The sequence below is a fragment of the Indicator indicator genome, chromosome 6 (genome assembly GCF_027791375.1).
Source record: "Indicator indicator isolate 239-I01 chromosome 6, UM_Iind_1.1, whole genome shotgun sequence".
Classification (NCBI taxonomy): domain Eukaryota; kingdom Metazoa; phylum Chordata; class Aves; order Piciformes; family Indicatoridae; genus Indicator; species Indicator indicator.
In genome coordinates this window covers 9,942,405-10,230,762 of record NC_072015.1, presented here as the reverse complement: position 1 = coordinate 10,230,762, position 288,358 = coordinate 9,942,405, and the positions used below count along the sequence as shown (strand labels likewise).

At 40.7% G+C, this 288,358-nt stretch overlaps 2 protein-coding genes across 3 annotated transcripts; one reads left to right on the top strand and one right to left on the bottom strand.

Annotated features, from left to right (window-relative positions):
* The first annotated feature begins 140,320 nt into the window (after positions 1-140,320).
* Positions 140,321-206,544, top strand: JARID2 (jumonji and AT-rich interaction domain containing 2). The gene is made up of 15 exons (XM_054381563.1): positions 140,321-140,446; positions 155,523-155,699; positions 167,057-167,286; positions 176,061-177,078; positions 181,183-181,682; positions 186,635-186,727; positions 187,154-187,272; positions 187,438-187,508; positions 188,319-188,433; positions 193,151-193,256; positions 194,121-194,303; positions 200,117-200,247; positions 202,293-202,476; positions 203,888-203,995; positions 206,209-206,544. The coding sequence occupies exons 2-15, from the start codon at positions 155,546-155,548 to the stop codon at positions 206,383-206,385; spliced, it is 3,189 nt and encodes a 1,062-aa protein (XP_054237538.1). The 5' UTR covers positions 140,321-140,446; positions 155,523-155,545; the 3' UTR covers positions 206,386-206,544.
* A 2,975-nt stretch (positions 206,545-209,519) lies between these two features.
* DTNBP1 (dystrobrevin binding protein 1) lies at positions 209,520-275,345 on the bottom strand. Of its 2 annotated transcripts, XM_054381822.1 has the most exons (10): positions 275,285-275,345; positions 271,678-271,728; positions 269,673-269,723; positions 268,866-268,926; positions 264,235-264,367; positions 255,402-255,534; positions 245,826-245,848; positions 213,848-214,003; positions 213,146-213,289; positions 209,520-209,791 (listed from the first exon to the last, which is right to left on the bottom strand). In XM_054381822.1, the coding sequence occupies exons 1-10, from the start codon at positions 275,338-275,340 to the stop codon at positions 209,544-209,546; spliced, it is 1,056 nt and encodes a 351-aa protein (XP_054237797.1). In that variant the 5' UTR covers positions 275,341-275,345; the 3' UTR covers positions 209,520-209,543. The 2 variants fall into 2 exon arrangements, with proteins under 2 accessions (XP_054237797.1, XP_054237798.1); XM_054381823.1 differs by lacking the exons at positions 269,673-269,723; positions 271,678-271,728.
* Between the last annotated feature and the right edge of the window lie 13,013 nt (positions 275,346-288,358).

Genomic DNA, 288,358 nt, shown 5'->3' with positions numbered 1-288,358 from the left:
GAGTACTCATCTCAAAACAGGTCTTTAATACAGCCTTTTTCCTTTGTTGACTGAGTAGTAAGTGGCAGGAAAATGCTTCATTTTTTGTGCTTTCTGAAGTATACTATGGGATTTGAAATTTTTTACTTCAGTGGTCCTGTAGTGGTTTAACTGTAATGAGAATAGTGCTTTGCACAAGTATGCTTCATTAGCTGATACAGCTAGGACTCAATTTCAGCAAAAAGTAGTCTTAGTCAAAAGATTGCCTGTGTAGAAATAGCCCTATCTACTCAACAGTTAAACCTATGTGAAATATGTCACTTAACTAACTCTGTGTATCGTGTCTCTCTGTGCATCAGCAGAGCTAATTTTTATTAGCAGTTTTGTTCTTAACACTGTTCAATTTCCACGTTCTGCAGAAATTACATATAGCTGCTGCTTTGGTTACAAGTATGAGTAAGGCTGTGTCTGTATCAAGAAAATGCGTGACGTTAGGAAGCCTAAGTAGGATTCTGTACTTAGTTGTGGCTACAGTTTCTTTCCATTTCTTTAAATTGTGCTAATGGAGTCACAGAGGCAAAGCAGCAGGATTAATTTTTCACTAGTGCTCATTTAAATTTTGAATAAGTCTAAATCTTAGAATTGTTGTTGCAAGAAAACCAGTTTGGTTTGCAATCTGGGAGCTTCAGAAAAAGCGTGTTACTTTTTGTACTACTACGTTTCTTTGTACTGGTATGTTTTGATATGAAGAGCCATGGAGTGCTTGACAAACCTGGACCCTGTGTTGCTGCCAAAGTTTCTTTTTGAGTATAAGTGTACTTCAAGATCTACTGCCTTAACTTTCCTCTTTTTAATACAGATGGAAATTTAGGGGTAGAGTTGATGTAGCTTAAAAAAGGAATAGAGCTAATTGGGCCCATTTGCTTGTTTTATGGCTTGAAAAAATATAGGCAGTAGATTAATTGAAGGTGCCATTCAACATCTGGACCATTCATGCAAAGATGACAGAGAAGATGGAAATAGGTCGCAGAAATCTTTAAAGTGTGAAACAGCAGAGAAAAGAGAATCAGCCAAGAAATGTAAAGACAGAAGCAGTCGAGCCAACATAGTTGCAAAAAATATTTCTGTGAAATATTCTGGTGAGATTCATCAGCATTGAGTGAAAGAATATTGCAGTAATGGGGAAAGAGAGGAGAGTCTTTCACAAAGCATTTCAGCTTTGAGGAAGATTTTTGTCTGTGACATTCTGCAGGAAGAATTGGCAAGATGTATCCCTGGTATGAATATTGGTGTCTGCAGAGTGATTTGAAACACTTGATAGCCATATTGTATTTTGAGTGACGGGTTGTGAGTCGTCAAGCTGCAGGGCTTTACAAAACTGTTCTTGCAGTTGTGTGCAGAAAGGTGGGGGCTGGTTCTGTTATGACTTTCTCAACAGTAAGGGGAAGACATTGTCAACTCTTTAAATCGTCTGTCTTCATTTCGGAAAAGATACAGGCAACCTTTTCAGGGACACTAGAAAATGGCTTGTTTATTGCAGCAAACAGTCCACTTAACTCCACATCTCAGCAACCATTTCCATGTTGGTTTTAATCAGAGATTCATTTACATGCGAGCCTGCAGCTTACATGTGGTGGATGCAGTCGTTGACTGGCTTGCCAGCACACAGTCAAGTGCTCTTGGTTAAAACCACTCATCAGTCACTTGGGTAATTGCCATGTGTTGGTCAAGATGATTGTGTAGCATCTTTCAGTTGAGCAGCATAAATTGGAGTTAGCTGGGCTGGAAAGGATGCATCTTCTTTGATCAACCTCTCCTTGGCCTTATTTCTGCTACTAATGGAGAATATGGGTGTATGTGTATACATTTATCTGTTTGTGTATTTGTATATTGTGACCCACATGAGGCAATGTGAGGTTTCTAGCAGTTTGAGAGTCTACTGGGAAAGATTTTTTTAGACTGATGTAGAAGATGCTCTTTATGAATGTTGGTACTGGAAGGTTTTTCTTGTTTGTTTTTTTGCTTAATCCATGTTACTTATATGGCTTTTAACTTTCTGTCCCTTGTATTCTTGTTATGATTCTGCCATACATGCGTACTTTAGTGTGGCAGCAATATGGGATTATGGGTTTCCAGTTGGATTATATTGCTGGATTTCACACTAGTCACCTCATACATAGGACAACAAGAGATTGCAGCCATTGCTGCATGCCTTGTTGTAAGTATTAGTTCAGGACTGTATAAACAAGCATGTTAAACATTTGATTCTTCAAAATAAAAAGCTGTACCTTTCCTTCTGCCTCTATGTTCTTTCTCTCTTCCTTTCATCTTCTGCCCTCACATTTGCACAGAACTTCTCTTCTAGAGTTTGAGTGTGAAAAACTGTCTCCAGACTTTTGCAAAAGATTTGGACTTCTTAGGCCTGTACTGGTGCAGTGTGTTACCACTATTTATTTTACCCTGGCCACCAGGGCTTCTGATAGAGTCCTGGATTGCCTTTCAGTTCTAAACTACAACTAACATGCTGATTCAGTATGAAAATGTGTTCATTTCACAGAGTAATTCATGATCACTTGTGGATCCTGAAGTCATCTCTATGTCTCAGATTCAGGTAAACATTTTGGAGAGAATCCTTACCTTTCTGTAGGCAGCCCTGTTAAATGAAAATACCAGTAGCAGGTACCAAGTGGCAGGATTAGTGCTTGCCATAGCCTGCAGAGGAGAGTTTTAATGCCTGGAGGGTGTAAGCAGTACAGCCACAACATCTCTGTTACCTACTTCAGAGTTATTTATAGAATTTGGAACTATGTGCTAAAGAAGAATAAAGCGAATGTAAATGTATTATTGTTCCTATTGTAACACTTCAGGAGGATAAAAAGAGAGAGAAAAACTTCCAATAGCTCTGATGATAGCCTGCCAGAGTAAATGTTGGCTCTGCAGCAGCTGTGGTAATGTAGCTTTTTCTCTAAATCTGTTTGACTTAAATGAGAGCAGGGCCAGGCTGAGGAATGAGTTTCTGTGCAGTGCTGACTCTGCTGCTTCCAAGATGGTCTGGGGTCTGCAGATCTCCCTGCATCCATCTCCATCCCTCATGCATCCCCTCCTCAGCAAAGCTGAGTGGATCAGGTCAGCAACAGAGTTTATATTGCACATGACACAAGAGGGAAGAGGAGTATCTGATCCATCGAGATTTTGCACCTAACCTTGGAGCTTACTAATGGCATGGTAAAATAATAATTTTAATTAAAGAAATAGATGATTTGAAGAATGTGAGCTAGCATGAGTGTCTGATTCTTTGGTATCTGACATCTGGCTTCTGAGTTTGTAGACAGGAGTTCAGCTTTCATCTGGTCTTACGACTAAGACATGCTCTTGCTTTTAGGACTATATAAGTAGAGGAGCTGTTTATAGGTGGCTTCTGAAATACATGAGGAAATGACCACTTTTAGAATTTTAATTTGAAACGTGTGTAGATGAGAGTTAAGTTCTTACTCATTTTACTGTCTTTTGGGATTGGAGTGAGAAAATTGTCTGCAATGAAAACAAAGGGTGCCAGAGCCTGTGGAAAGAAGTTCTTGCTGCCAGGGGCTGTGGTGATGAGGAGGGTGACTGGGTGGGAGGTTTGCTGCTGCTTTTCAGTTCCTTTACGCTGATCTAGTCTTAACAATTTTTAGTGCTGGTTTTTATAGGTCATAGGTATTAAGTAAGAGAGGAGGATGTAGTTGAATCATGAGACTTTCTTCAGGGTGCTATCAGACATGAAGGTAAATGGGGGTTCCAGCGTGATATTAGGTTAAGTATTTTGATTATTATAGAAAGTGCTTTTACTGTCTCTATTAATTTTTTCTAAGAAACCAAAACAGACCAGAATTCAACCAATTACAAGCACACCTTTTAAGGTTAGACCCACAGGCATTGTATGGGCTTGACTTGATCGTTAACACAAATTCCAAAGATACCCTTGATCTTGGATCTTTGTGTCCATGTTTGTAAAGGATGGTTGTGGTTTCCTGGTATTATAAGTGCAGGACAGCAGCAAGAATCACAGGTAGTGGGATATTCCCACTCTGTTGTAGGTTTGGTGTCCTTTTCTATCTTAAACCCACTTGAATTTCAGTTAGTTATGGGGTGAGATCTTCATCTGTTGGAAATTGGCAGCTGAATTTTAATGGGTCTCTGCCGAGTAACTCCACATGGGATTCTGTACTTTCAGGCAGTCCCCTATGCCAGTCAGTATATCCAGTGCTGTGATATAATTTGAAGAGAAGAAGGAGAATAGAATGCTGGTGGAGGAGCCGGAGAACAAATCTTACGAGGAGCAGCTGAAGGAACTGGTGCTGTTTAAATCTGGAGAAAAGGATGCTGGAGGAGACCCTCCCACTCTCTACAACTACCTGATAGGAGGTTGTAGTAATGCAGGTGGTGGTCTCTTCTCCCTAGTAACAAGTGACAGAACTAGAGGAAATGGCCTGAAGTTGCACCAGGAGAGGTTTAGATTGGATATTACAAGAATCTTTGTCACTGAAAGGATTATCAAACACTAAAGCAGCCACTGAAACTGACTCATAGAATCACAAACGTATCTGGTTGGAAGAGACCTTGAAGATCATTCAGTCCAACCTTTGACCCACTACTGAAGGGTCAGCACTAAACCATGTCCCTAAGCACCAGGTCCACATGCTGCTTGAAATCCTGGTGACTCCAGTGAAGACCATTTCAATGTTTCATAACCCTTTCAGTGAAGAAGTATTTCCTAATACCCAGCCTAAACCTCCCCTGGTGCAGCTTGTAACCATTTCCTGTAGTTCTGTTGCTTGTCATCAAGGAGAATAGGCTGGCTTCCTCCTCGTTCCAGCATCTCTGAAGGTGTGTGAAAGACACATAGGCGTGGTGCTGAACAACATGGTTTAGCACCAGACTTGGCAGGGTTAGATAAAGGTTGGACTCGATGAGTTTAAAGGTCTTTTCCAAACAAAACAATCCTGTAATTTTTGAAAGGGCAGCTGAGAGACGCATATGCATACCAAAGAAAAATCATGTTGTGGGTACCAAATAAATATGCATGATTAGGTCATTTACCTTAGCATTTAAAGTGTTGCTGTTCAAGAATCAGTTGCAGCAGGGAGGATTTGTTGGGGCTGTGCTGTTGTGGCATTGTTTAATTTATACTCTCCTTCCTAATGTGTTGATACAATTCTGTATGAGTCTTGTTTCCAGGCTCTCTCTTTCTCTTACAGCATTCTAGTAGGATATGGGATTACAGTCTTGGAACCTGTTTTGCACATGTCTGTGCACTGCTCACGAAGAAGCAATCACTGTAATTCATAAATATGTGCACTCGTTCTCCAAAGACATATAAAACATATTTGAGCTATAAGGCTATACAAACACGAAGCAATGCTGATGACGACATGCAAACCACAAGGGGGAAGCCTGACTGGCTCCATCTTTTTAGAACCTGGAAATGTTTGCATAGCCCACTGGCTCTTTTCTTCTTGATACATAGGAAGGTAGGTGTCAAAGAATTGAGTGAAACACATTCTTCAGCTCTACAGTACATTACATCCTATCCTGTTGTCCAGCTTTTTAGATTGTCTGGTTTTCTAGTTTTCTTCTCCTTGCTTCTTGCAGGTGGCAAAAAACAAATAAATGGTTGTGACTCAGACCTCAGCACTCACAATCTGGTTCTGGGCCTGCAGTGGTTCTCCCGTTGGACAGTGTACAAGAAAAGATGTGTAGCTTAGAAGAAATGCCTGTATTACGTGGTGCAGGTCACATGCAGTTTTATAATCAGTGCATTCCTATGCCAAAAGCAGTTTCAGGGAATGTTGGATCATGCATGAAGTGAAGCTGGACTTGATTATGGCCAGAAAATACATTGATCTGTTGTAAGGAAGACACTAAATTAGCTGGCCTCTTTTTTTTTTTAATTAAAAAATCAAATTGCTTTTCTTTCATTCCCTTTATGCTATTTCCTTTCTTAGATTTGCTCTCTTAGGTCAGAGGAAAAGACAGATTTTTCTAATATATTTTACCATTTCTCTTTCTACCTATTTTGCATATTGAAGTAATTTTCTAATACCCCAGCTGTGAACAGCACTTTTTTTGGTGTTCCTTTCCCTGTCCTCTATCATCTGCCAGTTGTGGAAAAAATGTTTTTCCAAAGCCATGACCTCGTGCTGATCCAGTTTAACACAATACACTGCTTTAAAATTTTGTAAATTCCAGGTTCTGCATCTGCAGGCTGAAGTATTGTAGGGGGGTTGCAGGCTGACCTGTTTGTTCTTTGGGCAAAATAGCAAATTGTTGAGGCACAATCAAATTAGTGTTGTTTCTAAGATCATAGGTGGTTGTTAGTATTTAATCAATTAACACATCTTTAAATAGAGGATTTGAGAGCATGTGTTATATTGTCTGTGATTTTCTTTGGTGAGGATGCTAAACTTCATGTTCAGCTTACAGCAGCCTGGGGGAATTAAGGTTGGTCCTGACTGTGTCTAGATGCAAGCCTCTGTCTCAGAAAAATATAATAACCATGAATATTTCTGAAAAGCTGGAGCAGGAGACTATTACTTGGCTCTGCAGCAGGTAGAGTAGAGGCTTTAAGAAGGCTGCCAGCATGGGCTGTGCGGTGGGGCACGCAGAATGTCCTGGTTTGGCAAAAGCTGTTTACTTGGTTTTGTGTTATTTAAAGGCAGGAGAACTTTTAACTGTAAATTTGGAGCAGCATTTGATCTGCTTGGTCCTTCTGAGACTTTCAGGAAAGTGTGACTGCATCTTTAATTTCCCCTGAGCGCAACTGCCAGAAATAACTTGGTGTGGTGCTCCAGACCTGGAGCTGCCCCTGTAACCCACTTCCCTACTGTGCTGGGCTACAGTGTCTCTGGCTCAGATTTCTGAACGAGTTAGAGCAGCAGCAACATCTGAGCCACACTAGTTTTGCTTCTCTTCTCAGTGATGAACCTGACCAGGTTGGGCTGGGCTATCAGCCTTGGTGGTTTTCATTTAATGATGTTTGAAAAATATTTATTATGTTGTTCCTATGAAAGGACGTGACTGCTTACTTGCTTCATTTGATGACCCTGATGAATGTCTTGAAATTGGTTGTGGATTCCTTTGGAAGAGGTTTTGTTGTGAACCGTGAGCATCATCATGAGCTGGTAGAAAGTAAAAGGTGACTCATTCCTTACTTTTTGATGAATATGTTATAGATTACTTTTCAGTTGTAGACATTTTGAGACAAAACAGCACAAAAAAAATGCCAGAACTTGTGAACTGCAATTGTGAAAATTCTAGTGATGTTGGTGTGTGCCTTATTATTTAGCTTTTTACTGGTGAAATTGATAGCTAGTTGGGATGTGTCTTTCTGTGAGACCTGTATCTCAAAACTTCTGCTGTTGTCACTGAGCACTGCTGAGTCACCTGCTGCCTTGTGGACAGTGTGTGCCATCCCTCCAGGGCCTGTACTTAGACAACCTTAGACCTTGGTAATTTGTGGATGTTACATTCGTCAAATCAGATTTAGGTATGGAAAGTTGTGTTACAATGACTTTGTTAACACACTTACTTTGATTTAAAGAAATACTGTTTAAAGGCAAAATGTGCTTCATTGAAACAGCAGGATTAACAAAAAAATTGCAAATTGTTCATTCTCTCTCTCTTTTTTTTTTTTTATTTCTTCCTATGCAATGAATCGTAGAATAAGTTGGAGTGCAAGCCTTTCGTGGAGGAAATTTTGTTCAATGTCACTCCCTTAAGTTCCTTAAGGAGTTCCTTCAGCAAATAATGGCTAGATTTAGGGGACTTAAACTATACACTTTTGATCTTTTTCATCTTGTACTACAAAGAATTAATTCCTCTTGGCGTCTTAAAAGAAGCACATTTGCTCTTCTTCCCAACTTGGCAGCTGAATGAAGGTGGTGCAGTCAAAAGGAAGTGGCTACAAAAAGATGAAGCATATTGGTTGTGAGTCTGCCAAAGGTGATCAGCTGTATTACTATTTTCAGCTAATTCTATCCACTTAGAGTTTTCACTGAAATTAAAAACTAAGGGTATATTTAGAAATCATTAGGGTCTCATCTATAAAAGGTTTTGTTCCATGGTTTAATAATCGAGACGGCGGAGAAACTGAAGGTACCATCTAATCACTATTGTGTCTTTTCTTAAATGTATCAGGTCCCTGTGATCTGTGGAGGTTTTAATTTGTGCTTTGAGATAAACGCCTCTCTTAGTACAGCCATGTCATTCTGATTCTTGTCTTTTTGGTGAGATTATTTTGGAAATAGTGAACCCTGAGGAGCACTGTAGAAATGCTTGTGTGAAAACTACTGACACCATGCTACCCTGTAAGTGAACCTCCCAACTATGTAATGAGTGAAGAGTAGCTGGGGTCAAAAGGCCATGATCATGGACCTTGTTTCTCAAGGTTTTGCAAATACACTTTGCAAAACATAGTTCTGTGGGAAAAGGAAAGCGAAACCAAATAAACAGGATTCTCATTTGGCCATGCAAAAATTTGAAATTTCTCTGAGATTAGGAGAGATTCAAACAAACAAACAAAAAACCCAACCAACCAACCAAACCAAACCAAAGCAAAAAAGGAGAGAAATGGCAGGGAAGAAGTGGTGGATTTGGGTTTATAAGGGCAGCTAGAAAAGTGTATATAGAGCTTATATATGTATGTATGTGTATATATATATATATAAAAAAATATAAAATATGTTAAGTTATTAAAAAAAAACCCCAAACTAGGCAATAAGCATTCCTGCAGTCATTCTTGTGTTTACCCATCCCTCTCCCCCCTTCCCTGCTAGGCCATTATCTTTGTCTTAAATTCTTAAATTCATTTATTTGTCTTAAATGTGAAGGGATATTTTCCCACTGTCCTTAGTTTGCAAAGCACCTTCTAAGTTTTGAGCCCTACAAAATTTTGAGTGTTCTCAGCCACAGTGAGGTGTCTTCAAATTCTCTGGAAAGGATCAAGTTTGTGTCACAAGTTAGCAAATTCCTTTTATAACATGACCAAGGTAGCAGCCACAGCTGTTGGCATCAGAGAAGGTGAGTCACAGCACCCTAATACTGCAGAATTAAATAACATGTTTTCAGTGGTGCCCTTGCATCATCCCTTCTGCTCTCCAGTGGATGGATTTTCCTCACCTTAGCATTGAGGTGCACTTTTGACTTCATTCCCACAAGGGCATGTAAAAAAGGAAACCACTTCCCCCATCCATGTAGCAGCACAGTATAGTGAGGTCCATAAACTCTGTTACAGTCTTGCAAGAAACCATGAGCAAATCTTGTAAAAAAAAAAAAGAAAAAAAAAAAAGTGAAACCCTAAATAGGGAAATGCAGAAACACTGCATTTGATGAGGATTCTCTTAGAAGGTTCATATTGATTGCCTTGCACCAGAAGTTGAAGTGTGTGATCTGTGGTGTGTTTGAAGCATGACTGAGAGCGTTTGCTCTCTGCTGAGATGGGTGCAGGCTGGGTTAGTATTGACATGCTGCCTTCTTAATAAGCACTCTCTGGTTGCTGCTGGACTCGGTGCTGGGGAGATGCTCCATGTCTTGTGGGACAGTATGGGAATTGTCTGACCTGTTAGTGTTCATGTGCCAATGCCTCGTGGGGCTGGCATTTGCTGAACTCTTGTTCACACACATTCTCAATTATGGATACATCCCTTGAGGATATATAGGCTGTTTTTGACAGCCCTACCAGGAGAATTGGTTTTGGGATGGTATTGGGTAAACCTTTGCAGAATACATGTGCTGAAATAGTTAAAAATCAGTGAGTGAAGTGCATGTATATTCATTTTGCCGTTTTATTGCATTATACTATAACAGAGTGTTAGACAGTTTGGCATTCTCTAATAGTTGGTTAGCAAAGTCTTTTCCTCCCATCAAAAATATCTCTCCAGTTGGATTGCCTTCTGTTTATTTGTTTGCTTGTATTTTAATCTTGAAAGACAAAATAGCTGTTTGTACACAACAAAATAGCTGGATATAGTTTCTTGAAACTTGTGCTTAGAGGGTAGTATATCTGTCTTCTGAAGTGTTTCCTGGGTTTAAAATGTACTGACAACAAAACGATTCTCACTAAGGGAAAGACAGATCCTGTGGACAAACTGGCGTGGACCTGAGGTGCCTCGGGGAAGAATGTGTTTCTGCAAGGCAGCACTTGAAGCAAATGGCCAAATAGGAGAAGATGGATCTTCTTGCTTTGCTGCAGCAACTGGAACTGAAATTAATTTTAAACAGCTCTCTTGCCTTTCAAATCTACGATGTGTCTCCATTTACTTAGATCTGAGAAAGCAAGCTTTAGAAAACAAAAAGCATTGTTCCCAGTAACGAACTCTCAATTGGTCCGTCATGGTTTTCAGTTGTTTTCCCTGATTATGCTTGTGAAAGAGATTAAAATACTTCTCTTTTATTATCAGCAAAGTGAATTCCCCTGCTGCCGGTTTCTAACAAAGCCTGCCTGGCATGGCTCTGGTGTGCCTTGTCCTTCACTTTCTGTTCCCCACGTGCTTATTCCTGTTCAGGCTGGTGTGTATGTTGCAAAGTCTGTTCAAATTCAGTGTCATCGTGGTGGGTTTAAATTTGCAGATTTCTCACTCCTTCTAGACTTGCTGTAATTGTCTGCAGACCTTAAGAATAATTGCTTCTTCTATGTTTGGGAATAATTTTTGAAACATTCTTCACATTAGTAAGACCACAAAGTGTATCAGTGAAACCTTGCTCTGATACACATTTTACAGGATTTTTTAAAATTGTGTGGTGTTGTTAATGTGTTTCTCTTATCTGCTCTATGAAAGCAGCTGTGGTCAGGAATGCTTATTGTTCCATATTTGGATCTGTCTTTTTGATTGTCTAAACAAGTTTTGTGTGTGTGTTCTGGGACAGTAAGAGAATATGCTTTATTGGTGCCTCACTACACGCATTTCCCATCTACGATTCCATTTGTTTTCTTGTGTAAAGGAATTTTAAGACAAAATGAGGACAGTATGTTACTTTTAGAATTATTTTAGCCAACTCAATGCCTATGGTGTAAATTTACTGCCAACATGCTGAAGAGAGAGACTGGGTGAAGAGGGGTTATGATGCAGTATATTGAAATTGAGGACTGTGCATATTTTGCATCATTGTTGGTTGATTCATGTCTGATCCAGGAATCCTGCATCTGAACAGCCCAACTTGAAAAGACCACTGGCTGCATTGGCCCTATGTGGAGCCATAAACTCTCCCAGTCATTGAGACACAACATGGGTCTCTCTTTAACTGCACGCAGGCAGGAGAGTAATGACAGCATTTAAAAAGCACAGATAGCTCAGTTCGACCCCTTCCCATTTCAGGCTATGAACAAAATTTATGAGCCATTTACAGACTGGAGGATCCTGCCTGTCCCTGTCTTTGCTGAGGCTAGGAGGTGTGGCACCAGGACATCACTGCCCAGGTGCCTTCTGTAATTAACAGCACAGGGTTGACATCCTCAGCTTGGGATGATTTTGAGGAAAGGTTAATGCTACCCAAGACTGTAAAGCTATTGCTAATTAAGTGTTTGCAGTAATATAGCAAGCAGTTTAAATGTATGGGTTCAGCAAATAAAATGTGGTGGAAGGTTTGTATGATTACCATTAATGTTTGGTACAAAAGACCCCATCGATGGTATCAGCTGATGTATCTCATTATGAGCTATAGCTGTGTCAGGAATCTAATGAAACATGAATTTTTAAGACAGGGTAGTGAGAGTAAGAGGAAGGCATGAAATTAGATTAGCATCTATAAACAAACTCTGGCTTGCCTGCCCATACCAAAGCAGCATTCAGGGTTCTCTTTTACAGAAATCAAAGGCTTTGTTTTGGAGCAGTAAGAGCCAGAATAATGTAATTCTGGGAAAGTCCTTCTGTCAGTCTCTTAAAAAGATGTCTTTTTTTCAATTTCCTTCAGTGTGTCTGAGGCTTCTGACTGAACTATAGTGGAAAATTTAGCTGAGTGTTGTTTTGAAAGACTGAGAATCGTGCTCTGAAAGGATGATTGTTGGTCCAAACTCTTTTGCTTCTGTAACATGTTTCCAAGCTGTACATTAGTGACTGTGCAGCCACCATCTCCCTCATCTTCCTCTTGTTTTAGAAGACAAAAGCTCACCCATGGAAAGGAGAGGGGAAGTGGTTAGCACTGACTAGTGCAGCAGTAAGAGCCGTTTACAGAAGGACGAGGAAAATTCATCAGTGCCAAACTGGGTTACTCTTGGGGCAGCCTTGGGGTTGGCAGCAGTGTGAAGCTGAGCTGCACGATGTCATTCAAGCTGGTGGTGAAAGAGCCAACTGCACTGTACACTGTGGCAGTGGCTGAGTAGAGCTGAGTTGCTTGGGGAACACTTATTGTTAATTTCCTGACTCCACTGGAATTTAAAAATCCCTCTCAAAACACCTTTTTTTTTTTCTTTTAAATGGCATTTTTTATTTAAAAAGTAAATAAAACCTCAGGCACACTAAGGAATGCTGTTCATGCTTCTGGAAGAAATGGAGTCATTTCTGAAATCCAGAGCCTGAAAGAAAGTTTGATGCTAAGACATGGGGTTGGTAAGCAGGAAGAAGGGCTTGAGCTGGTCCCTGCACTCATCAGAGCCTTTAAAACAAGGCAAGAATGAACATGCTGTAGAGTTACAGGATGTCTGAGGTTACCTGCCGTGAGAGAGCAGATAAGCATGCTGTGGTATTTTGTTTGAGGTTTCAAAAAATTACCATACCCAGATAGCAAACCCTTGCATAGGAAATATACTGCCCCTTCTTCCTGAGATTGTTTCCTTAATCCTGAGCTGTTTGTAAGAAAATCTAGTGTCCTCCCCAAGGTGGGGTTTACTGAGAACTGTCTTCATGCAGAAAGTGAGGAAATTTATGGGATGATGTTCTTTTAAAGCAACCTCAGAGTCAGTAAATCTGTGATGTTTTCACAACAGGAGGATTGTCAGATGACTAACTGGATTTTTTCTTCGTTTTTTACAGTGTTTTATAAATGCTGGATATTTTCCATAGGATGAATTGCTTACATACTGCTGAGCAGTTTGAGAGGAAACTGGTATTGGTAACCGTACCCAGTACACACAGTGCCTCATAATCTCTTCAGTTTTATTTAATATAAATACTGTAGGTCAGCCATCTGGGCAATTCTGGCTGTCTCTTGGGCAGTTCTTTCACCATGCAAATGCCTGCAAACATTCTCTTAATTCCCACAACCTCATGCATCCTGGGTGCAGAGCTGGAGGCACAGAGTACCCTGTTTATCGAGATGTTACTCCAAAGTGCTGTGAGACTGACCTGTCCCCTTCAAAATGACAGTGTCCTTCTTGAGCTGTGGTGATAGCTTTAACTCCCTATGAAGTAATAGGATGTTTCTTTTTTTAATAAAGAGGTTTTTGAATTTTGCCTAGAAATCTATATGGATTTTAGATGATTTTTCACTTTTGTTGTCATGTTCTTGTTATGTTCATTCATTGCCTTTTTCATTCATGATATATCACCTATGCAGAAGTGGAACAGATTGCCCAGAGAGGCAACATTCCAGGTCAGGTTGGATGGGGCTCTAGGCAACTTGATCTAGTTGGAAGATGTACCTGCTTTCTGCAGGGGAGTTGGACTAGATGGCCTTTAAAAGTTCCTTCCAACCTAAACCATTCTGTGACATATCACCTATGGGGAAGTGTCTTGATTGTGTTTCTTAAGCTGACTAGATTTGGCTCACGATGGGAGAGAATTAGTGTTTCATCATTAGTGATGTAGATCCCAATAATAGATGCATCTCAAGTATTTGTGATCCTCACCAGCTGGGCCATTTTTGTTGTTGTGCCAGCAGCAGTGTTGCAGTGGTATGGCAATGCTCTGTGTCACATACGGAGTACATGCAGAGAAGCTTTCATTTTCTCCTTGGCCAGTGCTTGGCTGGGAGGAATAACAGACGGAGTTTGTTTGCTGCATTTTACTGGTAGTTGCTGGGTAACTTCTGTAGTCAGTGTTTTTCTCCTGTGTGTCTAGGTAGTCTTTAGGGGATGTTGTCAGTCAAAAAAATGCTCCTAGGGAAGAATATCTATAGTAACTGAAGGCGAAAAACAAACCCGAGATGCATTTGTAGCTGTTGGATCATCACCTCTGCAGTGCTCTGCAAAGGTAAGGATTGTATATGCATATCTACTTGTTTGCTTTTTAGTACTTACTTGGGTTTTAAAAATATGTTATGAGAAGGTAGAGTATCTTAAGGTCATGTTTTGTTGTGTTTAAATTCATAAAGCTGGTATTATTGAGTGGAAGTTAAATAAGTTAGTGTGTTTTGGAATATTTGTTAAGCATCATACATGCTGTAGAGCCTCCAGGCATTTTAGGAATAAGCTACTTTCCAGGACCTATGATGACATCCAGATAATACACGATATTGGCCAGAGGTAAAGCTGCCTCTTTTTAATAAACTTGCAAATTTCCACTACTTGCCTTGGAGAAAACCTGTCCTTTGGGAAATGGAAATTTATTTGGGACTCATTCCAAGATACGGTTATGTTCAAACCTTTTCTACAGTCTGGAAAGAAACACAGACAAGAAGAATATAATTTTAATGAGTACAAGATGCCTGCAAAATGCTGTTCTGAGTTCATCAGTCAATGAACTGTCCCAACCCTGACAGCAGTACTTGGTGGTTTTGGCTGTGTCAAAGGGCTCGGCATGGGGCCAGCAGGAAACAAACCCCACCAGCAGAGGGATGGTTTGCTGCCCAACAAGTGCTCTGAAGTGGCTGAGGGTAGAGCCAGGGAAGGTGCATGGGTGAGATGAGGGAGAGTTCAGCTGCTCAGAGGTGATGATTTCACATTTTTTCAGCTGTGGAGATGGGTGGTGTGGTTTAGATAAATCAATTGTTTTGGCCCATGAAGACACCTGATGAGACCAGAAACCAGTGGAAGAGGTGGGATGGAGATGGGGAGGTGTGATATGTGAGTGTCTCTGGGGCTGCAAGGGAGAAGCAAGTTGAGAAGAGTGTGGGTGTGCAGAGAAGCAAACCTCCTCCCTGTTTGGCATCAGGTTGTTACGGCCTTGAGGAGTTTCATCTTAGGGCTTTTATCAAGCCTGAAGTTCATGGTATGGTTTGTCACATCCATTTGTTTGAGGGTGGTCACTGGACCTGATGGCCAGCCTGTTGCTGTGTCCTTTTGTGTCAGCTCTTCCAGAAATCCCTGCTGCATACTGCATCCCAGGGGCAAGAAGGGAAGAAGGATGCTGTGGGAGGACTATCCATTTCCAGTTGTCAGCAAGAAAGGTTAAGCAGATTGAAGACAGGGGGAGGAAAGTAGACCAAATTGTTTTGTTGTTGCCTGCTCACATTGATGAGAGGAGTTGTGAGGTGCCTGTGTATGAGTTTAGATTTTGCTAAGCCAACTGATCTGTAAAAGCAGGGAGTAAATCCATTTTCTCCCCACTACTTTAGTAATTGGCAGAAGGCAGAAAGTCATTGTTGACTGAGAATAAACAGATTTCAGGCATTCCTAGACTGAGAAACCTGCTTAGCTTTCTAAAATCGGTCTCCCTGGTGCTCTGCTAAAAGCTTAATTGGCTGACATTTTGTATTGGAGAGATTTACTCTGCTGGCCTAAATTGAGTTATTTTGTGTAAATGTTTTCATGGGGTTTATAAAATATTCTCCTCAGAACATACATATGTGTGTAAATTCTGGACTGTTTCTTTTGAAAGAGTAATAACAAGTACTAGATGTTGTGGCTTTGGCATACAGAGGATAATTTAACATGGAATTCAGTTTACACTTTTAGTTAACCTCATGAGGGATTTTGTTGGCTAAAAACAAAATATCTGCACTTTTTTTCTGCAAAAGCAGCTGCTAAGATGCAGTCTTTCTGTAATTATGGAAAAGGATGTATGCACTGGTCATGCCAAATAGCTTGGATGGATAGCAGTCCTCTTAAGGATGCCTTTCTGAACTCTGGAAGCATGAGGGCATCACCGTAATACATATGGCATAAGGGAGCACTGGAAGCCTTTTTGAGTTGCCAGGTCTTGTAAGGAAGGAGTTAATGTCATTGTCAGCAGTGCTTGCTGTGTGCAAGTGACCAAACTGTCACCTCCTCTCTTCCTTACACTGCTCAAAAGTCATCTTGCACACTTCCTCGCTCTGTTTTTAGTGTGTTGTAATTAGTATTTTCATTCAAGCTTTAAAATTCCTTGGAGATTTGCCTAGGAGAAGGCTGTGCACTTTTAACCCAACTGCAGAAAAGGGATCTGCATCATATTAACCGTGAAATTTGCAGGTCAGCATTGGAATTTCAATATTTGGTGTTTATAACTTGCTGCCTGGTTTGGGCCCTTTTGTTTCGCATTAATTTCCACCTCTTGTGCTCCCAAGTGTGACTGTGTTTCTCACTCTTTTTTTTTTTTTTTTTTTTTTTTAACGCTGGATTCGAGTGCTTACTCCATCCAAATAGATGAACTTTCTTGGCAGGGATGAGCAGAGCCACAGAGTCTCTACTTAGGGCTGTGATGGTAATCTGGAATCAGTTGTAAACATTAAAGCTTGTTTACTTTTGCATTTGACAAGGGCTCCCCTTGGACCTTTTATTTACATGCCATTAGTACAGTAGAGGTCTAGTACTATAAAGCCTCCTGCAAAGCTGTAGGTGTCCAGCAGTCCAGGCCAATGCCCTTGAGGATGGAGAAGCCCAGTTTCATAGGCAAATGTCTGTCATCCTGCTTTGAGTAGCTTTTGAACTTGCCTTCTAGTTCCTAACTAGGAGAGGATAAGGAGTCCTTCAAATAGTTCACCATTTCTCTGTTGTTTTTTGTTTGTTTCTTTGTTTAGGTTTGGTTTTGTATGTTGATTTTTTTTTTTTTTTTTTTCCTGGTGTGAGTGAGCTGACTTTCTGCTTGCAAGGCCCACCAGTTTGCAGAGCTCAGCAGATCTCTCTGTGTTGGGTTGTGTCCATCTTTCCTGCCCAGCAGCCAGGAGAACTGGCAGGGGTAGAGGGAGGTGGCATTGCTGTAGCCAGAGGAGCAGAAGAGATTTGGGAACAAAGGCCATGCAGCCACAGCTCAGGGTATCCTTTCTGTACTCACCTATTAAACTTTGACCAGACTTTATTTAGATGTGGTAGTTGGTGGGTTTGAAGGTGTGCAGCATGGTTGCAATGCCAGTGGTTTTACATAAGACTAAGGCTATTTTAGGAAAATGCTTATGCCTCAGAAATTCTTGAAGCTGCCAGCTGTGTGAAAGAGGGCTGGTTGAATCAGAGGCTGGGCTGAAGTGCAGCCCAAGGGGAAGGAATGTGGATGAAGGGCTCTAGTCTTGTTCCTGGCTGTTAGGTTTTGCTGGTGAGGGGAAAGGAGAACTTTGACTGAAGGCTGTTTTGCTGCGAGTTGTGGTTGTGTGTATATTAAGAAGGTGGCTACAGCAAGCACAGTTTCTAAACATGTACTGCGGGGGGAGTTCATGTTCTTTGCATGTTGGTCTGTGCCCCAGCAGGGTATGCTGATCTCTCAAGCCTTCAGCTGCCTCTCAGCTTTGCAGTAATGCGACCTGTCCCATCTGATCGGTTGTGTCAGGAAATACTTCAGTGTTGAAACGTGCAGGGAAAAAAATAATCCTGAGCAGAGTCTTTCTTTGTCTCCCAGTGGAGCACCAGGAGAACCTTCAGGAATTTTTGTGAGGCACTGGTTTTCCTGCTTTGTTGTAAAAGGGTCCTGTGGTGCATACCCTGCATGGCAGCCACTTCTGGAGTAGGTGCTCACAAACATTGTGAAGGCATGGCTGCCACCCTGTAGCTTATATCAGGAAATGAAATATGTGCCTAAAGCAGTTCAGCCTTTTGGGGTAGATACTGTATTATTAACTCCAAAGGTTTAGTAATTGGAACTGCAGATGGAAATGAGATAAACAAAAGCCACATATGAAGATGTTAACTAGAATACGGAATACTCTTTTTGAAGTTAAATGGTGTGGTCTGAGACAGACTGGTGGCTTTTGTGAGAGGGTGAGCCCTGCTCCCTCCTCCTTTGTCATCAGCTTCCAGCTGCAGGCTTCTGTTCTGTCCCTTGCATCAGCTCAGCCCTTCATCTGTTTGCACAATAAACAGAATCAATTTGCTGATTTGTCAGAAACTCGATCCAAAAAATAGCGAAGCAGGAGGGTCGGGGATGGAGAGAAGGGAGTGGGGCAGGCCTGTGAACACAGGGAGCTTGCTCAATAACGTTGTCTAACCACACCCTTGGACAAACATGGACTCTCTGTCTGCCATAAATCATGCCCTCAGTGTTTCATTTGAAAGGCAGCAGAGCCCTCCAGGGAAGCCATGGCCATGCTGGCTGACTCACAGCAGGGAATGCCAAAGTGAAACCTTCACCTTCCTGTGACACTGAGGCATGGCTGTGCATGTGGGCATCTTTTTACCTGATTTTCCTTTTCATGAGCACAGCTGTGTTGCAGCTTCAGGGACTGGGCATCATACCCAGCATCCTAGATGAGCTGGAGGGGTGAAGGCAAAATCTGGGACTTCTGTCTGTACATGCTACAAGGTGAGAAATACATACCAGAAAATATAACAACATGAAGTAGTAGAGAATGTAATTTATTATAGAGTTGGTAAAGTAGTTATATATTCCCCATCAAAAGTGGAATGTTTTATATTATGGAAAGAGTGGCTGGGCAGAGTCTGAAGAATAATGTAGATTCACCTTGTAAAAAATACCAGCATTTCCTGTTGTTTCTTAGAGGTTTTTTTGACAAGGGCTATGTCCAATGACAGCAAATAGGAGTAGGCAGGGTTGTCCTCTGAGGTTGTGAGCCTGCGAAAGAGCTGTTGAGTCTTTGATAGTCCCTGCATATCAAGAATTGGTTTACCTGCTAGGACAGACTAGGGAAGAGGCTGAGGGAAGGCTTCAGGACTGACCTAACTGGTCACAAATACAGATTTTGTAAGGGCTTCTTTTGTATCAAGAAAATGCAGCTTGTGTTGGTACATATTGATAACACACCACTTAAGAAAATGAGTGAACTGGCATTTTGCCAGTGTAAGCATGCTTATTTTGTTGATAAGCTCCTGGAAGCAGTAACTGGACAAAAAAACAGGAGGGGAAGGGGAAGAAAAAGTAATAGAAAAAAAGAAAGTTTTACTCTGTTCACATGACATGGAAGAACTTCTAGAAATTTGATTCTGCAATTTTGTGGTTTGGTTTGGTTTGGTTTGTTTTTAGGAAGGTGGTAACAGTAGCTGGACATCAGAATAATTCAGGTGATCTGGAGTGTGTGGATTGAGGTGCCTATACTTTGTGCTGGGAACCAAGCAAGAGTGTACTTCACCAGACAAGATGTATGGAGACAGTGGTTCACTCCAGCCACCAGCTTTCTTGAAGGGCTTTTTGGATAATTCTTCGCCATGTTGTGTATGTAGTCACATAACAGTCCAGGCTGGTGATGTGTGGGTGCCAGGAACAGGCTCCCATCACTATAGGAAATTACCTGGATTGCAGCTTGCTCCCTAGCCCTTTGCAAGAGAGACCCTAGAGGAAGAGAGCAGCCCAAAAACGGGAGATAAGTTATTCTGGCCCTGTGACTCTCCCTTGCCTTGCTGGTACCCCAGGGGATCTATGAGTAGTGGGAACTTACTCTGGTGCTTGTGTTGTGTGCTGTAAGACAGACTCCTGTGGTTTAATACCACCTAAGTCTGATGCTTCTAGCACGTCCATGTGTGTGTAGGTAGGTGGGGTGGAGGGACAGCCTGAGCTGTGCGGCCTTTTCCATCACTAGAGTAAGATCTTGTAGCCTGACAGAAGGAGGACTGAGAGGAAGTAAGGATTATCTGAGGACTTCTTTTTTGTTTAGCATTTTGGACTATCCGCTCTTCTCTCAGAGGGTTCAATACTTTCAGCTTTGGCAATGTCTGCCATGAGAAGATCTTCAAGGATTTTGCAGACATGAATTCCTCCTTCTCCAAGTCCTGTCAGGCAGGAGGGAGTCCAGTGTACGCATGGACCTGTCAGCAGACACATGCAAACAAGACAAGTTTTCCCCAGGTCTGCTTCTTGCTGTTTGATTTCTACCACAGGACCTCGTCTTCCAGTGGTGCTTCTTGGCTGGACACTTAAACCAGCTGAAGAGTCCTCTTTTGTGAAGCTGGAATTGGGCAGAGCCAGCTGGCTGGCTGTGCAAAGCTAGCATGCGTAGTTGTTGAAATGCAAGGTGCTTCCTTCCTTGTGCAGTTGGCAAGCCACGTTGCAAGGAGCAAATCTGTCACCACGGCCTTGCTATCCCCACCCTCTGCAGAGTTCTCTAAAAGGTGCTGAGGAGGACATTTGGAGGAACTACATTCTGCTCCCTCAACGCCTCGTATTAATCGTAAGCAATGATGCCACGACAGCTAACATATTAGATGCATCCTCCTTCTACTTCCTTCATAGTTCCTGGAATAGACTCTGAATGATGTCTTGTCTCAAACTGTGGTAAATCAGCCCTGAACAAAGGCATTATGAACAGGACTACCCATAGATGTCATGGGAAGAAACAAGAAATTGCAAGGCTTTACTTTTGTATTATTGTCACAGAACTTCTTTTTCTCTTTTCTTCGTAAATGATTCAAGCTCTAAGGAGGGTAACATTCAATTTCTAAAACTGCTGTCAAAACAGAAAGAAAATGTACAATGCAAACAAAACCCCAAATACCAGGTAACAATGATCTGTCTTAAGTTATCCACGGTGTGTGGTCCACAGAGCTGAAATAGCTTCTGTTTAATTTATAATAGGCACATGCTCTTCTACCCAGTGCATCAGGAAAAAGGGCAGGGGAGAAAAAAAGCAAGTAAAAGAAAAAACACAAAACCGAAAACCTTGTGGAAGAGGGGGGATTAGAAGCAAACTGACAGACTGTTTATTACGCAGCGTATAACTTACCAAATGGCTTCATTTTTCTTAGTGGTCCAGACTTGTCACTTCCATTTGGCAAACTCCAACACTGCAAAGTCTGAAAGCAGCTATTATTGGCTTCTGCCTGAACTGTGCTCAGCTCATATAAATTTAGTGTCTGGTCTTTTATATTGAGATTAATAAATATTTATTTAAGCAGACCAAATATCGCCAGGCCTTTTCCTACAAAATGTGAATTTGAATGCTGTGCAAGATTTTCAGGTAGACATGTGATTGCTTAAGTATGTATAATTCAGCTTCGCACATTTTAACCTTTTTTTGCTCAGTACCTCTCTGTTCTGCAGTGCTATATGTAAAATGCATAGCCAAACATACAGGCAGGGACTGTTATTAGATAATCGTGTGAAGAATGTGCAAAACTGGGTTATTTAACATGGAAGAGAACAAACAAGGTAACTCTTGTTCAGCACAGCATGTGCCTTTTTCTTAGTTAAGACCATTACTCTGGTATATTAGGATTACTAAGAGTTTACATTTTCTATGTACAGATTGGGCAATCCAGATGAATCTGTCTAAAGATGCTTCTTTTAATTTGGATTTTTCTTCTCCCTCTGGTCGGTTTCTGTAAAGAGCAGCCATCACATAGCATGGTGTCATTGGTGTGGTAAAAGTATGTGTAGAAGAGACTTTCTGGGTGCTGTTGGAGAGGTGTTGTGCTTAATGTGATATACCACTTTTGCATTGCTCTGATGCTGCATCACTTCCAGTTCTGAGATTTGGGATTGGCTCCTGCCATTTTATGGATGCAGAAGTAACTGGGGGGCGCTGCTTGGCAACTGGCTGTGCAGCTGAGCACAAGGCTTTTCCAAGGGTAGGTACATGGTGCAGCAGGTTGTTCAGATGCTCTGAGGAGCTCTTGAGCCTGCTGTTTGGCTTTGGCTTCTGCAGAACCCCTGGCCCATCCAGTCCTTCTCCTCACCAGAGAGGTCACCTCATCTTGCTTTTGAAAGAGGGGAGGTGTAAAGAAGTGTGTGTTGGTAGAGAAATAGGGAAAAATACTCAGGATCTTCAGAGGTCACTGGGTATTGAGCTGTGTTTTGCTTCCACTTCTGCTTTCCGGGAGGTTGCAGCTAAGACTGCTCTTTTGCATTAAAACCCTGAGGCCATTGTCCCTCGTCCAGGCTATGTCTTCCTGGTACCTGTTTAATGAGTATTGGGCAAATGAAGTGTTGGAGGTGCTGTTCATGGAAAGACTCGCTGTGTTTCTTCCTCTCTGTAGAACACCTCAGGTTGGAACCTGGGAGCAGAGTATGGAAAAGGAGCAAACACATGGTCCCACCTTTCCTAGGCTCCCATCCAGAAGGTACTAAACTTTGTCTCAGTGGAGTTTTCAACAGCAACTGAATTGCATCACTACTCGATACCTTTAGGAGCTGAATTTTTCTGCTGCCAGTTTTCAGGTGTCCTTCAGCCTGAGTGATTGATTCCCCTCAACTGCAGGAAGGCTGAAGATATGTATATGATTCGTCCTTGTCTTACTATCAGAATTAGCTAAGAGATCCAGAGCGTGCCAAGTGCTAGTAATTTGCATTTCTTTTTTTCTTGCTTTTAAGGCACCTGTCCCGTTGTCTGATAAGCAAATTTATCTGTAAGACCAGTTCTTCCCATATTCGTTATTCTCTTCTGTGGTTGTCCCCTGTTGCTTGTGAATTTTCAAAGATTTCCCTTTGAAGTCCAGGAAAGCTTTTATATTAAGAATGCTCTGAAGAGCTCATAAAGGCTGGAGCTTGTGGTCTGCATGCAAAGGCTATTAAAATGTGTCCTTTATGCTGTGGTAAGTAGGGAGATTGTATTTTGATCTTCTGCATGCCATTCTTCCTAATGTCTGATGTTAGGGGAGTCGTATTTGGCTTGTCTGTTTTGTTTTCCCTAGGGGGAAAAAGCAAATGAACAGCAACAAAAAAATAGTTCCCAAAACATCAAGTCTAACAGATTGTTCATTAGTTTTGCTTCAGAAAATCGTGGGAGGAACTTGATGTCTCTTGAAACCTCTCAAACCTTTTATGATAGCAGGAGCGATGCAGAGCCTTCAGTGAAGCATTCGTACTCCTACGTCTTCATCAGTCACTGGTGGAGAGGGGAAGAAAAGCACACAGCTAAAGAGTGAGTGTGAATAAACTCCTCTCTCCTAGTTCCTTCAGCTTTTGTCCTACTGGGTAGTCTGCCATTCTGCACTCTGTAATCGCCAGGAGCCTTTCAGGGCGAACAAGACCTCACATTTTGTGTGTACTGAAACACAAAGCAAAAAAAACAACTGATCCACCCTCCAAATTTTCTTGACAAGGTTTCTTTGTGTATTATGGAGAAACAAAGGCGTATTTTCATTTTTCTACGTATGCTGCCAATTTTCTTTACCTGCTATCTTTAAGGCAGGTTTACAGTGAAAGCATTTTTGGCATCAGTCAGTGTGACTCAGCGAACCCTTCCATCAGTTTTCAAGTTCTGACAAAACCTGCATTTCAGACACTGCTTTTGATGCACACCAGGCCTCTGGTAAAGTAGATGTCTTTCTGCCTGGCCACCTCTGTTAGAAGAATGCATCAGGAGGAAGAGAGGGTTTTGTTGTTGTTGCTTCAGGACAAAATACAAAACTGGCTTCTTTAATTTGTCCCTGTAGATAATGTGATGGTTCAACCTGACCCAGAACATTTCTTCCATTTTGATTTCTTCAACTCTGGGTGAGCATAGTGTCTTCACAGAGCAGGATTTACATAATCTGGATATTAGGATGGATGTCAGATTTTTGAATGTAACTTCAAAGAATGATAAAACCAGAATGTTCTTTCCTCTGTTTGGATCTAAAAATATTTGTTGCATCTTGGAGTTTCTTTTTTTTTTCTTTTTTTAATTAAATCAGAATACTTAAGTATTTGATAGAATAGATAGAATCAAGAAGGTTGGAAGAGGCCCCAAGGATCATCGAGTCCAACCTGTCACCCTACACCTCATGCCTATCTAAACCATGGCACCAAGTGCCACGTCCAATCCCCTCTTGAACACCTCCAGGGATGGTGACTCTACCACCTCCCTGGGCAGCCCATTCCAATGGCCAACCACTCTCTCTGTGAAGAACTTTCTCCTCACCTCCAGCCTAAACCTCCCCTGGCACAGCTTGAGACTGTGTCCTCTTGTTCTGGTGCTGGTTGCCTGGGAGAATTTCGGTTAGCAGTGCTTCTGGCATTATTGGAGACTACTTGATCAAATGCATGTTCGGTCTAGGTCAGAAAAGAGTCTTGTACAGTGAAACAGCTGTTACCTGCCATTCATTTAGTGATTATGGGAGATTGCTGTGCCTTATTGGGGCCAGCCCAGCAACATTTTTAAAGCCACTTTCCACAGAATGTGATTTAAAATATGCATAACTAATAGAAGAGCTCTTGGTATGTGTTTAAAACCTTGTAATAATTTATGTTTCTGGTCGGTATGGAAGGCACCTGGCCTGTTTATCATGACCTCTTGTTACTGCCTGCTCCCATTAGAGATGTCCCTGTAGCACTGGATGCTCATGTGAGTGGGCAGAACAACTGGGGAGAGGTGGAAAAGGTTTTAAATTCTGTCCTCTGAATCCCTGTTTTTAAAATAATGCTTGCTACAAATGGAGGCTGCTCTTATACTTCACTATGATTACAGAACACTTGGTTGTGTACAAATATTTCCTCCAGTTTCTGTATGATTCTACTAGAGAAACTATCTTTTGCTGTTAGGAGAAACTGTAGGAGACCATGAAGGAATTATCTATTTTTTTCCTCTGATACAAACAATGGGATTAGTACAACCCTTTACTCCTTTTTTTTTTTTTTTTTTTTTAAATCTTTTTTGAATCGTGCTAACCCAAGCTGGATACACATTCCTTTAAAAATCCCTTTGGAATAGAGACACGAGTGATGCAACAATTCAGAGACAAATCCTGTTGCTTTTACACTTCTGCGACTAGGGAATAAGCCTTGAAGGCCAATACTTGGCATTTCTACTGCTGTAATCAAGGGCAGCTACAGTATCACTAAGCTTGGTATGGAACTCCAGAGGACTTGGAACTCTGGAGGAGATACATGTTGGCCACAGCTTGCTTGTCTGGCTGTCCAACCACAGCCCACTCCTCCCTCCATTACCCAAGCTGGAAAACGCTTATCTTTTGGGAAAGCTGCATTGTGACCATAATAACATTTTACACCCCCATCACTGACATTTGTTTGGGCAAGGGCAGGTCTAGTGCCTTGGGGTGGCTGTCACTGCCCTGGGGAAGGCTGCTCTGTAGTACTGATGGAAATGAAAAGTGTCGGTGATAAACGTTAGGGCATGGTATGGAGTTCTGTCACATGGTATTGTTTCAAAGAGCTTTGTGTGCCACAGCTGTGCACCTATTCACACTGGTCTTTTCACCACCTTGTGAACTGGAAAATAAAGCAGTGAAAGAAAAAAAAAGTGACTGTCATCCCAAAATGTTGTCACAGCCTTCCCAAGGCAGAGCTGTGATTTCATTTGCTTTTAAAAAGTCCAGGCTCTCACTGATGAGACTGAAATTGAGGAAGGAGTGTGCACATTTGAGAGCTGAAGTGGGCTTATAGTCTCAGTCTTAAAACCTTTTATTTTAAATTTAGAATACTGCCCCTAAAATTAATAATACTGCCCCTTCAAGGCTTGTTCTTCTTGAGCTAACGGAAAGAATAAATTGCTAAAGCAAATTGAAAAGAAGACCAGAACCTTGCACATTAGCCAGACTCAGTACTTGTTTTTCTGCTGACTTTAAAAGCAGTGCTTTCTGTTCCCATGGCAGAGCTGGGTTTGTAGCAACTGGCACCAAGTTTCTATTGTATGCTTTTTAATTTTTAAGCAATTTGTTTTCACCACAAGATTTTTTTTATGGAGCAGCTTGCATGGCAGAATGGGAGATAAGGTTTTTGTGGAAAGGTATGAGTCGTCGTTCCTTTCTACGTGCTGTGAGGTATGGAAATATAATTATTGGTGTTTACACAGGAGGAAGTGGAAGCACAGAGCTGTTCTGTGTGAGGCCAGCCGGGCATGCCCAGGCTCATACAGTAACCCCGGTGCCCCTCTCCAGCCTTTGGGAATAGTGTGATGTGCAGGGCTGGTTGATTCAGCAGGGAGATGGAGTAGATTGCTAAGGTGACTTGGATAGGGAATATTTGGTCAAAAATGTTTATTGTTCAGATTCAGTGGCATTATTTATTTTGTGTGGATTTGGGTCACGTTTTCTTTTTGGGAAGGGAAGTTAAAAGATGTGCAAGATTTCCTTTACCCAAACACAAAAGCATCTCCTCCTTTTTAAAAATGCGGGTACATAGGGATTTTCACATTTGAACAGTTGCTAAGTTCAATGCGGAGAAACCTTCATCCTGAAAGGAAACTTTTTTATGGTCGCTACGTGAAGGAATATAAATAGATCGAAGGGCTCTTTCATCTCCTGTCTGGAGTGGCCAGGACAGCGGCTGCTTGTGCTGTGGGCTTGCAGATTCCTTGGGAACTCGGAAAGCCAATTAAAGGAAGAGTAGTTAGCACTGTAAAGAACAATGCTGAATATACATTTTCAAATGTGTATTCCCTTCCTCCCACACCTTTTATTTTTTGTGTTACTTAATGAACAAATCCCATACTTCAAACAAAATCATCACCATTCTCCTTTTTTGTTTTGCCTTTTTTTGGTGGAAAATGTGACTCTCAAAGTATTTTATTCCCTGTTATTGAGCATCATTAAAATGAAGATTGTTCCCCAGCAGTGTGTTTTTGATTTAAGAACTCTTCATACTGTGAGTGCTCTCTCCATTGAAGAATGACAATAAGTTAATGAAATTACAAGTTTTATAAGACACTGTAATTGTAACTTTCTTAAGTAAATTAAAATATTTTGTGATTGTTAATTTTCTTTGCTTTTACACACACAGGCACATGCTATTTGACAATATATAAAGTGCATTAAACTACTGGTTTAGCTAGGAAGGGAGATGAGAGAAAGAAATTATGTGTCTGAAGTTTTTGTCTTGTGTCCTCACAGCAGATGTGATTTAAGATGAGGAAAATGTGTTTCTGGAGGATGATGGGGAAGTTTCTTACCCCTCTTCCTAATGCATTCTGGTTAAAAGGAGACATACAAGCAGAAATACGTTTCAGTTGCCATGGTGCAGGGGAGCACAGGCCAGGAAGAGAAGCGGTGGCTTTGGCCCATAGTGCCCGTGTCCTGATCTTTGGCCAGGGGCCTGTGCCAGCCTGGCCCTGGCTTTGGGCAGGTTTGTGCCCTCTGGGCTTGGGAGCCCCTGCTTTTGCTGGTAGGAGGAGGGCAGTGTGTGCACAGCTTGTTAACGCCTGCATGCCGTATTTGGGGTAATTTCTTCTGGAGTTTCTTCTAGGGGTTCCTTAGGGTCTACATCCACCTTCTGTCCTTTATGGGTCCAGTCACTTTCTGATGGGTATGACAGTGGCCCCAAATCTCTAAGTACAGGTTTTGTGAAAAGAAAACAAACAAACCCCACAAACAATTTAAAAAAAGGAGTGGGGATGGGGTACGAGAGGAGAAGATGCAAAGAGGGCAGATGCTTGCAACATCCTGTGCATTTAGCAAACACTTTCATTTAAAGGTTTGCTAAGCTCCTTTAGAGCAAGAGCAACTGCTTTAGATGCTGCACATTCCCAGCTACCATACATATTACTGGCAAATGAAGGCAGACCATAAAATGCACGGTAGCATAAATCCTTCAAATTAGTGATTAAAAACATCAAGGAAATGTTGTTTTGGGTTTGTTTTTTTTTTTTTTCCTTGCACTACCATTTTGTGTGCAACAAGGTTAAGATGCAGAATTTATTTTTTCTTTATTTCCTTTAAGATTGTCTGCGTAGCTCCTTGACTCACAGTGGCTGTAAACTCATTAAAGGGCAGAGGTTTCATTAGAAACATTCCAATTTGAAAGGGAACTGGGTGGGAGGTAGGAAACAATGCCGAGTGGGATGCCTAAATTGCTCAGGATGTTGTAAATAGGGCTACTGCCTTTTGATCTTGTGAAGGGTTGCGAAGATGCCTTTGCTTTGACCAAAGGATGTTGGAGGCAAGTGGCAAGAAATCATCCACCTTCCATCCTGTTTTCCACTGCCATTACTTGGCTTAAGGCTGGTGTTATTAAGGAGGTGTAAGGAAGGAGCCCAGACAAGGCTTCCGTTTAGGGTCTTGTTGCCACTAGCGAATTAGAAAGTATGCTTGTTTCTGCTCTGTTCAGATGTTTTATGGCAGCCCATTGTTTCTTACTGCTTGCTTAGGCTGGCTACTGGCTTTCATTAGGTGTAACATCAGGCTCTTGCTTAGGAAGGAAAGACAAGATAAGAGCTCGTGCATAACTGGATAGCCTGAATGGAATTGCTTGTACATTGTACAGAGAAGAAAACTTGCATAAAGACCTCTTGCCGCTGAAGCAGAGAACTCTGTGTGTGTATGGATGTGCGCGTCTATACTTGAATGGTAACAAATTACAACACATGTAGTTTGGTTTTCCTTTTGTTTTCATAAATGCTTTCAATGTGCTTTTTTTTGTTTGTTTCACCAAAGGTTTAGGCAAAGGCAGTATTTCAATGATGTAAGTTAGACTGAAGCCTGAGAGACGACTTAGAGATGAACAGAGAGCACCCTGTCATAGCATACCACTACTTGCCATGCTTCAGGGAAGCAGAAGTGGCTTTACATAACCTTCGTCTCTGGTCATACCCTGCATAGAAATGGCAGCTTCCCTGCTCTCCTGGGCAAGTACTTGCTTCTCCAGCCTCCAGTCTGACAAGGAGGAGAGCTTTGTTTACACCACAAAGAAATTTAAGGACTTGCAGCCTTCACTGCCTGATGGTTACCCTATCTTTATATTTCAGGAATTTAAAACCAGAGCTGACTAACTGTGCCTCCTCTGTGTTTGAAAAGCAGCCAGGTTTGCTTAAACCAGCTTCAGCTGATGGCAAGGGGCTTCTGAAAATGCACTGCTGCAACCAAAGACGCCTTTTCTTAAGTGTTGGTGTATCTTGCCATACGCAGCACAGTCTGAATACTAGCGCTTGGAGAACAGTTTTGCAGTGGTGTTTGGATATTTTTCATGTACAAGAGATTTTCTGTGTTATTTAGGCAACTGCATTTGGGGGAATTAGTTTATGAAAAATAATTGCTTCCTGTTGAGGTAATATCATGTCTTTATAGCAAATACAGTAAACTGTTTTTTTAAACATTCCTGGTTATTTATAGAAGCAATCCTTCCAAATATTGGTGAGGTTGTAAACTGGAAAACCTGATGCTAATCTGTGCTAAATGCCAGTGAAGTTGGGGACAGAACATACTTTCAGGCATTTATTAGAAAGATCCATATTGAATGTGAATAATCATGGGTTTTGTGAGCTACTGTATCTTAACTCGTCTGGGGTCCATTATGGTGTGGTTCATAAACAAGATGAAACTATGTGGCTAATAACATGAAATGTTTCCTACTTTGATGAAGATCTAAACCAGCAGCTCAAGACAGGCTTCTGATTAGATCAGAGGAGAGGAGGATGTCGGAAACAAGTCCTTTAAGTGTTCCTCTCTTGGCAATTAGCCATAGGAGCTCCATTATTACTTGTTGCCTGGATCAAATGAGGTCAATGGCACGAGTTTCCTGCATGAGGTCTTTCTCAGAGTCAGCAGCAGATGATAATTGTGAACATTTCCATTCTGCAGGTCTCTGTCCTGACAAGGGGCACAGGATGCAGTGTAGAACCTCAGAGGCAGGGGTAGGAAAAGCAGACGAATGGCTTCAGGGCCTCTGAGGGAAAGAGTGCTTTGCCCATTTTGTTTTGCATTAAGATAAGTATTAATAGCTTTCAGAAGGTTGTGGTGATGGTGAAAGAACAGGACTTGTGTAAGTGAGAGGCCTGTCCTCTTTAAGAAATAACCATCTGAAATTCAACTTTTTGCTACATTATTTAAATAAAAATTGCTTCAATGTTGATATGAATGCATTAAACCTGGTGTCTGCACACACATCTGTGTGCAAATGCCCAAACAGAAGGCTTTTTCCTCATTGAGTCCGACTCCAAAATACAACATCCAACAAATGGATATGTTCAGTTTTAGTAGCAGTGTTAGCATTGACTTTCACCTCTCCAGAATAAACAGCAGAAATGAGAAAATTGTATATTTGATAATGGTCTATTGATGTGGCAGCTTTAACCTTGCGACCTATCATGAAGTTTCTGCTGTGCAGTATAATTAAGTTGCCTCATCAAGTGAGGAAATAGTCCTATCATAAACAGCTTAAAAATAATATTCAAATATGCAAGTACTTTATGTGATTGTAAACAGTGAATTTAGTAAGTGTTGCTACAAAGAATTTGGTTTGTTGAGAATTTTTTGGTAGAAAATCCTGATAGAACTTGAAGGGCTCCATCACTTGTGTTCTTCTTTCTGCTCTTGATGTTTGAGTGCCTGTAATGACAAAAGTAATTCGAGATTTTTTTTCCTTTAAAAGTCTGAAGGTTTATTTTCAGTTGGGTGGTTTTTTTTAATGGAGCCAGGACATAGTGATCAGAGTTCTCTATTCACCCAAATGCCTCTCTGGGGAGTTCTTCTTTAAATGCAGCCTTAGGCAGGCATTTGGATTTAGGCTCCAACATATTCTTTAAGTTGGTACCTTCCCATTTGAGATCCAGGTAGATCGTGACCATGGTTTTATTTGCCTTTATTCCTTCATGCCAAAGGAGAGACGTACCTCACTGCAGTGGGTCGGGAAAGGATCCTGGAGTTTTTTTGTGTGAGAGATGTGCCCTGGGATGCAGGAGGATGGAGCAAGGAAGGCAAAATATGGCCTGGGCTTAGCTGAAAGACTCACTCGTCAGACTTGGCACACACCCATGAACCTTGGTAAACTGTAACAAGGCATTTCTGAGCAGAGTTGAGGAAAGAATCAAAATCAGTTTGTGGAAATCCAGTTTCAAGTATTTGTGGAGGATTTTAGAAGTCTTTTGGATCTTGATACTATTCACTTGTGTGAGAAAATCAGGTTTTATTGTGAAATGTTTCAAGCTCTTATGGATGTAGACATGGATATAGAGGGGAAATGTCAGCTGTTTTTTTTTTTTTTGGGGGGGTGGGGAGGTGGGGTTGGTTATTTGTAACCAAAAGGTTAAAAACAATGCCAACAAACAAATAATAATTAAAAAACCCAAACAAACAAAAAAACCCAAACAATGAAGAACCCCTCCCACAGGACCAGAGCACAAATATTTTCAGTCTTTATGAAATATGAAGATACAGTATTAGTTTGGGAACCTGGCATGTAATTAAGGAATCCTTTGGTCAGATGGAGCTGGTGTAATAAAATAACATTGAAGGCAGAGAAATCCTCCAGAAATGAGAAATGTACAATAAAATCTCAGTGAGGCAACCAAATGGCTTCAGTCTTTCAGTACGCTAATGCTGGTGGCTAAAGATAATCTAACACTTGTTGCTGAGGAGTGTGGTTTTCTGATGAGCTGATTTTAAGAAATGAGGATATGAAATACTTAGAGGATATTGTCTTCTGTCTCTGAAAGGAAAGATACCATCTCTCTCATATAGACTGGTTGAAATTTTAATTAAACTCAAGCCAAAAAGCATTGCTGACTAGAAGAAAGCTAATTCATTTAGAGACTGAAGAGATTAAGGGTGAGGGATTTCTATGTGAGGAAGATAAGGGAACACGATTTAATATGTTTGTGACGTGTCCATAGTCAAAATATTTATATGCCAAAACCTTTGAGTACAAACTGTTTCAGCTGAGGTTTACTTGTCAAAGATGTAGAACATGAATGGATCAGGAGGCTGAGGATCACGCTCGATACAGGCAGGAAAATACTAAGAAAAGGGAGAAGAATAATTGTCTCCCCACCTGACACGATTTATTTTCCTTCTGCTCCTTCAGTTGCCTAGGTTGGTAGACATGTACAAGCAAATTCTCTTTAAATTTGTTTTGATACTTCCTCCTCCCCACCCCTGGCGTTCTGTCATATGTGGCTCCAAGCTCAGATTTACCCTGCACGGCTGCATGCAGTGACTGCTGCAGGGGGTACCAGGCTGGCTCTGAGAGAACATGCGTTGGTGAGCACTGGCTGGGCACAGGGCAGCGATGGATGGAGTGTGGGAGCTGTCAGAGCCTCCGTGCCTCTGCAGACAGGCATTAGAGGGATAACTGACAGTGTGCCTGCTCCACTACAAAGAACAGTGTTTAAGCATGATTGCAATGATGTGTTGAAATAAACTCTGTTATGATTATGTTGCTACGTTCTTGGCAGGCTTACCATAAACCACAGTGTGTTTTTTGGTGTGTACGTGGCTTGCTTTTTCTCTCTCTCTTTTTTTTTCTTTTTTTTTTTTTTTTTTTTTGGTATGTGTAAGCAGCTTAGTTAATGCCTACCTTTCGAGAGCAGAGGCTTTCATCTTTAATGCTGGGGTTAAACTGCATTCAGGCTGCCTATAGCCAGTGAAGGTCACACTACCATTTTGATTTCCTCTTCCTGCACTACAAATTCCTGCAAGAGCAGGTACAGGAGGGGGATGCAGCCCTGGCATAGAGGCTGAGCCTGACCCTGCGCCCCACCTTGTTCTGCTTGAGAGATGCTCTTCTACTCTAAGTGGCCTTTCAGAAGGAGGATTTAATTTCTTTCTCCAAACCACCCCCCAGCCCCTTCGTTGTGCTTACATGCATGTTATTAATACTCAACTCTGAAGGCAGTGGCTCAGAAGTAGGACATGCATTTCTCTCCACACTTAAAATGTTGTGTCTTGACTTTAACAGGCAGCAACTCCTACCTGGCATGCTCAAGTGAAACGAGATGCCCTGAAACAGTTCCTGCTCTGAGGTCTTGTGCTCAGGAGGACACTGCTGCCTGCAGTGTTTCAGATATTTAAATCTGCTGACCCTGGGCTAAGGTACCTTTCCTCTTTCCTTCCCTGTCACAGCATCACTGCTGTCTCACCCACTGGCTGCCTGAGCATCCACCATCTGGTCCCAAAAACCAAATTAGAGTGGTGTGTTGTTTTAATTATTTTCTACTTGTGTGGTCAGGAGGTTGTTTTGTCTGGTGAGCTCCACTTTGGGCCCTTTCTCTCATTAATAGCACCTTGTGCGCATCCCACGTGAGTACAGGAATGGCCACTTGTGTGGCCAACTCTTGATATGTCACAATGGCCAGTACTTATAATTACAAGAGGAAGCTGTTATATGTACATTACCCTGTATTTTTCTGAAGTGATGGAGCAAATGCCCATAATGGAAACACTGAAGCTCAAAATGCCTCTGAAAGACAATTCTGCATGACTTTTTTTTTTTTTTTTAACATATCCTTCTTGGAGTGATAAAGGCAACAGACCAGAATTTACAAGCAGGCAAACTCTTGCCTCTCCAAAGCTAAACAGTTAAGTGGCAGCTTCAAAAATACCATTGTCATCTAATTACCAATATGTGCTTTACTGCAGCAGCTTGATATGGTACAGAAATGCTGGCAGGACAAGGTTTGTTTCAGACTGGTTTCCTTCAGCCTTCTCAATTTCAGAAAAACAAACCCTAAGGGGGTCTTGCTGGAGGAAAACAGAGTGGTAATTAGGGGCACTATGTGCTGAATTTGGCTGAGAGTTTTGAACCTGTCTCTGCCTCCAGCCACCACCACAGCAGTGGCAGCTCCTTGTTGGTAGCTTTGGAGCTGCAGCAGAAGCCAAACCTATACCAGGGACCTTTCTGGGTGCTTGCGAGGCCATTCATGCTGGAGATCAAGAAAGGACTTGCCACACCTTGAGAGTGAGAATAGCTACTTGGGATGGTGCAGGATTAAGCTGACATGCTTCCAAGTCACCATGGGGCTTCTCAGTGTCAGTGTTTAGATGGTATGTTCAGCAATGGCCCTTTCAAAAAGGAGTAAATCCTCTGATTATGTGTGTGTGAATTTGCTATTGTCAAATTGCAATTTGAGTAGAGATTTCTTTTGTCTCTTCGAAAGTTAAATAGCTTAAATTCCTAGGGCTTCTTTAATGAAGAAACCTTAAATTTTTATATTTATTTCCATTTTTTTTAATTTATTAGGAGAGCTCCTCTCAAGTATGCTGTTCATATGCCTCAAATTATTCATAAAATGTGGAAGGGGAAAAAAATCCAAGAAGTGAAAAGAATGCAAAATCTATGTATGAAAGAGAGCAAACTGTGTCATTGGCGTGTTGCAGAACCCTTGGACATTTTGTGGTTGGTAGTGTGACATAAAGGAAATTCAGACTTCTGCTTTTGAGTTGGGCAGCCTGGGTTGTGCAGTGTGCTAATGCACAGCTACTTCTGCATGAGTGGACGAACACACAAGTCTGTGTCACAAGGAAACTCCAAAATATGTTCTCGGTAAATTAGCAGGGAGGTAATAGGGAGATTTTGTGTAGGCTTCAGCATGCGTTTCAGGAAAAAAAATCCAACAACAAACGTTTGTGGTTTCTGCGTTCCCTCACACCGCCTCTTCAGACCCCTGTGATGCGAACCAGGTTTTGGTGAATTAATCTTCTTTCTGTCCATGTGTGTAACAACTCAGAGCCAGGGCACTGCTAGGACGTCTAGGGGGGAAAGTGTGAGTACTGAGGTTGGACCTTGTGGGTTTGTGAGTAACAATTACTGCCCACAGAAAAATTCTTGTGTGGCTTTGGATAAAAAGAGGTTTTCATGACATTCCTTCAGCTGATACAGGTCATGTGTGCACGCTCACATTAAGGGCCCTCATCTGGGTGGGATTTTGTTTTGTTGTGGTTTTGTTCTGTTTTGTTTGTGTGTTTAAATATTTTGTTTCATCAGGTGTTTGGTTTTTTTAATTGCATCTTGAGTGAGTGCTTCCAGTTCTGAAATTTGCACTGAATTCAGTAGAAGCTGCCTTCAGCCATTTCCCTATGAAGCTGTGTTATAATAGGCCATTCTCTCTACAATTTTCTGCTGACAGCTTGGTTTTTAACTATTCCTTTTTCTTACCATTGCAAGACACTACAAAATGCATAAGTTATTTAGAAGAAGCATAGTACAGGTGCAAAAGTACCAGGATGTCTCAGCTTGATATGGCACTTTTCAAAGGATTGTAACAACTTGTTAATATCTTTGTGTGTAGGCTCCAGCTCTCTGTGTTTAATAGCTGGTGTAAGTGTAAGTTGGATGAGAGGAAGACTACTTGAAAATAATACATTTGAGTACTTCAGAAACGTCCTTATGGTACTAGATAAAATTATAAACGTTAAATGGGAGGGTTTTGTGTCCTCAGTAAGTACTTCTTTAAAAATGAATATATTTGATATATATAAACTCACAGATCTTCCATGTAATTTTGTCAGAAATACCTCATATTATTATAAGAAATAGGACATTTACTATTTCTAGTAATGGTGCTGGATCATGTGTCTTTCTAGATGAACTAAAAATACTTTTTTTTTTTTTCCTCCTCAACAGTTTATTGCTTGCCGGTACTGTAGAGTCACAACAGCTGATCTGTAGGGATAACCTTTTTACTTTTCAAAACTACACATTTTGCTTTCCTTAAACCTTAATTTTGATGTCAAATTTGCCCTGAACCACCTCTGAAAATCTTTGAACAACTCTAGCTTAAGTAAATTTGTGAAAAATTAGACATTTAGACAGAATAATTAAAGATTTCTGTTTTTTTTCACCAGTGAAAGATTTGTTATTCTTTGATGCCCAGGAGCTGAGTGTGTCATTGCTAGATACGCTGCGGTCTGAAAAAGTGAATGACGTGCTCCATGTGGAACATAACCCTGAAAATAAGAGTTTTATAAGGGGAATGTTGGCACAACACAAACTTTATTAATAGTTGCGGTCAATCTGCTATAATGTTTTAAATCCCTAGTTTCCATGTTACTTTGTAAATACAGCTTTACTTCGTTTGCTCAAAGATTGACCCTTTGTGGCTTTTGGATTTGTGCATGTTTCTATTTTTATGCAGGCTTTCTTCTGTTAGGAAAGACATGGAGGATACCGGTTTTCCCTGCATAATTTTGATTGTCTGAAGGTAATTTGTATATATAATAGAACAGCTCTAAAAGAGCATTTTTTTTGGAGCCTCTTCAATAAGTAGAGCGTTTGCAAATCAGTCTTGGCAGGAGACTAGACCCTGAAACACCTGACACTTCAGTTCATCTCTGTTGAGAAAACATTACATATTTTGCAGGGTAAAATGTTTCATTAAGATGCAGTGTTCTGGTTATAAATACTGTCTTTGAGGCACGTTGGGAGATAGTTTGGCTCTGGCGGGCTCCACTGAAAGGCTGCCTGTGCTTCTCTCCTGGCAGCTCCTGCGTCACAAGGTGCAGAGGCATCAGTTGGCCAATTCGCTCGAGAGGGCAAGTTTGACAAGGGCTCATTCCCAGAGCAGCAGATGTGATGGCTTTAGCTCTTCATTGGGTGTGAGTGAATTAAAATGCCTGTATTTCTCTGTGTTATAAGGGCATGGGGAAATAAAATTCTCAGTGGTTCTCATTGCAGTGGTTGGTAAAGTGTTTGGAATCCTGTCACCTTTGCTCTCCCTTGAACATGGTGCTTTCTGTTCTTCTGGAGGATGCCTTCAATATAAGGTCAAGCCCACATCTTATCCTTAAGTCATCTTTCCCTCCAGGGTATCATCAGGCATTCAACTTACAAATCTAAATCTTCTGAGGTGTTTCCCTATGAGTATTTTTAAAAAGTTTGCGTAATATCTGTGACAGTCTTCTGCTAAGCTGGCACACCTTGCATTTGATTAAAACCTTGCTTCATGTTTGAAGGACAGCTTGGCTCATTTCACAAATCCACTGGAATTCCCTGTTTGAGATACAAGTCAACTGGAGTGTTTTTTGTTTTCTTTGCTCGTAGTTTATGGTGTAGGGGAACTGGAATTGCAATGTGCATACTGGAGAGAGCAAGTCATGCAAGAACTGTCTCCAGCCAATTGCAGAAATTAATTTTGGCAGAGCATTTGGCAATATCCAGTTAGACACATGATCAGTGTTTCCTATCTTTTGCTTTTCTTTATTTTGCCTTCTTAGTTAGCCAAGTAGTTTATGCTTAGTAATCCGTATTGTAGAGACCCAGATGACTTGTGGGTAGGGCTCCAAGCAATCCTTGCATCACATGCTGGCATATACCCATAGGTATATTCCCTCTGACTGTGAAATGACTTGGCTTTCTTCTGTCCCTCTTCTCTACTGCTCTATCTGCCATGCATCTACCACCATGGTTTGTCTTCCCAGCTTTCTTCCAACTTTTATATTTAGGACTTTGTATCCAGTTGCATTATCCTGTTGTCTTCTTCAGGATACTTGTTCTCATGTTAAAGGTCTGGGCTTTTAACTGGCTAGTAAATGGTCAGTAACTGCTTCAGTCAGAGATGGTGATGGCTGGGGAGAAGGAGTCACTGGTGGATGGTGCTTTCTTCAGTGTGCTAAATCCCTGAGGCTGAAACTGTGGAGCTTCCTTGCTGTGAATGCAGGTGTTCCATGCTGAGGTGGTCAATCTCACTCAACTGTATTTTATTTTAAATGGACTGCAATGTCACTCCACTGTATTGTCCTTCCTGAAGGGATCGTGACATGAAGTTTGTGTTGCAGGGCAAGTGGCTTGTACCACCCCAGCAGAGTGTTACCATCACATGCTGGCCGCTGTCCTTATGCACCTCGTGTGAGTGCGCTCACTCCATAGCTGCCTGGTTCTGTGTGCATGGACTGTTGTTCATGGAGGAACGTGTAGGATCACATCCTTCTCCACTTGATATCCTCAGTGCCCTTCTTCAGTTTGCCATCTTACGGTGTTTGCTATCATGATTCTGGCGTTATACCACAGGCTAGTCCTTTTCTGGTAATGTACCATATGTATGCTTTTATATAGCTCTCACATATAAATGTAAGAAAAATATGAATGTGTAAAAATAAATACAGATGAGTAGCATTTTTATTAAACTAAGCCCTGGGGAATGCTTACGTAGCTCATGTTATTATGTGATGCTGTTCCACTAGCTCCGTTCTTTCCATCTGGTGGTGGTGGTGATTACTGCACTCCCTTGCAGCTCCCTGTATCTGTTTTTAGTCTCTCTTCCCCTAGCATGCACACTCTCATTGTGCAACAGCCTGGTGTGATGGCGTTCAGGTCATTGTGTGCATCTAGGGGGCAGTTTTAAGGGACCTGAAAATAATGTTTGTTTCATGCTTTTTTTTCAGTTCACTTAACTGACAGTGTGTTACCTGGTCAGGCGCAGCTGTGATGAAGAACCTCCTTGGCAACTAGGCAGTGCAAGAGCTCCTGCATCTTGTCTTCTGGTGCTGTGAAAGTAAAACTACTGTGTCTGGTCCCAGTGCTGTCAGTTGGAGCACTGACCCAGAGAGAATGAACAATTCACACAGTTTAGTAAATGTTACATGTTTTAATAGAGGGAGATAACATAAAATTTTAAGAACAAACCTGTGTGGTTCTGTGCATTGACCTCATAATTAATTTCTGCAGAACAGTAATTTTACTACCCTTTGAAATTCTTATTAGAAGTGATTTTTTGCCTCCATAAAATTACCTTTCGAAGACGAAAGTTTGATACGCAGTAAGAAGGAATTTATTCACTACTGAGCCATTTTAAAATGGCAAGTCAAAATTTTGATTCTCATGGCAAAGAACTCTGCTTTTTATTTTTGTTTGTGTGTGTGTCTAGAGCTGGAGAAATGTGGGATTAAAATCTGGATGACTGGTAGATAACTGATACTGTAATTTCTGCTCTGATACTGGTGAAAATGTCAATAGCAGGCTGCAGTTGGTGTTTTTTCGTGTAACATGAAAATGTGCCTGTTGAGCACAGGCATCCTTGGAGAGATGTTAAAACACATACAAGCACATGGTTTTTCTTTGTCCAGTTTTTCTCAACACTGACATGGTTGTGCAACTCCCATCCAGCCTCCTGAATTTTTTCCTTCTGACGAGTCTCCCTTCAGGACAGGGGAAGACTGCCTACCCTATGTATTCCAGCTCTGGATTTTCCATGTGCTGCTTTTCCCTGTGCAACTGCAGATTATGATAGCTAAGGCCTTGAGACAAACACTGTAGGTTTTCTGGTGATTAGATACTAGTGGTTTGACCTGGAAAACATCTGTCTGCTGCTGGAGATGAAACGAATGGGGGAAACATGGAGGTGCTATATGAGTTGTTGCAGTTTAGTGCTAGTCAGTGCCTGGGTGGAAAGAGGTGTGAGGATTGGTATGTAGGATCTGATTTCCCCATTGATATAAGCCAGTCAGATTCATTTCTCCTCTCCTTGCTGGCAGCTTGTCCCTTCTTTCTGTTTATAGTCAGCGTTTGGCTACAAATAAATGCAGGAATAATTCAGTGGAAAGCAGAAGTGCCCTTGTCATTATGGACTTCATTTTAGATCAGTTTAAGCCAAGCATAAAACCATACCCAAGTTTCGTCATCACTGGAAGCTTTCCTTCCAAGTTTAGGTAAGTGAATGAATTAATGGGGGGAGGGGAGGTACTATATAAACCTCCCCAAATTCTAAAAGCAACAGCTGAAAAAAAGTGGAGCTTAAAACGTGTTTATTTCTGGAAGGCTATTGGGTATTTTGTTTAGTTTGTCAGTTGAGGAAGAGTAGATTGAATCAATAGAAGGGAGTTGGTAAAAGCTGAGAACATTCAACTTCAGCCATGCCATGGGGAAGCCATCTCTGAAACTCACATTCCAGAGGAAAATAAAACCAACACACAAAGAGTGGGTTTTAGCATTACAGTGGACTATGTGTTGCTTGTATTAAATACAGACCTTTTTGTTATCATCTTGCTTCATTCTTGTAAAATATTTTTTGTTTCATTGAAGTGGCATAAGCACTGATCTAAATGTTTGTATCTTTTGAAAGACATAGGGAAGCAATAATAGTTTTACCTTGAGGCAATGTATAAACCCCCAAAAAATCATGATGTTGTGAAAGTTACATACATTAATGCATGTTACTGAAATGAGCTGGAAAAATGATGCAAGGAGAAAAAGGGCAGTGTTGATACTCTGCCCATTAGCCCTGTAAGGAGTTAGCATACATTTGTACATGTAGGAAGATCTTATTCAGATTTGTGTCTCCTCAGCCCACCCATTCAGTTTGGAAAATTGCTTGGAAAGCAGAAATCTTCATCTGGAAGTGCTGTGCCTCAGGTGTGTGGTAGAAAATGAGGCTGCTAGGCACTGTGCTTGCAGATGAAGAGCTGGGAGCTTTCTTGGGGTCAAACTCAATGGGCAAGGAGATAAGAAATCCTCAGCATGCGTTCAGATCTCGGAGCATGAAGCCTCAGCACTAGCCCAGCACTGAGATGTGAAGGGAGGGGTAAAGTGGAGGCCAGCGTAGTACAAGGAGCATGTGGTCTGCAGGCTCCTGAAGCACGTACTGCTGTTTAGCAGGCACTCCCATTTTACACTAGCTGAGGTTTCAGAGCTAAATTTTTCCCTTTAGTCTTCATTACATGAACCCTTGTCAAACAGGCATGTAAACAATACATAAATATGCTCTGTTCTGATGCCTCTTAAATTTACCCATGAGTATTTGGGAATTGATGATACATGCTCTGTGAAAGGACCTAATTGATCTAATGTGAACATGACCAAATGTTAATGTGAACAGAGCTGGTGTGTTGGGGAAGTGCCTCAAAGAGGGTTTCTTTGTACTCAGATTGCAGCCAGGTGAGTGGATTTTTGAAATAAATTTCAGTAATTTGAGGTTTGTGTTGTCTAGAGGTTCAGACCATAGAGAGTACAGGAGCTATAGGGATTTTTATACCTGACCTTTGAGATGGTGGCAGATCTCCCATTTTTATGTTTCACTGATAACATTGCTGGCAAAATATTTTTTTTTTGTTTTGTTTAGTTTATGTTTTTGTAGTGGTCTTGCAAGTGGTGTATCATCTAGCCCTTTAAATAATGGCATTTTGGAACTAAACTTGATGCCATGTCATTTGTTCATCCCTCCAGTACTGAGCAGATGTTTCTAAGAGTTAATGTCGCTTCTCAGTTATCTTTGACAGAAGCAGAGTCTGCTCAGCATCAGAGGGTTTAGACTAATGCACATTGATCTTGGCAGGGAGAACACAGGCTTCTTGAGTTTGCTAGGCATTACAGGCCTGAAAATTGTTGTATTAACAAGACAATTAATTAATAAGCAGGAAACTGATGTAACCCCTGAGGCAGTACTCATACTATATTCTTATTTTTTTTTTTAAATAGATGTTGCTTTAATATATAATGGGAAGCACCTTCCATGCCATTGAAGTCCAAGAGAGGAAAAGCTTTTCACCTTTCTTTAAAGAGAGAGCTGCATCTGGTATTTGTCATTGCCAAAGATTGCTCTCTCCTCCTCACCCAGCCTTGCATATTTTTCCAAGGAAGCTGTGGAAGAGATAAGACCATTTACCTGCTAAGTGGAATGGTGTAATGGGCTGTTTCTCTGCAGCTTAACTACTTGCTTCTGTTTAATAGGCTTTTGTAGGTTTAGTTTTGGTTCTTTGCAGATGAAGCAGAGGCTGTTGCACAGAGGTGTCCAGGTGTGCTGGGAGCAGTGGATGAATGGAGGTTGGTGGCCCTTAGGGAAGCAGAGTCGGTCCCAAGCCACAGCTGTGACAGAAAGAGTGCTTTCTCTTCCAGCTTGAGACTTAGCAATGTCTGAACAGGAGAGAGCAAAATACCAGATTTAGGACGGCATTCATTTTTATTTCTTACTGGTGTCTTTGTACACCCCAGGAACATGTTGGATTCATCTCATCTGCTTTTCATTCAGTGGCTCAAAGCTCTTCAGTGTAACTTTTTTTTTTTATGGTTACTGCATCTGTAAGAAGTAAAACTCAAGTCCTGATGCACTTTAAATTAAGAATATTTCTCTGCAAGTGGTTCATATCCCTCAAGAAAAGTTCACATTCAGTGGTAAGCAAGTAAATATAAATATCATGTTCCTGAGAAATAAATCACCTAGTTTATAAACTAGGGTCCTTTTTACAGTGTTGGTGACTTGGTTTGAAAGTGGTGACACTAGTGGTGGTTTGAAAGTGGTGATACTAGCCTTTAAATTGTTGAGGGGGGAAAGGAAATTAATTTTGTTTGCAGTTGGCTGACTTCTGTGGTATTTTAATTGATTATCCCAGAATTATGTACTCCCAATTTAGTAAATTACTTTTGGAAGGCATAACCCAGGTATACATTTTTTCAATGAAAAGTGAGATTTCATAGCTTTTTTTCACTGAAGCCAACCCTTAGTGACAGAGCAGGAGGGAGAGCTGTGAAATGTGAGAGCAGCAGTGCACTGTGACTGTGGCTCTGCCATTGCCTCACCAGCCACTGGTGTTTGCAAGATGGGTTTATTTTGTTCGTGTTTTTTGCCCCAGGAAGGTTTAATGTGGAAGCCCACGCTCTTGGCACATGCAGCTCTCTCAGCTGACTCTGTCTTCAAAGCACTGCAGAAATGCCATGTTCAAAAAGATTTCTTTTCTGTTGGGAGCATATAGCTTACTATGCTTCCTCCCTTGCTCGGTGGTGGTGGTGGTAAATCACAAACTATAAATCAAAGGCTGGTTTTGATGCAAGGAAATGCCCAGCAGCGTGTGAGGGGCTTTGGTGTTGTCTCAAGGCTGAGTGGATAGCATCCAGCCTGCCATCCTCCCTACATCTGACTATGTCTGTCTCCAACTGGGTCTGCTGCTTCCTGCTTGTGCCAGTGCAGTTACTTTTTGGGTTTCTCTCTGAAACAGAGCATCACACTGGCCTAGGTAAAAAATAAGCAGGGGAAAGAAGAGGAGAGGGAGAGGGAGAAGAGAGAAAGCCACTCAGAGCAAGAAGCAGTTGTGATGGTTGTTGGAGCGAAAGGAGGAGGAAGCACCTCTGCACTGCAGGTGTGCTGAATGCTATCTACACTGCGGTCTCTGTTTGAAAGCGGGCTGGAGTTTCCACATCTTGCTTCCTAGGTTGTGCCTGAGGCACAAAGACAGGGAGGAGTCATCCTAAATAACTGGGATTTGGGATTGAAAGTCAGTAGTACAAATTTACCCACAGTAGAAACACCTTAAATACAAGGCAGCTTTAAGAATTAATTTTGGAGCTGGCCTGGATGAAAAAGAAGAAGAATTTCTTATTCTGCTGAAATTATGGGGGAGCCACCTTACAGTTAACACCAGTGATAAATGTTGGACTGGTTTGTATTAAAAATGCTTTAATCTGATTTGGCCCCATTAATTTTTAAACTAGCAGAGGAGGTCATTAAATCACAAGTCCCTTTTTTTGTTATAAATGCTTGCACCTCTGTGTTCCCTCTGCTTCCCCAGATTCTGCTTCTAATTAGAGTGGTGATGTGGTTCATGGCTTGTCAAGCAGATTAATGTGCTTTTGAAATCTGAGTGTTTTTTGTTTTTTTTTTTTTTTCTTCTTTCCCTGTAGCTGCTTGCTTGTCTTTCTGGGGTTGTTTTTTCGGGGGTGTGTTACTGCACCTGTATACAGAGCCTATGAAAAGGTTTTGGTTCCTACTGTGCAGGCTTAGGTGAAGCATTGAAGAGCCAGGGGGAGGGGAGAAGAGCTTGAAAGAAACCTGCTCTTCACAAAAGGACGCATTGGTTTGCATTTTCCTTTGCATTTCAGGGATGTGTGCTTTTTCTGAAGGTGTGGATGTGACTCCTTCAGAGATTTCAAAACCAAAACCTCCCTGGTTTTGTTCTCCCATGGGTGGGACCATCCGTGCTTTCCCTTGGCTAAACTCAAACGGGGTGGGTCTCACATTGGTGGTGTGTGACTCCTGCGGTACCAGAGCCTGAGCTGGCACCTCGCCAGGAGCCCTGAGGCTTGCACTTAATTTGCATATAAATTTACATAGGAGTTTAATTGGAGAAAAACGCACATGTTTTTTATTTATAGAGCTCTGCAAGTGTACACAGAGATTTACTTTAAAAACTGGGTGGGGGGAATAAACAAAACAACAACACAAAAACCCCCAACAAATAACAACCTGCCCGCCTTTACATTAGTGCAGAATTAAGGTTATAAATGGGTTTCAGACCTCATCAAGTCCACAACTCCCTGACAGCTCTCTGGCACTTTGGCTTGGTGCTCTGTATCCCTGAGATCCCTGCCAGCCTGCAGTCCCCATCTACACAGTCTGTCTTCATCCATCCCTGCTGGTGACAAGAAGGAGTAGAGATACTGTCTGCCATAGAGCATGGTTGTTTTAGAGCAGCTTCAAAGCTCAGCCTGTTCTTATCTGCAGGCAGCCTTGTGCTGTTGCTGTATTCCTTGGTCATGGAGTTACAAGATGTAGCCCAGAGCCCAAATAAGTGTCTTCCTTCCTCTCTTATGTGATATACAGCCCTGGTAGGCTACATGGGCAGCTTGCTGGAAGATAAAATTAATTTTTGAGTAATGCACGTTAGAAGGAATAATCTGAACGAGACATGCATGTTACTGGGTTATAAATTAACTGTAACTACCGAGGAAAAAAGATGTAGGCATAACCCAGCCCGATTCTTGCAAACCTTTTCATATTATTTTACAGCATGCATCGATAGTCAGACAGAAATAAAATAAAATGGTGCAGAACAGAATGAAATATAATTATGAAACTTCTCTGTTGTTCATATAGAATTCAGTCATTTGACATCAGGTCTAAAACAGTTTAGTTTTGCTCATCTCAGAATACTGACAGAATATAAAGCTGGCCAGGAATGAATCATGCTATGAATAAAGGGCTAGAAAAATTTATGGTGGGATTTTTTTGTTTGTTTGTTTTGGTTTGGTTTTTTTCTCTTTTTTCCCCCCTTAAAAAAAAAATCCAGTAGTTGGAAGGGTGGAATTGAAGAGACAGAGGTGAAAAGAAAAAATGCTTGCAAGGTGCATGCAGGTGGGCTTAATGAAGGAATGCATAAGCCACTTACATAGGATAGAATTTAAATGGCAGAAGCATGGAACATAATATACTGTGCAGAAGGAATAAATGGAGTGCTGCTGTGTTGAACCTTGCTGTACAATAGGTTGTACCGCTTCTTTTTTGGCTCTGGCAAGGCTTCTGACACAAGCCTTTAACCAGGCCGGGGGTGAATGTGGCACAAGGAGGCATTTAAGTCCAGCTGAATGGCAATGTTGGAAATGGTTACAGGGAATTTTACTTTCACAGTGAATAATTAAACTGGGAACTGATTGCCTTCTGTGTGGGAAGATCTGTGGCTCTTTATAAATCAAGTCTTCATTGCTTGCAATGTACTGTTCATTAGAATGGACAAACAAAAGCTCAAGCTCCCCAGCTTGTTTTTAAGCTGTGTTTCTGGATTTTAGGCCATCTGAAATGGCTGTGGTAACTCCATGATCTTGTGCTGTGGCTGTTAATGGGTAGCAGAAGCTCTCATCGAAAAATTTAGTATGGCTGAGAGTGTGCAGAGGAAAGAAGGAAGATGAAAATGTTATGAATCTGAAAATGAAGGTCTGCTTAATGCTTAAATACATAGATTTGACAGTGAAATATGCTTTTAAATATATTTTAAAAGTTTGTTTATGCGTTTTCCAGGTAAATTACCTTAATTTTCATCAGATCACCCTGAAAAATGTTCACTGTCCAACAACCCACACGTGCATCTGTAAAAAGAATGTGCAGATCAGTAACAATATTGACTCTTACATTAAACAGAATTTAATTTGCTGTATCAGAGGTAAAAGGAGAGAACAAAGCCGCAGCATGAGAAATGATTTAGGCTGTTCAGCTTCTTTCAGATTTCTGATGCACAGCTGATGCGTCTGTGCTGGTTAGAGCAACTTAACACTGTCAGGTAGCCCAATACAGGGTAGAAACGGCATCATTCTAATGAGCAAAAACTGAGCAAAGCCTTGCCCTTAGGAGAATGTGTAAAAGTACAATAAAAGTTCCAGCAGCAGCTTTATGAAATGTTTTTCTCTATCATCATGGTAAGTTTGACTCATGTTTGGCTACAGATACCTCCCTCCCTTCCACTGTAATTGGAAAAAAAAGATCTATTAACTTTGCCCACCCCCTATTTTTCAGTGAGTTTTGGGGAGGCAGGAAAATTTATCCTTTCTAAGGTCACCTCTCTGGATTAGAAGCATACGTCTTGGCTCTCCACTGTGCAGCTGGTTGAGGTGCTGAGAGGAGGTTTGCAGAGTGACCCCACTGAGGAGGACCAGTATGTCCAACAGGCTATGAACTGGTCTTGCTCTCCTGAAGCTGATGGGGGAACTATGCTGCCTAGTCTTTACTGGGAAAGGTCTAGAATGTAAAGGGTTGACAAAGGTAGCTGCAAACCTGATTGCAGATCCCTTACCTGCTGAGCCCAGTGAAACAAACCTGGTTCTTCTGTGGTGGTTCCAGTAAGCCACTGTGTGTTTGCCAAGTCAAGACTAGGGAGCTTGAACCAGTGATTCATGAGCATCTGGCCGCTGCACAGTTTAGGGGAGGTCATGTGTAGCCATATTTCACCCCCAGTTTGTCTTTTAGTTTGTAGTCAGGGTTGAATCATACATTTAAATGTAGGTGCTCTATCATCTAATGGGTGCCTGTTTGGCAGGGAAAAAAATATTAGGGGCTGCAGTTTTGCATTTGTGTAAGTGGATCCAGCCAAACAGCAGAACAGAGAAACCACCACACAGACAAAGACAGGATGTCAGTCCCCAACACCTCTCCAGGTCTTACACTGGCAATGCATGTTTCTTGCATAGTACCCATGTATGATGGGTGTGTGGTGCAGGTGAAGGATGGCAAAACCCTTGAGAAAGAGGATGAGTTACCTGCAGCCTGACACTTCTTTATGTTTGAGGGATTCCTGGTGTCCTCCTTTGGGAAAACAAAAGCCAAACAAACTCTTCAGTCAAGCCAGGTCTCCCTCTGTGTCTCAATAAATGTCTGCTATGGGCATTCTGCTATGTATGGGAATGAGTGCCTGTCATTAATTTGTTTGAATTACAATAGAATATTTTTTGTTGTTATTTGGTTGTGGTTTTGTTTTGTTTTTCTTGCTTTAACATCCCAAACTATCTGAATGCATTGTCCAAAATGCTCTATGGTTTTGATTTTCAAAGGTGTTTCTTATTTGGCTTGTGCAGTGGTATGGTTTACTGGTACTATGAGATGCCTCCATGCTGTCAGGGCTGGTTTTGTTCTGCTCTGTGAAATACTGACATTCCTAGTGCTGCCTTTGGCTGGTGTTAGCACGCACAGGAAAAAAAATGGCTGATTAAAGGTTTGCCACATGTTGCTCATCTGTGTGAGTTTTCTTTGTTCTGCAACTTTGGGCAATCTTGTGTTATCTGGCAGTATTTCTGTTTTGTGAGAACAGGGTCTGTCTATATCGATTCTCTTGGAGATGTGTGTGATTTCTTTAATGTAGCAATTTATTGAACAATTTAAAATGCAGTTCATACGTGTATATTATGTGTATACTTGTTAAAAAGGCGGGGAGGGAGGTGTGGGGGGTGTGTGTGGAAGTAATTCTTTCCAGAAGGGAAAAGAAATAGGAAGAAACACATTCAAACTGAAATACTATTTTCCCAAGGGATTTTCATAACTGTTGAAGTAATTCTTTCTTTGTGTTTCCCTCTATGTAACATGCAGGCTTATTTCTTTTAACTCCAAAATGTAAATTACTGCCAATTATGTTCTGTATTCCTTATGATTCTTGAAACATTTGTCTCAACTTAAATCCTAAGTGCCCCATAGACTAGAAATTGTGACCGGCTTCACGAAGTTTTCAGGCATTTCTTTCAGCTGCAGTGGGGTTTTTTGCTGTTACTTACTTTTAAACACATTTAAGTAATGTTAATTTGGCCTGCAGTTCGTTTTCCAGCACAGGAACTTATTGAGAATGGATAAAATTTGGGGGGGGGGGGGGGGGGGGGGGTGTTGAAGGTGGGGAACAGGCTGGGGTGTGTGGAATAAATCTGTAGCTCACTGGTTTTTGGAGACTACAGAAATTGCCTGTTAAAGGTCTGCAGTCTTTTAGCCTTTTCAGGCAGAGACGCTGGTCTTAAAATTTTATTGAATACAAAGAGCTATTCAGCAATCAATATTTCTTCTAGAATTATTTTGGAAGACAAAAGTGAAGGATCATTCCAGCCTGGTATTTTTATATCTATTGGAGAATAAAACCACCCCCAACCCCTTGTGTTAAAAAAAAAATAGATATTTCTAAGCACTTTCAGACCTGAGCATCATGCTGCAGCTCTGAGGAAAATATAACTGGAGTGAGAGAGAAGCAGCTGTGGTGAAAGGAGAATTGAATGGAAAGGTTTAACTTCATTATTAGGGGTGGAAGGGTTATTTTGGACTTTGAGACACAAACCACCACTTTCAGCTTTAAAGAGAAATCACCATCTACAGAGTTTATCTCTTTGGGAAAGCAAAAATAATCTCAAGTGTATGTGTCATGGATAGATACAATGATGTGGATGTGTTTAAACTAAGTTTTTGTAGAAAACAAAGCAAAAATAATTAAAAATTTGGAAGTATTTATGTTCTTAATGCATCCCCGAAGTGTTTCTACTAATAAGCCAAATGCGTTTGTGTTCCTTGTTTCATGGGCTGCTAAGTAAAGCTAACCCTGTCAAATGAGTAACCTTTCTGGTTGTCTGGATCTGGCTGGAGGCTGTAAGCTGTGAATCATTAGACTGAAATTAAAATCCATTTATCACCTTTTCTCTTTCCAACTAATTTAGGCAGTGGTGTTAGGCAGATTATTTTGTTCTTGTAGTGTTAAAACCATGTGTTGGTTGCAAATATTGCAGGGGTTTGGTTTTTGTTTGGGTTTTTTTGTTTGTTTGTTTTTGGTTGGTTTTTTGTTTTTTGTTTTTTTTTTTTAATTTGTGGGGTTTTTCCCAACCCCCCCAACCCCAGATATTCCCACCATCCAAGGCTAGATTTCTTTCACAAAATTCTTTTTCTGTACTTTCTGCTTCATGGATCCGTTATCCGTATTCATAAAAATCAAGACAAACTTCCCCCCCCCAGATTTAATACAATGTTTAATGGGATTTCCCCCACTACATGTTGTGATCTGGCCTGGGGAACAGTTGCACATCAGCTTATGAGTTTCAGCCTTTGTGCTGTAATGCATAACAGTGCTATGAACTCCTAGCCTACCTCTTGGCATCTTTGATGTCCACGTCCTACACAGTTACTGGCATCCCTGACTTGCCTACAGAAGCATTTCAAATAGGACTTCCTGGGGATCTTTTTGTGGCATTTTGCTGTTGCAGAATAAGTTTTACGGAAGGTAAAGAAAATTAAGGACTGATATGTACTATTTTTACTAAAGCAATGTCTCAGGGTACAGAAGCCTGAGGAGAAATTCAGAATACTTCTTGAAGAATCAGACAGATTCCAGATGTCTTTCCTTTTAATCCAGAACTCTAAGATGACTGTGCTTTTCTGGTTAATTTGTCATAATTAGTTACCTAATTATGTGGATTGGTGAAGAAAGGCCTGGAGATGAATTGTTATTGGAAATACTTTCTATTTCCAGAAAATAGTTTCATGTAAAGGCTGGGCTTAAAAGAAAAAAAGTAAAAAAGTAAAGTTGTCACAGAAATAAAGCTGCTTTCTGGCACTGGCCAGCTTTAGAAGTGTAGTTTTGGAGAAAGTTTATAGGTCTTGGCTCGCCACACATAAGAGTAACTCCTGTGGAACAGCTGAATGAAAGGAAGGATACCATAAAGGGAAATTAAGCCTGTATAGAAGATGCCAACACTTGTTTTTTTTTTTTCCCCCTGCAGACTGCAGCTCTGGATCAGCTAAACAAAGTGGGGGGAAAAAAAAAAGTAAGGGACTCAAAAAGCAGTTTTCAACTTTCAGCTCTGGTTTTAATCTTGTACATCCCTCTGTGTTTCCTTGCCAACACCTAGAGGTCTTACAAGTGCTGAAGCGCACGGGATTTCCAGTGGTTGGGATCATATGTAACAAAATTAACTTGATAAAGCCATGCATGCTAAGACAAAATAGTTTCAACAGCTTTGCCTGAGCTGAACTCCTCTCTGCCCCTCTCGCCATATGATAGACATGTCAGGAGTAATTAAGAGACAGGGTGTTGCAATCGCTGGGTCTTCCTGGATGTGCTTGCACTTGCATGGGTGTGCAGATCCCTTGGTGCCGCGTATATGAGGAGCGGCTGGGTTAGCTGGCTTTGTGGATGCCTGTTGCTGAATGCAGCATTCATAACAGGCTGTTTCCTGCACAGTTTAGGTACTGAGCAGATCAAGTGTATTTGATATCCCTCTGAATTCTTGGTGGTTTTTTGGTTGGTTGGGGGTTTTTTGTTGTTGTTGTTTTGGGGTTTTGTTTGTTTGTGGGAGGTTTTTTTTGTTGTTGTTTTGTTTTGTTTAATCTTTTAAACCTGGCTCTTTTACTACTGAGTAGGAAGTGCATATTCAGAAGTGTAAATCGCCAGCCTGACCCCGCTGAAATAGTTAAGTATACTCACCATTTCCACTTCCCCTGACATCATGGGAGTACTATATATGGGTCTTGGTGAAATCCTCATTTGATGAAAATCTCACTGACTTCTGCCTTTGACTTCCACAGAGTCTGTAATTTTGTACCGCACATCTTTTTGGATGTGTATGCCTTCTAGTTTTAAGAAGTTGAAAAAATATTTTTCCTTCCCAGCTGTTAAGGTGATTAGGGTGTATGTGATAGGTGGTGTGCATATGAGGTTTTAATTTTTATAGTCTGTATAAGGATTTCCAGATGAATTAAAAGTGCAACAACACAGAATTTGTTGCACCCTACTTATAGACTTCTGGTTTAATCTGTCTGTTATTCCGTCAGTGCCAGTGATCATTCAGCAGTAAGGTAGCAGAGGACTGTTGAAACTACACTGCAAAATCCCTAAATTGGTTCTTAATATCCCAGGCTCCTCCCTTGTTTCCAACCATGTTGTTTCCACAGTGAGAAATCTCTTTGCATTACTGTTTACAAGGGCAGGAACGTTAATCAGATTTGCAGACAGATGCCTACCCTCCATCATTTCTCCTGCCGCTCCCACAGCTCCAGCTCCTCCTTTGCATACCATGGCCTATTCAGAGTGGCTCTGTAGCCACTAGTTTTCATCTGCCTGTAAGAGGCAACCTCCATGCTCCATCCTTTGTGCTAGGGCCGAAGAGTCCTTACTCTGCATGGAATCATGGTTTCAGGCAAGCCTAGATGTGCTTTTACAAAGTATTTCCTAAACAAAATGTTGATTACAGGGGCTGATTCAAAATTCTGTTTACACGACAGGATGGGCAGTTGTACCTGCATTTCCTGACTTAATTGTATTTGTAATGACAAAATAGCACGAAAGTGCAATGTCAACACGGATAGGCATTGCCTGCTCTGGCTTTTACCTAACGGCAGAGGTGTAAATTTACGAAAGAAAATGTGAGGATGCAGTAGTGTGGGTTTTAGCCTAGGTAAGCAACTGGAAGTGAACCTTCTGGGGACACCCAAAATAAGTGGTGGTGGTTTGGTAGCTGAGGCTGAAGCCTGTGATGTCGCATCCTTATTACCACTTAAGTTAGTTAAAAATACTACAAAATCAGATAGACATACTTGATGAACTGTCTCAAAGGTTCCTTCAACAAGGAGTATGGGAAACAAGTTGTTGGTTGTGCAGAGTAAGACACATTTTCCATTCAGCTGTGTCTGGAGGCAGCTTGATCTGTGTCTAAAGGAGAAATAGTCTCAGCTCTCAGTCCACCAAGCACTTTGACTTCTGTGTGGATACAGGCCTTAGTCCTGAGGTTAGACAACACTGATGTCCTGCGTTTTCTTAGAAGTCTGGTATCTTTCCAACATGGAAGGAAAAAGAGGTTTGCCATGAACTTTTCTGAGCACATGTGAGAAACTTGATATATGTAGTCTTGATTGGTACAGAAATCACTGACATTAAAAAACAAAATAAACAAAACCAAAACAAATTAACAAATTCAGTTGAAACTCTTGGCTTGCTCATGGGAATGATATGTCCCTCTCCAGTTTCTGGTTCTTTAAGAAATATATGTGAAAGATTTGCTAAACCAGGCCAAAGCCTAAGCCCTTTTAGGTGCCCCTAACACTTGCTTTCTTTGTCCACAAAAGTGAGGGTGGTGATATCAGAACAAGCAGAAAATATTTGAAAAAGGAGAACCTATTAGGTAATGGTTGGACTCAATGATCTTAAGGGTCTTTTCCAACCAAAATGATACTGTGATTTTATGATGTTGCATTTGGAGAAATACACACCAAGAAGAAGGTAAATCTCTTGGAAATTTGTGGGCTATATTCATAAAATGATAACATCTTGGATGTAGTTTGCAGATATTTGCAAGGGTAGACAGTTGCAGGTATTGTCTGCAGTTGTGCTGTTGGAGTACTTAGGCTGGACTGAGCATCTGTGCTAAAGGAAGAAGATAATGCCAAGAATAGACTCTCAATGTCCTTTCACTGGTTTTGTGAGCTTTCAAGCAGTTACACACTTTGCTCCTCTTCCTATGATTTCTCCTGAAAGTGTAATGCTGGTAGATACTAGTCAAGCTGTTGCAAGAAAATCTGGGAAAATTACAGCAGAGTCTAAGTTGCTTCATAGATGTGTCAAAGGCTGTTTTTCGTGGAGACTGGATGTGCATGAGCAGAAGAAATCCAGTGCACTCTGCTAAAGAGGAGGAAAACTGGTGGAGGGCTTGGGGAGCTGATAGCCAGCATGAGGATTTGGGCTGTGCTTGTGCTGCCTGGTGTAAGGAGGAACCAGGTAGGGACATGAGGAAGGGAAGAGGGCACTGTATGTACTCTCACCATCCTTATGCCCTTCACCAGCAGGTTCATAATCTATTGGCAGATCTCAGTGAAATTGGAAAGAGGCTTAGGATTCTCAAAGATAACTCCTGCAAGTGGCATGGCTGAACTAAGGAGTGGGAGGGAGGCTTGTGACCATTCCCAGAGCAGCAGTGGTCAGCCCCTGGCCACTAGGTGCCTCGTGCCAGCCAGTGGGAAGCACGGTGCTGGGACAGCAGAGCACATGGGTCTGCATGCAGTCAGGTGTCATTGATTGAGCTGCTCATGGAGCAACTTGTTCTAATTAAGTCAAATTTCCATCTATGAATGCCATGTGCAAGGTACATCTTTTACTTGTGTCTGGCTTGGTGTAGCAGCTGGAGAGGCTGCTCCGAAAGCATGGCCCTGCCTCTGCCCTGCCAGCAGATAAGAGAGTGCCCATGTTTCCAGAGCAGTGCCCAAGCCTGATTCTGATAAACAAGTAATTAAGCAAACAACCCTGCTTTTATTGCTCAAAAACAGCAGCTGGGCCCTGTAAGATGCTTGGCTAAAATGGAAAGATGTTCATTCCGTTTACTTATAGATTTTGGTTTTGAACTTCTGTAATGGTTTTACTTTCAGCTACAGGTAGCAATTGAGATAAGAGGGAGAGGGAGGAAAACAAAGCAAAGAGCAAGTGAAGCCATTTTGTCTCCTCCTTTCTAGACTGGTTCCCACCATGCTGTCTCAGACATTCCTGTGGGCAGGCTCATCAGTTTATAGGGCAAGTTTGTGTGCACTCCATTTGCTGACAGTGGCTGCTTTAGGTGGATTGGTGCCCTGCCTCTTACCTCTTCTTCATCCCATACAACTGGCCCTGGCAGTGGAGCAGCACTGGCAATGGCTGGTGGGATGGTTTTTTTTCTGGTGCTCAGGCATGGTGGCCTTTTGGATGTGGTTGCTCATGGCTTGCTAGGGAATTGGTGCAAAAGCGTGAAGGGATGAGCATGTCTTTGTTCCCAAGAGGTGAAATCTCACAAATCTGTTCCCAGATGGTTTAGTAACTTGAGTTTCAGCTCGGGCAGAAATACACTTTGTCTTTTCCTCTCTTTCAAGCAAGTAGAAAAATACCATAGCCTCAAGTTGAGTGAATGAACCTATTTGAGATGCTCCAGACAGGGAGAATGGTGGGAATGTTTTCTACAGATGCATTCTTCCCAATACCCCTCTGTGCTTGTTGTCTCCCAATTCTGGTCCATGATCACTGCTCCATCTGCAGCCCCAACACCCCTTTTTCTGTATTCCATGATGCTGTCCATCCTTCCCTTCTTCCCCAGCTCTGGCAGCTCTGCAGTGTGATCATGAGCACCCACACCAACCACCTCTGGCTGTGCCAGTCACTGTCATAAACTCATCCCACTACCTGGGTGGGCATTGTTCCTCTCCTGAACTTTGGCCCATTCCTAGTGCCCTCACCCGTTTGCACAGGATGCTAATGCCTGCAGCTGCAGTGCCTGGATCCCTCTCCCTGAGCATTGCCTAGTCCCAGTTAATTCATTTGTCCTGGATCTTAAAGCTGTTTTATAAATTAAAATAAGATTTATTATAGAACCTGATTGTGGTGCCAACCTTCTTTTTTATATGAATTTCAAAATGTTTCCTATCTGTAAATCACTTTTCTACCTCTACGTATTTTGTCACCATACCTCTTTTCTGAGGTAGCTGGAGGAAAAAGGATGTCTAACCTAAGAGGTAAATATTTTCTCCTCCCTTTTCACATTTGAATGTCTCAGCTTTATTCTTGCACACTTTTTTCCCTCCTGCTATCCAAGACTGGCCTTAGAAGGTAAACACTGGGGGAGCTAAATGAGATTACAGCATCACTTGGGTAACCTTTCTTAGTGAATGGGCAGCTGATCCTGCCCATAATGCAAAGCACTTAATGTATTGAAGCATCTAAGAAAGCAAGCTACTAGTTCGCCACTCAGGGTTCAATTCCTGGATAATAACATTTATTTATAGGGAATAAAGAGTTAGGTCTGTGATGGCAAAGTAGATATTGTCACTCAAAGCATGGTCTTTTTATTAACCTCAGATTTGTATGGTTAGGTAATTGTTGTATTAGTAGCAATTCTTGAGTGGTAAGGAGGACAAAAATAAGACAGATGTCTGTGAACAACATGCTGCTTGTTTATTTATCTTATTTATTTTATTTACTAGCTGAGGCTTGTAAATTGGCCCACTGTCACAGGCTGTGAGCAATAGCAACCTTCAGCTCAGCAGCCTGAAGCTGGAGACACAGCAACTCCTTTCTTTGTGTGTACGTCTGTCTGTCCTTTACTGGTAGGGGAAAAAGACTTACGCAGAAAGGCCATGTACTGAATTTTGGTTTTCTTCAATAAGCCAGCTGACAAAAAAATGTTTCTTGCTGCTGTTTGTTTATGTATGTTTTTGAGTTTCTGTGGAAGCGGGACATGTTTCTCCACAACAGAAGCGCACATACATTTAATGAATGTGTAGCTTAGTAGTAGCACATACAGAATGCCTGGACATACCTTTAGTATACTATTGTTCATATTTTCAAATGAAGGAAAATGCTGCTAATGTATCCGTTTCTACTTTGTTCTTCCACTTTCTGTAACAGTTTAAATTAGAAATGTCATCAACTTGGTACGTGGCTAAAAACTTGTTACAAAAATAAGACAGGATGATATTGTAAAAGGAAACCTATTTAATCTGTATTCTTCATGGCTGTTTTCTTAAACCCGAAGTAAATATGGTGAAATTGAGTGAATTTCTATTAAGCAGGCTCATCTGCTTTCATGTCACGTACCGAACAGACAATTGATGGCATATTTCCAGCTGGCAGAGCTGTCGAAAGGTAGCATGCGACTTCAGCTCCATTTTTCCCCCCTTTTCAACACATTATTGCGTAAGTCTAACTAAATTCATCAGAGGGTAAATATTCATTCAGTATGTAAAATAAAGAATAAACCTGCAAGCTGGATTCAGCAAGTAAACAGATTACTGCACTACAGCATTTTCTTCAATACAGTGAGTGCTTTAGGCACACAGATTTTTTCAAAGCTGATGTGATGATCAACGTGGTATCAACTGTTGGAGTCAATAGAGAGTCCTATAAGTCTCCCTTTCGCTTTTTAGGTTTGGTGGGTCCTGTTTGTTTGGTGGTTTTGTTTGGGCGGGTAGGGGGTTATGGAAGGAGAAGAGGAGGGGCAGGAAAAAGGGGTTCGCACAATGAGTGTTTCCTACTGCGTGTGTGGAAAAACAGCCCATGTAAATCTTTTTTGAGAAATAGTGAAAATCTTCACTGTGTTTGTGTGGCTGTTATTTTTTCCACTCAAGGTACTTAGTCTGGAACTAATAATGGTGTTTACTTTTACTGCTGATTGTGTCTTGATGGTGCATTGGCTGCATGTCTGAGCTCTAGCAGCTTCTCATGGTCTTCCTCTTGTAAAATAGTGGGAGGTGATAATCTGACCCAAATAAACTGGTGCTGAAATCCTGCCTTTGTCCTCTGGAAATTGCTTGGGTACCCCTGGGGCTACTGATGCTGCCTGGGGGCATTGTAGTATCCTGGGATTATTTCAGAGGGCTAAAGCAGACTGTGGATCTAAGGCCTGTGGGCAAGACCAAGCTTTCCCGGGTTTGAACAGAGACTTACTGTAAGACTGTGTTGGCATTATATAGATCTTGATGTGGATGGACCATGCTGATTGTGGGGTGTTTTAAAGAGTAAGCTGCATTTCTCCAATGGTGTCTCTGTGAATGTTGTCACCTAGTGAAAGCAGGCAGTGTCAACCCAAAACAGGCCTTGTGACTACATGTGTTTTATAAAGTTTAGTCACGTACCAGAGATCAAAAATCTTTGAATTGCTCTTTCCTAGCATGTACTCCTTGAATGGAGTTGGTGTAAATTTTTTCAGTTCACTTTGTTGAGTATTGAGAGCAGTGTGATATGTAAATAAAGCTTTATCAGACAAGATAGATTTGAAATTCCACAGTTGGTGAGGAAGCATTAGCAGTACAATATAATACAAATATTTACACAGTAACTTCTAAGTCTTCAATAAGTGCTTAATATTTGAAATACGTGTTGTGAAAACATTGACTGATTAAGTCGTACCATTACTGCGACATCTGTATGCAGCAACTTGCTGTGGTTAGGTCACAGGAGTTGCAGGGAGTAGTAGGTAGGTCACCTAGCAATGCAAAGGCATTTAAATAAGTCACAACATTCTTATTGTTTTTAAAAAAGTAATTAGGATTCAGTCCAATCTGCTCTCTCAAGGCATATGTAGCTCCATCCCTGTGTCCTGCTGGAGCCACCACTTTCAGAGTCTGTTGCATTTGTGTAATGTGACTGGATGTAAATCACGTCTGGTGCATCTTAAGACAACTTCAGTAGCAAAATCGAGCTACCAAGTTTGTGCCTGCCCACAACAAGGAGTGTAATCATAACTAGTCTGTTCCTGCTCCTTGTATCTGTCAGGGAGATTTGATCAGGAATTGAAATGGACTGTAATGATGGATGGTTAATCTTTTGCCTGCATGCAGTGTCACAAGCTTGGTGCTGGGCTCTAGCCAGTCTGCTTGTTTTGTTGGGAGCAGAGGCTGGCAGCAGAGATGTGCTATTGGGGGGGGTGTATCTGCCTTGCCCAGTCCATCATTGCATTCAGCCTCCAGTTCCAATATTACTCATGAGTGAGCTCACAAAACAGTAAAATCAATAGACTGCAAATTAAAATAAACAGAAACACAGCTCCTAAATTTGCCTGGATGATTCTGTGCTGCTGCCTCATTTGCCAAGAGACTGCAAGAGCTGATCCGTGCCTAAAAATGTATTGCTGCTCTCTAATCTAGTCTTTGGTCTCCTTGTTTTCTTCTTCTTTTTGTTCTCCCTTGTTTCTGCCTACTCTGTTTCACCTTCTGCAAGTGCACAGCAAAGCTGAAAACCAGAGTGGTTTGGGGTGTGCTTGAAATGTGAGAATCAGGTTGAGTTTACTGTAGGTGAGGTAGGTCTGGTCTGCCCTGCAAATCACAGACTTGATCACAGCCGGCTGGCTTGACATTATGCTAGATATGATTTAGCCACTTCCTGGAGTGTTTTGGCATAAACCTCTTGTTGATAAGCTGTGCTTTGCGTTAGACCCCCATGACAATTTTCCCTATCCTTTTCCATGGAGAGGCTAAGAGACAGCCCACAGTCTTTTCTCTAGAGAGGGGTGAAATGATGTGGCTGGTCATGCAGGAAAGCCAAGCCCAAATAATGGAACGCTACCTCTTTTCTTACTGGAAGCTAAGGCAAACAGCTGCACTTGATGCCAGTGATGTGTGGGGAGGTATTTTTCAGCCTGTGCTCTGCCCACTCTCTGGATGGCTGCCCTGCTGCTTGGCTCAGTCTTCAGCAAGGCTGGAGGTAGATACAGCTGCATGGGATGTGAGGGACACATAGAGATGCCCCCAAATCCTAACTTTGTGTGTGCTCTTGCAGCAGTTGCAGGAGGTTTTCATGTCTGCTGTTTGTGCTGGTAGCATACAAAGCTAAGTTTTGCAAGAGGAAGGTTGAAGTAGAAGGTGACTTCGTCAGAAGCTGATGCTGGGGATGTTGCTCAGGATGGTTTAACAGGCAGGTGATGTGCTGTGATTCTCACCTGTAAAGGTGCATTTCCAAGGTAAGCTTACAATGCCTGCCCATTCCAATGACACAAGCAGGATGATTGCAGTGACCTTAGCTTAATGCTAATGAAGAGAGGTTGGGGTTTGCAAGAAAGATGGTGCAATTCTTGTACTGCTCATGATGTTTTTGCAAGATTAAAAGCAAATAATCTTGAAATGAGCTGGTGGTTTTATGATTGGATTTTATGAGCTTTTATGATGTTTGTAATCTGACATTGAACTTGTAGTTTAAGAGGTGAAAGGTTTAAAGGAACACAGTAGCAAAGGCATACCACTAAATTTCTTCTGGGTGTGATTTTAACGTACATCTTAGATGCTTCCCTGGCATGGTGGGTTTCTTAGAGTGTGGGTGATGCATGTCACAGTGTGTGTCACTGAGTAAAAGGCTGCTCTTATCATAAATTCAATATAGAGAGGAATTGAACAGAAAATGTGATTTTGCCTTCTCTAGTGAAAGGTGTGGACCAGAGGTGACTGCCTTGTGTAGTGCCTAGATGCCCAAATGAAATCTTTGTGTTTCTATTTAAATTCCAGTCACAGAAGTACTTTGTTGTCCATGCCCACTTGTTTTCTTGTGTTTTTCTGATAACAGTGAAAATCTAAAGTCCCCTGTAGTCTTTAAGCTGGAATTCTTAAATTATGACCTTTCCCTGTGGCACTCCTGGAGAAAATGAATAATGTTGTCTGCTCCTTGTCCTGCGATCCTGCATCTGCTTCTTTTGACAGACGTGTACTTCAGAGGTCCTGCCTGCAGATGTTTGCATACCTACAGCACCAGCCTGTTCTTGAACTATCCATTTCTGGTTTCCTGTGTTATCTCATACTGCTCTGTGGGGCTTGGTGAGCAGCAGGTTTGCTGTTGGCTAGCTTTTTGAGGGTTTTGTTATGCACAGTACTGTATTTGTCTCCTGGTTTTTTGATTTGCAGTGTTTTGTCTTTGATTGCTGCTGAAGGTATAAACAAGCCTGTCAGAAGCCTTGTTTAGCACTCAGATTCTGTGGGGGTGGCTGGCAGCCTCAGTCCCGAAAATAGATCTAGCAATGAACTGAATGGCTTAAAACCTGAGAATTTAATTTGATCTTTCTTGTTGCTTTAAATACTGGGACTGAATGAGGATTTCTCTAATAGAACAGAAGGTGAACGTGTTGGTATATGACAGTAATAGAAGAAGGGTCCAGACCTGCTGTCATTGAGATGCTCTTCGGCAATTAGAGGCTGGGCTTGGCCACTAGATAACAGCTCATCAGCTGTAAATTGCCATACCTGGGAAGGAGAATGCTGTATCCCCCCGATTTTGCTTCCCCGGATCCTGTTGTGGGATAGTCACTGTAGGTAAACCTAAAGCAGTCACTTGCATTTTGGTATCTGTTTGATGCTAGCTTTGTGAAGGAAGAAGAAGCTGAAAAATCACCCAGGGGTATTTGTTTGTTTGTTTGTTTGTTTGTTTTTTCCCCTTGATCTTAATTTTCCTTTTTTCCCCCTCTTTTTAATGTAGCACCATGCAGTTCGTAGTATCATAGCTGGGGTTTTCAGTTGTGGTGGTGTGAAGGTAACAATGATTTGGCTTTGACGTGCTGTAACAGCTGCAGAATTCATTGGAGCTTAGAAGCCTGTGAGTTATAGCTGTGATACCATTTACAGCTTTTATGGAAGAGCTCTTAAATTTGTGAAATGTGTTACTTTTTGAAGTGCATTATATTTGTAATTTGAATTCCCTAAAATCCTGCCAGGGAAAAAACAAAACAAAACAAAACAACGGTGCTGTGAAAATCCCTCTCTGCCCACTAAAAACATAGGCAACTCTCTATCAGCTGGGGAAGCAAGTCTCTTAAATTGGGTAGTAGAACACATAGATGGATTTGTAAGTGCTAAAATGTCAATTAGTGCACTTAAAAGCTTAATGGTTGTCTTTGATGTGCTTCTAATATCTTCAGTAAAGTTTGAATGTTGTAATTGATCAGGGAATGGAGGAGAATGAGAGATGTGAAAGCTAACCCAAACAGTTGTCCCAGTTTTGTGAGCAGTGCCAGCATGGGCACCCAGCACCCTGCCTGTGCATCACCTCTGCCCTGTGCTGTGCACCTGGCATGCACCCAGTGCTGCCTGCTGTGAAACCCACAGAAGCAAAGAAAAAAGGATTGTGCCATTATTTATAAAGTTCTCACACAGACTTGCTGGCCAAAAAAAAAAAAAAAAAAAAAGAAAGGATCATGAAAAGGTCAAAACTCAATCATGTGTTTTTTTTTCCTTATCAGTTTCACACAGATCCAGCTGTTGTGGAACACCTGTGTGATAAAAAAAATAATTGTGTACAATTAGGAAAGCCTGCTCTCTCCATAAGAAAGAATGTCCTTTTTCCCCTTTTCCCCACAAAACCTCCCAGATGCCCCTTATCTTCTCAATTTAACTGTCTGAGGGGAGACAGAGTGTGTCTTCACAAAGTAGGCCAGATCTTTGAGTTGCTGGTAGCCATTATCTCTTCTTCCTCATGTTTGAATGCAGCAAGAATTGAGGCTTGGGTGTGTCAGAGCAGCACTTCAGCTTAGCTCTGTCTGAAATTGTGATTTTGGGTCCCTGAACAATCTGCTGCAGCTTCAAATTTTTTGTTTCCCTGTGCTACTAAAATACCATCCTTTGTTTGCTGGGTAGTATTTTAGAAGTAAAACATATTTAATACTGAAGGGTGAGCTTGGTAAAGCTTTAGAGTGTAGGCGTTCACTGATTATATAGCTTATCTTCAAGCAGAAAATTTGCTGATGTGACTAAACTGACCTGAAAATACATTTAGAGCAGCTTTAGAGTTTCCTCATACATCTTATTTAATTGGCTTATGAGTGAAGAGTACAGGTTTAGTTTACTTCTCCCAGCTTCAGTGGATACTTCCTCTCCAGCTTTAAAGGATATTCTGCCAGTTGGGAATGTAAACAAGGGCAAAATATCTGATAAAAATCTCACTTTGTGGGTAGTACATCAAGCAAAGTCAACATGTCATGCTCTTAGTGCAGTATCAGTGTGCCCATCCCAGGACCCTGTGTCAATACAACTGATTTAGTTCACTAAAATTGATTCAGGCCCCAGTATCCTGAGATTTCCCAGCAGTATGTTCAGTGTATTTGGGTCTGTCACGGTGCCTCCTGGGTTTAAATATTGACAAGATGTGCTGGTGAATTTTATGGGGCTTTTTTTGTGTGTGTTTGGTAATCCTTTAAATCTGATGATTGCTTGAATGAGGGCCATCCTGTAGATTGATGTGAAAGAGGAGAAAACGAAGTTAAACATTTTCAAGCTAAGGTAAAGGATTTCTTGCATTACCTAGACTAGCTTTGAGTCAGATTTACATGAATGTGCATGTCTCTTACTGTGCAAGTTACCCTGTGGATAGAGTTTGCCATGCCATGGCTTTGGCAATGCTGCTCTCTCCAGTGCTAGCCATGATCCTCTTGCAGGGCTTTGGTGGTGGAGCTACTCATGTAAGCATGCTCTACATCAGTGCCGTCAGACTGGGTCACATGAGCCAAATCCTCTTGTTTACTTTCTTTAAACCAGCCCAACCACTACTGGAAAGGTTTAAATGTCAGTGAGTGAACCACTCTTAGTGTGCGGCCATCCAGAAGGGTTATGGTGAACTCCCAAGTCTACATGGGGATCACTGTCTCCAGCCTCAAGCCTGTGAAAGCATAATGTTCCTGATGGGCACAGCTATACTAAATAATGTAGCTGAACTATGTAGGCTTTGGGTTAATGTATTTATTTCAAGGAGGGAGCAATGGAAGTTTTATATTGTCAGATGCACGTTTTTCCCAGTATATACAACTGTACTAGAAAGCAGATAGACAGCAGATCTTTTCCTGTTACAGGAATTGCTTCATCATTCAGGTACCAAATACCACCAGAGGAATGAGTTAAGTGTTGACCTGCTGTTGTAGTTGTGAGGATAGATGCTAAAGACATCAACAGTTCTCCACCTTATCATAAATGTTGATATCGGTGGCTATTCAGACACTGAGATACCAGAAAATTAGATCTCTTTAAAATTCCCCTATAAACAGTGAAATTTGTAACACACTAGTTGTGTCTTTCCCTCCTCCCTACTACCTTGACACTCCTTTACCATACTCCTGTATGAACTAAAGGATCAGGCTTTCTGTTTGAGGGTGAAAAAGATCTTAAGACAATAAGTAATATATAGCAGCCATGGGGTAGCCATATTGAACTTCACATGTGTAGGTCTTATTAGCAGACGTTTAAACTGCAGCAAACACTCTCTGTTGAACCACATTCCTATAGTTGCATACTGGAGCTTGAACACCTTAGAAAAATATGAACTGAATCAAAATGAAATTAATTAGAATATATTTGAATTTAATTATCTTGAGCTGCTGAATACTCTCTGTGCATACTGAGTTTTATGTGTCTATGTGAAGTGTACTTGGTGGAGAGTTTTAATTAGAACTGGAGACAGAATATTTGGAATGTGAAATTTGTAAATGGCAGCGATTTTTCAGCTAGGAGTGCAGAGGTTTTATTGGAGCTCACTACCATTTCTGGCTTCTTTTCCCCCTCTTCTTAATAAGCTACTTTTATGTTCAAATTAATACCAGATCCTGAAAAAGAAAAGAATCCTGCTGTGGCTCTCGGTCTTCGGCAGCGTGATCAGAGTTGTCAGATCCGCAGCTGCAGGAGATTTTTTTTTACCTTTGTGTGTTTAATGGCTCGTAGTACTCTGTTCTTTGACGGTACCATTTAACCATAAAAGTGCAGGGCTGTGGACGGCACAGGACATGCGGCTGCCTTGGCTACTGTCTCAGATGTCGGACATGCCAAGACTCAAAGAGCTGATTTGGCAGCTGCCCAGCAGATTTTTATAAAGGCTCAGTTGGTGGTCAGAAACTCAGGCTGTCAGAGTTGTGTTGTGCAATAAATTGTTTTTGAGCAGAAGTTTCTAATCCCATTTCAGCTGTAGTTTTTTAGTAGTCTGTAATCAAAGATAAGTATACATTATTTCACGGTCTCTCAGAGAAGTGAAGACGTGCAGCTTGAGTGTCCCTCATCAGACTGCTTTGTTTGCTTTTAAGAAGCAGGATGTAGACCTGTTCACCTACGTGGGAAATGATGCTCAAATTATTTTGGCTTCTGCCTGAGAGACATGTATCTGTGTGCAGTATATCCTTTCAAAGATAATTCAGTGTGTGTTATAAGGAACATTCCCTTTTTTTGAAGAGAGCACCAAATAAGGAACCTATTTATCAACTTGCATCTTTTGCATGGGCTACAAATGATGGTCAAACAGAAGGTTGTACCTTGTCAGTGTGTGGCCTACCTAAAACGTTGCACGCCCCATCCCTCTGACAGATATACCCCTCCCATGTATTTCCCTTTCACTCCCCTGAAGTAAATAAATAATTGCCTTAACTGTGGGGGGAGAAAAAAAGGGTATGGTTCACCTAAATGCAATGAGATATTTGGGGTTTACAATAGTTACTTTACAGTGAAGAGATTTTAATTTCCTGAATACCATCTGCAGTGCCCTCTCTGCCTTACAGTGACCGTCATGCTTTGGCAGTATGATGGACTTGCATTGCTCCAAGCACGGATTGCTGCTAAAAGGGCCAGCCCTGCCTTTCTCTCTCTTCCCTGGCAGCAGCTTCCATATGGCCATGCGGTTAGTAATAAGAGCTGATCTGACTGAGAATGATCATTTTTCTTGCCTTGGGGTGAGATTTTGACTCTACCTCAGTCAAGCTCATCAAATGGCTGCGTAAGGGCTAATGATGGCATTGATGTTGGGGCAGGTGCATTCTGAGTGGAAGCAGATGAATTTGCTTAAGCTGGCCATGAAAAACACTCCTTCAGTTTGAATAATCATCTTGTACCTTCACACCTCTTTCTTCCAGCACTCTTGCTACCATAAGCTTTTTGTTGCTAGCTTCTACGTGCTCTTGTCAGAGCCCAATCCTCTGGCACTCTGATTGCCAAATGATTTGATTAGATTCCTGGTCTGGCCTAGGAAGGTGGTAGCTGGTGGAGTCACTGCTGTCGGTGAGAGAAGGTTTGAGTTGAAGTCCTGCTGTAAATCAATAAATTGAGACACTTTAGACCTGGCTTTACTCTGAATTTGTTTGGGTTTAGCCTTCAAAAAAAAAAAAATCTGTTATTTTAAAGTGTTTAACTTCACAGACCAATGTGGAAAACAGTTGATGTTGTAAGCTTTCACTAGTTTTGTGTTTATTAGTTTTTTAGAGGTGCAGAAAGATCACCGAGGCCTCTAACTTTATGTAAAAGAAACAGTAAACAGATAAAGCAACTTTTTAAAAATACTTCATTATTAGGCCTAAGATAAATTTAGAAATTTTTTTTTTTTTTAAAAATGCCTCAGTTCTGGAAGCCTGCATGAGGAGACTAGTGACTTCTCTTTGGAGATTTTTGTGGTATCTCTTCTCCCCTAATGTATTGTTTCAAGGGCAGGTTGAAGCTCTCTGGTCACAAAAGTGCCTGAGGCCTTTACTGACCCAAACCTCAGAGCATTTCTGAAATCTTCCATGTTGCTCTTGGAAGAATTAAGTCTGAAGGGAGGAAACACAATCCCCAGTGCAGCAGGAGATGGCAAACGAGCAAAACCAGCGGGAGGTTCCAGGGGATGAAAGCTGTGGATGTGCTAAAGGAGGAAGGAGAGAGATTTTTATTTTTCTCGGTCATTCCTTTGCCATGTTAACATTGGGCCTGCTAGTTAGGAGCTGTAAAGTAATGTGACTTCTTTGGGGCAGTTTTCTGGAAGTACAAGAGAAAAAGTTGTTGTAATTACTAGATATACTTAAATGCTAACCATTAATAAAGAAAATTTCCCCTTTATTCATGTTAGTTAGCACATTTTAAAAACATGACCTATTTTCCTAAGCTAGACAGAACAGATTACATTTTCCAGAAGGCATGAGTCACTGTACTACAAAGTCTCCAAGCCGTATCAATCTTCATCAACTTAAGCCATTCAAGAGGTTTTATTTTTTTCTCACTGAATATAAGCAGTTTGTTTTAAATGAGAAACTGCTATATCCTCTCTGGATAGTTAAATATTAAATAAGTGTGAACTTTATTCTGAGAGGAGAAGGGACTTGAAGGACCTTGATAGTAGGCAAAAGACTGCAAGGTTATTACTGTGGGTATACATGGGTATATCCAGTTTGCACCATACTGTGCTTGGCTATAAGAAGTCCAAGCAGGATGATAGCTGCCATAAGGAGACAAAAATCTTTAATTTATATAGCTTCAGCTGAATATATTAGAGCCTGGTTTCTACTCATTACCCTGGAAGTCCAAACTTTTGCTGGAAGTTTCTGCTGGGAATGGCTTCTGCTGTCTGGTTGTGGGACAGCCCACGTGTTCCTGCAAGTTATATAGAGAGGGAGTTTGCACCCATGGGCCAAGGTCAGGGTTTTGCCCTGTGAGTGCTACGGGTACTAGGGTAGTGATAAGATTGATGGGACTTTGTGATACACTGGAGACCTCTACCAATGCAACAGGGGATGTATGTTTGCTGATAAAGTAGTAAGACTGCACTTTCTTGTGAGGTCCACACCGTGCCATACGTGTAACAATGAAGAGGACTGTGTAGATTAGCAAGCATGCTAATTGCACTTCGTGGTAGTTCACTCAAGACTGCACAGAAGATCTGTTTCAGCCTCAGAAGCATATCTAGGTTTTCCACCAATTATCCTAGTTCTGCCCTTTAGAGAAAAACAGGTATAACTGTTTTCCATTGATAATACACAGCCAAAAGGCAAAAATCTGTTGCAGGTCTTGAATCTAGTAAACAAACATTTTCATGTTGGTCCTTCAGCTGAAAAATAATTTCTATGGTCTCTAAAAATGTGTTGTCTGTTGTTTTGTTGCTAACTAAACACAGAAAGAACCCACCCTTTGAAATAGTTCTCCTTCAAAAATATGCTTGAGGAAAGGGGGATAAGCTTGTGGTTTATTTTCCTCATTGCTTCAAAATTACCTTACATATGTGGGAAAGACTCTCTGGGGGGCTGTTGAACCATGAAAACATATTAATTTAGGGCATTGAGTGCCACACTGATTTTTACCAAGTGCTGGTCGCAGTGCCAGAGAAAAGAAAAAAAAGAGGGGGTTTTTGTTTTGTTGTTTTGCTTTATGCAACCTAGCATGAAGAATGGGGTCAGGAGATGCATGCTTGGGAAAGACCCAAAGAGAGAGCTGGAAACATGCCAGCCACAGTGAGTCATAACACACATGCTTGTAAGTATCTTTGTACCTTACAAACTCCTGACTTTTCAAATAAAACCATCACTGCTTTTGAAGTATTTACATAAAAGTAAAACAAATACCATGGAGTGCTGCATGCATTCGCCCTTGTTCCACCTCTGTTTTACCCTGTGAACTCTGACTCCTGTTTGCGTAAGGCAAGGCTGGGCCAGGCTGAAGAATGCTGTATCTGGCATGAATGAACAAAGGAGTGAAGGAGTTTGAGTTCTCACTTGAGCATATGTGTACGCTTCTGCTGCTTCTTGCGCAGCAAAGCAGCATGCGGCAATGCCTGCTTTAGCCTGCCTCTCACTTTTGCTTTGCCTTTTAATTTTTTTTTTTTAATTTAGAATTTGAGTGTCTCTTCAGAAATAGGAAGGCTGTGTACAGGCCATGTGTGCAAGCCACTGAACTGCAGTGAACCAGCACCTGAGCTGTAGGTGCATGGTGAAAGGTACAGATGATGGATAATTTGATTTTTCAATACACATTATATATTGGTGTGCATTATTTCTATGTGTGTGTGTATATACATGTATATATATATATATATATATCAAAACATGGATATAAACACACAGAATATACACATACTTACCAGTTAATAAAATGTATGCATTGGTTTGTATATACAGTTTAATATATTTTATACATTTAATATGCACATAGCAAAAATGTGTGTGTGTATATACACACACATATATCTATATATATATATATATTCCCAAATTATCAGTGTGTATCAATAGCCTGCTGCACTATTCTATGAACAGCACTTCTATAGCTATAAAGCTGAAAGCAAGCTGCCAGCCAGGTAGTACAAAAGAGAGCTAATCTGATCCCTACCAGGTCGCATCCTGTGTAGCAATGTCCTGGGTAGGTAAATGGAGGTTGTGCTCCTCTTCCCCATCCTCTTAGACTGTGCTTGCCAAACTGTTGGCTGGGCTGCCCTTGCACCTGAAGTTCACATATAAATGTGTGACATGTGATTCCCTGAAATGGCATAGCAAAGAAAGTGGTATGACTATGTTTTTTAGCAGTTTAAAGGAAATTATGAAGTTCTGTTTCTTCATTCTGTCCCAGGGCTTCCCATGTTTGTCTGTTGCGTTTTTACTGGGTTTATAAACTAATCTTATTGTCAGATTGGGAGGGAGAAATAATTTAAACTGATCTGCACAGTGAAGACTATAGGCTTGTGATGATGAACCTGCAGTTTAAAATGTTACTGAGCCCTTTTTTTGGTCTAAGTCAATAACAGACAATCCATTAGTTCCCTGTAACTTCAGTGGCTAATTACTTGCACAGCTGCAGAAATTGTTCTTTAATTCTGTCTTCCGTTTTTCTGAATTCGAGTTCCAGCTGTTGAATGATATTACGCCCTTCTCAGCCAGCCTTGAGAGCCATCTATTATCGAATTTCTGCTCCCTGTGGAAATACTTACAGGCAATGATCAAGTCAATCCTTTTGATGGGTTGGTGGGATTTTTTTGGTTTACTCTTGAGAAGTTACATAGATTAAATTCCTCAAAGCTTTCAAGGTTCTGTGTGTGTCGTTTTGTTAAAGTGAGATAACTCTTCTAATTGCTGATGGTGTGAGTGCAGAGCAGGGCACACGGTGGCTCTCCCTCTGGTGTCGTGACAAGGCAGAGATGATCTACCCATGTAATTATGGTTAAACGTGTCGGGAGCGGGAGCTGGAGCCGTGACGCTGGTGGAGCTGCAGCTCAGCTGGGCTCTGAGTCAGCTGCTTGCTGGCTTGCAGCTACTTTTGTGCTGCAGGCTCAGGGGAAGATGCCATTGATGATTGTGAAACATTTTTGTTGCTCCTGCATATGGAGCTGTGTGAATGTGGATGTTGGCAGCAGCTTAGCCCCTATTTTTGCTGATCCTGGATAACAAGGTATTGGGGAAATTGAGGTCCTTTTTATCAGGCCAAGTTATAGGTGTGGGGAAACCTCACAACAGAGTGGTGCAGGCAAAAGGGTAACTGCAGTCTTGGCAGAACTGGACTGGTGGAAATTCTGGTGTGGAAAGACTCCCCTATGTCTGTTTCTGTTGAGAGTGCTGCTATTACAGAGGAAGAATGAAGCCAAGATGGCTCACCTTGAGTTTTAAAGCTCCACAAATTGAGCATGGTGTGAAATATTGCTGTATTGCTTCAGGGGTTGCTAAGGGAGTTAGTTGTGTCTGCCTCCTCACTGGTGGCGTTGTGGCCCATGCAGCCCCTGAGCTGGTGGGAAGGCAGGAGTGTTTCCAGCAGCAGAGCTGAAGCTTTCAACTGACACCAGGGAGACATCTCGGTGTCCTTTTCCCTCAGAAAAGAGGGTGCTGCATTACATGCCATCCTTCTGAGTGTCCAGCATATGTGGGGAGAGGGAAATGACTTGAAGGCATGCACAGAAATACTTAGGTGGGGTGGCCTAGACCAGAGGCCTCTGGAGTGTTGCGGTGAATATCTCCTTCCTTCCTGCAGCATGGACTGACACTGGCATAGCTTAAGGCATGGGCTTCCCCTGCCAGCAGTCACTCACCCACTGCAGTTGGCTGCTTGGTGGGCACATGCCAATTTAAAGATCAATCCTGTCAGCAGGTTTTGCCCTGTTGCTACTGAATCAGCCAGTGCTGCCATGCACTTCTCACAGTGAGCTGTCATGGCAAAGTCTGTTTAGGTAGGTTTAATTTCATTGGGTATTTTTTAATATTTATTTTAGCAGGGCTAGCAGGGCAAGTGGGATCAGGAATCCATGGGTGTTTTCATGCAAATTCCATCTCCTCAGGGACCACAGGGTCTGCTGGAGGAAGGGGTGTGTTTGTTGCTTCAGGGTGGGCTTGGTGTTACAGAGGAGAGAGGCCTTCAGCTGGCAGGGTCTAAGGAAAGCAACATGTCTCTGAGCATGTTAGCTATGCTCCGTCATTACATGTGCCTTGTGGATGTTTGGCTTAAAAGTACAATGTGATGGGTTTGTTGCCTCTTGTTAGGGTTTCTGTGTGACTCATCTAGGCTTCAGAGTGAGAGCAGCATGCCTGGCCACAGGGCTCTTCTGTTCCTTCCTGTTTGCTGCCCCTTGCAATAGGATTTGTTGAAATGACAGTGAAGGGAGCAGGCGGTGTTTGCAGGTCTGTGTCTTTAACATGGTCAGGTGCTGGAGATGCTTATGACTGTTTCCTAAATGTGCCATGTTCCACCAGGCCCCTGCTGGTGGTAACAAATGAAGCCTATTTAGGCAAGCCCTCTCATGTTTAGTGTTGCTTCTGATGAGGGATGAGGTTGCATTGGAAGCAAAATGATAAGCCAGAGTTGTTTGTGTAAACCTCTGTTGATAAAATGAATGTACGAGTCCTTTTGAAATGCTTGTTTGGAGATTTGCTTGTTTGTTTGATTTTTGTTTGTTTGTTGCTGTGGGTGATGGTTTACAAAATATGCTTTTTTGGCCCAGAGCTGCTTGTGCTCTACAGCTCCCGGGGCATAGCTTATCCTTCTTCAAAGTATAGTAGCTTGTCCCTCGTGTGAAATGCACATCCTGCTGCCAAAATACTGGCTGCTTTCACTGCACTCATTGTGTTGCCCTCTTTTTGTCCTTCTTTCCTTCCCAAGTAATTTGCTATACTTTTTTTTTTTTTTTGGGTGGCAAATGCTTTTGATCACATTTCAGCAGCTGAGTGCCAGTATCTCACTAGAGGAGCAGAGAAAAAACTATCAATGTGCTTTTTTCTTTTTTTTTTTTTTTTCTTTAAGTTGATGGTGTTGGTCAGTTCATTGAAACATGGGATGACAGAAAGTTCCTGCCTAGGGATTGCTAATAGGGCTTTTTGGGGGTTTCCAGTGTAATGTAGCAGAATGCTGTGGTACGCTTACCTAAATAAGGCCTGCTTAGAGATGTTACTTTTTTTTGCTTGGTGATGATATAGCCCTTTCAGGAATTCAAGGGCAAAAATGCTCAAATAGTCATTTTTTAAAGACCCCCCAGTAATTATAGAGCTTATGAAAATATCATCACTTACCTGATCTCACTTAGGTCTTTGTATCAATTTGCTGAGTTAATTTATTTGAATGCTGAAGGGTTTAGGGAAATGTTTTTCCAGGGAATTAATCTTTTAACTGAAGCAAGTTCCAAATATGACATATACTAGTATTCCTTTTGACAGTATAGCATTTGTCTCCTAAAAATAAAGTAGAAACCATGTGCCCCATGGGCCAAATTCCACTCAGCTTTACACTGAGATAAATTCAGAAGAACTTCGTTGTTATCAATGTACAACTTCATTTAATGATGCAATAAATGTAAATCACTAAACCAGAGGAAAAAAAAATTCCTAAGCTGAGAGGCACAAACTAAGGCCAAAAAGGCAACAAGAGAACTCAGTTCACAAAATTAACCTCTTAAATTTCGGCATCATTCAATTTAGTGTTTGGTTTCATTTTTGTTGGTTGGTTGGTTGGTTGGGTTTTTTTCCCCTCTACTCTTAATTATCTGGGCGAGCACTTCCTGGCTGTGATAAATTTCTCCATAAGGGACATATTATGAGGATTTTAACAAATAAGTTTTACCTCCTGCCTGATACCTGGTACATGGCTACTGCTGTTTGCACAAAAAAGGATTAGAGGGGCTAATGCTCAGATTTGAAGATAATAGTTGTGCTTCTGTTCTCTGTTAAAGCTGATCAAGTTTAGGTTGCATTGTGTTACACAGTATTTTTCTTCAGCTTATTTATCTTTTTTTTTTTTTAAATAAAAATAATCTGTGGAGCCCTGGGCTTTTGCATTTTGTTTTGGTTTTGTTTCAGGTGCCTGCAACTAATGTTTCCTTTCTGTTTTTGTCTTCTTTAGGATGACAGCGATGGGATTCCCTGGTCAGAGGAGAGGGTGGTACGGAAGGTCCTTTATTTATCCCTGAAGGAGTTCAAGAACGCACAGAAGCGGCAGCATGGTGATGGCATTAGTGGGAGTCTCAAGGCAGTGAATGGTGAGCCGCCTCTCTGGTACCACTGAAAGAACTCTGTCCTTTTCAATGCAGTCCTGAAGTAGCCAGGAAAGAGACCAGCATGCCATCTGGCATGCACTGTGCCCATTTGATCTGCACAGAAGAACTTCTTTCTCAAGTGCTTAAAATGCCCAGTTTGAGCAATCCATGTGTTTCCATTTCTGGAAAACTGATTTAGATGGATATCAGGGTGGGGGGGTAGGTGCCAGGCAAGAGGACAGGAGCAGGCTGTCGTTTGGTAGAAAAGGAGGCATCTCTCTTCAGTCTGCTCCCTGATGTGCTGAGTATGTCAACAGAGAAGATGCCCATTTAAAGGTGATGATTTGTTGCATTTGTCTTGGGGAAGGACAGTTGGACAGGATTTACTTGCTCCTGTGTCATTTATATACAAGTATCTGGATAAACCAGCATCTGTTCCTCTGGATTGATTTCAGTCCATGATGTTTGTTGTCCAGAGATGAAGTAGTGTAACACCTACATAAGATTTAAAGCACTGAGAAGACACAAACACTGGAATATTGGAATCCCCTAGTTGAGCAGTTCACAGAGCATTTATTTGAAAGTTTTAAAAGGAGATGCAGACAAGTCTAGATGACAAGGCCTTGAAAGGAGTTTTATTTTATGTACTTAATCCTTTGGCCAATCTGTTGCTCCCCCTTCCCTTACGGCTTGCTTAAAAAGCTGTGGTCTCCTGAGTAGTGAATATAAAGTGTTGTCTCTTTCAGTGTCACTCCTTGACACAGGATCCCTTCTTGAAAAGGCTTTGTCATGCTGGCTTGAGCCTTGAAAGTCATGACTGGCAGGATTCAGATTTCTGGGGAGGCTTAGCGTTTTCACTCACAGGAGTTTTTGTTTCCTTGTGGAGGTTTATGGCAGTTCCTTTTAGGCATGTGCATAACTATACGTGTTCTAATGCATTAAAGCAGCAGCTGGGAGCTTCCTTGGTAGGGTATTCATATTAATATGTAGCTTGTGTTTTTGATGTGGTTAGGTAGCTTTCACTGTATTTTCATTGAGCATTATTGCCAACAAAGTAAAAACATAAGGGAATGGCTGGATAACTACGGGCATCATGATAAAGTTACTGTGCTGTGTAAGCAATTGCACACTCCTTAATGTGATTAAAGAACACCTTATACTTCTGAGTTCAGTAATAATATCAAATACTGATCTGATGGGAAGGGTCATTTAGGTTTAGCAGCAAGCCATTAATAAGCTTGGAGATGTACACAAACCAGGACTGGCTTTTTTCCCTCCCAACACCTGGGCATCATTGATCTTCTGTCAAACAAAATTTCTCTTGGAAAGTTTCTTATTCCATTGTGGGGGTTTTGTTTAGTCAAAGGGGAAAAAAGTCTAAAGGCATGAAGCACAGTAATTGTGTGTTAGGAGACTTTGATGGTGTGCCAGGTTACAGGATGACTGAGGTTTTTATGGTGTCTAGTTTCTCCAAAGGTAGCTTAGATGAAAAGTGAGTTGGCTGGGAATGCTGTGTCGATGCAGGCACCAGACGTGGAGTATGCCATTGACATGCTCTGACAGTGGCACGGGGCGCATCTTCAGAGCTTGCTTCTCACATGGGGAACTGTAGCATTCAGTGCTTTTTCTCCTTCACAGAAGTAGGTGATCAGTTCCTTGGGATTTGGGGTTTTTTTGTTTGCTTGTTTTGGGTTGGGTTTTTTTTTGAGCCAGAATGATATTCTGTGTTACACTTTGTTTGTTAAAGGATTCTTTAAATGTCTTGGTTTGGTGATACACAGTTTCAACATCACTTCCCAAAAGTGTTTTTTATCCACATGGAAGAATGTTTCATTATAGAGAGAAGAAAGATTTGCAAGAGGAAGAAGGGTTGCTATTGTGCCATGACATTAAGGAAATCTATTTAAACATACATTTTGTTCACTACATTTTTTTTAAAAATGTAGCCATGTCTCTATGGACTGAGGAAAAAGCAGGTCATCCTAAGAGGTGACTGAGCTATTCTGAATTTAGGGAGAGAAAATATTTTAAGAATGAGCCTTAGATTCGTGATGTCATAGTGTTGAAATAAGAAATAATTCCTTGCATATGTCCTTTGTTCCAACACACAGACCACAAACAGCATTTCTTGTGTTGTTACTTGAAAAAGTAGCATGCTGTTAAATATGGTTTTATATGAGTGATCTCTACTAATATTCAGCACCCGTAGCTCTCGAGAGAGGAGAATTTAGCCTTTGTAAAGCTGGGATTCCCTGGCTGGAATTCTGGTTAGGGTGCTTTGCCTTGACAGGCATAAGGGAAAGTGTAGGGTTTGTGCTGCACAATTCTGTTGATGTCCCTAGTGAACTCTAAAGGATATTGCTCCTTCAGCTGTTGAAAACTGAATAGGTCACCTTTCAGTTCCTGGCAAATGTAAACATTTTGAGGAGTGGGAAGGAGGGATCGGAGCAGGGTTCAAGCTTGCCAAGCTCCCTTCTCAATGTGGAAGCATGGACTGGTCTCATATTCTTCTGAGAGCTCAGAGGACAGTGAACTAGGCAGCAGGATTTGATCTTAATGCCACTGTCTATAGAGAGAGTTTATTTGTTCTGGTTTTGTAACCATTTCCCCTTAAATTTATTTACTTATAAACATGCAATTTGTAATTTGTTTCAGTAGAAAGTATTTAGTTTTCGCAGTGGAAGAAGGTTAAGTACATGCCAGCCCCTTGCAAATGATGTCTTTAAGAAGTTCTTATGGATTTGAAGTCACTGAATTTGAATAAACATGCTACAGAAGTTGCTTGGCCAGCATTTGCCAAGCTACAACTAAATATTGTCAGTGGTGTTTCAGCTCGTGAGTACTGTAGTGTCTTTAATGATTTGGTAGCTGAAATAATGATGCCTCTTTGATTTGATGGTGCAAGAAGCAATTTAATTTTAAGTGTAAGCGTTAATGTGAATATTTTCTGTACCAAAGTTTCTGCGAGCTCAAAGATGTGCTAATGGTGGCACAGAGACAATTGGCTTCCATGCCTCTCTAAATAATAAAAATGAAATAAAGTAGAATTCAAATTACTTTTGGAGATCATATATATTACAATACCTTGTCTGTCTCCACCTTACTAAGATACTTGTTATCCTGAAAGCAGTCCTACTATTTTCGGTTCTTTTCTGAATGATCTTGAAGAGGAGCTAGAATACACCATCAGTAAATTTGCACGTTACACCACATTAGGTGGGAGTGTTGATCTGCTCGAGGGTAGGGAGGTTCTACAGAGAGACTTCGACAGATCAGATCAGTGGGTTGAGGTCAGTGGTATGTGCTTCAACGAGGCCAAGGGCCGGGTCCTGCACTTTGATCACAACAACCCCATGCAATGCTGCAGGCTTGGGGAAGTGTGCCTGGAAAATTTCCTGGCAGAAAGGGACGTGGGGGTTGTACCTGACAAGTGGCTGAACATGAGCCCTCAGTGTGCCCAGGTGGCAGAGAAAGCCATCTGGCTTGTATCAGAAATAGTGTGACCAGCAGGAGCAGGGCACTGGTGAGGCCATGCCTCGAGTACTGTGTTCAGTTTTGGGCACCTCAATATGAGAAAGACACTGTGGTGCTGGAGTGGGTGCAAAGAGGAGCAACTAAGCTGGTGAAGGGCCTAGAGAATGAGTCTGATGAAGAGTGGCTGAGAGAACTGGGACTGCTGGAGGAAGAAGCAGCTGAGGGGAGACTGTATCACCCTCTACAAGTACTTGAAACAACAATATAGAAAGGTAGGTGCTGGTCTCTTGTCGCATGTGATAGAGCGAGAGGGAATGGCCTCAGGCTGCACCACAGTAGATTTAGGCTAGACATGAAGAAAAAAAAATTCTCTGAAAGAGTAGAGTGGTCAAGCATTGGAACAAGCTGGCCAGGGAGGTGGTTGAGTCACTATCCCTGGACGTGTTTAAAGGTTGTTTAGATGTGCCACTTAGTGGTTTAGTGGAGAACTTGGCAGAGCGGGGTTAATTGTTGGACCTGGTGATCTCAAGGGTCTTTTACAACCTGACTGATTCTATGATTCTAGAAAACTGTCACTTAGGTGGTTCTGAGTAAAGTAGCAGAGTTGTACTTGGAAGTGGTGGTGTGTTTGCAGGTCTCCTTACTCCTACCTTTTTCATACCTCCTTTTCACCTAATGCAATTTTTGCTTAGCCATTTGTGCTGGCGGGTATTTCTCAGCCTGCTTTCTTTAATCTTACCCCACCCCCACTTCCAGCTAGAAGTATTTCGGAGAAAGGCGAGCAGGTGTATTATGGCTGTTGTATTGGTAGGTATGTTGCATGCATCTTTATGTTGACTCTAGATATTTGCAGAGGACAGAATGACACCCTACAGTATGCCTGTTCCTCTGCAGCACATGGGAATATAAAATCTGAAGGAGGTACTTCTGCAGGTTGTCAAGAAAGCCTCTGCAGCCCTGAATGGGGTACTGGAACTCTGATTATGGAAACAAGGTTGTGGCTGGAAAACCCAGAGGGACCTCTTTAGTGATTTTGATTACTGCTGCCTGCCATTAGCATTAGGATTTTAAGAATAGGGATTGGTGTTTGGCATAGTGATACCAATTTTCAAAGATCCTCGTCTAAAAGGAAAACTTAATCCCTTGGGAAATTGTTTTCTTCTTGTGTAGCTTAGAAAGTGAGATAAGGCTGTAAAAAGGCAGTGAAAGATGTAATTATTGCTTGCTTTCTGTTTATGGGAATAAATCTGTTACCCTCAAAAGAGTACACCAGAAAGCAGGTTTTTATGAGGTAAGATTTTAAATTATATTATTCCAAACTTGTGATAGAGAGCAAATTTGAGATACAGAGATGACAAACCAGATGATAGAATTATTGAAGCAGGTAGTGCGTTTTCACCATCTGTACTTTGTCCTAGAAAAGGCATCATGGCAATTTCCAAATATGTCAACTTGGTTAAGCCTATGACAAACATAATCTCTTTGGGAAATCCAATGTAAATGAGGGAATGCTTTGGCAGAAGTTGGAAGTCTTGCTCAGCTAGTAAATAAAGAGATGAGCAAAAATACGAATTTTTGCTGTTCTGAGAGCTTTCACCTTACACGTAGGGTTGTTAAAGTCATGTCAGCGCTTTGATGAAGTTGATGGCAAGTCCACGGATGGCTATGATGCCCTTTCCTCCCTTTTCTTCTATATCTTCCAGCTTAAAGCTATTCCTCCTCATCCTATCACTACCATCCCTTGTTAAAAGTTCCTCCCCACCTTTCTTGTAGGCTGGCTTTAAGCAGTGGAAGGCTGCCATAGGGTCTGCCAGGAGCGTTCTCTTCTCCAAGCTGAACAGCCCTAACTCTCACAGCCTGTCCCCAGAGGGAAGGTGTTCCAGACCCCTGACTTCATGGGCCCCCTCTGGACCCAGTCCAGCAGTTTGATGTTCTTGTGTTGGCGGCTCCAGAACTGGATACAGTACTCCAGGTAGGATTTCAGCAGAGTAGAGTAGAGGGGAAGAATCACCTCATATGTCTTGCTGGTCACAATGTCTCGGCAAAGAGAGGAGAGGCAGGAGTGTCTGTGGCAGCCTGTCTCAGGTCAGGACTGTGGTACTGGGCCCAGCAGCAGCAGCATGCTCTGTTTCCTGAGTCTGCTCAACCCTTAGCTGCCAGGCTGACTGGGGCAGACATGAAAATAGCTGAGTTTGTCATTGCTGCGTGGATTTTCACATGGTTTTTGTGTGATGCATGGGGGTTTCTGTCAGCATTCCCCAGCCGACTATTTCAAAACAAAGGTGCCCTTGTGGTAGGATGCTGTGGGGGCTGGGTTAATCTGACCCCAAATTGTTAGTGAAACCTCTTTTCCCTGACCATGTTGATAGTACCATGAGCATGGCATAAAAATTGCGACAGATGTGGTGGAAATGCTTAAACCCAGCTAAGCTCGGTGCTTCAGCTCTGTGTTGTGCATTATTTGCCAAAAGCCAACTACATGGGTGTGGCAGCAGCTGCCAGCAGGGCAGCCACGTCTTCTCTGGGCCGAGGCCATGTCTCTTCTCTTCCCACTTGTGCAGATGAAAACACCACAGCTTTCAGGGAAATGCTGCTGTCCCAGCTGTGCCTCTGTGTGCCCAGAGGTGCCTTCTTCCCTGGTGCAGGCACTTAGGCTGGACAACCACCCAGTCTTTAGTAGCCCTCTTCATTTACTGTGATGGTTCAAATATGCTGGTAGCTTCATCTCTCTTATTTCTGAAGGCTGCAATTAAATAGTAGAAGGTTTTATGCTATCGTTTGTCCAGGGAGCTTTTCATTCCATCAGTGATGTGAAACTGGGTTTGTTGACAGTAGCTAATGTCTGTCTCCTTAGTTTTAGTAGAAGATCATAAGTGTGCCAAGGACCCTTGTCTGCATAAATGGATTTTAAAAATGCATTTACAGAAACAAACATTTCTTTCAACTTTGCAATGCTTCCTCTTTACATTTTGAGTAAACAGCATTTTTGACTATTTTTAAATTGTGATTAAAGGTTGATGTTTTCAACTAAAAGGTTTAGAAAATAAGCATTTGAGCAGATTGGTCATGGCACTCAACATCACTTTCACTTTGGTGCTTGCTGTCAAGTGAATTTAAAGATGAACAAATAAATAACAGGATGTTGGGGCTGGGCTTCAGTGAAAATGTACAAATCTCTTTCCCTTTCTTGTTGTTTTAGAACAGAATCAATTTTTGAGCCTGCCAGAGACCTGCTTGTTCATCAGCTGACAGATGCTTCTTACCTTTTCCATCATCACTACTTTTAAAAATTCTGCAAGTCAAATTATGCTCTGGGTGATCTCAACCCAATTTGATTATGTCCAAATTGTGATTCTGTCTTAATACAATTTCAGTGTTTGGCAAGACTGCCAGAAATTTATCCCTTGCAGGATGCTCACCATCCTTTTTCTCTTACACATAACAGAGGTGGCTATTTTTTTAACCAGAAAAACAGAGGAATTGTGTAATTAATTTTCTTAAAAGTTCATTTTGTGGTCGTCTAAAAAGAGTTGCTATTGTCCCTGGGTGCATTTCTAGTCAAAGTAATTTTAAAAATAATATTGCCGCCCTGCATATTGCTAATTGCAGGTAATGGAAAATGAAAATAGCAATGAAGAGTCTGCAGAAGCATGTGCATAATCTGTAAGAGACTGAGTTACTGTAGGTCTAAAATAAATACAGTGAGGAAAGGTGTGAAAGGGTTCAGCAGTGGCTGATGGTTCTGGGCACCCTCCTTTTGCCTTCTCTCTTGTGTTGGCTCTGCCATTCGTCCACCCTTGCAGTACAGCCGATTCATGGAACTAATGTAGCAGAAAACTAGCCTGGAAAATAATTTAAATAATTTTCTTTTAGAAGTTTATTAAGAGGTCATACGAATACCGAGTGCTCATTTGGTGGAAATGAGGGACCAGAGTATCTTGACCAAAAGCTGTAGGAGGAGACCAGGCTTGTTCGCTTTGATACCAGCAAGCCGCTTTGTTGGCATAGTCCTTTTGTCTAACCACAGCCTTAGGATTGATGCAGTTCTTGCGTTTAACTACAGCCTCAGATGCTAGAAGAGACAACACTTGCCAGAAATAGAAGCAAAAAAGAGATGCAGCTTAAAAATTCACTGAAAAGTGCTTCACAACTGTAGATGTTTGATTTATGGACTTTTTTAATTTTCAAAAACATCACACAAACTGACTCCTACCATTGACACAGTGGTGAAATTCCTTGTAGACTGTCCATGAAACCAAACTGCCATATGCCCAACAGGGGACAATTACTTTGTTTTCCTTGATTCAGGGTCACTCTGCATAGCTACTGCCTTGGATTTACTATTTCTATCATCAGTCTGGAGAGCGTTCTTCAGTGCAGACAAGCAAACTGCTTCCTTCCGTCTTTGGCAGCCATCAAATCACCAGCCAGCCTAAATTTACACCCTGGCATCTTTTTGGCTGGCATGTACAGTCAGAAGGATGATGGTGGTTTTATCTTGTAGCTCTGTCAAAAATGGTACCTTCTGTCAGTTCTAGTTTGCTTATTTTAGAAATGAGAGTAAAGCATAACTTAGGCAAAGCTGCCTTTTTTTTTTTTGTTTGTTTGTTTGACTGTTAAGAGATGTACCACTCTGGATTCTAACTGAACCATTTCTTTGGTTGACTGATAAAGGAAGTTTAAGTTTAAAGGAAGTTGTTGATAATTTTATTGTGACTAATTTTTTACTGGCTCGTTAAAAACGTGAGAGACCTGCTTAGAATGATGTCCTTTACACTAACATGTTGGGCTGAATGAAGTTCATGCTGTGATCTGAGAATCAGTGGTTGGTGTTGGCCACATCCTGAAGCTATTGTTAGGAGGTAAAAAGATAACTTACGGTTTACATAGAAATCAAAACAAAATTAAATAGCTGTTAAAGGTAGTGTAAATGCTCGAATTCCACACCATTATATATCTGATGGATCCTGCTATTGAGAGGGATAGAAAATTTGCACAAAGCAGCAACACAAAGGAGGCAGGAATCCAGCAGCATGCTCAGAAAAGTGAGCACAATGCTTCTGTGTTTAAGAGCAATAGTTCTCAGGAAGGCATGGGTGCAGAGAGGGGTACTTTAGCTCTTTTTGCCTGTCTGATGTCCAGTGCTCATCATAATTATTGTTTTAGTGTTTATTGAAATGTTCTAGTGGGGATCAAAGGTCTGCAGGTCCTATGTAGCTGCTGTTGTAAAGAGGGTTTAGATTTCAGTATTCCCATTGCTCCTCTGTTGTCCATGATTGACAAAAGGAAGCTGTGCATTAAATAATGGTGTCTTTAATTTGAAAGACAGACAATAAGGGATATAACCAGAAAAGCAGCAGGGAAAGAAAAAGTCAGTCATTGAAACAGCATACTCTATTTTATTAAGAAATTAGGAATGCCACAGGAAATGAAATCAGTATCACAAGTAAAAGTAAAAAGAAGTTTCAGTCATACCCACAGGCTGTGTAATACAGTTTACTGCAGTCAGTCGTAGGGAACTGTACGTTTTGAAATTGTCTGTGCTTAGCTTTGCATAAGGCTTTTGCTGATTATTTTTTCACTAGAGCTTTGAGCAGTTAGTGCAAGACTACATCTTATGGAGCCCTTACAAAGTATTAGAGAGAATATGTTTTCAGTTTTCAAGGGCAGTTTTCACTTGATGTAAGGGACATTTTGGAAATGGCTTGCTATTTGAGAGAGTGGAAAGAGTCTGAGAACTATTTGGTCCAGCAGGAGGTTCTTAAGGCCATTAGGCTGTGTTTAATCAGAGCAGATGTCATGTGTATTATAAATCTTAGCATGTCAGCCCTGGCAGTAAAGTCGGTTTAAAAGAAAATACAGAGATTAGTGACAGATAACTAACTGCTGATGGACACAGTACCCACTTTTCCAAGTTGCCCCACACAGCAGCCAATGCACCTTACTCTTCACCTCAAGTACTCTGAAATACCTGTGTTCCCAGGGTTTGACTTGTTAAGCGTACAGGTGGTTGGCAGTGAAAATGGATTTGGGTATCCTTGTACTGATGTGGAGTAAACTGAGAATGTCACTTGATCGGTATTGCATTATCTGTAGGTATCATTAGCCCATGTTTGAATGTAGAAATTCTGCTGTGCAAAACAAGAAAATCAGTCACTGCTCTGAACAGCAAACCTCTTCAGGAATTAGTTATGTTCATTTCACAGCTCATAACAGCCTGGTCTCTGCAGATTGGTCTGTGCTCTGAGCTTATGCTTCTCCATTTCAGTTTAGTTTCAATGAGGTATTTTTTACTTAAAATCTCCCAAGAAACTGTTCTGAAATAACTGCTCTTTTTTTGGTAAATGATGAACAGAGGTTCATCACATAGCAAATACTTCCCAGAGCTTGTGGATGAATGTTACTTTAAAAAAATATATAGCTGAGCATGTGTACTGTTACGTGTAATCTGCTATGTTAAGTCACAGCAGATTGCTCTACATCACAATAAGTGTGAATGCATTTCTAAATCCTTTTTTGTGTATGTCACTAGCAGAGATTTATCACATGCCGTTAATGTGATGTTGTATCCAGAAGTAGTTGAACACACATTTTTCAATAGCCTGCTTTTGATGTCTATTATTATCCAATTCAAATGAATTTGATACTGTGAGGGCAGTGTCCAGTCAAAGGTGCAGATATAGAAGGCTTTTGCTTAGGGTGACAGGGGATGACAGTGACAAGCTTGACTTGCAAGTGTTGTTTCTTGTACATCTGAAGGAGTTCCCAGCTTCGAGAGCTGAAGGCAGATGATTTTCCACCCTTACCATCCTGTTTTCTCCTCTCACAAGACTGTTAGCATTGCAATTGCAGTTGGGACCGTGTAATATTTCAGATCTGTCCACTAAGAGGCTAACTCATTCCAGATAAGCCTTGAACAGACAACACTCATTTTCTACTTTGCTCAGAATTTCCTGTGCTTTGTTCTGCATCTGTTTGTGAAAGACTATGTTATCTTTGAAAGCCTTCATCTTGTTTTCTTTATTCAAGCTATACACTAAAATGGAAAAAGGGAAGAGCTGGAAGGGGCCCTGCTGGAGCAATCTGACAAGGATCCTACAGAGGGACAGAGCTGGCAAACTCCTGAAACCTCTTTAGCTGACCTCTGGTGCACTTTGGGAAACCAGGAGATAAGCCTCTTTTCCTGCAATATTTGGCCTAAGCCAGCTGTTCTATGTAATGCTCAAAGACTGCACCAGCATTTAATTGCATTTTTCTCCTCCTTCAGTCATCCTTCACTTAGCTTCAGTATTCATTGATCTAAAAATATTTCAGTTCTGCCTCTTGCTAGTCTTTGTGTGTGTGTGTGTGTGTGTAAACAGTGTTAGAGGTAAATCACCTCGACATGCTCTGTTTCAGCCACATTGCTTCAAAAGCAGGTTCTTCCTAAAACACCTCCCTCAGACAGTAGTTGTCTCCTGTGGTGCTGTGAAAGGTGAAAGCATTTCATAGCCAACTGTTTTTAAGGATGCTCTGTTTACCGTGATTGCAAAGCACCCTGTTGTTTTTATGTGATGTCTGCTCTGCCAACGGAAAAATCTCCACATACACTTGATAAAGTCATGAAAATCGCACAGAAGGAGTGGTTTTTCCCTTTCTTCACAACATGGGAATTTTCTTTGTTTCAGGGCAAAACTGCTGTCACAATGTTAGCAAGAGCGTGCGAGAGCAATGAGAGAAGCTTCTCTCATACAGGACATTGAGAAAAGGCATCTGGGTTGTCCTGCTGTACAGATGCAGGTGTACCGGATGGAGTGGACGGAAGAGAAATTTCATTCTCTTCTGATTTTTTTTTTTCCTGGCCCCTGATCCCTTGCTGTGATGTTGGGATCTTGTTTCAGAGCCTCAGGCTCCGTATGCCAGAGAGAAGTGGCAGGGTTGCACAGAGCCTCTAAACTGAGGCATCATATGGGAGCAAGCTGGGGCTGGGAAGAGCCATATTCCTGTTACACAGTCTGCGTGCAGGGCTTGATGTCCCTTCCCTCCTGTTGGTTCCTGTGGTGCACCTATCCATGAGACTATTCCAAGGAGTAGAGTCCCAATTCTTCTCTTTAATGTCACAATGTACTTGACTGGATGGTAAGTCAATAATTTTATTGTTTTACCTGGTGCTTTCTACAGTAGTTGTTCTGCCTCTTTATATCTCAGGATGTCAGCAGCAATTTCCTCCAAGTGGAAGTCATGAATAAGAGATAGAAGCTACCAGAATGTGGCTTGAATTCCAAATCTTCTTGAAACTTAGCTGTTGCTACTCTTCTCCCCCAAACCCAAAATCAATTGAAGATGGCCTTTTGTGCAGCAATGAGGTCTGTGGTTAGGGACTACTTGTCATGTTTTATTTAGATAGGAATCTGTCCCAGAAGCTTTACCTTGTCTCATTGTCCTGCAGGGATGAACTTCAAATGCCAGTTTACATTTGCCTAGAACTGACCTGCTCTAATTGAAATGAACAAGGCTGTCTTATCTAAGTAGATAAACACAGCCGTTTTGCAATTGTAGATTTAAATGCACTTTCATAGATTACCTTTGCACAGTATGGTGGTGGTCTTGAATATTTAAAGTCTCATTAACAAGAGACTGGAATTGAAGAGTAAAAGTTCTTTGTGAAAGAGAGGTTTTGGAGCTGCAAGCTGATGTTGATCTCTCCTAGGAAGGAAGACTGTTTGGTACAAAGTCCCCTTTATGCCACTGTGGAAGGTGCTCCAGTAAAACTGGCCTGCGAAGTCTTGAAGGTTGATTAACATCCATAGCATAACAGAGTTATATACAAATACTCTGCTCATAAAGCAGAATAAATGAGCCATTCATTACGGCATTGCTTAGAGCAGCAAACCACCTTTCTTTCAGTTTGGATCTTGGTGTCTGCCATTAACATCCTGGAAGGCAGAATTTTTTTATCCCTTCTCTCAACTCTGTATCTTGGGTCCTTTTTCTCCTTGCCCACCTGGAAGGGAGGGATGGGAGGAACACTGCAGCAGTGGTTCAGTGGTAGAATTTTTGCCTGCTGCATGGGAGGCCCAGGTTTAATCCCCAATCTGTGAGCAGATTGTTAGAGGCCAGCTCCAGCGGAATTAAAACTAGGACAGAGAGGATGTAGACAACCCTACCCAAGGGAGTGCAATACTGGATCTGATGGTCACCAATGCAGGCAAAGGTCATCAGGGATGTCAAGACTGGAGGCAGCCTGGGCTGCAGTGATCATGCACTGATGGAGTTCTCAGACCTAAGGGATGAGAGTCCAGCAAGGAGCATAGTAAGGACCCTGAGTTTCAGGAAAGCAAAATTCTAGCTCTTCAGTGAGTTAGTCAATAGATCTTCCTGGGAAACAGTCCTTAGAAACAAGGCAGAAGAACAGAGCTGGCAGATCTCTAAGGACGCTTCCCATGGAGTGCACAGCTCTTGATCCCCAAGTATAAGAAATCAGGCAAGGAAGGGAAGAGACTAGCATTGGTGAGTCAAGACCAGCTGATCAAACTAAAGGACAAGAAGGAGTTGCATGGGCATTTCAGGCAGGGACAGGTATGTTGGGAAGACTATAGGGATGCTAACTAGTTATAAAGGAATGAGGTCAGGAAGGTCAGGGTGTGACTGAAGCTGAACTTGGCAAGGGATGTGAAGAATAACAAGAAGGGCTTCTATGGCTATGTCAGTGAGAACAAAAAAGGTTGAAACATACCTTCCCTAATGAGCAAGAATGATAAGTTAGTAAAAATCAATAAAGAGAAAGCTGAGGCTCTCAACAGTATCTTTGCCTTAGTCTTCACTGGCAACCTCTGTGTCACACCTGCCAAATTTAAGTACCATAAGATGGGGACCAGGAGGACAAAGTCCCTGTCACTCTAAATGAAGACAAAGTTCATGACCACCTGAGGAATCTGAACATACACAAGTATATGGGACCTGATGAGATGCATCCCAGAGTCCTGAGGGAACTGGCTGATGTAGTTGGCAAGCCATCCTCCATGATATTTAAAAAGTCATGGTGGTCAGGTGAAGTCCCTGGTAATTGCAGGAAGGGAAAAGTTACACCCATTTTTAAGAAGAGCAGAATGGAGGACCCTGGGAACTTACCAACCTGTCAGCCTTGCTCCTGTGCCTGGGAAGATCGTGGATAAGCTCTGATAAGGCTGGAGGTGATTTGAGAAAACCAGCATGGCTTTGCTACAGGCAAGTCCTGCCTGACCAACCTAGTGGCTTTCTACAGTGGAGTGACTACATCACTGGAAAAGAGAAGGGCAATGGATGTCATCTATCTGTCTGGACTGGAGAGACAAGGGTTTGATGGGTGGTATGCTCACTGTATAAGGAATTGGGTGGATGGTTGCATGCAGAGGATAGTGGTCAATGGCTCAATGTCCAGATGGAGGTGTGTGACAAGTCCCTCAGGGGCCCATACTAGGACAAATGCTGTTTAATTATCTTCAGCAATGATACAGACAGTGGGATCAAGGGCAACCTCAGGAAGCTTGCAGATGACACAAAACTGAGTGGTGTGGTCGATATGCCAGAGGGACAGGATATCTTCCAGAAGGACCTGGACAAACTGGAGAAGTGGGCATGAGATTTAACAAGGCCATGTGCAAGGTCCTGCACCTGGATTGGGACAATCCCCATTAGCAATAGAGTCTGGGGGAGGATGTGATAGAGAGCATCTCCACAGAAAAAGGCTTGGTGGTACTGGTGGATGAAAAGCAGGGCATGAGCCAAAAATGCATGCTTGTAACCCAGAGAGCCAATCGCATCCTGGGCTTCATCAAAAGAAACTTGGCCGGGAGAGGTGATTCTGCCATTCTGCGGTGGCAAGACCTCACCTACAGTACTACATGGACCTGGGGCCCTCAACACATGAAGGACGTGAATCTGATAATGTGGGTCCAGAGGTGGGCCACAAAAATTATCACAAGGCTGGAGCACCTCTGCCATGAAGACAGTTGGAAGGGGTTGGAGGGTTGTTCAGCCTGGAGTAGAGAAGGCTCCAGGAAGACCTTGTTCTGGCCTTCCAGTACCTCAAACAGGTCTACAAGAAAGTTGAGGAGGGACTATTTACAAAGATACATAACAGTAGGACAAAAGGCAATGGTTTTAAACTAGAGGAGGGTAGATTTAGATTGGACATTAGAGTAAGTTCTTTACGATGAGGGTGGTGGAACACTGGAACAGATTGCCTAAGGAGGCCCCATGCCTGGAGACATTCAAGGTCAGGCTTGATGGGGCTATGAGCAGCCTGATCTAGTTGGGGACATCCCTTCTTCCTCCAGGGGGGTTGTACTAGATGACCTCTAGAGGTTCCTTCCAACCCAATTTTATGATTCTATAAGGAAAACCTTCTTTCCTGTGAGGGTGCCAGAGCATTGGAACAGGCTGCACAGAGAGGTTATGGATCCTTCTTTTCTGGAGAGATTTGAAAGTCACCTGAATGTTATGATCATGGGGAACCTGCTCTGAGTGACCCTACTTTAACATGAGAGTTGGATTACATAATCTCCATACGTCCCTTCCAAACCCCACTATGCTGGGATTCTGTGCTTTCCTACTTCCAGGTGTAACTTTTATCTTTTTTCCAGTGACTCTTGTCCCTTCTGACCTAGCTTGATCAGGTTCTTCAGGCAGCAGGAATCAGACTAGACTGAAGGAGATGTTTTCTGTGCCAATTTTGTTTTCCTTTTCTCAGTTTGAAAGCATTGGATAAGTACTGGTTTGGCATCATCTTTTCAGGAGAGGACTTTCCTAAAGTGCTAAGTGTGATAGGGAGGACCTTCCTAAGCTTTTGGTTTGTTTGTTTGTTCCCTCTAAAAATGAATGCTGTTCTGCAGCTTGAAGGAAGAAGTTTATGAAAGGTGAGCACTCCTTAGCTCCAAGGTTTGGGAGCAGGTGTAGTGCCAAGTTCAGCAGGATTTGGGGGATGCCTCCAGTACGAGAAGGCAGGAAGTGTCCTGCGTGGGGGCAGATTTTGTCCTCATGTGGCCAGTTAGGAGCAGAAGAATATTTTGAAAGGCAACACGTACTTCGAAGGGAAGCATCCTACTCTAACCAAGATGGGGACATGCTAAATGAAAATATGACATCAGAGGAATGAACCTAACATGTAGGAAACTTCTAATGATTGTCAAAACCATGCCCCTTCCCCCTGGTAAAGCTTGTAGCTTTACTAAACATAGGTACTGTTTTGAGGAAGGAAGTGGGTATGGCCCTTCTGATTGAGACTTGAACACCGATCTTGTGCCTTGGTCAGTGACAGAATTTCATTGCAGGAGCACACACACCTATCAGAGAACTTTAAAGAAAGATGCTGGCTTAGTATTCTGTCAGAAGCTACAGTGAAAAACAAAGGGAAGACTGCTGGAACCTTGTGGGTTACAGCAATGTGTGTTTTTGCCCTTAATTCACTCAAGTATGATCTGCGTTTAAGAGGACGCAAGCTACGGCTTTGTTTTACGTACTAACTAGTGATGTGCAGCAGATGTTGCTGAACACATTTTGTGCCATCTCTAGAAATACAGCATCTCAAACCTGCATAGGTCCCTGAAACACTGATACATGGCTTCTGTCCTAGTTCCAGAGAAACTGCTCCCGGTCCAAATCTAACTGTGTCTGCTGCTGGTGCCTGTTTATACTACTTGCTCTCTGTTGAAATGTGGGTCAGGATTTTTAACTTCTGATCACTTATAGGACAAATAATTCTCAGATACTTCCATGTTTATAACAGACAATTAGGATTGTTCCCTGTCTTTGTGTTTGCCAACAATTTTCATCTTTTGTCATCATTGTTGTTCCTCCCTTTTAGTTAGGAGGAGGAAAATGTGTTTTCCTGTTTCTCGGTGTACTTCTCTTCCCCAGCTAGTTGTTTTTCATTCTGTCTTTGTCCTCTTATTTTCTGTGCTTCCTTTGAAATGAGAGGGTCTGTTCCAGCACTGTGCAGTGCTGTGAGGACAACTCCAGGCTGCTTGCTGCAGGCTTGGTGTTAGAGTCATGGAGATCATAGATTTCTTTTTTCCCCTTTCTTTTCCCTTCCCCTCCTCCCACAAACTCCTGGGCCATCCAGCCTAATGTGAGAGCAGATTGGCCTTAATATTTGGAGAAAAGATCTATAATAAGCACTGGGGACATGCTGGTAAAAAGCACCAGCATGGTATACCAGCTCAGTTGGAGTACTGACTGTACATTAATTCTCTAACTTATAATTAGCTATATTAAATTCCAATTTTCTGAAAGGAACCATTATCAAATAACACTCTGTTTGAAATCTCAAAGAAACATAAGGAACGAAAGCTTAGTCCTCTTACGCTTTCATCTTTCAGAAGCAATCCCTATCTCAACATCTTGACCTACATTTTCTTTCTACCCTCTCCAAGAAACAGTGTGTGGATTTAATGTCTCAGAAGGGAGGTAAGGATTTTTTTATCCATGTGTATGTGTTGACATATACATTTTGGGGGGAACAATGAGGCCTTCATGTCCCCAATGACTTTTTTTTTTTAAACTTGAAAGTGTTTTTCATAATACCTCTGAGGCAGATTTTAAGTTCAGAAAAAAATTAAATGTAAAAAGTCCACTCTGTTCTTTTACAAGTGGTCTACACTTTATCCAGCTTCTGCCAAAATCTTCCCTGATTTTACATGCTAGTAGAGAGAGAGAGAAAAAAAATGTCTCTCTTTCCTTCACCACTTGAGATCCAATCATTAATTTTCTTTTTACCATTAAACAGGATGAGGGGTCTTTCTGGGAGGGCAGGTGTTTAAAATGATGTTTTGCTTCACATTCATTCTCTGTTTTACTGTGTAGCTGTCTGGTTTTACTAATAAACAATTGTACATGGGAGTTAAAATCTTCACCTGGGGGGCTCTTAGTCTGTGAAGAAGCAAAGGCTGTTGGTGCATCACGCAACTGTTGCAGGTTGTGGTCTAATCTGGGCCTCAGCTTTGACGCTGACAATGATGATTCCCACTCCTTGTTACTCTTCAAATGGCAGCATGGTATTCTGGCCGTGCTGCTTTCCCATTACATGTATCCATCCTCCCCTCTCAGGAGAGTAGCTCCGGTACTCATAATTGATGCCATCGTTTCTGCTACATCCCACTGCATGGGGCTATGATTCTAAAGCAGAACATCTTCTCCCACTACAGGATAAATGTTGCTATAGCCTTGCTCCATGTGGGAACATGCAGAACTCTTCTCCCATTTGATCAATGTGACTTTGTTTGGTGTTTTTTTGGAGGCTGGGAGTGTGTGCGTTTGCACTTTGAACATACAAAGTGCTAAATGCATGCAAAACATTAATACTGTTTAATAGTCTTTGTAGCTTGAGTTGTGCTTGGTGGAGATGCCTTGAAACAATGTAGGGAGGGAATGTTCTAACTCCAGGAAGACTGTTGTGGTCTGAACTGTTTCAGTTTAATATGTCTCTTTAGCTTTTTTTAGGGTACTGTGAATGTACAGATGGATTCCAGTTGTCATTTTAGTCTCTTTTATTTTTTCTCCCAATATAGTCATGTCATCATGAAATAGAGTAATAGTGGATTTTTTTGAATATCAATAGTGTACTTTTGGCCTTAAATCAGAGGTGGGGGAAGGAGTGTTGATTGTAGTAATGCGATGGTGAACTTCAGTATACACACAGCCTCTTGGGTGTATTTTGAAAGCCTGTTTTCATCTTGCATTTCTAAGCTGTTTCAATGCACATACCTTCCACCCCCTCATCCTATTTCTCTGATGCTGTACTTAAAAAAAGAAATATGCTAAGGGATATCAGCCTATGGTTACCTGAATGGATAGAAAGAAAATTCTGAGCAAATTCTAGTTTGGTTTTTTTTTTTTTTTTGAAAACAGTGTTTTTTAAAAAATTGCAAGATACCACTTATCTTTCTGAATCAGAAAAGGAGATAAAATAATTTAATACACGTCACTGTATAGTATCGTCATGATTGTGTAAGCATGTGTTGATGGTTGTTCTAAGGCTTCTATTAAGTCAGGAAGCAGATAATACTGTTTTACTTCCCCTTCTGATGCCCCAAAATGTGAGCTAGCAGCAGGATGTTTCATGGTGGTGGAATTTCTTCAACTCTTCTGGGGGGTGGTGTGTCAGGAAGTCTCCTTAACATTTCTCCTTTTCTCCAGCAACAGATTTTTCAAGTGGCTGGCCCCCTACCCCATTTCTCATCTCTTCCCCCTGTGGTTTGTCTGTAGAGCTCACAAAAGGGAGGTGAAAGTCAGGTTAAGCTGCTGGTCTCAAAAGCTAGAAATAGAGGTGGAAATTGCTTGGCATATGAGTAGTGTTTCCTTAAAGGCTATTAGAGTGCTGACATTTCATATGCTGGTGCTTGGGAGAACAGTGTTAGGGCTGGTGAGAATCAGATGTCCCCCCAGATAAAATGAGAACAGTCTCTGCCTAAGCTCTGGCAGGTGGCTAAAGCTGACAAAATCCAATGCCTTTAGGCTTGTATTCCTCTTGCTTTGGTCAGTGTGTCATTTCTGCAGTGACATCCTCAGAGCTCAGTTCATGGCTGAGCCTGGGTTCCTTCTGCTCTGTCCCCTCACCTGCTCTCCAATCACTGCAGCACTGGAACTGTCCCTGGGAGCACAGGGACTTTTCCCAAGTGTCTTCCAGCTACAGTTTTATTCCCCAGTGTGTTTTTCCCATTGCACATGCCCGGCGTGTAGATGGCTTCTGTGCCTCAGAGAGACATCCACCAAACCCTGTCACCTTTGTCAGTATCACATAGGATCCTCACCTTAGGCAAAGGCTTAGTGCCTGAATAGAGGTGCAATGTCATTGCTGCCATGCATGCCTGTGGCAGAACAATTTGTTCATTTGCATCAAGCTTTCATATTGCACTTGTAATTTCAGTTTGTGGCAGTTGTTCTCAAGATTTTACTGTCACTATCATGAGCCTCCCTTTCTCTGACAATAACTCTGCAAACAGGCTACAGGCAGCTGAATCAAACCAGTAGAGCAGCTTTTCATCCTGAGCATGGAGTGTACTCCTTTGACCTTTAATTTAAGAAAGTGAGGAAATGATACTCTCTTGCCTGCCCCACTGAAAAATAAATACATATTTACATTCAATTTTGCAAGCTAGATGTACAAGCAGTGATAAGGAGGAAGACATCCCTGAAGTTTAAAGGCTGGATTTTGGGGTGTTTGAGCTTTGGTGCTGTTTTATGGTGCTTTGTAGCTGCTTTCTCTCAAGGAGAGGAAATAAATGGTACATGGGGTAGATGGTGTCAAGGGGAAGGGTTCAGGTTTTGGAAAAGCAGAAACCAAAAATTCAAGTTTACCCTGAGGGGAATCACTTTTCCCTGCTAGCAGCAAGGCCCTGAGCATCGTAGATGAAATTTTGGGTTATGGGCAAAAGCCTGGGAAACCGGTATTGTTGTGGGGTTTTTGTTTGTTTGGTTGTTTGTTTTTTTTTTTATTATTATTGTTTTTGTTTTTTAAAAATAAAGTGTTTGAAAATTGCTCAGGCATCTTTCTTTCCTGTGTGCCTCCTGGGATGTCATAGGACTGTATGCTAGCATGGTTGTCAAGCCTGCATTAGGGTTCTCAACAGATGTGTTAGCATTCAGGCTGGCAGAGAACTGGAAGTTTGGCTGCAGGCAGTGCTGCAGCATCCCTGTCTGCCTCCCTGCTGAGTGGCATTGCCAGGTCTGTCTTGGGTCCAGCTGGACTACCCTGACCTTCTGGGGCAGAGGAGGGCTGTCTAGTGTGTTGCTGAAGAGGCTGGGGTGTTAGAAGTGAACTGTGGTCTATTTTTTTAAAGTTAGTGGGTATGTACTTGATTTAAACTCAGAGACCATAACTCAGGAACTTAGTAGAAAGAGATGGCATGCCAGAACAAAAAAACTAATTCCTTGTCAGCAAAAGAGGTAGACAGCTTGACTCCTAGAGCTGGCTGATGGATGATCTCAGAGTTAGGGAAGGCATGTTCACAAAAAAGTTACTGAAAATGTGGAGTGAAAATAATTTAAGATGTTTAATTCAAATATCTATCATATGTAACTGGAATTCTTGTAAAACATCTAGCATTTAGCTCAATTATTTCTTCCCAGGACAGGAAGAAGACTTTTCCTCTCCTTTGCTTTGAGTGTAAGCTCAGAGCACCATCAGTGAAGAGAGGGCTGAATCCATACCGATGTTGTCTGGCTGTATTGCCAGGCGGTGAGTTCTTACAGCAAGCAAGATCTTCATAGCTTGTGTCACATCAAGGGAAAAAATATTTCTATCTTTCTGGAGGGCTGCCCATGCTCCTGGCAAAAGTAATGAAAGGCAAATCCTCTGTGGCATGCATTAAAATATCAAATAGGAGTGTGCAATTAGAAGTATGTCATTCAGCATTTGCCTTTCATGGCTTTTGTCACACAGGAGCAGAATTAGGGACAATTAAGCAGAGAAAAACCTCCCAAACAGGGCTGGCACTTTTCTTGTCCTTCCCGCTCTGCTGCCCCCCTCTCCCCCACCTCCCCCCTTTCTTGTTGTTGGTTTTTTTTTTTTTTTTTTTGGTTGGTTTTTTTTTTTGGTTTTTTTTAATGCCTCAGTGCTCTGCTAGAACCCTCATTCTGATCCAGGGTCTGGTGTTTTGCTCACTTTTAATGTTTATGTAGAAGTCAAGTCTGATGCTTATTCCTCTGATAATTTAATTCTATTTACTTGAGAAAGAAGTATGTCTGGGTGCCTTATCTTGCTGCATGCCATTTACAGATATTGGAGGGCTGGCCTGGTCCTTTGGAGAAGTGCAGAGGTAACTGAAGTGCCATGTCACAGGCTTAGTACCTGCTGCCAGCTCTCCCTGCTCCTCCAAAGAGCTGAGCTTCTGCTGAAGGGCACAGCAAAGGGCTGTCCCAATCACTGCCTGCTACTGCCAGCAGCTGCCTTTGTATAGGCAGGATATTAGGAGGAAGTTCTTCACAGAGAGAGTGATTGCCCATTGGAATGGGCTGCCCAGGGAGGTTTGGAGTCGCCATCACTGGAGGCGTTCAAGAGAAGACTGATTCTGTGATTCTATAAGATGCTGGCTGACTGTGACACCAGTTCCAGAAATGGGCCTTTTGTCACCTCTCTCTGCTCGTAAGCCTGGCCCGTTTGTGCGAGCCCTCACCACAGATCAGTAGGAACCTTGCTTCATTACAAGAAAAGCACATAGCAAATATTTATCAAGATGCTGTTTTGTTGTTGTATCTGGTTTCATGCAGATAAACTGGTTTTGAATTGTACAGCCTGTAAGGGTTTCCTAGAAATGATAACAAATATAACTAAGCCTTCCTAAGCCTCTGGGTTTTACTTGTACATCTCTACCTTTTCAGGTTCCCACATATTCATTGTTAATAGTGAGACATCGCTTGTCTTTTTATATCCCTTTTTGTTTTATTTGCACATTCATATGTTACATTTTCTTCCAATTAGCAGACCCTTCCTTGCTTCACTATGTTTGCATTCACCTTCTTTCTTCCTCCCTCTATTTATACTCTGTGGACACAATTGCTAATGTTCACTTTCTACTGTAGAATAGCTGTTGTCTGGAGACATGCTCCTGGCATAGCTTTCCTTCTCATGTTACTTTTCAAGTACCAGAATGTCTGGTATTAAGTTTGGTTTGTTTTTTTTTTTTGCTTGTTTGTTTCATTTTTACTAATGGGTCTAGTCCCTTGGTGCTGAGATATGGATATTTTTGAAATGTGGATTTGTTGTTCCTTTGTCCATCCATTCCTAGTGAAAGCTTAACTCTGAAGCAGGGTAAGGTGTGTCACTGAGTCTCAAAGCGTGTCCCTGTGATGCTAAGATGGGGGTAAATAAATGATAAGAACTGGGCCTGTTAGTGATTTATTACAGTTAAGATGGATCTGTAAAAGTGCTTCAGAAGAGGGAATAATTGTTCTCATTTGTGTTTTTACATATAGGTGACAAAGACCTAAAATGCTGACTTGCTTGCTTTACTAATGGTTATTTACCCAAATAATCCAAATCCATGCTCTCTCCTTTACGTGAGGAGGTGTTTGTGAAGGACAAGCAAAAAAAGTTTGGAAATAGTTAGTAGGTTTTCTCAAGATAACCATCAAATAGATAGAAACCAAATAAAAGTGGAAGAAACAAAACACATTTTTAAACTTAATGCTGTCTTTCACAGGCATGTCATGGGTTTTCTTTATTCTCTCCTCTCATGGGATGTTACCTCACTTCTTCTCCATTCAGATATAAATAAACAAGACACGGTGGCATAAAGACCAAAGAATTATTTATTCTTATGTCACTCATAATCTTGTTAATACCTGAGAACTTAGACTTTCTCTCTCTCAATGGTTATGCTGATTGTTCTATCACTGATACTAAATAGATAAATTATGCCTGTGGACCTGCTTGTGCTTGTAATTTCAAATCAAATGCATGTTTAGCTCTATTTCCAGATTGCCTGTGTAATTACAAAATGAGAGAAGATGTCCTGTAGGACACATGTCCCTGGCATAGCTGCAAATCAAAGGGCACTTTTTCTCCTCAGGGAAAAATAAAGTCATTCTGTCCAATGCAAAAATCAACACGAGGCACACACCACTCAGGGACTTCAATAATAACCCGTATCTCATGTCATGCTTACTGTCTGTATCCCTTCCTTGCTTCACCATGGAGTCTGATCTCACTACCTTTAATTTTAAAGGTAGGCAAGCTGAGGTGTGTGGAGGGAAGGTGACCTCTCCAGGGGCATCCAGTTGGCAGTGGCTACATGTGAACAGAGTCTAGGTCTCTGTGTCCTAACTGGGCTCTCTTCTGGTTGTTGTGTTCTCTTGCTTCTACAAAGGGCTTCCTGCCTTCTCCACTCATATCTCTCTGAACAGCAAAGCTTGCACTTGGAGTACTCTTGTTCATCCAAAGCTCTCTGACTGCAGTCAAGGGTGGATGCCAGCTGCATACACCAAATACTGTGATTCCTTGGCAGCACACAGGAAGAGTACATGGTGCTCATTTCCCCAGTGGTAACAGAGAGTGCTTAGGGTACTATAAAATTGACTGTGTTTGTTTGTCAAAACTTAATGATCTTTTTATGGCCTGGTACCTCCTTATTAGAGAAGCTGCTGCTCTCTCCTTATCACACAGCTCCAGGAGCAATTGGTAGGAGTTCAATAGGCAATGGTACTGATACCACAGATAAAGTAGCAGCTGGTAGGGTAGTGGCAATCACTTCTATTTCCTCCTTTCCATTCTGCTTAATTTAGGACAATCCTAGCTTTTGGGTCTTCGGTTTCCTTTTTTCTCCTCTTACATTTTATTTTAAAAAAAAAGGGTAAATTGAAGGTAGCTGTTCGTGGTTTTAAGGTCTGATTCAGCTCTCTGCATTTGTGGGAAAGAGCTTTAGGAGAGAACTATTCTTTCCCTCACCTTTTTTTGCAGTCAGCATTACCAGTACTATCTTCACTTGTGTATGAACACCTATCCTACTGCTCAGCTTGTTTGGTACTCCTCTAACCTCCTTCATCTAGGGTATACCACTGTGGAGCCCAGGCTGATGACCTCCATTATGTCATATGAAGAATAAGGTGCCAGAAGGGGGTCATGCAGTTTTCTGGGGGAATCAGGAGTTCAGTTTGTCCCCTCAATGCAGAGAAATGCCTTCAATCAGAGAGGTGTCCCTTTGAATAGATACTTTGTTTTTTTAATAACTTCAAAATGACTTCAGTTTAGACTTCAGATGAGGTTTTCCTCTGCATGTGATATGTTGCAAGCATTGATACTTTTTTTTTAAATTTCTTTTAGATATTTCATAAATAAAACTAAGACTCTTAATTATATCTTACGGGGAGGTTAGTTTTGTGGCAGAATTATATTAGGCACATTTTTAACAGTTATATTTTTATTTCTACAAGTTTAATACCACCACCACCATCCAAACTCCCCAAATGAAAACAAACCAAAAAACCCTTAGAAGTGTTGTGCTGAAACACCAGAACAAAATAATGTCATTGAACACTGATGACAGATACTTGATAAAGGGCTCATGCAGGCAGCAAAGTCACACAGATGTTTTGGGTTACTTAATAGCAATTTGGGATGGAGATGTAGTAGGAGCAAAGAGCTTCTTTCAACCTGCATTATTTAATCAGTTCTCTTTTCGTGATCTTGTTTTTGACAGGCTGACAAATGCATTTGTGCTGTAATGTCATTCATGCTTGGCTTCCATATTAATGATGTATGTCTACATATAAAAGCACTCTCCTAGTCATTTGTGAAGACTGTACAAGCTATTTGCTAACAGTTTTTGGCATAACAGTATTGCTTTATGCATATGCTCCATTATGTTCTACAATCAACCTAATGTCCAGTGGCTTTTCATCTGAAAAGCCCATGTACTGTTAATTAGCCATCATGGTGGCAACACAGCATCGTGTGGTATAAAGAATGATGCTGTGTTTTTTTTTTATTTAGAGACAGAAAACTCTTGCGGTTTTGCATTACCAAATAAGATCAAAATAGTATTTTCTTTGTGACAGACATCCTTAAGAAAATGGACAGGGAATTGGTGTCTTTTATCCCAGAGAAAAATGTTTTGGTTAAATGATGTTACTATCATGAAAACTCAGTTCTATAGTCTCTAAGACAACCATGGTGTGAAAATAGGCCTTATTTTCGAGGCACGTTGTCTGTTTAATATGTAATGTGATACCTTGTCATGCTGTGACAATGTGACAGATGGCATTTGCACTATAAAGCTAAATTATCTTTTGTGCATAGCTGTACAACAGCTAAATACAGTAACTCTGTACAGTATGCTGATTAATGCAGACTGCAGATGTTTTAGAGATACCAATACATTTGAACTTGGCATCGAGTGATTAATGGTTTTATTAAATGTGTCTACCAAGACTTTGGTAGCATCTCATCAAGTAGTCAGTGTGTAAGGGTGTTTTTGGTAGAATATGCATTTAGGGCAGTGGGATCTGAATTTGTATTGTGTTGCAGCTGTTTGTCTGTTACTTCTGGAAAATGGGTAAGGCCTACTCATTAAAGATAGTTTGAAAGGAAACGTGTGTATGAAGTTACAGCTCATAATATACTGGTAAGTCCTGTAGTTTTTAGGGTAAAGCAAAACAAGGTATAGGTGAGCTGTCAGTTTATTGTATGTCAATTTTTATCCAGAATATTACCATATTACCTGTGTGAAACTAAGGACCAGAATAAATACTTAGAGCTGAAAGTAGTAACTATTTTCTTTCTGTGTTTTAGGCACAGAACTCATGTTAGTGGTCTTCCACAGCACAGTTATACCCAAGAGTTCAGGGGACACAGACCTTTCAGACTGTGGTGTGCGTGTGATGGTGACCCTCCTGTCTTTCTAACATTACGGCAGCTCTCCTAAATGGGACTGTGAAAAAAAGAAAATCACTCTTTATTAAACAGAGCTTTCCTGTACAACTCAAAAGGCCTCGCAGCTAACGTTTGGACTGGCAGGTTACTCCATAAGTGAATAAAGCTTTAGCTCCATGCCTGCCTAACTACAATCCCTGCTTTGCATGCTCTCATAAATAACACTGTTGTCCCAGCAGGGTGAGAATACTGCTTCGAGTAGATCCACTTTTGAAACTTCTTATAACTTCTGCTTGTTTGTTTTGCCAATCACCCTGGAAACTGGGCCATTTCACCAGACCAGATCAGTTCAACTTGCAGGGATTAGGGAGGAATGCAAGGAGAGGGGTGTGCCTGGGGGAGGCAAACCCAGTGTCTCTTGGAAGTGGGTGTCCCTGTGTGGCCAGGAAGTACCCAGGAACCAAGTTAGGTATTTGACTGCCCTGCACTGTACAGATCCACTGACTTCAGGTGTTCATCCCATTTTGAAATCCCTCTTATTTAGCTCAGTCAGTGCTTTGGCTTGTGTTTGTGTGGCATTGACTGCTGATTTTTTTTTTTTAATATGATGGATTTGTGGGTTGCGTCTAACTGTGATAACTGACTAGAAATACAGTTTCTTCTCCTAATCTGCTTTTGGACTAGGAAACAGCAAATTGAAATAGGTGTTGCTGTCATGTAAGAACATGGAAATACAGAAATGTCGATGATCAGATGCCTCGCTGGCATTAGAGTAAGTGATGTAGAACTACTGTTTTGGAAACATTGTGAAAGTCCTGTCACTCAACCCTGTGTTCAACTAACCATGGGATACTGATATTTGTTCAGATGCTCCCTTTTGGTTTCCTGATTATTTGGTAACTTTAATAATGAAAACCATACCAGTAATTGTAATCTCATCTGTTCTTAAAACCAATCTACTAACCCCAAGCCCTCCCTTCCATTTTTTCTGTCTTCTCTTATGGTACTCTCTTCCTCCTATGTTTATGTCCTATGTGTTTACTTTTACATGGTGGTTTATTGTATGGTGCATTCCCAGGAATGGTGATTTTGCATCACACGTTCAGGTACTTTCAGGGCTGTCTGTCAGCCATCTGTCCAGCTGACCAGAGATGGGATACATCGATCATGGCTTGAGAATACAAGTTGTAGATTGCTGCTAAAAGCATGTGTAAAAATGGTAAGGTTAGCAGGTATGTACCCATGTAAATTAAGTCTGGCATGCAATGGAATAGTAAGTCTTACTTGCTAGGCTATTGTGAGAAGCAGTCTACTTGAGTCAGTGCAACCCCCCAGAAGTAAGCTCATTTAAGCTGATTTAACTATTTTTTGACTGTGGTTTTGGTGAAAGGGACATGGCTGTTGCTGGAGAAGGCTCAGCAAGACCTTTGCTCAGTTAACAGCTACAGCCAAGAAGCAAAAGGAATAGCGAGATACCTTATGCACAAGAGGGAGCATGCTCTGCAGAGGTTGTAAAGCTGTGATATCCGCATGCTGCAGGCATCAGCCTAAAGGGTACAGTTCAGCTCACTGCAGAGCCCTTTGTGCTTTTGAAAAAAACAAACTTGCAGCCACAGATAGATTTGAAAATGTCCAGAGTGAGGAAGGCAAACAAAAAGGAGGTGACAGAAGTCTCTTTGATAATGACTGGGATGCAGAAGGCAGAAAGGGCTTTTCTGCTTTCCCTGGCTCTTAGCAGATTGAAATTTTTTGGATGCTGCTTTTTCTCAATGCGTTTAAAAGCTTATAAGTAGATATTTTTTAGTTTTGTTGTTTTAAGCAGCATATAAGTAAAACCATATTTTGCTATTGTGGTGTATGTCGAAGTTTAGAAAAGACTTCAGCAAAACTAAGTTGACATTTATGTGGCTAAGATACATGTTATAAAAAATGTTAAGATCTCCATGGTTCAGTTTTAAGCTAACCTTTTTAATTACAAGGAGTTAGTAATTGGCCTTTCTTTTTAAGTCTTGAGCCAAGACAGTGTATTTAAGAAACCTTAGATGTAATTTGATATCTGAGTTCCTGTATTTGTGACTTAATTAAGTAATTCATTATTACTGACTTGGTTAAAGCAGTGTTTATTCAGTCACTTTGAGCCATTCGGTGTTTCAGTTCCTTTTAAACTTTGTCAGCATATATGCACTACTTCACTATCTATATAAATTATTATTTCATGTAAGTATTTTAATGTATGAAATCCTACACTGATGCTGTGCTTTCAAATTTAATTTTAATGTTTTTTTTAAGTATTTTTAAATCTAAATAGACTTTTAAAACAAATACTTTCTATTACAGAAATGCAGTCTATTTTTATCAACCCTATTATTTTGCTGTCCACTTATTCAGGCATGGTGGCTGGTCATGAGTGCATCTGCCAGGGGAGAAGGCAGTGAGAGGTGGGGCTGAGATGAGCCTAGTGGGCAAAGGGCAGGCAGCTGCTGCCAGCCTCCTGGCAGCTGAGAAGGTAACTGGTCATGGGCTTTGCCATGAGCCAGGGCTTGCTAGCATTGTGATTTAGAGGTTGAAGGGCACAGCAGTGGGAAAGCTGTAGAGGAACTGTTTGTGTCTTTGCTTTTATTTGACTTGTGATGGTTCCATGACTCTTTCTGGGTACTTCAAAGTAGTAGAGATTAAAGAGATGTTCAGCTCTCCAAACTATGCAAAAGAGCGTTTTCTTATTCAGTTGCTTTTCACTCTTTATATCTGTATACAAGTGCAGTACTTGGCTTTTAAGAAACATGAATGCCTGCTGCTTCCTGTAACTTGGTTGTCTTTGGAGAGTCAAATCCATGTGGATTGACTTGCATATGTTCCTTTATGTCCTGTCAGCTGCACTGCTGCCAACAAATTAAAGGTGGTAAGGGTGCCTAAGTGTCATTTTGAACAACTGTGGTGTCTCCCACCTCATCCTGGGCTTCCATACCCTTTATAACCTCTGACTGATGCACAGCAAAGAACATGGTTTATTGCGGTTAGAGATAGCAGGAATGGCATTTGAAGGAAGAGGTATCTGGGGGCAAACTGAACACATTCAGTGTAAAAAATGATTGAGTGGCAATAAACTTTATAACAGCCTGCTTCAGCATGTGCTTTCTCTCCAGTGCTTGGAAGGAGACTTGCTGTCTGTGCCTTTCATCACTGCAGAGTGGATTTTGCAATTATGCTGGCCCTGAAAACCCGTAAGAACATGACATGCATTGCCATTATTTATCAGTATCTCTCATTGGTAGTTCTTTGCCTCTTTTAGGACACTTGTTTTAACTGGTTTCAGCTGACCATAGCTAACTTCAGTTCTCAGCAATACTCCTGTGTTTTTGGATAGTTCCAGTGATGATGAATAATAGTAGACAAACCAATATTTTTCCTTAAGGGGCACAATTCATGCTTGTCTCCCAAGTGCACTGATGGTTTGGCAGGGTAAAAATATGAATAAAAGTTGGCCTTCCAAGTGTGTGGAAGTTGACAACCTGAAAGGTGATTTTCTTGACTCATATACTTCAGGTTGCTTGGTTTTATATATGGCAGGTCTCCAGAACAAATAGTGCTTTTGGAAAACCTAATCAAATTCTGCCACAGGAGTTAAATTACTGAGTATCAGACCTCAAATGATATGTTTGATGTAGATTTCTCTGGAGTTCAAAAATTGTAAAATCTTATCAGCAGTGGTTCCATGTGAAAAATGCAAAGCAGAAGTTGAAACTTTTTGAAGAATAAACTTTGGCATTAAGGTTTCTAGTGAGGGTGAATTTGGCATAGAAATATCATCTAGTTAACGATTTTTAAAAGGTTGTCTTCATTTCCTTAGGAATGATTTGAAGGGATGCTGTCATCCTGTACTGTATCATCGAGTTACATTACAAACCATGTTGTAATATCGTGTGCTGATATTGGAATTTGTATTATTTTTTGGGTTGCAGTTTGAGATCTGGTAGATAGGGGAAGAACAACTGATGTCATCTACCTGAACTTGTGCAAGGCATTTGACACTGTCCTGAATGACATCCTTGTTTCTAAGATGAAGAGAGATGGACTTGATGAATGGACCACTTGGTGGATACAGAACTGGCTACACAGTCACACTCAGAGTTGTGATCAATGGCTTGATGTCCAGGTGGAGACCAGTAATAACTGAAGTTCCTCAGGGGTCTGTCCTGGGTCCAGTGCTCTTTAACAGCTTTGTCAGTGACATGGACAGTGGCATTGAGAGCACCCTCAGTAAGTTTTCTGATGCCACAAAACTGTGTGGTATGTGGTGCAGTGGACAAACTTGAGGAAAGGGATGTCATCCAGAAGGATCTTGACAGGCTTGAGAAAAGGGCCAGTGCAAATTACGTGAAGTACAAGAAGTTGAAGTGCAGGGTCCTGCATTTGTTTTGGGCCAATCCACAGGCTGGATGGAGAGTGGGTTGAGAGTAGCTGAGAAGGAAAAGACTTGGGGTTACTGATTGGTAAGAAGCTCAACATGATCCAGCAGTGTGCTCACGCAGCCCAGAAGGCAAACGATATCCTGGGCTGCATCAAGAGGAGTGTGGCCAGCAGGTCAAGGGAGGTGATTCTTCCCCTTTACTCTGCTCTTGTGAGACCCCAGTTGTGGTGGTCATCTGGCTCTGTTGTCCCCACCATAAAAAGGATGTAGAAATGTTGGAGTTAATCCAGAGGAGGTCTACAATATGATCAAAGGGCTGGAGCACCTCTAATCTTGGAGTGAGGAAGGGACCAGCCTCATCTCCTTGGTGTCAAGTGACAAGACTAGAGGAAATGGCTTGAAGCTGTGCCCGGAGAGGTTCAGGCTGGATATTAGGAAATATTTTGTCACAGAGAGGGTTATCAAACATTGGAATGGTCTGCCCAGGGCAGTGGTGGAGGTATATAAGCAGTGTGTAGACCTGGTGCTTATAGATGTGGTTTAGTTGACCCTTCAGTGCTGAGTCACAGGTTGGACTGGATGGTCTTTGAAGTCTCTTCCAACTGGATGTTTTCTGTGGCTCTGTGAGGACAGGTAGGCAGAGGTAGCTGGGGTTGTTCGGCCTGGAGCAGTGAAGACTCCAGGGGGACCTTAATAGCTGCCTTCCAAAACCTGAGGGGAACCTGCAGAAAGGCTAGAGAGGGGCTTTCCATAAGAGTGTGTAGCCACAGACGTGGGGGGATGGTTTTAAGCTGAGGGAGAATAGGTTTAGACTGAGAGAGAATAGGTTTAGCGGGCAGAGGGTGAGCTCCTGGCCAGAGGCAGCTCTTACTCACTGTGGGCGGGAACAAAAGTGAGGGCAGCAGTTTGAAACTCAGTGTAGCTGCCATTTCAGCAAAGTTGCTGAGGCGAGGGGCTTCAAGATGAAAGAACCTTCCCAAAGCAGCAAAACCATGAGAAAATAACAAAAAGAGTGAAGGCAAAAAGTGCAGGGAGAGCCAAGGATATCTCCAGCTCCCGCCCAGTGCGGAGGCAAATGTGAGCTCCTGGCCAGAGGCAGCTCTGACTCACCATGGGTGGGGACAAGAGTGACAGTGGCAGTTTGAGACCCCTTGTGCCTGCCATTTTCATAGTTGCTAAGGCAAAGGTTTCCAATGTAGAGGAACCTTCCCAAAGCGGCAAAACTGCCTCAAAAGAGCAAAAATAATGAAGGCAAAAACAGGGGGTGAGTGTGAGCTCCTGGTGAGAGGTGGTTTTGACTCACCATGTGTGATGAGTGGGGACAAAAGTGACTGCAGCCCACACGCTCTTGTACAAAAGCAGCCTCCAGGGAGCAGGAGTGACTGAGAGTGGAGTGACCAGGAGAGGCAAAGATGGTGTGGTGCAGTAATTCACACATGCAGGTTGTGCAGGGCAACAGGTCTAACAGTGGTCATCGCCCTTGCTCTAGATATCCTTCCCTATGTCTCTGAGCTTGGTTGAATGCTTGACTTGTGATGATTAGGTGCACTGATGATGATTTACCTGAAACCAGAGGTCTGAAATGTTGTAATGCTATTGTAGCACTGGTGGAAAGTTTTGAACTGCTGCCTTTAGCGTTTTTGGTTTAGTGCTCTTCCCAGCCTTTCTGCCTGGCTTACAATGGAGTGGATCCAATCCCTCTCTCTCTTCTTTTCTAAGATGCGCAGTTATCAAAAAGGGGACTGAAATGGCTGAAGGGAGGAGTCCCACTAGCATTTCTCTGAGGGAATAAAACTGAAATGAAGCTTTGTTATGCCATGTGCAAAAGTGTTGTGGTGAAGATGTGGGAAAGCATTCTCCTGGATAAAATTGCAGCTCCTGTGGTAATAAGCTCTTAAACCATTGAGTAAATACCAAACTGATAAAATTATCAGTAATTTTCCTCCCTCTTAACCCAAAACCTACTGAAGAATATGTTGCTATTTTATTTCTTCCATAAGTATGAGTGGTTTCACTGTCTACTGTTGTTTTGTAAGAATGATGATACTAAATTATAGAATATGAAAAATTTGTTAAACATTATATTTATATAAGGCCCAATGCTGGTTTTCATTTATGTGACTCCATAAAGGCACAAAAGGGAAGGCAGCTGTTACAGACCTTTCCCCTACCTTGTGTATCTTTGCTGGCAGTCTGGAGTTTCTGTAGATGAGTGATGCTTAGCCAGAAGAATCGGGGTCAAAAAGTGGATGTTTCTATATTTGATGTTCACTCCTTTGGCATTTCAGATGTTTATTTTTTTTTTAAGGATCATAAATTGCAATAGTTGGAAGCAGCAGGATGAAGAACAAGATGACAACAAATTGGACCAAATGTAACCTTAATTTTATATTGATCTACATCTACATCTCATCTTAGTCAATAGGAGTTCTATAAAACAGGGATGAGTTTGACTAAGCTGTGTCCCTTTTCGAGTGAGGGGTGTGACAAGATTATAAATACTGCTGCAGACACCCATAGTGTGGTCATTGGGATGGGGGCCTCGCAGTTAACCAAATCAGAAACACACAAGTCGGCAGGTTTTTATTGAAACACCCGTTGTGCAAAATCAATGTTATCAGTATATCTCTTTGCAAGACTGTTGCTTTGTTCATCAGCTCTCTGTTGTTAGTGTCATGCAGAAATTTTTGTAAAATCCGTTTGGCACTGGTAATGCAGGTTTTGAATATTGTGTACTATGTCATATTTGCAGGGCTTCTCACTAATGGCCAAGCTAAAGGATTAGGACCAGGATCAGAACAGCTGGAGAATGAGAAGGACGATGCATCGCAAGTGTCCTCAACGAGCAACGATGTTAGTTCTTCAGATTTTGAAGAAGGTCCCTCGAGGAAAAGGTCAGTAGCACATTATGCTTAAAGTACAGCTTTGTTCCTTTTGTGCTTTAAGGTTGTGATTATGTTATCAGTATGGTGTAGTTGCATATACTGCCCAGCCATAAGCCAACTTTTGGTGTGGAGTCCTTCTTTTAACAGCAAATTCTGCTTCATCCATCCGTATGGGTTGTAGTTGTTTTGGAAAGCATGGAAAAGCAGTTTTGCAGTAGGTGATTGCTAAATTGAATACTTTCAGACTCTCCCCTCCTGCCCTACCTCCTCCTCCCCAAGCTTTAGCCTCTCAGGGACATGTCAATATGTATGTGTGTGTAATTTCAAGGAAAGCATCACAAAAGTAGTTGTTGTTACTGTTGTTATTTTTAATTTTCTGTGAATGAAACCATGTGAAGTTAAAAAAAAAAAACAACAAACCCCCCCCCGCGACACAATAAAACAGATGTCCCTGAAGAGAATCTGTATACTAAGGCAGTGGGGTAGGTATCTGTTGCAAAGGACTGCTTTGAGATGCTACTCTAGCAAGCTGCATCCTCTTTCCTAGAAGTGAATCATGAGGTTCTTGTTTTGCACTTTTATGAATTATCCTGAATGTGCAAAATGGGGGTTAGAATTGTAGGACTCAGTATTATAGAAAATAAGCTGAGAATGCAGGAAGCTGGGAGTTGTCCTCTGTAAGAACCAAACCAGGCTGTCTAAAAGACGTCATTTAAAAGAGAGAAATGGAAATGCTTTCTCAACCTTTTCCTCCACACTCCTCGCATCCTAGTACCAGAATGAACTATAAAATAAAGTTCTCTTTGGAACAAAAGAATATTCCTGTTTTCTGTTCTACTTTGATTCCCTTGAGAAGCTTGATGGAGAGAGGAGAGTGGTGCTTTCCTGGATGTCTCCTTGTTTGCTGTTGTCGTGCTCCCCACTCCTGGTTACCACAACATTTGCTACCTCTCAAGCAGGAAACTGAAAGTGTAGTTTATATGCCCATTTAGCTTCTCAGGTGTATCAGGTTGAAATTTTTGTACTCTTCCATACTAGTAGAAATTTTGTAAGGCTTATTGCTTCTTGCTGCTGGTCAGGGGAGAAGTACTTGTATGTATATTTTTGGCTTTATGAGATACAATGGAAGCTGGAAAATGAAATCTGCTTAGAAATTCAGGTGACATCCACTGTAGATGTGACCCTGGGAGACAGTGGTCAAAGTTTCACAGTGTTGCCACTGTTGTTAGCCCATTATCTTAGGGAATTTTTGCTGCCCTCTGCACTTGCTTTGTTCCTTTATGCTTCAGACGTGCTGACACAACTGAATGCAGTTACTCCATTAGTAGGTTCAAGTTGCTGGTTAAGATTAAAAGTAATACAAAGAGGAAGACAGACTGAGGCTATTTTACAGAGATCTTTAGTGTTAACCTTTGTGAGTTTTCATCTCTTGTTCACAGCATGGCTGCAGGAGCAGCTGCCAGTGCAACTGTAGTGGCATCCACTTTCTCTCTTGGGGCTGCTGATGGAAGGGCTTGTCCTTTATGCCGGCCCTGCTCCTGGTATCCTGCACGGTCCAGCTTCAGAAACAAGCGGGATTGCTCCATTATGGGTCCCATGAAACAGCATTTGGGTATTGTGGGTGAAATTTTCTTTTTTGAAGAGTATTTGCTAACTTTTGGCTGTGGGAATTCAGACACTTCAGAAGCAGCTGGGTGGTACTGGCCTAGTAATATGGGACTCAGTGTCTTTGGTGCTTCTCAGGTTAAAACCAAAACAAACACCCCACTCCCCAAACAAAAGTCAACATGAAAAATATTTTTCTGTCTTTTGTTTAAGACCAGACATCATTTCAGTTCTTCTTTGTGCTTTGTGAACTGTTGAAATAATACTGCATTTGTTGCCGCAGTTGCTGTGGGGAACGTTCCTGTTTTGTTTCCAAATACACCCACCAAAGACTTTTATCTACTTTTTTTCTGCCCCAGCTTCTGCTTTGCAGCCACACCTCTTCTTTGCTCCTTCTCTTAAGCCATACTGCAGCATGTTAAATGTTTTAATTTCTTCTTGTTCCGTTTTAGTTTTTTTGTTTATTTGTTTAGCTGTGTTCCTCAATCCAGGTCATTTTGGGATTGCACAAGGTGTTGTCCCAGGTGAACAAAGGCTATGTGGGAGAATGAGGAGGGGAGAATGGGACTGAAATGGTATCTGTTTGATCTATATGGGTTGACTGCCTCAGCTCATCGAGTTTTCAGAAATTGTGCCTCCCTTGTCTTCTCCTCTGGGCTTCCTCAAACAGCTGTGTGTACAACTAATGGCACTCTTGTACTAAAATACACATGTAAGCACTGTAGCTATAACATGTACTCTAGTCAGGATTTTCCCCTCTGCAAAACAAGTATCTCTTACTGAAATACTGTGGTATACAGCTGGTAGTGTATGCGGTGAAATGATTTTAGGGATTGGTGCACTTAGTGAAGCGTATGTGTAGTACAGTGAATTTTGAAGTACCAGGGTTTCCTGTGGTGTTTGAATTTGTTCCTTGTCAGGGCTTCTCTGGGTCCTTTTGGCTTAGTTCTTGCTGCTGCTCATGCTCCATTAAGATAGCCCTCATGCTTCACATCTAGGGGGAGGAATCTCTGTGGACTCCCAGGGGGAAGCTTTCTTGGATTCCTCAAGAATGTCTTCTATCCTCTGTAGCACTGAGCACAGGCTCTTGTCAGAGCTTCTCTGGGCCCTCTTGCCTTGGTTCTTGGCTACTGCTCTGGCACTTCCAGGACACCATTGAGCTCTGTCACCCATTGCACATTTTTAGCAGCACTAAGCTCTGCCCATTGCCTTGGCTCCAGTTCCCCAGGGGTTCTTGTCTGTGCAGAGCAGGCTGAGCTTGGAATGTCTCCAGACTTGCTGCACCATCAGAAGCTGCCACTTTCCAGCTCTCCAATCTTCTCCGGCACCAAGGTCAGACTGACAGGTCTATAGCTTCCCCAATCCTCTCTACAGCCTTTCTTAAAAATGGGTGTCACATTTGCCAGCCTCCAGTCAAGTGGAACTTTCCCAGTCAGCCAGGACTGCTGATAGATGAGTAAAAAGGGGCTTGGAGCTGAGCTCCCTCAGCACTCTTGGGTAGATCATGTCCAGCCCTGTAGACTTGTGTCACCTGTATTTCCATCACACTAGTGATGGAAGCAAAAAGAGTGCTAAGCAAATAAGCATAGAGGCTTTAGTTTGTGTACTAGTTGAAGTCTCTGATTTGACCTTCCAGTTATGACAGGCCAGTACTGTGGAGGTAGCCTTTTCCCAGCTCCCTCTTTTTCTGAGCTGTCACGGCAGTCTTCTGGCCCTTAGGTTGGTCAGTTTAGTGGAGTGATCTGGCAGCATTTCCCCTCTGCTGGAGCAGTTCACATTATATAAATGGAATAGGAAGATAGATCTATGTATGCGTGCAGCATTTGTGTGTTTTTAATTTGCATTTATAGTTGATCCAAACTCTTGCCGTTTCAGAGACAATTTGCACAAGTGCCTGGATGAACAGCAAGTGCCAATTCTCATAGCAAGCTGAGTGGAGGATGAATTCGCTGGCAGTGAGCATTGCCTGGTGTCTCACTGTGTCATCTCTGGTTTTCCATGCCAGCTTTTCTGTTGGTCAAAACTAGTTGATGGATGTTCCTAGTGAGCTGCTGTTCAGAGAACTTACTTTTAGATAGGTAGATGCTGACAAATATCTGTGGGGGAGTTAAATCCTTACCAGCTTGTCTGTTGACCAGTGAAGGGTTTACTGCCAAGCATTCCTTATTTCCTAGAATCATAGAATTAGTCAGGGTTGAAAGGGACCACAAGGATCATCTAGTCCCAACCCCCCTGCCATGGGCAGGGACACCTCACACTAGATCAGGCTGGCCAGAGCCTCATCCAGCCTGGCCTTAAACACCTCCAGGGATGGGGCCTCAACCACCTCCCTGGACAACCCATTCCAAGCTCTCACCACTCTCATGGTGAAGAACTTTTTCCTCACATCCTGTCTGAATCTCCCCACTTCCAGCTTTATTCCAGAACTGGTTGCAGTACTCCAGGTGAGGTCTCACCAGAGCGGAGTAGAGGGAGAATCACTTCCCTTGACCCGCTGGCCACACTTTTCCTGATGCAGCCCAGGATCTGGTTGGCTTTCTGGGCTGCAAGTGCACATTGACAGCTCATGTTGAGCTTCTCATCCACCAGCACACCCAAGTCCCTCTCCTCAGGGCTATTCTCAAGCCAGTCACTGCCCAGCCTGGGTTTGTGCTTGGGATTGCCTCGACCCAGATGCAGGACCTTGCACTTGGTCTTGTTGAACCTCCTGAGGTTGGCTTGTGCCCACCTCTCCAGCCTGTCAAGGTCCCTCTGGATGGATCCCTTCCCTCCAGTTGTCTGCTGCACCACACAGCTTGGTGTCATCAGCAAACCTGCTGAAGGTGCACTCAATGCCTCTGTCCATGTCATCGACAAAGATGTTGAACAAGACTGGTCCCAGGACTGAGCCCTGAGGGACTCTGCTTGTCATTGGCCTCCACTGGGACACGGACCCATTGCCAGCCACTCTTTGGGTGCGGCCATCAAGCCAGTTCTTTATCCATCTTGTGGTCCACCCATCAAACCCATGTGTCACCAGTTTGGAGACCAGGATGTGGTGTGGGACAGTGTCGAAGGCTTTGCTCAGGTCCAGGGAAATTATATCACTTGCTCACCCCTGATTGATTAATGTTGTCACCTGTTCATAGAAGGCCACCAGGTTTGTCAGGCAGGATTTGCCCTTGGTGAAGCCATGCTGACGGTACCCAATCACCTCTTCACTATTCTTCTGTCTCAGTAGTGCCTCCAGGAGGATCTGCTCCATGATCTTACAGGGCACAGAGGTGAGACTGACTGGCCTGTAGTTCCCCGGTTCTTCCTTCTTTTTGAAAATGGGAGTTATGTTTCCCCTTTCACGCTTACACGGCAAGCTGTGTAACACAACAGTAGGCCCCTTAGCCAAGCAGTACTTCAGGTTTATCACATCTATCTTTTTTTCATTTCCATCCCTGTTCCTAGTAACAGAACTTGACTGAAAAGCCAAACATGCCCTAAAGAGAGCATCATGATTTGGAAAAAGAGACTGTGGTTGTGGTCTAAGCATGCTGATTTAATGTAATGCTGCAGGTTTTGTTCAGAAACTCACTTTGTTTGATGGACCAGGCTTTTGAATGCTGCAGCTTGGTGTTGTTAGGCTTCAAATGCCTCCAACTGGCATGTGGGTATTTTGTCAGTAATTTACACCTTTGCTCTCTAGGGACTGGAGGAAGCTTCCTACATAGCCAGGTTTGCAGCAAATGGCAAACATCCCACCTCCATTTCTTTTTAAGTGTAGCATTTCAGATTGCAACAGAAATCATGGAATTGCCTTTTGTGATGCTGCAGGCTTCAGCTGTGGTAGCTTGGTGTGGTGTTAAGGAAAAGAAATGCAGATGCAAAGCTGTACCTGTAAAGTTTCTGTATCGGACCAAAACCTGTATATCCTAGTTGCAGAATAAATAGAGTTTGGAGGGTATTTGCAGTGGCAGTAGTGACAAGCTCTGGATATGAAAATACTTGGATTTGTTTGAATTTACACTCGAATGGAAAATACCTGTTCTAATTCAGGCTGTCTGTATTAGTAGGGACCAGGTCTGTGGCGAAGCAGGGGCTTAATCCTGAGTAAAAAATTACCACTTTCAGCGTGTCAGCGTTATTTCTAACATTTGGCAAAAGCTAAGTATTCTGATGTTGCACTGAATCTGTTGTGTAATGGGTTGCTGTCTAATTGCCATGTAAGTGAGTACAGCTGCTACTTTGTTCAGTGCTTTGGGGAGTGATAACAAAAGCAGTGGTATTCACCTGGATAAACTCTTATGGTTGGATGGTTTTCACTGAGTAGGGATGGTCCATTTTCAAGCCCCATAAAAAGGGTAATTGCTGAAGGAGAAGTGCAACTTCAATGTAGCTCTATCTTCTTGCGGTGAATCTCCAGTTTCCAGCTGTGATTCTTGGTTGAGGTCAATAGGTAACAGACCAAAGGTCACTGTGCTGGATGCTTGTATGTCTTTATGGGCAGCTCTTAAGACTGCAGCCACTGGCAGTTACCAACAGTGTGCAGAAACAGCTCTATGCTTTCTAGCAACAGTTGTTCACCTTATCCAAGAAGAGCAGATGTTACGTGACGGTGTATTAATCTTTGGTGACAGTAGGCCATTGCTTGCTTCCTGTTACTAATCAGGTAGCTACTCATTCACACAGTCCCCTTCCCAGAAATGCACATGGGGAATTGCCAACTGCACAAATGCGTTTATCTTTTATCATAAAGGCCATTAGAAGGAAGGCTGTGTGGGAGGAGGTTGACTGATTTTTATAGTCGTTAAGCTTTGAATTTGGGGAGTTTTAATGTCAAAATATTTTCTCCATTAAGAGGGACAAAAAGGTTCATTTAGTTTAGAAGAAAAATAGGGTTGAAGAAATATCCCCCCCACCTTGCAGGAGCAGCAGAGTGAATGGTTGTCCCCTCCCTGGATCCGAGGCAGGTTGCTAGCCACAGGAGAAAGGCACAACCCACTGGGGAGTAGTAGTGTTTTAAGCTGCAAGAGTTAGATTGGCCAGAAATTGCATATTAGGAATCTTTTGAGGCCTTTAATTAATAAAGCAGCTTTCTGCTAACAGGCTCAAGCATGTCACCATCAGAAACGTGGTTGTGTGCTACAGCAAGACCAATCCATTGGATATGCTTCTGCTCTGTGCCCAATGCCAGCTCCCTGCTGCATTTTCCTGTTTGTCTTTTAAAAATATTTTATTTTTAATTGCCAGTTTAACTCCCTGTTGCTGGCTTGCTGTGGGGCAAGATGAGCATCAAGGTTTATCAAATGAAAAGGGATGTGCTTAAGGAGGAGGAGGTGAGCACAGTGATCTTCTTTGGCTGGTGGCTGCATAGCTGCTAGACTGGCAGAGTCCTATTGCAGCACAAAAAAAAACCCAGTGAAGAGTAGGCAAGCTTCTGCTAATATAAGTGGGGTTTTTTTGTTTTGTTTTGTGTTTTGTTTTTTGCTTTTTTTTTAAGTGATGTATCCTTTTCCGTTTGAGCTGCCTAAGACTTTCTTGCAGCAGAGCTGTCAGAAGTTTGAGGAGAGTCTGGATTGGTTTCTACTTTATTTTCTCTTTCTTAAAAGAAACTTGAAATAGATAACTCGAAATATGTTGTGTTGGGTTTCTTTCTTTGCATTTTTGAGTTTTTTCCCTTCCACAGCCCCCCCTCCCCACCCCCTCCCCCCTGCCCCTTTGAGTCACGTTACCCTGGTAGGGTAAATGTTGTATCCTCACCAAACACTGAGATCCATGAGATCTCCAACACCTTTGTCTGCTCACTCCATGAATCAATTTCTGTGACCCTGTAGCATGAATGTGTAAAAAAAGCCAAACCAAAACCAATCCAAACATTTCCATGTATTGCAAATGGATGTCTTTCCACTTACTCCTTCATTCATAAATCCCCCCAAGTGAATTTAAAATCAAAGACAGGAAGAAAAAAAAGGCATGTAATTGTGCTTTGAAGATCATAGCAATGCTGTGTTTTGTTTTCCTGTTAGTTAAGTTAAAAGAGTGCAATTCTATTTTACTATTCTGATTCTTAAAGATTAGCCATCCTAGCATATGCAGTAGACTTACTCTTTTGGAAGAGATTACTTAAAACATTCATCATCATCAAATATGGGTAAGATTTCAGAATTAAACAGATTCAGTATCTTGCATAAAATCTTGCATAAAAATTCAGCTTAAAAGGATCTCAAGAAATAAAAATTATTGTAATGAGAATAAAAGGTCAAGAATGGAAAAACAGAAACCTGTTCCTGAAATAAAGATGGAAAGTGCTGTTAATAGTTGGCAGTAAGTAGTCTGTTGAGACTAAACTTAGTAATAACTTTATAAAGTTAGGCCACTGTTTAATGACTGTCTGAAGGATTAGGTAACAAAGGATACGGGAACAGAGATACAAACAAGTTTCTTGACCTTTCTACCTTGTAGTAATAGTGGGTCTCTAATATTTTAATTCAGTGTAACATTTGGATGTAAGGCTGATTTCCCAGAAGAAATGTTTCATTCTGTTGTAGTAGGCTGGATATAATTTAGTACGCTGCAGTATTGTAGTTTCTTCAGTATCTAAACAAGATCTCAAAAGTTCTTGCTGCTGTAAGACCTGGTTTGTGTTGTAACTAATACTCAAACAAACTTGTGATGGAAGCACCTATTTCCTTTTATATATGATCATTTGGAGAAGATCTACCATGGACTGTTTGCTTGCAACATCATTTCTGCTCTAACTCTGACCCAAGTGTTTTGTATGTATGCTGTAATAAAAGTCACCCTGGGTTGGAATAATGTTGTCCTATGTGCTGGTTGACCAAAACTGGTCACAGTGTGGGTTTTCGTGGTGTTATGGAATCATGGAATGCTATGGCCTAATGCTATGTGTCACAGAATCACAGGATGGTAAGGGTTAGTAAGGACCTCTGGAGATCATCTGCTAAAGCAGGGTTGCCTAAATCACATCCAGGTGGGTTTTGAAAGTCTCCAGAGAAGATTCCACAACTTCTCTGGGCAGCCTCTTTCAGTGCTCCATCACCCCCAAAGTAAAGATGTTTAGGTGAAACTTTGAATGTTCTAGTTTGTTCCCATTGCCCCTTCTGCTGTTGCTGTGCACCACTGAAAAGAGTCTGCCCCCATCTTCTTTACTCCTGCTCTTTAGATATTTGTAAGCATTCATAAGATCCCCTCTTAGATCAAAGCAGATGCTGTTCCAGGTAGGGAGTGGGTCTCAGAACTCCCTAGATTGCTAGGAGAAGTGTGGGATGGTCTGAACACTGGTGAGAAATAGGGTAGCCTTCATCACCAGCATTGAAGCTTGGCAGTGTAAGAGTTTTCTCGCTCTGAACTGAATTTAAAAAGCATAGATCTTTTTCAGTGTAATTATCTTCTCTGGAATCTTCTCCGGTCTCTTGTGCTGACAGAAAAATCCCAGATATTTTACATATGTGCTGTGGCTTATGCTGGTATAATGCTTTTCCTTTAGTTTCTTCCATTGCTGCATCCAGAAGCACAAGGATTTCTTAAGGGAAACTTTTTTTTTTTTAACCTGAACGTTTGTATTTTTACTGTTCTAATGGTGTGTTTGTTGTTATGTAATTTGTACAGTAATGACCATGTCATCATTATGTTTTGATTTTGTGTTTTCATTCTTTGCTTTTCTCTCTTGGTATTTGTTGTTGGCTCCGATAAAATAAACTAAAGCTTAAAGGATCGCTGACCATGTGGCAGATTATTTTCAAGCCCCCCCCTGTCCCCCGTGTCCAAGCCCCCCCGCTCCCCTTCCTGTTGTATTACTGTCTGTTTCCACTGGTAGCATTCTTCTTTCAGCTTTCAGACAAGTTCTCCCCTGAGTTTCATAGCGGTAGTTACTATGGAGATGACTGTCTGCTTTTCCTCTTCTTCTCCCTTTCCCTCCTCCTTTCCTGGAGCTTCCTCAGCTGTTATTTATCTTTTCAATAAAGTAAGTAGATTTTGTACAGATCTTGTTTCTAGTATCTCTTCTACTGCAACAAGTCCTTTGCCTGTAACACTTTTTCATGAAATCCTGTAGATACTCCTTTATATGAATGAAAAATCTGGAGTATAAGTAGAGTTAAAAGGGTCAGTCCTGGAGCTATTATCTGATTTGCTCTTTCTTCACAGTTGTAATTCTGCAAAATAAATGAACTGGTAACGTGTATGTGTATTTATGCTGAGTGTCTAGGAAGGCTTTTAGAATGTATTTATTTTAAATGGCAGCTTTGGGGATTTATTGTAAACATATTCTGGTGAAAGTTAAAATTTCTCTGATGAAGAAATGAAAACTTGGAACAACACATCATTAGCCTTTTAGGTATGAGAGGCTTTTCTTTTCACCTCATCATAATTTTGATAGCTCTTTATACAGTTCTATATATTCCAGCTTTGACAGAGAAATGTGGCTGTTCTGCAACAGATAGGATATATTCCTTTGCACGGATATGATATATTCCTTTGCACGTGTGCTCGTCCCCCTGTCTTGGGGACGAGTTGTTTCACTGGTGTCAGTGGTTTGTTGAATGACACAGAGATTTGAAATGTGCTCTTCAGCTAAGAAGTTCATAGAATAATACAGTATTTTGGGTTGGAAGGGACCTTTAAAGGCCATGTAGTCCAAGTGCCCTGCAGTGAGCAGGGATGCCTTCAACTAGATCAAGTTGCTCAGAGCCCTGACAAACCTGACATTAACTGTTACCAGGGATCATGCATCTACCACCTCTCTGGGTAACCTCTGCCAGAATTCCACCACCTTCATTGTAAAAAATTTATTTTTTATATCTAGCCTGAAGATCCCCTCTTTCAGTTTAAAACCATCGTTCTTTGTCCTATCACAACAGGCTCCATCTTTCTTTGAGTGCCCTTTAAGTACTGGAAGGCTGCAGTAATGTCTCCTTGGAGCCTTCTCTTCTCCAAGTTGAGCAACTCCAACTCTCTCAACCTTTCTTCATAGCATAGGAGGAACATGCTTCCCCTGACATTTGTGCTGGCTCTGGCATGGTTTGCCACCTAGCAAAAGCAAAGGCAGATGGCTTTCTGCTAGCTTAGTGGGACTGGTTTCAGAGACAGATCCCCTGGGCAACTCAGTAAATGCAGCAGAGGTGGCCATGGGGAGAAGGATGAACAGGAGGAACATCAACCCTTCCGGGTGATGGCAGGCTGTCCAATCATCTCAGTCCTCAGGGGTAACACGTTCTTAGATTTATTCTAAGCAAGCAAACACCTCGTGTGTTGTGGTTGTTCCTCTTCCCCAGTGAGGTGAGGAATAGACTCTGAAATCCTTTGCTTTTCTGTGCTCTTTTATTATGCTGTAGATTATTCCTGGCACCATGACAATTTGTTCTGCAAGTTGTCAAGCAAAATGAGTATTTAAAAATAAATTACTCTAAAATTTTAATCAACTCTTTTTTTAGAAGGGAGTCTCATGTTTTTCTTTTGCATACGTCTAGCTTGCTGTGAAAGTAAGCAGCTGGGACTTTCTTGATTACTTCTATTTTTAGTGTTGTCTTCTCTACACCTGCAGATTGAAAAACATGAAGTTTTTTAAACCAGGATTGAGAAATCTCTCAGCTTCTCCTCAACTCTTCAGTGAAAAGCCTTGAAACCAAGCTATCCTGCTAATTGTGGTATCTCGGTGTGCTTGGACTTTTTATATTTATCCTTATGCTAGAAAAATTGACCACTATTGATTTTTTTCTTGAAATCTAGTCCACCCAGTTGGTTCATTAGAGAAAAAGACAAATCAGGTGTGGCACAATTTCCAAGCACCTTTCTTTTATGTATCTAGGTCTACAAAATCTACTCCTTACCTGAAAATGAGATTGTGAGTATTGTGTCATACCTAGGTAAATGTTTCCATGCCATCCAGGGTTGTGTTTTTTTTTTCTTTATGTCAGTTTTATTTAATTTCTGTTATGCAGAAATCTCATTGTTAAATTTACTCTTGATGCATGTTCTATATACTGTACCAGTTTAAGGGTATTTTAATTGCTTCCAGTTTCCAGATGGACTGCAAAGTAAACTTTAAAGGTGAATCAGATCAGAAATGGAAAAATGGTAAGAGCATTTAAGTAAAGGCCACAATGTTCTTATCAGAAGAATTAACTGGAGTAATTAAAAAAAAGGCCATGAGAAAAAACTTTTGTGATTGAAGCTTACAGCTAGAGGACCCTACTAGAACACAAATTCTAACATGTTTTTCTCTTTGTGCAATAAAAATGCAGTATCTTCTAGTAGTCTGGTACTGTAGGTACAGGGCAGGGAACGTACACGTTCAAGTTCCTGCCACACTGTTCAGCCTTGCAAATCACTTAGTGGCAGCATTTCTCTTCCATCTTCAAAATTAATTGGCAGAGCTTTGAGGGATTCAAGATAAGACTAATATCTGTTTATTGTTTTGAAGAGTAAAGTAAAAATATTATTTATTTATATCTGTTTATTTATATATAGGTCTCTATTTTTGGACTTGTGTGTTTATAAATACACATCTCCAATTCCTTGTTCCGGTATTAAATTAACATATATATTCATATATAAACAGCAAAGAAATCATCTCCCTGAAGGTAGATTTTGAGAGTGCTTTATCAGCACAACTGCCTTTTAAAATAACAAGCATTAACCCCTGGATCTGCTGACAGACAGTGCTTGTTTGTTATTGATTTCAGCGGATCAGACATTTTCCTAAAACTGGCTGAAGAGTGCCATAAATTAAGTGCCCTTGGTGTTGACTTCACTTGGAGTAGCCCTGCTTAATATCCTTCTATTTTTCTAGATTCTTCAGCAAAGAGTCTTGTTTATTTCTTGTTTATTATATTACTCAGTGTATGCTGGAGTTTTGTACCACAGAATGATTCAGCATAGTCTCTGCCATGTGTTTCCCCAGGCTCTTACCTGGCTCATATCGGTTGGTGGCCTCTGTTGAAGTTGGTCAGTGCGAATTCTGAGAAATTGTTTATTGAACAGATGGCTGCCACCCTGGGTCTCATACTTACTGGGTACTTGATTATTTTAGTGGCAGAGGAGAATGTCCTTTTCACCAGTAGATTGTGATTCTGTGATTCTGTAATTGTTGGTTTAAAGACTTCTGTGCTGAGTATGTGATGGTGTTGAAAGTCCTGCATTGCATCTTTTCATCTGAAGCTGCAGTTTATGTGCGGGGTTACTAATTCACTGGGAGTACAAAGAGTATGTGCCATTCATTGTAAAATTCATTGCTTTACACTTTTATTTGGTGTGATTCAATGAAAATATCTCAGATAACAGAAGTACCCTGTGTTTCCTAAACCACACTGTATTCCTCTCACTTCAGTCACAGAAACTTACCAATATGAATCTGAACTTCAAATTCTAGTGGATATTTTCAGCTTCTTAGTTGTATTTTTTAGTGGAGCACTGATTCCCCACCATAGCTCTGAAACTCTCCAGTTTCAGGAAACTTAACTGCTTCAGCTGTTGCTCATGTGTCTCACTCTTTGGTGTTACATAATGTCCTCAGTTCAAGGCTTCAGATTGATTTGCTTCTGTATTGGGTTTTTATGTGCTGTTCAAAGTCCTCTGCTAGCCTGGGGATGCAGCTGTATGCTAATTGTCCAGTTTCTACAAAACGCTGACAGGTCACTGCTGAAATAGTCCATTTGCCATGGAGGAAGGACGTTCTGTGCCGGGATGAGTGAGAAAGACAGGGTCTGGGCCTGCTGCTGGTTCTTGTTTCTTATGTCTTCTCAGTTCTTGGAGAGGAAGACATCTTTAGAATCATAGAATAGAATCAGTCAGAGTTGGAAGGGACCACAAGGATCACCTAGTTCCAACCCCCCTGCCATGGGCAGGGACACCTCACACTAGATCAGGCTGGCCAGAGCCTCATCCTGCCTGGCCTTAAACACCTCCAGGGATGGGGCCCCAACCACCTCCCTGGACAACCCATTCCAAGCTCTCACCACTCTCATGGTGAAGAACTTCTTCCTCACTTCCAGCCTGAATCTCCCCACTTCCAGCTTTATTCCATTCCCCCTAGTCCTATCACTACCTGAGGGACTAAAAAGTCCCTCCCCAGCTTTCTTAGGCCCCCTTCAGATATTAAAAGGCCACAATAAGGTCACCTCGGAGCCTTCTCCAGACTGAACCGCCCCAACTCTTTCAGTCTGTCCCCATAGGAGAGGTGCTCCAGCCCTCTGATCATCCTGGTGGCCCTTCTCTGGACACGTTCCAGCATGTCCAGATCCCTCTTGTAATAGAGGCTCCAGAACTGGACGCAGTACTCCAGGTGGGGTCTCACCAGAGCTGAGTAGAGGGGGAGAATCACCTCCCTCGACCTGCTGGCCACACTTCTCTTGATGCAGCCCAGGATCTGGTTGGCTTTCTGGGCTGCAAGTGCACATTGACAGCTCATGTTGAGCTTCTCATCCACCAGCACATCCAAGTCCCTCTCCTCAGGGCTGCTTTCTAGCCAGTCACTGCCCAGCCTGGATATGTGCTTGGGATTGCCTTGATCCAGATGCAGGACCTTGCACTTGGTCTTGTTGAACCTCCTGGGGTTGGCTTGTGCCCACCTCTCCAGCCTGTCAAGGTCCCTCTGGATGGATCCCTTCCCTCCAGTTGTCTGCTGCACCACACAGCTTGGTGTCATCAGCAAACCTGCTGAAGGTGCACTCAATGCCTCTGTCCATGTCACCGACAAAGATGTTGAACAAGACTGGTCCCAGGACTGAGCCCTGAGGGACTCTGCTTGTCATTGGCCTCCACTGGGACATGGAGCCATTGCCAGCCACTCTTTGGGTGTGGCCATCAAGCCAGTTCTTTATCCATCTTGTGGTCCACCCATCAAACCCATGTGTCACCAGTTTGGAGACCAGGATGTGGTGTGGGACAGTGTCGAAGGCTTTGCTCAGGTCCAGGTAAATGACATCAGTTGCTCTCCCCTCATCTATTAATGTTGTGACCTTGTCATAGAAGGCTACCAGAGCTCTGATCTTGTTAAAAATGCAGCTCTGTCATATCATTATTTCATGTTTTTAACATTAAAAAGGCAATTAAAAGGGAATTTTTTAGAAGTTATTCTGTCTTTTAGAAGGAAGAGTGAATTTCATCTTCATGTAACAATTTTCAAAGGTTCTTTGGGCTGAAGTAGCATTTGACATGAGGACAGACAACAATATTTCTGTATCTGGGCAGATTTCCAGACCTATACTATACGCTTGTTCTCATCTGTCTTGTCTTCTCAGTATGCATTTTTTCCAAGACAGTTCTCAATGCTCAGGGACACATCTTTCAGAACTTCACATTCCCAAAAAAACTTCATTAACTGGAGGCTGGAGGACACACACACATTCAGGAATCTTTTTTTTTTTTTTTTTTTTTTTTCTGGTACAAACGAGAATGCCCTGTTGAGTCAGGGATATTTTTTGAGGTGGGAGATTATGGGAAGCTGTCTAGCAACATGCTTGCAGAATAAAAATTATTTTTTCTATCAGTAAGTAGTAGTATAAGGGCAGTATTTATGCAGTGATTTGCTTCCTCATTTGCCTCTTGGATATTATAGTGTTTGCTTCAGATATCATGAAGGCAGGACTTCAAGAACATGCACTGAATATGTAGGACAGTGCTATTCATGGTCCCAAATAAAATGCAGGAATAAAAAATTATTCCCTTGCCTTTCTGTACTTTTTCACCTCCACTAATAAAAGTAGCAGAGTCTCTTATACTTTTTCCACCCAGGTTCTTTTTCTTCACATAGTGTGAAGAATGTTTTGCTCATTTGAAATAACCTCTTCTGAGGTTTTGCTGCAATTTTGTATGAAAAACACCAAAACCTTTAGTCTGTAAGAAGAAATCCATTTTCTGTTTGTGTTCTCTGTGCTACTTTGGTGATTTTAGATAGTCCAGGATGCATGGATTAATTGTTGACTTTTCTGCTTTGTTTTCGTCCTGGTTTGTTCCTTACTCTGTTGTTCCTTTGGGCCACCCCAACCTTTCCTACTGAAGTGTTTTTCTGCTAGGTTTTATTCAACAGAATCTGCATGGTTTCCCAATATGAGCTTTAATGAAAACAAATGTTTATGGCATTTCCTGAACATTAGGTAAGCTGCTATCTTTAATTATGAAGGGCTTGGAGATGGAGGAGGAAAAACCCACTGTTCTCATTTGCCTTATTGGCAACAAAGGGTCCTAGGACTGTTTGTGCTTGGCTCATTCAGCTCTCTCTGCTTGGCAGACCAGGGAGACTTTCTGAGCATTTGAATACAGTTTATTCTATCCATTAAAAAAAAGAACAAACCAAAACCTGTCTCTTACATTGCTTAAATACCTATTAAGCCCATGAACGGAATACTAATTTAGGTGGTTCTGTATAACGAGGCCTGAATTTCTGAGTCATGTTGACCATGGAATCTTTTAATGAGGATGAGGAAAACCCCACAAAAATTACGTCTGTCTCAGTTCCTTAATTATTTTAATGAGTGTACAAATGAAAAGCTCCAAAGAATTGTGTTGCATTGGTTATTTTACATATTGAATATTAGAGAGGAGAATTTATGTTCATCTCTGTTGCTGAGGTGTATGAAACACAGAGCAAGGAGGTCTGAACAGTGGCAATACTTATTGCCGGCAGAACACCTCATCAGCTGGCAAGCCCTTGAGAGTTCTTCAATGGGATGGCATTTTGTGTTTCTTTTTGTTTTCCCCTCCCCTCCCTCAATATATATGCTGACACATAGAAATTAGTGGCGTTTTACTGGTGCAGAAAGAAGGTTTTGCATTGCAGAGCTGCACTTTACCATCTTGGTGGGTAGGCAAAGGTAATATATGAGGTGTTTATGTGAGAGTAATTTACCTCTGGATGGGTGTCGCTTTGAGAGCCTGTGGATTTTAATTAGGCAATGTGTTGATGCTAGGCACTACCTGCATTTCATAACATGGATGTTACTTGAACGCAATCTATTCTTCTTTTAATACATCCATGAGTTACTTGATTCCGCTACACAGTCCTTGTAGAGGATGCTGCTGAGTGCACAGTTGACAGCTTGTATGCTCCCCATGCATCACAGAAGGCACTCTGCTCATTCCCCTGGAAAATGTTATTATATAAGGCAGTATGGGGCTCCACTGTGTCTGCTAGGGGATCACCCCTCTGTTAAGAGGGCTGCACTGTCAAATCGGGTATTTGAAGCGTAGACTTCAACATTACTTAATGATATGTGAAATGTAACTTAACACATTTATCATCACTTTGAAATTTTCCACCCTCACACAATGAACATCCCACAGCATGAGTTTCATTTTCTCTGCAGACTATATTTGTATTATTTGTAAATGTCCTTGTTTATACTAGGGAGAGAAAAACAAAGGCAGAGAACCTTGAGAAATGCCAGCTAATAAAAGATAAGACAGTTGTGTTTTCTGGTAAACAATGAGGATAGTAAAACTGGTAATGCTACAGACATCTTGTGTTATTGATGAAAACAAACTGCTTACTGACATCTGCAGCAACCAGCCCCTGACTGGTGGTGTCCCAGAGCCCTCCTGTGCTATGTGTTAGGCAGAATTGTTGGAAGTCCTATTGTGAAAGTTGCATTTTTGAAGGGTTTTGTGTCATCCATCCCCTAGGCCCTAAAGGTTTTTCTTGAAGATTTGTATTTCTCATAGGAAAGGAGGAAATAGCTGCTCTTTTCTTGGAGATGATACAAAAAGTTATAGATAGATAGATAGATAGATAGATAGATAGATAGATAGATAGATAGATAGATAGATAGGGACCTCATTGCCACTATTATCAAAATGGACACTTCTCATTCTCCACTTCTCTTGGCTTGTTGAAGAAGTCATCACTCACTCACCCTTTTGGTTTTTTTTATTCTTTCTTTTTTCTTCCCTGATGGTTTTTACCTTAATACCTCCTTTCTTAAGAGAAATGATTGTATGTAATAATTGGCTGCTAAATCCTTCTGAAGAGACTGCTCAGTAAAATTGATTAGCCTTTAATTTAACATTCCTAATGCTGGGCGAAAATGTGAGCAACAACAGCTGCTTTGCTTTGCCTCTGCGCTTTGAGGGTAACGGCATACCATTGATTTAATTCAGATTTAGAAAACCTTTTTTAAAAGACTAGACCTGGAAATAGGCCTAAACTATCAGTTCCCTCAGAGTCATGTTTTGTAGACATTATGGTATCTGCTTCACCAATTTTGCTGGGATGGGTTTCTTAATAAGTCTGGAGGAGTGTTGAGTTTTGGGGTTTGATTGTTTTTAATGTTTTCTTTCCCCTCAGGGAAGGGGAGAGGTGTGTAAAATGCAGTTAATGATGATGGTTTATTATCACATTAAGTTAAGAAATAACTTCTGCAAAGCTTATTACAGTAATCTAAAAATTGGCTATTCCTATTTCTGGTCTTTGTTTCCAATGCTTGCTTTTTATTGCAGATAACATACTATGCTTGTGTGTGTGCATGCATAAAACACTGAATAAAGCAAAACTTACCATGTAGTTTAGTTTTTTGCAGCTTTAAACTTTGTGTATCAGATCAGTCAATGTTGGGCTTGGCTAGGGTCATGCAGTGGCTATGAAGAGGGAAATTGTTGGGACCCAGTTATTTCTAGTGCAGCTTCTGATCTTGCAGATTTATATAACAGTGATGCACAGAAGAGCTGTAACACTTCTAAAGCTGCTTGGCTGCAAGGAGTCCCTTGTTGGGTAGGGAGAGCCTTGGTGAATGCACGAAAATATAATTAGCACATTGGGCAAAACTCATACCTAGATTTTGAACCCCATATAAGGCCAGGGATGTTTCCATCTGATGTATTTTTAATATTGCCCATATAGATTCAAAATGTGAAGCTTGAGTCAATGTTTTTTTACAAAGTACAGAATCTGAACATTTAGAGTTGGATTTGTGGCTTAAGTTTCTTAGACAAAATCTGCTTCTGTCTGGAGTAGAAAACCATCACAGAAGACTGCAGGTCATGAAGTGGGTGGGCTGGAATCTGGGATAGTTTTAAAGCAATTTTAGATTTGCTGATCCAAAATCATTCAAGTTTCATTTGCTGAGATTTCAAGATGGCTTGTGTTAATTTAACTTGGGATGTAGGTTTTAAATTAATGAAGTTAAACTGGCACAAGAAGCTGTGTGAACCGGCTGTCTTTTTGATTTATCTGTCAACAAGGCACTGGTTTAACCAACTCTTAACCCATAACAGTCTATGTGGATTTGAACTGACTTAACAAAACTATTTAATTAAATTGGGGCAATCTTGTGTTGCCAGTGAAGCCTCAGGAGAAGCATCTCTAGTTCTGCCTTTTGGCATTTTCTTCCCTTGGTAATAGTGTGATAAAAGATGCATTTATTTTATTTGTTGACTCTGTTGACTTAATTCGCACCTTCAAGCTATGAAGATTTCCTTTAGTGCTAAGGGCAGTCACTTGCACAACCCATTGTGGTTGCATTTGTTTGTTATTTTGAACAGTACTGAACCCCTAATTAATGTAATTTAATACAGAGAAAATACTCAGGGGTTTTATGAAATCCTCCACATATTTGTTTACCTGTGGCTCAGCAGTTGGCTGGGTATGAAGAGGAGTGCATATTTTGTCAGATGTCTGCCATTTTCTACTCGGGCATGTTGTTAGCAGCATTGTTCTATCCTCAGTTGTCTGGTCCTTGCGGGATTTCCATTTTATTTTCAGGTAACTTCCACTTGCCTGAACATACCGACAGCTCTTTGCTCTCTCTTGCAGTGTTTTACTTTCTTTATTGCTCCTGGGCCTTATTGCCTGCTTTCTCTTATTGCTCAAGTGCTCTTTCCAATTTCACTTCTTTCCTTCTTCGGCGGGGTTTTGCGTGGCATTTTCACCAATTGCCTTTCAGTTGCACAGCTTTTGAGGGCTAAATGAACTGGTGCCAAGAGTTCGTCAAATGTTCACCGGCAGTCCAGCCGAAGTAATTGCCAATTTCTTGCTGCTCCTGTGTGGGAGCACTCTGCCATGACCTATTGTATGGCCATGTGGCAAACTGACCTCGGGTCCTGATCGGACTTAAACAGGCGTGGGTGCACACACACTGTTTTTCACAGGATTTTAATCCCTCTGCGTGCCCTCCTTTGGTCAAAGTCTAATTTCAGCCTGAGAAAGAGACAGAAAAGTCATTAATAGATGAGGGGAGAGCAACTGATGTCATTTACCTGGACCTGAGCAAAGCCTTCGACACTGTCCCACACCACATCCTGGTCTCCAAACTGGTGACACATGGGTTTGATGGGTGGACCACAAGATGGATAAAGAACTGGCTTGATGGCCGCACCCAAAGAGTGGCTGGCAATGGCTCCATGTCCCAGTGGAGGCCAATGACAAGCAGAGTCCCTCAGGGCTCAGTCCTGGGACCAGTCTTGTTCAACATCTTTGTCGGTGACATGGACAGAGGCATTGAGTGCACCTTCAGCAGGTTTGCTGATGACACCAAGCTGTGTGGTGCAGCAGACAGCCGGAGGGAAGGGATCCATCCAGAGGGACTTGACAGGCTGGAGAGGTGGCACAAGCCAACCTCAGGAGGTTCAACAAGACCAAGTGCAAGGTCCTGCATCTGGGTCGAGGCAATCCCAAGCACAAATACAGGCTGGGCAGTGACTGGCTAGAAAGCAGCCCTGAGGAGAGGGACTTGGATGTGCTGGTGGACGAGAAGCTCAACATGAGCTGTCAATGTGCACTTGCAGCCCAGAAAGCCAACCAGATCCTGGGCTGCATCAAGAGAAGTGTGGCCAGCAGGTCGAGGGAGGTGATTCTCCCCCTCTACTCAGCTCTGGTGAGACCCCATCTGGAGTACTGTGTCCAGTTCTGGAGCCTCTATTACAAGAGGGATCTGGACATGCTGGAACGTGTCCAGAGAAGGGCCACCAGGATGATCAGAGGGTTGGAGCACCTCTCCTATGAGGACAGACTGAAAGAGTTGGGGCTGTTCAGTCTGGAGAAGAGAAGGCTCCGAGGTGACCTTATTGTGGCCTTTCAATATCTGAAGGGGGCCTAAGAAAGCTGGGGAGGGACTTTTTAGTCCCTCAGGTAGTGATAGGACTAGGGGGAATGGAATAAAGCTGGAAGTGGGGAGATTCAGGCTGGAAGTGAGGAAGAAGTTCTTCACCATGAGAGTGGTGAGAGCTTGGAATGGGTTGTCCAGGGAGGTGGTTGAGGCCAGGCAGGATGAGGCTCTGGCCAGCCTGATGTAGTGTGAGGTGTCCCTGCCCAAGGCAGGGGGTTTGGAACTAGATGATCCTTGTGGTCCCTTCCAACCCTGACTGATTCTATGATTCTATTCTAAGTAAAAGAATTTGTCTGAGAACTTGGACTAAATCATTGACCAACGTTGGCGTAGTGCTATTAAAGCTAAGAAGTGGTATTTCATTTTGGATAGGGTTTTAAGACTCTACTTAGTGATGTGGAGTTTTCCTTTCTGAGGGACCTTCTGTCCATTAGAGCCAGAGCCGCAGGTGACAGGGCTGAGTGTCTGCCAGTGGGCTGTGGCAGAGGCAGTTTTGACTCCAATAGGATTTGAGAGATGAACAGAGCCAGCTTTAGTAATGGATGGGAACCTCTTGCAAGGATACTCTGAAAAAACAGATCTGGAAAGATGTTTAAGTGTAGCTATACAATCTTCCATGGAGGATCAGATTACTGTGCTAGGATGTAGTGCAGAGCAAGGTGTGCGCTGGCACTATCACGTTTGAGATCAGTGTCACAGTTCACTTTTGAGACTGGGTGTCAGAGGTGTAGAGCAGGCTAATGAGTGTGTGTGTACATGTATAACAGAAAGTGCTTAAGTATCAAGTGGAATTTGTAATGCATCACGGTAAGAGGAAGGCATCTCATTGCCTTCAGAGCAGGTTACCAGCTGGTAAAAATGGCTGAAGATGGTCTTGAGTATGAGATTTATCATCAGAGTGTGTTTAAACTGATGGAGACATGCACTGAACATGGCCCTGAGATTGTTTTAAGTGTGAGGGTTTGCAAGTGGTCTGCTTTTGTAGCCCTTCTTTATTTTTTTACTCTCAGGTGTCTCCTCAGGCAGGGTCCTGGCATGAGGTGCTGACCAGCCACAGCTGATTCAGTGGCAGAGCACCTACACCTCAGGGACACTTTCTGGAGTCTAGTGTGAGCCAGCATGCTGGCCACGGCTGAGCAGGATACATCTAGATGTAGCATCTAGATCAGCAAGTGCTCTGCTTCCATCCAGCATCATAGTCAGTATTGATAAAAATCTGTCTTAAACATTTGTAAGCTGGGGCTTTGCTTATGATAGAACATGGAAGAATAGTGAGGGTGCAGAAGTGGAGGAAATCAACTTTTTCATTACATCAAAAAGAAACCCCTAAACATTATCAACTGAAAATAAACATCTGAATTTGTCTTCCTTGCTGCAAAGTCTTTGTGGAGATTAGGCTCTGTGTTGCAAAAGGGTCGACAGCAAAGGGGACCATACTAGCATTGCTGCCAGGCACATTTTCTGTTAAAATTTTACAGTTCAGTAACTAATGTGTTTCTCTGTCAGCTTAGGGTGATCTTAATGCAAGCTGCTACTGGAAAAGGCAGTCATGTTCTTCCCTCCCATGAGTTCTTGCCACGTTTTTTGTGCCAACACCAGCATTTCTGTGCTTATGAAACCCAACCCAACAAAGAAAAAGAAAATCCATCTATAAATTAATTTTCAGTTAGATTGGCTTCCTCAGCCAGCTGATTATGGAGTCTCAGGAGCTTTAGTGCTGGTGTAAGCACGTGGCTGGAGATGAAGGAAAGAACATCCACCATAACTTTTGTTTTCTGCAACAGCTCTCACTGAAATCAGTTTAAACCAAACTGAATCCCCTCATTTAGGATGGAAAGAATCAGGTTGCGGCAGTGCAGTGGTTTGTTGCTCCAGAAAGATATGATCCCACTACTACCTTTGCCCTGCTCCCTCCTGGAAAATGCATTCTCATAGAATCATAGGATCGTAGAATCAACCAGGTTGGAAGAGACCTTCAAGATCATCTAGTCCAACCTATCACCCAGCCCTAAGCAATTAGATATACTTTCACTGTTGGACTTCACCTGACTCCACAATGGGATGCAGGACTACAAGGACCATGACTTTTCTCCTTCCACCATCATCAAGTGGTTGTCTGCATTTTGATATCAAATGTCAGACATCCTGCTGCTTGCATACCACTATATCCTAAGTGTGAAAGTAAGGAGGATGTTTGGCAAGGTGAGACACTAACAAATGTCACTCTTCTGTGAACTAAGTCTTCTCAGAGGGACTGTATTTTTGTCACTTTCCAGAAAAACCTGGAGTGTGTACACAGTTTGCATGTGCATTTTTACTGTGATTAACTGGTACCAAAATGACTTCAATATGCACCATGTTGTTTTACTAGAGCCTTCTGGGGCAGGGGGATGCCACACATGCAGCAAGAAGCAAGACAGCATTGAATACTTACTACTGCAGGTAAAGAAGGAAAGTCTGTGGGGAAGGATATATATCGTTATGGCACAGGAATTGTTACCATAGTTTCCATCCATATCATTAGTTCCCAACTTTATCAAATGCTTTATCAGACATTCAGGAGGAAGAGAAATACAGTGTGCTCTGGCAGCCCAGCCAGCCCCTCTCATAGGATTTAACATCCCTCAAAAAAGAGGTGTGGGGTGAATGACTTCTTTCCTATTTAGGCCAATTTGACTAGTAGCAGGATGTGGCATGGCTTGAAAGAAGGCATGAGCAGAGTTACTGGGACAATTGGCTGTGTCTGCCTGATTGACTTGGGAGGATGAGCTGTTTGAGGGTTGTGGTTTGCTTCCAAGAGAAACTTAATGCAAAAATTTACAATGATGTAGGAAACGAGACCAAGAAGTGGAGATAGCACCTCTGAAGTTTATCTTTTATCTTAAGAATGATACAAGGATAGTATAAGTTTGACATAATGAACTATACTAATGTTGCTATAATTTTTCCCCCCTTAATAGCTCATTCATGTGTCTCTAGTAATCCTTTTTGGCAAGATGGTGAATGTGATTGATAGGTGTTTTACACAAACGTGATCTGCTTATCAGAATAAAGTCTGTGCAGCAGGTAGAGGATGACTTTTATCTTTCTTTATTTCTTTCTCACTGTGCATCTAAACATTGTGATTTTATAAGAGAAATGTTGAGTCTCCGGTACTAGCCAGATGGTAAAGGCACCTTTGAAAGGTTTGCCTCATGGGAAGCACAAGATATCTGGCTTCAGGTGTGGTTAAACTGCAAGCTGTAACCTCTGCAAGAGGTTAAAATGCTCTCAGCCTACTGACCGAGTGCCTTTTATCACTTCCTGCCAGCAGCTGGAAAATTTTATTCAAATGGTAGGGATTAATGGAAGACTTAATTGAACAGGAAGTTTTTCAACCATTGAGATGATGGCTAAAATGATCCATACACTGTTAATTGACATGTCTTCTAGAAGTAATCTCTGACTTTCTGGTTAGTGCAAGTTGCTTTTAGGGCAAAGGTGAAAGAGTTGCTGGGAGTTGAACACACGTTTTTGTGAGATTGGAAAACAAGAATGAAATTATCTTTAAAATAGGTTGCACAATTGCAGATAAAAGGCTGCTCAAAGCAAAAAGAGAATTTTCCTTCAGTCACACAGCTTTGATCTTGCATCCTCTTGAGTTTTAGCAGTTGGACAAATTATTAGGGAAGGAGCTGCTGATGCTCTTGGTGTTGTTTGGCATATTGTTCACCATTCAGTCTGAATCCGCAACTGTTTTGAAGGAGAATATGTAACAAAGAACAGTACTGAATTTATCAGGAAGCAGGCTTTTGGGTAGTGCCAGAGGGCATCACATGTGTAAGGAAGCGGGAAGCTCTGCCATCTGAACCACACTGGTTGGGAACTGGGGAGCCAATGGGTTTTGCAGATGCCTGAGAACACTGAAAATGGCACAGAAGAATCTTGGAAGTTGCACATTGTATTATGCTAAAAGTAGGTTTGACTTCTGTATAATTAAACTGGGAAAACACTCAAGTTTTGTGAGCTGTCTTTGATAGGGTGTGAAATCTTTTTTGGGACAAAACGTCTTTGGAAAAAACTCTGTGGTAAATAACAAGGTCCCTGTTACTTGTAATCCAGCACAGACAGAAGGATGGTGTTGCAGTAAAGTGAAACAGAGAGATCATTGTGCACCCCTAGGCATGCCCATGAGTATTGGAAGTCAGGGAGGATCACTTCACTCCTCCACCTGCAGTGAGCCCAGACAGCAGGGTGTGGCTGATTCTTTACCAGCTGATGGAGACAGTGCAAGTGACCTGGGGATTACATTGTCCTCCCAGTGTAAAAGGGACTTGTTAGCTGGAGTTCATGTTGTCAACTTTCCAGCATGTGCAACATGGTTTAATGTGAACAAGCAACATGACTTTTGTGGTTTTTTCCTGCCTTTCTAGACCTTGTCCTTGTGGGGGACTTTAACCTACCAGACATCTGCTGGGAACTTAATTCAGCAGAGAGGAGACAGTCCAGAAGGTTCCTAGAGTGCATGGATGACAACTTCCTGATGCAGCTCTTAGGTGAACCTACCAGGGGCAAGGCTCTGCTTGATCTGCTGTTCTCAAATAGAGAAGGGCTGGTGGGAGATGTAATGGTTGGAGGCTGTCTAGGGTGCAGCGACCATGAGAGAGTGGAGTTTTCAATATGCAGGGAGATAGGGAGGAGCAGTAACAGAACCCTCACTTTGGACTTTCGGAGGGCAAACTTCAGGTTGTTCAGGCAACTTATTCAGAAAGTTCCCTGGGTAACAGCCCTTAAGAACAAAGGGGTCCAGGATGGTTGGACCTACTTCCAACAGGAGCTCCTAAAGGCACAGGAACTGGCAGTTCCCACATGCCGTAAGACGAGCCGGCGGGGAAGACGACCGGCCTGGATGAGCAAGCAGCTCCTGAAGGATTTAAGGGAAAAAAAGAGGGTTTATCGCCTTTGGAAAGGGGGGGAGGCAACTAGTGATATGTTTAAGGATGTTGTTAGATCATGTAGAAGAAAAATTAGAGAGGCAAAAGCACAGTTAGAAATTAAACTGGCCGCTTCCGTGAAGGACAACAAAAAGCATTTTTATAAATATATTAATGCTAAAAAGGGGGCAAGAGGAACCTCCACTCTTTACTGGACATGGAGGGTAACATTGTAACTAAGGATGAGGAGAAGGCTGAGATTCTAAATACCTTCTTTGCCTCCATTTTCAACAGTAAGGCAGGAGGACTTCAGGATAACTGGCCTCCTGAGCTGGTTGATGGGGTCAAGGAGCAGTGTTGTACTCCTGAAATCCATGTGGAATTAGTTCGAGACTTGTTGAGTCACTTGGATATTCACAAGTCCATGGGACCTGATGGGATTCATCCTAGGGTGCTGAAAGAGCTGGCAGATGAGCTGGCCAAGCCTCTGTCCATCATTTTCCACCAGTCCTGGCTCACTGGAGAGGTCCCAGAAGACTGGAAACTGGCCAATGTGACGCCCATCCACAAGAAGGGACGAACAGAAGAACCTGGGAACTACAGGCCTGTCAGCCTGACCTCAGTGCCAGGGAAAATCATGGAGCAGATTGTCTTGGGGGCAATCACTGCATACCTGAAGGATAGCCAAGGAACCAGGCCCAGCCAACATGGATTTAGGAAGGGCAGGTCCTGCCTCACCAACCTGATCTCCTTCTATGATCAGGTGACCAGCCTGGTGGACGTGAGAAAGGCTGTGGATGTAGTCTACCTGGACTTCAGCAAGGCCTTTGACACTGTCCCCCACAGCAAACTCTTGGCCAAACTGGCAGCTTGTGGCTTGAACAGCAGCACTCTGCGCTGGGTTAGGAACTGGCTGGAGGGCCGAGCCCAGAGAGTGGTGGTGAATGGTGCCACATCTAGCTGGCAGCCTGTCACTAGTGGTGTCCCCCAGGGATCAGTGCTGGGCCCCATCCTGTTCAATATCTTTATTGATGATCTGGATGAGGGGATTGAGTCCATCATCAGTAAATTTGCAGATGACACCAAGCTGGGAGCAGTTGTTGATCTGTTAGAAGGTAGAAGGGCTCTGCAGAGGGACCTTGACAGGCTGGACAGATGGGCAGAGTCCAACAGGATGGCATTCAACAAGTCCAAGTGCCGGGTGCTGCACTTCGGCCACAACAACCCCATGCAGAGCTACAGGCTGGGGTCAGAGTGGCTGGAGAGCAGCCAGGTGGAAAGGGACCTGGGGGTACTGGTCGACAGCTGCCTGAACATGAGCCAGCAGTGTGCCCAGGTGGCCAAGAGAGCCAATGACATCCTGGCCTGCATCAGGCATAGTTTGGCCAGCAGGAGCAGGGAGGTCATTGTACCCCTGTACACAGCACTGGTTAGGCCACACCTTGAGTACTGTGTCCAGTTCTGGGCCCCTCAGTTTAGGAAAGATGTTGAATTGCTGGAGCATGTCCAGAGAAGGGCAACGAGGCTGGGGAGAGGCCTTGAGCACAAGCCCTATGAGGAGAGGCTGAGGGAGCTGGGACTGTTTAGCCTGGAGAAGAGGAGGCTCAGGGGAGACCTCATTGCTGTCTACAACTACCTGAAGGGAGGTTGTAGCCAGGAGGGGTTTGGTCTCTTCTCCCAGGCAACCAGCACCAGAACAAGAGGACACAGTCTCAAGCTGCGCCAGGGGAGGTTTAGGCTGGAGGTGAGGAGAAAGTTCTTCACAGAGAGAGTGGTTGGCCATTGGAATGTGCTGCCCAGGGAGGTGGTGGAGTCACCATCCCTGGAGGTGTTCAAGAGGGGATTGGACGTGGCACTTGGTGCCATGGTTTAGATAGTCATGAGGTTTAGGGTGACAGGTTGGACTCGATGATCTTTGAGGTCTCTTCCAACCTTCTTGATTCTATGATTCTATGATTCTATAATATGAACTGAGACAGTTGTTTTGATCTGCTACTGAGTATTAAAAAACAAGCAAATGTGAACAAGTTCCTTGACTTCCACCCCCATCCCCCATGCTCTAGTGGGATGCTCTTCTTTATGTAGTGGCATGGCATAAAATGGCAGGCCTTGCCTAGAGTTTCTCCTTGGTGATGTGCTTCATGTAAAACTTGCTGGTATTGGGTGGTGGTTTGGGCTTAAGCTGAAAAGGAGGAGTCTTGGGCACACTCCCTGTTCCTGGATGCAGGGACCAGTAACCCGAGTCTCCATGTGCTGAGTGCTTTGGTAGATACCTCTTCTCAGGTGTGCTTGGTAGAGAACCAAGTAGCAGATGACAGTAGGAAACACTGTAGAAAAAGAATGGCTCCAGAGCATGGCACAGGAGGAGAAGCCAACTGCATGGGAAGGAGCATGGGCAGGAGTCAGAAGGTGTTGAAGCTGACAGTACAGTTGAAATAAGTGCTCATCGGATGGCACTCAGTACTGCTCCATACTAACGCGGTGACTCCCGCTGTGGCTTAGTCCCATAGAGTCAACTTGCCTGTCTTTTCTGGTAACAAGCCATTTCTAGTTAGCAGTCTCTGCAGCATGCATAGCCTGATGGAACAGCAAGGAGAGCAGTATATTCAGGACATAACTCTCCAAGGTGGACTGCTGCCATACATTCCTGTTTCTTGTCCCTTCTCAGTGTGGATGCTTTTACGTTACTGAGTACATTTGTAGCTTGTGTGAGCATATCTGAGCTTGCCCAGTTGGATGCTGTTGGCTGTGGTGGCAAAGATGCCAGCAATAACCAGGACCTTCAGGGCAGCTTTGTAGGACCCACAGTGAGGTCTTTGCAGCATTTTTGTTACATTCTGATGTGTACTGATATATTGGAAGAACTAGCCTTGGGTGGCTTTACGCAACCTGTGATGTCATGGCAGTGTAGACATAACTGAAGTACAATCCACTACATTCAAAGATTCATGTTCCTGTGCCTGGGTTCTTAGATTAGAAAAGAAGCCGCTCCAAAATGAGAATTTTTAAGACCCATTGCAGGACAAAGGAAGGGTGGCACCACCTGTCTCCAGTATTCAGAAGGATCTCTTCTGCCATCTATTGCCATGTATAGCTCACCACATGCCCATATGGAGGAGAAAAAAAATCCTGTCCAATTTCAGCTAGGACAACCCTGAGTAAAGTGGTTTTAAAAGAGCTGTTGTCTTGCTGAAATAGTTTGTCCAGTGTAGGACAGTTGCTGTACTGTGATCAGATAACAGAGGGAAAATGGCTTCTCAGAAGCATCATTCAGCTGCCATATCCTCATTTGGTCACATTGCTACTGTTCTTTCTGGGCAGCAGCTGATACGCTCTCCTGTACTTGCAACAGCCACCAGCACATGGGGTGGGTGGAAGTGTTTATTTGATGATAATGAATCTACTTATATTTAAATTAAATAAAATAACTATGCTTGAATTATTTTCTCCAGCTGCTGAAGGCTAGGCTGGACACATCACATCGTTGAGGTGTTTAAAGGTAGATGCATGTTTTTGTTTGTGCTGGAGTTGCACATTGGAAACTCAGGGTCTTGTTTTGGCCTGAACACAAGAGAGCTTATAACCCTTCATCCAGTGCTGTACTGATGCAAATTGTGTACAAGAGTAGACTGTTCCTGCATCAGATCGAACTAAAACTAGTTGTAGTAGCAGGATGAGAGGAGACTCAAGAGGGCTGCAAGCCTTCTTGTGGTCAGTGAGCCTGGTCAGGAAAAAATTGTGATTCCAGAATTAATGTTAATGGAAGCATTTTTTAGCAAACAAGCTTTAAGTTCACAGCTGCACTTTGAACTAGTCATTAAGCGTATGGGTTACCTCAATTATAATTTGTTATATGTCATTCCCAAGTACCTTTCCATTGTTTGTAGGAGAGGATGTTCTCAAAAACAAACTGTTTCCCATTTAAAACAAATACAAACAAATCCAAAGAAATCAGGATCACAGAATCACAGAATGTTAGGGGTTGGAAGGGACCTTGATAGATCATCTAATCCAACCCCCTGCCAGAGCAGGATCACCTGTACCAGATCAGACAAGAATACATCCAGCGTCTTGAATATCTGCAGAGAGGAAGACTTCACAACCCCCCTGGGCAGCCTGTTCCAGTGCTCCATCACCCTCACAGTGATTTTTTTTTTTCTCATGTTTACATGGAAAACTCTGCATCCATTCATTGTGGCTAAAATTTTAGAGCAAAAAGTGTTATTTATGGATGTATGCCTACCTGCCCTATTAATCAAGGACTGAATGGAGGTGGGATTAGTATTTTGGTTTTTGTTCACTCGAGAATTAAAGGCTGGTTTAAAATTGTGTTATTAATTTAGGCCCAATTCTAAATTTTTGGACCACAGAAGGTAAAGGAGTTTGAGTAAATAAAGGGTTTATCCCTCATGGTTGGGTGAAAAAATTGGTTTAAGTTTTTGCAGTAGGCATGTAGGCAACTTGTTGGTTTGAATTCTGGAGCACTGTTCTCATGAACTGGTGGTCCTCTAGAAGGTTACTATTTGGAGTAAATATCTAGGGATTGTTCTTAGAAGTGAAAGGGTGGAATACAGCTTAGCTGTGCTGGTGCATGCAATAGCAGTAAGGATTCCCAGTTGTCCTGTGAAGAATGATACTGAATGATCGCTCCACAGCACCAGGTTTTGCATGCTTACCTTGGGTGTGCCTGGAAGCGCCTGTCATGTGGTTGATTCTGTTTGAGCTGGAAATTACACACTTGATAATCATCTGATCTGCAGCTAATGTCTAGCTATTAAAGCCTAAATTGCCTTTATTCTTCCTCCCTCCCTAACCCTACCCTCTCCCCACCCCTGTTAATGAGGGCAAAACATATCTACAGCTGGTCACTTCCATGTATGTTTACCTTAATAAATGAAGCTGCACATGCAAACAAATCTTTGCCTACAAGCTTGTGCACTAGACTGAGTGTCGTGTTGTACAGTGCGATTAAACCCAAATGCTTAGCTGTGTATCAGCTCTGATGAGAACAAAAGATCAGGTACTTTGAACCTGACAAGTAAAAGTCAGAGATAACCATTTTGCCAAGCCAGCAAAGTGTTGTAGTAAGGAAATAAATTGCCCAGGTATGTGGCAGAGTGGAAACTATAATGATACCAACACAAAGTGGCTAGTGCAAAGGCAAAAACCCGTTAGGTAGAGCATTCTGTGCTAGAGCCCTTCCTGTAATGGGTGCTAGTGGCTGATTGGAGGACAGCCGTAATTCTCAACTCTGGCTACATGTAGCTGTATGGGATGGTCAGGTTGAAACAGCACTATGGGAAAGGTCCTACAAAACATAGCTTCTGCCTAGGCTGAGAAACGTGATACTGAGGGATATCCATGAACTGCAAAGTCAAACTGAGCAGTAGCAAAACCCCCAATCTCTTCCTGTTTAAGGATGTGTTTTGATAGAGGATGGTTCCTTAACCGCTAGCCTTAGATCAGGCAGTAAGTGAGTCTGATTTCCTGTCTATACATGTTTGGTGAAAACTTGATGCCAGCTCATTGATGCTAGTAGTGATTTTAATGTGATAGAATTATCTATCTACAAATACTTAGCACACAGTTTCTAGGAGAAATGACAAAAGCAAAGTAATCAAATACCAACACTACTTTGAGAAAGACAGAGGTGTAGATTTCTTCCTGTTGGCTTGCAGGTTGCTTGCTAGCGCATCACAAAGTAAAAAATACATTTCATTGAAAAAGGAAATGAGAATTAATCATGAGATGGTGACACTCAATCAGCTACTCAAGCTACAGTTCCTGAGTCTGGAAACGTAACTCCTAGTGGTGCTGTTATAAAGAGGGACAAACATCAGGCAGTAGCAAAGTGGGAAGCAACAAAGGCAAAAGTGAAGTTGAAGGAGTAAGTGAAAAGTTGTGAGTTTTTTGGAGCAAGCAAATATTGAAGTATATAACAAGCAGGAAGTTTTGTGAAAACCCACAGATTGCTGGAGATCAGAGAATATTTGAAAAAGGTAGATTGTTTTGCAAATCTCTTTTTAGGTGTGAGGACAGCCTCTCAACCCCAGAATTTGTAGTAAATAGATAAGTATGAAAACATCTGTGTTATCAGTTCAGTTGTGCATGTTGTTCTTTGTGTTTTAAACTACTTATACTTTCAGTTAGAAGTGATTAAGTAATAAATGGATTGGTACTACTAAATCTCACAGACTGATAATTTAATACTTGGTTTGTAGCAAACAGAATGCACTGTTATCTGGAGTATTAACATCTACTGAATTTAACACAGATTGGTATTACTAGCCTGAACTTTACTTTGCAAAGGAAAGATTGCCTTTGTGTAGTGTGTATTTTCTTCTTAAGCATGCCTTTTTCAACAAGCTGAAGGAATGGTGCTGGGATATTCTATTTTAAAAGACATTTCTGAGGTATTTTTAGCTAACACAAACTGTAGTGCAATTTGCTTAAAATACTCAACTAAAAATAAGTTACAGTCTAGAAAAGCTTCAGAAGTATATTTTGCATTGGAGAGAAATGTTTTTCAAGCCAGGTCTGAGCTTGTAAATTCAGGTATTTTTATTGTGGAATTCTAGTCCCTGGCTGTAATTGCTGGTTCAGTGGAAGAGAAGTATACAAAAAGGAGATGAGGCTTCCTTGGGCTGAGGCTTCTTTGAACTTCATGTCATAAGTAGATGTTTAAAATCTCTCAAAAGCAGCAGAATGAAAAATAATGTCCTATGGAGAGAAGGGGAATGACTATTTATTTTTAAATTGTTGGAATATTTCCGGATGCATGTTGGATTTTTACATGATGTTTATATATGCTGTTACATTGAGTTGTCCCCTCATCCTTACACTTCTTTTTTTCCTGTTTGTGTGTTTTCAAGTCTTTTGTAGCCTATACCCTGTTGATGAGGACAGAGTAAGCAGTTTATTTTGAGGACGCAAACAGGACTTTTGTTCTTTTTGCCACTCATGCCTGTCTGTCTTCTGTTGACAAATGCACACTAAATAGGTTGTTCCAGGAGAAATGCTTGCATTAGCAAGCAAAGAACAAAGCTGCACTGGTGGTGTTTTGTTCATCACATGTAAAATGTCTTTCTGATCACTTTTATCACTTCTTTACCTATTCTGTCTTGCTTAGAAGTAGTATGTAAGTGAGTTCAATGGGCTGTTACACTTGATCTGATGTAACTAGAGTGGAGGCAGGGGTACCTCCTTTTTTGGCAGCAGCTTCACACTTATGTTGAAACTGGTCACCTTTACACAGATCTAGAGCAAAGGCTGCTTAAAAGCTTGGCTCCTAGCTTTGGTGCTTTATTCTAAGGAATTGTAGCTGCACAATAGGTTGTTTCTTGCTCAGGGCTCACTCTGTACACAGGTACTGAGGCAGAAGCCTATGGAGCACATGCCTATCTATGCAAAGGGCGGTAGTTGTAGAAACCTAAAGACCGCTGCAGTCGAGGGTGTCTTCATTTACTGGTGTTCATAAATCAAACTGGTGAGGCTTATACCCTGTAGCTGCCCAGGGTTTTAATAAGAAAAATGTATTTCTTGAGGAGCAGGCCTGGTGGTGTAGAACTGTGACTTCAAACCAAGCAGGAGCAAGTACAACAAACATCAACAGAGGTGTGAAAGGCATGTTGACCATGGATCAACAAGTCTCCACTGCCTCTCCACATGAAGACTCATGGGAAGTGGGCAAGCAAAATGAGTGGCAAATGGTTTGTACCAGATGAGGACAGATAGTGGAGCATGTATGTTCAGAGACAGGCTGAATCAAAGTACCGTCAATTCACGTAATTCATTTCATGTCTATGCTGAACTTATAAGTCATTCCCTAATCCTCTTTCAGTGCTCTAAGGGCTGATAATAGGAATGCTGCAAACAGCCCTGGCTGATCTTTGCTGCGAAGGGTTAATTTTGAACCATGAAACAGGCTTAACCTTTACTTTTTGGAGTAATGGTGGTGGTTGATTCTTCCTCCTTACTTATCTTTGATCACATGAGATTTGAGCAGGTGCTTTCAAAGATGCAGTGAGTGGATAGTGTATGTTTTTAACAGCCAAGCTGAGGAAGCACATCGATGGGAAAAATTGCTGTGCAGATGAAAGCGGCAGGCAGGCTTGCTTGCTAACCTTTATAATCTTGGTGAGAGAGTGTGCATTTTGTGCAGAACAGAAGCCAACACAAAACGTTTTTCTTGGGCAGCATGTGTGGCTTTAGTAATAGAAATATAGTTGGTTGAAATTAAAATCCCATTCTTCTTGTGTAGGAGTTCTCCGCCTGCTTGAATGCATAGATCTTTGCAAAGTAGTCCGTGTCATTTTGGAGATATACAGGCAGATCTGTTCAGGAACTTCATCCTGGAAAGATAATTGTTCATAGACATGAGGAAATACATCTGTTAAGCATGTTTCAGTTCCAGTTCACAAGTTATAAACACCATGATTTAAACAAACAAACAAACAAACAAAAAAAGGCCAACAAAAAACATGCTGTATTTGCCATTCCGGAGATGAAAATAAGAGTAGAAATGGCTGGTGGTTTTTGTTGGTTTTGGAGGTGGGATTTGGGCAGTGAGGACATGGACAATTTTATAGAGTTTAGGGAGGACATTACAGATGCTACTTTTGGCTTCTGTTGTTGTCAAGGGATGTGAATATATACAAACCGCTGGGATTTTCAAGGGTTTTTTTCTATTTTAGCCACAAAATTGTACAAGTGTGAAATATGCTAACAAACCTCTTCTTACCCAACTCTAATATCCACGAAAAAGAGGAGGTTTGCCAATTATGTGTTTTATCCACAGTGAACAATAACTGTGTTTTCCTTAAGTCAGAACAGTCAAGGCTGCCATGGAGTGACAAGACCTGGCTTTTCATAGAGTCATTTCCTTCAGTGTTATTTGATACATGTTTCAGTTTGACATTATGTGAATACTCTGCTATTAGGGAAGAAAATGACATAAAATTGCATCCTTTGTCGACAAGGTCTTAAGTTCTTTCAGTAGCTTCTTTCCTTTTTGAAGCTGTAATAAAGATCATAATTAGAATCCCAGTTGCTTAAGTGAGAAATTAGCGTGTTCTTAAATGCTGAGCCGAGTCAGGTTCCTAGTGAGACCCCCTCCAGGTATCTGGCCTGCCCCAAAGCGCTTTTCCTAATACCAATTTGCATTCTAGACGTGTTAAAGAAAATCATATTCATTGGCACTTAGCAGTTAATCAGATCCATCAGATAGCTTTGAAATAATTTGCAGCCTGACTGCCAAAACCACCAGCATTCATTCATTGCCTACATCCATACCCAAGCATTCTCTAAAATGTGTTCAAAAGTGTCAGTACATCACCAAGTATCAGAACTGGGATAAATTCATTCTGTGTATCTCCTTCATTCTTACAAATTTGTCACAAATACTACTTTTAACCCTCCCTGGACCTCCTTGTCTTCTCAGCTGTGGCTAAGGCAACAACAATTTGATGGCTTTTACCTGACATTTTCTCTGTCAAAAATATCTTTCCATAAATGTTTTGATTTGTTTTTGTACAATTGGACACTAACATAGATACCTTATCTATCAATATGTGTTTGACCATGTAAAAATATTTTAGCAGATTGGAATAAATTATAACCTTAATGGAGCTAAAATAAACCTAATTTGTTAATTAATTAAAAACAAGCAAAGAACACTAACACTTAAAAAAACAAACCAGACACTTTATGGTGCAAAATTCAGATTTAATTTCCAAATAAGTGAATGGTAAAGTGTAATTGTATGACATGCAAGAAAATACTTGGAACATATGTAATAGTAGTCACAAATTCTGTAGTCAAGATGTTCTCTTTCTGGATTTCCAAATTGTCTCAGAATATACAGAAGGGTAAAGCAAATAAAATATGGTCTTTGCAGCTGACCCAGGTAGGGATATGATATTGGTAGGTGGTGGAGTTAGATCTATTTAATTTTTGTCTCTTTAACAGTGAATGCTTATGTTATAATGTCTCTCCTGCAAATTCTGCCTAACATGCTTCTGATATGCTTTTGTTTTCCACAGGCCAAGGCTGCAAGCACAAAGGAAGTTTGCTCAGTCCCAGCCAAACAGCCCCAGCACAACTCCAATAAAGATAGTGGAGCCGTTGTTACCCCCTCCCGCCACTCAGATTTCTGACCTCTCCAAAAGGAAGCCCAAGACAGAAGATTTTCTCACTTTCCTCTGTCTTCGAGGTAGGAGTCTCACAGCAACCTAGGGGGACTGTCTTATTTGAAGAACAAGCTGTAGCACTGCCACTCTGAATAGCAGCAAGACAAACGCACTGGTGTTGAGCTTGAGTAAAATGTGTGCATTTCAACTCTCAGCAATCTGACCACCTGCAGCAGGAGCATTTGCTTTGTGGTTGTAAAGACTGTAAAATTAGGCTGGTAATAATGCAAAAGGAACTTTATTTCATGCTTAGCACTGTTATCCTGAGTGGGTTTTTGTCTAGCTCTCCTAACTTCTCCCCATCCTCCTTTGTTTTGGCTGACTATCAACTGAAGAATCGCTTTATTTGCCTGAGTACTTATTTCTGCAAGAGGAGACATCTGGTTGGAAATTCCACTTCTCTACCTACTCACTGTCCTTTATTTGATCAGCCTGCATGAGGCTTTTCATCAGACAGTGGGTGGAGAGATTGCCATTGTTCTTAGTCGATCCAGGAGCCAGATTGCTCCCATAGTGACTATTAAAACAACTGAGCCCCTCCACTCTGCAACCCAAGTGCTGGTGAGGCATCTGAAGTTGTGCAGCAAGATAGCCAAATTATCTCACAGTAACAGGTGCCTGAGCCTGGCTGGAGCTGTATAGCATGGGGCTGGGATCACTGGTGTGTGTCTGCAAGCCTGCATATCAGACTTGGGGACTTTAGTACGAGGTACAACTGACTGTCCAGATTAAGCTAAAGAAGGAGACCTTACCTGAGTTGTTGTTTTTCTTGGGATTTCTCATGGCTCTGTGTCCCAAGTCACATGCCAAAGATAGCATCTTTCAGTTTGATCTCCCAATTGTCCTATTATCTCTCATGGTATGTTTCATTTTTTGTCAGATCCCCTTATCTAGTCACTGCTCCATCCTTGATGTGCTGGAACACCACCACTTGCTGTTGTTTTGTCACCTTATCTGCTGAAGGGTGCATTTGTTACAGATAGAGCTTATCTGCAAAAGTCTTGCCTAGTTAGTCCTTCAGAGCTTGCGTTTGAGTTTCCCTTTTCATAGAATCAAGAAGGCTGGAAGAGACCTCAAAGATCATCGAGTCCAACCTGTCACCCTAAACCTCATGACTATCTAAACCATGGCACCAAGTGCCACGTCCAATCCCCTCTTGAACACCTCCAGGGATGGTGACTCCACCACCTCCCTGGGCAGCACATTCCAATGGCCAACCACTCTCTCTGTGAAGAACTTTCTCCTCACCTCCAGCCTAAACCTCCCCTGGCGCAGCTTGAGACTGTGTCCTCTTGTTCTGCTGCTGGTTGCCTGGGGGAAGAGACCAAACCCCTCCTGGCTACAACCTCCCTTCAGGTAGTTGTAGACAGCAATGAGGTCACCCCTGAGCCTCCTCTTCTCCAGGCTAAACAACCCCAGCTCCCTCAGCCTCTCCTCATAGGGCTTGTGCTCAAGGCCTCTCCCCAGCCTCGTTGCCCTTCTCTGGACATGCTCCAGCAATTCAACATCTTTGCTAAACTGAGGGGCCCAGAACTGGACACAGTACTCAAGGTGTGGCCTAACCAGTGCTGTGTACAGGGGTACAATGACCTCCCTGCTCCTGCTGGCCACACTATTCCTGATGCAGGCCAGGATGCCAATTCAATTCTGAGGTCTCCGTTGCATCTGAAAGCAACACTGGTCAGTGCCATCCATAGCTTCCTGCTGAAGCTTTCTCACCTTAATGCAGCATGGTTTGATTTCTTTTTTCTTCTCTTTTAAGAGATTTTAGGCTAGTGGTAACTTTTGACTGGCTGTTAATTTATCTGTCTTCACTCTGGTGCAATATTGAGCCTCCATCCTGTTGGGACTTCTGGTAAAGTGGGTGGATGGAGGAGATAAATAGGAGTGGTTTGCTAGCTTTTGTGTTTGTTTAAAGGATTGCATTGAGCTGAATCTAATGGAGTTTAAAATGGCATCACAGTCTTCTGAAATGTAATCTGTGGCAATGTATTTCTAATTTAGTCTGCTGTGAGGTTGATCAGTCTGTTGGCAGCATGTCACTGCTGTGATCTGGGCCAACTGCCACAGTTGTTGGTGGTAAAATTCAGATGGTGGGGGGGTTGTGTGTGTGTATGTGTGTGAGCACACATGGCTGCATTCACACGCTTGTTTCCACTGCTTGCTAACTAAGCATGTGTTATTTATAGCTTTGGAGGCACTTGCACTTAAAGAAAGGCAACCTGTGTGTGAATGTGACTTATCTTTGGGTTTACTTCCTACTGTCTCTATGCATTCAGTTTTAACAATGCAAATGAGAAGCATGGGACTTTTATCCTGTTCCAGTGTTTTATTCAGAAGGCTTGTGGATTGTTGGTTTTTTTTTTTTTCCTCTTCTAATCAGTGGCTGTTTAGTTCTTGCACCTGTAATTTTCTTCTTTGTTATTCATTTGTAGAGTAATTGATGTTTTGTACTGTCAATTAAGAACTTGCAATTCATTCCTAATTTCTTCAGTATGCAGGAGTATGCGGGTATTTCAGACAACACGTGCGTTCAGACGGCAAGATCCCAATTACAATTATTAAAAACCACAAGGGAAAATCCGTGTTGAGTGCCACACATGGCATGTTCTTGGGTTGCTTAAATAGGTTCATGAAAAGCAGGAAGGGGGAAAGCTGTCAGCTCTCTTTTATAACCTCCACAAGCTTATTGCTGCATCACCCCTATGTAAAGCCTGAAAAAAGGCAGTAAAAACAGGGGAGAGAAATTTTTTTGGACACAGGCTACCTGGATGTGTTTCTATGGAGAAGCAGGAGAGCAACTGTGGCTTGGGGTTGTTAAGATTGTTATTAGCATGATTCTCTGTGGTCATGTCTCTGCCCTTGTCCCACCACACCCAGCAGCAGTGTCAGAAGCACAGTGTAAATTTGTCACGCAATGTCAGTATGTAATTTATTTTCTGTTTTTAAACAGAGAAATTTAAACATCCCATCACCACTCCAAGGTCACTCTTCAGTGCCCTAGGGCTTTTATTTTAAGCAGCAGCAGCTGAATTCTGTGAGTGATGGAGCAGTATCATCATGCAACAAGGCCCATGACGTGTGTAAGGTCCCATACTTAGGAACAGGAGTTCCATTTCAGAAAATCTAATGATTCAAAAGCACTTTTACTTACTTTTTTTTCTGTTTTTTTTTTTCATCCTGAAATTTCCAAGGGAAAAAATGTAACCACTTGGTTTCATTATCCAGAATGATAGGGGCTTGAGACATTTTTTAATTATATTGTATTTTGAACTCTCAATTAGATAATTACCTTAAAAGGTAAGCAGAGCAGAATGAATGACCTGTAACAGTTGATGAATATCTGAGCACCCAGCAACACATCATAACTGACAAGACTTAGCAAGGCTCCCCTGCTTTCTAGTATTTTAAAATAATTATTTTCCTTCTTTTATTTATTTATTTATTTATCTATTTATATTATTAAATTGTGACCTAGAATTTTCAACACAAGAAGGGAGGGAGTAGCGTGGATATCTTTAAAGTGTATGTCTGCAGTGTCCTTATCTTTAAATAGCTTCTCCAGTGCAGCCCATATGCCCTTTGCCAGAAGCATAATTAGTATCTTTCAGCAGTGCATGTAGGTGTGAGTGTCATCTCCGTGTGGTCATACAACGACTTTCACTTTTACTGTATGTTCTGCCTCTGATCAAATTTTTCTTAATAGCTTCCGTTGCAGTACATTTGAGTTACCTTTGCTCTCCATAATTATTTGCAGGTTATAAGTATTGCAAGCAGAATAACACCAGGCTAAAGGGGGGAAGGAAAAACAACTCTCTGTGAGCAACGGATCTTTGGCAAAAGGTGATAACAGGAAGGCGATGATTAGGAGTCTATATTTTAAGAAGTTTTCCCATGATCAGTTTTCTAATTGAGCCAGGCCTCAGGGAGCTGCGTGCTAGAGAATTTCAGGGATTCCTAAATAAAGATGATTTAATTGAGATCTCACAAATTGAGTTTTCATGGTCATAAACAACTGTTCTACAAAATGCATGACTGTTCCTGAGTGCTGTGATGACTTAACAATCTGATGATTTATTACAAGTGGCCTGAACAAAAATAGAAAATCTCACTATAGCATGTTTGTCCAAACCCCAGTAACTGCTAAATCTCAGTGCCCAAGTCCTCTTGTAGTTTGCTCTTATGCAGGCTCTTAATTTTTTTTTAACACCTTGTTTGGGTGATCAGCTCTGGAGTCTTTGAACCCAGTCTTTTCTCTCTTTTCAGTCTTAATAGAAGAGGATGTCTGTGCCTGTAAATACTGCAGAGCCTTTCCATTAAAATGGGAGAGCCCTCAGAATGCAGATCTTGTGAGGTATTGATTTGGGGCATGTTAGGCACCAAGTTCAGTATCAATAGGCAAACTGGACTTTGAGAGCTGGTGGATGCATTAATCATTCTAACACTGTTTTAAAATGTGAGCTGCTTTGCAATCTGGGTTAGTTTTTATAATTCTAAATCAATATTAAAATACGCAGATGTGCAAGAATTTGTTTAAATTATTAGAAGATTTAATAAATTTTACTGTGAAATTGTTTGATATTTGAGAGTTAAATTTTGGGATGGATTGAAAATGCAAGAATAGATTTTGGGGTGTTCAGTCTTAATTGCACACAAAATTTAATAATAATTTAGTATTTAGTAACTATAATCTCACTATTTCAAAGTTATTTTTTTAAAGTTAGCAGTAATAGTGAAGTGTAGACTATTTTTCATATATGCATCCATTTAGTCCGTCTGTGGAATATGCTGCTCTGGGCTGGTAAGTAAGTCTCACAGTGGTTTAGGACAAGGGTAATTTAATCACTGTTGGCAAGGGAAAAGTGGATGTGTGGGCTCATGGTGAGCAGCATGTGTGTGAAGTACACAGAGAGAGCCTGGTCACCAACACCATGGCATCATTCCCTCCCAGGGGACAAGGTTGCTGCTGGAAAGCCATCCCTTCAGGCATGCTGTACAGGGTGCATGGAAAGAGCCTGCTGAGTTCCAGCAGACTAACCTGTGTGTAGTACTACAGCTGAATTAAAGTTTTTTCCATGCTTTTCCTGCTTTGAGGGCCCTTTCTGAAGTTAATGATTCCAATATCTACATCTGCAAAAAGCCACAGGATGAATTAGCTCATTGAAATGGGAGACTAATCTTGCTGTTCAGCTTTTGTGTTTGCCACAGTTGCCACAAACTCACTCTGAATCTTTTGGCAAGATGCTTAGTTTTTCTTTAAAATGAGGATAGATGTTTACTGCTGTATATAGGTGTTGGTGTTAGCTGGATAGTGATTATGGATGAGCTACTGGCATAAAATCCAAGTGCTGCAATGGCAGCAGCAAAGCACTTCAAAACCTTGCTGCCCACAGTTGGTGTCCCGGAGGGCAATGTAAATTAGTCTGGGAAATACAATTCCTGCCCTTTCTCCCAGCCAGCAATCTGTTAGTTTCTCTCTGTAACACAGAAACCTACCAGAGGTTCAGTGCTCCAGAAAAGACTTATTTTTTTTTTTGCTGGGGATGGGGTTCGGGATCTTTTGGATATGAAACAGACTCTTGTAGACTTTTGGGAATGGCAGTGTGGTGGTTTGGGACTTGCAGACTTGTTTTATTCATGTTGGAGTGGAACATAAGGTCGGGGGTTGAAGTGGTTTTGAGGTTCACTGCCAAATCTAGCCAGATTAGTAAAGGTAAATTGCTTTGAGATTGCCAGACATGAATTGTGGATGCGAGAAGCACTCCACTTGTTTTTTTTCTTATCTAATACTCAGTAGTCTGTTACTCTGGTGTGTGTTTTGTTAACTTCTTCTTTGCAGATTACACATTTCCTCATCCTTAGTCCATTTCCCTGGTGGTGAATGGTGCCACATCTAGCTGGCAGCCTGTCACTAGTGGTGTCCCCAAGGGATCAGTGCTGGGCCCCATCCTATTCAATATCTTTATTGATGATCTGGATGAGGGGATTGAGTCCATCATCAGTAAATTTGCAGATGACACCAAGCTGGGAGCAGTTGTTGATCTGTTAGAAGGTAGAAGGGCTCTGCAGAGGGACCTTGACAGGCTGGACAGATGGGCAGAGTCCAACAGGATGGCATTCAACAAATCCAAGTGCCAAGTGCTGCACTTCGGCCACAACAACCCCATGCAGAGCTACAGGCTGGGGTCAGAGTGGCTGGAGAGCAGCCAGGCAGAAAGGGACCTGGGGGTACTGGTTGACAGCAGCTGAACATGAGCCAGCAGTGTGCCCAGGTGGCCAAGAGAGCCAATGGCATCCTGGCCTGCATCAGGCATAGTTTGGCCAGCAGGAGCAGGGAGGTCATTGTACCCCTGTACACAGCACTGGTTAGGCTGAGTACTGTGTCCAGTTCTGGGCCCCTCAGTTTAGCAAAGATGTTGAATTGCTGGAGCATGTCCAGAGAAGGGCAACAAGGCTGGTGAGAGGCCTTGAGCACAAGCCCTATGAGGAGAGGCTGAGGGAGCTGGGGTTGTTTAGCCTGGAGAAGAGGAGGCTCAGGGGAGACCTCATTGCTGTCTACAACTACCTGAAGGGAGGTTGTAGCCAGGAGGGGTTTGGTCTCTTCTCCCAGGCAACCAGCACCAGAACAAGAGGACACAGTCTCAAGCTGTGCCAGGGGAGGTTTAGGCTGGAGGTGAGGAGAAAGTTCTTGACATAGAGAGTGGTTGGCCATTGGAATGGGCTGCCCAGGGAGGTGGTGGAGTCACCATCCCTGGAGGTGTTCAAGAGGGGATTGGACGTGGCACTTGGTGCCATGGTTTAGATAGTCATGAGGTGTAGAGTGACAGGTTGGACTCAATGATCTTTGAGGTCTCTTCCAACCTTCTTGATTCTTGATATCTTGATCTTGAAAACTAACAGTTTCCTTTGGCTTCTTGATTTTTAGCTCTACTGCTTTGAAGAGTGAACCAAGAAGAAAATGGGGTTTATGTCACACAGGCTGATAAGTCAGCCATAACGTTAACCATCTTGTGATTCATGCAGTGGCAGAGGAAGGGATAGCTTGAGCATCAGTGTGTTCAAGTTCTGTTTTTTGCCTGTACTTGAAACAGCCTTTTCTTCCCCCTGGCTCAGGCACTGGGGAGCTTCCTCTGGAGCCATTCCTGCAGGTGGAGTCAGACAAGTGAGACAATTATGCTTACCTGTAGAGTTTTTGCAGTTCATTCTGTTTTATCATTGCCCTGTAAAATGACTGTGAAGCATGGGCATAAATTAGCTATTTGCACTTCAGGGACTTGGCACTGTCCAAAATATAGTAAGTAAGACATATAATAAATGAAACGCAAGCCCTAAATTTTAAGCACTGAGATGCTAGTACCTCAGGAGCAGTTGGGAGGCAAGGTCCACCTGCATACAGCCCTGAAAATGGGGCCATATGTCAGAGGAGAAGCCAAAACTCTGAACATGGCTCATTGGAAGGCTTGGCATGCCACATGTTTATGGGGACAGGCTTAACTCCCACATACCTTGACCTGCCTTGTACTTAAATCATTCTGATGTCTTAAATTGTTTTAAGGTTTTTCCAGAGCACATCTGGGTTACATTTAATTTGTTAGGAGGAAAAAAAAAAAAGAGAAGGAAAAGCTAGTGGGGGAGTTGGTGTAAATAATTCATGGAGAAGAATCCTCCAATTTTGCAGAAACCACAGCCCAAATTGCAAAGAAGGCTTTTGGATTGAGGTGATTTTTTTGTTGTGGTTGTAACATACCAGGGTTTGAATCCTGTCCAGATGAAAACATTTGGTTTGCACTTCAGTAAATACTGCAGAAATACTGTCAGCTAATTCTGAAGAGTAATGAAATAGTGCTTTTGGCAAAGTGCATGCACTTTCCATACTTCTGATTCCACTCTTCAGATCCAAATTCAGAGTTTTAAAAATACGTTTAGCCTAGTCCAAGACAAAAGTTAATGTAATTTAATGAGAAACAAAACATACTGTGATTTAGGAGAGAAAATTACGCATTTGTCAAAGGAAAAAAAAGTTTAATAATGTCATTAGTCAAATAAAATGGCTGAAAAAGAGTATAGTTTATTAATCAGTCACTTGCTGCTGAGATCAACATATCTATATGTATGGGCTGCATAAGCATCAATTCTGCCTACTAATAGTAGCAAGCCTGAATTTCACTCCTGCAAAGGGCAGCATCGTCCCAGGAAAACTGCTAAAAGCACCATGATTTGAAAACCTGTGTTTTACTTCATATGTACTGTTGTATAAGCATCAAATTCTTATAACAGAGGACTTAAAATACACTTGTCATCCTTTCACATGCATTAAGCAACACTTTGTGTACAGTTGTGGTCATTGTTTCTGCTATACAGTTAGATTTTCTTTTGTGTTGCTCTCACAATAGGAGGGAAGACAAAAATTCGCAAGAGAATTTCAATAATGAAACTGCTGATACTGATGGAAACAGTTGCCAAACATACTTCATATCACATTGTAAAAGAGTTGAGTGTCCTCCCTTCTTTGGTAATAATTCATAGCTCATTGTAATCGTGATGAGTGAATTAAAAAAAGATGAGTCATCATTAAGAATTTTCTCAAAAGTTGCCATACACAGTGGCATCTAATCACGGGAGCAGGAACTCCTGTTCCAATAGGGGTGAGGAGAGTGTACCTGCAGTTCTGCTGGCTGGCTGTGCTTTCCCCATGGCTTGCCATCCCTCAGTCAGATACAGCAATTTGTTAGGCTTTCAAAATCACAGGGCCAGCTTTGGTGATTTTGACTTCTTGCAGTGAGGAGAGGGAAAGGGCTGGGGAGTTCCCTCCGGGCTGCTGCCTGGACAAGGCTATAGCGTTTCTGCTCTTCAGTGTGAGTTAACAGTGACTTGTTAAGTGGGAAAAGGTGAGTGGCATGTGCTCACATTGGGGCAGCAGATTAACAGCACTGTCAGGCAGATGGATCCTGTTAAAGCCACTCAATACAAGGTATTCATCCAGCTTTACTGGATGTGTTACTATTTAACATCAGTAATTTCTTTCTGTATCTTCCTTCTCTCATTGTTCTTGCAGCCTAACTTACCTCTTGCCACACACCACTTTTTCCAGCCCCTTCTGCTGCTGCTCCATGCCATTTCTTTCAGTTTATGTCCTCTGATGCAGCTTTTTGCTTCCCAGAGTCCTGCACTTGCTTTGGCCAGTTCTCTGGTTATGGCACATCCTTTCATGCAAATATTTATGCAAGTAAAAAAAATCAAATGTCTTGAGGTTGGGGGAGAAAAGCATTTTGGAAGTGTGTGCCTAGACATCATCAGGACAGAGTGTAAAACGTGCAGCTTTTACAGGAGACTGGAAACATACTGCTTTTCATGTTTTGTTTAATAATATAAAGTGATATATTAAGCTACACATTCAAGAAAAAGTGAGCACAGAAATTTTCCAAATCTTTCCTTGAGAGCTTGTAATATTACATTGCACTTACAATATTTATTAAGGGACTTTAATTTCCTTAGTCTGTGATTTAAATCTGAATCAGTTCCCTGCTCTGATTCACCATATGGCCCCACAAAAAATTTATACTGCCACATTCGAGGTGGTGGCACAGGAATCAGATGAAGAGACCACATGGAGGTAGATGCTCTGCAGACCATTTTTGATGCCAAGAAAAATGTTCGCACAGCCACAGACAGTCTAGATGGTTCCTTGTATGAAATGTCTTCTAAATAACTGGTGGGAAGTCAAGTTTTACTTTCTAGAATGCCATCAGATTTGCTGAGTGAGCAGGTTTTTCAGTCACCTGCATGGCAGGGTGGGTTTTTCAATGTGGATGGCTGCTCACCTGCTGTCCCCAGGCACTGGAGGGCTGCTCCCCTGGTATCCCCCTTCACCTACTGCAGTGTGTGTGGTAGCAGCTCCTACCATGGGCACTGCTGGCACAGAATGAGATGTGTAAAATTCAGTACTGCTACAGGTTCTTGTAACTCTCTTGCAGATTTTTCTTCTATTTTCTTGGGAAGGGAAAGCAAGGAAGGAGGGAATTCTATACCTAGAGTGCTGGGACCAAACATGCACCACCTCCCAGGCACAGATGTTGCCCTCTACCGGCAGAACTGCAGCTCTTCTCTTTTGCTGTTGGTTGTTAATTAAATTCTAGTGTTGCTCTTTAGGTTGCCTTTGGTAGACTTTGAGAATCATGCCTTAGTGCTAGGGGTGGCAAGAGAAGAGATGGGATGATTGCTCATCTTTATGCTTACTGGCTGGCTGGCAAAACATGTGCAAGAATGAGCTGGAAGAGCTGCTGAGTGTGTCCAGGCAAAGACAAAAATGTACAGAATAGTATACTGCAAATTAAAAAAGTCACAGAATCACAGAAGGGTGGGGGTTGGGATCTCTGGAAGTCATCTAGTCCAACTCCTCTGATAAAGCAGGGTCACCCAGAGCAGGTTGCCTAGGATTACATCCAGGCAGGTTTTGAATACGTCTAGAGAAGGAGACATCTCTGGGATGCCTGTTCCAATGTCTGCCACCCTCACAGTAAAGAAGTTTTTCCTCACATTCAAATGGTTCCAGTTTGTGCCCATTGCCCCATATCCTGTCACTGGGTACCACTGAAAAGACTCTGGCCCCATCCTCTTGAATCCTGCCCTTTAGATAGTGATAAGATCCCCCCTCAGTCTTCTCGTCTCCAGGGTAAACAGTCCCAGGTCTCTAAGCCTTCCCTCATAAAGGTGGTATTCCAGTCCCCTCATCTTTATATCCTCTGCTGGATTCTCTCTGGTAGTCCCTTGTCTCTCTTGAACCACAAAGCCCAGAACTTAACACAGTGCTCCAGTTCAAGCAAGTGCCTACAGCTGTATGTTCTGTGAACATACAGGATCATAGAATCATTTTGGTTGGAAAAGCTGTGTATTTACGCATTTAGTGAACCTGCAGTTTTGGAGGGTTTTTGTAATCTTGCTGTCATACATAATTTTCATGATAAATACCTGTTACATAGGGAGAAATCTGAAAACAGCAACTCTTACATGAGGTCTCTCAGTAAGGAAAACCACCATGTTCTTAACTTGAGGGGCAGGACAGGCCAGATATATGAGGAAGGCCAGCTGATATAGTTGGAAAAAAGAAAGTAGCTCTTGAGAGCACATTCTTTTCTACATCTCCACTGGACTTAGACATTTGTGGCTACAATTACACTACTTTGTACTGTTTATATGAATCACTAGCTTTAAGTAACAAATGAGGTCCCCCCTAGAGGTAGGCAATGAAATCCACATTCCTGTCTGCTTTTAAAGAGAGCAAGGAATACTTATGACAGCAACCTTCATTTTAGTAAAGAAGTTAAGTGATCACCTATCTCCCACTCTTAACAATGCAGTTCACTTGTATGAGCTTCATTAGTTCTTCAGTCATGACAGGTTTTGAATTTTCATAAGAGTTTTAGGTGGTTCTCTTAGCTCTTTGCTTGGTATAAACCACCAGTGCACATCACTCACTCACACATTAGATATTGCCTAATCAACATAATTGTCGGTCTTTTAACTTGAATGAAAACAGAATGTGCTTACAGGCTTCTCTTCAGCTGGCTCATAAGAGAAATTGGCAGTATCTCAGCAGCCTGTTTCAGTATTTTAAACTAGTGTTTTCTCAGTCGTTTGGACATGTTTAGCTATGTAGATTTGAAGTGGAAGTGGTTTTAACAAGCTAAAGCTATAGGTGTGAACAAATTCTCGGTATCTGAGGCTATCCCAGAACTGATATCTTATTGTAAATATAGAAATGTATAGATAATATAGAAAGTGAGCAAGAAAACACAAAGCTTTTCTATTTCTTTCAGTGTTTTCTATCCATAACAATGCTTCAATAAAATAAAAATCCACAAGTCTGGGTTTTTTTTAATTGTGTTTTCCCCCCACCTTCTGTTTTGTAAGTCAACTGTCATAAATATGTTGGAAAAGCTGAAGGGGAGGAGGTGATGCAGACTCAGTGTCAACTTTTCTCTGAGGTCTCATATTGTGGAGCACTTAGATCAGTAAAAGGAGGACTAGCAGGACTCTCCTGTGTTATTGGTTGTTGCTAGTCTAATTTCTCTGGAAATACACTCCCAAGCAGTCCCAGCTGTCCCTGGAATGCAGTTTAACCATTGTTGTTCATAGTTCTCAATTGGAACAAATTAAAGAATGTAATTCTGACTGAAGATTTATGCACTGAAATTACAACAATTGAATACCAGAAGTCAGGTGGAGTTTGTGTCTGCTCTTGTACTTGATTAGACCTACTTTTTTTTTTTTTTTTTAGCAGAATGATACAGTATTCTATTTTATTCTGTCCTTTAGAAAAAAAATATTGTAATCACAACATTTGCATCACAGATGATAGGGTTTTTTGGTGGTTGCTGTTGAAAGCAGCTGACAGAAAAGCTTGGGGAACTGTAGGGAAGATGAGGCTTAGAGAACAGATGCTCTATCAGGTCTGCTATTTTAGTGTCTCAGAAGGATAAAATTTCTGACTGTTTCTCTAATTATAATGCAGAGATTTTAATCTGTGTTTGAATCTAATTTTGAGGATTCCTAATAGTAAGTTTCTTTTACTTGCCATCATTTGTCAATGCATTAATGCACTGATTGTGCCAGAGTTTGGATTCTGATTAGAGCTGATGCATGGTACAAACCTGCAGAACTAGCAACTTCTGTATCCATACCACAGACAAGGCTACCTAGATGGAAGATAAAAGATGATTTATTCTTGAGGCAGCATTGTCCAAGAAAATCTGTTTTGGAGTCATCTAGTTAGTTGTTGAGACTTAAAGCTCCTCTCCAAGCAGAAAAATTAATGTGCCTCTCAGCACCTTTTACCCACTATGGTTGATTGCTTGGACAAAAAATTCTGGTCTTGCATAAAAAATGCTAAGATTTTTGTTTCTATAAGTTGCTACAGCTCCCATGCCTTGCAATGTCAGCAGCCTTAATTTGATCATTAGTCTATAGAAATACGAAAGTTGTGGCATGCAAAAGGCCTCTAGGATAAACATGTGTGTCCATACATTTATGTCTAGGTTGGATATGTTCATTATTTCAGGGACATCAAGCTCTAGGTCCTGCTGCAGTGTTTCGTCTAGCTGTCTCAGGGATGCTGGTGGGGGAATTTCTGCTGCTCCCCAAGGCAGCCACAGTCCCAAGGGGGCTGTTACAGGGACCAACAACAAAGGTCTTTACAGGTGTGGGCAAAGCCCCACACAGCAGGTCACATGCTCCCTTTCCAGCAGAATAGAGGAGAGAATCACAAGTATAAAAGTGAGAAATCTCATGGTTTGAGATGAGGACAATTTAGTAAATAAAGTGAAAACCATGTATGCAAGCAAGCACAAGGAATTCATTCACTACTTCCCATCAGCAGGCAGGTGTTCAGCCACCTCCAGCAATGCAGGGCTCCATCACACATAATGGTACCTTGGGAAGATAAAACACCATCAATCTTTTTCCTCCCAGCTTTGTATACTGAGCATGACATCATATGGTATGGAATATCCGTCTCTTCAGTTGGGGTCAGCTGTTCCAGCTATGTCCCATTCCAGCTTCTTGTGTACTTCCCAGCCTACTCACCAGTGGGATGGGGTGAGAAGCAGAAAAGGGCTTGATGATGGCTGAAAGATTCCTGTGTTACCAACACTGTTTTCAGCACAGATCTAAAACACAGCCCCATACCAGCTACTATGGAGAAAATTAGCCACATCCCAACCAAAACCAGTACGTTTGAGAAAGCATAGTTCATTGCAGAAACAGCCTGTTCCAGGTTTTGTGCCGTATTTAGATACCAATTTCTAGGTAGGTACAAACCTACCGAGAGCAGGAAATACGCAGTCCAAAATGAAGCTTTTTGTAGTGGTTGGCAGTGGCAACACCAACAGCTCAAAACCAAACAAAATGCAGAACTGCTGTTCTGAAGAGCTTGAATTTCCTAAAATATCATCAACCAAACAGCCAGTATCCTGTGGTGCTGGTCGATAGCCCAACTCTCTTTCTCCTTCAATGTATTTAGCTACAGAAAAATAGTTGAAGTGATGAGTTCCTATTCTTCTCTTCTGCTGACTTTCTATTTTTCCCCCTTTGTTTGCCACCCCCACACTCCAAACTTTTCTGTGAATAAGTGGAAGGCCCCTAAGGCACCTGTCCTTCTGAAGGATAGACAAAAGCCGCATTTCAGAGTATTGGGCATAAGGGAAAGCGTCCATTAGTTGTCACCAGTGTTTGTACTCTAAAAACGGTTATTAGATTGCTGTTAGTCATGTTGTGTGTCCTAATGCAGTGGAGGGAAACCTTTACACTAATGCATGACACAGGATGAAGAAATGTGTGCAAGAGTTACATTTAAATTCTAACACTGTGTTACAGTTTAATCTTGTGAATCCTCACTTGTCTCTCACTGAACTGTGTGCTGTACCTTACCTTTGTGCTAACAAGGTGGGTTAGGGAGCGCATTGTGGGAAGTAAGCAAGAAATAAGAAACAACATCCTCAGGAGGAGCTGGGGGGCCTGTGGGGCAAATTTAAGCATCTGAATGTCTTGAGTTTTCTGTTTGTTTAAAACAGAACCAGAATACTGCAAAGTATCATGTACAATACTGCAGCTGTCTGCAAAGCATCGTGAAGTTTAGATACTAATAGTTTATTGGAATAATAACGTAACAATGTTACCTGCATGCAGGTTGTTTTATAAATGCTCTTTTTTCTTCTGTTTGGAAAAGCTGTAAGCTTCTGGTCTGTGCATTAAGACTTCAGTAAGGCACTTAAGTGCATATTTGAAATTAAGCATGTACATTAGTTCTTTTCTGAATACACAAAGCTATTAATTAAGGCTTGTAGGAAGACTTTATTGTTTAAAGTATGAATAAAATCTGCTTGGTGGGGGGAAACCCTGCATTTCAAACACACATATATCCTGTTGGTAAAAACTAATAAATAAAACTCCTCCAGTTAGACCTGCACTAGTGCGACCTTCCATCTCCAAGTCTCCCTCTTCCCTTGCCTTGCATAATACTGAAGTTAGGTTATGATCAATACGGTTAGTGAAGGAAGTGAATGTAATGATGCTAATGAGCCGTTTCTTTATAATAATAATCAGGTTCTCCAGCCCTGCCCAGCAACATGGTGTATTTTGGAAGTTCTCAGGAGGATGAAGATGAAGAAGAGGAAGAGGAGGAGACAGAGGACACAAAAACAGCCACAAACAATGCTTCATCATCATGCCAGTCAACCCCCAGGAAAGGAAAAACACATAAACATGTACCAAATGGGCAAGGTAGGTCCTATAAATAGTCCTGTTCTCCTGTACTGCCTGGCAAAGAAATTTATGAGCTGAATGTGCTTAATCCTTGTCCGTCCTTCTGGATCTGAGTGAAAAAGGACATAGGCTAATGAAAAAGGATAATGGGAATATGGAGAGATGTAGTGTTAGCATCTTCTGTTCTAGCATGTCTCTCCTGACAATCTGAACTCTTGTCTATGGCAGAACTATAACTGCAGGGCTGGAGTTTTACAAGCACATACCTACTGGTGTTACACACAGATAGGTATAGACACACGCAGTCATTCACTCTTTTTTGAGACTGATGTTTAATCTAGAATGATTTTATTATGCTAAATATAAGCATAAGTGTTACTAAATGTGTGATGGAGCAACGCTTGATTTTTTTTACATGTAATATGGATACCACAATTCCAGTTGGTTAAGATACTATATTCATGTTGTCAATTGAAAGGTTTTATCTGAAGCATTTTAATGTTGGCTATTTCTTTAGAAATCAGCAGAAGATTTATTCATGGCACAGTGTTTTTGTCCCAGTGTCCTTGTGCCACACCTTGATAAATGGAACAGTGGATGTTGCAATATCACATAGTGTGAAATGGAAGACTTAAAAGACAACGCTGAAAATTTTCTGAGCCTTTGGCTCCACTGCCAAAGTCCTCTGTGATGTGGTTCTCTCTCCAGCAAGAACTCTTGTGTCATAACCGTTCTGTGCCCTTTCTGCCTGGTATAATTTCAGAATGGAGAATGTGTTCTCCATTCCCTTCCTTGATACTAGTTTACTATGAAAATCTTTCCTTCTGTGGCTGCCCATTCAGCTCTCCTCCTAGTGGAGGACTGAGAGGAAAGTGTCTCTACAGAACACTTCAAGAGAGAAGGTTGCTACCTGTGCCTGCTTCTTTTTGTTCTTTCATGCTGCTCTGCTCTGAAGTGATTAGTAGATCCCAATTACTTCACTGTGCTAGTCCTCATCTTTGCTTTTCAGATGGTGCTTTTCAATACCCTTGTTACCTAGATCAAAATGATTTTTCATGACCACATCTAAATCAGTTTTTATTGCACACCCAAGCTCAAAAACTCTTCTTTTTGTGAGTGATTTGCAGAGAAATGCAAGGGGATGTTATGCCTAATAGCATTTCAGCTGTGAGCTATTAGCAGGAGCTTTAGTGCTGTAAAAGCCATGGATCAAAACATGGCACTTTGGATTGATTTCTAAATAGACTCCCCCAAAATAACAGGTACAAAACTCTACATATGGAAAATGAGATTGCGCATAACAGAGCTGCTGCAGTAGAGTTTTAAATGTGATATATTGTTACAAAAGGAGCTGATCCTGTTCCTTGAGAATGTCCCAGATGGCAGCCACTTTGAAATGAGCTCAAAACTAGAGACACCTGAAATTTTAATTGGGGGTAAGTAAAGGCAAACTTAATGAGCCATCTAATGGCTTCATAATCTTTATCAATATAGATCAGAGTTAGCATAAATGAAGCTGCTGCTTTAATAGATCTGCAAAAAGACCTTTATAAAATACATAGGAGACAATGTGAGATGTTTTGACAAAGGTGATGAAATGGGAATTCCCCGAGAAGGCAGCTGCTTCCTAATAATTGTAATTTCTTTTTCATTTTTCTTTTTCATTTTCATTCATTAAGTAATTTCATTTCCTTCTTTCTTCTTCTTTCTTCTTCTTCCTTCTTCTTCCTTCTTTTTCTTCTTCCTTCTTCTTCCTTCTTTTTCTTCTTCCTTCTTCTTCCTTCTTTTTCTTCTTTCTTCTTCTTTCTTTCTTCTTCTTTCTTCTTCTTCATCTTCTTTCTTCTTCTTTCTTCTTCTTTCTTCTTCTTTCTTCTTCTTTCTTCTTCTTTCTTCTTCTTTCTTCTTTCTTCTTCTTTCTTCTTCTTTCTTCTTTCTCCTTCTTTCTCCTTCTTTCTCCTTCTTTCTCCTTCTTTCTCCTTCTTTCTCCTTCTTTCTCCTTCTTTCTCCTTCTTTCTCCTTCTTTCTCCTTCTTTCTCCTTCTTTCTCCTTCTTTCTCCTTCTTTCTCCTTCTTTCTCCTTCTTTCTCCTTCTTTCTCCTTCTTTCTCCTTCTTTCTCCTTCTTTCTCCTTCTTTCTCCTTCTTTCTCCTTCTTTCTCCTTCTTTCTCCTTCTTTCTCCTTCTTTCTCCTTCTTTCTCCTTCTTTCTCCTTCTTTCTCCTTCTTTCTCCTTCTTTCTCCTTCTTTCTCCTTCTTTCTTCTATTGGATTTTCCTTACCCAGGGGTATTCCTATTTTTCAATGTCTGTTATTTTGGTTGACAACCAATAGTATTTTTGTTTCCTGTGGATAAAGTAGGTTCTGGTTCATGTGTGTCTGTTTTAAATGAGACCACACACAAAGGCAGACCAGGGACGGGTGCAGCAAATGAACTTAATCTAGCGTGAGAGTCTATTTTTAATGAATTAAAGTCTTTTGTTTTTCATATACAATGGGTAGTCAAGCACTTTGGACCTGAAAAAGGCCAAGTATTTGCTATGACATATAACAACAAAGGTTCAGAGCTTGATAAATGTCATTAGACAGTGTCAAATGATTGCTTTCTACTAAAGGGAGGCCAGAACAACTTTCCTGGGTGAAGTCATTTGTCAATATCCTCTTTCTGATGCCAATATGGGCTGTTATTAGGATTGCACACCAAACTATTATAACTTAGCCTGTTGAGGAACATTTTGGACAGCTATTTCAGTTGAAAAAGCTATAGTATGAATAAGAAGCACATAGAGCACATGGCATAATTTGCTGCATAAATTGAAGTAATTAGCTCAACTGACTTGGCACTTCCCAACCTTACTGCTTACATACTAGAATTTAAAGCATCAGGCTGTTACCTGTGCCTTTTCATCCTTCTGTCTTGGTGCTTCTGATGTGCTGCACATCTACCCTGTTGAAGAGTAAAGTGTTTGACAGAAGTGTTTATCCTCTGCATTTGCGTGAGTGTGGAAAAGGGATATGTAGCAATGCACAAGCCTTTCCTTTGTGCATTATCTTAGTGCAGGCAGTCACAGTCTTGTGGTTAAACCGTTTTCTAAGGTCTTACTGTGGTTGCCACAAGGGAAAGTGGTAGAGCCATACTCTTACAAATTGGTCTTATACCATTGCCAAACTTAAGCTGATTAGGCTGGATCTGACATATTTTAAGAAAGCAGCAAATAGTCTTGGATGTAATTGATACTGCCTTGTGCCTTGGTTAGAAACTAGCATTAGATCTGAGCAGGTATCTCTCAGGTTGTGTGGAATGTTCTGCATGTAACTCTTCTCATTACCGTCTATCAGCGTGCTTAAATTCACAGTGAATAGTTCCTGCTAAGAGAAGATACGGTCTAAAGAATTTCTTGTGCTGTTTGCACAAGAGTTGTTCTCTTGTGATGTAGAGTAAAACGTGTGAGTGATTTTTACTTGTTTCTGATTGAGGTATGATCTTATAGTATGTTGTAGATTAATTCAGGCCAGAGAAGACCACAAGAGGTCATTTAGTCTTAGGTCTTATGCAAAATACTGTCAATAACTTTTCTGACATGCAGCAATAAAATCAGCAGAGGTTTGTGGTTTTAATTACATAAGTCTTTTGAGGAGCTGGAGATTTTAGAAGCTTTCTTACAGTTGATATGGAATTTTGGTCATGATCAGAATGATCTTACCTGAGTTAGGATTTACAGGGGGGTGAAAGGCTAGAAACTGATCACTTGGTCTCCATATAGCTGCTGACTTCAAAAAGATGTTTTCCTAGCTAAGAAACCATATGAACATTTATTTGGAATAGAGAAATTCCTCTGCTGTTTCAGTAAAGGTTTTAATCTTTTTAGTGAGTTTGTGGTGAATTTTAAAATTAACATATAGAAAATTAGGGATGATAGGATGCTGTATATTGCAGCAGATAGAACAGAGGTTTGACAGTGCTGTAACTGCATCCCTGTTACTGACCCTTTTGACTATGGGTGTAGGAACCCTGTATATCTCAGTTTTTAGATCCAGAATGCCCTGCCATGGGACACCTGGATATGCTTATTTTCCAGCTTGCATTTTGTACACATCTCAAATGACCATCAATGTATCTGAGACTATTACACGGCTTTGAACACAAGGAATTTGGTGGAAGAAGCAGGCAGGAATGTTGGCTTAAACAATGGGGTTTTTCTTCAGTGCAGCTGCCAGGTGTGGGAAGAAATATCTCAACCACAGCCTGGATGACAGGGCATCTTGCCAGCATGGAGAAAGAGATAGACATTGATCTATTAGAAAATTTACCTTATGCAAAGGGAGGAGGGTGTCAGTCATCAGCTGCTGCAGGCTGATGTGCAGGGAAAGCAGGTTCTCCACAAACAAGCTGTCCTCTGCTTCCCTGAGGGACAGGGAGGTGCTGAGTCTAAATTACATCTCCCTGCTGCTTGGAGGAAATTCCAAATTGTAGGTGAGAGGGTAGGCTTAGGCCTCTCTTTCTTTAAAACTGATTTTTTGAATTCCTCGCAACTAAATAAATCCTACTTTGATTTAAATCTGTGGCATGATGGAAGGTTTTCTCTGCTGTCTCCTGAAGGAAAATGTTTGCAAGTGCCAAGCGTTTTATTAGGCAGGCTGGGATCAGGAGCTAGATGAGTTAGGGAGTTGTTGGCTTATTGTTCCCATTCCAAGAGTAAAAGAGGATAGGCATCAATCTACTTGAAAGGGCTTGTGGACTGGAAAAGGGCCTCAGGAGGAGCAGCGTACACAGATTTAGTTGCGTAGACAACTTAGAAATTTCATGCAGCAGGTTACAGTTCGTCTAATAATGGTTGGCTTAAGTTTCTTAAGAAGGATGATTGCAGGATTAGGTATTTCTCACACTAACACAGCAGTTCAAAGGTGGAGAGAAGTGTACATCTCGGCCAGTGTGCCTGACACTGTTGTGTTTGTCTTCGGATGCCTGAGATAGACAGTTAAATTCTAATTTACATTTGGTAAACTAGAGTTAGCTATTTGTCACCAAAGTCTTGTTTCCTTAGCTGGAGCAAACCAGCTCCACTGTGTTAGAAAACCACCTGGATTAGAAATAGTTACTGGTCTATACTGTCTTTCATTACCTTGGTCAGATAACACCTGCCTCTACCTGCCTTTTGCCTGAAATGAGGAGGGGAGAAAACTGTATTGATGCCTCTTTACTTGCGACTCAGATTTCAGAATAGCTCTGGCATTAATGCACAGTAAGCAGGCATCACTGCAAATACTACACTCTGCTTTAGCGCCGTCTTCCTCGCTTGCCAGAAATACAGAAGAATGTTCTGCTTCTCAGTTTGCAAGGAATAATTTAAGCAGAGTAATTTCCTTTACATGTGTAGTAACAAAAACGATGCAGGAGAAGGCCATAGATCTTTTTTGACACCCCTTATTTCAGGATGTCATTCAATGGGATGTTTTTATCTCTTGGGCTTAAATGGCACCTCTTTTACATACATTACTGTTTGAGAATATTGTGAGAAAATCCCAATTTCTGTTTGCAGTTTTTTACACAGAATCACAGAATGTTAGGGGCTGGGTAGGACCTCGAGAGATCATCTAGTCCAACCGCTGTGCCAGAGCAGGATCACCTATACCAGATCACACAGGAACTCATCCAGGCAGGTCTTGAATATCTTCAGAGAGGAGAGTCCACAACCCCCCCCGGCAGCCTTATCCAGTGTTCTGTCACCCTCACAGTGAAATAATTCTTCTTCTGTTTCCATGGAACTTCCTATGCCTCAATGTCCACCCATTGCCCCTTGTCCTGTCATTGGGCATGGCCGAGAAGAGTCTGACTCCATCCATCCTCTTAACGCAGTTTTACTTTTAACTATACTTGCTATTTGTGGGTGGGGACATAAGACAGCTTCTTAGTCTCATGCATCTTTTTTAGTGAAATGAAAGAAGAAAAATTTTTTTTACATCCAGCTAAAATGAAGAAGGAGAAAATTTCAGGCAGAGAGCTACAATAGTTAATGGGTAGGCAATTATTTTGATGATTTACAGCCTTTTGTTGAAATACCATGGAACCAGTAATTGTTTCAATAAACATTTTTCTTGCAGAAAAATTAAATGTGCAAAATATGTAACATGAAAATTACCCAGTTTGTGGTAATTTGCATATTTGAATATGCAGATCAGACACAACACATTTGGGGATTTGTGGATTTTTCAGTAGCTAGATGCATGACCTGTGGAGATGAATTGGGGAGCTGGAACTTGCTCAAAAAAATTGAATTGTTATCCTGGTGAGAGACTTGTGATAACAGATAGACACTTCTTGTATGGACTTGCTGCTTAGTGAGTGACCCTTTTGATGTTGTTTGTGTCATAATGGTTAGGTGAGAGTAATGAATTTGTGCTAAGATGAGACACTTGGTATTGGATTTTTGCAAACGGTGGCGTGGTGTCTCATACCAATAATGCTCCTCTCACTGGCCCAATATATTCCTCTGCATGTAGGGGTTTGAACTGTGTTATTGATAGTGTCAAAAAGAAATTCAGTGTTATCTGCCACTATTCTCCTGTTTGACTTCTGTAAGCATGCAGCGATGGAAATTTTATTGCAGAGCTGTCTGCTGACAAATTGCATAGCATTGGGTTTGGGCTGGAGAAACAGTGGTACCACAGGTTGCATACGATGCTGCAGTGTCCTTTTCTCCTGAGGTATGTCTTTGTCGCTGACCCTGAATAGGCAGATCGTGTTCGGGGGCTCCGGAAGACAGCTTCTATCTCTGGAAATGGTTTTGAATATACCCAGCACTTGAGGAAAACAGTCATCAGTGTTAAAATACTCTGGTTTATGGAAGTAGATAATTGCTTTATGGAAGTAAATCATTGTTTTAGTTCCTCTGGGAGGGGAAAAGAATTACTGCCTGGGTCCTTTAAGGCAGTTTGAGAGCCACATAAATGTTTTCACAATGACTTAAAACTGAATTAAAACCAGAGCAAGAATGTTTTTGTACAGTAACGGATACTTAATGCCAAAAGGTTGATTAATATTACATCTCTTCCCAAACATGATCTATGTAACAACATGAGGTTTGCATTGGAATAGCTGGCTCAGGTTGCTAACATTGGCAAGGCTCCCTCTTCTCTTTCTAAAAGCAAAACTTCTCCCTTTCACTCTTATCTTCCCTCTTTGTTTTGGATAGTTTTAGGAATACGTAATCACTTCCTTTACACGGCATGAGCTCTGCAACATGCAGCATATGTGTACATGTTCAGTCCAGGCCTTCCATCTTCCAGACGCTGGCATAAACCAAAAGGGTTCATATATCAGTACTCTGCTGTTCCTTCAACAGACACCCCTGTTGTCTTGAGTGTAAAGTGTGTCTCTAGGAGGGCTTGGAGAGAAAGCTTTGCTCATGGAGTCAGTAGTCAGCTGAACCCATTCTAGTAACTCTGCTGCTTGTACAGTGAGAGCCTGATTATTGCACTTACTATAAATTGGCTTCTCAGTTTGTGGCTGGGTGTATCCTATAAAATATTTCTGTGCAAATTAATTCATAGGAATACTTCAGAAAACTGCTGAAAACACAATAAATGCCTGTCACTCACTACAGTGTGAATTCCTGGAGTAAATGCTTGGTTAATCTGTAGTAATTGAGCATATCTGTGGTTTTGCTTGATCAAAATTTTTTTAAGCCATTGTTATAGCTGTACCTAATATATACACAGTTTCCATTGGTTTGCATAGGAATTCTTTATAACCATTTAAAATGAGATACTTCAAAGTCCCTGTATGGGATCCTGGGTGAATATTGGTGCCTGGGGTCCAGTTCCCTGGATGCAGAGAGCACTTTGATACATCCACGTAGACCGTGTCTGCCATACAGTTTTGCTTTGCTGCTGTAAAGTATATAAGTGATTTAAAAACCCCTAGTGCTTGCAAATTTTGAATGTACTAGTTCTGTTTCTTAGCATTTGATCATCACTGCTAACCAAAAGAGACCCACAAGTATTTCACTCTGGGACTCTTATTGTTTCAGCTTAATAACAAAAATAATTGCTTTGGAGGACATGGCATTTTGAGAATGAGCAATATGGATAAAAGGATAACCATTTATTCTATTTGAAGTGTCTGAACACTAATAATTTACTTGCACTTTTAATTATTTGTTGGTAGTGCTCTTACCTTTAAAAGCCATTCTGGAAATGTAGAGCTGATTAAGGTAGTATAAAATAATCATAATTCAAGACTATAAAAGATTTCTGCTTTAATAATTGCAGTTTCATCACTCTTGTGCGTTGGGCTGCTTTTTCTTTCTGTTCTTTAATGAAATTACTGCTTCAAGGATGAAACCTTTATTGACTTTTCCTCTTTCATGAGGGAAAAAAATAATTGGGAGCTGAACATTGGATATTGCACATCAGAGTTATCTCTGGGATAGGAGATTGTAGCTGGGACATACCTATACCTGGGTGGAACTGTTCTACTAGCTATTGGGGCCAGATTTTAATCCTGTGTTGTACTAAATTTTTTTGTCTAAATAACTTCTATATTTTCACTCTGACGGAAGCAAAATCATAGTTAAGTGTATTTGTCCCCTTTAAATGCTTGGCTTGACATAGTGTTTTGTGCTTAATCAGGTTAACATTTTGATGTTTCTTTGCATAATAGGTTTGTGAATTTTGCAGAAAGTATTACTGCACAGAGGTTTTCATACCTGTCTAGCTCGGTGTAACAGTATTGTAGGTCCTGGAAGAAACGAACCCTGATTTTTATAGAAACTGATCCCATCTACAGTTTAACTGGAGACAGCTTGACTAGGACAGGCTTGCATCTGTCTCCCTTTTTATTGTGTTTTCAGGCTTTAAGCTTTTAAAGCTTTCCCTGGGAGACTCAACGTTTTTTCTCTCCCATTTTGCTCTTCCCCCTTTCAAGAATCTTACAAATTAAGACAAAAGATAATTACTTAGAGGGTAAAACTGGCAGGGTTCCCACGACACTTAAAATTAATGAGCTGTTGCATATAAAATATACCTTGTCTCATGTTCACTTGCTTTTTGGTGTGTTTTGTTGTTGTTGTTGGTTGGTTGGTTGGTTTGTATTTTGTGAACCATAAAAGTGCACAATTTGGCTTTTTGGCTATGTTTTCTGTTTTAGTAATTTTTGGTTTATAAAGTGGCAGCCAAATCCAGAAAAACTAATCTCTCTGACTTAATGTTTCCATATGAACAGATCAGTACACACAATTTGTTCCCTCTGAAGGAAAATATCACTTGCAGTGATGAAGTACATATTAACGAAGCTGCTATCGGTTGTTTGTGCTGTCTTATTAAAAATAAATGGTTGTGCTTCGTGTGTCTGTAGCACCTTCCATCTGATGTGAGAACTTCTTAAAAAGGAGGATAAATGCATTGTCGTGAACTCCCTGAGAGGGGTTGGCATTTATTATCATTTCCGTCTCTGGAAATGAGACATAGAGGTTACATGACTTTCGCTGAAATCACTGAGAAATCCTTGTCTGGCTGGGGCAGAGCCAGTTACTCCTGAGCTCAGGAGTGACAGAGCCATGGGGGAATATGTGGTGACTTCTCTGCTGACGGCATTTCTCTCACTCTTACTGAATTTATGTAAGAGGGAAGGAGGAGAGGAGAATAATGTCAACATTATGACTGACTGAACATGAACAGATCTTTTGAGGAGCAGCTGAGGGAACTGGAATTGTTTAGTCTGGAGAAGAGGAGGCTGTGGGGAGACTTCATTGCTCTCTACAAATACCAGAAAGGAGATTGTAGTGAGGTAGGGGTCAGTCTCTTTTCATCTCTAGTATCAGGTGATAAAATGAGAGAAAATGGCCTAAAATTCTGCCAAGGAGGTTTAGATTGGATATTAGGAAAATTTTCTTTACTAAAGAATGCTCAGGCATTGGAATAGGTTGCCCAGGGAGGTGGAGTAGTCATCGTCTCCGGTGGTGTTCAAGAAATACACAGACATAGCACTTTGGGACATGATTTAATGGCCACAGTGGTATTAGGTTGACAGTTGGACTCAATGATCTTAGAGGCTTTTCCCAACAACAAATTCTATGATTCTGTAATACATGACCTGAATTACAAAGTTGTCAATAGCTTTTTGGAGTTTTGGGTTGACATCTTCTCAAAAGCAGCTTATACAGCTCTTTCTCTCCAGCAGAGTTGTTGGTTTGTTATTATTATTACTATTGTAATATAGTATTACTACTATAATACTACAGGACATCTGTAGAGACAGCTAAGCTTCACAACCAGATTAAAAGGTATGTGTTGTAGGTTTAGCACGTTCAGTGACAGAAGAAGGCTTTCATTTTAAAAGAAAATAATAAGATAATTAATTCAGTTACTATTCCCAAACAGATTGTGTGTTGTGTGTAATAAGTATGATTTTTTTTTTAATACTAATGCTATTAAGTATTCATGAATGTTATTTACATCCTTTCCTAAACTACAGCAAAAAAGGCAGGAGTGAAAACCAAGAGTAGGTGAGTAGAGAAGGCAGGAGGGCACTTGCCATTGTGAGTGTTGGATCACATACTTCATGGACCTTTGTCAAATGCTTTGCTAAAAAGAGAACACCACTGACATAAATTCAACTTGGTTTTGTTTAACAAAGAGAGAAGTGTGATGTTTTTCTTTAACTTAAGGTTTTCATGTTTCCTGATGACAAAAGAGCAGTAAGTATTCTTAAATTCATCAGAGGGGCAGAAGCAAAACTTGCTGAGATAAATTTGTATGTGCTTGCATAATATTTATTGTACAAAAAGTGTGGTTTAGTTTCTGTGCTTTCTTACAGCTTCAATTCAGCATGTTCCAAAAATGGTTTTAGTGTTTTCCTTTCTTTGTAGAAGTACCTTTTTCTGTTTGCAGCTTGTCTGCTATAGGCAAACAGCTGTCAGTTTGGTTCAGCAGTTTGGATATTGATGAAAACAAACCCTGCTTCTTCATGGAACATTTCCTTTCTTGTATGTTAATGCAAAGCTAAATCCTTTTTCTGTTTAGGTTATGTTTAGAATTCCCTCACTGCAACAGGAAAAAGTTAATTAAAACTGTCATAAATAAAAATCAAACTGATAAGTCTAAATTTAGGTCAATCAAAACAGTAATATACATTGTATGTTTTAATTTGGGTATGGAAGATAATGTGTGTTAAGAAACAGAGGAAATACTTTAGTGAATCTGTTTATATAAGGAAATACGACAAATACTGCTTCTATTTATGTATTGATTTTACTTTAGATATGAGATGACACTCACTAAATATCCAGCACTGACAGAAAGAATTGAGTGAAGAGTTTGGTCTTGTATGTTGGGGGTTTTTCCCCTTTTTTTCTCTTAACAGCCTGGTTTTCTCTCTTCTCAGTTTTCAATGGGTCCAGCAAATCATCGAAGGAGAAAGAACCTGCTCAGAAACACAAAAGCAAAGAGGCCACACCAGGGAAGGAGAGGAACAGTGAACATAAGGCTGAAAGCCGAAAAGACCAGGCTGCTGCTAATCACCATCCTACTACAAACACTGGCTCCTCTACGAAAGGGCTCACCCCTAACAACCACCACACTCTTCATAGATCGGCTCAGGACTTAAGGAAACAGGTAATGAATTGTAGTCTACTGTGGACACTTGGGAGACAGACTTTTAAGGTTCTAGCTCTGTTTTCCACTGCCTGGCATAGAACGAAAGTGGTAATCCTTAGAAGCATCCTCTGGAAACAGCAATGATTTAATTTTCAGTGAAAGAGAGAGAGAGAGAAAAAAAAAAAGTGATGCATACATGGCAAGTTGGTATGACAAAGTAAGCTTTACAGTCTTCTCTTTATGTTATCTGGTGTGTACATGTGAAAGAGTGAAGTTCACATCACTATATATTAAATCTTTCTGACTGGCACTCTTCTTGGCCCCTCTGCTGATGGTGCCAAGCTGGCAGCATGTGGAAAAATGAACTCCTTTTTTGTATGGCTGGTTTGCTTGGGTTATCCGTCTTAAGAGGCTCACTAGTGTTTAGAGAAGCTGACATTATGCTCAGGTGTCTTGTATTTCAAAACACACAAACCTTGGAGTCTGAGAAAAATGTTTTACCTGATGAAGAAGATGCTCCAGGATATTGCCACCTTTGCAGTGGAACTACCAGGTAGGGAGAAATTCAGAGTTTAATGTTACCTGGTTGAAAATTAGTAAAAAAAAAAAAAATAAAAAAGATCAGCAGTAGGTTTGTGTTCACCTGACTTGTATTTAGGTGTGGAAGTTTAGCAGACCAATCTGTTGGTGCTTGTGACTGACATTTGGGCAGGATGCATCTCCATGTCTTTTTGATGACTGGATCAAAGGGCTCCTAAAATAGCAACTGTCAAATAAATTTTTACCAAAGACTTTCAAAATCCCTGGCAAAAGTCTGCCTTTACTCAGTCTGGGGCTGGGTTAGCAGAGTACTTCTGCTAGGGCAATGCAGTACAAAAAGCTTGGTGCACTTAGCTTTATATTTTGTTTTGCAGTGGTTAATTCTCAACATACCAATTAGAGACAATCTTTCTTTGCTGCTGTCTAAAGGTTTTTCTTCTAAGGAGGCTGGCCTGGACTTCAGTGGGGCTGAAATTGCCATTGTGTAAGGCTGTCAGCGCCTTGAATGGCACCTCTCAGTCATAGGCTTGGAAATCAAAAATGGTGAAAACGGTGTTGCTCTTACTGAGAAAATCTTTCATGTCTTGTGCTTCAGTGGTGTTTAGCTTCTCCTGAAATGCCTCCACTGGATTTGTGTTACCTTCTAAATCAAATTGAGGTCCTGAAGGCTATCTGCAGTATATTTCTCTGTACTTCTATAAGACTTCGACTCTTTATTCCCCTGTGAAATTTTTGCTTATGTAGTCATCATCTTGAATGTCTGCTGCCTTCTGCATCCTTTCAGCTGTTTTTGTGACTGCCAGTGTCCTATGGTCCTTGCTGCTGCCCTGAGCTCTTGGTGTTGAACAGGCTTCCAAAAACATAAGGGTGAACATCATACTTAATTATTTTAACTCATGGGGACATGTGTGCAATGCTTTAAAGTAGTGTTGTTAAAAGTATTAACAGATAAAATTCTTGTGAACAAATCAACTGCTGTCACTTGTGGAAGTAGTTCTGAGAAGGGAAAGGACAACTGTAGAAGAATTTCGACCACAATCCAAGCGGGTTTTGTTTTGTAGAGTATTAGATATTTTCAACTGCACTGCGTAAAATGAAGAGAAATTCTAAAGCAGTGCAGTACAACCAACAGTTATACCACACAGACACCTTGCAGAGTGTGTGGTCCTCAAGCTTCAGAGGATAAGGGGGCTGTAAGTTGAAAGGACGATTTAAAAAAAAAAAAGAAAGGTTAGGCATTTTAATTTTCATCTGCAACCCACAGTAATGTAAGTACTTTCTTAACCAATTTTAATGAAAATGTGGCTGTGACTAATTAAAGGTGGATTATGCCTGACATAAAGACTTAGCTCCGTGCAAAATCTTAGACTTCCCAGTTAGGAGACACTGATAAATTTCCTGCCCTTGTCCTGAGTTTTTGTTGACTTTTCCAGTATTTCCCAAAAGGAGATCTGTTTTCCCAGCATGCCAGCCACATGTTCCTCCTCCTTCCAGTATGTTTTTGCTCCTTTTTCCCCTACATTTACATGGTTTATTTATGTGTGTGGCTCTGTTCCTTTCAGTTTCACAGAAAATAAAAGCAGAACACTAGAAATTACTTGAGACTTTTTTTTCTCTCTTCCTCGCTTGCTTTCCTTTTCTTGTGTACCCTTGCAATTGTCGCATGTTCCCTTTCTCTCTTTGTTCCTCTCTATCTTTCCATGTCCCCCTACTTCAAAGGGGTTGTGGGCAAAGGAAATGTAGTTCAATGGGGCCCTCTCTTGGCCTGATCTGGTAATTTAGCTCTGCACAACTCTGACCAACATTGAAGTATTTTTATGAATGAATTTGAGATCATTTCCATAACTTGAATTTGCTTGGGACCAAAACTGTTGTTGCTATCGGTAATGTTGTGGTTCTTGTTGTGGTTGTTATCTAACAGCTCTTTGCTGGCTTTTTTTGTGTGTGTTTTTATGTGTCTGGAGGCTGGATCCTAGGTGTTTTGCAGAGGTGTGCACGTAGACCAGTTCAAATCTAATAAACTAAGTGCTAGCCCCATTTGCTTTTCAAAAGGCAATAAAATTCAAAATCTGTCATACTGTCTTTTACTGCAAGGCAGATGTTCAGTAAAGTGAAGAAAAGTGTGGTCTGAAGACAAATACATGTCAGCAAAACTGAGAAGATAAATAAAAGCAAAAATAAGATTATTTGTATCACTAGTTTCACCTTCATCTTCAAGACTGAGTCATGTAAGGCTAACGTCAATCACTTTGTTACTGCAAAACGACCCCTTAGTGGATGAGGGAAAGTCTGTGAATGGTGTTCACCTAGACTTTAGTAAAACCTTTGACACCATTCTCCACAGCACCTTTCTGTAGAAACTAGCTGGTCATGGCTTGAATGGGTGTACTTTTTGCTTGATAAAAAACTGAGTTGATGGCTGAGCCCAAAGAGTTGTGGTAAATGGAGTTAAATTTAATTGGCACCCGACCACAAGTGGTGTCCTCCAGGGCTCAGTACTGGTGCCAGTTCTGTTTAGTATTAAGAATCTGGACAAGGAGATCGAGTGTTCCCTCAGTAAGTTTGTAGACGACACCAAACTGGGCAGGAGCATTGATCCACTGGAGGTTAGGAAGACTCTACAGCGGGACCTGGACAGGCTGGATCAGAGGGCTGTGGCCAGTGGTAAAAGGTTCAACAAGGCCAAGTGCTTGGATCACAACAACCCCTGCAGCTCTACAGGCTTGGGGAAGAGTGGCTGGAAAGCTGCCTAGTGAGAAAGGCCCTAGGTGTGTTGCTTGACAGACAGCTGATTGTGAGCCAGCAGCATAGCCAGGTGACCAAGAAGGCCAACAGCATCCTGGCTTGTATCAGAATAGTGTGGCAGCAGGACTAGGGAAGTGACTGTTTCTCTCTACTCAGCACTGGTGACGCTGCATTTCAAATACTCTGTTCAGTTTTGGGCTCCTCACTACAATAAGGACATTGAGGTGCTGAAGTATGTCCAGAGAAGGGTGAAAAAGCTGGCGAAGGATCTGGAGAACAAGTCTTGTGAGAAGTGGGTGAGGGAAGTGGAAGTGGTGTTTAGTCTGGAGAAAAGGAGGCTCAGGGAAAACCTTGCAACCACCTGAAAGGAGGTTGTAGTGAGGTAGGGGTTGATTTGTTCTCTCAAGGAACAAGTGACTGGGACAAGAGGACAAGGCCTCAAGTTGTGCCAGGTAAAGTTTAGGTTGGATATTGAGGAAAAATTTATTCTCTTAAAAGGTTGTCAAGCCCTGGAACAGGTTGTCCAAGGAAGTGGTGGAGTCACCGTCTCTGAAGGTGTTTAAAAAACTTGTAGATGTGGTGCTTAGGGACATGGTTTAATGGTGACCTGGCAGTGCTATGTTAATGGTTTAGCTCTATGATCTTAAAGGTCTTTTCCAACCTAAACTATTCTATGATTCTGTTACCCTATTTGAATTAAATTGACTTCTTTCTCATGCACTCAGTGTAAGCACTGCCTCATGGTGGAGCTGTGGCATAGACCCGAGTTTGGTGAACCTGCGCACCTGGCCATATGGCCAATTTTTTAGGTTGACTCTGTGAGTGTATGTTTGGTTTTGGGGAAGACCCAACAGTAGAAAGGTAAGAAAATGCCTACCACAATTTCTTGTTTATTTTGGTTCCAATCATCTGGTGGGTCCTCAGAGGCAAGTACAAACCACGAATGTGTAGGTGATGGGTGACCAGCTAGAATTTCACATTTCTCAGTGTGAAATCCTGAATCCACCTGTTGCTTTGATGGTGGGCTATGACCACTTTGCTTGTTGCTCTTGTTTCCAGCTGGAAGACATTTGTTGCAGCCTGTTCCTTTTGAAGAGTGGTCTGTTCTGGTCTACATAGTGCTGCTGTATCTTAAACATTATGGTATCCCGTCTGAAAACACTCAAGATACTTGCAGGCATTCGGGGAGGGAAGAGGGAGAAGCATTTGAAAGCCATTGTGTTGTGTTTGCTTTGGAAAGGTGATGGTCCTGAGGAAGTTTTCAGCAGTATTTCTTTCTTGTGGGGTTTCCTTATTCAGCAACCAGATAAAAATCAAACAAACAAAAAAAATTCCTTATGGTATTCTCAAAGTCAAGTGTTCTCTACTTCAGGACCTGTTCATCATTGGAATAACTTCATCAAGTTTGACAAAACAAAAACAAGAAACAACCAAACAAACTCAAAATAGTGTGCTTATAGTCTAGAAGTGGAGGTTAGATAGCCAAAGCTTATGTACCTGTTCAGTTCAAGATTTGGCCCTGAGAGATCAAAGCTTTCTTTTTGTGGAGGTACTTTAACAACTCTAAAACAGTTGTGACAAGTTGCTGTTTTCTTAATGAATTTGGTTTTCCAGAATTTTGTATCTTGGCAGTTTTAATTCCAGCCTAAAGCTGATAGTGCTGAGGTTGTGTTTTCCATTGAAGAGGAGGAACTGTGGGGACCTTGCCTTTCTCCATGAGTGCTTTCTCCATGGCTATTTTGTTCTCAGGCCCTGTGCCACTACCCTTTGCTGAAGGAGTGCCCCAAATGGCCCTTCTGGTTACAGCTTTCTTGAAAAAAAAATCACAGGAAGGCTGGAGTGATGATGTACCTCCATACAGCTGACCGCTCATTCTGAGGTGTTGTCTTGATTGTACCAGACAGTGCAGTAGTTATAGCTATGGCTTTCTTGAAACCTTCTGGAAAACCTCCTGTAGAGGAGACAGACTCCAGAATATTCATTGACAGCTTTTTCCAGCTACTTCCTTTTCTACTAATGAGCAAGTTTTTCTAGTGCCTCAGATCGTTGTTGCAGACACTGAAAAGTTGGGCTTTTTTCCCCAGTTTTCCCAGTAAACATGGAAAGAGGAATTGCTGTCTTTTTTCAGAGAAGTTCCTTATGTATCAAAAGATCATTACAGAATTGTCCCACACTTACATCTTTCAGACTGAGTAAATAGCTTGCTTGGCTTTTCAGTCAGGATGATGATTTCCAAATACTCGAGCACTTTGCACTCTTTTAGATGTGCTTCACTGTCTAAATTTCTCTGACAGTGTAGGCCTGGTGCTGGATCCAGCTGTACTTGGAAAGTCTGTGCTCCTGTTCCTTGCTTCTGGCATTCTTCATAATGGGTCTCAAAAAGTGATTTGGGTGCTTTGTACTTGTGTCACGTTTTGCCGCTCACTGAGGTCCCCCAGTATTTTCCCTCCCCTGTGTGTATTTGTCTTGTCCTTCTTAAGAATAGCACTTCCCCTTATTGTGGAATTGTTCTGAAATAAGTTTTTCAGGATTGCCTTTGATTTCAACCTTGTCTCCAGAATGGCAACAGCACCTTCCAGGTGTGTGTCACTGGCAGATTTTATGATAATGCAAGTTACTGATGGAAGTACTTGGTAGAATTGAAGCCAAGCCAAGTCCCTGCAGAAAATCACCTGAAATATGTCCTCCCAGGATGGCAGTGAACTATGACAATGGTAACTTCTCTTGAGGATGACTTTATTCCTTGGTGAAGCCACTTTAGAGTAATTATGTCTTGGACGTGTCTCAGGAGCTCATTTGATGGCTCATCACATGGGACAATGACTGGAGCCCTACTGAAGCATATGTCCTTCTTTACCTGCTCAACCAGGCAATTGTCAGAAGATGATTAAATTAGTTTGTTGTGCAGTTTTGGCAAAACTGGGTGGGGTTTTTGTTTTGTTTTTAATTGTGGTTGGTTCTGTTTTGTTTTTAAATTCTTACTATCATTTGTGTATTTACAAATAAACTGATGATTTGTTGCAGAATGATTTTAGGGGTTAAAGTTAAGCAGACTCTACGACTCCCCTGAATTTGTTTCCAGGAGCCATGCCCTAAGTCATCTAGGTCCTTTTAACCTAATGGGGTTGACTTCCTAGCTCTTGTGCTGAAATTGGTTAAGCTATATAGCCAGCAAATATTTAATCAGTGGTACTTTTGGCGAAGGATAATGCAAAAGTAGCACAAACACTTCAGCCAAATGGTTGCATTTGTTTTCCTTCTTTGTGTGGTGGTTGATTTCTACTGTTCTTTGTTGGGTTTGTATTTTAAGGTATTTGTAATTTTTCTTTTAATTTTTATTTTATGTTCCTTGCTAACTGAAGTTTTTTTAGCTCTTTAGCCTTTCTGATTTTACCCGTATGTGCTTTTGCTGCTCATATATAGTTGCCCTTAGTCACATAATTTGGTTTCCACATTATACTGTGAATCTTTTCCAGTTGTTGGAGAGCTTTGTGGGCAGGCATAATAGCCTGTGCCTTGTACCATTCCTCTGAGTGGGAATTGCTTTGGCTTGGATTTCTTACAGGTGTTTTTTTGGGGTTGGGATTTTTGGTTTCAGGTTTTTGTTTTGTTGGGGGGTTTTGTTTGTTTGTTGGGGTTTTTCACAGTCTGTTACCCTTTTGCTATTGTTGTCACATCTTAGAATTGAAAACTTATTTCATGATCACTGTCACCCAGGTTACCTCACCCTTCCAGTTCTCAATTCTTCTCTATTAGTTGAGGTGAAATCTGTAAATTATGTTCCTGGCTATTTATAAAGCCAGAGATGTTCAATGCTTTTTCTGACTGCTGCAGGCAGGAGACAGTGTCTCAGCAGCTCTCTATCTGGGTCTGCTCTTTGGCATGAAAAGTACTGTAAAAGTCAAACCTAGCAGTCCATATCACATGCAAAGTACTGCCTAAATTTGAAGGGAAATGGGCAAATGCATTTCTCATACATCTTTGGAAAGCTCAAGGTACACTCTAATGTCCTCAGTTAAGTAGGTTTTCCTGAAGTGTTTCTCCTTGGAGGGGCAAGAATATGGACGGGTTTAAAAAAAGATACTACTTCTTCTCCAGATTCTTCTCTGTAGAGGAGAAAATGCACACAATAAATGTATACACGTGTGTGCGTGTGTACACGTGTGTGTGTGCAGAATCCACGGGTACCAGTCCTCTTCCACAGGTAGCTTAATGCAAGACCATAGCATGATCTTATCAGTCTCTATTTGATCTCTATTTTATAACATTTTATTCCTCCTTTGTAAGCGACTACAATTTTTGCATTTATTTGAGAGAAGCTGCTGTGTGTACAGGGTTTTGAAATCCCACAAGGAAGTTTTACAGCTTTGCAGGAAGAGTGTTATTTACCTGAGCACTGATGAGGGCTGACTTTCACTTTGAGCAGTTTTATCAGTGTTCCTGGGTTTTGGATGCGTTTTTCTGCACTCCCTGTAGTTTAAGGAGGTGAGAAGACAATGTTTAAACTTGTTTAAATGCTGAAAATTGTTTGAGATTTAAACTTGATCTTAGTTTTCTTAGTAGTGTGGCTTAGCTTTGGCAGTGCTGATCCATCACAAATCCCTCTGAAGTTGAAGACTGCATTTGGTGATGAGCACATCTTATAGTTAAAATGTAAATTTTAGTTTCATAGCTGGGTTTAAACATCTAATGGTAAAGTCCAGCAATTCTAAGTTGCAGTGACACATTAGTGAGTGATGAATATGATGTAATAAAATGTGTCAGCAAAACTGTCCAGATATCAAACTTAAAATACATTGAGCTACTGTATGCATTTTTATTTCACATTAATGACTTCAGCAACAAAGATGCCTCCCCAGATTTAACATATGTGACAGACTGGATCCTCCATGGCCATCCTGATCTTTTGGGTGCATAATGTATTCAGTATTTCTTTTTGTATGTATGTATGTATAGACAGGAGGTTGGTTTGAATCTCAGTGTATGGGGTTTCTTTGCAAAACGTGCCCATTCCAGTTAGAGCAGTTTGCTAGTAACTGCCTAGTTTGTCTGCTAAGTAGTAATAAACTGTATGTGCACTTAAGAGAAGTTGGGTGGGGAGAGTGTTTGAGGACCAGAAAAGGAGATACTGGGGGTGTTTCTTTTTGCCATACAGTAACAAGCTTCTTGGTAGATAAGAAGGGAGTAAGGTAAGCAAGGGACCTCACCCTTCTTAGTGCTATCAGTTTCATACCCTCTGAAAGCAAGATTTGCTTTCTGGGGACTTTTTGATTAATTTTTCTAGATAAATATTTCTGCTGTATTTGTTTATTACAAATACCCAGTCCCTCCTCTTGCCTGGGTGAAAGCCATTATGTGAAGATTGTAGGAAGGGTTGAGAGTCAGAACTGCAGAGTACAGTCATCCAGCAACTGGGATGCCATGGCTGAGTGGTAGCATTATTAATTTACTTTTCTGTTTTCTGTTTCCTTCCTTTTGCTCCCCCTGCAACACTCCTGGCATTGCAGGTTTCTAAAGTCAATGGGATCACTCGAATGTCATCTCCGAGTGCAAATGTAGCCAGTGCCAAAAAGATGAGAGAAGTCAGACCTTCACCGTCCAAAACTGTGAAGTACACTGCAACAGTGACAAAGGGAACTGTCACATACACCAAAGCCAAGAAAGAACTGGTCAAGGAAACCAAACTAAATCACCACAAACCCAGTTCACCTGTCAACCACACAATCTCAGGGAAAATAGAAAGTAGCAATGCAAAAACCCGCAAACAGGTGCTATCCCTTGGAGCATCCAAGTCTAACAATACCGCTGTTAATGGTGTAAAAGTCAATGGCAAGTTGAACCAAAAGACATGCACTAAGGAGGTGGGGAGACAGTTGAGGGAGGGGCTGCGCAACTCGAAGAGGAGGCTGGAAGAGATGAATCACATAGACAAGATACAGTCGCCCACCAAGCGAATGAAAGGGGCCGTCAACTTGACAGAAGCTGCCAGCAAAAAGGCAGCCATAGAAAAGCCTTTGCTGAATGGACATCTTAAAAAGGAAGTGCCCGAGAAGAATTTAGAAAGAAATAGGCCGAAAAGAGCCACTGCTGGAAAGAGTACGCCAGGGAAACAAGCACATGGCAAAACTGAAAATGCCTCCTGTGAAAATCGTTCTACCTCTCAAGCGGAGTCCTTGCACAAGCCACAAGACTCAATGGGAAAGCACGAAAAGGGCAGTAGTAAGTCTGGGTGGGGGATGCTGGGGGAGATTCCCATCCTTAGGCCCTCCACCAAGGAATTTCATGACCCACTGATATACATTGAGTCAGTCCGAGCTCAGGTAGAGAAGTATGGGATGTGCAGGGTGATTCCTCCTCCAGACTGGAGACCTGAGTGCAAGCTAAATGATGAAATGCGGTTTGTGACCCAGATTCAGCACATACACAAGCTAGGCAGGCGCTGGGGACCCAACGTGCAGCGGCTGGCCTGCATCAAGAAGCACCTCAAATCTCAGGGCATTACCATGGACGAACTCCCACTTATAGGTAAGGGCTGTGGTTTCATTGGGCTCTTGCCAATGTATAGTGTCCGTATACAACTTTGTGCTCTGTTTGTCTTTATTCTTAATCAAACCCCTGTTCAATTAACACTGCAGAGCTCTGAATCTCTCTTTATCCCTTGGTCAGGCATGATGCAGGTAGGTTGCTGGAGAGCTTTCCAGGGAGACTTTATATTGCCACTTTCCTCTTACCAGCTCTTTATTTCACCCACAGAAAAAAATGCTATGTGGGGGTGTCAATCTCCAGATTTCAGGATCTTCTCCTTGCTCTTCTGTTTATTTTTTATAGGTAGTACAACTATGGATATTGATAGCCTCGGTTTAAATGTCACTTCAGAGTATTTTTTTTGACCTTTCCAAAGATGTTTTCCAAACAGGTTTCAGTGCTGCCAAGCTTTAATACAAATAATATTTCCCCCTTCCTTGAAAAGCATTTAACCATGGGGGAAAGAAAATGTAGCAGAACTGACTTCTATTTGGGTACTCAAACACTTAAAATCACAAATTTGCAGTGACCTGCTGACATTTAACAACCATTAAGTGTCAAGAATAGGCAGTAAAATGTGGTTGATTGCAAAATGGAGGTTTCATTATTTCTCCCAGCAGGTGTCTGCCAGGGCTAATGCCTGAGTGAGAATCACTTATTTAACAGAATCCGTGGTTTATGGTCTGCTGTCAAATATGACATGTGACAAAAATGTGACAACAGTTTGTAAAAACATGACAACAACAGCATACAAATGAACTATTGAATGACCCACCTCAATCTTTACTGCCTTTGCAGCAATGACATAGTAACAGACTTGTGGGTTTAATTTTTGTTAGCCCTTTCCTTTGTTTTTGAAGTTGGCAGGACCTCATGTTGCAACTTCAGGCTAGAATTTTGCCTTTGAGGCATTATCCCATCAGAGGCAGCTATCCACGCAAGTTGGATTAAAGGACACACTTTTCTGCTTAAAAGTTCCCCCTCATTTTCAAACTTTTGTATCACATATGGAAAATAAGTGAGAAAGCATAAAAGCACACAAGGAGATTGCAGAGTTTATGGTAAACCGACTCAGGGCACTACAGAGAAATGACAGAATTTAAGGAGGATGAATGAGAGTTAGCTCTCTGTTGCAATAGCCATGCACAAATGTTCAAGGAAGTCTGAAAATTAAAATCAGTCAAGCAGCAATAAGTGAACATTTAGTGTGCCTAATGTATGCAATGGTTATATGTTAATAGAGAAAAATAATGAATTAAATTTACGTTGGCAAGAGAAGGGAGAAAATGTGCAAGACAGCTCGATTAATGCTCTCGGAACAATGTTAACTTTTTAATGAAATACCTTAAATCGGCAGTAAGACGGCATTACTGTTAATTATTTATACTATTTAAGCACCAAAGAGCCTAATTAATAGGCAAGGATTCTGTTCTGCTGGGTGCCATATAACCAGAGCAAACAATGATGTCTTACAAAATTTGTATCCTATGAATCCTTTATGCAATTAATTTCCTACCTATCTTATGTTTAAAATTAAAAGCAAAATGAGGGAAAGAAGCTGGAAGTCATTAGTGTACAGAGATGAGAAATCCATTGGTTCCAGCAGGAAAGATACAGAATAGTCTGGGGTGATACATCCACACTTACTTAAGCAGACATCCATACACATCTCTCCTTTCAGGGCCAAATCACATTTCCATTGAAATAAGGGGGAGTTTTGCCAATGACTTGCGTAGTGCCAGTGTTTGGTATTAAATGTATATTTGAAGATTTAAGATTTGATTTATTTTAAATAATCTTGCTCACTAGGCAATTTAAAAATATTCCTAACTTAGTGAATTAATACCACTGGAAAAAAAAGTAAACCTAGATGCTATTTCTGCAGTATATGTGCCAGGTCTCCTGTTTAAGCCATTTTGCTACAGGTGCTTAAATGGGTTAAAACTCCTCTTTTTTCTTTTTCCCTTCAGCCTGTCAAGGAAAGTTTAAGCAGCATACTTAGGTCAATTCTGGAAAACATCAGCCTGGGATATAAATGCTTCTAAAAGTTATGAGTGTGTGAAATGGAATTATAATTGAGATCATTTTGTAAATTTTAGCTGTAGCTGGCCCTATGTAGGATCTGCCAGATCTGTGAGGCTCTGGTTGAGTGGTGTGCTACTCAAGCTCTAATATTGCGAGTGCTTATGAGCAATCATTCCATGGTGTGGAAGAAAAATTGTATTTTTTCAATAGCTCATAAACAGTGTTGAAACTAGGACCTCAAGCTGGGTGTGTGCTATTTGTCCCACTGGAGAACACATAATGTTAAACCTGAAACATGCTTCTTTCCAAGTTAGGAGTGTGTTACTCAACTTCATGTAGGTTGATGAATCTATTGGGATGGAAAAGATACTTTGAATGATGCCTTCAGTTTATTTGTGAACTATGCACATAAAACACCGTACCAAAAAAGTAACAGCCTGTACATCCTGTAGTAGAGGCCAGCTTGAAAGTTATTTAATGGGGAAGATTAAAGAGGAAAGAAAGAAAACCTTTCAAACTTGGGTTTTGTTCCAGTAGTGTTTAACGTTCCTCAGGCTTCAGTACTTAACCATTTTAACCTTCTCCCCTCCAAATGACTAAATTGGATAAATCTGCTACACCATGGCCCTGCCTCCACCCTTGTGGTATGGTCCTCAAAGTCTCACCCTTGCTTTTGGCTGCAGCCAAAACCTTTCCTCTTTTTTCACACCTTTGCCCAGCATTAGCAAGCAGAATCTGGCACTGCTTTGCCACCATCACAGCTGCTGTCATCCCAAAATACTGCCTGCAGGTTTACACTGCTGAGTCTTCCTCCTCACTGGATTGGCTTAAGTAGTGGAAGAGGGGAAAGCAGAGGGAAGAAGGAAAATTTGGATCAGCTGTGAAGCATCTGAGGTGCAGCATAGGGTAGCTTGAAGAAAGTAATACTGCTTGCACTAGCAGGTGAGATGCTGTGCATCTGACAGTAAATATTTAGCATAACACTGCTTCTTGTGCTTCTCTGTTATGTGATAACATCTCCAAGTGCTCTGAGACAGCTATGACATAATGATTTTTTACTTTTCACAAAGAAAAAGGAGGAGAGACAATGTGGCGGCAGCGATGTTGACACAAGTTTTATATTAATTCTCCTTTTTCCTTTAGCAGTGCCCTGTTGAATTGTAGGTGGTCTTCGGTCTGTTTCTTCACTCTTTCTCCTGATGATTTATTTCTGTGCTTTGAGAGTATTTATGATGTTTCTTTTATTGTTCCTCATCCATTTGGCTGCTTTTTATGCTGCAGTTTGTATAATCCTCCTTTTTTATTTCATTCTTTTGACTGGAGTGTGAAATGTGCTAGTCATCTTAAAACATACAAAAACATAATGGGTATAAAGTATGGATAGCCTCAAACTGGAAGAATAATGTGTCTAGAATTTCTTTTATGCAGTTGCAGGCACAAACCCCAAACAACTCCCTGCCTCCCTTGGGTATTTTTACCTGTGAAATGAATGATGTTACTGTGCTTCTTTGAAATACTGTTTTCAGAGTGTTGTGTAGACATTAGATAATGGATGTTTCATCTCCAGGAAGGTTAGGTACTTGTCTTTTTGGTTGCCAGCACCCATTTTGACATTTGTTTCGCTCCTTCCTGCTATAAACCAGATGTGGGATTGGTGGTGGGTGAAGGGAGGGTGGGGGCTTTTAAAGGGCTACGTAACTCTCATGTGCCTGGTCATTGCACAGTGGCCAAGGGAAAGACGCATGTCAGGAGATAGCTGGGGATAATCTGAGAAGAGATGGGAATGAAAGTCTGTGAAGAGCAAATTTAACGATAGGGAAATCTATTGCAAATGGCCAATTAAGATCTGCTGAATTAATTAAATTACCAAAACAGTGCTGCATCCCTGTCTTTAGCAGAAGACCTATGAGACAGGGACAATCCTACTCTGGTGCCCAAGTGACTGGAGCTGTACAAGTGGCACATCCTGTATGTACCCAGCTTAGTAGTGCACTCGACACAAGCACCCCTACAACTTTCCTAACATGCTCCTGTGTTTCCCTTTTCCCTGCTCTGCTGCCTGGCACACATGGACCCCAGGAGGCTGTGAGCTTGACCTGGCCTGCTTCGTCCAGCTGATCAATGAGATGGGGGGGATGCAGCAAGTGACTGACCTCAAGAAATGGAACAAGCTGGCAGACATGCTGCGCATCCCCAAAACTGCACAGGACAGGCTGGCCAAGCTGCAAGAAGCCTACTGCCAGTACTTGCTCTCCTATGACTCCCTCTCCCCTGAGGAGCACAAGAAACTGGAGAAGGAGGTCTTGCTGGAAAAGGAAATTTTGGAGAAGAGGAAAGGACCTTTGGAGGGACATTTGGAGAATGCCTACAAGTTCCATTCCTTGCCCCGTTTTGAGCCCAAAAACGGACTCATTAACGGCGTGGTTCACAAAAACGGCTTCCGCAACAAGTTAAAAGAGGTTGACGTCCCACTGAAGACGGGCAGGCGGCGGCTCTTCGCTCAGGAAAAGGAGACCACGAAGGAGGAGGAGGAGGAGGAGGAGGGAGTTCTTAGTGACTTACACAAGTGTATATACAAGGTAACGAGGTGGGCTGTGCTGATTTTGTTTTGCAGAACTGATGATGCTGCCATCTGGGTGGCATCTGGGTGGGGAGCTCCTTGGCTGTAGTGCTACCCCCAAGGAAGCAACACAGCCAGTGGCTGTCACAGCCAGGTGATCTGGTGGCTTTATCCTGATTTGCCATGCTCTCATGCCATGTTTGGGAAAGCTGAACAGTGCTATTTTCATAATGAAATGCACTGGGCTCTTCCTCCCTTCATCTCCTATGAGAGGTTCCCTGAATAGCTCTGCACAGTTGTTCCTTGTATTTTCATTTTCTTGTCACATTTAAAGTAATGCTCTGCTTTCTAATTCCTGCTTCTTGCAAGCCTCTTGTTGAGTGAAGTAGTGCTCCACATCAAAACTCACATCACTAGAAATACTACTACAGTTAGAAAGGGCAAACTGAAGTGCAGACTGTTTTCATTGGTGGTGCCAGATCTTGCAAAGCACCAGCAGTCACATGGAGGCTTAGGCCTCTATCAAGTACATCCATTTCCGAAAGAATGCTGACTCCTTCACTGTATTTTATTTGGCAGTCTCCAACTCTGGAGCCAGACTTGGCACCACAACTCACAGTGCAGTTTTGAGTTACGTTGAATTGCATAGCTGTGCTCTGAGGGAAATAGCACACCGAGTGTCTGTGCCCAGTAAAGGAGTACCCTGTTTTTCCTCTTCCAGTATCTCTTCCATCACCAGGAAAGGAAGCCAGATAGCCCAGAGTGACTTATTGTTAAGCTGTTCAGGGACTGCTTGAGCCCGTGACTTTTTTAAAAGCTTGCTTCAGGTTTCTTTTGCAGCCTCTTACGATTTGTCAGCCCAAAAAATCTTTTACTCAGGGTCTCCGGCCTCAATCTCATCTTTGAAAAGCAATCTTTTTGCTATGCTGCTGTTGGAGAGAAGCTTATCTAATGCCAGCAGCTTTTGTGAATAGTGAAGAGGCATTTTGGTGCTTAATATCCTGTGCTTAATGATGTTAAATGAAAAATCTGATACAACTTACCCTGACTGCTGTGTGACCAGTTCCAAACTTAGTGGGGAAATGCCTCCATCTTCTTTTCTAGTGCAAGTCCCAAGTTAAAGTTTAGAAGCTAAAAAGTAACTCAGAAAGCAAGATCAGGATTTATGAGAAGTATGATAATCAGACTTCGAAAATAAAAAGCAGGCAAGCGAAGTACAGCCAGTATAACCAGCCTGAGCCTGCTGAGCCCCAGGCTTTACCCCAAAGGCTGATTTCTCCCAAATTGCAGCTGCTTCCCAAAGAGCACTGGCAGTACTGACAGCGTCAGACCCTGTATAAGTCCAGCAATACCTGGTTCAAATACTTTTGTTCTGGGCGTAGAAGTTGTTAGAGGTCAGCATCACTGAGTCTGCAGGTCAGTGCTCTTCCCACACACTAAAGCAGCTGCAGCACACAGAAGCCATTCAAGCAATGCTTTGAGTTGTATGCTGTGGTGGCAGCAATTTCTGAGGCACTGGGGCTTGCGCATTGAATCCCATCCCATACTTGTCTGTGGTGCTGAGACAAAGGACTGCAGTCACAGGTGATGGACCGTGGTGGGTTTCCGGAGAGATCTTGTTGTAAAGTGTCCTGGGGGATGCTTGGTCAGTCTGAGTGCAGAGAGAGGGGTAGCTTCATTTTCACAGCGCTTCAAGGAAAACTCTGTAGAAGCATTGAGGCATGAGAACTGGTTATGTCACTCAAAGCAAGACTCAAGATGGAGAAATAAGAAATTACAGAACAAACTTAATGTGCTGGAGTAACCCACAAGATTTGTGAAATGACTCTAGCTTATCACTAGGCTTTTTAATAAGGCTCTGGTGAGGTGGTGCTGGTTACAGATTTGAGCAGAGGGTACTTCATGCATTTTATGAAACAAGCCTTTGAATCCTGCATTCTCTGTTTTTCTTGAATGATGGTCATCTTCCTGGGCACGTGTCTGTGAAAGATGAAGTGTTCTTTACCTGTTCCTGTGTTTCCAACAAAATCTGAAATTTGTTTAGCAGAACAGGGCTTCATGTTACAGATTTTACAGATGATGGGATTGTGATGTTTCCTTTATAAAGCACATTACTAATTCTAGTTAAAGATAGAAACACAGAAAAAACAAACAAACAAATAAACCCAACCCAGTCCTTTGATAAACGGCTAGGCCAATAGATGATGATCATATGGCTATAGACCAGTATAGGCCATAAAATCATCACCAGAGCATGAAGGAGCCATATATTTGGGATTTTGCACAGTAATTCCTGCTGTCAGAATGTGTTCACACTGGAGTGAAAGAAGTGTCCAGTCATCCAGGAGCAGTTACCACCATATCACGTGTCAAGGTTAGAGTAAATCTCCTTCATGTTCATCTGTCTGCCAGGGCTCCCAGTGTTACTCCTTTCCAGGTTGTAGGGCCTGCTGTGTTTCTAAGTGTGCTGCAGGCTGCTGCACTTGCTTTTGTTACTCCTACATGTAGGGCTTTTTTACCTGACTGATAAAATGTCATTGTTTCCAAGTACCTGAGGTAAACTGCTGTTTACTTCAAGAAGGATCTACTGCAACATTTTCACTCTTCTTTCCTCAATTTTAGCTTTGAAAATATTTTTTAAATCTCTGCTGGAGCTGACTGAAAACAGCGTTTGCTTCCACACAAACTCAAGGCTTATTATCAAACATGTTAGAGGGGAATGTAGGAGAAATCAACCACTGCAATTTTGCCAGCCCTCACATGAAATGGTCTGAGAAGTCCCATGCTGAGAGGTCTCTTCAGCTGGGGACAGGGCATTTTTGGATAGTACTTAACAGGAGTCCCTCCTTCCTGCCTGTGTCTGTTGTGAAATCTGTTTTCTGCTCATATTTACAGTTACTTTAATGTGTTTAAAATTCATAATCATTGTGGTGTTCTTCTCTGTGTCTTCCCCTCCAGGCTTGGTGGTGGTGGTGATGCTCTGGGTTGGCCCCCTGTGGCTGACACAGAGGCCACAGAAAGAATCAGGAGAGGAAACAGGGAATTTTGTTCCTTAGCCTTCCTCTGTCATATTGTCACAGCAACAGATACTCTGTTCAGTAGCTTGAAGTCCCCATGACAGTTGATGAACTACTGAGATATTTTTGAGGGCATTGAAAAGTGTATTTTTACTTTTCAGCAATTCACCTTGCATTATGGTTAAAATGTTCTATTACAGCATTTAAAATTATTTTCTGAGTTGGCATTAGAAAATTTTTACAAGATCCCTGAGACAGAAAAAAAACCTAAACCAACCAACCAAAGAACAGAACCAGACAACAAAAATACCTCAACCATTTAATGTGTGGTACAACTTTTAGGAGACTAAAAAAGATACCAAGTTCTTGATAAAGAAAAAATGGGCATATGCAGTATTAAGGGACTAAACTGTTCAGATTTTCCACTTTCTTTTTTCATGCTTGCTGCATATCTGAACAATGGTAAGACATGGTTCGTCTTGGAAGACGAGTCCTTATTTTTTTTGTGCAAGTAACCAAAATAAGGAGGCTGCTGCAAAGCTTATGTTGGTTTGTGAGCAGTAAAGTCAGTGCTCAAGTGTGACTGGCGGTGCTGGCCCCGTGTTTTATGAGAGGTTTTGTTGTAAAAGGCTGCCTCAATAAATGATTCATGAGGGCATTAAAAGATGAAGGAAATTGCTTATTGTATCACAGAGCATCCAACTCTGTAGTTTATGGGAATCAGAGGGCCCCAGGCCCTGGATGTTTCACAAACTTTTTGTTACAGCTAATTATGCTGCATTCAATTAAAAAAGTGACAATGTTACAACCATAGGAGCATGGCAAAGTGGTAGACTTGGCCTCTGGGGGAAAAGCTGCTTGTATAGTTGTTTCTGTTTACTCTTGGGCATAGTTCTTAAATTAAACACAAGAAAAGGCTGAGGTGGTTTGGCAGATCTGTTTCATAATTGAAAAGCTAGAAAAGTAATAGTCTGAATAATAAAACATTCATTTATGTGGGGTTTTTAAGTCTGTGGTTGCTCAGATGGGCAACCAGTGGGCACGGTGGGAGTTAGAGGAAGGAGTGGTAGAATCTGGCATGGAGGCAAAGATATTTAAACTTAGCATTTGCAGTGTGATGCTAGTCTCTGTCTGCAGTGATGCTCACAAACCAGTATGGCCACAGCAGCTAACGTGATGCCTGCCAGCTCACAGCTTCCCAGGATGTTTCTTCTGCCATGGAGCAGAGAAGGCAATAGGGGGTATCCCTCTCTGGGCATACCACAGTGTCTGAGCTGAAAGAGGCCAGTGGGTTCTCGTGCTTCTGCCTTCACAGGCTGCTTCCCAGAGTATCTGGTGTTATAGGTATGCATAAAAGCAGGTATCCAGAAACTGAGGTATAACTGGCAGAAAACCAGGCTATATCCTCTTCTTGTATGGCTTCTGCAGCAGTGACAAGAAAGAGTGCACTCATATGGCAATTCTACGGTGTTTTACTTTTCTCAGCCTTGTAATAACAGGTCCTGATTCCTTGCATTTGAACAGCTTTTATTGAATTGAGGATAATTAGTTTCTGTAAGCAGCTGATGGCAGTGATCTTGGTAAACTCTACGTTTTGTGACCCCTTCTATCACATACAATACTAGTTTAATGCTGAACTGTCCTGTGAATTTTGTAAGTCCTTTTGACCTCTTTGTGTGTAATCGCATAGCCATGTGGTCCTTTGGTCGCCTCTTGGATTTGATTGTAAAATGCAGGTAAGGTTGCACTCTCTCACAGAAAGCTGGGTTGTGTCCATCTTCTGCATTTATCAAACACAGTGTTGTGCTGCATGCAACAGTTTATGTAGGTTCCTGGGAACATCCAGTTGGCCTTAAAGGTGGCTGGTTTGGAGCATGTAAGGGAAGGAGTGAACTCAGGGGGAACAGAACACCTTTTTTATTTTCACTTTTAATTTTCTCTTGCTTTTCCACAGGGTAGGTCTGTTTCTTTAACAACCTTCTACCGAACAGCAAGAAACATCATGAACATGTGCTTCACAAAGGAGCCAACAGTAGCAGAAGTAGAGGTGAGGCCAACACAAAGGGTGGTAACAGTTTTCATTTCGGGGGGGATTGAGTATGGGGGATTAGTATAGATGATATTCAGGCATTACCAGAAGCAGTTTAAGACTTGTCTAGCATGGGAGAGAAAGAAATGGTTAGATAGACATTCTCCTTTTAAATTTTTTTTACATTTTTAATAAAGGTGTCAGTGACACTGAGGGAGAGAAAGAAAGTCTTAATCTGTCATGTGCTTGAAGCACAGAAGCCAAGAGAATCTAAATTCTGTTCATAGGTACTTTTCAAGTATTTGTATTCTTATATTCAAGTAGTGTTTTATGCTGAATTACATTGAGGTCATGAAAGCTCTGCAAATTTCTGGGGTTGGTATTTTAATGAGAGATACTTTGTTCAGTGAATTAAAAATGCTCTACTGCTTTCTCTTACCACAGCAAGAATATTGGCGGATAGTGGAACAGAAAGATTGCCATGTAGCAGTACATTGTGGAAAAGTAGATACCAACACCCATGGGAGTGGCTTTCCTGTGGGAAAATCTGAACCATTTTCAAGGTAAAATCACCAAATCCACCTGCTCTGTCCCCTTGTGCCAGCTGCCTTGCTGTGCTGAGCAGCAGAGATGGAGATGTGAGGCTGGCATGGCAGTTTAGTGCTGGGGATGCTGGCACCAGGAATGTGTACTGATACGTGTCTGCCTCTGTGTCACCCCTTGAACAGGCATGGGTGGAACCTCACAGTCCTTCCTAATAATACGGGATCCATCCTGCGACATCTTGGTGCTGTGCCTGGTAAGTCTCTTTTCCATGTTTCCAACAAGTACAAGTGTCCTCTAAATGTGGTGGTCTAGTCACCAAAGTCTTCTCTCTCTTTCTAGTCCCTCTGTTTGCCACCTGACCCAGTAGACACACAGTTGTGTGTAGCAGGTAGCTACACAAACAAACTAAGGCAGATGCGTGGATAAAGTGTTAATGGATATTTGGGACTGTGTATCTGGGAGGACCCAGCTGTACCTGTACTATTCCTTTCTGTTGTTGCCACATATCAATGTTCTTGCTTTGTGTCAGGGTGATGAAAGACAGAGCTGTGCAACTTCACTGCTTGCAAACATAGTCCACAGCGCTGGGCAATGCAGCGCACAAGTTTTCTAACTGAATTTTCATGAGTGCTGCAGCTGCATATGTGTCATTGCAATTTACTGGTAGAAACATTAGCTGAAAGAATAATTCAGTCTCTTCTGCAGGGCTTGAGCCTAAGCAAACCAGCTGGGAAACAGGTACACTTAACAACATGAAGCAACCTCCTCTGCTAAACGACATTGAGCTTGAATTATGAGTATTTGTAAATACTCTAAAGAATAACAACTTTTTTACAGCTATTAGAAAACAAATATGTTCAAGGGCACTGTAATTGACTGGCAGATATTTTGTTAGTGGAAAATGCTGAATTTGTTAAATTATTCTCTGTGAATTATTCACTCTAGTAGGAAGACTTAAGGGTCAGCTTGTGGGTGGAATAAGATTTTCAACTGAAATGCCCCCTCAAATTGTCTTTTAGAAAGCACAGTTACTCAAAACTCATTTTCAATCTCTTTGTTTTAGGAGTGACAATTCCTTGGCTAAATATTGGCATGGTCTTTTCTACCTCATGCTGGTCTCGAGACCAAAATCACCTTCCATACATAGACTACTTACACACTGGTGCTGATTGCATTTGGTAGGTATTCCTGTTTTGTTTTCTTCGCATTCATGCAATGGTTGTCTGGAGGCTGTTATTAACAGCAGCTCATGCAGTACCTTCCACATGAATGAATCTTGCCTAAAAGGTCCAGCAAGTGTGACTACAGTTTTAATGGGAAAATGCAGTATGAACTTAAGTGATGAAACACCCTTTCCTGGAAGAAAAGTTGCACTTTATCTTCCATGCTCTGTTCTACTTAGCAATGAACTGTTTCTGCTTGGCGTAGGGTTTAATCTATGAAAAGCTGTCATGCCATGAAGGCCAAATGACAGCTAGTCAAGGTAGACTTTCCTGAGGCTGACAGAGACACTTGTCAAGGTAGCTCCATATTGCCACTTCTCAAGTGATTGAATCCATGCTCTGACTGCTTTCTTATTTTATGCAAAGTATCATGAATTCTGTATTTATCCTGTCCCTGGTACTTTTCCCCATACCTTTTTTTTTCGTTATCATATGATGATAACTTTTAATATGATTACACACATTATTCCAGTGTCTTGGAAGTAGAAGTGCAAGAGGTGATGGAGGGATCTGGGGAAGTAGGTGCTGCTGGTATGTCACTTGCCTTTCTTCCAGTTCCTGTGACATCAATGTTATTACCCAAGAGGATCATCACAGAATCCTAGAATGGTTTGGGTTGGAAAGGACCTTAAAGATCATCTTGTTCCAATCCCCTGCCATGGGCAGAGAGACCTCCTGCTAGATCAGGTTGCTCAAGGTCCCATCCAGGCTAGCTTTAAACTCTTCCAGAGCTAGAGCCTCTGTAACTTCTGTGGGCAGTTATAGATCAGGAATGTAACTGTTTCTTGATCAGGGAAAATGCAATAAATGGAGAAGAAAAGTTATTTGAATGATTCTCCCCTGCAAAGGTGAGAAGCTGGATCCCTTTCAGAGTTCCAGTAGCTCCCCTCTTTGCTTGGTGTGATAGGAGGAGGCCTGTAGGGTCCCTTTTGCATCCAGAAGTCCCTGTGTTGGTAGTGGCAGTGTCAGCCGTTCTTCATTCACATGTAAAGTGTGTACTTTGCCCATTACCTTTAACTCACAGAATCACAGAACGTTAGAGGTTGGAAGGGATCTCTAGAGATCATATAGTCCAACCCCCCTGCCAAAAGCAGGAAATCAGGGGATACAAAGATTGTAACAGACAAGCTGCTTCCTGGACCCACTGCTACTTGTTAGTGCTTCAAGCATCACAAAGGGAAGCCAGGATTTAGCTGACCCTTGCTACTGAGGTATCTGAACACCTAGGCATGACCAGAAAAAACATTTCAGAGAGTCACAGAATGTTAGGGCTTGGAAGGGACCTCTAGAGATCATCCAGTCCAATCCACCCTGCCAGGGTAGGATCACCTAGGGCAGGCCACACAGCAAAACATCCAAAACATTTGAAAGTCTCCAGAGAAGGAGGCTCCACAACCTCTCTGAGCAGCCTGCTTCAGGCTCCACTACCCTCATAGCAAACAAGTTTCTCTTCATGTTGAGATGGAACTTCTTGGGTTCCAGCTTGTACCTGTTGTTCCTTGTCCTATCACTGGGCACCACTGAAAAGAGCCTGGCACCTTCTGCTTGATGCCCACTCCTCAGGGGTTTCAGAAGGACCCTCTCAACTTTCTCTCCACTAGTTCCCTGTCTCTCTTGAACTGGGGAGCCCATACCTGTTGAAGCTGAAGGTTTTGCTGGCTCTGCAAAGCCCCCCCAGATGCTGCTTGTGGCTCACTCTCAGCTTTTTCAGCTACTGCTGATGCCTGGGGTGCTGACCCGGCTGTCACTAGGAAAGCATGTGGCCCAGAAAAAAAGGATGTGACATTTCAGAGGAAACCCATTAAAGCAGAAGCTCCTCTCTCTACATATTTTAAGTTGGAAAAACGTTCTATATGTGATCATACCACAGGGTACAGGTAAATGCTGCATTGCGCTGCAGACCTGGGAGTTTGTCACTTTGTGTCATGGGCATTTCATGGCTCCTTTCCTTCCTTTGTGAATCAGGAATCCATAATATTGTATTAACAACATACTAGCAGGAAAAATTGCTGAGCAAGCTGTGTTGTCCTCAGCCTTATTTGAGACTCTTTTTCTCTGTGACATTCGTCTAGTCTTAAATGACAGAAAACTCCAAACAGAAGGCACTAAAATAATCCCTTGATTATGTTCTGAGGCCACTCTCCATACTGTGCCTGTCAAAACATGTGCCTTTTGGAATTGAACAGGCTCAAATGCAGCTAGCCATTGCTTGCAATGATTGTTTCAACAATAACAAAGCAGGCCACTGGGCACCAAAGTTCTCCGTCCTACAAAGTCCACCTAGCATCCAGAAATCTTCTTGTTTGAGGACAGATCCCTGTGGTACAATTCTCAGTGGTGCTTGATTTTCCTGCATATTGCTCAGGTCACTTTGCAATCAGGTTTTACCTCCTGAAGAGTAAATGGGAGAGAACTGAATTTTCATGCAGGGCAGAAGTCAATGACGTAACTATTTTTTATTCTGGAGGGATTCTTAGTGCCCATTAAAAGAGAGAAGAAAATCTTTCTTATTCTGCCCAAGACACTCAGAAGTCTGTATTTGCTGCTCACTTCCCAGTTGTGTAAGTACATCGAGAACTGCAAATGAGCGAAATCGCAGCATACACCACAGTTGCTAAGGATCTCCATTCCCCTCAGTCCTGTCAGTAGTCAGGTAGTTCCATGCACTTCTCTGATGCCCTTCTTTACACATCTTCGCCATGCTTTCTGAGCCCATCTTGTGAGGGACTGCATGCTCAAGTCTTTCAGCTGTTTTTCTGACTCTAAATCAGAGTGGGCTCTGCCATTTCTGAGTTTGAATTTAAAACATTGTCATTACCATTTATAACGTGTTACCACAGTGTACCTAGAGTTACATGCTGCACACATGGAGCTGTTCTGAAGCTGTCAGTGTTAGCAACACAGGTATTGCAAAGTATTTGATATATGGCTTACATGCATTTAAAGTTGCTGTTGGGACTTGATCCTTACCAAGATGAAATTCTTCCATTTCACCTCTCTATAACCCCAGGGTTTCTTAGCAAGGTGCTGATATAGGAGTCAGTCTATGTCAAGGGTTGTCAAACACTGAACCAGACTCCCCAGGGAGGTGACTGAGTTCTCTTCCCTGAAGGTATTTAAAAGACACATATGTGGTGCTAAGAGACACGGCTTAGCACCAGACTTGTTAGAGTTAGATAATGATTAGAGTCAATGATTGTAAAGTCTTTTCCAACCAAAATGGTTCTATGATTCTATGCACACCTTGACAGATAGCTCATTAAAGCCCTTACTGTGGCTACAGTTAGCTGTGTGAGAGTCAATACTGTAATCTTTTCTGGCTCTTGACTTGAAGGTTAAAAAAGACAAATAAAAGTCATCATAAGTGCAATGAACAGTAACAAGATGTTCAAGTCACAGGAAGTGCAGCCTCCTACAGACTCATTGAGCAGGGTAACTCCATGCGAGGCACATGGCGTTAATAATAGTGCATGCTGCAAGCAAATACCCTCACAAGATCGTAAGGCAAGCAGGCGGCTTTATGAAAAAGGCAGCAAGATCTGATGAATGACAAGAATACTGCACCCTTTCCCCAAAATCATGATCTATTTATTCTCGTGTTGCCAAGTGTGAAAAAATGGCTTTGTGTGTTTGTGTGTGTGTCTGGTGTGGGGGCAAAATTTGGCTCTAGGTTGAGGTCTTACTGCTTAAAGTGAACTGCTAAGTTATAAATCTGGAAATGTTTTTTACTTGCCTCAGCATAACAAATGCAAAGAAAGTAATGTCACAGACAAAGCATAGCATAGCAGCAGATCAAGGCAGTTTTGGGAATCTCAGGACTTGCACTGCGTTTCACATTAAGCTATGCTACGTAGTTTGCAGTCATAGGGTGCCAGCTACCAGATCTTGGGAACAGGTGTCTTTCTGGATAGACATAACCCCCTTCCAGCAGGGTACAACCAAGAGTCTAATTGTCACCATATTGCCTCCCTGCATCTAGCAAAATAGCAGTTCTCTGGGTGTGTGAAGGTAGGACCTGAGACTCCTACTTATCTGTTGTCAATTCTCTGTAGGGAGCACTGCTGGCAGCACAGGACAGCTGCTTCCTTGGCTTCTAAAGTGAGAGGAGGATGTGCAGCTTGGCACATACCCAGCAGAGTTTTAAATGCTCTTTTGGTCTTTCTTTTGTTACTAGGAAGAGGAGGAACACAGGATTTGTTTAGTAAGCAAGGCAAGAAGGCATTAGGCTACCTAGGGTAGTAACAGTAAAGATGATGTGTGGTTTTTTGATTGCTCTGAACAGAAAATGTTACTAAATAAAAAGTTCCTTTGGTTGATGCACAGGTAATTAATACAACCATTTATGATGACATATATAGCTGCTCACAAGATGCAAGCTGTTCTGGTGCCATTACAATGAACAGCATTCCATTGCTGGTTTATCTCCTCTGATGTTACAGGGCACTGAGCTCTCACATTTCTATTTTGCGGATTTTGTGTCCCGTGGCATCTAGTCAACACCTTCAGACTGAGTCTAAATAGACAGGTTTCCAAGAATACTCAATCTTTTACCCGAAAGAACTGTGTGGGAAAGCCTGTGTTTAATTTTTTTTTTTTTAAATGAATGTCCTGGGCTGTGGACCATTATTTACTCCACAGTAAATCTTTCTCTTTTCCTCTAACAAAACTACAGGTATTGCATTCCTGCTGCGGAGGAGAACAAACTTGATGATGTGGTACATACCCTGCTGCAAGCCAATGGCACTCCAGGGCTGGAAATGCTTGAAAGTAATGTAATGGTAGGTTAGCACTGGGAGAAGTATTCCCATTTGAGAACCCAAGGCTAATCAGAACACTGTTTTGAGGGGAGATTTATTTTGTTTTTGTCTTACACTACCGTGATGCAGAGGCTGCTGTTAAAATCTGGCTACATTCACAGTGTTTACCCACATAGCATTTTTCTAACAGGGTTTGCATGTTAAAATAAAAATAAATGTGACAGTGCAGCAGATTTCCAATTTTAATATTGGCCATAATGTATTTAACCTCACAAAGGATGTGTTTTGTAATCAATTAATCTGATGTGATCAACATTTTATGATGCCAGCATGGATATGAAAAGCCTAACACTTCAAAGGATTTAAAAGTATTTTTGGCTCCCTTGTTTATTTTGTGGATAACAATTTCCATTAGTGCATTTAAATACAAATTTGGGAGCCCACAACAAAAAAAACTTCTCTCAGCTATCCGTGTTAATATTCCTAACAGAAGTTAGCAAGATGGATTCAACGCCAAGTCTGAAAAGATTTGGGTGCAAAACTGAATGGTCTGTGCTGCTTTCCCAGTAGTATTGCTTTGAGGCTTTGTGTTTGAGATTGCTTGGCAAATACGAGTTTAAGTTTTTGGTTTCAAAGGAGCCACTTCTGTAATTCTCACTCCAAACACTAAGCTTCAGATTTTCAGAAGGGAAGAGTTGCAAACAGAGCTGGGCTGTTAGCAGTGCACAGCTTTTTTTCCTCAATTAGCATGTGGTAATACCCAGCAAGAAAGGGACTCTTAACTGTAAAAGTTCTGATTGGCTTTCTTTCTCCCCCCCCTTTCCCTTTTTCCCCTCCCCCTCCCCCCACTTTGTTTGTTTTTGTTTTGTTTTTATGTCTTTCTAGATCTCCCCAGAAATCTTGTGTAAGGAGGGGATCAGGGTGCACCGTACTGTACAGCAGAGCGGGCAGTTTGTTGTCTGTTTTCCTGGATCCTTTGTCTCTAAAGTGTGTTGTGGCTATAGTGTTTCTGAATCGGTGCACTTTGCTACCACCCAGTGGACAAGTATGGGGTTTAAAACAGCCAAGGTAAGTTGAGAAAGGAGTTAAAATGGATTCATGGCCTTGCCATCTAAAACAACAGCAAATCCGACATTCCAGGATTGGTAGCATTGCAGACTAGTACAACTGCATCTGTTTTTGTGGACTGTAAATTACAAAAGGGAACGACTTCTGCAGGGCAGTGTTTTCAGAAAAGCAACTGAGTTAATAACTGACAGCTGAAAACTTCTGTTTGGGAAATTCAGATGATTGTTATACCTGCAGGCCAGTTTCCTAGGAAGCTTTTCAAAAATTCCTTCAGAGCTAATGATAACGTATTGTATTATGCTTAGTAATTTTTTTTTAAGTGATGTTTTCTAGAACCAGTGGCATCTCAGGTGCAAATATCTGAATAACTATGCTTGCAGCTCCTATGATAGGCAGTCAGTTAATACTCACAACTGTATTGCTTGTCTTTCTCTGCCGCTTCCTTCAGGAAAAGCTGTTGATCAGGGCAATTTCAATTTTAACTGACTTGAAAATCCTTAAGTTCACTGACAGCCTATCTGAGACTAAGAACCCCTTCCTGTTCCCTTTTCACACAACTAAACTGAGGCAGTTTGCCTGCAGAAACAAACAGGCGAATTGTCCACTCATCGAGATTTTGGGTACGTTTCTGTGTTCTTAGACAAAGAATACATATCAATAGTTATGTTCTTGACCTCCTCAAATACACTATGGGTTACAGATGCTATTTTGGTAGTGTTTTGTAGCTAAACCACTAGAAAATTACCATTTACAACTTCAGACCAAGTGAGTAGTAAGTAATTAAATGTAATATATCCACAGTTAGGATTTGATTCTTTAGGCTTTAATAGAATTCTTCTAGCCTGGGTATACTAACTATATATTAACTTAAGTTTGAAATAAAAGGTTATTTTACTACAGATTTATTACAGGGGAAGGTGGGAATTGTATATCTGTGTAGGTAAGGAATGAAAATTCTGAGTAAACCTCTTCTGTCTGAAGGTACACAGTTAATATTAACTCTGTATGCCGTATTTATTGCTCTATTGAACACCTGTTTGATATTGTGAAAATGCCACTCCTGTAAGAGACAGAAATCACTATGCAGCAATTAAAAAGCTCTTATTGGTGCCTCAAATTCTGAAGAACAGTTTCTTTTGGTTAATGTTTAAGAGCTTTGCACTGGGTAAATATAAGTTGACTGAAAATCCAACAGATTCCAATCTGTGATAACCTACCTTGGAAATTGGAATTCACAGCTCCCTCAAACTTTACAAGAACCACAGATATGTGTTTGTATCAAAATAACCCTGGAAACACCTACTACATTGTTCTTTGCTGCCTTCTTTCTTCTTATTTCCCTTCTTCCTCCCTCAACTATCCGATGTTCTGAACTCCCTTAAATTTTGGAAATTCTTCCATGGTTCCTCCACTTTTACCAAGGCACTTTGCCATTTTCAAAGGCTGGCCTGGACTGTGCTCTGCAGAGGCTGTGAGAAGTTCTGTGTAAGGAGCAAGATTCTCCTTTTGGACCGTTAATGAACTCTGACAAACAACTAACTGTACCTTCCTGTCTGTCCATTCTCTTCAGCAATATTGACAGTTTTCAGCTGTTTGATGCATTTACCTTGTTTTCCTTCTGTGATACTGTGACCTTATTTTTTTATAGTGACTTTCTTTATATTACTAAATGATGTTGTTTCATTTCTGTATTGAATGAATACTCGATCTCCTTTAATATATGGCAAAATGAAATTCTGCATCCAAAATGGCATTGATTTCAGTTTATAAGGAGTTGGGGTAATTGCTGGAATAAAAGAGTTTGTATAAAAGCCTGCATAAAGAGACAGAGGTTTCACCTTAACTGTATGTGGAACCGGCTTGCTGCTGGCTTTTTAAAACACCCTGAGTACTCTTGAAATGTTAAACTAAGGATTAAGGAGAATGTTTACAGGTGTAGTGGAAGAGTTTGTGTTTTGCAGTGGCAAAGGGGTAACTCCATACCACTGGATAAGGCATTGGGCAAAGTCAGGAAAAGTCATTTAGGAAACAGTAAAGCAGAATATTGGATTAAATGAAAGCACTCTGGTCTAGAGGTTTGGAAGTAAGAAGGAATGTCTGGTTTTAAAGGAAGGCTTAGGTGGTATATGGCCTACTAGAAACTTGGTGAAAGGAAGACACTCAGCCAGTACCATAATAGCAGGGGAAAAAGGACATAGGAAAGATGGAGTTAGTGATGCAGGTGGAGCAGCACTGCCACACACAGGAAAGAGCTTGTAGTCAAATGCTCCAGGTTTAAGTCTGTCACCAGTGACAGAATCCCTGCACACTGATCTTTCTATCCTATATAGGGAAAGCATAGTATCAGCACTGTCCAGCCCAGGTGCTAGCAAGATCTTTGTACATATCATCCCCAAGTCTTAGCTGGGGGAAGAATGTGCCTTTAAAACCCCACACAATTACCACTCCTTGGTTCCCATCATAGAGCTGTGTTAGCCTGAGCAGACTCTGTTGTTTTCAAATGAAACCACATGGGAAGAGGCACTAACAGAAGTGCACCTGCTGTCCTCCAGACACCAGTGGCAGTGTCACCACAGGACCAGGCTGGACCATTCTGAAGTAAATCCATCGGCTTTATTTACACATGCATGCCCTGTGGATGTTTGGATCCTCACTGTCAACTGTATTGCCCTGCACATTCACTCCTCCTCCTTTGCTATCCTGGATGGTGTGTACAGATAGCCTGTGTCGTACTAGAGGAGGCCAGAACATACAATGATGATGGGAAATGTTGGCATCCTCCTCCTAATTAGGAGGATGGTTGTGGTGGTGTGTGTTACCAAAACAAAATGGCTTCAGGGAGCAGCTAGTCAGGAAATCCATGCAAGGAGAAGAAAATGTAGTCTCACTTCTTAGCAGTGGTGCAGCCCAGGTCAAAACATTATGAAGGAGCCGTGCTCTGATGGTGAGCAGAGATTTAAGAATCTTGAAAGAGCAGTAAAAGGCAAAATCTCCACTACTGTGGTGTTTGATTTCAAAAGACAGCCTTGTATAAAAACAAGGAGGCCTGTTAAATTGCAAATGCAGAAAGAAGGGTTAAGTGTTTGCGTGCAGCATAAAAATTGTTTAAAGATGCTGGGTTAGAGGCTCACAACACTTGCACATTGCCTAGCAAGAAAGAATTTCAAAAGGCAAACCTCCACTAAACTTGGCATGGCTAAACACCAGGAGAAAGCAGTCTGTTTGAAGCAAGACCAAAATAAATCCCTTTTGTATCCAGAAGATGAAAATGCAAATAAAACAACCACTCTTGCAAGATGCCTGTCAATACACACATTGCAGACCAAAAAGAGATTTTTGAAGAATAACTTCCTAAAGGCCAGACCAAAATAAATGTAGAAAAGAATACAACAACATGATTTTTTTGCAGCAAGGTTGTGGTCCTCAGGCCTGGAAACTTGGAAGGATGGATGGACAAAGCAGATCCGTTTGACTGTGAGCATTACTTTACTGGAAGACTTTTGGTGAGGTTCCTCAGAAAAGGCTCTTAAAGAAGTGAACCTGCCGTGGGCTGAAGAGGGGAATTTTGTACAGTGAAAACTAACTGATTTAAACAGAAGGAGAGAATGAATGGGAACACATGGCAGTTTTTATTATGGAAGGGGGGTCTCTTGCTGTGCTACTCAAGAATTTGTACTAAGACCACTACAATTCAACATATATGTAAATAATGTAGAAAGGGAAATGAATAGCAAAACTGGTCCTTTATACTGAGGATATTAATGGTAATGACAGTAAAAATTCAAGCTATGAGGTGTTACAGAAAGATTTTGTGATGAGTGAAAAAATGGGTGGATGTATTTTAAATGACTCGTAAGTAGAAAGTAATGCTAATTTGATGGACACGGTGATGGTCTCTGAATGAGCTCTAGCTACTGAGAAGAGAGATCTTTGGATTCCTACAGGGCTGGCAGCCAAGTGCTCCAGAAAGGTTTAAAAAATATGTATTGAATGTTAGGAATTGCAAGGAGAGACTAGAGAGCGAAGCAGAAACATTGCTGTGTCACTGTGTCATCTCTTGCTTTGGCCATGGCCTGAACATGTGAGCAATTCTGAATCCCTACTTGTGAAAGGAATATAGAGGAACTAGAAAAAGCACAGTGGAGGCTGATGATTAAAGGCATGGATTAGCCTCTGTATTGCATATAAGACGACTACTCAGCTTTGAAAATTAATGACTGAGAGACACGTATACCAGTAAGACCAGATCACAAGTGGCAGGATGATGATAATTATATGAATGTTAGCTGTCTCCTGTAACATTGAAATACGTGTCATTACAAGAAACGATTAGGCGGCAGGTCAAAGGCAAACAAAAGTCTGTTTCAAAATACTTATCTGTGCATTTCAGTACTGTATGGAACAGAAAGCTGTATACAGATTCAGCAATTGAGACGAATGCACAGATCCAGTGAGTTGTGCTTAACACAGCACAGACCCATCTTGGGCTTCTAAGGTCCCTGAGCTGCCAGCCAGCAGCGACATGTCTTGCTTTTCTTCTCCAGCACTGTGTCCTTTTATCCCAGCCACGTGTGTTGCCTGTACAAGCTCTTGGTCTGGCTTGAGGCAGCTGTTCTTAGGCAGCCTCAGACAATATGCTAAGCAAATCTAACATGCAACAGAACTTCTCACAGCATACCTTAAAACTGCAGCTGCTCCAACCCCATACAGGCTCTAACAGAACCTTCTGAAGACTGCTTTTATTACATAGTACCTTCTTGAATGCTTTTTGATTACCAAAGGTTACTAATCCATTTACTCATACATATTAGTTATCACTTCAATGCATGCAATCTATGCTGTTAAAATTATTAAGATTTCTTTTGGTAAAAGAAATAGGAAGAGAATGTAATGAGGGTTGCAAAAAAAAATTAAGGTTAAAAAATTAAGTTTAAAGATAAATCTTTTTTTTTTTTTTTTTTTTTGTGGGGAGTAAGTATTTGGTGGGCCTAACTCTTAGCCAAAATGGGATTGTGCTTCAGCATCGGCATCAGTTGAAACTTGTCAGACATTATATCAAACAAAGTATACCTCTTCAGACACTGGGAAAACTCTTGACTTTTTCTTACCAAAGAGTAAATAAAGGAATTCACCTACATGAGAGTTATAAAAAGCACTAAAACTAGCAAAATCGCTCAGTTTGTATTGACGGGAAGGAAGGAGACAGGTTTAGAAGCTTGCAGAGAGGGAACTGGTAACAGGCAAAACTGAGCAGAACTGAAACAAACCCTCTTTCTTGGCCTTTGTCTCTTCTCCCTGACATCGGCATCTGTTGCTAGTTGTTCTGTTTAATTCGTAAGCACCTAATATATCTTCAGTGCTGTGAAAGATGTAAATCATTCCAATATTGGATTTCAAGCAGCTCAGAAGACTAGATTTTACTGCTTGGCTGAGCATGCAAATAGCATATTGCTGAGCATAAGCAATTGAGTTACTCCTCTTGGACTCCACCTGAAAAGAGTTTTGGGGGAGGGAATTTTGAGGTATTCTTCCAGTTAAGTGAATGGCATGGTGACCTGTGCCTGGGCATCTTCCTCCTTTTCATTTTCTCATTTTCTTCACATTTCTCCTATTGTTTTCTCCACTGAAAGGACTGATTTATAATGTATTTCAGTGTGAAGTTATGGGCTGGATGTAAGTCAAGAACATAAGTACTTTAAAGAAGTCCTTGCTTTATCTTGGTTTAAAAGACTTCTTTTTGCTACATTGAATTTGTTCTTGATAACTTTATTTTCAAATTAGTTCACAGACTAATTTGGTAATTTCTGTCCCAGGAAATGAAGAGACGACGTATAGCCAAACCCTTTTCAATGGAAAAGTTGCTTTATCAGATTGCAACAGCAGAAGCAAAAAAGGAGAATGGGTCGACTCTGAGTACGATATCATCACTTCTTGGAGAGCTCAGGTAACGAATTGGGGGCTTGTAATACCTATTTTGTTTTCATTGACAGACTCCAGAGGTGGATGAAGTGAGTAACCCTCTCAGACGCATGTCTTTCACCTGCTTAACCAAGCAAAAGCCCAACAAACATATCTGAAAGCAGCCACACATGGAAGAAGCAGTTTCCTTGGCTGTATCCAATTTGAGGGTACCCATGGTTAGGATGTCTTGCTCATAAGAATTCCCTACTTTGGGCACCATCAAAGAACTAGAACTACAGTTTGCCTTGGGATTGCCTATTCTTGTTGCTGAGCATCAAGATTTCCTGATGCCTTAGGTGAGCTACACAGTGCCAAGCAGTTAAATACCTTTCTTCAGTTTTTCAGCCTCTTGGCATCAGTAGCCACCATCAATCCATGTCTGCAATGGGTTTTGCACCAGGAACCCTTGTCTTCAGCATCAAGATTGTTTAATACTACAGTGTCAGAAGGTACTTTGTGTACAGAAAGTTGTCTTGATTTAAAGCACTGAATAAATGAGCGGTTTATGCATGGGTGCTAACACATCTTGAATTAGTACTTGAGTGTTTTAAGGAAAAAGAACCTTCACACTCCTTTCTCTCTCCAGTATTAAGGAAACATGTTTAGGGTATAATGTTGCCTGGCTTCCTGTGTAATGATCTTCTCTTTTGTTCCCTACCATGTAGTTGCTACCTATCTTTCAAGTTTGTGACAACTGGTACTCGAGATGTCAAGAAAGTTTTGATGAATGGAATCTACAAACTGTATTTAAATAACTAGCATGTTCATTTGGAAAATTTCCAATGATAAACTGAAGGGGAAACCAGCCCATGTATTGTTCTAGTGTTCAGAAAGAAATACAACGAAGTGTGCTGACTGCTTTACCTGCAGCTGGTTTCCCTGTGGGAATGATAACTTCCAAGTGCTTTTTTGCCTTTTTGCCCCCCTTTTTTCTTTCTTTTTTTTTGTTTACTTGAAGAGGAAAAGTCTGCAAGTGTGAAAGGTGAAACAGATGTTGGTGCTTGCTGTTAGACCATCACATCGACCTCTATCAGAGTGGTTCTCAAACTTCTTCTTATGGTTAGGTTGGAATTCTCTGAGGATATCGGTCCTTTCTGTGGCTGCTTTTGTAAAACAAAAATCCCAAACAACACAACTTGAAAAAAAAAAACCCCACACCAAAGTGGAATACTGTACCATAGTCTTTTTCCTTTGCTTTATTTTGCTTGTTTTGTCTCTGTCTTTTGCTGCCTCCTCTCCTGATCTGCCTTGGTTGCTCATTTTGCCCATGCCATGTGCTTAGCTTGGCTCTCCACCCATCTTCAGCTATGTCTGGTGGTGAGCTTTTTTACTCTTCTCTTCCATCTGCTCAGCTCACTCCACACTTGATGTCTTCCACTCAGCTCCAACTGACCTGCTCTCCTAGTGCTGTGTAGTTCAGCATGGGAAGTACTGTTCACTGTGCAGACACTGGGTGAAGGGCGGCCGGAGGGTTTAGTTTTTATTTCTAATTGACATCTCCTTCTTTATCCCCTGGGTGTACAGCAAGATCTTTGGGTTTTGGCACACTCACTTGCCCTGCTTCCCCTTTCCTGCCTGAAGTGCCTTATGGCAGCAGGTCCTTGGTTCATCTCTGCCTCCTGATGAAGGGTGGCTATGTTATTCCTGACAGCAACGGCTCCTCCTCCTCAAAGTGGCTTTTGGCAACTGCAGGAATAGACAGTCTTGTTAGCCACATCTCCTGACTCTCCACATGGCCCTGAGCAACCATCGACCTCCAAGAAGTACTCTGCAGTCACCAGTTCTCTGTGGAGCAGTTTGAGAACCACTGGCTTGATACAGTGGTCGCTGTTAGAATCCAGAGACAGCTTTTGCAGTTTAGCAGCCTTTCTGTGGTACCGGCTGTCTCTCACCAATGCATAGGGAACAGCACCAACCTCCAACACTCAGGGCTTTGCTTCAGTGAGGAGCCTGGTAATAGGGTGATTATATGTGGCTTTCTGGTGGCAAGAGGTGATGCCAATGTGTAATTGCATAAAATATTCACAGGGACACGGAGCTGAGGCAGCGGCGGCAGCTTTACGAGGCAGGTCTCCATTCTTCAGCGCGCTATGGCAGCCACGACAGCAGCAGCACAGGGGTGGATGGAAAGAAAAAGCCTCGAAAGTGGTTGCAGTTAGAAACGTCAGAGAGGAGATGTCAGATTTGTCAGCACCTCTGCTACCTTTCCATGGTGAGTAAAGTCCTTTGCCATCACCGAGTACTGTCCCCCTGTTCTAATGTACTGTAAGCGTTTGAGAGACAGCACATGACCAGAGAGTCATCGCTTACATGCCACACAAGACAGAGGTGTTGATTTGGTGTGTGTTGGAACATGTATCACCTTGGGCAGCAGTGACAGGAGACAACAGTTAGCCTCAGCTAGCTTCCATCCCTTTGTTAAGAAAGGGCTGCTCAAGTCACTTGGCTGCTCTTGAACACTCATGACCGTGCCTGCATTGACTAGGAGGGGGTAAGAAAGATATCTGCAGGTTGCCAGTAGTAGTAAGTCATGGCAGAACAATTCTTGGGATGAGCTATCAACTCAAATACATGCCCTGGGTTTCAGGCATACAGCTACAGCCTGTACTGTGACAATTTCCCTGCAAGCCAAATCTCAAGGTAGGTGTTTCTCTTGAGAGGATGGTTTGCCAGCCTGTCTGTTCAAGAACAGAAGTATTGCCCCTAAACTTTGTCTTTTCAGAAATAGTTGCTTGCTGGCTTATGGTGCGCTAACCATTGTGGTGAAACTTTCAGGTTTCTGGCTTTATGTAGAACACCTAGAAATCCAGCAATTTCATCAACATTACCCGAAGCCCCTTCCACAATCTTAGGGAAAGCTGAATTCCAAGATCAGACATTTAAATATAATACAGTGCATGTCTATATTCAGCCCTTGTTTTCTGTCATCTCTTAGGCTTTTTCGGTTACAAATGCTAAGATTTTTGATGGAAATGCAATGTAACTGTTAAATGAGCAGCTGTAGCTGCTAAGAGAGAACTGAGTTTATACATCTCTTAGACCACTGTTTAAGCAGTACTGGTTTGAAGTAACTTTGAGCTTGATTTAAAATCACCCAACCAAACTCTCTTAATTGTGGTTTGTTCGCTCTGGAGGGAACAATATATTTGAGGGAAGGACTTTTCCTCATCACTCTTAACAGCACTAAGGGACAAAAAGTCAACTGTCAGATTCCACACTCAATGTGTAGGATTGGCAGGTGGCCAGCTGAACAAAAGTGACCTCTGTTGAATGAGACAGTAGCTGAGGGAGGAATCCTGTGGCCAAGCTTAGTCGACAGCGTTTAGAAGTAATGGGAAACAGCTGCTTTCAGGCAGTCTTTAGGCTATAGGTACCAATAATGCCTTATGCATGTGTCATTATTTGGATTTGCCTTTCATTACTAGTGCTGTTTTTTTTTTAAACTTGGAAATATTTGCTAAGATTAGCACTTAAAAAATCACTTTTTATGCCTCCTTCCACTGACTTGTAGGAAAATGGAGGTTTAGTGATTCAGACAAGAATTCAACGCTGTGTATGTAACATGGCTGCAGTTGGGAGCTGATGGCATTTTCTTCCCCTATTCCCCCTCTGTATTTTTATAGGTGGTGCAGGAGAATGAAAATGTTGTCTTCTGCTTGGAGTGTGCCCTGCGGCATGTGGAAAAACAGAAGTCTTGTCGCGGACTGAAAATGATGTACCGTTACGATGAGGTCTGTACAGTGCAGCTTTGTGATGCCGCTGAGCTTTGGTACTGACACCTTGGAGGAGACTTAACTCTGCCCCTGTCCTACCAAGGTCTCAGGAGACTCTGCTTGGGTTTTTCTGCTGTGGGAAGAAGGTGCTTTATTATGATCAAAGTAAAAGAAATAGAGGGAAACATGATTACAGAGATGAAATCTGAAGCATAACCTGTGTGACTGTTGTTACGGAACAGAGTAACCACTTCGAGATGGTTTGAGATGCTGCAGAACATGAGGCTGTGCTTTGGTTAATTTATGGTAACCTCTGTGCTTTAGGACAACTTCTCTCTGGCAAAAACTGAAAGGTTATGCTGATTTACAGTCCAGTCTGAACCTTCTTTAAAGCAAACTTGTAGATGAAATGTCCAGTAATGGCATCACACAAATGTGACTGTGAATAGTTGCAGAACTTGGATTGGTGATTTAGGACTGTGCCTGGGACCTGGGCTAATGCTGCACTGCTGTACAGTCAGATAATGCCCCTTCACTGGCACAGGCAGCTCTGTTTGTCCATCGTGTGTGATGGGATGGGTAGGGAACAGAGAGCAAGGGAGTGGTGGCCCAAACTGCGGATAGTGAAGCAGTGGAAGGAATTACAAAATCAGCTCTTGGATAGCAGTGCTGGTATGAACAGCTTTGTAAGATGGGCTTCTCTGCCGTTTTTGGTGTATATGCATAGGGATATGGGGGGGAGGGGGGGGAACCAAAAGGTCAGAGTAATACCATGTCCTTGTAGTTTCATTTATTTTTAACTGTGGTCTCTGTTCTGGTATCAGAAATGTTTTCACTGAGAGTTCTCAAACACTGGAATGAGCTCCCCAGGGAGGTGGTTGAATGACCATCCCTGAAAGTATTTCAAAGACAGAGCTGTAGAGCTAAGGGGCATGGTTTACCACCAGACTCTTGGTAGAGTTAGAAAATGGTTGGACTCCATGATCTTAAAGGTCTTTTCCAACCCAAACAGTCCTATGATCAGGTACTGTAGATGTTTATGAGTAAGTACAACCTGTGAAGCCCAGACAACAGTGAAAGTGCCTGTGGAATGTGACAAATACTGAAGAATTTCAGGAAGATACTGAGAAATCTTAATGTATTTCTCTTACTCTTGAGTTTGCTCAGCCCCTTGCATCCTTTGTTTTCACAGATCCATTAATTCCTGATGAGGTTTTCAAAGCCGCTCTTCCCAGCAGAATGACAGACAATAGTTATAAAACCTAGCAAAGATAAGCGCAAAGAGGTATTTTAGACAGTGCTGGCAAAGGCAAGAAAACTTGTGGGGCAGATCCTAACTATACACCTGGCTGTTATTCCAGAGGTATTTTTGAGGGCTGTGAACAGGGAGAGAGAGAACGTGCATCTCAAATGCAAGCCACTTGTTAAATCTATTTAATTGTGAGATTTAACTAAGATGCTATTTCACCTTTGCGCAACAAAACTTCTCAACATTTGTATCAGGATGGGATAGCCAGCTCAGAAAAATTTCTCCCCAGATTTCAGCAAATCCCTGAGTGCAATGGAATCAGGAGCGTCACTAGAGCTCAGACACTTCGATGTACAGCTCCAATGACTCCTGTCTCTGAGCCATGGACCTATAGCCCTTTTCCTTTGCGGCTGCAAGCTGGCTTTTGCTATACATGGCCTCAGAGCACCTGGACACCCAGAGATCCTAAAAAGCGTCAGATTAATGTTACGATCCTCAACAGTGGCACAAAGAAAGAAGTGGATTTTTTTCCCCTTCAATATAAAATAAATATTTAGTAAACAGTAAATTATTATAAGCAATGTTACCGTGGATTTGCAGTTATTTTATTTGTAACCCTGTTCAGCAGTGGGTTTTAAATTGCATCCAAAGAACTTTTCTGATGTAGCCTTGCGGCCCAGCTTCTCTCATCATGCTTAAGGGCCAGAGCTCAGGCATTTCTAGTTCTGTCTTGTAAGTCTGGAGGGGGGAACTTCACCAAGGGCAGTATCTGGAGCACTACACAGTGCTCTTTACCAGACTGCTGACTGTGAGGGAGTAGTGTATGAGCGAAGCTTCTGTTTGGTTTTCAAATACATAGGATTTCGCCCCCACCCCAGTTAGACATTTTCAGTGGAAAAGACAGCACTCTGTCCATCAAAAGTGTCTGGAGAAGGAGCAGATGCTAATTTCTGTTTTGTTTTTCCCACTTCCTCCTGAACAGGAACAAATAATCAGTTTAGTCAATCAAATCTGTGGAAAAGTATCTGGTAAAAATGGCAGCATTGAGAACTGTATCAGCAAGCCCACACCAAAAAGAGGACCTCGTAAGAGAGCAACAGTTGACGTGCCATCATCTAGGCTTTCATCCTCCAGTTCATCCAAAAGTGCTTCAAGTTAATCCTGAAGATGCCAACACTCTCATTTTGTCAATTTATATATATTTTTTGTAATTATTATACCATAGTTTGGAGTACTTGCTGTAGAATACAAGCTGTCTTTGCACTAGCTCTAAAGAAGATTTTCTTCTGGTTTTAGAGAACTAATTTTGTTTTAGCATTAAACTGTTGAATTTTTTTTTGTACTTAGACTAGATAGATACAGCAGTCTGATTTTTTTAAACTGCCGTATGTTCACTGATTTAAAAGCGGCCAGGGGCTGATAAAATACTGATTTGTATTGTCCCCATGGCTGGGGGGAAGAAAAAAAAGAAAAAAAAAAAAAGTAAAGCCTTTTCGATAACTGTGAAAAAAGGCTTTGAACCCATTTTTGGAATAAGTTAAAGTTTGATGTGTTTTCTAATTTGTTCTCCAGTCATGTGAGCAGATTTTTCTAGAGAGAAAAGGGATAGGAGTCAAAAAAACAAAAAGCCTTGAAAGAAATTGCTTTACTTTGGCTGTCTTTTATTCTGTCACGGCAAGATGAGTTTTGTAATTTTTTAACTTGGAGAATACACACTTTCTTTGGGAGGTTATGGCAGCTGAAGATGGACTTTGTTTCCTAACTGTAGGCAAAAGGAGGAGATTTGGAGTATGTTCTCTTTTACCAGCACATCACTATGCATCTGTTTTGAGGGGGAAAAATAATAATTTAAAAAAAAAAAAAAGGGGGGGGGGGGAAAGGAGGAAAAAAGACTGCCTGCCTTGAGGAGTCACGTGAGGGAAAACTGTGCCTGATTTCATTAGGAAATCCATTCTGTTATTTTTTGGTGCTGTTGGCTACTTTATCAAAAAAACCCTTCAATAGCATCCTTAAAAAAAAAAAAAAAAGAAAAAAAAAAGAAAAAGAAAAAAGTGATTGAAGCCATAAGTGCTTCTTTTGTCATAGACGTGCAATCTTTCTAACATTCCATTTCCATTCCACTGCTGTTTTTCACACCTTTTACACAGTCAAGCATTAATTTGTTTTGAATTAGTTTCATTATATGATCACACTTAGAGCCACTAGCAGGTCTGCATATTTCTTTTGAATGTGAAAATGCATTTGCTTTCATCTTGTCTATTTTTTTCTCTTCATGTTGTAACAAAAAAAAAGAAAACAAACAAACAAAAAAAACCACAAACAAAAAATTATCACACCTTTTGTACATATGCCTGTAAATTTTTTTAAATACTTGAGCCTTTTCTTGGGGTGGGGGGAGGGGTGGCGAAGAGACAAGATGAAGAAAAGCCTTACGTTTCACTTTCTTCATCGGTTGGATTGGATGCTTACAGGGTTTTTCTTGTAACATTTATAAGTGCTGCTTACATCACTGAACAACAACAAAAAATAATAATGGAGTAGCTGTTGCCCTTTTCTGGTTGCGTGTACAGTATGTGTGGAATAAAAAAGGGAAAATGTTTTCACAAACTGTTTTGTTTCGTAATTGAATTCAACAATACCGTAGCTACCCATATTGCACTGAGCTTGCCAGTGGTGACTGTCAGGAAAGTCCTATAATACAATTTGTTGGTTGTTGTTGCAGAAGACTGAACTGTTTTGGGATATTTAACAATAACATAAACAGAGTCAAGTGTTTTCAAATGTGGTTGTCTGGTTTTTATGGCCTTGCTGTGTACTTTTCCCTATTGACAGTAAACTTCTGACTATGGCTTACAGTTTGACATTTAATTTATTAGCGCTGCTCTGCTCTCTTTCCTTGCAAGGAAAGACTTCATGTTGTTTATTGCCAGTTTTTTGTTTACTTTCCAGGTTTGTACTACGAGGTTTAATAAAAAAACAAAACTTTTTTGGACATTTTGTCTGTCTTCTGGAAAGTGAGTAAAGTCAGCTCCTTCAAAAAAAACCCAACTTTTAACAGATGCCTCCAGAAATAGTAAATATCTAATTGTAGGTACTGGACTTCTAGCTTTCATTACCCAAAGAGGGGAGATAGAGTGAATCCTTAAGGAAATAGGCAACTTCCCAGCTGGCAGCAGCAGGAGATGCCTCATTCCCAACCGTTAGCTTTTTTAGGGCAGGTCTTTGGAAGGGATCTACATCACAACTCATCCTTTTACTTACGCTGTTTTTGATTACGTTCTTTCCCTTGTGCATGAGGAGCAGAAGCCAGGAGCCTTCTCAAAGGAGAGCAGATCCCTGCAAATAGAGTGTGAGACTTGACAAGAAACAGCTGTTAGACAAGTTCAGACTGCAATTTTAGAGAGAAAAAGTGACTGTAGCAAAAAATGGCAGTAAGAGGTTGACAAGTCTAGGTCCTAAGGTTTATAGAACGTATGCCCTTAATTAATAATTTGTCCAGGTTTATTTCCCTTACAGCACTGGCTTGCATCAGTGTACTCAGCAGATGTGATCACGGAACATTAAATTACACTGGTGCTCAGTATAAATAACCATTCTTTTTCTGACTGCTGAATTAGTCTCATCTCTTCACTGTCATAGATAGTAATTGGGTAATCAAGTAAAAGACATGGTGGGGATAGAAATACTTTATTTTATCTTCAAAGAGGAGTAAGTTTATACAATGCTAAGATATCTTCTCCATGAGGAGTGTAACATTTCAATATGCACCTTTCCTCCCTTTCAGTTTCCTTTTTTTTTTTCCTTAACACCTACGATAACTAAGTTGGTCCTGGGTAAGAAATGTAAGAGACACTGCTGCATTAGTAGACAAAGGCAGTAGGTAGACGGTAGTAAAGAGTAGAAAATAACTTCATTTTGGTTTGGATCTAAATCTTCGGGTTGCAGCAGCTGAAAACATGCAAGAAACAATTTGAGTTCAGTATTACACATCCAGTCTAAGTATTTCAGCCATTTAAAGGTTAGTGGTCAAAGTAACTTGTATCTTTCCCCTTTAATTCTCTTATACATAGTATATACAACAGTTTTACTGCTCCCCTGAGCCCCAAGACTACTGGTGAAGTGTATGTGCTTTAGGCATTTTTTTGTTTTGTTTAAAAAATCCAACCTCCACATGACTGGCAATTTGGTAAAAAGGCAGTATTATTAAGTAGAAAGATCTGGCTGTTCTGCTTGGTTAGGAAATTGTTACACAGGCAAGCTCTTCATTCACTTGTTCATTCATTCATAAGTCATTCTTGAAGGATATGGGTTTAAGATTCAAATAGTTTGAGAGTCACTTTCATCACTAACATCTGAAGTGCCCTTTCTTTCAGTTACAGCAGCAAGAGCAGTGTCCACTTGAACTTCTTCTTCATCAGACTGAATAACTGGAGATTCTCCTTCACTTGCATCTTGGCTGGCAGAATCAGTACAGGTTGATGACAACGAAGACAGTTTCTGTCGTAATTCAGACTGGCTTGGAACCTGAAGACTTATCTCATTCACGTAGGTGGTGGAGTCGGGCCCTTGTAGTTAGAAAAACAACAACAACAATCAAGCTGTGGCTCAGCTAGTTAACTCAGAAGTCAGTGTATTAGCTGAGCTCAACACAGCTTAATGAGCTGCATTGAGGCTCTTTGGCTGCTTCTGCAAAACACTATTGGAAAACACTCCCACAACACAAAAGGTGCCTTTTGGCTTTTTGGAGGCCATTGGCTGGTTTTAATCTGATTCCAACGGTGTGTATGTCTCTAACTACCATCTCTGCTAATGCTGGAGATCAAATAAGGTAAGATTGCAGGAGTGTTAAGAGGTGTAACTGATGTCCAGCTTGCTTGTTAGCCAAGCCTGTTACACTTAATCCTCCTAACTCCGATTTTGGTAAAGTCCTTTCAGCCTTCAGGATGTGCTGAGAATTGTCACCAAGAGGGGAACATTCCAGACAAACTGTCCATCAGAATGACACAAATAAACCTGGGAGATAGATAATGATGGTTATCTCCAGTTATGACTGAAAATCCAGATGGGGAAGGGAAGTGTAACAAATTCTTGCTCACAGCATGAAAGAATTCCTCTGGACAAGCTGTATCAGAGCTCCAGTGCACAGCAATGGGATTTTAAGACTACGTTTCCTGCATACCCTATGCGAAAGGTCATCTTTTAAGCAGGTTCAGTGCAATGGTGTTTGCTCGTGGTCTGAAAGTTCAGATTTCGAAATCATCTCACGTTCTATTCTCTTAAAATAGGGAAAGTATCTAAACACTTTCTGATCTGACAAATAAAGCCATTTTTTTTTTCCCTTCCCTGTGACACCTGACATGGGTTTCTCCCTAGTCAGGGTACACAGCTTCAGCACTGAGTAACCTTAGTGATCAAATATTCTTTAAAGTCCTGTGGGATTTTATATAAAAAGGTTTCAAAAGGGTTGGATGGCAATGAGCTGATCACTACACCTTACCCCTGCTAAAGCTCTTAGCAGAGCAATTCCCACCACATTGCTCTATGAGCGCTCTCCCTTGTGTTGCCACACGTTAGAGTTAATATGTAACTAGAAAATTGAGGCAAAAGCAGCTTGTTCTACTAGACACTACAAGGTACACTAGCTGTTGCTCAGGCATATTTCTTACCTTAATTAGCTGCAGCCTTAAATTCTGAACCTAAATGAAACAATTATGAACCTAAACAGCAATTAAGCCCTGTATGTGACATGGTTTTAGCCTCTCAGGGACCCAGGAACTCCAGGGGAAAATCACACCCTCAGCAGGTCTCCAGGTTCAACACAAGTTGATATTAATGTTATAGGAGAGAACTCTGACAGCCAACCACTGTGCCTGGACTGAAACCACTCCATCACTCAAACCAGCTGTGTTACTTCAGGATGTCTACCAGGGTCTGCTGAGGTGCTTCCTTGGGCAGACATGAATTTATACTGACTACAAGTGATACAAAGATATTTCTAAAGATACCTATCTTTATGTTGTGTGTATCGCATGCATTAGACTAATTTACACAACACATGGAGGAGTTTTCTGGAGCGGCAGAAGCGAGTAAATTTTTTGGTTCAACTTCTCAAGTATTATGAAATGTGGTAAAGCAAATGCCCATAAGCTGGCAGCATTTATAGACAAATTTGAAAACATTTTAATGTCTTGATCTGATTTTGCTTCTTACCAGTTACTAAAATAACTTACCTACATTCTGTGATGTTCAGTAAAATTGTGAAACCAATCTTGCCCTGGCCAAGCCAGCTCTCCACTGACAGCAAAACAAAGAGTTAGCATTTAAGCCATCTGATTTTTCTGACAATGAAGGCTACTGTCTATTTGGCTTGATACAAGGCTGCCAGGGCCTTAAAGCCAACAGAAAAATCCCTTCTGATCCAGAGGGAAATGAATCACCTGGAACCACAACAGCCAGATTCACAAAACTTGTTGGAGCAGGAACTGTAGAGGAGTTCAAGTCTCACTGTCAGCCTCTCCTACCTCCACATTAAGGTTGCAGCGCTAGAATATCGGAGCGCTGGTGCTCCAATGTTATGTTACAGGGGATGTGCATATGTGTAAGAAATACATCTACACTATGTATACATGCTGTAATAGTTGGATTACAGCACAAACGCAAAGTTTTTTCAGACACTAATAGGTTTACACCTATTTAGGAAAAAACAACCACACTTAGTAGTTTCTAGACTTCCTTAGATAATCCAGCTACGCATTTTGTTGTTAGGATACGAAACTTCTTGGCCCAACATATGCCAGTGAGGGGAATGCAGCCCTAGATTCTGTAATTACTTGCATGCTCAGACAATGATCAGAGTTAATAATGTATGAATTGGATGCTTGTCCAAACCCAGTCACCTGAATTTAGTTTTTGAAATAAAACATGAACTGTATAATACTACTTTCCAAATTCACAGCAGGTAATAACCACCTTCATGTAAGGAAGGAAGAAAATTACCCCAGGATATTAACCTTTTCCTTTGCGTATCCCAAAATACAGGGTAGGATTTGAAGTACACTCTTTCTTCATTGTAAGTGCTTTAAAACATATTTCAACCTGTATTTCCACAAGAAATCTGAACATTTAAAGAAGCTTCATCCTCTCCTCCAAGAAAAGTTACTTTGGCTCTTGTGAGAAAAAGCATTTTAGTACTAACTTAGGTTTCTAATTAAGAAAGCACACGTCCCTGGTGGATAAAGTATCCAGTATGACCAATTTCCTGTTCTAATCACATCCCTCATCATTCTGCAACTTGCCAAAACATAAATCTGGTTTTGCTCATCAGAACATATAAACAAAATTTTGGATTAAGATTAATTTAGTCTAGTTTAACTAACTTTACTAGCAGTAAGAAAGCTACATGAAAGAGCTGCAGTAACAGAATCACTATTTAGAAGCTTCCAGAATGTTTCATCTCTATGGACTGGTGTGTTGAACTGTGTTTTCGAGTATCTCTCACTGAAGATCTTGCACTATACAACTGGCCCAAATTTAGTTCAAAATGCAAAAATTCTAGACAAATAAGAAAGCAGCCTTCAAAATACAAACACAACAGCCACAAACTTTCTGTTGTTTGTTAAAATGTCCTCTATTCACTTATCTAGAAAAAAAATGCACCTTAAAAGCAATCCTGCGACAAATAGAACATGAACTAGATGGGGTAAGGAGATGGAAAAAGAGAGAGCCCCAAAACATCAGGCAGTTCTGCAGCAAGCTCTCCTGTACTGCAACTGAATGTTAATGTTTTGAAAACCACTAATGAAAACATTCAATCTGTGTGCAGTGTAGTGCTTTATGAGGTAACATCAGTCATTACAATGAGAGCAATTCCAGTGATTTATCACTTGTCTGTAAGCACATTGTAATTACTAATACCATACCCAGCACAGGAGAAAGCATATTACTGTCTTCGCCTCCTGAGTTTAAGAAGACATCAAGTGCTTCTTGGTCGGACATGTCCATCAGGTCCATCTGCTCCAGCATGTCCACATTTACCTCCATGGAAGACATACTTCCAATTGGTTCTGTAGCAAAAAGAGTGCAATGAGCAATCTGACAGTCAAGGACATGGTGTTGCTGCCTATAAAGGCTTCAGTTGCTGCTATAGTTCTATGCATTTGTACCAAACTTAGGTCTGGAAGGAGCACACCCACAGGAGCTGCTCAGCAGCAATCTTGGCCCTCATCCAAGAGTACTCTGTGCAATCTTTGCTGTGAAACTAATGTCCATTACTGGTTTTGTAAAGCAAAACGTTTTTAGCAACAATATTTATAGCAGTAGCACTGTCAGAAACATGCTAGGATGGGCCTCAGGGGCAAAGATTGAAACTTTTCATTTTGTAATACGCTGTTCCAGTTCTCTTAACTAGAAGTCTTGGGAGTCTGATTTTCTAAGGTGCCTAGTCCCCTGGAACCCAAAGTTTGCTTAAAGAACTTATCTGGAGCGTCACTTCCACCAAGGAAGAATTTTAACACTGCAATGCTTCATCTGTAAGCATTAAAACCACTGCTGACTCAGACCCCTCAATAATATTCTCCAAGTTATGAGTTTGTGGATTACATTGAAGGGATTTTAAAACTTGCCTCGCCTCTCTGCTATCTGCAAGTATCCTGTAGAAAGGTATTGCTCCATGTCCTGCTGGAAGGCTTCTTCAAAAAACTTTTGACGTTCCTTTAGCTTCATCTGCTGGGTGTGTTCCATATCCAAAACCTTCTGGGCATGTTCGGCATCTAGCTCAGCTGAGCATAAAACAAACAAACAAATAAAACGTTGCATATACATCCCCACTGACTCTCAGATTTTAAGGCTACTGAACCAGTTCAATTCTGCCAGACTGTTGCTGCAGACTATTAACACAGGCTCTTATGAAAGAAGGCTTCCACGCTTTGCAGCTGTACTTTAAAACTGAGAGGGTAGCAATACTATAGCAGCATAACCTTCACTTTAAAGTGATGTCATAACTGTTTATCTTGAGGCAAGATGCAGATTTCTTCAACTGTATAAACAGGAACGACTGAAAGCACTGTCCATCAATAACCAGGATTTCAGAATTCTGCCCCCCGGCCCAAAATCTATCATATAATGATGTCCTGGCTATCATACATACCTAAATACAGACAAAAGTAGCACTTTGGATTTGAGTGTTGCAGCACATTTCCCCCATAATACAAGTGTAAAGATACATGTTTGTGCATGCTTATGCAGGAAAATACAAACGTGTGTGTGTGCACATACATCCTTTGAAGAGCATCCTACGTTTATACCAGGTACATATCCAGAGTCATGAGCTCTGTATACAGCAGCAAAACATGTGCCAGAACATGATGACGATGATACTGACACTAAAAAAGTAGAGCCAACTGTCATGAATTACTAATGCCAGCAAGCAACAAGGGCCAGCTCGTATACCTCGTACAGACACAAACTGGCAACCAAGTTTGCTTATACATATCTCTGATGGGTCTCCACAGTTCCTTTTTCCTCCTACAGCAAAATAAGTATTAGACTGAATATCATCAGAATCACAGAATCTTAGAATCTCAAAGGCCTCTGAGATCATCAAATCCAACTGTTAACACAGCACCACCAAATCATGACTGAAACATGTCCCTAAGCATCATGCTAACAAGTTTTTCTAATCCCTCCATGGACGGTGACCCCATCACTTCCTTAGGCAGTCTGTTCTAGGACCTTTCTAGGAAGAAATTTTTTCCAACATCCAAACTAAACCTTCCCTGGCACAACTTGAGACTGTTTCCTCTTATCCTATCACTTGGTACTTGGGAGAAGAGGCTGACCCCCACCTCACTAGAATCTCCTTTCAGGGAGTTGTAGAGAGCAAGAAGGTCTCCCCTTAAGCCTCATTTTCTCTAGACTAAACAACTCCAGTTCCCTCAGCTGCTCTTCATAAGACTTGTGCTCTAGACCCTTCACCAGCTTTGCTGGCCTTCTTTGGACACAACCCAGCACCCCTATGTCCTTCTTGTAGTGAGGGAAGAACTCCTTCCCCCCTGGTTTGCTCTATAGGATTTGCCAACTGGCCAGAGGGTGCACAAAGAATAGAATTGTGCTGTTCAGTGAAGAATAACACATTCTAATTAAAAAGCCTGTATTAGCTGTTGAAGTACTATCTCTAGCCAGACAAGTATCAGAATATGCTTTTAAAAATATGTATTTCATGTGGAATATATAAACAGGAACCCTTTAGAGTTCTCTGTCCATTTTTCTACACCATGAGCTCTTCTTTTCTTACATTTAAAAAAGGAATTTGCTAGCTGAGGTGCTGATGGAATGGACAGGGACAGTGAGGAGAGCTGCTGGTCAGGGTTGTTCTACCCATTAGGGAAAGCTCCAACAAATACTGCTAGTTAAAAAAGTCCAGGCTTTCACACATCAAACAGTTAGAATATGACATGCATACAGATTAGTGCTGAAAGAGCATAAGGTTTTCTAGAACAAACATCACGTCAGTCTTCCAGGGAAAATGTTATATTAATGATACTTTAGAATACAGAAATTCATTAAAAGCGTTTACCATTATGGACATTATTATCATCATGCAGAACATGTTTTATTAAACCAGGCAAAAACATCAGAGAACACTAGGTCAGTCTGTTGCCTGCATCAAGGTCATGGATCATCTACAGAAGCAACTGAGCTGTGATAGTTGCCAAAAGAAGCTATAAAACTGCACTGACAACCAAATGTCCATTAAAACATCAGTAAATAAGCTGAAATATTTTTCTTAGAGAACATTTCAAAGTAAAACACCAGTGTATAAGGAAAGCATTTTTAAGTCAATGTATCTTTATTATCAGTTACACTGTGGTTTATGATGACTCTGTATGTTCCTTGGAGCAGCTCCTCTACTACAGTCCTAAATGACAAGCAATTATTAATAACACTGTGTGTAGGCCAGAAATGCTATTCAATTGCAATAATAAAAGCCAGTTGCTCTCACTGACAATGGAAATTTCCTGCTTCTCTCATAATATATTCATTCAGACAATTTTGTACTCTATATTGGTTCCTCAGGATATTTTTAACCCCAGAAAGAGACAGTATCCAAACAGTATAAGAGACTGATACAACTGTTTCTTAGTATAGCAGTCTGGGTTTTTGCATTTTGCCTAAAATGTCCCATTAACTATTGAAACTAGGACTAGCCAAATCTAAATGGTAACAGCTGCTTGCTGTGTTGACTACTCTACAGAAACTCAAAACACTCTGGCTGAAGGTTTGTCATAGGCTTGCTCTTCAACGTCAGTTACAGAGAGTTAACATCAAGAACCTTGCTGCATGATTTCAATAAAAGTTCCTTGGCTAAGCAAACCCAAACTGATACATGTGGGGTTTCTGTTTGTTGTCAGAAATGCTAAGGATGGCTAGAGGTAACCAACGGCCAGACCTGAAACAACAGAAAAATGGCAACGTTGTTTCTTTTACAAAGCTTTTCAGCTTTTATGTGTTCCAGAATACACTGAATAGAACCAGCATCAAAGGAGTCCTAACACAGACAAAAATATCATCCAAATACCCTTATACACTGTTCATGTCCACATACAAATTCTTACAGATCACTGAGACCTGACACACTTAAAATATGAATGCATTTTTCCTTTCACCATAAAATTGTACCTTTGAATTAGTAATCTCACCTATTTCTTAATCACACTGCTGTGCACTGAAAAAAACCATCAGACTACAGAGAAAGTGCTAATTCACAATTAGATGCAGGCTTACTGGACTTGCCAGGATAACCTAAATATGAGGCAACTTCAATTCCACACCAGCCATGGCTTTCAAGAAAACAGAACTAAACAGCTCTTAAAAACTGGAAAATCAACTGCTGACGTACTGCCTTCTGCACCATCCCCAGGAGCAAGCCCATGACCAACCCACAGCTCACCTCCCTTGCAGCCACAGTAAAACTCACAGCTCTCTCCTCAGAAGGCCCAGCACAGAAGCAGCACTCATCTACAGAATGTCTACTTTGGTATAAAATCTCATTTTCTCCAGCCCTGCTCTTCTTGGCCTTTCACTCCTCTTCACAAGCCACCTACATTTTGATCTAAGCTGCTCACTGCACCTGCTATGAAAGTGCTGAAGCATGGAAGTTGCTTCTACCCTGGGAACAGTCACCCCAGCATGATGTGGTCTCTGGGTACACAAATCTCTGCCGAGATGCCACACTGGCCTTGCCTCCTCCAGCTAGGTGATAGCTTATCAGGAAGTTTCAGGGGACAACTCCACTTCTCCAAACATCTCAGCATGAGAAAAAGCTACAGTCATCATTTGCTTCTGCCTCTGTGGATCCTGACTGTGTCAGCCAACAAGACCTGGAAAGCTGTATCAGCTAATCCCAGTCATTGAAGACTGCCCTGTGCTCTTATAACTCGATGAAAAATAAATATGTTTAAAAACCAGTGCCCAGCAGTTAGTCTTTAATGCAGTAATTTTTCTTAAAGGTGTTCTCCCTCTCAGCCTTATTACTGGGAAAAAAAATATCACCATGTAGTTATGCAATTGCCAAAGACTTAGAAAATCAAGAGAAGAGTAGGAGTACATGGTACAATGTCCATGTTTGCACATCTTCACATTTCTTATTTTTCTGCAGCCAGCAGCAGTGCTCACCTGTATTCCTGTTGCAAGATTCATTTATTAAAACTGAGTCCTCAAGATAGATGATTTCTTAATGACTTTATAAAGTATTTTTAATTACAAATGAACTCTATTTCTGGGAAAGTCCCTCCCATATCTTAAGTGTTTGAACTAGATACTAGAAGAATCCAAACTGCAAAGAAAGCAATCACAACAGCTTATAACTATACACCTCAAGTATAAAGGACACCATTTTCTGATATAATTCATATTCTTGACTGACACTTCCTACAAATTAAAATTTTGCCACAGTAGCTAAAATTTTTATGCAACCAACAAGCTAAGTGATCATTTTATGCCTCAATATAAAATATTTTCCACTTAGGCACAACAGATTTCCAAAATAAATACGGCTATAAATAAAATACGTTAGAAGAATGACTACAAAATACAATAATCAACAGCTGAAACCACTGGTTGTTTAGACTGCTAACACATCCCTTAGACCTAACATGGAAGATGTCAGGTTGTCTAAATTGATGGCTTTTTGGTGCTTTCATACTGTTATGCAATAAATTTGCATCAATTAATTTATTGTTACTTCATAGTTCTCATGTGAATTAGAAACCACGAAAGTATCTCTTCTAAAGAGTGAATGGCACAGAATGACACAAAAACTGGAGCTCTGACTAAACACCCTTTTATCCCTTTCTATAGTTCATCTGTTTTTTGTACATTCATTCAACCAGACCATAAAATGTATGCAACTATTCTCCTCAGGAATTTCTGCTTTCACTAGAGATATCAAAGCCTCAAGCAGCCCTTCACTAAACTCACTTCAGGTTTTTGATGTTCCTCCTGTCCTGGAGGGGGGGGCAAAACTGGACACATAGCATGCAGACATGCTGAGCAGATGAGGATAATCCCTTCCCTTCATGTCTTGGCCATGTTCCTGTTCATACAGCCCTGGATGCTATGGCCTCCCTTGCTGCCAAGCATGCTGCTGGCTCATGCCCAGATCCCTGCCCACCCACACCCCCAAGGCCTTTTCACAGAGGTGCTCCCTGGCCAGTCAGTTCCCAGCTGGTCTGCTTGCTGGCACTCCTCCTGCCTGAACTCAGAGCTTTGCTTTTGTACCTATTGAAGTTCACCATTTTCCAGTCAGCCTACTCCTCCAACCCCTCTAGGGCCCTCAGGACAGCAACTCTGCCTTTGCTGCATCAAGTGATTTCCCCCCAGTTTCGTGTCATCCATCCAAGCTGTAACATCATAATTTGGTGACGAGAATATGGTGTGAGACTGTCAAAACCTATTAGCAAGCTGGCTATTCACTGAACAACTGGAAGCCTTCAAAAATCAGAATGATAAACACAAAGACAGACAACGGAAGGCAGCCAGCCGAGTAACTTTCAAGTGCATTATAACTTGGTAAGTTATACTTGCAATTGCCTCATTACATACCCTTTTAAGTAAGTATATCAAAGCAAGACAAGATGCAAGGAAGCGTTTCAAAGAACACAGGGTTTTTGGGTTTTTTTCTCAGAAATGTTTAAATTATTCTTGACAGACTTTAGAACACACTTTGATAATCTAAGGGACGAAGTTCAGAGCACTTTTGCACTGTACTTTGTTGAGAAGTGTGTGGGGGAAACTCTTGGCAAAACTCGGAAAAAAAAATAAATTGTAACATATGGGAATTAGGTACATGCAGTCCTTCTTCCAAACAGCAGTGAAAAGGAGGGCACACTACAAGATTTAACTGGTTTTAAACTCTAATTGAACAGTCTCTTAAAGTAAAAAAATACATTTCTCCAAAAGTATATTGAAATAATTACAAATAGAAAAAAATTAAGTCCTGACTTCACTGGAATTCACAGGATTTCATTAGACTTTGGTGACAGAAAGATCCTCTCTGCTAGAAAAAAAACCCACCTTATTCCATTTATTGTTTGATGACTCTCTAAAGCCTGCATTTTCATTAATAGATATTTTACCAAAGTTAAACAACCAAAATAATTTCTATTGCAACATTTCTTCATTTTAAAGAGCTGACTCTATGTATTCCTTGATAATTTCTAACTAGTGTTTTAATATATTGCATTTAGAATATGAAAACTCCAATTAGCCCAGAAATAACCTAGTCAAGAGGAAAAGCAGTCAAGAGAATAACGTAGTCAAGAGATTTTACCAGTGCAGAGGAATTCTTTAAGTTGCCCAATAAGTAGTTTTACCAGTTGGTTTACCTTGGAAATTCCCTCTAAACTTACTTAAACTTATCCTTTAAAAATAAAGAATAAACATCAGAATCATTCCATTATACCATTCACAGTATGCCAAGATTCCAGTTACTAAAGCAGCACCTGGAGGAAGAAGCAGCTTCTGACCAATATGGCAGGAAACAGAGCTTGGGAAAAGGTTTCCATCTAACTCCAAAGTATTTATGAGATCTTTTTAAGGCAGACCATTAGCTTGCTTCTGCAAAGGAGAACACTCCCAAGCTATGCATAGACTGCATCCAGTTTGAGTTATCAAACCGTTAATATGACCCATATGGCAATGAATTTAGGATTTCAGACAATCCTAGAGCATCCAACATTAAATACAAAAGTTTAAACTCCACCTTTCCTATCTGTACTTTTCATCACATCACACATAGCAGCTATATGTCACATAACATTCTTTAGACTGCTTTCACCTTTCTCTATTTTTTGCAAGCTTAAAAGTACAACAGGTTGAGGATTCCTCTGCAAGGTGGTCCACAACAGCGTAATGGACTCTTGTTTTAGAACTAGCCCTACTGTGGTTCAGAAATAGTAAGAATGCCTTCTGAAATCTGAGGGTATTTGCATACTTCTTGAATTTTTAATGAAGAGCTGACAAATTTTCATGCTTGCAAACATGGTTAACAGAAACAATTTTAGAACTGCTTCAGTTAGTTTTAGCTATAATCGAAATAATCATGGATATACCATTCTACAGCACATTAGGGTTATTTTCCCCACACTTGCTTCAGTGTTTTCCCACCTTCAGATATGCAAAAGCATATCTGGCAAAGTATAGCAGTGTCACAGCAAAAGCTTTAGGGGGGAATTCTCTCCTCCAGGCCCATGCTTGACCAGTTTCCTGATTTATGATCCCAGGAACACTAACCAATAATATCTGTCTTTTTAGGAGACAGGATTTAGCAATGTGGATTCAGTGTGATGAAAAGTACCACAAACTGTCCTCAACTCGCACCAGGACAGGCTCTGTCAAGAAAAAGGTGTTCTAACCCCTTCGTTCCTCTTCTATCTATCCAGATATCTATCCAACTGAAAGAGAAGAAAAGGTGAAAAGGGAAAGAGAACATTAAGCTTAACCTTCCTAGCATAGAAAGTAAGTAAAAAATTAACAAAATGGCACGAATCTGAGCTCACATGCTTGCTTCCTGCCTCCCTCCCTAGAAATCCATCATTTACAGTACTGTATGAACAATTAATTCTGTTAGTAAGCTGCAAATTATTTATTTTCATTATAAATAAACCCGACAATGTCTCACACATCTTCAGAACATGTAGTTGATTAGCAAAACCAGTTCAAATGACTCAGCACTACTTGACTGTCATGAGAAGCTGTATTTAATACATACACTCTCCAACTACTTTTTTTCAGTCTTATCTCAAAAATACTCATTTTTAAATGGAAGAACTAATCAATAGCAAACCTAAAACCGAAGCACTTAACATAGAAACCACAGCATTGCAGCACTCTATTTGGGTTTGCAAAAGTCCATGAAACTGTCCCAAATAAGATTAATAGCATCCCATTATCCGAGTACAAATTGATCTATCGAACTATTTAGTTACTATTTTCCATTCCGAAAAGATAACCACCCTTGCTTTGGAATGGGAAGGCTCTCAAAGACAGGCAAATGACTTTTTCTTCTAGAAGAGTAGTGCTAGTCTTAACCTTTGCATGACCCCGAGATATTTGCCTTCTAGACCAAATTATGTGCATGCGTAGATATGTAAATAAATGATGAGATACTGTTTTGCTGTCACTGTACATTGTGCACATGTTGAAAACATGGGTTCCACAACATGGCAAATCAGTTGGCAGGGATCAGCTTTTACTTGTCCTTAAGAATAACACCAAGCACAGAACTCTTGCTTTGGTGAAACTATTCAGTTCATCCAGACTACAACCATCCTCAGACACAGGGGCCAGCAGAACAATTACAATCCAGTGCTTAATTAAATCTTGCCATAAAAAAAGGGAGGTGAACAAATTGTCTCCTTTCCTAATAACTGAAACAAAACAAGGGGTTTACTTTATGCACTGTTTTCAAAATAACCAGTTTTCTGATCTGAACATGCGATTTATACCTCCCTCTCCAGAGGGAAGGGTAGAGACTGCCAAAGAGTCCTGTAAGCTTTAGAGCCAAAACAAACAAGCTGCAGATTCACAGTCTCAACATGGTTCAGTCAAATCTGACTGACTTTTACATTGACAATGTATTTTAGACTTAAAGAGAATTGGGGGTTTTGGATTTGTTTTGGTTTCGTTGTTTGGGGTTTTTTTTATGACATACTTTAATCAAGCCTTAGATTAATATTAGACTTCATGATCTTAAAGGTCTTTTCCAGCCTAAAGAATTCCAATATTCTCTAAGCAATGATTGCCCAATCAAAAAGAAAATATCCTACCTTTCACCAAAAAAACCCCATACAGCCAGTTGAAAGAGAATTTGATTTTTTGACATCTCTTTTACGTGGTAGGGCATTCAGTATGCATTACATAAGCTACATTTGATAACAGATGTGCTTCACAAATGTGTGGCAAGTAACACCATACAATGATGAAAGTTCTATTATACAAATTCAGTCCAGTGCAACTCTGTTCAGTTAATGTCCCCAACTGAATCACACTACAGACTATCTTTAAAAATTATAGTGGTGACTAAATACTTTTGTTTGATATGATTACCAAAATGAGATCTGAAGTACCATTGACTCTTACAAACCAGCACCCATGAGCATCTAACAGTTACTACAAAATAATATGAGAGGGGATTGATTTGCTAACAGAGAGTTATTAGGAATGAGTTCTCATCTGAGGAATTTTAAAATACATGCAGTCTTGCATATTCATTGCATATGGAGTATCAGATATGACAGATTAGCTGTATTTTTAAAATCTCCATGTATTATCAAATGCAAACCAAATACGCCATCATTCCTTTTAAAAACTGAAAATATGTAAGAGCTATTTACTAGTAAAGCTAATTTGAAACACTATCAATGGCTTGTCTTTTACAGCTCTTTTATAATTCTGTAAGAAAGATCTCTTCAAATTACATTATAATATTCTCTTACAAAAGCGTTGTTCAATTAACAGGTTGCCAAATTGATAGTAACAACTACACAGGCACAGGAAAAGGCGACAACCAAAACTAAAATCGTACTACATTTCAAACAGAATGATGTGGTTGAACACAAAGCTACATTTTCAGAGTATATGACTGTATTTTCACAGTTAGAGTTATGCATTTGCTATTACAGGAAGGCATTTTCTATTATATAACACAAAAGCGGGCATCTTATGGTAACTGCAGAAATACACATCAGCGTGTTTTTTCCAGTGAACATTTCTATTTGGGGGGGAAGGAAAGGCTTATATGAAAGAAAAAACAAACCCAAAACCAACCAACCAAAAACAGTTTAGTTAGGACATGAATTGCAATTCAGAAACAAAGCAAATTTTAGTGTGCCAGGTCTAAAAGAAAGATATCAAGCTTTAAATTTTTAATTAAACATTTTAAGCTTTCTTCCATGCTTCAATTTGCTTAATTTTGTTTTTTACAGAATAATATATTGTCTACAGCTCAGAAAGCACAGATGTTAACAGAAAAAGCAGCCCACGTAAAACTTCCAACTTGCAAAACACTAACTGTCTTTAAATAGATCAATGGTAAGAATAAAATTCTCTTGATGATCTTGAAAAACATTTAAGATACATCTTTTTGGAGAAAAAGAATCTTGAAAGATGATCTGTTCCCACTGACCTCCTGAATTACTTATGTGCTGTCTTATAGTAGGATTGTTCTCAATTGTTCAAACTTGCATCTTTCAAATACTGAAGGTGGAACAAAAGTCATCTTATATATAGTGTCAAAGCACTTCTGTACGTTTTCTGTTAATTCAGAACAGTTTCTGCAACTTTGACATATCTATCTATCTATATATATTAAAGCATTTAAGGACAGACCTGGAAAAGCCACAGGCAGATGGGAAGAAAAGTAAAACCCAACCTCCTTACAGTCTACAACAGAAGAATGTGGTTGGGTTTACGTCTTTGTTTTGCTCAGCCCTGAGGAATGTCACATGCTTTAAATTTCCCAGGATTTGAGTATTCTGTATAATAGCCAATATTTGCTACTAATAGGAAGAGAGGCTACTACCAGTAGCATTCAAAGTTTAACTCTGACATTCAAGTTTTTACTATGCTTACTCTTTAAAGGCAACCAGACTAAACTAGCGTGCCAATATAGGTAAAGGGAGATCACTCACCCAAACAAGGAACCTGATTTTATGGTACTAGATCAAATTAGCACTGCCACACCAAGGAAGCACTGCTGGCTGGGTACAAAAATAGCTCCTCCACACAAAGCAATTCTAGGTTTTTTTTGTTTGTTTGTTTGTTTTTAAAAGAGGACTGGCACCAACAGACAGCTCCAAGTAAAGCTATAACGGCAACTGTGTTCACTCAAAATTATTTCTGCAGTTCAGCTATTAATTTACCAATGCTGCCTTGATGCAATCAGGTATGAAGTAACTCTGTAATTTTAACCTGCGTTCACATTCATGTAGCTTACAATATCAGATAAACTGATTTCTAAAAATTTTTTATACTAATCACAGAATATACTTGGTTGGAAGAGACCTTCAACATTACCCAGTCCAGCCTTTGATCCAGCACTGAATGATCAACACCAAACCACATCCCTAAGCACCAGGTTCACATGCCACTTGAACAGCTCCAGGGATGGGTGACTCCACCACTGCCATGAGCAGACCATTCCAATGTTTGATAATCCTTTCAGTGAAGAAATCAAATGAATTTAAAGGACTGCAATATTAATTTTCCAAGTACTGTATTAGGCCGATTTAAAGATATTGTGCGAAAACTAGCAGGTCTTTCTTCCTGTGTGCAAGATCCAAGATTAATTTATTGAAATAAAGTACAGCTAGAAAAGTTTCACTGATTAACATAATGAAACCAGGTCATCTGTATCCTCATTAAAAGAGCATAATTAACAGCTAGGCCTTTTTTCCTTATTTGATGTTCATGGTTTAACATCTGCTTTTTATTAGGAGAAACTATTATCACTAAAGCAATATAAAACTTACTAGGCCCATCAGTTGCTTAGCCCAACACCTCAGCACATAGATTAAAAAAAAAAGGGAGACACCTACAGAGTAAAATATGGGGAGGGTGGAGCAGATGTGTGATGTTACTATTGCATCAGTGGAACACTAAAAAAAGACAGAAATATGACAGGAGATACAAAGTAATAAAAATAAAGATGAGGCAGGGGTTGGAAAGGAAGGGCAACTGACAACTCAGACGGCCAAAGAGAGTTGATAAGTAAGATATGACACTTGATTCTGGGTTTCCCCAGTATGGTAGAAATTAAACCAGTTGCAGTAAGGAAAACAACACAAACTAGGGGGAAAAAACAACAACAAAAAAAGCAGAGGCACATTGCCACATTGAAACCGAACACCAAAACAGCGAGCCACTGCAGTAAAATCAGCCCTTAGCAAAAGAAATACACACTACTTAAGCTCTCTGCCAGACAAAAAGCCAAAAGACTCTCGGAACAATTACTGGTGAGAAAGCACATACTGCATGACCATCAATTACTGAACCCTATGCCTACAGCAAAAACGATCTGACAGATGACACCTAGGATACAGTATCTTATTCAAGCAAACAAAGAAAATCCAGCTAAAGGATGCATAGACAAAGTGACAGCGAAGAGTGAATAAAAAGCAGAAACTCAGGAAGCTGATAAAAGCACTTACAAAGGGGAAGAGAAAAAGGAAGGGGGCTGACTGGAGAGGGAAGTCAATGTAATTAGGACTGTGAAACCTGTAAAATACGCTTCCTATGAGATCCTGCCTTCTAACATACACAGCTATATGAAAACTCTCTCTCACCCTCTTCTCCCACCTTCTTTTCTTCCAGTGCATGGATGCCATGCAAGACTTCATCTCCTGCAAGATCTGGGGACAGCAAACACTTTTGCCTGCGCTACAAACAGTAAAACATGAGGAATTAATTCCCCTGACATTGGTATCAATCACCTTTTGCAATTTTTATGCACTTAAAAATATTCATCTTCAGGTGAACTAAAAATACAGAATATTTAATTTATAATTTTTCCTTATCTTCTGAATATGTAAAAGTCTCTACTAATTTGATTTTTAATTTTATTCTTTAGAATATTTTACTAGTAATTAGTCTCAAGTGCTTTATACTTCACAAAATGCATGTTTCCTTCATACTGTAAATAAGCAGTTGACTTCTCAAAAAGTTAAATTTCTTAACCTTTATTTCTCTAAACAGCACCTCTCTGCACAAGGTGTCCTTTTCTATAGCAATGAAACTCACATGCTATACCTTTACAACAGGTAAAGCCACCCATACCTGTACCAATTCAAATAGCCCCTAAAGAAGTGTACAGAGATTCTGCAAAAGAAATCAGAGTTACTTATTGTAAAAACATTAAGATAAACTGTAAGCAGAGGTGTTCTAATCCTACAGTGACCAGTTTTTCCTTGCTTTGATTTCTAAGCTTGCACAAAGTGCCTCTGTAAAGCTGAACATCTACTAATTTTAGAGAAGGATATCATTAGAACACAGTATGACCTTTATTAAATATGAATTATTTGTTCACAGCACATTTGGCATGACAGTGGGAAAACATTGCCTTCAGGCCATCATTATATCTGCCCTGTTTCCTTCTCCCTCTTTCCCTCACCATACATCTGCTTTGTCAGCCCCAACAGCATCCAATTTGCATGGGCAAAGAGATTTGTTGCCTTCTCTTCAAAGCAACCAACAGTACTTTTATATGACACTAATGCAGAAACAAAATTTCAAAGTTTAAGATTTAAACTTGCAACAGAGATTGAGGCAAAATATTTCTCATGTCTTAGCTGATGCTATAGACTCCAACAGATAACTCCACATTTGATTTTACTGGCTTCATACAGGGAAAATTTCATCCACAGTCACGAAGACTATTTATTTTTTAAATTAAAGGTCAGATTTGATGGAAGTGGGTGACAAACAACATTATGGGATCTAAGCATATGATACTCAGACTTTGAGATGCATTTTAAAACAGAAATGAGACAACAAGATGGGATAGTAAAGAGCAGTTAGAGTACAAACTCCTCACAAGACTTAACTGAAACAATCTGATCTGTCCTGGGGCTTGGCTAACAACAGACCTTTAGAACATGAAGAACATCATGACTACGAGGTCTTCCAAGACAAACACAGCAGGGGCCTCATCTAGTATGTGCATCACTCTCGATATTAGTTTGTGAATACACTAGAAATTATGATCAAGGCTCGAGGTGGGAATCCACCGGCAAATACTGTGGGGGCATTCCTGTTCTGTTACAAGTATTTTCTCTCAGGACTGAATGAATTATATACCAAGAGGTGTTCAGAAAGTGTTGAACTTCAACCTATTGTGATTCTCTTACAAACTATCAAATCTGTTTACAATGGTGACTATTCAAGGGTAATGAGAAGAGAGGCATGCATGAGGAATCAAAGTAACGTTGTTATTATCATTTCATGCTCTATAAAACTGTAGACATTTGGTAAAAAGTCTCCTGTTTTGAAACGCTCTTGCTGATACTATTCCTTGTAAACTATTTTTTGTGTATTCCTTATTTATTAAACAAGTTCCCTTGACATTACATGTGTTTATATATACATTAAATACAGTATCAACATCAGTGGCTGCATCACAGAGAGCAATCTAACCATAAAGTGCTGAAATTTCATCCAGAACGAAGAAAAAAGCACTAATCCTTAGCAATACATCAAAACTGCATTTTCAAAGTAAAACTGGTAAATCTGATGCATTGTTCAAGAAAGCAAAACATTCTTCACAACCAAGCATAGAATTTACATGATTATAGGTCTTTAGGAAGTATTAATTGACTCTTTCCCTTCAGTCAAAAATCCAAGTTCCCTGTAAAATCCTAGTTTGTCTAATTATATTCAGAGCAGGGTATGGTTTCACATGAATCTGGTTTAAATAAAATATATGTGCATATATATTCATTAGGTGTTTTTTAATTAATTAATTTTATATATTAAAATCTCCATAGAGATGCAAAACCTGTAAGCCAATTTTAAAGACAGAGCTGTAAGTGCACACTTAAGTACAAATGCATTGTACTCGATGGAACACTGTAAGTACCAGAGGACTAGAATCAATCATGTTTTGCTGAACAAATTTGCAAGGTAACAGATCCTATTTACCATTCAAAATAGGTCAGAAATTATATACTTCCATACTGCTGTTATAATCTGTGAATAATAGTAAGTGAAAACTATAATCATATCAGCAGCTATTAAAGACTGATGGCCTGCTTTTCTAACACTACTTTAATGCTTTCTAAATAGTAAATTGAATGATAGTATCTCAGCCTAGGGGGCAAAAAAGTATCAGTAAAAAGCCTGAGAGATTGCATTTTATAAGCATGTATGGATAATAATGTATTTAGAAATCAGAACAAGAAATGCTATTCTTAAGCCCAGAAGTAAAATGAAGAACATATATTTAGAGTAAATCAACCTGTGAGACTTTAATGTAGGGCATTTCACATTTACTTTTGGTTTAAACATTCTGCAAATGTCCTAGGTAGTTGAAAAGATTTCACTCTTCACCTTTATTCACCTAAAGGAAGACATCTGACAGATTTGAAAGCTAACTAGTCAGACTGGTGGTATGGAAGCATAATGTACTTAGTCACTAAGATTATATAAACTGATACAGCAAATTAACACCATTCCTTCCCTGCCTCCCAAAATACAAGCTATTCCAAACGATAGCTTTGTTTCAATACTAGGATAATAACTGTCGGAGCTCTGAAACAGCTACTATCTCATTCCAGAAGAGATATGCAGGTCAGGGCTGAGGCTTATCAAATAAGGCAGCATGCAGACCTGCCATTTGCACTTTCACTGTCCCTTCTGCACTCATCCTGAAGATGAAAACAAAACTCCGATCTTTCAGATCATTCCAAGAGTTTTGTAAAGAGATGAAATAGGAATCACATTAGGCAGACTGTATTGCACCTAGCCATGAGGTAAAAAATATAAAAGAAGAGTATGAAGTAGCTGAGCTATAAAATATAGAAGAGCTATGTTTAGAAGCTGGCATGAAAAAAAATACTTCCCTAGGTACATGCACTTCTTGAATTGCAGAATTTAACAATGTTGGGATGAACTTGGAGACTTCTGAAGTGTAAGACTACTAAAAGAAACAAAACACTTGTCCAATATAGTCTTTAATAAGTCACAGTGCAAAGAATTCTTAAAATAGAAGCTTGCAAAGCGCATTATATTGTCAGAGCAAATCTGTCTCCATCCCGTTAGAGATGCTAGCTCGGTGATCCGCATATAACTCCACCCATCTTTTAAGGCAAAAACTGTCCTAGTACCAATGCTTGTGGGCTTTAATGCAAAGTTCTGGCACTTGTCCAAGGCTCTGAAAGGGAGGGCATGCAGCTTTTTAAAATTTCTTTTTAGGTCATGACATAAGAGATCACACTGATGTCCACTACCCCTCGATTTACAAGAGGGAAGCCAGCAACTAACAAGGAATGTACTTCTAAAAATAATGTTATGATGCACAGAATTTTTGTGTTTACACAAGTTATCTAATGCTTTCCACAGGGCTTGGTAAAACAGAAAAATGAGAAAGTATCACGTACAACATGGAACTGAAAACCAAGGGTAGAACAGCACATTTTTGTCCATGGCAAACAGGCATTCCTAGCAAAGAGAGATATTTTTAAATGGAAATTTTAAGGGAAAAAAACCCAACAAATATTTTTATCCTGTCTCCTATGCATAGAGAGGGCAGACTAAGTTAGAGGTCAGTGCATCTTAAAGTAAATGGTATTCAGCACTTTTTTCATATATAAAGGAATCCAGATTGCATTTGAGACTTGAGATGCAGCTAAGTTTTTGGGCAATGATAAAACCAAAGAACTTCCCACATTTTTCTCAGACTTACCCCTTTGAACAAAGTTAATGGTTGTGTACAATCTTGTGGCTTTATACAGAACTCTTAACAGTAGTCCTCGCCAGCAGCCAGGTGCCATATTGCCTTCTACATCAAAATAGCAACTAGGAATGATGGGTAAGGACATCACTGGAACACGGATCCAATTAACAGAATATGGCAACATTGACATTTATATAACAAAGTTTCAGTTTAGTCATCAATGACTATATTTATACCACAGAGAGATTAATTCTTTCCCTCTGTAGACAGAAGGGCAGCAGTTTCCAAGAATCTCAGAAAACCAGTCACTTATGAACGAAATATTTCTGCCCAGCAAATTTCAGTAGAAGTTGTTCAAACACTTTCATGCTCTTCCTCCCCAGTAATTTGACGACTAGGGTAAGTCAGAAAACAACTAAAGCTAGATAAAATAAGAGCCTGAGTAGTATCACCACACAAGCAGACAGTATTTTAAGTGCTTATGGGATTTAAGAAAGCCTCTTTGCTGAATACTGGAACAGTTTAACACAATTAACCATTAGCTGGAGACATATTAATTACTACAAAACAAAATAAAAAAACCTACCTCACCCTAACACACACTGGCCTTTCAAGAATTCTACTCTTTTTTTCTTGAGGATTTCTCTTCTTAACTCCTTCAACATGTTTATATGTAGAAGTCTCCTTGTCTCCCTCTCCATCAAGCAAGTAATTTTTGCTCAATAACCTGTCATTTGCAGAACTTTTTGGATTACTAGAGTACATAACCCTGGAAAAAAAATTTTTTTTGCATGTTTTACTGCTGTATAAGTAAGTCACCTGTTAGTAACACTTAACCTCTTCATATGTGTGCTGCTGCCTGAACAAAACACAGAATGTCCAAGCTAAAACAAAATTAGAAGCAGCATTTCTTAAAAGTTAATATTACACACAGATATGATGTGCATCCAACTGAAGCACAAGAATACATTGCTTACAGAAGTACTCTGGACTATTTCTTTCATTCACAAAGCAGCAGTGTACATGTTAAAATTGTCATATTACTCAACATCAAGGCCAAATGCATCTATCTTTAAGTACCTTAAAAATGAAAAAGTCTTATTATCTCCTTTAGCTTTGAAGTACTCCAAAAAGGACTATACAGTAAGAATACTGGCTTCTCTGAAATTAATTAATGATGTTTTAAATAATGTATTAAAATACCTCTAGATATTCTTGTACTATACAGCTTCCATTCTAAAATAACTTGATTTCTTTCATCTCATAGAAATCCTCAAAGTTTTCAGATTTCTATGACATATGATTTAAAATATATTCTTTCTTTGGTGTATGTTGGAGAAAACCTTTTCTGTTTTCTCCTTCACTGTAGTTAGTCCACAATATTTCCATATACCAGATTATTTTAACTTTATTAATTTAAAGACAATTAAATTGAATAATCACTAATATGCAAGAAAAATTCTCAGTGGCACAAAAGCATCCTGAACTGTATGTAGGGCCAGAACCAGAGGAGAGAGAAGTACCTCTGCCAGACTTCTCCCCACTCTCTAACTAGCAGAATATTTCATAAAATCATTAAGATTGGAAAAGACCTCTAAGAACATCAAGTCCAACCATCAACACAACACCACCATGTCCTTAAGTGCCATGTCTTGAGCACAGTTTTTGAACACTTGCAAGGATGGTGATTCAGCCACCTCCCTGTTCCAATGTCAGATCAGTTATGGTTTCTCAAATGTGCTGAATATCAAAAACTCAAACTTCTGTTCTGTCAGCCTTTACACAGCTTTGCATCCAAAACAGGTTCATGTGTGATGAGAACCAGATCCTAAGTGAATGGCAGCACAACCCTCTAAATATGCACCAACCAGCAAAAAGTGAAAATACATTTATCACTGTTATGGTTTGAGGCTGGATGCCTTCAAGAACCATAGAGAAGTCTTCCAGCAGGACCAGAGAGGTCCAAGGGTGGACCAGAAAGCAGAATATTTTGTTATTCCATTCCCACAATGCCTGCATCTCCACCTTATAAGGGGACAGTACAAGCTGTCCTTTCCCCTTTTTTCCCCTCCTTTTCTGCTTCTGGGAGGACATGTGGAGCATTATCTTGGGTTTGATGCAGAGAAGTGAAGCCTGGTTTGGCCTGGAGTGGATTTTGTGTATTTTATATTCTTTGTACTATTATATGTAGTTATGAATAGTACTTCCACATGTAAACTTCTAATTCTTTCCAATCTGGTGTGGAGCAGTTTTCTTTAACTCCTTTCAGAAGGGTTAATGAGCATCTGTCTCATTCCTTAAACCAAGACAATCACCCAAATCCCTAACATGGACAGACTTCCTTCAATCACATAAGCCTGTGGAGACAGGAGCTGCAACTGCAGGCCATTCCAAAGGACCCTGCTCTCCAGCAAGTGCCAGAAGCTACCTTACATGTGAGACTAATCACACAGACAATTAAATAGTTCTCCTAACATGAAGGCAAAAAGACACCACTCTAATTCCACTGTATGGCTAAACAGACTTCAAAAATAAGTTGCATTATACTCATGATTATGATTTGGACAGTTGGGACTACAGAACTGCAATTCTCACATTTCCAGCAAGCCACAAAACTGAAGCTTATCAAGTATCATCAGATCCATTTCCTACCCATGTGAATGCACAAAATACACTGAAAACCACTCAATCTAATTTCAGTCATATTTTCTGTGAAGTGTGGGTTTTTTACTTTAATATTCAATAACCAGAGAAGAGATAATAAATCTATGAGGATTTAAGATTATGATCCAAGTGAACACCCTCCTGAGCCAATGGAAGCATTGGAAGTGTGAGGTCTGGAGTGATTACATAATCATCTAATTAAGCCAGAAACTTACTCCTATAAATGGTACCATTTCTGATTTAAAATGGGACGCTGCCAACTACATTTTGATCAAGTTTCATTTATGCAACATTAACATAGCCAGCTTCTACATAAAAGGGAAGAAGGGCCGAATGACATTTCCTCAAGATTTTTATTTTGCCTTAACTCACATACTTATTAGAAGTATCCATTTTAGAATTACCACATGCATACAAAACATTTTTACTGATCTTTTCAAATTAGTTCACCTTTTAAAGCATTTCATTCTGTTTATTGTTCAATGCCATTTCCCAAAACAAAATTATTTCACCTCTTCAGTAGAATCAAATCACACAATTAGGTCTGTGCAGTTCCAGCTCTAATGCTTGATATAATTTACCCATGCCACTATAAACAGGCATAACTGTTTACCAGAATATCAAGAATTTTGTTCTATTTCCTAACCAGGAGTAGAGAAACATTTGGAATTCCTACATGCCCACATAACACACATGCCATCCACCCTTTCTAACTGCATCATTAAAACCTGAGCAGAACAAGCAGTTTAGTAACACACTACTGTGAAAGGTGGGACTAAGATTTATTCAAGGACGTGCTATAAAGAAGGAATAATTTCTACTGCAGCTTTTAAAACAATTCTGTTATTTCTGAACACTGTAAAGGCTACAATAGTATCATATTTATAGTACCACTATAGAAGGAGTAGTGCCACATGGAAGAATATAAAAAGCACATAACCTATTACTGTACTCTTATTTAGCTACAAATCAGACTGATGAAATGTCTGCACTTACATTTACATTTGTAACATAAAATAGAAGTGTCATGCAAAAAAAACTATAATCTCATTATGTAACTGCTCAAAAATTCGTTCACACCAAGATGCAGTCACAGGCCTCAAGAGCATACAGCATTTGGTCTTTCAGCACCCCAAAAAGTATTATGTCTGACCTTCTTAGAGAGTAGCAGGTAGATGACTATTTCTTATCTTCCTATTAACCTCCAAATACATAGATGATAAACAAACAGATTATCGTAAAAATACAATAAACCATTTTTAGTTTTGCATTGCTTTTTTTCTGTTGCCAAGCTACAGAACAAAATATGATTTAAAAAAAAAGAACAGAATAATCCTGGTTTCTTTAGAGGTGCTAAGCTTTATTGATGTTAATATAGAAGCTTCTACTTACTGTTACCTCTTCCCATCAGCAGTTGGAAGACTGATTCTACTAAATCTCATATTTCAGAAATATTCTCCAATTACATGTTCTAATGCTTATGGAAATATAATTTCAAGGTTGGCCCCTGCCCCATACAGAGAATAGCTCTTCTACGGTCCAGGATGATTGCAAATAAAGAAAAAAAAAAAAAGAGTAAGATTCACAGCTGTGCCCTCAATTCATCATACTTCTCTTTCAATTTCAGGAAACAGTACCAAGGGGAAAAAAAAAAAACTACGACAAGGAGTAAGTTGTACATATATATTGCTTGCAAAACCAACAATTTTGTGTGCAAAGTGGTCACATATTGAGCAGAACAGAGCATAAATTTTGCCATCTTCAGGCAGCCACTGTTCTGTCTAGATTTACGGAAAACAATTCTTTTGATAAAGGAACTATTTCTAATTAACATAAATATTAAGAGGTCTCCCATTTTAGAATTACAACTCACAGGTAAAGCCTTGATAAAGGCATACTCCAACAGGTTATGAAAATATTTTATTAGTTCTTATTATCTTACTTTACTCTTATCTTTAGGTCCTGGACATCAACTGAAAAAAAAAAAAAATCCATGTGAATGGTAGCAGGAACAAACCACGCTCCATTGGTTATTCATTTAAAAAAAACCCCAAAACCCAAAAATCCAAAACCATAAAAAGAATCAGAGTATAAATCCACAGCTTATTTCTGTTCCAATCAATGCACAGTTCTAAACATCATTAGTTATAAATTAACAGCATTAAAATGTTATTAATTGCATTATAAGGAACATTGTTTTGTATGACCTAGGGTGGTCATACTGATGTAAATAACACTAACAGCTTCATTTAAAATTACACATTTTTATCATTTATTGTTTTATCTGAAAGAAACTAAAATTAGCATAACTGCATATATACTAATGAATTCAGTGTTCTAATTCAGTTTTATCTTCAGATAATAATTCTCTGCCTTGCCTTATCCTGCATTATTACCCCACCCTTAGACAAGTCTGCTTGAATTTTAGCTAACAAAGTATGTGTGCATTTGTATTTTCTACTAGTTTTGATTAATCTTACCTTGATAATAATGCAAAGTGACAGACAAAAAGCAAAGCAATAAAAAGCCCTGGACGAAACAGGCATTAAGTCCCTAATTCTTTCAAATTTGCCTAATCAAGTTGATAATTCAAGTTCTAATTTATAGCACGCCCTTTACAAATCAGGTAATTGTGATAATGGAAGAAATTAATTAAGCCAACTTCAATTTCCTTTTGCATTTCAGAATAGCTTAAATTCAGCTGATAAATAATGAAGATAACAATGAAGTTTCACCTACATGAATTCTTCTGAGTATTCTCAGTGGCTCCTGGAGATGACATGGCAGTAAGAAATAAGCAAACAGAAAGAAACACAGTACTGGTCAAGTGAAAGCTCCAGTTACCAAGCAGCTCCACTGATATGCATCTTCATTGATGTAGAACAAAGACCGATGCTAGAAGGCTGCTTTTTCAAAGCAGTAATACCGCAACTGCCAGTTTCAACGGGTCACCCGCACACAGATGCATACACATGGATACTTCAACTCAGTGCCTTTCCAGAACCTGAACACAAGCTATCAGCAGCAGGGCTATACCAGAAATGCACGCATGTATTTGGGAAGGTACCACATGCTGCTAAATAAAGGGGTGCTAGAGAGAGAGACATCTTCCCGGCAGGATATAATCTGATGACATGCAGTTACAGCATGTGTTTCTTTGGCAGAGAGCTGGAAGCGTTTGAAAAATTATTCCAGTGCAAGGAAAAGGTAGGGAGGGGTTCTGAGTTCTCTTATTATTAGGCAATGTTCATAAAGGTCTCCCCTTAAAGTATTTTTCCTTAACATGGCTCATCTCAGAAACCCCACAAAGCAGAATACATACTATTCTTACTTCAGACATAAAATATTAAAGATCTTGGATGTGATTCTTAAATAAATTAGGAACAGTCCTCTCTACTGAAAATTAGATTTTTTTTTTGTATTACATATCCAGACTATATTTTCATCAAAAAATTTAAAAAATGGTTATGCAGTTAAAAAAATTAATAAATTAATTACATAAACAGCATATGACTGAGAATCTTGGGTTATGGTGATGCTGCAGTTACACAACAGTGTATTTATGTTTCAGAAACTAAGACACTGCTCAGAACTGGGAACACGAGCACATATTGCCTCTTCAGTTTAGGAGTGTGTGCAGTGCTGCTGGAAAACATAATAGGCATAACAATTCCTTTCTTTTACTTAATAAAGTCATGTTTTGAAAAGCTTCTTGGTGACAATTATCAAAATAAAGAGTACAGACAAAAGGGAACTCTGTAACAAATACTTCTCCAAATGTTATTATCAGAGGAAAAAATATCAAGAATATATGGGCCAGTGAAACGGGTATATTTCACTGGTGAAAAATCACACCAAAAATATCTGTGGTAAAGATTTAAATAATAATAACGTGATAATCCTACTTTCAGACTGAACTTTGGTATTTAAAGGATGAATTCAAGCAAAAGCTGCAGACAAAATAAAATTCTGGTTTTTTCACGAGTCATTTAAGCATTACAGATAATTTAAAATATTACACCTTTAAATGTTTTCTGTCCTGCATAAACTGAGTGTGACAGCACTTATGTTCCCATGAAATTTTTTCCCAGTTAGGTATTTGCCCTGAAAATAGCCAGAGAAAATTTCCATTGTTACACTGGCCTCCTCCACTCCTTAGAAAACCAGGATTCTGCAAGGCTGACTCCACTATAGGGCCAAGTACTACTGCAGGCAACATCCAAGAGCCATCTTATACTTAGCAGCAGTGATGTCAAAATTGCTGTGATACATCTGACCTCTGAAAGGGCTTTTGACTTAGTGCAACACTAAAATGCAAAAAAGACTCAAGGAAAAAGAGAAAGCTGCAGCAATACATCAATATTAAAATACATTGGGAGAATAAACTAGATTCCTCAAAACACAAAGCAATACAAGACAGGATGAAAGAGCATAAGAGTGCCACATTAAAAAAAACCTCACAAGATTCTCTAAAAAAGCATGTAGATAAAACAGAATTCAAAAAAAAAGAAAGAAAACCCAACCTGTTCCTACTCTCCAATTTCCCCCAGTCAGAATCAGTGTAAAACTTGATAAACGCAAGAATCAGGGTAAAACCTGATAAATGCCAAGGTTTCAGAAGTATCTGTAACATTGTAATTCTGTGGAATACTACTTTCAGATGACAACTATCATGTAAAATCCTGACATCCAATTGAGAAAAGAGATGACAAACAGCACTATCAAATTCGTAACATATACAATTACATTATTGCCAAAACACACATAAACAAAAGGCAAAGCAAGCATTTAAAAATCATTTAACCAGAAGTGGTTTTGGATAGCAGAAGTGACAAAATCAGAAACTATCTTTGATCAGACGTGTTGCAAAGGCACACAATATTTGTTCCAAGGAAATCTGATTATCTGATTTCCCCATAAATAATCTAGTTTCTCTATAGCATCCCTTTCTAAACTCCAGATTTGCTTTACAAACTTTACTCCTACAGATTTGAAAATTCAGACTAATTTCCAATATATATAATCCTTAGAAATGAAAGATGATTTATGATTGACCATGACCCACCCACACCTGTATTGCCACTATCAAAGAAGCCCTGTTCTTCCCTCTTTATTGATAACTAATCAAAAATGCTTTGCCAAAAGGTGGGATGCAAAGCATAATTTTGGGGTTTGACTAGATGGCCTTTGAGGGTCCCTTCCAACCTATGGCCTTCTATGATTCTATGATAGTGGGAAATAGTTCTCTGATTCAAGGCAAAATTACAGAATTTTTTCCTGTAGTTTACATACAATAAAACTCCCTTTTTTCATTTTCCACTGAAATGTAAATTCTATTTCTTGTATAGAAAATACTGCCCATCTTGTCGAGAAAATACAAGTCTGAAGAGTTGGCATTTGCAGACGTTAATTTAGTAGGTAACAAATTTACTTTCAGACATTTGCAAAATAAATACATACACAAGATACCGCCCAGTGCAGTTTGCTTCATCCCAGACATAATGCTTGACCCAGGAAATGTTTTGCTGTCCTGTCTGTTCAATAGAATAGTATTGCCAACAGAAAAATAATAAATTCACATTTAGAGGGTCATCAAGCGGTAAGCAGTCACTTTTGTGTGCATTCACGTGTGGTCTCTGTCAAGATGCGCAAACTGAAAACTTCCCTTGTTCCTGGGAGCGTATTCATATATAGAACAAGTTCTGAAAATATGTCATTAAGTTTGATAACTCAGCTAGACAGAATCAAATGTGTGCAATTCAGGATCATCCATGTGCTACATGGGCTACAGAAACACACATCTGAAAGCTTTTACTTTACTGTGCTGGTGATAATCTGCCCTGATGTTTAAAGATTCAATTATTTACTGGGGAAGATGGAAATCAGTGAAAGACCAAGAGTGAATCTTCCTTTAGTGTTTCTATTTAAATGGATTTAAAAAAAAAATCATTATTTTACTAAAAGGTTTGATTTGAAGCCCCTATGTATTTCAGATGCTACAAGTAGTTTGAATTCAGGTGTAGAAACTTTTAAAGTGTGTTTTGAGAGTTAAACAGCTGTAAGGGTCCTGCAAGCTTGAAAACAGAAAGCAAAATCCAAAGCAAGGTAGCTGTAAGGACACTTCATTGTTTTTCTTCTCCATCTGTCTTATCCTATTACACTATAATCGAAGACTTAAGTAGTTAAAACTTATTTGCCTTTCTCTCAAGGTTTGACTAGAAGTGCCCAAGTCCCAAACCTTTCTGTTTCCAAGAGAACGGTCATAATTTTCAGGAGTCTGGGTCAATTCCCACCACACACAACAAAGAACAAAGTTACCAGGTTCTCCTCCCACAGCCTGGATGGGAAAGAAGCTGGTAATGCACATAATCAACTAGAAATTGGTATAAAAATATTTCAAGCTTATAGTAAAACAATGAGGAACCCCCTGAAACCCAAATATCCTTGAATTTTTAGCTCTTATTTTAGCTTACTGGAATAGAATTAAGCAATTTCCCAGTTTCCCAATTGTTTTCTGGTGTGCTAAAATAAAAAGTGTTGTCTTTTATAACAGTGCTAAAAGGTTTAAATATTGAAGTTTTTGACCACGGTCACCTAAGCAAATTCTAAAACAACCAGGAAATACTTGTAGCAGAAGCATTGACTATCTCCCACAGCATGCTTTGGAAGAGGCACTCAAATAACCAAACACACTCTCCTTCTCCTATTCAACTGAGTCACTGAAATGCAAACCCACAAAATACAACGTTAAATTAGAAGTCTCATTATTAACAAACTTGGTTGTAGACACAGTTTGTCAACAAAAAACTTCACAGAAACATCCTGAATACTCCTAACATGACAGATTCTGGGGTAGTAATTTGGAAATGTTAAAATAAATGAACTCCATGTGGCTGGTATGATTTTCAAACACAATGTCACCTACATATGGTGAGAAGAAACACACAAGACTGCATGCTCAAAATTACAGCTCAACTTCTAGAACAGGCACATTATTGAATGCATGAGTGTTGTCAACTGTGAACTGTAAAGATCTCTACTGCATATAACCCCTGTGTATAGAAAACAATATGACAGCTAGAAAAAAATTGTTTACTTTGATGGCCATGAGAATACAGCACAATAAAAAGATTGCCTAATCAGGAAATAAAAAAATCAGCTTGACACACTATCTGTTGAAGAAAGCAGATTTTGGGGGCGGGGGGAAGAGAGAGAGAATGAAGGGTTGGAGGCAACTGACTGCTCCAAATATTGTGTACTCTTAGAGAACAGAATAGTAAAAGCCAGGAAATTAAAGTTTAGATAGCAACATATTTAAGCTACTGATAAAAGGACTGGAAAACCACAATTTCAACAGAAGCATCTTAGGCGCATGACCAGAGATGACAAAATATCTGCATATCAAATGAGACCCAATGACTTAACCCAGAAGAGGAAAAGAAAAAAAGACCTCTTTACTTCACCAGCCTTCTCCTCAGAAACAGTATTTTGATAAAGCTTTAAAAACTTATCAGGGCTTGTTGGGAGAACTGGAAGCATATCTTGTATAAATAAAAGTACTGAAAATGGTCATATGAGAACTTTCCCTGAGCTTGAATGAAACTAATCCTGTTAAAGCTTAGAAAAATGCATGACTCACTAGCCAAAGCCATGCCTTTACAAAGTTTCTGCCACCTTTTATTGTCCAAAAGTGCTGTGTTGCTATTTCTAAATGGCCTCTATGGTTTTAGTTTTCTTTTCAGAAATCAATCCAAAACACTGCATCTGAATGTTATTTATTAGTTAAATAAAAATAAAAAGAGACTTTTAGAAATTATTTTTAAATCTACCATGTATACAATTCCCATTATGGACAAAGTCTAAAGTAAACTCTGCAGCATATGTTACAAGCATTGTGCCATTATAGTACTTTTATAACTCTTATTTTTTTCCCCATTATGTACTGCTACAGAGTCCTAGTTGTGCTGAAACAGAAGAAATATTAACTTAAATGTATGTATGTATCTATGTGTGTTTATATACACACTATATACACATATATGTAATATGTATATTAAAATATCATAACTATAAAGAGATAATAAATATGTATTTATATATAAATATATACAACATTTCACCATGTACTTAGTACAATGGCAGAAGAATTTCAAATCTAAGTCATGACTACATATATTTTTGACTTAATTTCTAGTTTCTCAGCTGTAAAATGAAAACTATACACACCATTTCTAAACCTTGGGACAGCAGAAGTCACAACACCAACTAAACCAAATTCTACTACTGCAAGAAATTGCAGCTTTGTAAGCTTCAGCCCTGACAGGACAGCACACAGCATAAGTCACCACCCAGAAGTGATTCTCTAAACACTGGAATTGATGCATGATAGGAAGAAATTTGCAAGCTATTTCATGTGGCCTATCTAATGTTTTCATCCATAAATCTACCATCTTTGACAGTTTCACTCTCTGAAAGATAATTACTAAAAACAATAAACCAAACAACCCTCAAGAATTTTTGTCCTAGTGCAGACACACTTTGGCTACAACAATCCCAGTGTCATAGCAGTATCAACAGGGATTCAAAATACTCTGCCTTCTTCAGAGAGAGATGCTTACAATAAAGATGCAAGAAAGCCTCTAACCTTCACTTTCACAGCATCACAGATTATTAAATAATATGTCATGCTTACAATGCGTTCTAGGTTAAGCCCCACCAGAGAGAGAAATTCCTCCAGAGGACTAGAGAGTCCAAGAGGGGGGACAGCTCGTCCCAGAGCGAGGACAGGACATAGTAATTTGTGATTCCATCCCATAATCCTGCATCTCCCTATATAAGCATACCTCACAGCCAGTTCACTCTCTTTCTCTTGCCTCTCCTCCAAGCATGTGCCTGCTATTACAGCTTTGGTTTGTGTGGGAGGGAAGACCTTACTGGCAAGCTGAGGCCTAGTACCCCCAGGCTGGGGGGGGCATTGAGGCCTACTGAGGCCTGGTGGGCCCACCTTGCTGTGGGGGTGGTAAGGCCTGCTGAGGCCTCCTGTTTAGAGGGGGGCAGGAGGTTTGACTGGTTGAGGCCTGATGGGTCCAGCTGGAGAGCTGGGCCAAAGCTGATTTTGAAGTGTGTGTATATATCCTTTGTACCTTTTGTACTTTTGTATACTTTTGCAAATAGTATTTCTATTTAACCTTCAATTCTGTGCGAGTGTTTTTATTTTACTCCTTTGGGATAAAATACCTTCTGTCCCAGCTCAACCCAGGACACAACATAATAGAAAACATCTGAGGTTAGAAGAAGAGAGACTGGAGAGGTTTGTCCTACCCCTATGCACCATGAGTACAGCAAGCCCTGAAAATAGTCTTAAAGCAAAAGGAAGAAAAAGGAAATCTACTTTTCGTGGTGACAGAGCATAATCTGTGAAAAATCTCAAACACTATCTCCACTGACAAATACAAAAATTGTCATAATTTCTTAAAATAGCGTTCCATACTTATTTCATGCTAGTTAAAGGTAATAACATCCATGAGCAAGCATAACGGTTTACTGCAAAGCCAGCAGGTTAACCTCTCTGTTCCCCCAATATAGAAGCCAAGGGAGAAATAACACCAAAAAAAACCCTCTGCGATGAGCCAAAGAGAGTGAGATAAGAGCTTACTAAATAAATGAGAATACAATGCACAATTACTGCAGCCTATTTGCAGAAAAAGCATGGCAGAAAGCAGCAGCAAGCAGCAGGCAGAAGTAAGCGAGCTAAAAGTCCATCCCTCCTTGTCCTGCTGCCATCTTAGCAGAAGAGCCAACACCCGAAAAACCCAGAACACAAAAGCAGCAACCAGAACAGGAAGCTTCCCATCTTACAGTCTGAACTGCTCCAGCCAGCACTTTCATTTTGAAGCCGGCATGAGGCAGGATGGCTTTGAGTAACAGTGGCAGATTAAAATCAACCTATGACGGCAAGACCGTCAGTGATTCTTAAGCTTTGAATGCCACAAATAGGTATAACACTGAGCTTTGTTTGAGCCCCTTCTTGATGACACCATCTATCTTTAAAGAATATAGAATCAAAGAATAGTTTGACCTGGGACCTTAAAGATCATCTAGTTCCAACTTCCCTGCAAGGACATCTACTAGAAAAGGTTGTACTCAAGGTCCCATCCAGCCCAACTTTGAACACTTCCAGGGTTGGAGCCTCCACAACTTCTGTGGGCAACCTGTTCCAGTGCCTCACCAGTCTCGTGGTGAAGAATTTCTTCTTTATGTCTAATCTAAATCAAGCTTCTTCTAGCATTTCTGTTCTTTTCCATTAAAACACAATTAACATACAACGGTTTCTGCAACACATTCATTGAAAGATGCAACTGTGCCTAAAGGTACTTCAAACAATTCTTCTCTCCTGGCCCCTGCCCTACGTATTTTATGAATTGAATACTTATGAATGCATTTCACTTTGGACAGTTGATGATGTAATCTATACCTGCAGTACAAGAAGAGTCATCTACCCAACTACTTCACACATTTCAGATGGAACCAACTGCTCCTGAATACAGCGAACAGCACGGTAAGATCTCATCATGAAAGTTCTACATAAGCTTTCCTTACCTGAAACTTAAAATGTATTAGGTTATGTATCACTAGAAGTATTTGCTTTTTAGATAACTGTGTTACATTAAATTAGACATGCTTCCTGCTATTGCTGCTGCTTTGTGCCAGGATTTCTATGGCCATCTACTGAGATATTTCAGCATGCTCCATCAACTGAAACTAAACCAAATGACACTTCATTTTCCACACAAATCTAGTGAACCTTGGAAGTAGCTCAAACAGAAAAATGCAAGAAGGAGCCACAAGTTAGATCAGGCAAAGCTACTGCAAAACTGAACCATCTGTCACTATGTCATCATGAATTCTCCATGACAAGGAAGATCTTACTTCCCGTATTTCTAATTAGCTGCTGGAATTCACGCTAGATACTCAGAAATCAGCTGAAGGTCCAAACGGCTGGAAAAAGCCTGACTGAAGCCAATCTAATGAACACAATCCAGGTTAACAACAAAAATTCCAAGTAGCGTTAGATCTGAGAAAGAACAACTTTGTAAGCAAGAAGCCATAAAAATATTTCCTCAAAATATGTATTTCCAAATCAGCCATGCACTTATTTTTTCTAGTAGCTTAATCTCAATTTCCTGGTAATATGTCAGGTAAAACCGTGAAAGTTGTCACTAAAGTAAAAATATGGTATTTGTTTATCTTAAATCACGTTATTGTCATCTTACAAAAATAATTTAGACTTGCTTGATAGGACTGTTCTTAGAAGTAGCTAACAAACTTCTCTCTTGTCAGGTACAAGCTTGTCCATGAGATCATTGTAGGAAAAAACTAGGAAATAAGGCTGATGTATTTAATACCCATTTTTAATGATCTATAATTCTGCTTTTTTCCAGCCTTCATACCTTTTGCCAATTATTTTGAGTATTGTAGAACAAATTTAATCAGTTGATAAAAAAAATGCCCAACAGAATTAGAGCGTCCTCTAACCTGGTCTTTCCTTGCTACAGCACAAGATCCTACTCTTTTCCCATTGATACTGGCTGCATTAGCCACAGACTGTAGTTGAACTTTTCAGTGAAAAAATGTGCAAAGACTTTCGTTTTTACTTGGCATCTGTTTACAGCTTTCTTTGTATTAAAATAAAAACCTCTTGATTTCCCAAGACAAGTTTGTCCCAACTTGCGTTGGAAATCTGTATGCCCCTGTAATCCATTACAGGAAGTGTTACTTAGTTTGGTATAAATTTCACGGTCAACATGCAGCTAATGCCTTCCTCTTCAATGAAAATAGTTGTCTTTGTAAAATACTTACTGTCAAATAAAATTACAATCTGTACTGGAAAAACAAGAAGCTAAGACAGAAATAACTTTGGAAACCATCCTCCTGGATTCCAGGAACTCACTCAGAACACCTAATAAATACAAAAATCCACCAGGTTTCACTGTTCTCAGAAGCATCAAGTACTACAAACTAGCTGCCCTGCTTTGGAACCAATGAGCTTAATATTATCTTTGGTTTTGTATTTCAACTGTGCTGAAAGCTTTCAAATCAATCAAAAAGAAGGTTGTTATGATAAGCTACAGATAAAGTGACATTTTACATCATTTGTGTTGCTTGTCTGTTAGCGTTAGCTTTATTATTTTCCCTTTTTTAGCATTATGTGAAGATAAGATAGTAACAAATTGAAAAGACAGAGAGGAATGCAGGTGATAGAAATTTCCAGATCTTCTTTCATTGCAAGAGACAATTAATTGACATAAGTCAATGCTCTTGACTTCACTGTCATAAATAAAGACTAGTTACAAAGCCACAGTCACACCTTATTCAAAGCAAAAGATAACAGCAATTGTCAAACTGATCAAACATTAATATCAGTAGGCAAAGTAAGCCTGAGTTCAAGATTTACTGAAAATGGTAATGTGTTCTACACACCACAGAAAAAGTAACAAATACATGACAGAGTTTCAAGCCATTGTGCATTATTTAGGACAGATATTTCTATATATGATCGTGTATGTCCAACAAGCTACAAGAATTGCATGTCTGATGCAACACAATATTGTGAATATTTCCTAGATACAGCTAGGCAAAAGTCTAACAAGTAACAGCCTGTGACATGTCAAAAACACATTCATGCTAGAAAAGACCGCCTAGTTGAAGACAAAACCCTTAACTTCCAAAATTGAACACTAAAGGAAAGGTTTGAATTAGATCCAGAATCTCTGAAACCTAGCCAAGATAAGAGAACCATCTGTGTTCTTCCCACACTCATGACTCTGAGAAACCAGTAGCAAGACAAGGTAAACTGAAAAATAAACAGCCTGCTGTAGCAACATAAAATTATCAAATGCAGAACTGGAACAGGTCCTTAGTAGTTTCACTTAACGTAATAATTAATGTAAGTTGTGCAATCATTCAAGCAAAAAATTAAAAATAGAATTTACCTTTGAAGCTCTCAAGTTCCTTCCTATTGGAGAAAAGCAGAATAATAAAACAAAAATTAGAAATACTATTTCTAGAACCACAGGTGATAATTTACACAGTTTGAGACTCATTAAGAGACCAAAAAAAATATTGTCATTGTATATAAAGGTAAAATTATGAGTGTTTATCTAAAGCAGACACTACTAACCTGTTTATAAATTAGGCTACCATCCATTTATAAACACATACACTTATATAAATATTTCACATTTATATCTAGCCACATAATTTCTGGATTGACTCTTGCAAAAATAACAAATACATCTGAAGACTTTGGGTACTAAAATATGCACTGCTTAGAAGAGCTTTTGCCAATTTATACCACTGTGAATAACAATTAATGTTCCATTTTTATCAATGTGATTCAAAACCCTTTTGGCCATAGTGAAGGAGAAAAAAAACCTACAGTATCACTCAGTCAGATACAACAAACTTCACAGACAGCAGAGACATAAAATTACGTTCCTCAGAGGAGAGGATTTTAAAGCACAGAAAATGACACATAACCTACAATACTTACAATACCAGAAAGCTAAGAAATTAAAACCAACAGCAATAATAGCTTTTTTTTCCTCCCTATCATACCAGGACACATTCTACTTTTAGTAGCTATGCCAATCATAAGTGCAAAGAAATATTTCCTCTGTTTTCAACAGATTGCAGAACGCTCCTCTACTTGCCATTGCTACAAAGTAGTGATTTATCATGAATTCAGATGCTAAAGAAGAATCCAAGTAATATCTTAGATAAGGCAGCATGCTGGTCTTTTCCTTACAAAATGCTCATTTATAACAAACATCTTTTCAGACTGTGCATTGTAGACTGCTTAGGTTAGAGCCTAAATTATGAAAGCAAAAATTAATATAAGAAAAAAAGAGAATAAAAAAATACTGAACTAAAAGCTGTCCAGGTAAACAATTCTATTCACTATCCATAGACTAAAGAACACTTCAATCATTACTGAGTCACCTAATACATACACTATTTCACAATACATAGGCTATACCATAACAAATCCTTCTGCTTTCCAGCAGATGATGTAATCCTGCATTTTATCTTGCATCAAGAACAGACAAAACTATTTATTTTCCAAGCAGGGCAAAGTATTCTAAAAGAAGAGAGAGAATACATTTACCTCCACATTTTCATGAACATCCCAACAAATCTCAGCTACAGGTTTTTGAAAGAATGAATGCTTTCCCAGGAAACAAGCTATAGTGTGATTCACAGCAGAGAACTCTTAAGTTGTAACTTCCTGTATCTATTTCCCTTCCCGCTTCCCCTCTATCCCTTTCCCAAGCTAGTTTCTCCTTTTTTTTTTTTAACCAGAGAAAAAACTTCTCACCACCTCATACCCTAACACATTTTTTCCAACCTTGTGTACTCTAAACATAATTACAAAACTCTTAGCTACTCTCACAAGTTGCACTCCATATTTGATAATGGCACAGTAGTTGAGAAAACAACAATCACAGGAAATGCTTGTTTTCCACAGACTGAAACAAAAACATACTGAGGAAACATCTTGTGAAAGTAAGAAGAAAAAAAAAAAAGAAGCTACTTGTGTCTAAAATCAGGAGGTCTTTTAGGTCTTTTGCCACTTGTCTCCAAAAGGAAAGACAACACAATTACTGCTCTTGTGTTCAAACATTAGCAAATGTGAATGAGAAAGCAATGAGAGAGCAAATGAGAAAGCAATACAGTAACTGACTGACAGTGATACTCATTGCTTTTGTCTGAAAATTCAGAATTTCCCCTTTCAAAATCCACCTATATTTGTAAGGTTGATGTATTAAGATGCTGTCCCTATATTCATATATACAATTGCCATTAAGAAAGTTGGGAATTAATATTTAACCAAACTTTTTTTAGAACACACACCCCTGAAAAAGTCAAAATATCTACAATTAGCATACAGTAAAAACACATACTTGAAATCTAAGGATCTGCATTTCCTAATAACCTCAGATCCAATGAATGACGATTCTCTACATTTTAGATGACATGAATTAATCAATCTCATCCTGCAGTTTCTTACAAAACTTAAAACATATATTTAGAAATATATATTCAAAAACATTCTTAATGAAAATATGCCTTGCATCAAATCCAGACCCTCTTTTAATTTGGCCATCAATTTCCCCACAAGCATTAAATAAAAAGTAATTACCGTATCTAAAACTGTCCAAACTTTATTTATTAAATGATATATAATTCACCACAAGTCCACAAACCAAACAAAGTAAAAAAAAACCAAAAGCCTGTAACCCCATATGCACTCTATTTAAAATTCTGAATGTGGGTCCACACAGCATGAATGCATTTGTGGCAGGCAGAAGTTACAACCTGTACCACTTCAGGCCTCTTCAACATGCCACTCTCATGGTCTCCCTCAGAGAGGTAGAGTCAGTAACTGCATTTAACACATTTTGGGAACTACTTTTAAACAAAATTGTTTGGTTGAAAGCAAAAAGGAATTTTTAAAGATGTCAGGAAAATAATTTATTATGAAGAACTACAGATTGCAGAATACGCTTGCTCAAAAGCAGAGAATAGATCTTAGATATAACGACAAAGACTCAAGCCCCATTCTCCTGCCACTAGCAAAAACCAATTAATTATATTGACAAACAATGCAGTTTTGAAGTGAAGGAGCATTCAAAATAATGATTAATGTTCTATCTGTTTCTATTACTTGTGCAATAACAGATTGTCAGGATTTGTAGATCATGCCCAGTAACCAGCACTACACACACATAGTAACACAGGACAATGTTTAACATTTACTAGAAAATATTAGTAAAAGGTACTGTAAGATGTGGAGGAGCCAAGACAGCCATTCAGACTTTAATCACAGGTCACAAAAGTCAACAAAGAAAAAAATCTTGTATATTCCTATTCAAATGAAAAATTAAACTATCAGAAAAAGCTAGGCAACAAATTTCTCTATAACAATCTCATTGAGCAAAACTAAATCATCTTAAAAGTGACAAATAATTATACTGCATATTCACACTTCGCAAATAATACAAAAACTGCCGTAACTCCCACAATCTTTTGATCTGCTATGTACTCAGTCTTGCCCAATGTTTTCAAATACTCAGAGCACTGACAGGAGTGAAATTCAGTAATAGTGAAGCAACAGACTTCCTTTGGGTTGGATGCATGCAAAATACTGCACTGCAAGTGTCCTTGCAAATGAAAATTCAGACCACTAAAATTACACAGAAGGAACCCCAATTATCAAGGGAACATTTTCAAAGCTCATTTAAGTCCAGTTTTTCCAGATCATTAGGAATGCTCATTCCACGTGTCTGTATGAGGAAAGGAGTAACTGATGCAGAGAGGTGAACAATGGGATGGAAAACATCTCTGCAATGTGAACTCTGCCTTGAGCACAGAAACTTAGTTATACAATTCATCATGGAATCGTTTTGATTAGAAGAGACCTTTCAGATCATCAAGTCCAACCATCAACCCAGCACTACTGCTTGTTAATTGGGAGAAGAGATGAACTCCCACCTCACTACAAACTCCTTTCAAGGTAGTTGTAGAAAGCAAGGCCTCTCTTCAGCTTCTTTGTCTCCAGACTAAACAACCCCAGTTCCTTCAGCTTCTCCTCAGAGTACCTGCTCTCTAGACGATTCACCAGCTTCACTGCCCTTCTCTCAACATGCTCCAGCACCTCAACATCCCTCCTGCAGTGAGGGTCCCAAAACTGAACACAGTATTCAAGGTAGGGCCTCAGCAGTGCTGAGCAGAGGGGACTGTGGCAGCTGCTCTTTCTGCGAACACCTATGAGCTGCAAACTTGTTTTCATATGAGTGTTAAAAGAAAGCATCCTGCAGAAGCAGGACCTTCAGACAGGCTGAGACCTCTCTTTATACAGTGCTATTTTTAGTACTTTTATAGGGGAGTATCTTTAGCTTGTATATGGGGCTGAATTCTATTGGTTAAGTGTGCTAGATAAGAAATACTGTATCAGCAGTTACTTCAGGCAATAGATTCTGTTACAGGGAGACTTCAGGGATTCTATTAGGGACTTCTGCTACGGGCTTCTGGGATTTTCTTCTGTTAAGGACACTCTGAGATTCTGTTATAGACACTATGATGCTGGGGATTCTGCAATGCTGTAATGAAGGAGTTCTGAGACTCTCTACTCTGTGCATTTCTGGAACTCGGTTACGGAGTGGCAATGGCGTTCATGCATCCATTTGCCACAAATGGCTCCCGAACCAGGGATTGAAACAGGGATCTCAACGGGAAATTCAGTTTACAACAGGGGACAATCACTTTCCTAGTTCTACTGGCCTCACTATTTCTGTTGCAAGGCAGGATTCTGTGGGCCTTCTCAGCCAACTGGGCATGCTGCTGGCTTACATTCAGCTGGCTGTCAACCAACACTTCCAGGTCCTTTTCCAATGGGCAGCTTTCCAGCCACTCTTCTCTAAGCCTATAGCATTGCCTTGGGTTGTTGTGACCCACGTGCAGGACCTGGCACTTGGATTCCCTCATCCAGATCATTGATGAAGATATTAAAGAGAACTGGCAGAGCCCTGGGAAATACCACTTGTGACTGGCTGCCAACTGGATTTAATGCCATTCACTGCAACTCTTTGGACTCAGCCACCCAATCAGTTTTTTATCCAACAAAACATACACCCATCCAAGCCATGATCAGCCAAATCTTAACACCTAATGAAAAACGCAAGGTACGTAATTCTCTGTACATCTCCCATGAAATCTGTCCTGAAGATAAAGCTTCTGCATCCACCCCTGCAAAACTTATTTATGCATCCAGGTACACAGAAGTATAGCAGCTGAAAATCTATACCACTAGAAGACTGATCAAGAAGGATACAGAATGAAACGATGAAAATTCTGACAGTAACTATTTAGTTATTAGTATTTAGTCTTAGAAGTAAGGAACAATGTATTTAGTTTTGGAAGGAAAAAACTACTTCTTTAAAACATTTGCAGCAATTCTATGTTTTTTTACACATGAAAAGTTCATTTCATAAATGACATAAAGCTGGAAAGGATTATGAAGGTACATTTTAAACTTATCTCTGCCAGATGGAAAGGAGTCATCACTGAAGATGACATACTGTACAACCTACTGTTCTAGCTTATCACATGGGGAACACTCTGCGATCTAAACAAGAGCAACAGACATAGATTTCTTCTTTTTAGGCAACACAATTTCATATGGCAAGGTATTACCCATTCTATCTTCTCTCTTTAGGTGCTGAAGAAAAAAAAATATGAAAAAAATTGAGGACAAACAAGATCATCAGAAAATGGCAGCTTTTTACAGTGATATACAGGATGTAAAGATAAAATTTGAAAGCAAAGCACAGGGGCAAAAAAAAAAAAAAAAAAAGGAATTTTTGTACATTAGGAAGTAAATAACAATTAATTGGCCCAAGTTAGAAGAAACTACAAAAAGCTTTAGCTTCAGACTAGTCTGAATTGCTTAAAGAAGAAGTTTTTCATATTTGCTTTTTGAATGTTTATGTTGGACATGCCTAACATGAGCCACTCTAGTGCAACAATCCTTACTGCCCCTTATGTTCCCAAAGCAATTAGACAAAGGGATAAAGCCAATAAAAGATACATAGAACAAGTAACAGTGGTAACTGATTAAGACATTTTCTCACATACATATCTCCAGCCTGCAGAATGCATTTGCCATGAATTTTACATCCTTCTGAATGAGAGATAAAATCAAACATTCTCCTCTTCCATCAGGACAATGCATCTAACAAGAATTATGACAATCTGTCCAACTCCTCATCCACTGCACTAAAAACACAGGCTTACACACTGTTTGATAACAAATCTTTAAAAAAAAATTTGGAATAAATAGTGGGTTTTTTTTAATTCAGATAAAGCATTTCTTTAAATATCACTAGAAAGGAAAAAACACAAAATAGTTCTTCTAAGGTTTGAAATATTACTAAATATTCCTCTGCTGAAGTATATTCTAGCATTATGGTATACTTCAGAGTCAGGATTTTAGATTGCTTAATTTTCTTTCTGTGCCTGCTCTCAAAGCATAGAAATGGTGAAAACCAGAAACGGTGCTTGAATAAGATCCTAAAAAAACCCCAAACTTAACATTCAGACAACTATGTTTAAAGTCAATTGACACATAGTAAAATGTATTCACTCATTTCCAGTGACAAGGACTCTTTGCTGTCTCCTACATGTTCCTACAAAATGTTGTAGTTGGGTAGCTCTTTTCGATTGCAAACAATAACCAAAAAAAGTGTGATGCGTCTGAAATGGATACAGATGGTACTAAGAGCTTCCTAGGAAGTACATCTTCAGGACAGAAGCGTTTTATCTTATGCCATAAGTTTGCAATTTGGTGAGCACAAAAACTGGCATGAAACTGGCCTTCTGACAGCGCTTCCTAAAGGACCCATGCAAGAGCTGCCCTAGGAGACTGGAGGGATACAAAGAGTTTTCTGCAAGCAGAAACAGTGCCTCTTCAGTAGGAGGGTGAAGAGAAGGGAATAATTGTGCCTGACTTGAGAAAAGGACAGGAAACAAACCAGCAGGATACAGGCAAGCAATTGCAGCAACACTAACCAGGCACAAGTGTAGAATCTAGACTTCATACAATACCTTTACCTTCATCAATGGATTTAAAACAAAACAAACAAAACAAAGAAATATTAACAATCCAGAGATAAGACACAGAAAATTAATAACCCCTCCCCCACTCCCACTCCCCAAACACTGGCTTTAATAAATATTGTGGAAAACATCTTGGACTGGTGAATCTACTTTGAAACCAGTACTCACAATGATAAAAGAAGAAAAAAAAAAAACTGTTTGAACTGAAATAAAGTTGCTCTATTTAATAAGGAGACCTATTTCTGAAACTCAGTTCCCATAGTTACCATAAGCTGTGTTTCAAAGGTTTAATGTTGACCTAGAGCACTTTCTTCTAAATCTTTCATATGGGAAGATTTTTTCCAAAGACTTGAAGTATGTGAGCTTCTAGCCTAAGATTTATGGTGACTTTATTATAAAATTACTTTTTGTTAGATGCTTAAAATAACCACAGCTTCTGAAGTTTGTGTTCATCTCTGTTTTCATCCCTATATTGTCAAAACACAGGGAAAAGTTTCTGTTTTGCGTTTTTCCTTCACAAAAACACCCCCTGAGAATAATTCTTGTCTTAAAGGGAAAGCACAGACTCCTGAACCCCCACTTCATGTTATAGTAAAAACTCCGAACACTAGAGATGAAGATAGGATATGAATTCCAAACATAACACAATAAATCACACAAACTTAACCAGCTGTTCATTTTTCAAGTATCTACACTGGTAAGAATTCTTCTTGTAATGAGCTAGAGTTAATTTCTTACTTAAATAAATGTCGTGGTAATGACCAACCAGAAATTACCTGCATTTTTCCTGTTTTGTCTAGATCTAACCAGATGTAATCAGCTTATAATTACGTTAAGTAGTTTCCTTAGCATTCTATTTATAAAACTGATTAGATGCTGCTAAGTGGAATATACAACAGTTGAACACTATTTTGATGTTGAAAACAGAGGTTAGTGGAAGGGTAGAGAGAGCAAGGGCAGCAGAAAGATTACTATATTTAAGGGGTACAAATCTTTCTATATGCACATTTTATGTTTGCGTGTTACTTGGTTAAGTAGCACATATTCAGAATGTTTTGTATTATTATATTAAATATTTAACTACTTAAGTCTCAACAACTGAATATTCAATCATATTGACTGCTGTTGACTCTTCCTGGAGAGAGGGAAAATGGAATTGCCCCGGTTTGGGAAAGAGAAAACCCAGACTGCAAGAAAATGACAAGATCACTGCTGAGGCACTGGCCTGAGGTTAAGCTAACTGAACAGGATGTGAAAAACTAATATGAGACATTGCTAGATGTGACAGATGACATAGTAAGATGCCGCCAAAAGCTACAGGTAGCACCATGAGGAATGGTTGGATTTGCCAACTAGTTAACAAGGAGTTACATGAGAAACAGCCAAACTTCACAGAAAACTGTAGGGGGACCTATAAGGTATTGGACTTAATGGGAGGTGGAACTTGCAATACCAGCAGCATTTGGTGACAGTATAGAAGGCCAAGATTCCCTAGATAATGGTATCAGAAATACCAAATTTGAATAGCAAAATTAAGACAAATAGGGGAAAAAATATTAGAGGTGGATTGTTTCTTTGGAAGAAGACTGGGATTAAAAATAAAATGCAATAAATAAAAAATAAAAAAGACCTACAAGGATGACAAAACAGAGGCAAGAAAGAAAAATGAATGTGCTATGCAATGTGACCAGTGCTGTCTGGCACAGTCCTGCCCTTGCTCATCATATCCTAATCAAGACCATAAGCCAAAACAGTTCTTCTGACCATACCGTGTGTCAAACTTGCTTCCATAATAAAAAGAAGTGAGGAGGGTACCAGGGTGCTTCCCCTGTCTAACAGGAGAACACCTTGTAAGACAGACCAAGTAACCTGGCTATCCCCATGCCAGTGTTGGCACCAGGGCTGTCAGCATTTACATCTATCCACCACTCCCTAATAGAGTCTGTCAGAAACTGTCTGACAAACTGCCTCAATTTAACTCTTCATGTCCTTATTTATATAATGGACTTAATATTTTTTTTTTCTCATCTCCTATAGTCAGTTATTTTGGGCACTTTAGTAACGAACCCAAGAAAGTCAACAGTTTAAATTACTCTCTTGCTATGTTATCTTTCAGGTAAAACATTAAGCTCAAGACTTGGAAGTTCTGACTTTCCACACAAACTGCTACAAGTTGAACTTTGATTCCAGTTAGTAATGCCCTGTTTTTCAAGTAACAGAATGCTAGGAGATTAACAGCTCATAGTATAGGAAAGAATAGAACTGAAAGGAGACAGAGGAAAATACAGTTCCTAACCTTACAGCTACATGGGGAAAAAACCCCACAAACCCAAATCAAACCAACCCCCCCCCCAACAAACAAAACACACCAAACAAAACAACTCCCCCCAAACAAAACACCCCCAAGACAACAAAACAAAAAACCCCAAACAAAACAAAACAAAAAACCCCAAACAAAACAAAACAAAAAACCCCAAACAAAACAAAACAAAAAACCCCAAACAAAACAAACCCCCCCCAAATAAAACAAAAAAAAATCCCCAAACACCCCCCTCCCCCAACAAACAAAAAACCCCCAACCAAACAAAAACAAATAACCAGGGGTGGGATTAAAAGAAAACAATTTATCAGTGCTTATCAACAATAGTCCTTGCTCCAACAAGCACAACTGCCCTTAAGAACAATGCAGTGATCATTTTCCAACACACACTCTTTGGTTATCACCAAGAGTTAGACTGACATTGAATAAATTATTACAAATGTGCAACTTCCTATCAAAGACTTGTTTCTTTAGAAGAATAAAAGAGGTTATATTATATACAGGAGACAAAATAATAGCAAAAGGCTTATATATGTGCTGATCTTGTATTTATAGCAATTATTATATTTACCTTTTTGTTTTCTTGTAGTTTTCCAGCTGTAATGTCTGCATACATTTGTATCTTTCCAACTCACACTGTTCACATAGGTCCTCAAGACACAATAGATGATTCTCCATTTCTTCGAAGTCTGCCTCTAGCTGGGCTACAAGAAATACTTACATGAATATCAAATTGTATCAATAGATGGACAACTTACCTGAACAGAAACAGGATTCATAAAGGTACATAATTAACACAGTGTACTGTAACAGTGTGAGAGCTAAAATCCCCCCCACTGACAATAACCAGGCTAGCTCAGTCTGGAAGTGAATGAAAGCTGTATTTACAAGCAAATCTACAATCCATGATGAAATGCAATGAATACATACAAATATACACTATTCACAACATTTACAAATATGTAAATTAACAGAAAAAGCACAACCAAGCTCCCTTTGCTTCCCCCAAGGGGCCTTTCCCCAAGGGGCCTCTCCCCCTGCCCCAGATCCCCCTAGCAGAAGGCAGAGTTAGGAAGCAGAGAGGCTGTTAGACTTCGCTCATCAAGTGTGTTATCTTCAGCCAGAAGAGAAGCAGCAGCCAGACAGCCCAAAGCCCAGCAAGCAAGCTGAGAACTCGACTCCGACTGCCCCAACTTTGTTTTTAGTAGTAGTTCTTAAACATTTCTATCTCTCCAAAGGAAGTGTTTGGAATAATCATTATTTTGCTTTCTAACACCCAATAGTGACTTATTTACATTCCTTCGCTTTCCCTGCTTGAACTTTGAGAAGAAAAATTAAAAAGACAGTTTTAAAACCATCACACAGTAAAAACTACACATACATAAATGGCCCAGAAAGACACACAAATCTCAGTCCACATCACATAGAAACAGTAACAGCAGAGCCACATTAAGGGTGGTCTCTATCAGGTTCCCTTTGTAGTAAGATGCCCCAGCACCTTGGTCTCATAGTTCTGGTCTATACTCCAGGAACAGAAGTAGCCAGAACGCAAAATCTAACTTTGCTTCTTGGACACACTGTCAGTTTAGACCTTCCTGCCTATAAAACAAATAGAATAAAGCTGTGCTGGCCAAGAAAAACATTAACCTTAATTATTCATATGAAGCAGGACTAAAGCATACCAGGACAACTTTAACTTTTACATGAACTCATGACAATACAAAAGAATACTCTGAAGGCAGACTCTTCACAGATATCTAGATTTAGCTATTTTACATATCCAGGCACTTTAAAACACGCAAAACTTCTTAATCTCCTCCTTAATGGTAATTGCTTAGAGTCTCAACTATGAAAAGCCCTGAGAAACCTGATCTTATCTCACAGCTCACTCTGTTTTGAGTAGAAATTTGGACTAGAGAACTCCTGAGGTCTTATCTGACCTGAAGTATCCCATGTGAATCTTCTATCAAAGGATCAGTCTCCCTGTGTGTGATTAATGCTGAACTCCAAGTGCCTCCACAGGATCCCAAAGCGGAAAACTCTTTTCCCAAAGACTGAGCTAGTCACCCTGGAATGGAGGTATGTGAATAAAGGATGATTATTTACCCTTTTGCCAGGACTTCTATACCATCAGGAAGGTAGATTGCAGGAGGAAGGATAGATCACATTTTTGCAAATAAAACAGCAAAGAATAGAATAGAGTTTGCAGGTCAGAGACATACACTAATCTGTGTATGAACCTGATTGCTGACACAAAGAACTACACAGATGATGGAATGAAGTAGCAGAAAACCTAAAGCAACTGAGTTTTCACAAATGTCTACGTTTCACCTTTGCCTGTAACAGAGAGAAGCAATCTTCATAAAGCAAGACAACTACTAATAAGTTCAAGGTATAAAAAAGTGATTTAATGTATTTTGGATGCTCAAAAGAAAGAAAAGCAATATGAAGGTATTAGTCAAATCTTTAATTCTGGTTTGGCCATTTACTTGAATCCTATCTTGGAGTATACCACATTTCAATTTTCTTAGCTATTACTCCATTAGAAATTGCTACCCTCATGGTCCCACTAAAAAAGCAAAAGTTAAGACCCTGTGAACAAATTTCCTAGCATGAATATTCATACATTCAGCTCCAGTTCATAAGATGGTTTTCTATTCCCCAACAAGTAAGGTACTGGTTCACAACAGGCAAAAAGGAAAATGTGAATCATAAAAATCAGCAAAGATTTCCTTCAATTATTCTTCTGTATACAGATCACCTGGGAAGGGTGGATGGTGGTGGTCGGGAAGGAAATTACAAAAAAAAAATGCAGCTGACAATGTGGAAACAAATTTGAGGGAAAAAAGGTTTTCAGTTCTACAGATTGTGATGTTCAACATGCACTGTTTACCACATACTCGATTTTCTCTCACATAATCCTGTTGTATTCAAAGAGCAATATCATGATTGCAATTACAACTCATGGTCCCTTTTTGCTTAAGAAACAGACTTTCCTGAGTACATTAAAATCCAAACGTCTATATTATGCTAACTTGAATTTCAGAATGATTGCTCACTTCTTAATTTGCAAAATTCACAAACAGTAGGATTCAAGATTATTTAGTAAGGTAGCTATCGACCACTGTTTTTTCCACTTAAAAACCACACCACCTGCTTTGCTGTACTTGCTATTGAAATAATATTAAAAGACAACAACAAAGAACAGGAAAACAAAAAGGACGAAGTGAATTCTAAAGGGAAACTGATTCCCAGAAGTAGCTCTTGAGCAGCCTCTAGTGGGAATTGCAGGAAACACTGTGCTTCTGCAGAACGATAATGAACACTTAAGAAATCTCCAAAAGACAACAATTCTACTTCACTGCCACACAGCTTTCAGAATTTTTCTTTCTGCAGTGAAAGCAGCTTCATAGCAACAGTACCTGTGAATCCACACCTCTCCTTCAATGAAAACACATGCATTGTACAACAAAAATTTCCAAACAAACCTACGTATTTAATCTATTTGAAACTTAAGCTATACTGCTACTTATATTCAAAGATAAATAAGCTCATGCTTAAAAAAAAGTATTAAAAAAACCCCAAGAAACCCAGAAATTAATTTTGAGTTTATAGTTCAGAGTGGTACCTAGAGTGAATTAGCCAATGTTCTAAAGAATATCTGCAAGACCAGTATTTCTTTTCCAGCCCTTCAAGAAATCCCACAACCAAGTGGTCAGGCAACAATCAGCATCTCACCCTGAAACAGCACTGCTGTAAAGAAGAAAAATATCTTTTCAATGTTTTTAGAAGGCTGGAAAGAAAAATCCATTCTATCTTCAGATTAATAATTTTCCTGTATAGTAATATACCACACTTGAGGGAAATAATAGTTTTTATTAGCTGAAAAAAGCACTTGCTCTTCAGATGACATCACACCAATTATATTAGTTAGGCCTGTATGTCTTACACTATTACAGATATAGCAACATGATTACCAGCTGTGGTGGGTTGAAATTACCTCCCAACTAATTTAGAGAACTACCCCAAAAATAAACCACCAGACTAGCTCAGTTTGGGATGGAAGCAAATGAAGCTATATTTACAAGCAAACTAAAATCTAGAAATATGAAATGCAACGAATATGTACAAAATATACAATATATGCACTATATATATATTTACAATTTATAAGCAAGACAAACTCGTCAGACCATTCACCTCCTCCCACACTCTCTCCCTCCTTCCTGTTACCTCACACAGTAGTCAAAACAGAGATACACCAACAGAGGAGAGAGAGAGTAGTTGCAAGCAGAAGTCACAGAAAAAAAGAGAACTGTTTATGCCACTACTCTATATCCCCATTAGCAATCCAATGAATTATATAGACCTTATCATTATTTTTCTCTTGTATCCAATGGTAATTTTTTTTTTAACTTTCAGTCTTTGCAGTCAGGAACTAGGCTAAAGTTCCCCCTTCAAACTCTAACACCAGCTTTACTTCTTAATTTTTAAAAGCATTTTAATAATTGATAAAACAAAAGCTTTCAACACTTTTATCATCTCTCCCTGGGTTAAACTCAACCCATTCTAGTTGCTTATTCACATAGAGAGCAACTCCACCACTTTGCCTTGTTAGTCTGTCCTTCCTGAAAAGTATATAGTCGCCCATATCCGCATTCCAGTCATGGGAGCTGTCCCACCACATCTCTGTAATTGCAACAAGATCATAACCCTGCGACTACACCAAGATTTCTAGTTCATCCTGATGATTTCCCATGCTTCTTGCGTCAGTATACAGACACTTCAGAGACTTATCAGAGGAGTATCTGTTACCATTGTGGGTGTTGCATAATCCACTATCCCCTACAGCCCGTGGGTTAGCAGTGGAGCTGGTACCCTGCATCACAACTGTCCCAGGAGTGTCCTCATTGAGGCTTGTTCTTCCCTCTTCCCCCTTCGAAATTAGTTTAAAGACCTATCAATCAGCCCTGCCAGTTCTTGTCCCAGGATTCTTTTTCTATAGTTTTTTCTAAAGTCAGCAGGCCTGAAGTCTTGTAGAGTAGCCCATGATCAATAAACCCAAAATGCTGCCACTGACACCAGTCCCACAGCCAGGCATTAATCTGATGGATTTTCATGTTTTTTCCGTCATTAGGCATAGCTAATGGGGGAACAGAAGCAAATACTACTTGTGCTCCTGACCCCTTAACCATTTGTTCCAGGGCTCTGAAGTCCTTCTTCACTGAAGAGACTGTTCCAGTGCTCTGGCACCTTCAAAGTAAAGACGTTTTTCCTTATATTTAGGTGATTATGTTTAGCTTTTTTTTTTCAAGAACTATCAATTGTTAGGTGTTAACAAAAAAAGAAATTGTTATTTAAGTAACCAAACAAAATTCAGAAGTCCAAGTTCAAATGTCAGGTCTTGTGAAAAATATTCATTAAAACTACTAGTATCTAAATCCTGACACAAGCCACAATTAATAAATAGATAATGACTTCGCCTCCTCAAAGACACTCATGTATTGCCCAAAGAGCCAAGTCTATGGGCTGTTATTTGCTGAATTTTTTCCTCCTAAAAGTACTGGTTTAGAGGCTGTCTACAAACTGATTAAGTAAACTAAATTCTATAATCTCAGAATATAAGATGTTGTTGAAGGTATATTGCATTATCCAAAATGGAACAATCTTTGTAATTTTTAATCAAGAAATTAAAGAATAACTATACATCACTAAGAGAAAATACTTCTTTTTACTGCAAAATGAGTACCCAAAATACAGATTATTAAATTCTTAAGGTAGTTCAAATGTTACCAAACTCAAAATATCGTAATGAAAAGGATAACCTTGTAAATCTTGTAATGAAAAAGATATGATAATCACTGTGACCTTCTACTTTGCAATTTTTGCATTTCCTTAATGTCTGAAGACCCACTAAAATTACTTTAGTCCCACTTCTCAAAGGGTACATTGCTTTCTTTTTTCTTCATTTTTGCAACATACTTGTGCTTCTCTGAACAAACTGGACTGAATTTTACAAAGCTAGAAAATGGCAACTTTCATACTTGATGCACAATCTGAAACTAAGGCATGTCTTTCTGCTCAAGATATAAAAAAGGATACTTCCCTTTGGCAGTGCAGAAAGCTTATTTCCCTATGGATTTACACACTCATCTCACACACACATAGAAAAAAACACACACAAAAAACCCAAACCAAACACCATAAATTAAAGGTTAGGAAACAATGACTCTTATCTCTGTTAATAAAAGCTTTATTGTCTTCCAGTCTGATTTTCTTCCCAGTCTCACTAGTCTAAACATTTTCACCCTACATTGAACATTTCACCTAGGTTCATGATCAGCCTTTCTAAAACCAGTTTCAAGTTGATGGTTAACACTAGATGTTTAAAAAACCCCAGTGAACATTGGATTCAGATCAAGGTTTGTGCACACTGATTTGCTGAAATCAAAGCAAATACTTGAGAAAATTGTTCCTTCTCAAACGTGAAACATATTTCATACTGAGACAAGTATGTCAGTTATTGACAAGCACATATTTTCTGTGTCTCAAAAACTGGCCCAAATGATGACTCAAATTCTGGACTTGGACAGGGAAATAACTGTCCTTTTCACTTTCACACAGAGTAATTTTTTCTTCAATATTTTCAACTGTAGTTATGAGTTATTGTGTAATAAATTCAAAGACACAGGACTCTTAACATGGGGGTGACTGATAACGTGAATACCTAAGTTAAAGAACTATTTCTACGAGTACTACTAGAAATGTGTCTTGTAATACGCAATAAAAGCTGAAGAATCGGTACATGACTCATACCAACTTTAAGTAGGTTGCTAAAAGGGCTCAAAGGGCTCATGAAGAGCATCTGAGGAAGCTGAGGTTGTTCAGTTTGGAGAAGAGGCAGCTGAGAGGACACCTCATCGCTCTCTACAACTACCTGAAGGGAAGCTGGAGTGACAAGAGGGCCAGCCTCTTCTTGGTGTCAATCAACACAACTAGAAGAAACGGTTTCAAGCTGCCCCAGGAGAGGTTCAGGCTTGATATTAGGAAGTATTTCTTCACAGAGAGGGTTAATGAACATTGGAATGGTCTGCCAAGGGCAGTGGTGGAGTCACCATCCCTGGAGGTGTTTAAGCAGTGTGTGGACCTCGCACTTAGAGACAGGGTTTAGTGTTGACCCTTCAGCGCTGGGTCAAGGGTTGGACTGATGATCTTGAAGGTCTCTTCAAACTTGATGTTTTCTGTGATTTTTGCTATCTCAAATTGCTTTTATCAAAAGCAGCCAGGGTTCCCTATCTACTTTCAAAATAAAAATCATTACTATATTTATCAGAAATTTATCATGTCACAACACAGAACTATTACTCTTCCAAAATGATGATTAACCAAATTTCACCTTGGACACACAACCCAGGACACAGCAGTTCAGAATTCTATTTTTACCCTGTTGGTTTTTTTCCTCTCTTTTTTTTTTCTTCCAGAATGTTTCACTTATCTTTAAAATTCACAGCCACAGTATTAATCATCTATAAGTTTACATTCATAAAAAGCAGATAGCTCAGAGTTCTAAAAACAGTGAGCAGAATATTACAGCAATTTCTGCTAAATCTCTTCCAGAAATTTTGATGTTGAATTTGGTACAAATCATACCTCTCTCTTCAAACAAACCCTGTAAAACTTATCAGAAGAAAAAAATTTTCAAAAAACCTCAGCGTGGTTACAAGTAACTAATAAAAACCTTTAGGTGAATTACTTGAAATTTGACATAATGTCAGGCTAGAAGATTTGATTCAAATCTCACTACCTTAGCAATAAGCTTAACAATCCATTAGTTTAGCCACACAGACTGCTTAACACTTTCTTAAATCCTGCTTGTACAGAATTTAAAATATTTAAATATTTAATATTTAAAAAATATTCTAGAAACAGTGAGACTTCTCCAAGTAATTCTACAATCAGGGTGAGATTAATTCTGCTTCATAAAACTGTAATGTTAGGAATGGGAAGGCAACTCCAGTTCATCGGCATTCATAGCATTCAGTTATGAGCCACAAAGACAATTCCAATAGGTGCTATTATGTTGTTTATCTCTGGGCTACCAGTGGACTGCATCATTTTGTTCATGATGATATTAAAATCAGTATTAAAATACATCATTATTTGAATTGACATTTCCTCCAAAAATAACAGAGCTTTTCAAAAAGCCAACATTAAATGGTTATCACACATGATAAACCCCTACTAAATAAGGTGGTGTAAGAAAATTGTAATATTCCTCGGTTCAGAAAGAAATAGCCAAGATATTACCAGCCTACCCAGGAACAAAAGCCTATTTGTGCATATCCACTGAGCACAGAAGAATGAGAAATTAGCCTTTGAACACAGAAAAGAACCCTTGTCCTCCTGTCAGATGCCAGCACACAAATCCAGCCAACCCCACAAAAAAAAGCTGCAATTACATGAAGAATTTCTGCTTACTTTCAAGTTGGAAAACGGTAGGCAAAGTCCCTGGAGAAACTGACTACTAAAAATCCATGAACATGCAGCATTTTTTCAAAACTTTAATTTGATGCAACTTGAACAGATTTTCATGGAGGCAGCAAGAGGCCTACTGTTGACAGAAAGGGTTCCTACTTGCCAAAAGCTGTGTCCCCACTTTGATGCTCAGTAACGCTAACAGCATTTAAGACACTGAGGCCAGAATAAGTTTTCCCAATATAATTTTCAACTGGAAATCAACAGTTTTGTACAAGAGGTTTCCAGAAGTAGTGCACTAAAGGGTTCGTCGTTTCATCTTTTTTAAATTAAATGAACAGGTTATATTTGGTAAAGTTCTAAAAACCAGAACCCATGTAGCAAACATGAGGTATTTGGTAACCTTAACATGTAGCATTGCTAACTTCATCCAGTATGGTAGCACTTCAGAGTAGAGCTTAACCTTGTACACTATCAAACCATGGAAGCTAGCTTTGTTACCAACATTACGCTCAGCAAAATTTCCACCCTGAAATTGTCTCAAGCCAAGTCAATTTCTTGCTCTTCCCCCCCAATCAAACAATGATTTAAAACAAATTATTATATAAAATCACATAGACTCAAAGTGAAAGAGCTACATGGATGAGTGTTTACACTATTCATCAGCCTTTAGGAATTCAAAGACTTCAAGAATAATTTTCAACTGTTCAAGCCAAAATACACAGTTCCCATACCATTACTTACACACAGTATTTTAATTGCTAGGAAAGCAACTGCTACCAATTTTTCTCTTTTACAAAACCAGTTTATTAAGAACCATTATAATAGAAAAGATGTGTTTGGGAAGCGAAACCGAGTATCTCAAAAGCTGAACTTCAGTGTATTCCTCTGTACTGACATGAATACTTATTGTATCTAAAAGTCCTTACCTAGGTTTGCCATGAGGGATTCCAGATCTGCTAAAAACCCAGGTATTTGCTGGAGCTGATCTTGCAGTTCCACCAGACTGTTCCTTTTCTTCTCCCAATGGGCAGAGAGCATCACAACTTCACTATCCACCAGCTGAAACAAACAGTTTCTTTACTTTACTTGCGAATTTATGAAACTATTTAGAAGCATCTCAATTAATTTTTAGAATTTCCACATCTGCAAGTATAAGGTCAACAGAGCAACCTTATAGCAATTTAACTTCTGTATTTCTCAAGTAAACATACAACATGATCAAGAAAGTCCTTATATTATGAAATACTTAAAATACATTGATCAAAACAGTATAAAAAGTTATTTATCAATATGCTAATCAATGTAAGAAATGTTTTATAGTTATATTGCTTAAAAATTTATTGGTATAGCTCAGTGCCTATGAAAACCAGAAAGACCAGGAGATCACAGGTGACAAATTATATTACACGTTCTTCCTCTTGCACACAACTCAATTCATGGCTGTACCAGCATTCTGGGTTCCTTTGTTTTTGCAGAATTTAGTTGCAGAAATGAAAGAAGTCTAAGCAATGGGCAAAGGAAATTCTCAAAGATTTAAAATTTTAGCCATTTCAGGTAGGTTTTTTTTTTAGAAGAATGACAATGTCACCCATTTCTAAATTCCTCCAGGTACCCATCCCTGTCGAAAAGCTATCCTATTGCACCAGACAAGGTCAGGAAACTTATTCCAAAGCCTAGTATGTAATGAAACACTTCAGATGACCAATATTCTTAATATAACTAAAGCCAAGACTGTTTTTAAGAACAAGATATGGAATTTATATCAGCTAAACAGTAAACAAAAAAATACCCAGCACCATGAGATGTTGGCATACCAGAAAGGCATTTCAGCCCAGAGATACTATAATTTTAGCTGCATTCAATTAATCTAAAATCAGCACTTTTAGAACAATTTTGTAGATGGAATGGTAGTTAGCATCTATAATCTAACATGGTAAGGCTGTAGGAAGCAATTAAAGCTTGATATTTCCATCTTCCTTTCTCTACTCAACATTTATAAATCAGGCAGCTGGAGTAGTTCATCGGCTACTGGCCAATACCTGAAAAAGGATACCGAACAAGTGGACCTTTAGGTCTGGTATAGTACAGTTAATCTTCTGTGCCTACACAATTCTTATCCTATTGAACCCTGTATTCCCTGGTTTTGTAGAAGAAAAACAAGAAACCACAAGCAATACGTATTTTGGATTCTCCCAAAAGTAAGTATCTGGATTTTGCAGATGTTTCAAAGACTTTTTGGAAGATTTTTGTTTTAATTTTCCCAAGCAGTTATAATATTAAGAAACTCGCAGCTCATGGCTTGGATGGGTGGACACTTTGCTGGGTTGAAAACCGGCTGGATGGCAGAGTCCAAAGAGTTGTGATGAACAGAGTTAAATCCAGTTGGTGGCTGGTCACATGCAGAGTTCCCCCAAGGCTCAGTTTTGAGACCAGTCTTGTATAATATCTTTACCATAGATCTCAATACGGGAAGTGAGTGCACCTTCAGTAAGTTTGCAGTTAACACTGAACTGTATGGGAGTGTTGATCTGCTTAAACACAGGGAATTGCGCCCCTGTACTCAGCACTGCTGTGGCAGTTTAGGCTGGGTGCCCCCTGCCACTGCTACATGGGATACACCTCTGGTGTCCCAGGTGCCCACCCAATAGGGGTGGACACAGGAAACAGCGTATTTCTACCCATAAATCCTGTGCCCTATAAATCCATCTGCAGAGTCATATTCGTTCTCTTTCCTCCCTCTCTGCACCCGTCGGAGATGCTCTCTCTTACCGGGTAACGGTGGGGGGGTATCTCAGGCCCCTTAGGCCTGACTAGGCCTAATGCCAGGAGGAGAATGGAGGGGGGGCAGTCTCAGACCTGGCCAGTCTGAGACTTGCCTAGCAGTGGGAAGGGGGAAGAAAGAGCCCTGAGGGTTTATACCCTCAGGTGGGAAAAGGGAGGATTGGGAAGCCTCTGGGAATTATGTAAGAGATTCTGTATGCTTTAGGATGTTCTTTGCCACTATGCTTTGTAGTTTTCTGTAGTTTCACCAATTGCTTTTCCATTTAAACTTTCCATCACTCTCCAATCCATTTGTGTGTGTCATTCTTTTGTCCCTTTCAGGGCAAGAGACGTTCTGTCTGGCCTCAAACCAGCACAACTGCTTAGGTCACACTTCAAATACTGTGTTCAGTTTTGGGCACTTCACTACAAAGAGGACAGTGAGGTGATGGAACATGCCCAGAGAAGGGCAATGAAGCTGGTGAAGACTTATGAGGAGCAGCTGAGGGAACTGGGATTCTGTCTGGAGAAAAGAAGGCTGAAGGGGACCTTATTGCTTTCTACAACTCCCTGAAAGGAAGTTGTAGTGAAGTGGGTGTTGGTTTCTTCTCCGTAGTATCAAGTGATAGAATGAGAGGAAACAGCCTCAAATTGCAACAGGGGAGGTTTATTCTGCACATTTGGAAAAAAATTCTTTACTGAATGAGTGGTCAGGCATTGTAATAGGCTGCACAGGGAGGTGGTGGACTCATTGTCTCTGGAAGTGCTCAAAAAAAAATGCATAGATGTAGCTTTTGAGACATGATTTAATGAAGACAGTGGGTTTAGGTCAATGGTTGGACTAAATGATTTTAGAGGTATTTTCCAATCCAAACAACTCTATGCTTCTATAAAGCCTCCTAAGGAAACCAGAAGACCCATGAAGGATGCAGGTGGTCAAAGTGAAGGTTTCAACCTGAAGAGAGAACTCCACAGCCCAGTCCTGTTCTGCATTGTAACCATGCAGCTTATCATCTCTGGCAAGTCTAATATGGAGCTTCTGAACAGCAGAGCAATGCATTGATAGCAGTTACTGGAAGTTTTCTTTCCCTTCATTCCAGAAATAAACCACACAACTTGTCACTACTTCCAATGCAGTAAAAGTCAAGACAATTAGAGAAAGCATAGAAACTTCTGGATTTTCTCAGCCATACAAGTCAAATCTTGCCATTTCCTGTCCACCAGGAGATGTCAGCAAACAGAGACGATCCAACAACCCTAGCCTGATACTAACCACCAATAGGCTTCAACTCCAAATAGCAAGGATGCTTGCCCCCACTCTGCTTTTGAAGAGCTGCAGGAGTAAGTAGTGAAAGTAGTGATTGCAACTGTCTGAACGAAAGACAGAAGACAACAAATTCTAGGTGTCAACGTATCAGTTGAAAAGTACTTTAAAAGCACTAAGAAATTTTCCCAGGCGATGTTGAAGTATCAGAAAGCAGACAGAGAAATGGACTTCAGATAATTCTTGTCAGATGATATTTTGTGAGAACTGATCACAGAGAACTTCTATTTTTACAGTATCTATATTTAATACTCTAAGAATATTAATTGTAGGCTGAGTACCATCAAATCTGTAAGAGCTGTGATAAACAAGAGGAACTGGACATTCTGACTCATTCCATCAGCTGCCTGTCAAACATTGTCTTAAAACCACAGTAGAAATAAAAAAACCCACAACAGTGCAACTTGGCAATTTTTTCCCAAGCAGCAATACAGACCATTACTTTTTCATTATCCTGGTTGCACTGGTTTCAGCTGGGATGGAGTTTATTTTCTTCATAGCAATTTGTGGGAAAATAAAGCAAGACTGGTGGCAAAGAGGATAATAAACACACTTAAATGACTTCTAGCTGGGAGGGTTAAAGAACATGTATCATATTGTTTCGTTTTGTGCATCTGATAAGTACATAGGTGTTTAGATAACAGGCCCATGATGAACTTAGGCACTTTAATAAATATATTTGAGATTCTTGCCCTGCTGTAGGAAAGATCAAAGTACCATGGAAAACTACACCTGAAAAAAATACAGGTGAAAGAGGAGGTTAAAAAGCTTTTCCGCTCTTTAGCACTGAACAAGCTCAACAGTGCCTGCATCCTCACTTGTGTGCCTCAGGCTGGGTGCTGCTGCAGAGATCCTCTGGTTCATGAGGTAATGACAATACATTTATTCTTTGCATTTCATGCATGCTTTTGTGGTTTTTCCGTGTCTTGCCTGTCAGCTCACATACAGCCCATACGGTGCTGTGGTTTGGATTTCTAACAAAAACATCATGTTGGTAACACACCAATGTTTTGGATATTGCTGAACAATGATTGTACAGCAACAGGGCTTTCTCTCTTCCCCATCAAGTAGGGTGGGAATGGGGAAGAAGTTTGTGAGGGGACACAGCCAAAACAGTAAACCATTGGCCAGAGGGATATTTCACACCATGTAACATCATGCTAAGCAATAAAAACTAAGGGCTTGACCTTCCAAGGAAACCACTGCTCTTGGGACTGGCTGGGCATTGTGTCTGCTTGTGGGATGTTGAGAGATTTCCTTTTCCACCACTTGTTTTCCCACTGTCCTTCAATTATTAAATTGTCTTTTTCTTGAACCACGAGTTTTTTCACTTCTGTTCTTCCTGAGATGGAATGAACAAGGCTGTGTGGGTGCCTACCTAGTAGTGAGGGTTAACCCAGTACTAAACATTTATGTTAAAGTTATTTGCACATTTGAAAATATTCCAAGAGTGGCATTGTTATGTTTTCTCACCTCTCCGGCTTTTGCACAATCTTTGGCTCCTTTGTGAAGGGTGGCCCAAGCATCTTCGTATCTGAGAAGAAAAATAAATTACTATTCTTAGTGTGTTCCCCTGAAAAGGGAAGAGGATTTCACAGATACCCATATATTTATTTATATTTACAGAGACTACCGGAAACAACAGTTAAAAAAAGCTGTAGAGTTCTGATATTTACTGTTCTACCAAGACGAGTATGTAGTAAGAAATAGTATTTCAATGATTCATGTTTTTTAAACCTACTAGCTCACATTAAGAGCTAAATGGACCCAGCAATATTTCTAAGACTAGACATAAAAGCCTTAAGCACTACTGGAAACAAGGTTTCATTAAGAAAATGAAAACAATTAACAAGATTGTAATCACACATCCCCACCCAAAAAACAGTGAATAGTTTTGTTGGAGGTTTGATGTTGGTTTTTTTTTTAAGATAGAATACAAAGGAAATTTATCATGCAAATAGCGTCTGTTGCTTAGCTAAAAAAAAAAAGTGATTAAATACACATAGAATATACTTTCTTTTTGTGGCAATGACAGACAGTGCCTCAGTGCTGATCTCCTGCATCCCGTGCATTAGGCCATAAAGTAATCCTTTCCACCAGAGGTTGCCTCATTAACATGACAGCACTTGAGGATTGGGCAAGTTTTAAACACATTTTTTAGTGACCTTTCCCACCCTGCTAATTATTAACACCATAATTTTCTTCTCATTGTCATAATGTAATCAAATTACTTCTGAAATTGTAGGAATCAGACATTAACAAAGAAATAGGAAGTCATACCTGCTCAGTAATTCCAATCCAGCAGAAAACTCTGGCAAACCCTGAAAAGTTCTACAAAACAAATTGTAAATATACAAAAGTTAAGGAATAGAATGCTATTACAAAAAAAAAAAAAAAAAAGTGTGCCCATACATCCATGCTTGACAATATGCTGAACACAGAAATATTCCCTACTGTTCACTTTCACAATTATTTTGTCAATTTTGGTTTAAAAATGCCTTTCACAATGTATCTTATAAGATTATTCCAAAAATAGGATTAGGATTTTTTTCCCCCTTGTTATTTTACGGTAGCCCATTTTTATCCCTTTTTGACAACATCCATTAAAACCAACTTTAATGAGATATGGTTAACAAACACACAGGATGAACATCGCTTTAACTCAGACCAGTGGACAAAACCACTCTGAAAATAAGACTGCTATGTGACTTCTTTACATATATCAGTAAAGATACTGCGTTTAATATATTCTACATAAAAAAATGCTTAGCCTGTTTAATGCTCTGATGATCTACCAGGGGCATATACATTTTCATTAATAACACCTTGAAATAGAAAAGCAGCTTATGGTAAGTTAAAATTAACAGCAGCACATAAATTCAGCACTTTTAAGGACATATTACATGAAAATTGCAGCGCTATCCAAGACTTGTCTGTTGGAAGATTACTTCAAACTGCTTTGCACTGTTACCGAAACAAATTTGAATGGAAAAAACAAATACCATAAAAGAAATTATTTTTCGTTAAATCGAAGAAAAAGTGATAGAATTGGTGAGGTAGGAAAGGACCTCAGGTGGTCAGTAGTGTAACCTCCTGTTCCAAGTAGGATCTGCTATGGGATCAAACCAGCTTGTTCACAGCTTTGTTGATTTGCAATTCGGAAGCCTCTAAGGACAGAAACTTCACAAGCTCCGTGAGCAACCTGTTCCACTGCTTGACTGTCCTCACATGGAATATGCTTTTCTTTTTAGCCTTTTTCTCTCTGAGTAATTCATTTCAGCCTATGTCTGTTGTCTCCGAGTCCCCAGGTTGTTGTTAAGTCTCTGCAAAGTCATCTGTTCTCCAGGATGAACAAGTCCCAGTGTCTAAGTGAGCTCTAGCTTTCCTAAGCCAATTCCTGCTTGGCAAAAGTTACAAAGAGGGTATCAAGAAATTACTCCTGACTGCATCCTGCTGTGTTGTACTTTCAGTATATGTCAAGGAAGTTAAAGACCCTCACAAGAATGGGGGTTAAATGATACAGAGAATTCCTTAAGTTGTTTAGGATGACATCACCCACTCCTTGATGAAATGGTAGTTATAAACTTCCATCTCATCACCACCTCTACTGGCCTCTCCTCCTGACTCACAAGGCCTTGGTCAACCTTAAAATCAAAGTAATCTATGCTTGTCCCACAGCTCTATCAGCAAAGCAGAAGACACTGGCATTTCCTTATTTGTAATGATCCAATTGGTTTGTCTAGTGCTTTTCTCAAAAGGTGATGGATATTTTCAGTGCACCAGATAAACCAAAATGTTATGGACTGGAAACATACACAGAAATCAGCTGCCTAAAACAGTTTTATTTAAACTGAATAAATTGAAACAGATAATTGAAGTTCTCCATTATACATATAGTTTCCATAATAAAAAGGCACACATTTCTATTCTTACACTAATAAACTGAATCACTATTTCAGTACATGAGATTCACAGGGATCGTACACAATCCCATTTCAATGTACTGCAATAAAGTACTACAATAACGCTGAATATTCACATAATCTAAATAGTCACTTATAAATTGGTTCATCACCATCAGAAATCACTTAGGCCTATCAATGACAGTTCTGCTAAGCAAAGTATTTCCTCAATATCAGGGTTAAGCTTGTCAGTTGTCAAGACTGTTCTGTAAAATTATATGCACATGTTCCTGTAACTGGCTTATACACATGAGCCACTTCCAAACTCTTCTTCAACAAGAGCATCCCAGATCAATGCTACAAACTAAGACATTGAGAAGTACCTCTGTCTGCTTTTTTTTGCTTCTCTTGATTTGTCACCCAAAGTCTTCAACCTATAAATCAAAAGACAAAACTGTCAGACATGTCCAACAAAAACCAGGTAACTTGTATGAACACATAGTTGTTAATTCCAGTCTATTAGTTAATTTTGTTTCGGCTTATTCACAAATCAAAATTCACTTCATTTTGTGAAGACTGTCACATGAAATTTCCACCAACACTGCTTCTAAATTACCAGATTTTTCTACAAGTGGATAAAGCAATTGGGTATGAAAAGTTTAACGGGACCTACATATCCAAGACATCCAGCTCTTGATGCTCTTTCCTCAGCATACAGGTATTAAACATCTGCACAGAAATAGCCAATCCAAGCCTGAAGAACACCCCTTACAAGAAGGCATACAAGCCAAGGAAAAGTATGACAGTCACATAAACACAAAACTTCAGTAAGAACAACTTTTCTTGTGCCAGCTATCACAACCTCCAACAGCAGCACTACTGCATGCTGTTACTGACTGTATCTGAGGCTTGTTTCACCTATGCCCTATGCATTCCTGTGTGGACTACCATAAGTGATCCTGTTCTGGCAGGGGATTTGGACCCGATGATCTCTTGAGGTCCCTTCCAACCTCTGATATACTACGACACTGTGGTGTCTTGCTCCTAAAAACAAGAAACAAAACAACTCAACCCAAACCCCTAAGCAACACACCACCACACAACTGTTTTCCACTCTTTACTCTTTTTCAGTCAAATCATCTATGCTGGTTGAGTTGGCAGAGCAAAGTGAGAACCAAAACTTCCTGCTATTCTCTGGCCACTAAGATGATGGATGCCCTCATCCTCTATGTCCTTTGGAGTTTGAACTGTTCAGGAAAGAAACAGTAAACACAGGTATGAGCAGGATGGAAATGAGTTATGAGCAACAAAGTTATCCTCCAGACATGACATAGAGATAATCCTGAGTGACCCAGTGACAGAGAAACACCCTTAATATAAATCTAGTCAGGTTGCTTCTAGACTGAGCCAAATCACTTCCCCAGTCTTGAGCAGTACCAATTTTCAGGCACTCAAAGAAACCTCAAAGCTCTACAGCAAATGTGAAAAGTCGTGCTATGGCAGATCTCTACTCCATGCTAGAACTCTTCGTAACAGTGAAGCCAAGTAGCAACCACCACAGCACACTGAGGAAGAACACTGCTGCAGAAAGCTCTGTAATTTGCCCTCTCTCATGCTCCCCAGTCTGTGACAGCAGCTCTCCTCTGCATACAGGTACTGAAGGGGACACTGTTCCGGCTACCAGTTTTCTTACTAGAGTATCTATCAAGTAATCAGAAGAAATGTTTAAAGAGTTTATCACTAGACAATACTGGCTTCCTTTCAGCAGTGAGCTCTGTACAAAGTAGAGGTACTGTGAGCCACATCCCTCAAGCTGTCAGAAGCACACAAATAACTGCCTGAACAGAGACAAACATGGCTCACTGCTTTGTTTTTTTCTGTTTTGTTTGGTTGGTCTGGGGGGTTGTTTGGTTGGGTTTTGGGGGGTGTTTTTTGTTTGGTTTTGTTGTTGGTTTGGGTTTTTTTGGTTGTTGGTTTTATTATTTTTTTCCCTCCTCTCAGAAAAGGTTGTTTGCAGGTAAATGAGTCAAAATCTAGTAAAATACATAGGAAGTAGGTAGCAGACAACTGAACAGGAAAAACAAGCTCATTTCTTTGTACACAAAAATGACCAATAACTCTAAACTGCTCTTTAGTCTACACAACCCCAGATTTTATCAGTTTCAGCTGTACGTAAACATTCTCTTATTCTTTTAGAAGTAATAATCTTTCCTTAGAAGCCCTGGAAAAACTTTTCCCTTACAATGGTTCACAAAATACAGCTGTTTCACTTTAGAAGCATTCATGTAGTTAACAAGTCAGCTACAAAAGGTCCGGCATTCTAGACAGCAAAAATACTTTCTCTGGATTTTGGGCTGAAGTAAAATTGTACCTATTACCACTTTGGTGGGATAAGGAACAGAGTAATCCAGAAGGACATGGCATTCAGGCTGCATTGTCTAGGATGGAAAGAGGGCAAAAAAGGGAAAGTCATGTTCTGGCCTGACTCCATGAGGAAATTACCCTGATGGTCTCCACAGCCTCTGCTACTATAGCTCTGAAATATAGGTTCTCAGTGGCAACAAATATTACAGCACACATGAAAACACTTTTAAAGATGGGACTTTCCAGGAAGGGCATATTACTAGAGCTGTTAAAACACAAATGATGGAAATGATGGAATCAGAGGCTGTTCTCAAAACAGAGCAAAACATTGCAATACAAGGAAGAAAACTGGAGACTACACAGACACATGACGACTCCACTGCAGCAATACATGGAAACACAGGCTTAAATGACCTTTCAGTTGTCCTTTCATCGTGAAAAAAAATCTTTTTTTCAAAGGAAGCTTACACTGTACTCGAGACAGCAAACCCTGTGAGAAGTTCTAAAAATAACAAAACAGAAAGGGAGACAGCAATAAAGCAATGCCCTCGTGTTCTTAAGACATATCAACAGTCAATTGCTTTTTGTTGAGATAGATAACATTGTTAATTGCTATCTTATTCTGCCAATTGCTCCAGACCATTGCTCCATACACTGCTGCAAATATGCTATTTGTTTTAAGGTTCTGGAGTACACAGACATCCATCACTATATATGAATTTACTATAAGGGTACTAATAAGGCTGCCTCAACATTGCTGAAGGCCATGTAGTTTTAAAAAGTAATTGATTACAACACGATGCTCTCCTGTGACTCATTATGAACTAACAGTTTTGCAGCACAGGCATGACCTTGTTCTCCAGCTATGCACTGACTTCCAGTAATGCTCCTTTGGATCACCTGCTTGTCCTCAAAATAGGACAGACACAGAGCCTATCTAAAACCTTGTAAGTCAATGTCAGAGGACCATCTTTCTACTTTCTTCAATGTAAGCAAGAGACTGCTCCTTCTATTTATCCTGTGCTTCTTTTCCCAAGCGAGAGCAACTCATCTTGCAAGGAAAGAAAACCTTTTCATCTGCCGAACAAGACTCAGCGATGCTCTTTAAGCAATTACGTTAATCCATAAACCCCTGAAGGTCATCTACTTCATAAAATATTCATGCACATTAATTGAGCCCATTCACATCTCCCTCACTTTGTCAAAGCAGCGGCCTCTCTGCCTTTCCCCTGACCGCCAGCAAACGCCAAGGCACGGCACCACCACCCCCCCGCCCGCCAACTCCCGACTGCAGCTGCAAGCTACCACACAGCTGCCAGGGCTCGCTAAGCCCGCCAGCAGCCGCCCGGCTACGGCGGGACGGGTGCATTCGCCCACGGACCCCCTGCTAGGACCGCGGAGGAGGACACCCCCACCAGGCTCCCACCACGAGAGGGAAGAACCCCAAACAGGGACCCCGCCTCCTCACCCTCCGCCCGCTCGCAGCTCAGTCCCCGCCTCCCTCCCTCCCCCCCCCCCTTCCAGTACCCGGTCACCTGCTTCCCCTCCCGCCTGCGGGTCACGGTCACTCTCCCGCTTCCTCCCCGCTTCCCGCTCCTGCCGGACCAGGCCCGGTGTGCTACCCACCCGGCAGTGAAGTCTTGCTGGACGCTCAACAACCGCTCACGCAGCGTCTCCAACATCGTCTCGCCCTTCCTCAGCGGCAGAGGCCAGCGCCGGACGGCAAGGGATGAGAGGGGCGGGGTGGGGCGGGCATCGGCTCCCTCCTCCTGCCTCAGCCCGGTGGTGGTGCCAATCACCGCCCTCGCGCCCAGCGGAAGGCCCGCCTTCTGTTTTCCGCTGAGAGCCTCCCGCCGGGCGGGCGCGAGTCTCCTCACAAAGTTAAGGGCGCTGAAGAGTGGCTGAGGGGAATTGGAGTAAAATGGCATCAGTATTGTGTTTCCAGTGAGAGTAACGCAGGGCAGAACTGGGTGTAAAGCCCAGGCTGGTTCAAGGATAGTTCTGACCGCCAGCACGTGCGGACAAGAAGCATGTGCGTTCCTGAAGGTAGAGCTAGAGACTTTTTAAAGACTAGTAAGCCTCTTGGGGGTGGGAGAGCACTGGAGCAGGCTGCCCTGTGAGGTTGTGGAGTCTGTGTCGCTGGAGACATTCGAAACCCACCTAAATGCGTTTCTGTATGATTTACTCTAGGTGATCCTGCTCTACCATGCAGGCTAGACTAGATCACACACAATCACAGAATCAACTAGCTTGGAAGAGACCTCCAAGATCAAGTCCAGCCGATCACCCAACCCTAACTAATCAACATGACCATGGCACTAAATGCCTCATCCATTCTTTTCCTAAACACCTCCAGGGATGTTGACCCCACCACCTCCTTGGGCAGCCCATTCCGATAAGCAATCACTCTTTCTGTGAAGAACTTCTTTCTAAGATCAAGCCTAAACTTCCCCCTGCACAGCTTGAGAGTGTGTCCTCTTGTTCTGTTGCTGGTTGTGGCCAATGTGTAGAACCTGGCACTTAGACATGATAAATCTCATGCCGTTAGGCTCTGGTCATTAAGCAGCCTGTTGTGGTTCCCCCGCAGAGCCCTTCTACCCTCTAACAGATCAACACCTGCTCCCAACTTGGTGTCATCAGCAAACTTACTGATGAGGGACTCAATCCCCTTGTCCAGATCATCAGTAAAGATATTGAACAGGATGGGGCCCAACACTGATCCCTGGGGGACACCACTAGTGACTGGCCGCCATCTAGAAGTGGCACCATTCACCACCACTCTCTGGGCCTGGCCCTCTAGACAGTTCCTAACCCATGATGACCTTCAGAAGTCTGCGCTGCCACCACGCTGTGTGATTCTTTGGTGGGTTGGGATCCTCACTGTAATGAATCGGGGATAGTAGTGTAGGAGTGAACTCAGGGAATTGGGCTTTGCAGCAAAGTCCTGAAAGTGGGGAAAACAAAATCACTGGGTCTTCCTTGGATTGTTGGGTTTTTAGACAAAGGGATAGATGATAATGTTTCAAAGTCCCTTCAAAGCTGGTAATTAAACTGTAAGTTTGTGTGGTCCAATGCTGTTTTCTTCAGAGACTGCCAGACTTATATAGGTAAAAGATACTGTTAATGACAAGGAAAATAAAGTAAAAAGGCAGGAGGTGGAGCTGTTAGTTATTGCAAATAGTAATAACACAGTGAAAAGTTTTAATTAATCTTCTAGGTAGTATCTGTTCAAATAACAACTGTTGTAGGTCACTCAGGTAATCTTGAGACAGTAAGTGGAATCAAACATTTTCAGAACAATTGCCTGAACTTTCTGGATATTTACAATCACAATAGTAGGAAGATAATCTCCCACCCTATGTGCCAGCCCCCCCATTCCCCCCCCCCCCCCCCCCCCCCCGTTTTGTATCAGCAAACTTTTCTCTTGCTTGGCCTAACACCAATACCTGCAAGTGAAGACTTCCCAATTCCCTGGGTAGTTAACTGCAGACTAAGAGAGGAAAGACTTGAATCAACAAGTTTTTCTCTAATATATTCATAGACATGCATTACAAATGCTGACAGAAGCTGTGCGATCTGGCCTTAGGCAATATACATGTTATGGGAATTAAGTTTTTCAGAAATCAAGGCAGAGGTTTTAACCTTTAGTGTTCACCTTTTCTTTCAAAAGACATAGGAATTTCTTCTCTCTTACATATTTTCAGAGGTGGCTCTAATAATTCACAGTGAGTAAGTACTTAGACTCCATTGCTTCTTTTACAATGCCTGCTGCTTTGTACAATTTCATTGCCATCTCTGTGAAGAATTTAGGAAAAGAAATATGTCACAATAGTGTTAACAGTCACAGTAATTCTAAAAATACAGGAGTGGAAGAGACTTCTAAAAGCACATGCTGTGCTCAAGGGCCGTGATGAATTCTAAATACACTAACTGATTCTTAGGAATGTAGAATGAAGGATATTCTGCAAGGTCCTGAATTTACCAGCTCATATGTTTATCTTGATCTTCTTTTTTGTTTCTAGAATAAGTCAGTTGTGGGTTGTTTTTTTTTTCCTTGTAGTCACATTCCATACTTCTTGCAATGTACATGTGGGCTTGTGACTGAGGGGTAGACCTGACTGTGGAGGTCATCACACAGGTCACACACAATTGTGAAACCTGCTGCAATCAAGCAGGCCACCAGAGTTAAGGCTGCCTGGAACAAAGGGTGGTGGCTGGGTTTTTGCTATGGTGAGGCCTGGCAGATTGACTACATTTGACCTCTGCCACAAGCATGCCAAGGCAAGCACTACATACTTGCCATGGTAGAAGCAACTACTGGTTGGTTGGAGATACACGCCATAAACCATGCCACTCCCCAGAACACTATCTTAGGGCTTGAAAGACAAATCCTGTGGCAACATGCTACACTGGGAAGAATTGGTCGGATAATGGGTCTCACTTCAAAATAATGCCATCAGGTTCTGGGCCAAGAAACACATCATTGAGTGGGTGTATCACATTCCCTATCACCTACAAGCCTCTGGGAAGACTGAAAGATAAAATGGTCTCTTAAAGACAATGTTGAGTGCATTGGGTAATGGGGCATGTAAGCACTGGGATGCAAATTTAGCAGAAGCCACTTGGAAGGTTAACTCTAGAGGATCTGCTAACCATCCTGGTTCTGCCCAAACAAAACTTCTGTGGAAGGAGATAAGTTCCCTGTAGTTCATATGGGGAAGTGGCTGAGGAAGGCAGTGTGGGTTGCTCCTCCCATAAGGAAAGGCAAGGACCTGGTTGCACTTGGTGGGTAATAAGGAAGGATGGCGTGACTCAGTGTGTACCTCAAGATTTAACCTTGGGGCAAGAACAACATGGTATGTAAGTTGTATGTTGCAGGGAATGATGGGGACTGGGGATAGTAGTTGATCAGAATGATTAAATCTGTACAGTGGGTATTAAGATGTTTTAAGTCTGTGGTTTAGGTTGTAAGTGTTAGCAAGAAGGAATTTCAGTATGAGAATCAAGAACAGTGAGATGGTTACTTGTACTGAATTATGTGGAACCTGGGCATGATGCAAATGGCAAGGAATGAGGGGTGGAGATTGTATAAGGTTTGGTTGAGCTGGAGTTAATTCTCACCATATCATCTTTTCATAGTGCTGTGTTTTGCAGTAATGCACCTGGGTGTTCATAACATGCCAGTGTTTCGGCTACTCCTGAGTCAAGCGTCAAGGCTGTGCTTTTCCAACATTTCCCCCCCAACACTAGGCTGAGGAATGGGCAAGATCTTGGGAGGGGCACAGTCAGGCCAGCTGACCCAAACTGAGTCAGGGGCTATTCCAGACCATATGATGTCAGCTCAGATATAAAAGCTAAATGAAAGAAGAAAGTGTGGGGGTGTTCATTGAAGGCTTCTGTTGTCTGGAGCAACCACTATGTGTATTGAAGCCCTGCTTAGAATCATAGAATCAGTCAGGATTGGAAGGGACCATAAGGATCATCTAGTTCCAACCCCCTGCCATGGGCAGGGACACCTCACACTAGATCAGGCTGGCCAGAGCCTCATCCAGCCTGGCCTTAAACACCTCCAGGGATGGGGCCCCAACCACCTCCCTGGACAACCCATTCCAGGCTCTCACCACTCTCATGGTGAAGAACAACTTCCTCATGTCCAGCCTGAATCTCCACACTTCCAGCTTTATTCCATTCCCCCTAGTCCTATCACTACCTGATATCCTAAAAAGTCCCTCCCCAGCTTTCTTGTGGGCCCCCTTCAGATACTGAAAAGCCACAATAAGGTCACCTCAGAGCCTTCTCTTCTCCAGACTGAACAGCCCCAGCTCTTTCAGTCTGTCCTCATAGGAGAGGTGCTCCAGCCCTCTGATCATCCTGGTGGCCCTCCTGTGGACACGTTCCAGCATGTCCATATCCCTCTTGTAATAGGGGCTCCAGAACTGGACGCAGTACTCCAGGTGGGGTCTCACCAGAGGGGGAGAATTACCTCCCTTGACCTGCTGCTTCATGGGAAGTGAATGAACTTCATCTACTGATGGATAGTAGAGAATAATATTTTTCTTTACTGTTGCTTCCATTGCTTTTCCTCTTATTACATTGCTTTTATCTTGGCTTATAAGCCTTTTGTTCTAGTTTCGTTCTCCCCTGTTGTGGTGGTATGGCCCTGACTGGAGGCTAAATGCCCACCAAATCCTCTCTGTTGCTCCCCTTCTTGGATGGACAGGGGAGAGGAGGAAATACAACAGAAGGCCGGTAGTAAGGTAGAAGCAATTTTATAATGCTAAGTACAAGCAAAGAGCAAAGGCCACATGCAGAAGCAAAAGCAAAGAGATATTATTCTCTACTTCCCGTCAGCAGACAATTTTCAGTCCCAGGAAACTGGGGTCTAACACGTGTGACACTTGCTCTAAAGGACAGATGCCATGGACAAATATCCCCACACTTCCTGCACTTAGTATATATATCTGAGCTGATGTCATATGGCAGGGAATACCCCTTTGGCCAGTTTGGGTCAGCTGGCCTGGCTGTGTCCCATCCCAAGATCTTGTCCATCCCTCAGTGTAGTCTTGGGGTGGGGAAATGTTGGAAAAGTACAGCCTGGGTGCTCGTTCAGCAGTAGCCAAAACAGTGCACTAGAAAGATGCTCTGAGAAGAACTAACTCCAGCTCAGCCAAGCCAAATACACCTGTCTATATAAGAAGGGGAGTAATAGAACAGCTTTGGTGAGTATTAGGCCCCCAGCCAAGGCCAAACCACCACATTGTTTCCTTGCTTGCTTATTTTATATCATGATTATTACTTGCTGCTCATTACAGTAAGGCAAACTGCTGAGACAGGAACAGATCCTTCAGGTGTTAATTCAACAGAGTGCCACCTAAGATTTTGTCAGAGGCTTTGGCTCAAGTTTTCTAGAGATAAAATTAATGCTAAATAACTTTTTAGTATCAATGACCCATTCTACTAATTTAGTAATTAAACAATTCACAGGTGGTTATTTGATATTAATTATGACCTGAAATTGAGCCAAAACTTCTACATGTATTCTTCTAATTCTCTGATACTAGCACAGGTAAAATCCTGTGAAAGTATTCTGCAAGGGACTATCCTGGTCTCTACAACAAAAGCATAAACTTACTGTGCTTTGCACAACTGTAAAGGACAGTGATATAAGTCAGTTGCAAAAAATATTTGAACGAAAAAGCACAGGAATGTATTTGACTGGATAACCCTAGTGGCAAGTGAAGATTACTCTTCTAGATCAGTAGCCATTGGAGGTGTAAGTTAGGCTACATTTCTATAACCACTTAAGCAAACTGAAGTAATCCTTAATCCTGGCTTGGCTTGATTCCACCTTTCCCTAGACTTTAGTAACCATGATCTGGATTGACTTTACATTAAGACTGCTCTGAGGGAGCGATACTACAAAGAGACTAAGCACATCTCCCCTAAGCTCTGCGGTGAACTATGGGTTTAACTACTTACCTGTTCTGCCAATCTGATGTGAAATTTAGTTTGTTCAGGTGTTTGTCACCTGGTCTGTATCTCAATCTCTGCTTTTGAATGCAGTTAGCTTGATAACCTCCAATATGACATTCCCAAATGGACTTTTAGCCCTTCAAAATTTCTAAGGTTGGTAGAAGTAATTTTTTCCTCAGAGCTCGTTGGTAGAAACTGCTTTAATTTCTGAATGCTTGAAGCTGAAGTGCAGTATCAAGCCTCCTTAAACTTAGAAGATATATTGAATTCTGCTGTCATTAAACTTTTTTGCTCCCATTCTTGGTCCAGTTTTCCCTTTCTTTGAAATAATGCAAGTGGTGCAAAGTAACACAGAACATCCACTTGGTTAAAGCAAGCTCAGATTTTCTGTCAGAACCAAACACCAAGAACCAGGTACCAGCTCCTCTGCTTCTTTTTCAGAAATATGGCTCGTGAATTTGAATCTGAGTTCCACTTCCCACATCAAAAACACATTTTGCATGCAGTTGTAAATGGTGTAACGTGTCAGGCAAGGACATTGCTGTAAACTACTAGTTCTACCACAAAGCTCAAGCAAGAGGCTGAAGGCCCAGATCTAAGCTTAGGAGGGATTTCTGTGATAGTTACAGGGTTTGGATGGAAGCCACAAGAGTGAGATTAGTGAGGACTGCTAATTGCCCTCAGGTCTCTGATACACCGAAACTGTTGATCAATGGACCTCCTGAGAAATCCCTTGTGTCAAGTGCTATGGTACTTGCTTTAATCTTGTGATATCATTGCCACCCATGCAGTGGGATAGGTGAGGAGAATTTGTCTTTATTTTTAGGTTTTGGCCACAATTTTCATTTTTTATTTTTAAAGACCTGTACAATGTGGTTAAAAGGTGTCTAGTGGACATTATAGTTATTTGACTCTTTATACATAGTTATTTATCATGCTAGTTCTGTACTGATACAAAGCTTAAATGGCTGAAAAAAAATTTAAGTTCTAAAACTCCACTACAACCCTTTTAATTGGTAAAGGTTAAAATGAAAGTGTGTGTTAAAGTCTGAGTCAGCATTTCTGGCAGGAGTTCTGTTGAAAGGTTGTGATTTGTGAAAGTTTTATGTGCCCAAAGCTTCACCGTCACGTAAGTAGAAACTAAATTTGAGCATTACATCATAAGAACTGTCATATGACGCCTGTCTTGAGGCCTCATTACCATTTCTAGCAGCTTGTAAGGTCTTCCTTTTGCAAATGAACCTCCATAGCTTTCTAATAAGAGTTAATTTCTGCTCTTACTTCTACCAACTCTTGGGGCTTAAGAAATGCAATAAAGTCTTTTCACCTGACAGAAAGCTTTTATGTTATATAAATAGAGAATATATATTTATCTCAATTAAACAAGTTGACCTTTGTTGGTTTTGGTTTTGTTTTTTACATTTAGCAGAAGCTGGCATGCAAATGTATGGACAGTAATCATTGCCAATCCTAGTGAGAACTGGAAAAACAAATTCTGTCCCACAAGTAAAAGTATTCTGAATTCAGTTCACCCACAAATAGATATGGATCCTAATCTCCAGGTTAATAGAACTTCAAAGACCTGGATGTTAAGTTCTTAATGGACCACTTTTCTAACAGCATGAAAGCAAGCTATTTATAATTCTATATTTAATATATTTCCATGAAAAAAATTAAAGCTTGACTTAGTCCCAACCAAAAGATTTTAGGTATAGTACCCTGCACTAAGATAATGATTAAAAAAAATAGAATGGCATTGGAGTTGATGAGCCTAGAGAGCCTAGATAGGTGTGTTGTAAGTGTGCCTGAACAGAAGTACAAAATAATCAAAGTATATGTTGCTTCAGTTTCACCATATCTGTGAAAGAGACTTTGAAGAGAGTCATATCATAGTAATAGACATAAGTAGAGGTGAAATTCTGTGGTCTCCTTCTCCCTCTCTGGTGATTGAACATGTTATGAATTGCTGCCTTTCTGATCTGTGGGGAAAAATTGAGGGTGGGAAGAATTGATGGCTTAGCAAAGTTAGGAAGCTGAACACGTCCCTTCTGCAGAACCTTGATTATTACATCTGATGTTGAGGAAGGGACAGGAGCACATATGTGAGGACTGGCATTTTCAGGGGCAGTTTGTAGTTATACATCACTGGATGTAGTGGGAAAACACATCCTGAAATGAGCGACTGTTTCAGCATGGCAGCTGTTGCTCTCCTTTCCTGAAACCTACCCAGCTTCACTGGGACAACTTTGTATTTTCTTAGTCTTCTATCACAGTTGTGTTCAGTCATGGAGGTGGGAACAATAATTTTGTTGTCATCATTGAAGGTGGCAGAGCTTGAAAATTACTTACAAGGCAGGACATGGGCTCCTGCTATCTTTCCTTTCCCCACATCCTCTTTTCTGCCTTCACTCTATTCATAATCTTTTATGTTCTTGCCTTCCCCTCCTCCCCCAATAGTCAGCTAAAACCAGCTCCTGCTCAGTTTGCACTTGTCAGTGAGGCAGCCAAACAAAATGTTAAACCTGCTGGAGCTTGAAGCCTGTCAGGTGTGAAGCTCCATAATGAGATCATGTACTCTGGCTGCTTCTCCACCAGTGAGCTTGCAAATGGAAGTTAGTACTGAAACTGTGTTTTCTCCTCACATTAATGTGTTCTCTCATTTTTATGTGGTTTTGTTCAGAAGGTAGCATTGGAATACATCAGCAGTGGCTCCAGAATGCTTCAGATAATTTTGTCTCTGACATTATGTAAAAGACCACAAAACTGGATTTTCTTCTATCAAAATAGCAACTAACAAGAAGGATACTTCAAAAATTAAAAACTTTATTTAAAACCATATAATGTAGATTCTCTCAGTATGTTGAAACTTCTGTAGCATTAAATTACTTGAATTTAATACAACAGCTTCATAAAAGAACATGAACATCCCCACTCCAACTACTGGATGTAGTTCAGACAGTGAGTTGATTTTGAGAAGACAAAATATGTAGTGAATCAGCCAGTGCCACAAGAGGGCACAGCTGTGCATAGAAAAGCAAAATAGATGTTAGTATTCATTTCTCTGGAAGTGCATGTATCTTACATGAGAAAATAGTGACAATGTCTTAGGTGCAATTCATGTCTTATTTAATCTTAGACACCTTAAAAACTGCTACTGATTTGAATGGCATTATGTGTGGTATATTAGTGGCTCTCCTGTATTTGACATACATAAAATCCTTTCTCCTGGTTAAGCATGGTGGGGAGATCTGTGTTACACTCTTTTACTTGTATTTTTATGGATGATGCAGATGATCTTGGGGAGAAAAAAGCAGAGACAAGAGTCTCATGTCCCTGTCTCCTGGCAGAATACTCAGTTATAGTGTTTCCACGACTCTTCCACTATCACTTCTGTTGAGAGATTGCACTAGGTAATGATTTCAAAAGGTGCATGCTGCTCGGTCTTTGAGAGGAATATCCTGTGGTCTCACAGGCAGCATCTGCCTCTATCAGGCAGGTTTAACCTGTTAATTAAAAGACATACTTGTGTAGCCTGCATAGCTTGTATAACTAATGACTCTGTTGTTAAGGAAATTAAAATAATGTATTAGGTATGAATGAACGCTGTGCAATAATATTTGGAGTAGTATTAAGTACTTCTTGTATCTGCATTTGCTATTTTTTTGATCTTCTGCTTAATTTTGCTAGAGTAGGTATTGTGTTGTATGATTAGATGTTTCCCTAGGCGCATCAGTTTGAGGAAAAAACTCGTGTGTTTTCTGTGTCAATGCAGTGCCAAAAAATGCTGATGTGACTAGCTATGCTTACAGGAGGTGTGGTGTGCTGGAGAGGCCTTTAGCAGAAGCTGCATCTTTCGGAGGTGTTCCCAGAGGAACTCCCCTTCTCTTGCTGTCTGCGGTGTCAGCACTAGGAGGCTCTACTGGCGTTTGTGCTGGTGTCAGTGAAGCAACAGAAGTGCAGTTTGCAGCACAAGTGACTGCAAAAATGCCAGGAAACTGCTGCAATTGGATGTGTCATGAAGCACAAGGGCTTTTAGTCGAATAAAATACACATTTCCCCAGTGCTTACTGCTCTATTTAAATTATTCTGTGTTACTTTCAATTTTCTATTAATGTGACCAATTTCTGCTTCCCTGGATGTCAGAAGCATGATTTGAGGGAATGAGGCCTAGAATAGTATTTTTAAAGGACAAGCATATTATGTGTCAGCTTTGATCAAAGGCAATCAGCTCAGCCAAACCCAGTTGGGACATAATTTTAGTTTAGTTGCTGTTAATGGAGTTTTTTAGGTTTGTATTTGGTTGTAAACTGCTAATTTCACCAACGTCCTTCTTAAATTAGATTTTGGGTTGTTTGGTGTGGGGTTTTTTTTCTATTAACAAGATGTTAATCATCTGTCATTCTGGCCTTTCGGATGACAAATATTATCCCTCAAGTGAATGTAATTACTTTTTTTTTTTTTTAACTGTTAACTCCTCCTCTTGTTTGCTGCTCTTGCTTAAGGCAATTTTTCTTGAAGCCTTCTGGCTGCCTGCCTAGCATTTGGCTAATAATTCTGTGCAATTGCCAACTTCATACTGTTTCAGTGTTTGAAATGGAATTCTCTTTCCTCTCCTTCTACGGGTCTGCTGTTTACTAGTCTATTATGCATAGAATCTAATCCACTTACGCTGTAAATAGCTTCAAGACAGAGGGTTTTTTTATCATTGCGTTATGTTTTATTTATTGAGCATAATTCAATCTGAATGAAATGAAATAGTCATAATGGTTCTTGTACTGTTGCAGAACTTTCTCATCACAGTGCAGTTCAGCAGTTTGATTTATTTTATCTATTTACAGTTGTTGTGACAACCCAGAGTTGCTTTACAGCAAAAGTACCTCATCCTCCCAGAAAGTACTCCATATTTCAAATTACCTGGCTTCAGGGAGGACCTGAAAATTGTGTAGGTGAGTTTTGATTTAAAGTGTCTGCTCTCTCTGTGTTTTATTTGGTTTGGGTTTGGGTTTGTTTTTTGATGTTGTTGGTTTTTAAAGTATACTTTTCATTTGAAGACTAGCTGTCATTTCTGCATATCAAGGTACATTACATAAACACATATTGTTCATATGAAGCAGAGAGACCAAATGCTCATATTTAGGGCCTGCAGTTACAGAACTGACTTGTGAGGTCATTAAAAGTGGGATGTGCCTATTCTGCCACATATGACATTAAGAGCACTTCAGTGCCAAATTTAAAGCACTGTGTTTGCTCATCCTGGCCTCTGTGTCTCAGTACACAAAATGGAAAAAATGGACTGCACCTGTTCATTGATGATACACTGCTGTGCGATATAATATTGGCTTCTGTAGGAAGTTTTTACAGGATGGACTCTCCAGGAATGAGAGAGTGAGGTTAATGTTAAGACCAAACCTTTGACATGGAAAGTATGGGAGGCTTAAAGAGCCTTCAGCAAAATGTCTATATTAACTTGAGAAATAGAAAATACATTGCATACAGAGATGCATCTGAAACCTTGCCTTTTCCCAGTAGCAGAGATAAACAACACTTACAGCACAGTAAAGGAAGTAGATAAGGCTTGAAAATACAATTTTTGTTCTCAGAAGAGTTGTAAATGTTATTCCTAATCAGAAAACTTTCATAGTACCTCTACTTTTCTAAGCCCCAAGCTTTCAAATGCTTTAAGAGTATCATACATCCTTTTTTCTGAAAAAGGTCAATAAAAATAAACCTAAACAGAGTGTTTCTAGCATTCCCTTACAACAAAGAATTGTACTTGTTTCATCGTTATTTAAGTTCTTTTAGTGCTCTGTATTGAACCTTGCTTCAGTAATACAGGCATTCAACTTTCAAACACCCTATCTTACATGTGTATTTATGTAGTAATGATATCCATGTCTAGGAGCCAAATACCCACTTGTTTTCATAGAGTAGTCCTGTGCTATTTTTGCAGCATACTCTCCTGGTTTGAGTTAGAACTAAATCTGTTCAGTGATTTTACTTTTCAGCTCAGTCTCTTCTAAGTACCAGCACTTTCTACAGTTAATGGCATGATTTTGCAGACAGCATCTGCCTCTGCCAGTGATAATGCTCCATGTTTATAGTTAGTACCAAGGATTAGCACGCAGACCAAAATCACTGCTAAATTTTGCACACCACATAAGGAGCGCGGGGCAAAAGGCTGCACTTGCAGAGAGAAATGGACAGTTCAGGTGACTTTAAACTGATCAACAAGGAATTCCATCCCATGAGGATGGATCATGAGGATCAAGCCTCTTTTTCAATGGCCAGCATCTGAGGAGGACTCTGTTCTGCCCTTGATCGCAATCCATGAACTTCTCAATTCAGTTCCAGAATCCAGCTCCTAATCCAGTTCCTGTCTGCTTCTGAGTCCAGTCTGCTACAACATCAGTGTTGACAGTGATGTAACTGCTATTAGCGAGTTGTGTTTGATACTGGTTTTGTGGTTATTTGTATAGTTTTTATTTTATAGTTATTATTTTAATAAAGTCATTTTAGTTTTCCAATCTATAAGTCACTCTATTGCATTTCTTTTCCCCTTTGTGAAGGGAGAGGAGTTAGTAGAATTGAGTCTGTCACTCATTGAGCAGCCAGCCCAGCCTTAACCCTTGACACATGCCTCCAACAACTGTGTGGTAAACTAAGAATTTCAGCATAATTCATTGTTTAGACTCATTTTGGACTCCAGCAGTATGATACAGAGCTACAAGGACTATGAACTGCTCCCAGTTTTTAAACTAGAAACTGGTTTCAGTCCAAAGATAAGGTATTCAAGGTCTGGCTTTAAAAGTCTAGCTTAGAGTCGCTAGCTCTTCCATCTCTGAATCTCTGTTAGCTTCAGAAAATACCAATTTTTTATTTATCTGTGTGCATAGGTATATCCCACAACCAGTAGCTTCAACTAGGAAATTATTTTGACTAAGCAAGCAATAAACAGACTTAACCACTGCTGCATGTATTAGCTCTGACTGTACGGGGCATCTACCTTGATGTTGCAAAGTCACCCTGTGTATTTAAATAATATGTTGAACCCAAAGAAAATTTATTCTGTGAATATTATTTCATATGAGGGGTTCTGGTGAAGATCAAGATGACCATGAGCCAGCATTTGTGCCCTTGTGGCAAAAGAGGATGATGATGTCCCAGGCTGCACTAGGAGGACTGTTGCCAGCAGGTTGAAGGAGGTGATCCTTCCCCTCTCCTCAGCAC

What these genes read in the sequence shown, in the direction of transcription:
- JARID2 (XM_054381563.1), top strand. Translation starts at nt 155,546, where the DNA reads ATGGTGTATTTTGGAAGTTCTCAGGAGGATGAAGATGAAGAAGAGGAA. An exon ending in GGACGAACTCCCACTTATAG is followed by an intron (nt 177,079 to 181,182) that starts GTAAGGGCTGTG and finishes CATGGACCCCAG; the next exon opens with GAGGCTGTGAGCTTGACCTG. An exon ending in TGGGGTTTAAAACAGCCAAG is followed by an intron (nt 194,304 to 200,116) that starts GTAAGTTGAGAA and finishes TTTCTGTCCCAG; the next exon opens with GAAATGAAGAGACGACGTAT.
- DTNBP1 (XM_054381822.1), bottom strand. Translation starts at nt 275,340, where the DNA reads ATGTTGGAGACGCTGCGTGAGCGGTTGTTGAGCGTCCAGCAAGACTTC. An exon ending in GGAACTTGAGAGCTTCAAAG is followed by an intron (nt 214,004 to 245,825) that starts GTAAATTCTATT and finishes TTTTATGCTCAG; the next exon opens with CTGAGCTAGATGCCGAACAT. An exon ending in TATGCTTTCTCCTGTGCTGG is followed by an intron (nt 209,792 to 213,145) that starts GTATGGTATTAG and finishes TCTAACTACAAG; the next exon opens with GGCCCGACTCCACCACCTAC.